The 288358-nt window shown below is 41.6% G+C and overlaps 6 protein-coding genes across 14 annotated transcripts in view; 2 read left to right on the top strand and 4 right to left on the bottom strand.

Annotated features, from left to right (window-relative positions):
* cadm4 (cell adhesion molecule 4) overlaps nt 1-72103 on the bottom strand; it is a 253651-nt gene extending 181548 nt beyond the window's left edge. Inside the window, exon 1 of the mRNA XM_061675622.1 lies at nt 71901-72103. Within this exon, the coding sequence (XP_061531606.1) occupies nt 71901-71973 (73 nt within the window). The 5' untranslated portion in view covers nt 71974-72103. The remainder of the gene's footprint in view (nt 1-71900) is intronic.
* Nucleotides 72104-81077: 8974 nt separating this feature from the next.
* Nucleotides 81078-100730, bottom strand: si:ch211-79k12.1 (uncharacterized protein LOC568891 homolog). The gene is made up of 7 exons (XM_061675620.1): nt 100640-100730; nt 100192-100313; nt 95431-95629; nt 93891-94036; nt 90098-90239; nt 86775-87000; nt 81078-82945 (listed from the first exon to the last, which is right to left on the bottom strand). The coding sequence occupies exons 1-7, from the start codon at nt 100689-100691 to the stop codon at nt 82852-82854; spliced, it is 981 nt and encodes a 326-aa protein (XP_061531604.1). The 5' UTR covers nt 100692-100730; the 3' UTR covers nt 81078-82851.
* A 2363-nt stretch (nt 100731-103093) lies between these two features.
* taf12 (TAF12 RNA polymerase II, TATA box binding protein (TBP)-associated factor) lies at nt 103094-108140 on the top strand. 2 transcript variants are annotated; one of them, XM_061674258.1, is made up of 6 exons: nt 103094-103221; nt 104439-104630; nt 105333-105410; nt 105504-105618; nt 107685-107773; nt 107849-108140. In XM_061674258.1, the coding sequence occupies exons 2-6, from the start codon at nt 104547-104549 to the stop codon at nt 107882-107884; spliced, it is 402 nt and encodes a 133-aa protein (XP_061530242.1). In that variant the 5' UTR covers nt 103094-103221; nt 104439-104546; the 3' UTR covers nt 107885-108140. The 2 variants fall into 2 exon arrangements, with proteins under 2 accessions (XP_061530242.1, XP_061530243.1); XM_061674259.1 differs by having other exon boundaries at nt 103094-103267.
* On the bottom strand, nt 106065-115216 carry rab42b (RAB42, member RAS oncogene family). The gene is made up of 2 exons (XM_061674256.1): nt 114696-115216; nt 106065-112195 (listed from the first exon to the last, which is right to left on the bottom strand). Exons 1-2 carry the CDS (start codon nt 114911-114913, stop codon nt 111745-111747), a joined length of 669 nt encoding a protein of 222 aa, XP_061530240.1. The 5' UTR covers nt 114914-115216; the 3' UTR covers nt 106065-111744.
* A 3602-nt stretch (nt 115217-118818) lies between these two features.
* Nucleotides 118819-230838, bottom strand: ctps1b (CTP synthase 1b). 8 transcript variants are annotated; one of them, XM_061674252.1, is made up of 21 exons: nt 230446-230838; nt 207210-207380; nt 206801-206846; nt 172859-172998; nt 145910-146090; nt 145613-145783; nt 142043-142143; nt 141153-141269; nt 138379-138462; nt 138212-138292; nt 137981-138132; nt 133602-133734; nt 133436-133524; nt 130771-130865; nt 129345-129407; nt 129211-129254; nt 127463-127559; nt 127315-127370; nt 127057-127153; nt 120692-120836; nt 118820-120613 (listed from the first exon to the last, which is right to left on the bottom strand). In XM_061674252.1, exons 5-21 carry the CDS (start codon nt 146073-146075, stop codon nt 120535-120537), a joined length of 1770 nt encoding a protein of 589 aa, XP_061530236.1. In that variant the 5' UTR covers nt 146076-146090; nt 172859-172998; nt 206801-206846; nt 207210-207380; nt 230446-230838; the 3' UTR covers nt 118820-120534. The 8 variants fall into 8 exon arrangements, with proteins under 8 accessions (XP_061530239.1, XP_061530236.1, XP_061530237.1 ...); XM_061674253.1 differs by having other exon boundaries at nt 207210-207377; XM_061674250.1 differs by lacking the exon at nt 206801-206846.
* A 26872-nt stretch (nt 230839-257710) lies between these two features.
* Nucleotides 257711-260357, top strand: cited4b (Cbp/p300-interacting transactivator, with Glu/Asp-rich carboxy-terminal domain, 4b). The gene is made up of 2 exons (XM_061675619.1): nt 257711-257997; nt 258529-260357. The coding sequence occupies exon 2, from the start codon at nt 258534-258536 to the stop codon at nt 259272-259274; it is 741 nt and encodes a 246-aa protein (XP_061531603.1). The 5' UTR covers nt 257711-257997; nt 258529-258533; the 3' UTR covers nt 259275-260357.
* Nucleotides 260358-288358: the final 28001 nt, after the last annotated feature.

The raw sequence follows: 288358 nt of genomic DNA, 5'->3' as shown, positions 1-288358 counted from the left end.
CGTATACTTTGATTCACTCATGGAAAATGTATTATTGTAATTCAGACTCATCATGGTCAAATTAAATAGAATCCTGATCTTGAATCCTGGGAACAACAAGATCAAATCTGAATGTTTGCTCCCCCAAGTTAATTAGCAGCGGTGCTTTTTGTTGACACATTTCTTTAAAAGTGTCCCTTGAACCTTATTGCAATTTACTGTTGTTCTTTGCTTTCTTTTAATGATTCCTCTGGAATGCTTTTAAAGCCTTGTTTGCTGGTTTCTGTCATATATATTTACCGACATAAAGCCTGGCCTGAAAGTACTTCCAGGAAAGCAGCATTTTACAAGCCCCACCAACAAAGAAAAAAAATCTCCTGTCATGATGCGAGCCAGTCTCAATGCCAGCAGCCAGAGGAGTGGCAGACGTGTCGTCACCGTAAATCTGAGATGTGATGTAAGGCCGGGGCGAGTGCGTCAAGGGCGGGAGGAGAGCCGTGCAAGGAGCCTCCAGACCCTGACCTAACGCCTGCGGCACATTCGACCTCCTCGACGGCCAATCAATATCTGTGTTTGAGTGTTTCATCGTATGCGCAGGCCTTTTCTGTTTCCATACGTCAGACACGTTTAATTAAAAAAAGGCTTTTCCCATAGGAAAATAATAGAAATTGTGATTGTTTGTTCCACAGTCCCACCACCATAAAAAAATTAATTATTTCAGGTCACATTTTAACATTACTAACTGACTTAGAAACATAAAACTAAGTTCAAATGGGGCACAGAGATACAGATTGTTAAAATGTGAGGAAAAAAATGACAAGGTTTATAAAAAAAAAAAAAAAAAAATCTGTATTTTTCTTTTTACATAATTCTCTGATAGTACAATGAAGCCCCAAATAGTGATAGTTCAGCATTTTTGGAGTTTTTGGGGCTGAACCAATCCTCCGAAATCACTGAAAAAGTAGCTTTTATTGTGCAGAGGTCAAAGCATTAAAGGTATTGCTGCATAAAACTATATAAAAATATTGTTTTGGCACCTTCTTGCGGCATCTTGGTGTCAAGGACCTATGTTGAAATGAGTTGAGGAGCTTCATTTACGCAAAAGTAGTGTTTTGGCTGCATCTTGGTGCCAAGTAACAAGGTTGAATTGAGTTGAGGAGCTTCCTTTAGACAAGAGTAGTGCCTTTCCGCCATCTTGTGACATCTACAGTAAAGACAATTATAAACCTTTTTAGGGGGCATCAATTACATGCAAATTTTTGCTATTTCAATTTTTAAAAAGTTACTAAAATGAGAATACAATGGGTCATTTACAGTAATATTATTTGTATTTCTTTATTGTGGTCAAACACCTCTCTTTAAAAGAGTTCCTCGCGTAGTGGCGTGTAAAGCTGCGGCGATGCCTGGGGCCAACAGTTTCCCATTTGGAAAGTTTTCGGAAACCAGTCACCGTTCGTCAACGGGGGGTTTGCATGACAGTTGCAGTCACAGAAATTAGGAAATCACTATCATTCACAATGATATAGGATATGATATGATAATGACTCTGATTGTAAGCCTACCACCTAATTTTGATGCCCGCCTAATTTGGATGCGGAAGTCATTGGTGTATTTTTCCGACTTTGGAGGTTCCACCGTATACTATGTACATGTATACTCGCAAGCAAGAAAAAGGTGTTCAAAACATCCAACTAGCATTTATATTCCATTGTTTGGGAGGAGTGCTCTGTATTAATGGGTTAGATTAAAATCCTCTTCAGATTCCTATCAGCATGCGCACAAAGTCGTGGTTGGTTGAATTATGTTGTTAAGATAAGTGCCTTGGTTCTGGTGAAATGTGTTCTAACCTGAAGACAATGTGGTTGCTAAAGGGGAATGGAGATCACGCCAGCGCCACGAAAGTCAGCGATGTGAACTACTACACTCATAAGAAAATAAGACACAATAGTGTACACGGAATGCCCCTTGTTTACTTTCTGTAGGTTAAACCAGTGTTTTCCCAATACTTTCATTCATATACTGTGTAAAACTCTTTTAATGGATGCTACATCTGTTGATTTGGTAGTAGTTTACTGTATGTACGGTGTATGTACTATTCCACTTTTTTTGCTTCCTGTAGGTGTACAGACCTCAGGTCTCAGTGCTTTTGAGCATATCTTGAATTAATGTACTTTAATGGATGCTGCAGCTCTTGTTTATATGTTGTTTTTGGCTCGTAATGCCACCAGATGTATGCAATGTCATCTATGTGAACTACTACAGTGGCCTTATTTCAACTCCCTGGAGGTGTCACACTCTAATGTCCCCATACATTTGTGCATATTCAATGATGCTGGTTCCAGTTCCATTCAGCAGTTTTTTGCTTTTCATGCCTACCATGTGTATGCAAGGACAGCTATTAAAAAAACTAAACAATGGCCCTTTTTTCACTTCCTGTAGTTATATACAGTATCCCTCATGTCCGAATACTTCTAAGCATATATTGCATTATTATATTTCAATGGATGCTGGGTCTGTCAATGTGGCTATCCAAGCCAGGTGAGCAATCTCATCATTAGCTTGAATGTGACTCTCTTATGCTTTTTGTAACTGTTCAGTGATCGGAATAAGTGTTAAAACACAAAGGATTAATGAACAATTCTGAATGTATTCCATCAAGAACGTGAATAGGCTTGTCGAACAATGTAAATGAGTCAGAATTTCCCTTTGCCAGGTAGCTAAATGAAGTCATTTGCACATTTTTTTTTGGAGTCAAATTAAATATCCACACTTGACGATTGAAGATGCTGTACAAACATTTTCCTCGCTCCTTTTAAACAGACTCGCGGAAAAATTCATCTCTTCAGAGATTCTTTGTTTGACTGTGTCGTCTATCTCCTTCTCGCTTTGCATAATGGTGGAAAAAACACTGATTTGGAAAAAGACACGGCTGCGCATCCGTGCCCCGATTTGTCAGCGGCGCGAAGTAAAGTGCATTTGATTTGGAGTGCGGTGGTGAGCACAGATAATCGCGAGCGCCTGCTGAGAATTTTTTTCCCCCCCACGTGATAGAGAAATAAAGAAATACTCCACACACTCAAGAGTTTTGAGCTTAGCAAAAGAAGGCACTATATGCAAAAAAAATAAAGGAAATAAAATAAACTTTTTAACTCTTATAGTAATTCACACACACACACACACACACACACATTTGCAAACATTGTTCAACAACCAGAACCTCTCTCTCCTTCAACATATTTCATGTTCAAAAACCCAAAATTATTAATAGTCACACACAAAATTCACTGTTTTCCCAGTCGGATTAGCTGCAACGGTCATCTTTTAGCCAGCAGTTACGATTCATAAGTTACATTTGCATTAATGCTGTCTGGCAGCGTCCTTATCCCATGCATGCATAATGAACACTCTTGGCGGCCTGGCTCACCTGGAATACATAAAGTACATCAGAGTCTAGACAGCCAGGAAGTTATTGCAATGAATACTGCGTGCGCACACACTCCAGGAAAATTGCTGGATTTTTGGGCTTTTCAATAGAGTGGAACCAGTAAAAAGTCCTCATCACGTGAGATTTTTGCAAATCTCATTAGACTTTAGTTCAGTGAGCATCTGAAACATGGCTGCAGCTATTGAATGTTTTTAAAATCAATTATTTTCTTCGAAATAGAGTAATTGGATACAAATATATTTTGTACTATTAAACAACACAATGTGCATGTGAGATGACTCTGAGTGTGTGTAGCAGCGAATGACAGTGTAGAGTTCGCTGTTGTGAGCTAAGGTTAGCGGCTGGATGTTAACTGGCTCACCGTGAGCCAGTCTGCATCTTGAATGCCCCGGCGTCAGTTGCGGTCGTGGCAGCTTGTGTATGAATGTGCTCATTATGTGGATATTTTGTCCCTATTTGTTCGATAAAGCAATTGAAAGTGCACCTCAAATGAGGGCATTACAATGCGTTTTAACTTCCTGCTCTATGATGGCCACTGAACAGGAAACGGACCCTTCAAACTCATTGTTATGTGAGACTTTAGCAAATATCATGAGACCTCAGCTCAGTAAGAATCAAAATTGTTCCACAAGGCGAGGAGAAACTGAAGAGTAAGTGGCGCCTCCGACCCATTAGTGGTCTGTAAAAGAATCACTACCTCAGTACAGTTCAGTTGTATTTAACTTTTAAGTTGAATACATTCAATCTTTAGCTATTGGTTTTTAAAAAAAAAATTGATACAATTTTTATTCAACTTTTATGTGCAATACATTTTGAATCATTAAGTAGAGTTTTTAAGTTTGCCTTCATGAAAGCGCAGTGTTAATATTCAAACTGTACGTGATGTTACAGTGGCTTACAGAAATAATAGATATTTTTTTAAACTAAATCCTCTCTCTCATTTTTTATTAACACTTATGGTAATCGGGATTCAAATGAATATTCACCCCTGCTTGCGTGGGTTTTTTTCCAGGTAATTCCTCCCACATTCCAAAAATATACATGTTGGATTCATTGAAGACTCAAAATAAAATAAAAAAATAATCATAAATTGTCCGTTGGTGTGATGTGAGTGTGACTGCTTGTTTGTTTTTATGTGCCCCGCGTTGGACTGACAACAGTCCAGTGTGTAGTCCGCCTCTCGCCCAAAGTCAGGCGAGATAGGCTCCAGCTCAGAACTCTGAAGTCAACCAGCATCACAGAATGGATTGTGATCAAATTCAGAGGATCTGCTGCAATATAACAATAGAAAATAGCCTGGCTATAAAGCTCACTAACGTTTGCTCGTTCCTCGCAAGACAAACCGGACAAGGCTGGTCTAAAATTGGCTCTGAGCTGTTTACAGCAGATTTCACGACACCGGGAGCGGCGCCAGGGGGAATATTTCCCAAGACAGGGCGGACGATCGATATTATCAAGCTCCATCTTCCAATGGAATCAATCACAGGTGACGCTTTTTCCATGAAGGAGCATGAATGAAATACGCCCTTGCCCCCCTCGTAAGGAGCTGATGAGAATCCCACTGGTTTGTATTTGTTGTTTTTACAAAATATGAATTTGTCTCAGGTGATTTATGAGTAGATTTTCAACAGATTCCTCAGCATAGTCCACCTATTGATCATTTTAACTATAGGCGAGTAAATAAAGTCACAGATTTTGATTGATTTATTCTAATGTGGCGGAATTCTGAAGAAAGAAGTGTCAAGATTAAAAGAAATTGAGCTCAATTATTCATTTCAAAGCATTTTATGTCTAATTCTATGGCCTGAAAGATAATGCGCTAATGAAGTGCCATCATTTTTTTATGGCCTGATAATAAAGCAGTCTACTCCCAGGCTTGCTGTTAGCACCTTGGCTAATGCTAACTGACAAGCAGTGACAAATCTTTTGTTCTTTAGACCGTCACTCACTCACTCCACAGTAAAAATCTGCGATGACCATCTGTCCCTTATAACATTTTTCCCCGAGGCATTTTTTGTCACTTTTATGTGACGTTTGCGAGGCTTGAAGCGTAAAGCCGCATAGTGGGCACCAGTGTTCTGAGGGATCGTTTTAAATAACAACAGTGTTGTTATGCTATTTAAAAAAAATTAAATAAAATAAAAAAACCATTACCCATTACACATGAACAAAATGTAATCGTAATTTTTTTTTTTTTTTTTTTTTTTTTTTTAAATGTGTCAAGTGCCACAAATATTGTTTTTTTGTTTGTTTGTTTTTTTGGTTTGTCCGCTAGCTGCAATTAGTGGTGACATTTAAACAGTTGTCGTAAATAATGATAAAATAAGGTGTTTTAGCAATACTGTAATGACCACGTCATAAATAGAATGCCATTCAACTGTGGGAGCCAACATCTGGCAAAGCTGAACTTTAAAAAAAAAAAAAGAAAAACATTTAAAAACCGTGTTTGTCTATTTGCTTGTTAGCTAGCAGGCTACTTCCTGGTTAATGAGGATGCGAAACAACCAAGTGATACCATCATGATTTTTGTGACTCATACCTTTATCCAGATTCTAACCAGAATGTAATGGATTATTCCTTATTCCTTTTCTATTTACTCTGCCAACTGCATCTGCCTTCTTATTTGCTTATCAATCAAAATGACAGCCTCGTTGTTCGTTAGATAGTGGGCTACATCAGTGGACGCTTCCAGTTGATGCCATATTGACTCAGATATCAGCACTGGGCTTTTTTTAAATTATTATTTATTCTTTTTTTTATTTATTTTTTTAAATAAATCAGATGGCCGATAAGAAATCAATTTAAAACTGGGTAAAATTCAGGGAACTATTAATTTATTTCTATATTTTTTTCAGTCAACTTTATAAGAGACTCCTGACCCTGGGAACTCCCTGCACTTTTTGTTTTTATTTGAACTTAAAAGAAAGATAAATGAAAGGATGAACATTTCAGTTATGTTGAAATTTTGGAAAACTTTATAACCTGTAGAAAAGGGAGGAGGTTTTTATTTAACTTCAGAAGACATGCTGCTGAGCAGGGGAGCCCTCTGCATTTTTTTGTTAGAATTTTAAAATAAAGACGTCCATTTTCCAAGAAAAAAAAAAAAAAAACTTTAACATGTCTTGGTGTTAGCCAATCAGAGGCAGAGTAGGGCAGGTTATCATTCCATAAATACAAGAAACAAGACCTTTTTCCGGACTGGATACATTTTCATTGTTGTGGTAACACCCGGCACGCCGCTCACGACACCCTGCTGCCAACAACAGCAACATCATCAACGGCTCCAATCCTTTTTTTTTTTTTTTAGGAAAGTACAACAATTGTTTCATCTTTTTAGGAAAGTGAAGGATGCAGACGAGTGCAACAGCGATAGTGAATTACTATGCAGTAAAACAATGGCATTTATTATCACTATAACTCCATTTAAAGAGCCTGTGTGAAGCTGTTTAAAGTTGCCTTTATAGTCTTTTTTATGTAAACGTGGCATTTGCTAGTCAGAAGCGCCTCTTGTCCCTTACCCGATATGTGCTGTGTGGGAATACTAATAAGCGCGCTATCAAATTACTTGTACACAATTCCCGTACATTTGGTTATTATAATTTTACTTGGCTACTTTTGAAAAATGGTGGCCAAATAAAATGACACTTGTGCTTCAAAACCACCGTCGACCTACTGCACATTTCACCCAAAAATAAATAAATAATAATAATAAAAACAACACCGATTGTAATGGCTCGATCCTGAAAAGACAAGCATGGCCGACAATTGTCGCCCCTTTCCTGCTGCAACACACACAAATGCGCGCACGCACACACACGCACAAGCACTTACAGGACTCTTGATGAAACAACCGGCTTCCTAATTTGGCATCTAATGCGCCGGCAGGTGGCAAATGAGACTCAGAGCCCCGAAAGATGGCAGCTCCACACACAGAGCGGCGGAGCATCTTTGCCGGTGCCCATTGACCTGTGCTGCCTGCATGTGTGGGTGTAAGAGAGTGTGTATCCGCCAAGATTGTCTGGCACTTGATTGGTGTCGTGTTTGATGACAGGAACATCACCATATGAAGCCTTAACTGCCTCTCTTGTCATTACCCAACCATCCATATCGGCCTCCCCTCGTTGGCCCACAGGGTCCCCTGTGATGAGCTCGCTGGCCAGCCAAGCGTGAGACCCCCCGGACCAGAGCTCTGTGAAATAGCAATGTGCTATATGTGTGTGCGTGTGCAGGTGTGTGTTAAAAAAAAAAAAAAAAGACATTGGTTCATCAGTGAGCTCGGCTCTCTAGGCACCGCCGAAGACTCGGCGTCGTCTCTGGGGACGGCGGGGATCGAGGAGCTCAAGGCACAAGCGGTTGGCTATGAACTAAAGCTAACCTGCAGTGCACTCACAATCGCTCGCACGCGCACACACACACACACACACACACACACACACGCACACACACACACCTCCCGTAATGAACTGATAAAAGCTCTACGGCTACGCTTTGATAGCAAATGTAATTTGTACTTAAATTAGAGGCATGTAGATGCACTTCATTTTCGGGTGTATAACAACACCATACATTGGCTCGGTGCTCACTTGTTTGTATTCCCCGTGGCCATGCTGCCAGTGTGTGCGTGTGTGATGTTCACCCACTCCTTTTGTTCGTCCCGCTGTGTAAATGCAAGGCAGGTTCACAGCACACTCCTGCATTCCAGCATCTGCGCCCGTTCCCATCGCGTATTTACACATTTATATGCATCCGTGTCTCAGAAGACATTCTTTGATGTTTATCCAACATGAAAGTCCAATGTACGCGGCGCTCCCGATTTCTCTGTGTAATAACGCATGCACAATCGAACGAGATACAATGCATGTGTTTTTGCCTCTACAAAGATATCAATGCTCAGTTTTGACACTATTAAAGGATGTGCTCATTTAAAAATATGTTTATTGTTGTGTGAAAGCTGAGTAGCATTCACACAATACGTTATTCTGCACCACAAATAATAAACATTCTATTATTGGTATTATTATTCTGCAAATTTTTGCCGTTCTACTCCTTCCACATTTCGCCACTGATACCCATTCCACCTTCCAAATATTCACCTCATTCAGGAAATGTACAGAGATATGCGTAACATTCTCCAAATCAGTCCATCCGTCCATCCATTCCCAACACCGGTTATGCTGTTTAAGGTCACGGGGCGCAGCCGACTTTGGGCGAAAGGCGGACTACACCCTGAACTGGTCGTCAGTCAGTCGCAGGGCACATATAGACACGGACAACCATTCGCACACACAAAGTTGAATAACAGTTTGATATCCAATTTTCATTTCTAAAACGAAAATAGACTGTAGCACAGGACAGAAATCGAAAAATGGCCTGTATATTTGTTTTGGATTGGCGGAAGTCGTCACCGACAAGAACAGTGCTCATGCTGGTCAGAAGAGGGGCGCAGCGTGATACCTACACATGCCAACTGTTGGAAAACATGGAAGAAGACTGAGGGGGCACAATTAATAGCCTACAGTTGTGGGAGAAATCAAATTAGTGGTACGCAGTAAGCACTTTTGGGATGGAGATGGAACATTATATTGTATTCATTTGATTTCTGTCCATCCCACACCCAACAGCCTACGAATCTCATTCATTGCTTCAGTGCAGAAGGAAGCATGTCAGCCGCGAAGGTAAGTGAATACAGATTCATTTCTGCTTGTTACACTGCTTAGTCAGCTCATTATTTTATTTATTGCATCACTCATGGCTCTACCATCTTTGAGAAAGAGTTTGGCAAGATTATGTAACCACAGTCATTTGTTTTTGTCAAGTACTAAAGGCTTTTTGTTTGTTCTTTTTTTTTTTTTTTTTTTTTTAGTGATTGAACATAATTTTGGGGTGGTGTTGTGTTAATGTTGGTGCTCCACGGTATATGACAGCAATATAAGGTATACAAAAAATTGAAGAATGCAGCTTTTTTTTTTTTTTTTTTCCCTGAAAAGCAGTTATTTTGGTGATGCGAGGACCCTGCCTGACAGCAATGATATTTACCTCCGACTACATTTCTTAACCGATTCAAAACATTCCAACCTAAATCTACATTACACTAATTCAATTAATTTCACAGCATTTTAGTTAAGCTTCAGCTCTTCAGCATTCGCCCACATTTTCTACAGAAATTCCATCTTTCGTTGTGCTTTTAGTTTGTAAACGTGGTCATCGTGAGATGTGAACTTTATAGGTTTTGGCTTAAAACTATAGCATTACAACTTTATTTTACTTCTGAATCTTATGCATTTACAAGTACAATGAAAATGGGGGCTTTCCCAACGCAACGCACCACTGTTCCTGCTAACTTGACAGGTTACGCTGGGATGGCGCGCCTGTTCCTGCACACGGCGCATGTAATGAAACACATTGCTTCGACAGTGAGGTCACGGCACGCTGTCACACTAACAACGTCAGATTATTTTTATCCGTTTCATGATACCCGCTGGTTTCTCGGCAGAAGCAGCAGTACGGATGCACGGGATCATCTCAACCATCTGCTGGTCATTTAGATGGTGGGAAAAATAGTGATGACGTACGCGAGGCAGCGATGTATAAACATGGGCACTTTTTCCGAGCAAGACTTGACGTCATAAAAGAAGTGAGACGAAAAGAAAAACAAAAATGAAACAAAGCAGAAGCGCGTTCAAGTCTTATTAACATGTAACTTTAATGCGGAGATAACATGAAAAATCGACTTTTTAATGGTTTATATACAAATAGTTGGGCCTCTAGAGTCAACAGTTTACATATTAACGGATTCAACACAGGGTTTCTCTGCCTGTGACATGATCAGCTCGGTTGGATGAACATCCAGATTCACTTTCAAGCATGGGGGCTGCCGGACTACACTGTCTGACACATCTTTAAACACATCGGGAAACACCTACACTATTTTCATTGATAGTATGTTGTGGTTTAACAAAGCTAAATTGATGATCTTTTGCAGGCAACTTTGATTGAATCATTCATTAAAAGCAGCAGCAGATGGCAGCAATTTTTCACGACTCGCTTTCTTTCACGCACTGGACTCTGCATACACTCATTCCGCGTAGGCGCCCGAGTCACAAAGCTTAGGCTCCGACCTACCGTACTTATGGTAACAAGAGCCAGACTTGCTATTGACCCGGCCGTATATGGAGTAGGATGAGGGCCGGTTCACTTGTATGACCACATGCTCTAAAGGTCGCATTTCAACAAGACAAGATAAAGGATGTGTAAAGTGTATGTACAGTAATTGGAGTATACAAAGGTTATTAAGACATGGGAACTGTTTGAAATTCTTTGTAACATTCACACTATGTCTCCTTTATCTATATTTATCTGGCACAGTGCATACAATAGTGTGTCGATTGCATTAGGATTCTTATCATTTAATAATTGTTTCGTTCAGTTAATTGCAGATGCCGAGAATGGCTTCACCCAAGCGTCATCGCTTGTAGCGTCAGTTTAAAACTGAGGGTATATAAAAAAATGTATTAAAAAAAAACACGTTTTTATCATCAGTTCACATCCTACGCTGAAGCGCTTGCTTGATTGCGTTCCCGCGGACACGGCTATCAGCTTGTAGTGCAAGAGACGTCGGTGCAACCAAATGAGTTATTCTGAAAATTATAGCAGATGACATGTAACAGCCTTTGCGTGTACAATGAGGGCAATTAAAAAGAGAAGATCATATGAGCCGATCATATGTGTGCTTTGCTTGTAGATTATACATGGACAGCAATTACTATCTTGTATGTTTCTTTGGAGCTTACATGCAGTGATCATTAGCTGAGATGAAACAAATGAACTAACACTGTTGAGGTATTCACAGGGATAAAGCGGAGGTGCCGAAAGGACACGCACTGTACTAAGTAGAAAGACAGTTGTGTAAAAAAACAAAAACAAAAAAAACTCTGGGGAAAAGTACTGATTTGACTATGTAAAAGTAAAAAAGTACAGACTTTGAAATGTACTAAAGTACATACTGTAAGTAAAAATGCATTTTTAATGTCAGTGATACAATGCAGTGGAACCTCGGTTTATAAACGCTTTCAATGTGAATGTTTCAGTTTGAGAACGGGGTCACGGAACAAATGAACCCAAGGTTCCACTCTACCTGTTTTGATAACATATTTTTTGGGGGGATGTCTTTTAGAGGTGTAACAATTAATTGATTAATCGACACCTACTCAATTACCAAATTAATCAACAACTATTTTGATAATCCATGAATCGTTTGCAGAGCTTGTTGACACCTTATAAGACACCAAGATATCAATGAATCAATCAATTGAGACTTTACTTCTCTATATTCAGTATACATGCGGGAATTAACCTAATATGCATATTTGTGAGATGTGGGAGGAAGCCAGAGTAGCCGAGATTCGGACCTTGAACCTGTAGACCTGCTAACCATAGGCCACTGTGGTGCCCAAGTTGTATGTAGTGTAGATTAGTTTGGCACCCACTTTCGTGTTTTATGGCGAGTCATCAAACTTTGCTGCTAATCTCCACCCACATGCAATGCTGAACACTAAGATTACAGTGGTGCCTCGAGATACAAGTTGAATTCACGCTGTGATGACGCTCGTAACGCAAGCCACCCGTATCTCATCATCTTTACCCATTGAAATGAATGCAAATGCTAATAATAAGTTCCACCCTACCTTAAATAGAATGTGAAGAATTAATTTTTTTTTGCCACATTTATTGCTTCAATTTGATGGACATTGTGCCGCTCCTTCGGGTGGCCTTGGCCACCTGGGGAGGTATAATACAGACATATGGTTAAACGGGTACAAAAAGACAGTCACAGCTCCTCAGTAAGCTTTAGTAAAATTAGTTGGTTTTAGTTGAGGAAAAATAATATATGTCTATGAGTATTATTATCTTATGTGTCTACGTGTGTTGCTCCACTGTTTGTGCTCACCATTTTGCATTGTGTGTGAGCATTAAGCTAGCGAAGGTTATGTGGGTTGGCTGAATACACAGTGTGTATTGGAACTTCGTTTGACAGTTAACTTAACTGGGGGTGGCAATAAACAGGGTGAAGCTTCTTTTTGAAGAATTGTTCACTGTCTGCCAAACTCCTGTCAAGCGAGTTGAGTTCACTGCCACCATTCAACGCTGGTATCTCAGATTTCTGCTCGCAAGCCAAAGTGAGAAAAAAAAAAATCATCCCAACATCGAATCAGATCTCGAAAATCTTGTAAATCAAGTCACTCATACCTAAGGGCACCACTGTGAGTTTGAGGTTTTTTTCGCAAAAATATCCTAAAATCGATTTCGTGTAGGGATGAAAGTCTAAAACACCTGAAATAACCTCTCAGTGTGTGTAAACATTGTGTTGTAGAATGAAGATATCAAAGGCCTCAGGTACAAAAACGTGGCATACGTTCTTTTTCACAGCAAAGTTCAGATGTATCACGAGTGAAATGACCGTGGAAACGTACGGTGCCGCACGCCAACTTCATGGCTGGCGTACGCACGTTTCTGCAGCTGTGGGTGCTTTGGCGACACTTACAGGTCATGCTGGGAAATTGTTATCATAAATCTGCACATCAGAGCACTGGTGAACAATTAATGCCCGGCAACATTTGATTTCAACAATTTAATAGAGGCAAGGATTCATTTGTTAACCAGTGCATTTAATGAATCACTGATATTTGTGAGGACACCTATTAATTGATCAAGGTGATCATTTATGCCGCCTATTGCCCTCACAATCGCTTCTTGTGACTCCAGCACATGCGCTGAAAAAGATGAGTACTTTGAATGTTCTTAATTTGAACATGTACATTGGTTGCACATGATTAAAATGTGTTAAAATGACATAATTGACCCCTCTTCTCTGAAAATTCTAACACATTTTAATCATGTGCAACCAATGTGCATGTTCAAATTAAGTACATTCAAAGGACTCTTCTTTTCTTCAGCCTGCGTGTCCTCTCCTGTGTATTAAAATAATAAATTGAGTCATCAAACAGGAGTCAAACTTTTTGACATCCTCTTTGATATGCGAATGTGCTTCTATTTGAATGCAAAAGATTTATTACAAATACCACACATACAGCATTTACGCATGAACCTTTATCTCACAGGGCTGAGTGTGGGTTACTGTATGAACACATTTGTCTGGAGTTATAAAAATACATGGTATTAACCTTGTGGGGTGATCAGATTCAGCCACATGTCCTCCCAGCACCCCTGAGAGAGCAGCGTCACCCATGACTGGAGAAACTCTCTCCTTGAACGGGGTGAGGCCACAGGCGCCGGTTCTTCCGCCTGTTTCGGCCACGAAATCAGCTGCCCTCTGCTTGACATCCACCTTAATGGCTGACCACTTCTTTTTTAGTTCAGCGTGTGTGCACTGTTCTGACCCCACAGCATTGACAGCCGCACACGCGCCATCCCATTCGCTTCTCTTTCGCGTGTTGTTAACGCCGTAGGACAGCGTGCCCAAGAGGACTTTCTTGCGTGCCTCCACTTCATTGAGCAACTTCACATTCAGAAAAAATATTTTTCTTCATTACCTTGCTCATTTTTTCTTTTTTTTTTCTGATCATGCAGAGATTGGGATCACAGGTGCAGGGCCCATTTAAATATGATTTGCATATTCAAATGTGGGCGTGGACAGGGAGGGGTCGGCTACTCCAACATGTGCGCTCAATTCGACATTGATTAGAATGTACGAAGGAAATGTGCTTGGATTCATGCGTACGCACAGATTAATACAGTTGAATATTTTTGTGCGTACGACGTTTTCGGGATTTGAGCGTACGCCATGCTTCAATAGGAAATCCACACAAGTCTTTGTACATGAGGCCCCTGGTGTTTAATCCAAGCCTGTTTTCCACAATCCAATTTAGTTTACAATATTGGCAAACACTAATTTCTCAAGACAACAGTATACTGCCTTTGTGTCTGCTAAGTATCTTTCTCCCAGATGGACAAACATTTGCCACTTTTGATTTGTCACTACCCTACGCTACGCTGCCCAAAGACGTCAAGCTTGATCTATAGCTTGTCAATAACTTTATAGCAGAGAACTCCAACAGCCGAAATCCAGCACTGACTCAGCTGGAAGTGTGTTTGCTCATCATGTTTGGGTTGGAACGCGCAGGTTGGAACCTCACGGCAGGCGAGCAACCCTTAAGATTAGCATGCTCACCACGGCCGCTTTGTTTCCAGCATGACAGGAAGTAATAATTCCCCATGACCCCTCCCCCGACCCCTACTCAGCGCAAGCTTATTCAGGGCTATTTGCCAACACACTGTAATGCATGTTATTACAGTCACCCCGCCGTCCAAACTACATCAATTATGGCCACGGCATGCGTCTTCTGCCAACATCTCACATCGCTTTTCACACCAAGCAGTTATTGGGTTTACGTTTACTTTTTCCACACAGGGCAAGGTAGCTTGGATTAAATGTTTCCTTAATAAACGAAATCATTTCAAAACCGCATTTTATGTTTACTTGGGTTACCTTTGTCTGATAGTTACATTTGTTTGATGATCTTAAACAAAGTGGGGAAACTATGCAAAACAAAATGAGAAGGGGCAAATACATTTTCATAGCACTGTATATATAGAGAGATAAAGATAGAGAAAGTGATCCAGAGACACACATATATATATATATATATATATATATATATATATATATACAGTGTATATATTATTATCACAAGAAATGTATTATTATCATGAGATTTCTTTATTGATGGGCTTCACAGTCACCATTCTGAACAGCTACTAAAGTTACCAAATGTGGTTCCTTTCTAGATAAAGGCTTCGTACTCTTCAAACAACAGCTGCCAGATTGCTTTGAACTCAACACGTCTCGTGTTTAAAATACGTAGCTACGGGACTGCATTCCGCTGCTGTGTGCTTCCTCTGGCACTTTTGTTGATAAGCCCTAATTAGGTTTCGCTCTGCTACATTGAGGTTGCGGCGATCGAAGTTTGTTGATAGCGGCGCGAGATTATCAGCGCTGAATGTGAGTGGATAAACTAGCCCGGGTGTTGCTTTCTACTTGAACCGCCGGTCACAACGAAGTGGGGAGCGGCGGAGTGCAGAAAAAGGAGGTCAGGACACTTGAAAGGAGTAAACAGACGTGACGAGAATGATGCAGGTCAGAGGGGCAACACGATTCTCAACCTTCGTCAGCCCTGGCAGGGCACAGGAGATGATTGAAAAAAAATAAAAATAAAATAAAAACATGAAAAGTGGAGTGGGTTGGGGTGACCAACACGTGATTGGCCTCTTTTGATTGTGTCTTGTAAGTCCTCACAATAATGAGGCATCCAATGGCAGTGAAACAACATGAAATAATATGGAAAACTCACTTTTGAAGCATTTGTATACGTTTCTAAATATAAATAATGTCTGGAGTTCTTGCCTACCCAAAGTGTGAAATTAAACAGCCAAGTGAATCTTTTATCCGTCTATTTCAGAAAAAGGGTTTGTGTGCGGCAAATTTCTGCGGTGGGAAATTAAGAATTTTAATACTTTGTGAATGTACTTAAGAATAATTTTACGGTATCTGTACTTGAGTATTTCATTTTCTGACATCTTTTGACTTTTACTTTAAACACTTGTAGCCATCGATAGCTAGCTAACTGCACGCTGGAGTGGCAAATGGGCCATGTTATGGAAGCTAAGTGCCGCTAACTCACAACTGAGCAGCATAACCAAATGACACGACGTCACTTTGTCCTTATATAGTGGAGGAGGGAACACGGCCTACAAAGGATACGCCCGGTGAAAAAGATGCTTAAACTATATCCCAACAATTCAGCACTATATCGTTAGAAGTATTTGCATCCCTTTTCAGCACTGATCATATTTAATGTATTTAGAAACAAAACATGGATTTTTTTCTTAGTGCCACTTTAACTTCATGCTCTATTCATAACAGCGGGATCATTACGGGGCGAAAACTCATGCAACTTAACTGCGAGAAAAATTTGTCAAAATAATGTGAGGGAAACTTTTATCTTCCATAAAACAGCAGGTGGCTCAAATGAGCATTGCTGTGTTTCTTTTTAGACCAGATTGAGTCACTATAATAGCGAAATTAGCTTCCACTGTTTTTCTACAGACCCCATCTTTCATGTGCAGGAGAAACAAAATCAGAAGGAGCACACAGAAGGTAGACGGTAAGTAGCAGACACTTTGGCAAGGATCACATTTTTTGTGCTGCTAAGGGTAGATGGCTTTCCATCACAAACGTGGACCATCATTGTTTGAATGGAACAAATACACCAGCAGTGACGTCGCCCATGGTGTACGCGTGACGCTTTCCATATCATGACTTTGTGAGTGCTGCGTTCTGAGCTCTGGGGGATCCCATTTGAGAATATTGGTGTTCAAATGAAAGTGAGGAGGTGTGAGAAGGGAACAATGATGAAACAATTCAAACAATGATGGTACGGCATTAGTGACTAAAACCCAATTACCAATAGCAGTACAGGAAACCTGCTCCTTGCCAAAATGTCTGTTGGTCAGTAAAACTTTTTTTTTTTTTTTTTTTTTTTTTTACTGTTTACTTTTTTACTTTTAACTTAAGTGTAGGAGTCGAAGCACCACTTCTACTTTTCTAGGCCCATGATCAGCTCAGCTGGCCAAAGATCTGAAGATCAGTTTTAAATGAAACTGTCAGAGATTTTACAATACGATTATTGTAATGCATCGAACTGTTCCCAATATTTTGCCCTAATCACTAAATGCAGCTAAAGCAAGCTCGTTACTGTCGGGCCACCCCTTCGGTACAGCGGGAGACTTGAGGAATCATGGAAGAGTGGAGATTGACTTTGATCCTTGGGGTTTTTAGAAAGGTAGCGAGAGAGAGAGAGAGAGAGAGAGAGAGAGAGAGAGAGAGAGAGAGAGAGAGACGCCTTCAGGCACTAAAGGAGAGAGCAATTAGATTTATCTGCTCATTAACAGAACGGATAATTGACTACATGAGTCTGCAGTGATACGCTAGGAGACGGCGAGGGGGAGAAAATGAGCCGAGGAGAGCAGGTGCATGGGGGGGATAGAGGAGAGAAGCGGAGACTTGAGGAGGAGTCATGGAAAGGGGAATAAGTCAGGAGAAATAAACAAGAAATAAGTTGAAAAATGAAAACAACTGTGAGAGAGCGATGGACGGTGCCGTAAATCAGTCCGCCGAGAACAATGAAAAAGGGATTAGAGAAGATGAGACAGCGAGGCAGAAGGGCGGAAATTAGGATAAATGTGCAAGCGTGGGCTTTGTTTTTACAGCAACATTTATGTTTTTAAGGCCCCCCTGAGCTAAGTCGTCGTCAACCCTCGTGAGGAGCATCTGTCAAACACAGGAGGGACTTGTGCCAAATGCCAACCGAAAATGTCAACATGACCCAAATACAAGCGTTTTCTGCACACAGCAAACACTGACAAATATGAAATAGAGTCGCATGGCGGACTAGTGTCTCATGTCTTCCTCAAAGTGGAGAGTTCAGCTTCGAATATCCTGCTTCCTCCCACATTACAAAAATTCTTTAAGGTTCATTCGCACACTCCAAATTGTCCATCGTTGGGAATTGGAGTGTGAATGGATGTGTGCTTGTCCTGCGATGGCTTGGCGGTCAGTCCAAGTCCAGGATGGACTGCGCCTCTCACCCAAAGTCAGCCAGGAAAGGCTCCCTAACCATTTTCATTCAAATAATATTCTACATGCAAATCGTTATGACAAAACAGGTTGGACGTGTTTACAATAGTTCTTTGTTTGTTGGACTTTTTCTTTTCTTGGAAATGTACCCCCCAAAAAATTTTCCCACAGTACTCGGGTACAAACACTTGGTGAATGGTTTGATTGCCTGCTTTTAAAGGGCTGATCTACTTTCTTGTTAGCTCCAAATGCAAAACGCCAAACGCAACCACCAATGCACTCCCACAGGTTGATGTAACATTGTTGTGTTGTGAAACAAAACACTCAAGGGGACCATTTTGCCCAAACCCCCCCCCCATCACCCGCCACGCTGGCGGACAAAGCCGCAGACAAGCTGCTTTGATTTTGGCACTGCGCTTAATCTGCCGTTCTGTCAAGGCGTTTGGTACCAAAAACTGCGAGGAAGCAATGTGGAGTGAGTAAAACTGACAAAAGCCCAACAGATGGCGCTTGTTTTGTGCCACCAAACAATCTTTGGAAGAAACACTGAGTCTATTTGCAAAAGAATTAACCACATATTAGCAATACATTCATGGGTTTGTAGTTATAATGTTCTCATTGTAAATTGTAAACAGAGTGCTACCTTAACTTACCAGTGAAATTCTGTCTGTGACGACGCGACTAAATTTGCATTTCCCATTGAAATGCCATTCAACCGGAATGCAAAGTAAGTGTTTTTTTGTAAATTGTATGCACTGTAAAATGTAGGATGTGTGGCTTTAGGGGGCGTGGCCTATTGAGCGACATCAAGAGCTGGAGTTGGGTTCAGTGTGAGTGTGTCGGTGTGAGTTAGTAGCATACAGCAGTTCCTCGCGAGTGTTCCCATTTTGTATTTGTGTGTGTGACTGCTTGTCCCGTTCAATCAACGGACAAAAGTGCATCGGCGACCGCGGCTCTCCGTGCCCACATGCGAGGGCCTTACTCTACCTAACTTGCTTCATACTTGCTGCATACTTGTCTTCATTCGACCGGCGGCATATCTGAAGCTTGCAAAATTGAGCCCATTGAGAAAATTGAGCCCAGGATTTTTGCTGAAGGACCTTTTAAAAAGAGGAGCCAAGTACGCTCCTGCCCGAGACGAGACGAAGACAGAAGCCAACGTTGCCCTACTCGTCAGCTATTGTTATGTTTCCGACTAAAGCCTCCATTGCATCAGCAACATGGTGAAGGAAAAAAAAGAGGTGGAAAAAACAGTGAGGGAGGAGAGCTGTTGACTTCTCATCGTTCCTCAACCTTCCTAATTACCTCTGCCAAGGATACTGAGGTTCTGCAGGGGTACTATGAGTGCGAATGGTTGTTTGTTTCTATGTGCCCTGCGATTGGCTGGCAACCAGTTCAGGGTGTACCCCGCCTCCTGCCCGATGACAGCTGGGATAGGCTCCAGCATGCCCGCGACCCGAGTGAGGAGAAGCGGCTCAGAAAATGGATGGATCGATGAAGTATTCTTCCATAGACGTTTCCATAAAGTTTTTATGACATTATTGAAATCCATCCATCCATGCATCCATTTCCTATACCACTTCTCTTGTTCAGGGTCACAGGAAACTATCTGGGCCAGAAGGCAGACTACATCCCGGACACGTCGCCAATCAATCACAGGGCTATTATTAAAATACAAAAGGATATTTCAAATTAAAATGTCTCCCAATAAAAGACCACATCAGCCCCATTTGTTTACAAAAGATCTGTGAGGAGCCAGTTGCCATTACTTTGTTTTAATAAACCCAATCGAGACACTTTTTTTTTTTTTTTTTTTTTTTTTTTTTTTTAAATACATGGTATCCTGCATGGGACGTATGTAAAATGAAAGAAGACGCTGGATTTTTTAAAAATGAAAACTACAATTAATGAGAATATAAACCGTGAATGTGAAGCACCAATTTTTGTTCCTTTGTTTTAATAGAGTGGTGACCATCAAATAACGTTCCCATTACATTTGGTCAGAATCCGTTTATAAATATAACAACATTTAAATATTTGCCATTTAAATTTGGACCAATGATAAGTAGTTTTTCCGTATTGTCAATCAAGAATGTCCAATTCAGGGCAATATTGCTATACCGAGTACCTTTTTTTTTTTTTTTTTTTAAATGACTAAAGGGATTCTTCCAGTGGTTTTTGTTATTTTTTTTGTGAGAACTAAAAATGAATCACAATAAAATGAAAATGTATTTATGTAATGAAATTTCAACCAATGAAAACAGGGAGAAAGTTATCGTGACAATTGGCGTTCCTTTGTTCTTATGAGCCAAGTGCAGACATTTTAAATTTTCCATTACATTTTGGTGAGAATCAATGCATTTTTAAATAAAATAAAACTCTGCATCCTTTGATAAGCAAGATCCACTCTTGTGCTGCTTAGCTGTGATCATACTACATTTGCCTTAAATTAATCTCTTGTTGAGAACCACTCCTGATATTGTTTCATTCTCGTGGAGAAAATGTTACAAGAGCTACATTTTGCTCCTTTATGTAATTATTTATAGCATTAATCAAGTATTATTTATGGGCCATGCATTATTGAAAATAGACAGGATTATTTTTGGTTCAAGAGTTGACGACGCTTGCATGTTTTCATCTTTGACAGCTCTTTGTTTGGTTGTTTTATAACAGTTTTAATACCCACTGCGTTGACACGCGATACAAATTCAAACAAACTCTTGTGTTTGTTTCAGTCGTTCATTTCCATTCATTTTGCAACACAAAAGCGCATTCAGCCCACACAAATAATCCATTTGTCATCTTTTTTTGAAGCTATTCTTTGCGGGTAATGGAAGGTTTCATGTCGGTATAATTCGAGCCACTGTTTCACGCAGCCAAGGTCTTCCCATTTCAAATTATTTCCTCACCATTTTTGTCCAGCGCTTTCCACTCCTCCTCGTTGGTAGCTGCAGTTTCAAGTGTTTCTGCAAGGCCGTGCTAGCGCAAGAGACGGAGCAGGCCTAACATCCGAGCACGGGCGCACCTCCACACGTGAGAGTACACCTTTATGCTTAACAGCAAAAGGAAATGACTTTTTCTCCAGCTTTGGAGAGCCACAAACAAGACCATGCTGCAGGCCCCATTTCAGATAGTCTTTAAGAGAGGCCCCTCTGTCTATGAATATGGAGATGAGGATTTAGTAGAGAGGCTACATTGAAGAGTGAGAGAGATCAGAAAGGGAAAAAAAGAGGAGATTTGGCGTCTCTGAGGTGCTTTTGCTTGCCTGCCTGCCTCTGCAGCCCTCGGCTGGATTTAAAGGAGGCCGGTGTGTGTTTGTGTGGCCCACATAAGAGCGACCGTGACGACGCCACCAGCGACAGGTCAGAGAGTAAATACACACAGACACACACAAGCCTGTGGAAAAAGAAACACATTCTCACTTCAGATCCACCGTCTGTATCGGTTTTCTGTCTTATTCCCCCCCCCCCCCCCGATATCACACCTGTAAAGCAGCACTTTGTTGGACCAAGTGATCTCTCAGAGTAGAGTATTTTTATAAAAGCATCACATCCCATGAACCCCTGCCTCTTCACGGTTCGCTATTTATTATATACCTTTACTGTAGTTGTTTCTGTGAAACCTGTCCTCACATATTTGCCTATTTTTTTTGCTTTTTGTAATGCATAGGTGTCAAAGATGTATTGTTGAAGTAGACTGAGAGGCCCATATCGTATGTCGGGGAGGATGTAAGTTTAGCCTGGGTTGTTGGTGGATGGTACGGAGGGGCTTTTTTTTTTTAAATCAAATCATGTGGAAGCCATTTAATATTAAGGTAATGATGTAAGATTACTTTAAAATGATCAAGGGATCATAGTTTGCGGTAAATACAATTTTGCAAAATCAATTTGAAATCTCCCAAATACCTGTGGGAAAATGTGAAACCAAGGCTGAACTTTAATTTTAAAAGGTGTGTTTGGTGTAAACACCAAAAAGAACACCATACCTACAATGACACATAATGGTGGCAGCATTAAGCTTTGGGGCAGTTTTTCTTCAGTTGGAACTGGTGGACGGAATTATGAACAGTTCCAAATGCCAGTCAGAGTTACCCAAATCTTTCAGGTATCTGCTAAAAAGAAAAGAAAATGTCAGGAAAAACCTACTAGAACATCTGAAATGTGGGTTATTTTAGGTTGTTTATAATTTATATTTATTTATTTGTATTATTTTTAGGTGGCAGGTGTGCAGTCACTCCCATTTGACATGAGTTTGAATGTTATGTTTCATTCTGAACGCAGCTACAGCCCCAGTGGGTGTGGACACATGAGCAACCACTTTGCTTCAGTTGTTAATTATTACTTCCCAACTCCAAAAGATGTTTATAAAAAAAAAAAACATTCAATTGAGCTGTCCATGTTGTAGGTCACATTACTGGTGGAAAACGTTTTAAAATGATTTAACCTGGCATTTGAACTGTGGTGCATAGACTTTTTACATCCACTGTAGTGTGTTGAATACCCTGTGCTGACAACCTTGGATAATGAACCAGACCTTTTGAGACAAAGCTAAAACTCATCTGTGGGTCCAAATTTGATCGCGAAGAAAAATGCTTCGTTGACATCGAGAATATTTAGGAAAGGTTGTGTTAAGTGAGTGCTGTTAACTGCAGTGTGGTAATCAACCAGACAATAGAACTGAGATATGACACTCCCAGTCGAAAATATTTCACAATACGAGTTTGACACCTTTGTATGCTAAATGATAATTGGTCATCAACAAGCCAATGTTTATTAAAAAAAAAAATATATATATATATATATATATATATATATATATATATATATATATATATATTCATTTTCTGAGCGGCTTCTCCTCACTAGGGTCGCGGACGTGCTGGACTCTTTAACAAACCTAAAATGCATGTATTTGGAATGTGGCAGGAAGCCGGAGTACGCGGGAACCGAGCCAAGAATCGAACCCAGAACCTCAGAGCTGTAAGGCAGATGTGCTAACCACTAGTGAACATACTGTCCCATTTGGAATGTATCATTTAAAAGAAAAATTGGTTCACTTTCATGCTTCTCTTCAGAATAAAGACCTTTTTTTCCTGTCTTCAGTAACGTTTTGCTACAGTATATCAACCAATATTATGATCATTGGTAAAATATTGAGATAATATAGTATTGTCGTGCTCTGTGACTCCCAATCCGAATGCTGGCTCTTCAGTCATCCTTCTCTTCATCTACGACCTCAGCTCCCCTCCTTCCATCCATCCATTCCTCCAACTGACATGCCCAGGATAAGGACGCCACCCTCAACCCCCACGCCCCTCTTTACAACCCACTGATTTCATTTACATGTCGACCTCCAGCACAACAAATACTCATCCCTACGAGGACGATCCCATCTCAGTGACACCGCCACACTCCACTTGAATTACACACCGTCAGAAAGTGCGGGAAGGAGGTCAGGCCGGGTGGGAGTGCTTCATGAGGGAGCGCCTAACAGCTCCTTGTCATTATCAGTGTTGTTATACGAGACAAACACTCGTACGAAAGATGGAAGCCTATGAAGATGAAGATGCCTCCTCATCACTGGTCCACTTCACATCATCAGCAAGGTGAGTGCACGTAGGATGCAGGGTGCTACCGACAGTGGGAATTCAATTATACACCCTCGGTTATAGTGCGACACGAGTGCGACAAGGAGAGCAGCATTGAAAGTGGCACTATATTTTCAGCAACAACCTTGAAAGTGTTCAGGAGCAAGCTCGCAACAATTCGAATGGACAGTGTGCCCCAGCTATATCATAGTTCATTGTTCGCGCCTCCTTCTACATTGTGTTTTTTAAGTATGGATCTTGACAGTATACTTACTTACTTGGGAAATAATTTGCTCCCAGAGGGCCTTGGCAGCGCCTTGCATGGCAGCAGTCGCCCATTGGTGTATGAACGTGTGTGTGTGTGCGTGTGCGTGTGTGTGTGTGTGTGTTGTAGCGGACATGCTCCCCGCAAACGGAGGTGACACAGTGGCTCCCCACGGTTTGAGAAATTGCAGCCTTTGAAGCCGCCCTGCTGTGAGACTCCTACAACAAGACACTTTGGACCCTAAAATAATTAGCAGGTCCCCTCGAAATCTTGGTTTACAGTCATCAGAGTCCTTTCTTCGTTTGAACTCACAACAGGCCAAAAGGGACCCAGACGGTGGGATGCAAATCCAGCAACAAACTATTTACTTAATATCCAAACGTGCGCGCAAGGCGCCACCCGCAGACGTCGAGAGGAACTGCAAAGTCGATACGTGCGGACTCTCATTTGATCTTTAACCAAGGAAAAATGTCTGTTTTGCTATTTCACAAACTGCAGAATTATGCCATATGTATGTCTTGATGTCTGTGTCATTGTGTCAATTTTACAAACGCAGCTGTGAGATTTTGAGAATTGTTTGTCTTGATTTGACTCCCAGCAGCATGAAATGTGATTTGAATCATAAGCAGTTGATTTGCCAAAACTAAAGTATCAACATTCCATGTGCTTGACCTGTGAGGAGAGTACCAAGTTAAGGTTATTTTATATACATTTTTGATTTTAAACCCATTTTATCAAATTTGTAGACAAGATTCAAGCTGGTGGGTGTAGTCTTCTCCGTCCCTCGTCGACACACCCCTGGGATACTTAACCCTGGCGTTCGTATGTTTTCACTCTCGTTTTTTTTTTCTCGCCTCTTGTCTTGCTGGCAGCTCGGCCACCCCTACCCCCCCGCCCCCCCTTTCTTTGTTCGGGCAGGGCTCGGTAACCGCGGGCCTTGGGTAGAGAGAGACCCGGCTTCCCAGCCTCTCATATTCGACATATTAGTTTGATTTTAAACAATGAAACTTAAAATTACGGTAAACCGGAAGTAACGGTAAACCGGAAGTAACGCAAGCATCGCTTCCGGCTTATTCTTTTCTCCTAAATTAATTATATTTTTATTTGACTAATATACGCTGGTGTAAATGGGTGACTGTGAGGCATGTCAAGTTTGTTTTGCCTCCGCTTCGCTCAACATTTTTTCAGTGCATGTCTGTCTCTCGTTTGTCTGTGTGATTGGTGGTCTGAACTGCGACTGTTCGTGATCTGTTCAAGGGCAGCTTGAAAAACATGTTACAATATGTTCAAATGAAATTGTCTTAATAGCTGTAAACGTCTGGGAGGATAGAGGGGTCTTGTCCGCTCGTGCTCCTCCTCAACTACGCCCCTGCTTGCATTGACTAGGTTACAATAAGCATGAAAGGTGCAAGCAGTGACAAACGGGTCCTCAGATAATCTTTTTCATGGAAAATCCATGAAATGATTATCAAACTTTGACAACATATTCAGCCTAGCAAGCTTAGTCACTTCTCTGTCTCAGATACCTGCTTCTGATTGCGCTCATTTGGGCAAATTCCCGAGTAGGAGTTTGTCAAAGAATTGACATTTGGCCAAAATGGCGCTTCAAACCAAAATGCCCGAATGCGTTTAATTTCACGGACGGGTCGTTGAGACACTTCTAATGAACCAGACGTTTTGAGACAAAGCTCAATCTAATCTGAGTTCAAATTTGATCTCAATGAAATCGAGAGCATCGAGGAAAAGTTATGGTAACTGAGGTTTGTTAACTACAGTGTGGTAATCAACCAGACAATAGAACTGAAATATGACACTCCCTGTCAAAAATATTTCACAATACTAGTGAGACAATTAACAAGCTGATGTTGATTAAAAATAAATCAGGAGATGCAGTTTTATGGTAGCATTTATGTAAAAATATATACATAAAATACTTTTTTTATGTGCCCTTGTATGACAGACCTGTCCACGGAATTTCATGTTGACTCATGAAACATTTTTTTTAACCAACTTTCCAGGCCCTATATCCATTCTGAATCTGAAAAATGATCTTCAAATTTTGACAAAATGCTCTGCCCACATTACATGGTATCGGCAAATAAGCTTCACGATTTACCGTCGCCGATTTGTCGAGGATATCCATTTCCAATTGGGACTTTTTTGGGCGAACTCCCGAGCTGGAGTTTGGCAAAGTATACAGAATTCATTCAAAATAGCTGCTTTTTTGTTCGTCCTGTTTTGACAAACACGCCCACCAAATGTCACTTACAGTACTTTTTAATAACTTTTACTAACTTTATTGAAAGGCTTTAACTCTCTGAACAGGTGGTTCATTGAGGCGCATCGAACGACGACAACTGGCGACATGCTCGTGACATTTATCATCATCATCGCCATTATAGTCATCATAATCCCGAGCAGCATAATCAGTGTTAGCAGAATCTTCATCCCTCCTCCCTGGAGGACACCAGGCTCACGGCTGCTTCGTCATCTTCCTCCTCAGCTTGTCAGGCCTCATTTCTTGCCGCATAATGAGCGCCACGACCATTATTGTCCAAAGATCTCTTGTACCAATCCTTCACTTCTTCCCTGATGTCTTGTCGTCTGTATTTTTCTATTTCCAACCCCTTTTTAATTACCCAGGACTTAAGTCCAAAAATATCAAAATTATAGTTATTCCATAAGAAAGGAGCTTTTTCCAGAAAAAGACAGTATACGTCTCCGACCTCACTAAAGTTACCGTTATGCACGCTGTGATCGCAAGATTACAATTCCAGCATCTGGGCGCCCTCATACTGGTCAACAGAAAATTCAATCATCACAAACAACTTCTCACAACATGTAGAGTGTGCAACAAGAGGGAATAAAATGCTGCGCCTCCTTTTTGTGAAATGTCAATGTGAAGGGAGCAGTCTTAGTAGTAAAAGTAGTAGTAGTAGTAGAAGAAGCCAGGGGCGTCGAACAACAGGTCAAAATCTCCATCGACAAATATCAATAATTCTTGGGAGGAAATCTGCACCAAACAAATATTATTTAGAACACCATGAAGTTGCTGTATGGGGGCCCATAGTAGTAGTAGTTGCAGGGCTCTACACTAACTTTTGCGCTAGTAGCACTGCACAGCACATGATTTGGTTGCACCAATTTTTGAGGAGGTACAGCATAACCATGGCTTACCATAATTTCGGATGAAGTAAAGAATGACAGTGAGACTCCAGATATATTTGCAAAATATGTTAGTGTGAACAAGAAGTGTGTCGGCAACAAGCAGTAGCAGACAAAACAGGTCAATTAAATGTGAAAAAAAAAGAAAAGAAAAAAGGCTTTACTTTTATTTGATCATTTGTTCAACTCAGAGGGGCCAGTTCTTATAGTGAAGGTGCCTAACCCTCTTCCCCTGGGAAAACCACATCATTTTGAGCATTACCACAACTATATGATTGACATAAATTAAACAATGATTGTGTAAGCGTACCACTACCATATAAAAGTATTGTTTATGATTATTAACACTATTTTGCAAATGATTTACGAGCAAAATAAACCAATTTACCTTTTTAAAATCATAGTCCCAAACAGAACATGAATAAATCATTACTACTGCAATTATTGCACTTTTTTTATTTTATTTATTTATTTATTTATTTTTTATGCGTGTAAAAAGAAAAGCTGCAGGTGACTTTCGGAGGGAGGAGTTACCGGACTTTACAAGGTAGGTAGGGTTGAGCTGGCTAGCTTGCTCACCAGCAGTCCAGACGAGTCGACAGCTCATACCTGTTATTTAAAATGAATAAGTAGCGGGCCAGTATATTAGTCAATATACCTTTAGGTACGTAGTGGCCATTGGCCAGACACAACAGCGTACTGGCCTGTCTGTGGTGCACGACGGTGCTGCTGATAATAGTGCATGCCCCTAACTGAAAGCTAGCTCTAGCTCTAGCTCTAGCTCTAGCTCTCTCTCTCTCTCTCTCTCTCTCTCTACCATTAAAACATGCACTCACGCAAATGCGACAACATGGAATTTTTAATCACACCAGCTGAAAAAAAAAAAGGTTGCATATAATACCCGCACCAACATGGCACTTCAACACGTCCCTATCCGATAGATACGCTTAGAAACCAACTTCAAAAGGCAAAACATCAGTTAGACTTTATCTTATCAGAAAGAACAGATTTTCTACAACAACAGTTAAGATACGCTAACTTTGAGTACAATAATAAATCGGGAAAATTCTTTGCGAACCAACTTCAGCGCAATAACGAAAAATCATTAATTACAGCCATTCAAGATTCAAACGGCAACTGTACACAGTCACCGTTAGAAATAAATGAAATGTTTTACAATTTTTACAGCAGCTTATACGCATCTTCAAACAACCCAGATCAGAAAGAAATTGAAACTTTTATTAAGGATCTAACCATCCCTCAATTAAATACACAAATTAAAGACAGCTTTGATGTTCCTTTAACCATCACAGAATTACATAACGAATTTAAAAATGTGCAACCGAGACGGACGGGCGCATGGTCCGAACGGAATCCCTGTTGAATTCATTAAACATTTTCAGCCAATACTAGCGCCTCTATTTTTCAGAACAGTCAATGACATAAAGGATAAAGGTAGAATTAGTAGTCGTATGAACACAACTTCAATTAAGTTATTACTAAAGCCAGGTAAAGACCCCACTCTCCCGGCGAATTATCGGCCCTTATCACTGATTAATGTATATATCAAGATTATCGCAGCGAGACTTGAAAAGGTACTTCCGTCGATAATCCACTATGACCAGACAGGCTTCATTAAAGGTAGAAGTTCCACAAATAATGTCAGTCGTCTGTTGAATTTAATAAGCAGGTCACAGCGTAAAAATCTAAACGCAATTATCATGTCACTTGACGCAGAGAAAGCTTTCGATAAAGTTAACTGGGCTTACCTGTTTGCAGGACTTCGCAAAATTTGGCTTTGGAGATGAATTTATACATTGGATAGCAAGATTATATAATTCGCCGAAAGCGACAGTCACCACAAATAGGATCACTTCACAAAGTTTTACATTACAAGGAGGAACCAGACAAGGATGTCCACTCTCACCAATGCTATTTGCAATATTTATCAAACCCCTTGCTGCCGCTATACGTCAGAATGCTAATATTAAAAGGTACCTGCTCACTAGTGACAGAACACAAAATCAATCTATATGCTGATGATATTCTTCTTTACCTTACAGGAACCCAATTATTCTCTTCAGGCAGTCTTCAATCTCATTAAAACATTTTCACAAATATCAGACTACTCTATTAACTGGACAAAATCAACAATACTCCCAATAACAGCAAGCTCATGGACTCCTCCAGATCAAATCCCAGAGTAACCTATGCCTATGGGAAACATTAAGTACTTAGGTATCAATATTTCATCACAACTCACAGAGCTGACCAATTTAAATTACACACCACTTCTGGAAAAAATCTCATCTGATTTCAAACGCTGGAATCTTCTTTTCCTTTCGGCTTGTCCCTTTAGGGGTCACCACAGCTCGTCATCCTTTTCCATGTAAGCTTATCTCCTGCATCCTCCTCTCGAACACCAACTGCCCTCATGTCTTCCCTCACGACATCCATCAACCTTCTCTTTGGTCTTCCTCTAGCTCTCTTGCCTGGAAGCTCCCTCCTCATCACTCTTGTACCAATACACTCACTATTTATCCTCTGGACGTGTCCAAACCATCGAAGTCTGCTCTCTCTAACTTTGTCTCCAAAACATCGAACCTTGGCCGTCCCTCTGATGAGCTCATTTCTAATTTTATCCAACCTGGTCACTCCGAGAGCGAACCTCAACATCTTCATTTCCGCCACCTCCAACTCCGCTTCCTGTTGTCTCTTCAGTGCCACTGTCTCTAATCCGTACATCACGGCTGGCCTCGCCACTGTTCTTAAACTTTGTCCCTTCATCCTAGCAGAGACTCTTCTGTCACATAACACACCTGACACCTTCCTCCACCCGTTCCAACCTGCTTGGACCCGTTTCTTCACTTCCTTACCACACTCACCATTGCTCTGGACGCTTGACCCCAACTATTTAAAGTCCTCCACCCTTGCTATCGCTTCTCCCTGTAGCCTCACTCTTCCCCCACCACCCCTCTCATTCATACACATATATTCTGTCTTACTTCGGCTAATCTTCATTCCTCTGCTTTCCAGTGCATGCCTCCAACTTTCAGTTCCTCCACCTGCTCCCTGCTTTCACTGCAGATCACAATGTCATCTGCAAACATCATGGTCCACGGGGATTCCAGTCTAACTTCATCTGTCAGCTTATCCATCACCACTGCAAACAGGAAGAAGCTAAGGGCTGATCCCTGATGCAGTCCCACCTCCACCTTAAATTCATCTGTCACACCTGCAGCACACCTCACCGCTGATCTGCTGCCCTTGTACATGTCCTGTATTATTCTAACATACTTCTCTGCCACTCCAGACTTCCGCATGCACTTCTTCTTAGCTAACCTTTTTCCTTGTATGATTTCCTGTACTGTTCGGTTCCACCACCAAGTCTCCTTATCTCCTTTCCTGCCAGAAGATACACCAAGTATGCTCCTGCCTGCCTCTCTGATCACCTTGGCTGCAGTGGTCCAGTCTTCTGGAAGCTCCTCCTGTCCACCGAGAGCCTGTCTCACCTCTTCCCTATGTTGTCTAGCCACGCACTCCCCTACCACAACCTTACAGTCGGTAACCTCCTTCAGATTACATCGTCTGCACAAAATGTAATCCACCTGCGTGCTTCTACCTCCGTTCTTGTAGGTCAACCTATGTTCGTGCCTCTTCTGGAAAAAAAGTGTTCACTACAGCCATTTGTATCCTTGTTGCAAAATCTACCACCATCTGTCCCTCCAAGTTCCTTTCCTAGATCCTGTATTTACCCATCACTTCTTCATCACCCCTATTTCCTTCACCAACATGTCCATTACAATCTGCACCAATTACGACTCTCTCTCTCTGTCTGGGACGCTCAGAACTACTTTGTCTAGCTCCTTCCATAATTTCTCTTTCACCTCTAGGTCACATCCTACCTGTGGGGCATAGCCACTAATCACATTATACATAACACCCTCAATTTCAAGTTTCAGCCTCATCACTCGATCTGACACTCTTTTCACCTCCAAGACATTCTTAGCCAACTCTTCTTTTAAAATAACCCCGACTCCATTTCTCTTCCCATCTACACCATGGTAAAATAGTTAGTGCCTTTCCACCTGGTCTCCTGGACAGACCATATATCAACCTTTCTCCTAATCATCATGTCAACCAACTCCAGAGATTTTCCTGTCATAGTCCCAACATTCAAAGTCCCCACATTCAGTTCTAGGCTCTGTGCTTTCCTCTTCTCTTTCTGCCGAAGAACCCGCTTTCCACCTCTTCTTCTTCTTCTTTGACCCACTGTAGCTGAATTTCCAACGGCGCCCTGCAGGTTGACTGCGGCGGTGGCGGACGTTGTTAACCCGGGCCACAACCGATCCGGTATGGTATTCTTTGGACGAATGCTCATATTTGTTTGGCAAAGTTTTAAGACGGATGCCCTTCCTGACGCAACCCTCTGCATTTATCCGGGCTTGGGACCGGCCTACAGTTTGCACTGGCTTGTGCCCCCCATAGGGCTGCATTATTTAAAACGCTGGAATAACTTGCCTATATCATTACTGGGAAGAATAGCTACAATAAAAATGAAAACCTCCCCTCAAATAAATTATGTATTTTCAATGATTCCATTTAAACCCACATTTAAATGGTTTCAGAAAAGTAACTTAAAAGTAGCTCCCAACTTTAAACACTATTATTTAGCTAACCAATTACAATACCTCATCAAATGGTTGCACCACAGTGAGGAGTGTGATTCTTCGCTAGAATTGGAACAAACAGACTGCAACAACATCAACCTACCAAAACTCCCATTTATTTCTACTAGTCTTAAACGCCATAAATGTTTCAAGAATCCAATAATTGCATCCACCTTAACGGCTTGGTGGCAAAGTTTAGAATCGACAGGATCTCAATTAGCTCCCAGTATGCTCTCCCCAATCTGGCATAATCCAGATATCGAAATAAATAATATACCCCTTCATTTTAGTACATGGGAACAACATGGAATTTACCACCTACAACAACTATTTAACAATAATGTTTTTAGGACACGTGATGAACTGTTCCAATAATTCCGAATAACAGCCGGAAACTTTCTTCAATAAAATAAATTAAAAGCAGCACTAGAAAAAAAGAATACCAACACTCCAGAGCACCCTCGAACTACCGGAGTTTGTCAAGCAATAATGAAGCTTCTTCCGCAAAGTAAAATAAATCTCACAAAAGTTTATAAATTAATTTCATGTACTAAATCAATACACTTACCAATCACCAAATAGGACGATGACCTCTCCATGTCTGCTGACCGTAGCTACTGGATACAGATTTGTAACAATACGTTTAGAATGACAAAAAGCACAAATCTACAGCTTATACAATATAAAGTCCTTCACATAACACACTTTACTCAGTATACTATGCATAAAATGGGCTTCTCCCCATCTAATATATGCGTGCAATGCACCAAAAATGCACCAGACACCTATTTCATGCTATATGGGAATGTATACCAATGCAATGCTTTTGGTCTTCGGTTATACAAAAACTCTCGTATATTTTAAACTGCAGGATTCCACTTTCCCCAAGATTGTGCAAACTTGACGACTTAAGCATAATTGACCTCCCTAATAAATATTCACAATCATTACTTGTCGCGTTAGCTACCGCGAAGAAATCAATTCTATTAAACTGGAAAAACAAACAAGCTATTAACATCAATCAGTGGCTAAATCTCATCATAGAATATATTGCGTTAGAAAAAATGTCAGCAGAACGAAAAAATCAATTACACATTTACGTAGATAGCTGGTCACGTTACCTCAACATGCTAAATCTAGACTTGATTCCTTTGCCTGAGTAGGGTGCCATCTGACATTTGACAATAGCAAGACTATTTTCATAAGTCAAAACAGTAAACAATGGAATGTTATATTCTTTGTTGTTGTTTAATTTTTATTCTATTTATTTCTTTTTATTTTCACACATTTTAGATCGGTTTGCATGGTGAAAAGACACATGCATGCTGTGGGGATCTTCTCATCTTGTCCCTGTGTTTGCTGTTCCGGAGTCTGTGGGGGAGGGACTATTTTTCACTCCTTCCTAATCTCGGGGGTGGAGGGAACCACTGGGGTGACCTCCTGGGGAGTAATGGTGGTGTGATGGTGACTCGCCCATGTTCCGTGGGTGCTGGGGCAGTGCCGGCTGGCACCCGCCTGGGTCCCCCGCTCTGGCTAATGGTGGGGGCGGTGGGGCCCCGTTGTCGCCTGCTTCCTCCCCTTCTCTCCGTTCCTTGCGCCCCGCTGCAGTCGCCTCTTCCTCTTCCCGTGGGGGAGCCAGGCGGTCCCCTGCGGGCCGTGGGGCCTGCTGTGAGGTTCTTTTCCCTGCCTGGTTTGGGGGCGTGGGGGTCCACCTCCCACGCTCAAGGGTGGGTAGTGGAGGTTGGGTGGGCCGGGGTTGGTGCTGCGGGTTTGGGTGGGATGGCCCTCTTTGTCAGTGATTGTCCGGCCTAATGGGCCTGACCTGCGGGAGCCATAGTTCTTAATCACTCACTTAGCACACACTTACACCATTCACTGTATATATTTCTCACTAATCACATCTGGGCACATACACATATAAAAGGGTTCCTGGGGAACTGGTATGGGATCGGGAGGGTGTGGGTGTCGGATCGGGTTTCAGCACGTCTGTGCTGTTTCCCGGTCCGTGCGCCCTTCCCCTCCGCCCTGGCTGCTCCCCTGGATTTTAAATGCATCACACACACTCCCCATGTTTTAATGCACCACATACACCTATCTCTGGGGGACGGTGGGTCGTGGATGGGTGAGGGAGTGGGGGTGGGGGGGGGGGGGGGGGGGTTGGCTGTTAGGCAGTAGTGCCTGGCAGCCCTGCATAGCATTGGGTCCCTGCGGCTTTTGTGCATGTAAAACGGTATCAATTCACTTGTATCCGCAGGCACACACCCCTTACTGCAACAAATAACTCATGAATATGCAAATCGCTTGTGTATCCCCTCACTTATACTCTCGTCCTGTACACTTTTATAATTTACATAATTAATGCCACCACACTTCAGTTGTACAGCCGGGTTCACGAACCTGATCCTGCATGCTTCTTCTCCTGTCCTGTTCTATCTTGTACTGTCCTTCCCTCACAGGGTGTAGCACTACAGCCCCATGCAACACTCAACACTTCATGTAGATAATGTAATGATATCCTTCACTTATCCTGTTTACAATTAGTGCTTTGTCTTTGGTCTTTGTTTCTTTCTCACTTCTAGAAACTTTGTTCTGTTTGACTGATCAAGTCTGATTTTCAATAAACCTCAATTATTAACACCACAGCGGAAGTTTAAAAACTCCACTGTGATACAGTAAAACTGTTTCGGCATAAAAGGGATGCAGATTTTCCATTCTGCATGACCTAACAGCCGAACAGGACAAAAAAAAAAAAAAAAAAAAAACCCTGGATACAGGGCAGTTAACTTCACAGTCGAGATGGAGAGACTTTGAAGATTGGGAATTTGTCTTGGGACAAAGTCATGCAATGCTCCGTAATCCACAGGTAGCAGGCCATGGATGCTCACACTTCATTGTTGTCAGATGCCTGGATCAGACTAAGACAAATTTGTTTTTTCACGATTGTACTATGTCAGACTAATGCCATAAAATCTTGCCGTATCTCGGTCAGCCACTGGCAACATCTACAAGAAATGTATTACGACATCACCGTATCCCGTCTTTTACGATCACTGGGCTTTATCTTGTCAAATCAAACAGTGTCGGGGAGGCGGAACCAGAAAACGTGTCACCGGTCAATGCGACCGGATACACCTATTACCATGACAATGACAACAACACTGCATCGGGCCAATGTATTGTGTGTGTGTGTGTCTGTGTATGTGTGTGTGTGTGTGCGTGTGCGAGGGGGAGGGGGGGTAAAGAATAAAATGAGGAAAAACGTGTGATGGTCGTCACGGGTGCTCAGGAGGACGTTCATTCAAGGATCGTTTGATGTATGTTCACATACTTATAATACAATACGGCTCGCGAGCAGGCAACAAAACATGTAGCCTAGCAAGCTAGTGCTAGCACTAAGGTTTGTACGTAAACATGCCAACGTTCTGTAGAATCATGCTCTGAAGCTTCGGGAAACAATGGTTTATGCGCGTGAATAAATGTTGACAATGGCAACCGAGTATGTTGACAACGGCAAGCACGGGAGGTGATGCACTGATTGCTACGTATTGGTCAACGTCAAGGTGCGCTGTCAGAGAGTTGTCGTCGATATGTCACACTACACAGAAAGTCAAATGCTAGGCTTTTCATTTTGGCCAAACTGTTGATCGTGGATTATGTCACAGTTCAAGAAGTTTTGTCGTTGCCAGCAAAGTATGTCGGGCCCAATCTGGGAAATGGCCAGCGATAGCTAATCAGGCCAATAGTGGGGCTAAAGATCCTGTTGTCAGATTTGGCATTAATTCACAATTCACAGAGAGCAGGACAGGGAAACTCACACGTCGTTGATAGCAGAATCCCAAACAGGCACAGGGACAAGAAAACCAACTTCCTGGATGAGTGTGGAACAATCTGACAAGGAGTGGGTCACCAAAAAAGCCTTAATGTAAATGTATTTTAAAAAATGTTTGTTGGGTTATACATATATGCAATATAGACATATAAATGTGCACAGCATGTGGAAAACATGATACCATGTTGACCTAATGACAAATGTGCATAATTTAGACAATATTGCTTCATATGACAAACCAGAAAAGTAAATGTTCAATGTTAAAGTCCAACATTACAGTATAAGGTGGAAACTGTTCAAAAGTCAATGTTCTTTTATGTGTTCAAATATGTAACTATGAGTCTAAACTTTTCAAAATCTCAGACAAACAGATTGCACCACAAGGTGGCGCTTCAAAGTCATATTTAGAAAAATATGTCATGTTGGAGACTACAGCAGAATGGCACATGACTAGAGAGAGCCAGTCACAAGTGCCGGTTTAAGGAGGAGGATGTGATGTGAACAAAAATAATAATAATAAACCAAAGCTTTTGTGACTATTTTTCAAATGTAACAGAAATTGTAATCATGGAACTCTTCAAACGCAACTGTAATTAAATTACACATTTTCTCCCAGTAATGTAATCCATTACAATTCTATACATTTTCCAAGAAAATTACCTTATCTCATTTTATGTAATTGGTTATGCCACAACACTGGTTTTATGGCTCATAAACAGCACTTTGTTACAGTTGCGGTTGTTGTTAGCGTGCTCTAGAAATAAAGTTGAGTGCATTGAGTTTAATGAACCATTAACTGGTGGGAATAGTAGTGGTCTATTGCCACTTTTTTGTGTCATTTCCAGATCAAACAAATGCTCATAATTTGAATTGAGCTGCAACTTTCCTCTCTGTGTGCCCTCCTTTGCACTCTCTCAAGCACATAAACATTATCACAATGAATAATTATGCTACGTGAGAAAGTATAATCATTTCCAGTGTTATCTCCTTCTATTGATATACTTCTGCGGGCACAGAGAAAGGACATTTTTATTTATTTATGCATTTATTTATTTATTGCACACTTGCCATCTCATCCTTTTTCAGCTCTTTCTATGCCTTATCTTACCTGAAACCAGCAACCCCGGTTTCATAAAAAGCCAAGCCTCAACGAATCCCTAATTCCCAATGCCGGCGACTCAAGCGAGGCTCCCTTTCATGCACTTTCCACACTGCTAAACTCCATTTCACCGCGAGAGCCTCTCAGCCTCAGGTTCAAATCTGTTGTGCGTGTGTGGTAAATAAATAATGCAGATGAATATTTTCCTTGCACTCCCTGTTATCTCTCTTTACCTGATTCTCGCTCGGTGCTTTTAATTAACAGTTTTTATGTACCAGCTCTGTTGCTCCTGTATCGCTCCATCTCAGCCTGCCGGCACGTGGGAGGGGGGGGGGGGGGGTTGAGCTCTCACTCCCACCACGGGCTCTTTGTAATGTTTCAAAATAGAAAACGGCAACAAACACCAAGTCTTGTGCACACACGCGCACACAGATAATACCCACACGAAAACACCCACGCATATCCCTTGAAACACATTAGCTCACTTGAATGAAAAAGCTCACGTAAAGATGCACAGGCAAAACAATCTCTCATCTGATTTATTAGACAGAAACACTAAGAGCTTCAGGGTCCCCCCCTCCCCTTCTTTCTTTCTTTGCACCTTTGGTTGGATCCAATAATCATTTTAATGGTGTGCATGTTCAAGGTCCATTTTTTAAGCTCCTCTTTTGCGAGTCAGTCGTCGTAAGAATTCATTTGTCAACTGATATCGTAAGCGCTTTACATGCAAGGAATCATATTTGGTAACTTAAACTGAAATGGCAGTTATTTATAATAGCCACCACATTGCGCAATAGAAATCAGCTATTAGAAATATCCACAGTCAAAAAAAGTCCATGACACACTTGAAATAAAGTAAACTGGTTGCAATAATCCATCATCAAAAAAGTTCAATGATCTACAATGTAGACGGGTCATCAATTACTAAGAATGCAATTGTTCCTTGAACATTTATGAACTCATTCACTGCAGTGGATATTTATATTTACCAACTGGAATAATCCAACTGTTTGCTGTGTCGCGATCGTGATATTAGATGACGTAAGTAATGGAGTGAATGCCAAGCGCCATGTAAAAAGTGCCAGTGACATTCAACTTGAGCCATGCGCTAATAGTCAGCGTCACTCGCGGCGTGTTTCGTCATTGGATAATTGCGAATAAATTATTATTTTCCCATCAAAAGCCCTCTTAGTCTTGTTTTTTTGTGTTGTGTTTTACAATTCGATTTGCCTCAAAAGCAAAATATATTTTTTGCATCAAAGTCACTGTTCTGCTTGATGTTTCTTTTCACAAAAAGCTTGTTTTGGTGTTTTTAGTGACGCCAACCCATATTCTACTGCTAATTCCTAAAGAATGGAAAAAGCTACAAACAAAGGTTCTGGTGGAAAAAAAGAACGTCTACTCTCTCCTTTGGTAGGTTCGATGCTTAACAGTATTGTCGCAGAACATCATATTCGGTGGGTGTTGAAAGATCAGTCCAAACTGCTGTAAAATGTCTGGCAAAATGGGGAAGTCTGCTTTTGAAATGGCTTGCAGTGAATGAGCTAATGATTATTGGCACCATGCACAACAGAAATAAACAAAACCACAAAATAACCCACGTCTGAATGGATACCTTACATGAAGCCATGGGATTTCTCCCAGGCAATCTATCCATCCATCCATTTTCTGTACTACTTATCGTCGCTAAGGTCGTGGGTGAGTTGAGCCTATCCCAGCTGACTGATGAGTTACACGCTGGACTGGTTGCCAGCCAATCCCAGGACACATTTAGACAAACAACCCTTCGCACTCACAATCACACCTAGTATGGTCAGTTTAGAGTTTACAATGAAGCCAAAGTGCATTTAGAAGCAGTGTTAAAACCCCTTGTGATGTCACAGTGATGTCATCAAAGTTGGATCGCTGAACCTCTTACGCCATTCAGGCAAAACAGTTCCTCAAGCAGCCCACTTGAAAAAAAGGTTTTAAAAGACATGAGCGGCTGCACCAAGCCGAGCGGGAAGGTTTTATTTACGGCAATCTGGAGACGAGAGCGATAGCATCGCGGCGGGAGCTCGAGCTTTGGGCGACGTCTGATTGGAGCCCTTTAATCTTTCTATCGCATCACACACAGTGAGTGGGTTTTGGAGCAATCTCTGCTCCACATGACTTCACTAAATGTGTGTTAATAAGCTGACCTGCAGCACGCCCATGCACACACATATTGGTCCCTGTACATGCATGGAAGTTGATTTAAGGGACAAAGTGTTCCAAGAGAACATTATTATTGATAAGTTGGAACATGGAATTGATTGCTGATGCCAGCATAGCCAAAATCCACAAGTAATTGTCACGCACACCAAAAAGGGTCATAAATCCCGATAGATGCCACAAGATGGCAGCATGCAGTATTTTTATATTAAACAGTGCTACGGCATAAGCACAAAGACCGCAAATGGGCGAGTTTTTCAGCGACAAAAGTCTGCAAGTAGGTAAATTGGCAAATAGCGATTCACAAAAATGTAGAAAAAATTGATATCTTCCTCTTGTAACAATACAATGCTCTTCCCGATGCGAGTTTGTTTTTCCTCATAATATTGTGACTAGAAGTGCAACAATTAATCGATTAATGGACAACTATTTTGATAATCAACTGATAATCGTTTAGAGACACGGTTTAACTTTAAATTGACCAAATCCTCAGAATTTCAGTCTCAACAGTAATTTTGTTATCCATGAAAGCAGACTGATTATCTTTGTGTAATGCAATCAAAATAAGACATTTGCAAACATCTGCTTTTACTTTGGAAAACAATGATCAAGATTTTTGCCTATTTTCTGACAAACCAGTTTGTGCATTTTCTACACTGTCCATTAGAAATAATGTTCTGTTATTGAATAAATGGATAGAAATTTAAAAAATAATCTAATTAATTGATTTATTGAAAAAAAATCAACAGATTACGAGCGTACTAAAATAATTAGTTGTTAGTTAGTTGCAGTCATAATTGTGACTTTACTCCCATAATATTAAGGCGTATCATAGAAATCGGACTTGATTCATGTATCTTTTTTTTTTTATTGCAACTTTCTTCTGCAATATTAATAGTACAACTTTGTTCTTGTAATTACAAACTTATTTTTAATAATGTTATTTTTCAAATAAAAATTGAACTTTTTGTCAAATATCACAATTCCATGATCTATCTTCTCTTTCACTTATCCTGTTCAGTCACGAGTGAGCTGGAGCCTGAGCCACCCGACTTTGGGCGAAAGGCGGCGTACACACTGGACTGGTCTCCAGCCAAATGCGGGGCGCATACAGACAAACAAAGATTCACATTCAGACCTATAGACAATTAGTCTTAAATGAACCTGCAGGCGTGTTTTTGGAATGTGGGAAGAAGCCGGATTACCAAGACACAAGAAGGCCAGGGTAGAGATTCAAAACCAGAATTTTAATTTCAATTTTAAGCCACGACAGCACCGTGCTGCCCATTAAGTGTCTTTTCATTTTTAATCAATAGATATGAATTTGAAGTCATGAGGTGGTGTTGATTTGTGTATGATTAAACTTGTAATAAATGGAGTCGCACAAACTTGAATTTTTTTTCTGTGTGTGTGTGTGTGTGTGTCAATTTCCCCAATCACTGTCGCAAGTATTTATTATATTTTTTTTTTTAAATTGGCAATGGGACAAGAGGCCATTACCTATGAAGCAAGAGTCATTTTTGCCCTATGAAAAGAAGTGGAATTATATTATTCCGGCATCATCACTGGCCTCCCTCTGCCAAAATTTAAGTGAAAAGCCCGAACAAGAGGATATTTTTATTTGTGCATTCCTTCCTGAGGGAGTTGTCTCCCTGACATTTCATGTGACTTTTGCTGCGCGTAGCCACAGTCGGTTACTCTATGCGAGCCAGGAGTTAAAAGCATGTAAATACGGCAGGAATGCACATTTAAGCCAAGGGTCACACAATAAAGCTCGGTAACAGAATTTGTCAAGTATAATTACAGAGTGTCAGGTCCCTAAGTGGGCGCACTGGTTGTCCATTAGCACATCGTCTTGTGGAAAGCTAGAAAGTAGCAGCAGGTGTTTCGTACAGATGGGCACAAGACACTTAAAGTGTCCGTGAATGCGCAATTTTGCATCCCGTCTTACCCAGCGCCATGTATTCCAGCCTACGTACACATTACAGTGGTTACTTAACTTACAAATGCACCGCCTTACGAGTTTTTAGAGTTCATTTACTTTTGAAGTAATTTGAGGACACGGGGGGGAAAAAAAAGAAAACACACAAATAAATCTTAAATAAACAATTCCAGTAAATGTATTAATTTGAATAACATTAATGTATTACATCAAGGTCTGAACATCATTTATTCTTTTTAAGTTGGCTAAGGTGAGAAATAGAAAGTTTCACTTCAAAAATCCCTTGCTGCCGGGCTGGCGGACCCGAGCCGGCAGCTTGCTTGCTTGCGTTGTGCTGCTAAGTCAGTCAGGTGACGGAAGAACATCGAAACATACGAAGGGGGAGCAGGAGTCATGCGTGCACTGAGCACTGAGACAGAAACGGCGAAGTCCGGCGTCGCCTGTTTGATGAAACCGAAGCAGTGGATACAAGAGCGAAACTGAAACTACTGTATCGACATTTGTATGCTTAGTATCGATCAGATACCGATACGGACTTGGTATCGATATTACCGCTATTCGGCTCGATCCACCCACCACTATTGGTCACCCGTTTGAACAGTCAATGTACTTCAAATGAAGGTGATCGCTCCTTTTGACAACTATTCATGATAACCACCACCTTGCACGATAGAGAATAAACAAGGACTAGGAACAATCCATAAAGTGGAAATCCGTCGCACGCTTGGTCACCCGCGTGAACAGGCGCGCATTCAGTGTCCTTTTCTTAAGACTCGTGCGATCGCACTTCTCGATTGCGATTCATAATAACTGCCACCTGGCACAATGGAGAGTAAAAGGACAAGAAATCATTCACAGAGTAAAAAGAATCCATGTCTCCCTTGGTCACATGTGCGCGCGCTTCTCTCTACATGACACAATAGAAATTGACAAGGGCTCGAAATAAGCCACAAAGTCAAAACATCACATGGACGTGCAAGCCTTCAAAATGTTCTCGTCATAGGATTAATGCCATTGCTCCTCCCCTTCCCCAGTTCTACATGACCACCACCACTTTGGACGATCGAAATTAACAGGACTAACATTCGTCCACAAAGTTATAAAAATTGCAATTCCTTGTTCAATACAGCGACGGCACAATCTTTCCCCCGTAGACGGCTCCTTGCCCTATAAATGTATTGCTGCTCTAACTCTGTCGACAGCACATAAAAAGAGCGTTAGAAGAGTCGAGAAGAGAGCCAATCTGAAAGTGACAAGTGGTGCCGAGTAAACATAAAGATGTGATTCCGCCACTCGCTTTCGTATCATTCATCACAGTCGCCCTTGAGACGTCTTCATCGGGCCTGACTCGATATTTACACACCCACAGACGGACGAGCCGCGGCGTTCTCTACACCGGCAGAGACGCGTACCGGAGTATTGCAGCGGCTGCTCAAATCGACGACACAAAACCCCTCCTCGACTAAAAGAATAACTTCCCGTCACTGGAGCAGCCACTGCAGTGCGGCGTTAAATCATCGCCGTGCAATATTACATCACATATCTATGATGAGACATTTGAGGATATCACAAGTAGGCCATGATACAAAGTTAACTCAGGGGCCTCAGTTTAAGAAGACAGCTTCTTTGCAATCAGCGCTTTATTGTGCTGCAATGAATACGCAGGCCATAAAAGAAAGTTGCTGCAGGGGAGAGCATGAGAGGTAAATGACAAACAAGAGCAAACGCGGGTCATTTATGGGCTAGCTGGAAAAGATTCCTCTCTTTTATTAAATCCAGTTTAGAAGAATACGACTCCCTGTCACACTCTTGATTTGCGCCCGAGGCGACAAATCTGTTTGCTGCCCGTGGACGACTGCAGGTGCCTTTAAATAAGCCTCATTAAAAAGGCGAGCAGCAGCTAATAAAAGTGTCCACGCGTCAAGGTAGCCTTGTCCCAGAGCGCTGTCCCCCTTTTTCACCTTGTATGATGTCCACTTAAACCCGTTATTGATTCCGCCTTTGAGAATACAAAGCTTGCTTTTGCATGAGCAATTAAAGCAATATTATAGAGATTCTTTTTTTTTTTTTTTTTTTTTTTAATCCTGATAAGAACATCTTCAAAATAATGTTAACAGCTGGGGAAGGTTGTAGTTGGATTAGGATTTTGGATAAGGGATTCGGGTTTTAGATCAATGGGTTGAGAGGTTTGGGTGAGGATGAGCAGCTACATTGGGGGTTGGGTTAGGAATTTGGGGCTTCAGGTTAAGAAACTAGGGAATAGGGGTAAGGATTAGGGATTTAAGGGGTCAGTGTTAGGTATTTGGGGATGAAGGTACGGATTAAGGTTCGGGGTTAGGATAAATGGTTAAGGCTTACAGGTTAGGTTTAGGGGTTAGCTAATCCTAAATTAGGGTTCAGGGGTGAGGATTGGAGATTTAGGGGTTATGGATTTTGGGTTTAGGAATTTGGCGTTTAGGGTAAGAATTAAACTTTGGGATTTTGAGGTTGGAGAATTTGGGGGTTTGGTATTTATATTTTCCAATATTTTTGTATGATTTTCTGATGCTTGAATTTTTTTTTACTTGACCAAAGTTTTGGTATTGTTCAACAAATATGTTTGTATGATTTTCTGACATGTTTGGATTTAGTCCTTGTGTGTTGTCATCAAATGCTTTTGCATTATTTTTTGTATACGTTTGTATTTTTTCTAATATTTCTGCGAATTTTGGTCATAATATTGTGTATTGTTTTAATTTCTTTGGTTTTTTTCTTGTATTTTTTATAATTATGTAAATATATGCTATATAATAACAGAAACATATAATATATACGATAATATATATATATTTATTTCTATATGGTCACGATAATGGTTTAATTCAACCTAACTACACATCGTCCCCTTGCTGTTTCTCCTCTGGCCCTCAGTCAACTCTCTTTTAAAGTTTGGACTCCAGAGACCACAAACAAAAGGGTCAGAGGGTCTTGGGCCCGAGAGACAAGTGGGACTTGATAGCATACACAGAGCGCAAAGATAGGACCAACACAAGACTGATAGGGGCTAAGAGGAACAAGACTAAAAGGACGCAGAGGGAAGAAGTGAGGTGCTAAATTCAAAAGTGGACGAGATGGCGGGAGAAAAAAAAGGGAGAGGAAAAAGAAAAAAAAACGGGACACGGGAGATATAGGGATGTGCTGAAAGGGACCAAAAAATGAATAAAAGATGCAGGAGCAGATGGATAGAATGAAAAGGTAGCAGAGGTGAGGGAGACAGCTGCTGGAACTCTCAAAATCCCAGTAGATGTGTGAGTGCTAAATTGCCTGCAGTTAACAAGTCCAGCTTCGTGAGATGACGTTAATGCGCCATTTTGATGTGTTCTCACGAGGATTTAGTGGGAAACACACACACACACACACACACACAAAATAATACTCTATTACCTTCATAACTTCCTCGAACAATTTCCCGCCAACATCAAAACGAGAGTTCCAATTGCCTGCACTGAAAATGTCTTAATAGGCCATAAGGACAGTTAATTGTACATTGGGATGGATGTAAAAATCAATTGATCGAGTGATTGTTTTGAATTTGGTCGATTGTGTGGGCTTTTGTTGATTCACTGATTCCCCCAATCCCCCCCCCCCCCCCCAGAGCATTTCATGTTTACTTGTTAAACACAACCAAATATCTCTTGGGGAAAATATAATCCTTCCCTTAGGATTTTCTGCCATTTCTAACATTAATATAAAGATAATCTAAAAAAAAGAATGTTCAATAATGACTAATTGATTGACAGTATTTTTTCTGGCAATCAAGAATGGTAATGCATTAAAAGCGTTAATTAAATACAACGCAAGGAAATCCTATTACAGTGGTATAGTACTTCATTGTAAGGATAATAAATAAAATTGTAAATTGGGTGATGAAAGAAGTAACTGTTTTATATTGTAGTTAGCAAATCCATCAAAAATGTTTTTTTTTTTTTTTTTTAAACTGTCGGAAAAGACAGCACGCCATTTTTGGTGTCAGAAGTGGGGATGTAGAGTGGACATAAGAAGTCTCGACACCCCAGTTAAATGCCAGGTGTTTGACATAAAAAAAAATAACAATTGGATCTATGATAAATCATTTAGAGGTGCAACAATTCATCAATTGGAGACCCTGTTTAACTTAAAGTCCAGATCCTCAGAACTTCAGCCTCGCAACAGTAAATCTTAGATTTTTGTAGTCATGCATGGAAGCAGACTGAATATATTTGTGTTTAATCAAAATAAGACATTTGCAAACATCTGATTTTAATTTGGAAAACAATGATCAACATTTTTGTCCATTTTCTGACATGGTACGGACCAAACCAGTAACTGAATCCTAATACATTGATGTTTGTGCATTTTCTGCACCCTCAATTTGAAATAAAGTCCCGTTTTTAAATAAAGGGATGGAATTTAAGATTATTCGATTCTTAAAATAATCGTTAGTTGCGGTCCTAAAATATATATTTTTGAATTCCATTATTAATGTGACCTATAACCTGCACAGCTCAATTGAATAAAATGAAATATTCTACAGAGGGCTATTAAAAATAAACAACTGAGATAATATGATTAACCCCAAATAAAGTTCAGGTGTTCTAGTAGGCTTTTCCTGACATTTTTGTATTTTGCTTTCTAGCTGAAGCCTGCAGGTTTTGTGCTAACCCTGATTTATCTTTGGAACTGTTCATACCTTCGTCCACCTTAACTACGGTTCCAGTTCAAGCTGAAAAAAAAACAGCCCCAAAGCATGACGATGCTACCACCATGCAGCAAATGCGCGAGGTGCTGTATGGTTTAAGTTAGGGCACGCATAAATCAAGATATCACTGTATTTAAAAAAAATAATAATAATAATAAAAAAGTCTCGGAGATTCTCCTTTTAACAATAGTAAGATAGCATATCAGACTTTAACATGCAATTGATTCAAATCTGTATGTGCATCCCTCCGCCTCTCTCTCTCTCTCTCTCTCCGTGACCTATCCCTGACCAATGATAACGACCCCCATTATTTGCGGAAAATGTTCGGCGGAAGTGTTTCGCATCCCCATCTTCTTCCCTTCCTAAATTCCATCTGTCCATCCATTGCCGCCGGCCATTTCCAAACACTTCACAAATGGAGTCAGCGTGGCCAAATCTGCGCTGCCGTGTTTATGACTTCTTTCACCTTCACCGTAATTGGGTCCCTTCACCGTGCCAAATATGCAATGTCAGATAGGCGAAAATATGCCTGGACAAGTGTGTGTGTGTGTGTGTGTGTGTGTGCGCGGTGGCTCCCAGATTGACTGACAGGCTACACAACTCAATTCAGCAATTCTGGCGGTACAGTGCCATATTGGCCCCCTCTGATACTATTGCATAGTTTCCCCAATTTAATTTTTAAGATCATCGAACGGATGTGGACATCAGGCAAATATAACCCGAGTGAACATAAAATGCTGTTTTTAAATGGCGATTTCATTGTATTAAGGAAAAAGAATATTCAGTTACCTGGCCCTGTGTGAAAAAGTAATTACCCTCTTTGTTAAATCATGAATTAACTCTGGCTAATCACATATTTTGGTTCATTTTCACTGATCGCACGCAGAAGTCCAGACCTGTTCTATCAAGAAATCCCTTCAACAAAATCTGTCGCAACAAAAGATCTAAAAAAAAAAAAAAAACTGCAACAAAATGACACAATCCAAAGAAATTACAGAACAGTGGAGAAATAAAGTATTTACATTTGTTTGATGATCTTAACCATTAAAGTGGCGAAACTGCAAAAACATAAACATTTTAAGTGTGGGCCACTACTATTTCACGGCACTGTATCCCAGTGGCTGTTTTACGTGTGTGTGAGTGCGTGCGTGTGTGCGTGTGCCATCAACTATTGGTTTTTATGGTGCTAAGCGCACTTGTCAGTCTGTCAGGGGTGGGTTGCAGGTGAGCCGGTGTATCCCAGCTGAGTTCATGCGAGAGGCAGGGTGCACCCTGGACTGGTCGCCAGTCAATCGCAGGACACATTTAGACAAACAATCCTTCACGCTCACGATCACACCTACAAAAACATTCACACAAAGAACAATTTATTGTCTTGAATGACCTTAACGTGCTTGTTTTGGGCATGTGGGAGGAGGCTCAACTGTGAAGCAGACGTGCTAACCACGATTGGGCTCTGCTGCCTAAGACACTTAAGAATGTTGTCACTGTTATCAAAGTTGAGGTTTTGGTCTTTTGACACTGGTTAACTTCTTTTTATACTTACATAAAGTCACAATATGACCAGCAAGCCTTTAAAAGTGAGGGGGAAAAAACAGTCAGAATTTGTACAATAAAAATATGCCGCATACCTCAATCCAGCAAACAAGTATGAACTCAGCTTTTTTGTATAAAACGAATTCCAAAAGAAGAAGCAGCCTTGTGTTGAAAGAATACACACAGAAAGTTGAATCGAGCAGACTCACATGTGTTGTCATCGGTAATCAAAGGTGAGCCTTTTTAAAAAAAAAAAAAAAGTTTTAATTCTTATTATTTTTTTAATAACAAAGTAAATGTTGCAGCGTAAGCATTGTCGCGTTAGTTAGTTTACAACTTGGGACAAAATTGTCAAAAGTGGGATCTAGATGCAGTCCGTATTTTAGCCACTTACAAATGTTCTATCTTAATACAGTGGAACCGTTGGGAGTTCAATGCCCTGGGATTGGCACAAGTCGCAGCATACCTTACTAGACCTCGGTTCAGTGAACAAGAAAATACAAACCCGGGTTTTTTGTCAAATAAGAAGCAGCCTCAATAAGTGGCGTTGAAAGAAGATGCACAGAAATTGACTCACAAAACTCCAGTGTCAGCAAATCATTTGTCAATCCCAATTCTCTAATGACAAGTATTTCAACCACTGACAAATATTCCTTGTACATTTCAAGTCAAGTTTATTAAAAAAAAAAAAAAAAAAAAAGCATTAAAAGGGGATTTGCAATTTTCAGAAATATCACTGTTTGTCATATTTGTTCAAAATGTCAGTATTAACCTGACGGGATTACACGAGCGAAATGATCTGTGAAAAAAAAACAGAGAATCGGAGACAGAAGGCGTGACTGAGGAAGTGTCAGTCATTTTACCGTGCACTCGTGGGCACACTCGTAACGGGCACGACCCCAGCGGCCTCGTGCTGACCTTGCCTGACCTTAGGCTTCAGCAGGTTTGGTGAAACAATTGGAAGTGGGTGGGGGGCTACATTCAAGTCTTGCTAACAGTTGTATGGAAATAAAACACTGACTATGCATTTAGTGAAGTCTTTATATAATGGGGACAATTTCACACTGAAACAGAGTGTTTTTATTTTCTTTATTTCCTACGCGATGGAAAAATAGTTACGAAATCAGTTTTGTTTTGTTTTTTTAATAATTTCGATAGCATGCCGACTTCTTTAAATTGGGGGTATGTTAAGTGCCACAAGGGCCGAGTAAGAGAGGTGGAAAAAAGTGGAGGAGGAACAAGATGTGAGATGTGAGAGATTGGGGAAGCATCCTAGGGAATTCAAACGGCCTGAAAGGGAGCTAAACTCCGCTTTACTGCAAATAACAGCAAGTCAAAGTTATGCAGGAGACATCAGGTGAGACACGGGGGCGGGGGGGCTTGCCAGAAGACACGTAGGCCTCGCTGTAAAGCAGCCGTGGGAGCGAAGGATGCTGGGTGGGAGATACTGTAGTCGGCAGAGGGCGGGGATGTGTGGTCCCTAAAGTGCACGCGGGCTCAAAAGTAAACCTCCACCTGCCAGAATGTTGCAGCGTGGCATAAAAACTCACATGTCAGCATCCCCACGCCGAGAGACAACAAGCAAGGGGGAAAAAATAAATCAAGGAAATGGAAAGGAAATAAAGGTAAAGGAGGACAAAGGAAGGAAGGAGGAAAAGATTGGAAATGAATTTCAAAGGGCACTCAGCGCAGCAGATCAGCACCAAATGATAAACGACAAACGATAAAGGAAAGATAAAAATGACCTCACAATGTTAACAAAAGTGTAAAAAGCAATTGGATTTATTTTGTTATCTACTTATTTGTATCTGTTATTGTTTGTTATTTTTGGGCACTTGTTATTATGTGAGGTTCAACCCTTGCCACTAGACTGGCTAATGTGCTTATTTGTGTGGTCAATACAACTTAACATTGACAATTGGTGTAAAAACTCCAAAATGCAAACCTTAAAAGTTAGAAGTTGTCAAATTATTTTTTCCTAGATTTAAAATATTGTACATTTTATTTTATTGCCAGTTTTTATAGACTATCCATCCATCCATCCGTCCGTTTTCTGAGCCGCTTCTCCTCGCTAGGGTCGCGGTCGTGCTGGAGCCTATCCCAGCTATCTTCGGGCAGGAGGCGGGGTACACCCTGAACTGGTCGCCAGCCAATCGCAGGGCACATACAAGCAAACAACCATTCGCACTCACATTCACACCTACGGGCAATTTTAGCGTTGTCATTTAACCTATTTTTAATTGAATTCATTTAAACTTTAAATTGATTCCATTTACTTAATTTGTATTCTAATACTTGTCGTACATTTTCAAAGTATTGTGGGGAATTTATCCTGAAGTGAACTGACAATACCTACACAATACATAGTTATGATTAAAAGCATAATACCTTGTGTTTGAGGGTGGCGATTGTTTGTCTAAAGTGGGGGCGCAGTGTTTATTTGAACAAATACATGTATGGTATTTAAATGCCCGAAGCATATATTTCTGCATTATTGCAAACACCGATGTTTGCATGGATATACTACAGTGTGATTGTGCTCGTATCAAAAATGAAAAAAACGCAAAAGAAAGATCTTAATGTCCGTCCAGGGAGATTCTTCACAGAGCTTTGCTGACATCCTTTCTCAAAATCTGTCTTCCGACCCTGCAGTCTGATCATCGAATGCTCACCAAGAGTCCTGGCAGACGCACGTGGACGCATGAGCCTTGGCGTTTAAGAAGCGATAAAGCCAAAAAAGGGAGAAAGTCAAGCAGGACAAGAAAAAGGACATTAAGCCACCGCTGGGGGCCCTCGATTTGGTGGCCCCACACTGGGGGAGGATCGAGAATGAGGAATTAGCGAGGCAGGGGAGAGACAGACGCGAGGTGAAAAAAAAGCTTCCATTTGGAAATGAAAGCATAAAGACCACCAGGCCCCGCCTCTTAAAGGCACATGCGTGTACAGTATACATACTGTACAGTATTTTCTAGATACATTTATGACTTGCAAATAAAAAAAGAGTTTTTTAATGAGTTTAAATGTGTTCAAAGCGTGTGAGGCGCTCAAATCGAAACTTTTTCTATGGTCCCTCTACTGTATATTTTGACCTATCGCAGGTTGGTCTGGAACATGTCCCACGCAATAAATGGGGGTTAACTCCATTCTGAACCCAAACACTGCATTGGATGAGTTTTATAAAGAGCTCGGAAAAGCATCTGCATGCAAATTCATGTCGCCGACGCACATTCTGTACTCCTCCCGCAATAATAAGGCCCCGTGATTTATACATCACTTATCTTTTGGGATCAACCTGCTTCCTAATTACCGTTGTTTTATGTTTGTTTTTAATTCCACCCCCGCTAAGCTCGTAAATCGCGTCTCCCGCGGCACTACGCTGCTCCCTGAGCCTTGTAAATGGATACTGTCACGTAAATAAAACTCAGTCAGGGAGAGATGCCAAAAACAGGAAGACAGTGGAACAAATCCCGAAACCTATGAGGTCGAATACAATCCACTCCAGAATGCTGGTCCACCTCCGATTAGTTCAGATTTGGAAACAATGTGTTTCAGGGTCAAACTCTTGACGTCACAACAACTGTAATTGCGAAGACGTGATGCAAAGGTGTTGCAAAAACAAAAAAATAAATATATATTCTTTTAAAATAACATAAAATCAAAAATAGAGTTAATGCTCGGGAAATTACAAATTGTACAACTTTAGCTGCCTTTACATTTATTGGTTGACATGTATACAAATAAAGAAAGAAATATACGGGCAGACGGAGGGATGACAGACAGTTGGACAGACGTAGATCCCACTTCTGACACCAATGTAGCGAGCTACAGCAATGTGCGTTCTTACAGAACAAAGCAGCAAATGGCACTAAACTGGGCTTAAGCGCCCTTCAATATGGTTTATAGTAGATGAAATTTTTTTTTTATTATTATTTAAAGGCATTTTATGCATTTGTTAATATTAAATAAACCATTTATTGAAGCACATTTAAATGGAAGTTTGCGGTTTTAAAATCTGCTACCGATGTGCTGTACAAAATGAGCACTGTAACCAAGGCGACGTTAGCCACGGCTGCTAGGTGTGACTGTGAGTGCGAATGGTTGTTTGTTTGTTTGTTTGTGCCCTGCGATTGGCTGGCAACCAGTTCAGGGCGTACCCCGCCTCCTGCCCGATTGCAGCTGGGATAGGCTCCAGCACGCCTGCGACCCTTGTGAGGAGAAGCGGCTCAGAAAATGGATGGATGGATGGATGGATGGATGGATGGATGTTACAATGCCACTAAATGTTATCAGTTTGAAGTTGTTTTTTTTTGTTTTTTTTTGAAGATGCAATCGATTAAAAAACAAAACGCTGTCAAGCAGAAACATTACCAATTCCACATCACCTTTGGCAGGTTCTATTTTCACCCTTGTTTTTGTCTCGCTGCCTTCTTTTCAAATTTTATTGCTATTCAACTAACCCTAACCCAGTTTCAACAAAACTCCTGAAGCCCATGGGAATACGTCATCGTGAGGCTGCGGGGGTCTTCCCACCAATGATTGACACCTCGTGAGTCACAACTTCTGTCTCTGATTGGCAGTTTTGTTTTTTTCTTGGATGCAGTGTATTATTAAAAAAACAAATTAGGTAGAAGAGAGAAGGCCAGAGAGAGATGATGATTTTGATGATTTTTGATGATTTTTTTTTCACAGAACATTTTGCTAGTGCAAAACAGTCATGATTATACTGACAGTTTTAACAAATATGACAAAAAGTGTTTTTGTCCCTTAAGTGCCCCTTAAAATGATGCTAAATTTGAGTGTTCCCAATTGTACACCAAAGGGCATTTGACGTTATGCCTATGCTGTACTTTATTCGTAGGCCTTAATTGGCCAAGGGACCCTATTTGGTTACCCAAGTTGGTGTTCAAAATTGGACTAAAATTGTTTCCATTATGAGGCATGAGGCAGTGGAACGAGAAATTTAGGAAAAAGTCCCAAAATTAAAAAAAGGACTTCAATAATTGTGAGGCATTGAATAAAATGTTCATTTCCGATGAATAACCTCCCTAACTAACTACAGCCGAGTCATGTCTTTTGCAGGTGCAATGAACTGTATTGATTTCAACGTCAATCTAATAATTGTAAGCACAATCAAGTTTAAGTCTGCAGTTTTGGGGGCTGAATTTTCAACACTCACTCAATGCAGGGTGTTTTTCTTCTTTGCCGTTGATGAAAGTCACGCAGTGTTGACCGAGTTGTGATTCGGACGCTCCACGGCAGCCATCTTGGCCCTTCAGATGAGGGGGAGAAAAAAGAAACCATTCCCCCCCCCCAGCGCTCGCTTTTATTAGCTTTTCTCACAATAAGCTTTCCTACTGTACACGCAGCCAAGAGATGACAGCGTCCTGCCGCGTGCACCGTGGCACAAAAACTTAAACTCCATTATACAGGGCACACACACACACAAAAATAATACATGCCCTTGGACGGAAGCTTGACTGCAGAACCCCACTGGTCCCTGCAGGACCACCCCCGCCCCCCTTCGCGCAGCTCAATTCGCCAGCGTGGCCCGGCAACCGTGGCCTCACTGCAAACTGCCCCCAAGGTGTCGAAGCGGTTCAGTATCCAGAGAGGGGCTCGGTCCTTCTGCCTGTCCACGATAACATTATTACCCCTGACAGATGTACCTTGGCGATAGGAACGCGGCTGTTGGACTCGAGTCAAAGCGATTCAGTCTGCTGCTCTGCTCAATGAAGGAGGAAGCAAGTAAGTCATTTGTACTAGTGGCGAGATGAAATATCCATATCGCTATGTAGCGCATCCTTATCTCCGACACAACAGTGCCAAATATCAATATTGTTGCAAGTTAATGTCCGAGCATTGGCACTTTATGACAACGTTGCATTGCCCTCAATGCTGCGTATCTTACCAACCAATAAAAACATTTTATTCGGTCACATTTGTAACAATTGTCTACTCACTTTGTTTCTATAAAGTATAAACACCCTATGGATAATAGGTTTATATGCATCCATTCATTTTCTGTATCCTCACTAGGGTTGTGGGTAGGGTTGGACGGTATACCAGTACTACAAAAGTACCTCTCAGGCATACACACCATTTTAACATATAACAAAAGGTATTTATTATTTTTACCGCAAACTCCAGCTTGAAGTGAATACAATTCTAAAGTTACAAGAACACATTAAAAATGTACAGCAAAAAGTCATAATTTCACAGAAATATCATTGTAATTTTAGTGAGAAAATGTCTTACATCAGTTTTACGAAAGCATAAAATAATGCAAAATAAATTGGAAAGTTACAGTAATGAAGACATAGCGATACGAGACTAAAGCCGTGATTTTGTTTTGTTTTGAAGAAAAAAGTCAACATTTTATGAGAAAAGGTCATGTTACAAGAAAAACAAAGCTGTAAAACATTTGTAAAGTTGCGGTAAGAAATTGGTAATGATTACAAGAATAAAATAGTCATTTTACAAAGAAAGTCAAAAATATTTTGTAGCCATAATATTAAATGAAGAAAGATGTAATTTTACTAAAACAAAATTAAAAACTAATGCAAAAAGTAGACTTTACACCGATGTGATCGGCTTGATCGGTATCGGCCGATAATTACAATTTTATGCCGATCGGCCGATCGGCTTTAATGTCATCATTTGCCGAGCCGATCAATGACGCCATTGATCGGCTCGGCAAAAGACATTTACTCCGCGTGGCCGTCGTATACAGTATATTTGAATCCAAAAGCTAGTTTATTTTTAGCCTTGTCGCGCGTCTTTTGACGTCATTTATGATCACTGGCCTTTGTCACATCAAACGCGACCGGATAAACTCGTTACCACGGCAAGAACAACAAAAATGGATCGTGCAGTGTATTATGTTGGTAAAAAAAAGAACAAAATGGGGGGAAAAGGAGTAAAGGTTCAGTTTAGTTCGGTATGGTATAAAGCAAGGATAGGAGAAATAACCCAGCCAGAATGCATCGATTAATCGAATATAAAATTGGATTCTTAATGCAATGTTGTTGCAAACGAAAAAACTGATTTTGCTGTGATGTGCAATTGGTAGTTGCCAAATATTATCACATCCAAATAGGAGCGGATCCCTTCACATTGCGGGCAAACATTAAGGATGGGCACAATAATCGATTATTAGAGATTATTAAACGATTGTGGCACTCGCATCTATGGTGACACAATATTTACATCCGGTAGCTGATCAATACGCCAACAAAATCTGCAGTGGAAACTGAAGAGAGATCAAGATTTACCGTTCCAAACCGTACAAGAGCAAACCAAACAGAACTGTAGCACATGGTGGAAATGTATCTATACTCTACATGACCCCACCTCTGCTCAGGCCCCCGTTCGATCCCCCCGAGCCCCAGCTGCGCAGTACAAAATGGAGCCCGGAGGGAATCAGCCGACGCAGTCCCCTCAAGGTCGTTGCGGTTTCTTGCCAACTGCAGCGCTCCCCACAGAAACAATCTCGGCACTCCAATGTTTGTGTCTTCCCGGGCCGCGTAGTTTGTTTCCGCCTTCACGCAAGCCGAGCCTGAATAGATGACCTTGTGAATTTTCAATAAAAAGTGCAGTCAATCTCAAGTCGGGAGATAAACCGGAATGACTGCAGGACTTTTAACATTTTCCTTTTCATATCCTTTGTCTTTCTGTCTGTCTTGTTCGGCGCTCAGGGGGTCTTACCTACCTTTATATGGATTGTTTTCATGGGCTGCTCATTAATTGGCTCTAATGTATGGTTGTTTGCGGTCAGGTAATGAAGTGGATGAAAGACCACTTCTCCTCGTGTCTCGAGAAAAGAAAAGGAGCGTCACGGAAAGGCAAATAAAAGCTTCAACAATCGCCGGGAGCAGAAGGCAATCAGGCAATTCCAGTTGAGGACTTTTCTTCGATCATGTGTTGGGATGAAACAGTTTGACGTTTTATCAAAATGATCATCACTACCGTATTTAGCGCATCTGAAAGTAGTTGTCTAGCAGCGTCTCCCTAGAAGTTGCAACACCAAACAAACAGTAAGAAACAGAAAACCGTGGAAGAGAAGGACGTGACTCAGACAGCAAAGACGTCAGATGCATTTTATGGTGCTAAGAAACATTAAGAGTACGGCGTCAGAAGTGTGGGAGCTTTCCGTTTCGTATAAGACTAAACATGGAAAATCAATCCAAGATATTTATCCTGTATGTAGAAAAACGGTGAAAAAAAGTTGTTATGAATGACAGCACTGACCACGCTCATCTAATTTTCAAGGAGAAAAGCATTTTTTTCCCCTCAATATAAAACAGTCCAATGTGTTTTATTAACATGTAAGTCAAATTAACCAAAGGGAAAAAAAACGTGTATATGTCAAAATCGCTTATCTTAAGCCAAAGCTGATCTGTGTATCCAACAAAAGTCAATGCAGCTCTGCTTACCTTTTGGCTTTGACATGATAGATCCTAACCCCGTGGGGGATGCGGGCGTTTTTCCGCATGATTGTGCCGCTGCTACAGCTCGTGTCGTCCGCTTCAAAGTGGCTCTCAGTTATACTAAATTAGCCTCACTGTTACATCACAGTGGGGCAGTGTAGAGCAGCTCGCTAACAGACAGACTGATAGAAATTGGCAGTTGTTTGATTTCACACTGGATGGGTGGCCAGAAATTTCTGATCAAATTCCCATAATATTTCCTTCCATTGAGTCTTGCATACATACAAATGTACCTTGGCTGTGGGAAGTGGGAGGAATATAAATATATATATATTCAAAATAAATTCTGTCGCAGTGCTTTAGTTGTATAGGTCAGTATTTTTGTGTAGCAATTGTGTAATATTACCGATGGCCGTGGCCATTTTGGTCACTCTAATGGTGAGAAAATGTTCATGTTTCATCTGTGTTTCATTCAACAATGAAACACATAAAACCAAATAAGAGATCTGTCATCATTTTCATTGAAGGAAAACACTTCAATGACTCATAGAGCTCCAAATGTTGTTTGAAATTACAGAGCGGTAATAGCCTGATCACACTTAAGTAAAGAACAGAGCCAAAAGTAATTTGAAAAATCACAGCGAGCGACGTCAGCGCTTTATCTCCGTCAGACGCGACGATGGTTTAAATGAATTCACCACTCAAGGGAAAAGACACTGAAGAGTATTTCCGAGATAGAAAAGTCTTCCGAGACCTCTTTGCCGTTGTTGTGGTCGCCTTGTGAAAGAATTTCCATCTGATTTCCCTAAAGATAGCATTCGGCTATGACTGGCATTTCCCAGCCAGCGACAATCTCATCAAAGCCAAACTATTAACGGGAAGGATACGAGGAAGGATTCTAAATGGCAGCTCGAAATGCTCGCGTGCGCGTCGGCGGGTGTTAAACCGTCCGAGGTGAAGTACCGTGGAGCTTCGCCCGCAAATTAGGTCGGAAATGTATGGACCGCTTTGACGGCAACGTGAGCTACGTCCCTGCAGGGGAGGACGAGGACCGTGACGTGATCCGGAAAGCATCGCCGCAAGACGCCCCATAAATGTGGCCGATAGCCTGCAAACGTGCTTCACGGAAAATGTGGGATTTTGTCATGACAATCGCAATATTTAGCCATCGTTTCAAAGTAGTTAGGTGGCGTTAAGGCCATAGTAGTGGATCATAGAAGTAGTACTCGTAGTGCTGGTCAAAGTAGTAGTGATAGTAGTCGCCGTAGTGCCGTTGTGCAATATTATTATTGTTGTTATCAACATTACTAATATTGCTATTTTATTCTTTACTTATAAGCATTGTTTTACTTTCTATTACATTTTAGATATTTATTGTTGTTATTCATTTTGTTATTAAAAGAGTAACCATGACAAAACAACAACTATCAATATTATTGTTATCATTATCATTATTATTATTATAGAATTTCGCTGAGATTTAGCAGTAGTTGTTATATACTAATATTTTTATTGTTAGTTGTCAACAATATTAATATTGGCTATTTTATTTTGTTCTTATTATATATTAGCTTTCTGTATTAATGATTAGTCTTTGTATACATTCTTATTATACTTATTACTAGGCTTTACACAATCAGGATTTTTGGGGCAGATCAGCAAGTTTAAAAAAAACGAGAACCGATCACGAGATGTATGCAATGTATCGATTTAAATGACTTATTCATTTACTGTCTATACTTGTGTACTGTATACTGAGTATCTTAAAGTATTCTCTATTCAGGTCATGTGTTCTAATCTGTCAGGTCCAGCCAACATTACAACATGACAGAAATAATGGGTGCTAACTTACTGTAATTCAATTACTTCACAAACACTGAAACTTCAGAGCATGGTTCGACATAACGCCGGCATGTTCACGTACAAGCGTTAGTGCTAGCACTAGCGTGCTAGGCTACATAACGGTTTGTTGCTTGCTTACAAACGGTATTGTATGAAAATTATGTCAACATACCACAAGCAAACCTTGAATTAATGTCCTCTCCCGAGCGCCGCTGACCACCAGCACACTATTTTTCCCCATTTTGTTCTGATAATACGCACGACGCGATCCATTGTTGGTGTCGTCGCCATGGCAACGAGTGTATTCAGTCACGTTTGAGTTGACAAGATAAAGCCCAGTGATCCTAAAAGAGGGGATGCGGTGGTATCGGAATACAAGATTTATTTGCAGTCGTCTGACCAAATTTGTCTTGTCGTCAGACCCACGCATTACGTGTTGTCTGTCACAAACCGCCGCCATGTTGTTGTTTTTTAAATAACTTTATTTATAAAAACATGTTGAAAATTGTTTTATTATTTTTAAATAACTTTATTGGCGCCGGCACAGTGGAAGACTGGTTAGCACATCTGCCTCACAGTTCTGGGGACCGGGGTTCAAATCCCGGCCCCGCCTGTGTGGAGTTTGCATGTTCTCCCCGTGCCTGCGTGGGTTTTCTCCGGGCACTCCGGTTTCCTCCCACATCCCAAAAAACATGCATGGTAGGTTAATTGACAACTCTAAATTGCCCGTAGGTGTGTATGTGAGTGCGAATGGTTGTTTGTTTGTATGTGCCCTGCGATTGGCTGGCAACCAGTTCAGGGTGTACCCCGCCTCCTGCCCGATGATAGCTGGGATTGGCTCCAGCACGCCCGCGACCCTAGCGAGGAGAAGCGGTAAAAAAGAAAGAAACTTTATCGGCCATCAGATATTTACTGTATTATGTCAAAAGACACGCAACAAGGCGAAAAATAAACTAGCTTTTGGATTCAATCTACTGTACACGATGACGACGCGGAGTAAATGTCTTTTGCGGACTCATTGATCGGATCGGCGAATTATGACATTAAAGCCGATCAGCATAAAAAGCTAATTATCATGATCAACCATACATTTCTAGTTTTCACTAAATGTATTAATTAAAAACAAATGTTTTTTTTAAAGTTTTCCAAGTAAAACCATGTTTTTTCTCTGCTGATCTCCAAACATGGACAACGATTGCGGTGCTCGTTTGTCGGCGTCCGAGTTGAGTGCGTCCTTTGTGACCTCATCCATCACGGCTGGTTGCGACTTTCGGAAGTGTTCCCCGACTCTCCCCTCACTCCATCTTCATCCGAGACCATCGCCATCCATCTATCTGCCTCCCCTTCTTTTCGACGCTTTTATTTTCCCAGGTTTTTCCCCCCCCCCCCCCATCTTACAGCCCAAATGCGGCCATTGTTCACCGTTTGTTGGACTCTCCCGCCTGACACTCCTCCTGAGCTTTCGCACGTTCCCGCTTCGCTGGTCTGCGACATCTGCCCCTCTGCGGCTTTCACTCCCCCAGTTTCCTTGCTTGGCCCTTTTATACACTGTCCAGCATGCAGCTCTGACCTCATCGGTCCCCGGCCGGTCAAGGCTATATGCCTGGTCACTCTTCATCAGCCGGCCTCTACTGGACTCGCAGACCTCCCGGAGTGGCGGGAAGAGCAATTGGGCTTTATTGGCTCGGTCTACTTTCTGATCTTGGATGAGCACCTCATTACAACTCCCCACACTTCATTCCAGTTGACTAGAAGAGTAAAGCGATCCCAGCCCTTCAGTTTTCGGAACTTGGCCTTTCCAGCCCAATCGGCCTCTCTTGTCCAATCGCAGCATGTTCAGTCTGCTGCGGGGGTCGTGAGGGGTGTTTGTGTGTGAGTAGGGTGGGGGGGGGGGCTAATCACCTCGGTTACCAGCGTTACCGCAGGGCCGCTGTCTCGCAGAGTTAGTGACGCGCCCTACAGGGGTTGCAGCGATAGGTGTCACAACAGCAAGGCTGGCTGTTAAATAAGCCCCGGGATCAGGCGCTGAGACCAAAACATTTACTCTAAACGACATGGAAACGGTTCGGAATGCTCAGCCTATGTGTTAAAGCTGAATACATAATACATTTTTGTACACAAGTCGTTATGCTTTTTGTTTGGCTTGTTTTAGTTGGTTGGTGGAAGGGTTTCCCAGGGTACCTTCAGTTTTAAGGAAGCCAGATTGACTTTTCAAGACCTTTTTAAGGCAACTGTGATCAAATTTAAGACCTGCCCTTCATTAAATATGATCATTAAGGTGGGAAATCAATCTTCACAATAGTTTGTGTGTAGTATTACTATATAATGACCAGCAAATTAAACACATTTTAAAATATTAAATATACTGTATTTAAAGTATTTTATTTATATCTTAAAAACATTTTAGATCATAAGGTGCAACAATTAATAGATTAAACGACAACAAATAGATTTTCAAATTAATTGGCATCTATTTGGATAAGCGTTTAGAGACATTACCGTCCTCATCATTTTCAGCCTCTCAACGGGAAACATTGTGGAATTTCTGTTGTCATCCATGACATCAGACTAATTATCTTTGTAATGAGACATTTGCAATCATGTTTTTACTCTGGAAAACAATTATCAACATTTTTTCTGTTATTTTCTAACGTTACAGACCAAACCAGCAATTGAATCACAATCAATTTATGGTTTTGCATTGTCTGTACAGTCAATTGGAAATCATGTAAAGGAATAGAAATTTAAAACTTTTGTAATCTGATTCACCAATTCATCAACAGAAGGAATAACTCACAAATTAATTTATTATTAAAATCGTTAGTCGCAGCCCTTACTTTTGAAATGATTTAATTTATATTTTGACACACGAAATACGAAATATTTTTAGAGTGACGTGAGATCCAAAATAGGGAGCGCGTTCGCTCTAACAGATTTTGTGCGCTATTGGTGGCTTGTGCATGAATCACTAGCATTGTGATTTTTTTCTTTTACTGAGATTTCAAATAGCGGGCACTAAATTGCGTGTTCACTCACTCTAATAGATTGCGCGCGATCGGCAACAGGTGTAAAAGTGGCGGAGACCGTCATTAAGTGTAATTTTGAAGGATAACACTAGGGAACACAATTTTTGTTGAGTTAGCTCTGACAGCTGTTTTTAACTCATTTTTAGGTGCGGAACCCAAAACTGATCTCAGCTTTTCTCTATCACGTCACGTTTTTGAACTATAGGATCCCCGTTCTCTTAAAAAACATGAAACATTTATCTATGTAAATAAAACAAAGATGGAATAGTTGCAAGTGCTTTGTTACACACCTCTCAGTTGTGACTGCACAAACAAGTTGCCACGTAGCTATAGATGAGTCAATCGTAATCAGCTGGCAAGTCTTATTGCAGCTAATCAGTGGCATTTTGCTTATCTGGAGGGTAAACTTGACGTGCTAGAAAAAAACTGACTGCAATTTTAGTTTTCATCAGCATAGAAATCTAACACAACAGTAAAAAAATTTTTTTTCCAAATTGTTCCCCAGTATTAAGGCTTTGCCAAAATTGTTATCTTAGGCCTTCAATGGACACGTGGCATAAAGGAAAGAAATGATGAAATTGCAAGCACTAGATAACAATAAAAATGTTAAAAAGAACGGAATGCACACTGGAAAGTAATCTGTGCTTCCCCTCCCAAACATTAATCGTCATCGTTTTGCTTTTTCCTTGCCTTTTTTTAAGTTTAGTTGGGTTTTTTTTTTACCCAGGATATCGGCAGGTTTAAGGAAGCCAATTTGATGACTTTTTAAGCCACTCCTATCAAATTTAAGACCTCACGTTCAATAAATATAACCATTAAGAGCACCTTAACATATATTTTAAGAAACTATGAGCTCTTTTTGCCATACTATATATTTTTTGTAGCCTCTGTGACAGTGATGAACAGCGGATTGAAGCATTAAGTGTCAGTTTTAAGGATACTCAAGGCCTTCATTTCAAGAAACAGATTCAAGACATTTTAACTGTTTTTAAAGACACCACATAGATCTGATGATAATCAAAGAACCAGAAATGAAAGTTATTGCGAGGGTGGCTGTTAAACAAGCACGGGACCAGGCGGGGGAGGCGAAAACGTTGACTCTAAACGTCATGGAAACAACTCGGAATGCTTTTATCAGGCTCTGGATCCAATATTCCCCCTCCTTTCTCTGTCTACTTACCCTTCTATCCATCTCTGACAGACCTTAAACATCACTCAGAGTTGATCTCCAAATAAAGAAGCTTCCGAAGAAGTGGTGCGGAGGGATTAGATGGCTACTGATTTCTACACCCTCGGTAAAGACAACACACAGGGTGATGGCTTGGAGGAAAGTTGCTTGCTCAGAGGACATCGGGTCATGAGCACGGAAGGAACCTGGAAGGGCGTTTCGGTTGTGCACCGAGTCCAAAGGAAAAGGTTACTTCGCTGATTGCACGCCGGCGAACCAAGTCGGCGGCCTTAGCATCCTATTTGAAAAAAAAATTGTGACAGGGGAGCGGCACGTAGGGGACAACATCTATCAGCGTTAAAATCTTCGCAAGCTGCTCCATCTGGGGAATAGTAATAGCGAGGCGATTAGGTGGCGGCCATAAAGCGTGGCCACCACGTTGTTTCGTGGCATGCAGTTTCACCAATGTGCAATTAAACTAATGGCCAACAGAGACGGAGGCCTTCAATTAGCAGGTGATGTCTGCAAGTGCAACAAAATGACCTGTCATTGTGTTCAATGAAGTTTTATGTATCAAAAGTACCAGTTGCATTAGTAAAAAAAAAAAAAAAAAGTGGTATATACCCTAGTATACAATGATACCTGGATTTACAAGTTTTCAAGTTCTTGACTGAATTTATTCGAACATCAAATCAATTTTCCCCATTGGAATTATATTAAATTTGTCTGTTTAAGCACCCAAGAGACCACCGCAATTGTTTTCACGTTTTTAGTTGAGAAAAATGGCATTGTATTGTAGGGCGGGCAAAAAAAAAAAAAAGAATGTAGTGATAAACTGGTATCATAAAGTGTAATTACTGTACGTACAGTAGTATTCCTGTGTTGGATGTGTGCCTTTAAGGGGCCACGCCAGGAGTCACTCCTTCCGAATGTTCTCATTTTCTAGGACTGGACTTTTAGTGGAACCTCTGAAGTTGAATACAACGTAAAGTCGTACATTTCGCCATTTTTCTGGATGAACGTCGCCCACATAATACATACAGTGGGTACGGAAAGTATTCAGACCCCCTTAAATTATTTTTACTCTCTCTTATATTGTAGCCATTTGCTAAAATAATTTAAGATCTCCCCCCCCACCCCACTTCAATGTACACATAGCACCCCATATTGACAGAAAAAAACGGAATTGTTGAAATTTTTGCAGATTGAAAAAGAAAAACTGAAATATCACACAGTATTCAGACCCTTTGCTCAGTATTCAGTAGAAGATCCTCTGCCATTCCTCCTTGCAGATCCTCTCCAGTTCTGTCAGGTTGGATGGGGAACGTTGGTGGACAGCCATTTTCAGGCCTCGCCAGAGATGCTCAATTGGGTTTAAGTCAGGGCTCTGGCTGGGCCATTCAAGAACAGCCACGGAGTTGTTCTGAAGCCACTCCTTCGTTATTTTAGCGGTGTGCTTCGGGTCATTGTCTTGTTGGAAGGTGAACCTTCGGCCCGGTCTGTGGTCCTGAGCACTCTGGAGAAGGTTTTCATCCAGGATATCCCTGTACTTGGCCGCGTTCATCTTTCCTTCGATTGCAACCAGTCGTCCTGTCCCTGCAGCTGAAAAACACCCCCTGCTGCCACCACCATGCTTCACTATTAGGACTGTATTGGAAAGGTGATGAGCAGTGCCTGGTTTTCTCCACACATACCGCTTAGAATTAAGGCCGAAAACTTCTATCTTGGTCTCATCAGACCAGAGAATCTTATTTCTCACCATCTTGGAGTCCTTCAGGTGTTTGTTTTTTTGTTTTTTATTTTTAGCAAACTCCGTGCAGGCTTTCCTGCGTCTTGCACTGAGGGGAGGCTTCTGTCGGGCCACTCTGCCATAAAGCCCCGACTGGTGGAGGGCTGCAGTGATGGTTGCCTTTCGAGAACTTTCTCCCATCTCTGGAGCTCAGCCATAGTGATCTTTGGGTTCTTCTTTACATCTCTCATTAAGGCTCTTCTCCCCCGATTGCTCAGTTTGGCCGGACGGAAGGGTTGTGGGCGGCCCAAACGTCTTCCATTTAAGGATTATGGAGGTCACTGTTCTCTAAGGCAGTGATTCCCAACCAGTCTGCCGGGGCACATTTGTGTGCCGTGAGCGCTCTCCAGGTGTGCCGTGGGAAATAATTGTACTTAATTGCTCAAGAAATTATTTATTTCCAGGAAATAATGTATCTTTATTCATCTATTTATGCCACTGAGGCATAACGACTGACATAACAAATAAATGCTCTTCTATTAGATGGCAGGAAGTACATACAGTAATTCATGTATCCACTTTTTGTGTGTGGGTGTGCCGTGAGATTTTACAATTGTAAAATATGTGCCTAGGCTCCATAAAGGTTGGAAATCACTTTTCTAAGGAACCTTAAGTGCAGCAGAAACCTTTTAAGGACACCTGACACAGAGGATATACAGTATGTGATGACATCTGAAGAACCAGAAATGACAGTGAAGTGTTCTGTCCTGGCTGCTGACAATAAAAGTAAGTAATAAACGTGTATGGTCCTTATATGAAGAGTCCTCTCCTAAACACATTTTCTTGCCGGAGAGTTTAGGGTAGAAACACAATTAATTTAAAATAGTAATGGTGCAGTTCGTCTTGTAAGAAGTGTTTAATAAAACAATGCTAGTCCAGAGCAGATGAATTTAATTTTCATTATTTCCTATGGGGAAGCCACTTGTTAATGTTAGACAACATAAATTTTGTTCATATTTGTGCTGTTTTGTTACACGGTAGCTCGTCATTCAGAGCGTCGTAGCCGGGCACGAATGGCTTTACGCCCCCTGCTGTGTCTCATCAAGACATAGAGTATTCCAATGGCCTCGCAGGGGGGATGGCGTGGGATGACGACAGTCTTATCAATGGAACAAGTGGTCCAAAAACAATTACAAATCACATAAAACGCTAAGGGGGCAGATTAGGAGTGAATCCCAGAAAAACACATCAGCGGCACTAAATGCTGCAGTGAGGAACTTTCAGCCTCGTCTGAGTAATAGAGGCATAAAATCCTCGGGGGGGAATAAACGCGATCCCACAATGAGTTGTGAGACTCTCTCAATCATGACTTTGGCCCAGTTGCAAAATGCCCCATTAGTTTATGGGGCTTTTTTGAGGCCGCCTGTCAGGACCCTTTCAGATGCCTTCAGTTGATCAAAATGGTGCAATTCCAAAACGGTGGAACTCCTCGTACAGTATGTCTTCTGTTGAGTTGACTGACATGCGGAAATGAAAGCAGTATACACACATACTGATTTTTAACACCTTAACTGATTTTTTAAACGTGAGAATCCTCACATATGAACAGGGGGAAAAAAATAGCCACGCGTGTTCTTGCTGCTCTACAATAGGAGGTGGACCACACACACACACACACAAGGATTTACGGTCGTAAATATTGAACAGGTTTAAGTACAATCATCTTCCCTGACCCGAGCATATCGTAGAGCAAAAATCACCCTTAAGACACCACCCACCAGAGGAAAATCAAGGAAACATCACTCTTAACACACCACAGGATAATCACTCAAGATGATGTTTCCTGCCCAGATCGGGCGGGAAACATCACTCTCAACACAGCCCACATCAGAGGATGATCACGCAGGATCTTTCAGATTGTAGAAGGAAAGCATAAAACAAATAATAACAAACAAAAAAATCACTCTCGACACACTCCACACCACAACATAATCACTCAGGCTCTTAGGGGCAAACAAATCACTCTTAAGCCACCCCACACCAGAGGATAATCGCTCAGCGTTTTTCATATCGGGTAGGACAAATCCATTTGGACACACATCGCAGGATAATCACTCAGGAACTTTTAGATTGTGTAGAAAAATCACTCTTAACACACAAAACACCACAGCATAATCGCTCAGGACCTTTCAGATCGGTTAGGGGGGGGGGAAAAATCTCTCTCAACACATCACAGTATAATTGTTGAGGATCTGTCCTATCAGGGGGAAAAATTGCTTTGAAAAGAAGCGTCACACCAGGGGATAATCACTCAGTATCTTTCACATTGGGGGGGGGGGGGGGGGGGGGGGGGGATCACTCCCACATCGTTCAACACCACAAGACAATCATCCATCCATCCATCCATTTTCTGGACCGCTTATCCTCACTCGGGTCGCGGGTATGCTGGAGCCTATCTCAGCTAACCGCGTCCCTGAACTGCTCTCCAGCCAATCGGAGGGCACATAAACAAGCAACCGTTCGCACTCACATTCACACCGACGGGCAAGTTAGAGTCTTCAATTAACCTACCACGCATCTTTTTGGGATTTGAACCCCGGTCCTCAGAACTGTGAGGCAGATGTGCTAACCGGTCGTTCACCGTGCCGTCACAAGACAAATTAGTCAGGATAATTTTTCTTGGCTCACAAGAGAGAACATTCACTCACATTCGGGCCAATTGTCTGTACTGTATGTGTGTACCCTGCTTTAAGAAGCATAAAAGACAATTGAGTATTCCTATCAAGTTATCGTATCATGTTGTTGCCTTGAACTAGCGAGCAGGAGGGCAGTGGAGGCTCACAGCTGAAGAAGCCATTTTAATTAAATTGTTGACAAGTTTATTTGTGCGCAAATTATCCCTCCAAGGTTTGGATCAAAGGATAAACCTTGGCTGGCGCTGCAGACTGCCAGCGCATCAGGAACAAAAGGCAGCTGCTAGGTAAAGGGCCAAAGAGGAAAGTGAAGGGAAGGCAATTTTTAACTCTCGTGATGCAATCTGACAAGCATCGAACGCAACAAACCACCACAGACAAACGTTGGCGTAAGCGCTCCTCGGTGACGCCAAAGAAAATGCATCAAAGCCTGTTACCGAACATTCCATATTTCCTCAAATAATGGCTATGCCTCTCTTATCTGCTGTGCTCCAATTACCAGCAAGGCACTTCATCCAGTGAAGGAATAGCAATCTCATTTGAACTCTGTTGCGAGCCAAAACGGCAGCATCGGAGCACTAAATCGGGTTCGAGAGTGTGGATTCTCATCGCATGTGAACGAGTTTCACGCACAGGATTAAACATGATCTTACGTTATGTAGCGATCAGGCGGGTGTTCCAGAAAGCGAGTCAAGTGAAAATTGGGGGAAAATTAACCCTGAGATGAGGGAAACTCCGACTTATCGTAAGAGAAATTCTGAGTCAGTCACCGTGGTAACAGACTGTGAACCGAACTAACCTGCTCTTTGGCAGGTTTTCGTAACTAAACCCTGACTTTAGATCTGTCACAGCTTGTCCGCTCCTCTGCTATCCCATCGATATTGAGGCGCAACTAAATCTAAAATGATATACTGGTATTCACGGACTAATTTCGGATCGAACTGTATCGCTTTTAATCAAACTCGGTCATGTATCTTTCTACCATTCTCCAGCCATCTCGAATCTCAGACTCTTGCAGACACGCTGTGATCAAATGTCAAGTCGTATGAATCAAATCTAAGAGAGGTCCAATCATGGCCGAGCAAAATGTGCCTTGTCGTCATTTTAAGCTGCTTCAGGTGCGCTTTTTCGACACCGGATTGCATTTAAATGAAAATGAGATGATATTCAGTACAGTGCCTTTTCAACTATACGCTGCAGTTAAAAGTGTGGTTAAGTGTTTAGGCAGTGCATTAAATAAGTGAATTGAAACTTTTGCATTCGTACAGCGATCTGCTCCCTTGGCGCTTCTCATTCCTTTGCTGAGGCAGCAGTGGGTTTTTTTTTTTGGTTGTTTTTTTACAAAATATATTTTTACTGTCACAATACGCCGGCATTAGCACTTCCAATTTCAAGAAGCCCAGCAAGTATCTCGACGTGTTTCTATCTGTTGCCATGGTAAATCGTAAATGTCTTTTTGTTGTGGTCATGCACGAGTTTTCGATTTCAGAGGAAGTCAACTCAGAGCCTACGTTTAGACAAGGTGTGTGTTGAATCTCCTTTCTGGAATACCCTGCAGTAGATTTGGACATGTGGTCACTCCCCAATGTTGTTTGTCCATGTTTACTTTCTGGCTCTGTGTTACTGTGACAACCCCCCCCACCCCCACCCCCCAACCACTATTCTCCACAAGGGGGCGCAAATTCTTGTCTTTTCTTTTTCTTTTTTTCGGGGGAATGCCACCTTGTGCACCCACACATATTTTACATACCAGAAACTGCCACTAGTTGCACTTAGTCTGCCTGTTTTAAAACTGTTTTAAACTCCGGTTTTGCTTGACCTGCCCTGAATTGTAATGTTAATATTCCAAGACGTGTGTTACAAATAAACACTTCCCCCCCATCTGCAGTTAAGTAAGTGAATAAAGAATCTCTTTTTCTAAACAGCCACTGTATTTGCACACATATATTATATGTGCATGCTCCAATTCCTCCATATTTTTGCATAAGCGTGGCGCATGGGGACACGGTGTGCCCGCCATAATTGGTATTCATCACACAGAAAGCAGAGTGCCCAAAGCTAGGTCCAAACCTAATGACACGTTGGGAGAGGGGGGACATGCTCAAAACGGATGGTTCTCATTGTACACATTCAAAACAAACAAACGGAGGTGATTTAATGCGTACAGCGATATGCCAGGTGCTAATGGAGGCATGAAATGGTGGCAGGGATGTGGGGGAATACAGATGTGGATGTGGGCGGGGGGGGCTATTAATTGTGGGTGAGAAGAGGAGGAGGTGTCAGTGGCATTTGTTTCGGTGTGGGGGTGCAAAACTTTGGCCCAAGGCTTTCAAGAGCGTGTACGCATGTGCGTGTGTGTGTGCTTCAGGCCTGCCCGTCAGGCACACTCTGAAGTCACAGTGCTGTCTCCATCTGTCCCCCCCCCCCCCCATGCTTCCACAACACAACTTTCTCCTCCCATTGTCATTGCAACCTCTCTTTCGACATAACTGATTGAAAGGTAGCTCTTAATCTGCTACTTAACCAATCAGGTGTTGACTAGACTCGTTAGTGGGAATCGTAATTGACATATTGAACAATCGTATGCTTCCACCATGGTGGGAACAATTTGGGGAAGGTCCTTTGTGAGTTTGGAGTGGATCAGTACCCTTTGAATGATATTTAATCGTATTTTTCAACACATTTTTGGTATGTAAAATTGACTAAAAAAAAAACAAAAAACTTTTCCATACCTCTCAGAATTGGAGAGAAATAGCACAGTCTTTGCACTTCATTCCTATGTGTGGGTATACTGTTTCTCCAGTGTCTTATAGGACGATGCCAGGTGGCGTCCTCACATCTCCAAAATCACTACTTTTCTGGAAATAAAAATAATAAAAAAAAAAATATATATATATATATTAATTAATTAATTTTTAAAAAATACCAAAATGTTCGAGTTACGAAACACCCCATAATTCGTGTTGGTAATATACCTTATAATGCTACCCTATCCCGTCGCAACCCAACATCAACACAAACCCAAAAACAATGCTAATTTATTTCGCTGTCATTGGTGAAGTTGGCAGGACACGTCGCCAGTGCCAGTCATCCACATCTGACAAACTCTGTGCTCACGCTGACCCCCCCACCAGACAAAAAGCCTTTAAAATACTTCATAAAAGCAAACAACTGCGGTCAACTTCCCAAACTGTTCCTCAAAGGTCCTTGGGCTGTCGATTCCTCGCGGATTTTGAAAATAGATCTGGATGTTCGCCAAGCCTAGCTGCCAAGTTAACAAACGGCTTGCTCACAGATGCATTTTCAAAAACAGGTAGAGAGAAAAAGATTTACTTGGTGTTTTAATTACACACTTGATGGGTAGCCAGACACTCCAGGGCCCAAATTATTTGTATACAAGCAATTAAAAAGTAGATTTCCATAATACTGGATGTCCCCTTAAGCAACAGTGTTATGGGACCTGTTTCTTTTGATCTACCAAACTAAAGGAAACTGGCATTTTTTCTGGCTATATGTGAACATAACGGAGATGGCGGGCCCAGGCTTGATTGTTGAGGACCCAGCATCCTCATTGCATTCCATTTTCACTCCCTGTAGGTGTGTATGTGTACATTGTGGGCTTGAACAAGCTGCCATCTATGCCAACCCATCCGTGCATCCGTCTCTGACTTGCCACAACCAATACTGTCACCGTCTTTTCCCAGCCTATCCTCAATAGTGCTCCTGCTGATTTCCCCTCAAAACTACAGCCTTTATCACACAATATAAATGCATATGATGCACAAAGCGCCCGCCTTTATGGCTCTTCCACCCCCGCCCCTCCCACCGTCGCCAAACCTTTCCATCCCCGTCTCTCCTGGCCTCTGTCAGTGGCTAGATTAATGACAGTGATCAGCGAGCAAACTCCCAGCAGAGGTTGCCCGCAGCTGACGCGGAAAACACGCCACTGCAAGCAACGCGCAAAAGCCGACGGGGGCCGCATTTAAATGCAACGCATGGGCAATTTCATAAAGATGTGCCCAGAAACACATACATAAACACATACACTTCTTACACAACACACATATATACAGTAAATCCTCACTGCACCGCTGCTGAGGGCTCATACTAACACACACACACACACAGGAGGGGATCAATCAATACACAAGCTATAATAAGGTGAGCTTGGCATCATAGCAGCTGATGTCGGAGCAGTGTGGCTCACCCCACTGCACAACAACACAACAGAAGCACAACAGTGTGACAAAGAGCAACCTCACACTTTTAAGCAACCTGGCAGGGAGAAACAAGCATCAAGGGTAGACATTCACTCGCAGCGTACGCATTTCCTCAAATAGTCGCCGTGTGTCATCCACTTACAAAAAATAAACACCTCCCTTAAATGAATGTCTCCTTGGACCCCCCCCCCCCCCATTAGGTGAAACAATTGTTGCAATTGTAATCATATCCCATTGGAACTGTGTTGTCAACCAAAACAGCAGCAGATATGAATAAAGTATCTACATGTCTCTATCTATCTATTTATCAGTAGTAAAATTCCCAATGAATATTTGTATGAAAACCCCTTCTTCAGGAGGGCCTGAGCTCCCAATTTGAACCCGGTACCTCTCAACTGTGAGCCAAAAGTGTTAACCCCCGACCGTACCATGCTGTAAGTGCGATGCTGTAAGTAGAATACATTTAATGGAAAGCGTGCTTTGTCCCACGTGATAATGTATTCTTACCCCACCTTCCAAATTTCATATGCCGGGACTGTCATAAACCGAAGAACACTGCCGTCCTCGAATGCGTACACGAACGATGGGAAGCCATTGGTGCACAGAAATACACAAGGTTGGGAGAGTTACTTCAAAAAGGGATTGTGACACAGTTACTGGTTACCTGTTGAAGAATACAGTAAGTAATGTAATACTGAAGTCATGTAACTTCAGGACTTTAAGTTACCTTTGGATTACTCCAATACCAAATATACTAATACAGACCAAATAAATAAAATAAATCTTTTCTCTTTTTTTTTTTTTTTTTTTTGCTAAATCTACCTGTAATCTGATGATATATTGTTGTTGTTTTCCTAATTCCGGAACGCCATTCCAAACTGTATATTCCGTTACTCCCCAAGCCTCCATATACAGTGTATCACAGGCTTTTCTTTATGTTTTTCCTCAAAGTATAATGACTTTATTTTCCTCAAAATGAGCCTTTTGCAACATGAAAACGCCACACAGAGGAAAGCCCGAGTCTGGACACGGAACCCAGGACCTCCCGACTGTGAGGAAGACGTGAGAAATACATACAAAATCATTGAAAGGGAAAAACTATTGTTATGCCAAATTTGAAATGTCGCATGTCGGGACCGTCGTAAACCGAGGAACGCCCCCCTCTGTAGTCTTCCTTGCATGAATGCAGCGGGCTTCAAGGTTCCCACAAATACTGTAAAGCCTGGAAAAAGGCTTTTTAAATGATTCTCTCTCTCATAACATCACGACTTGATGCTTATCAAATTAAACATTTGCAAGTTGCAAACTGCACAAAAAAAACAGACGTGCTAACCACAACCCGAGCACGCCATCAATGCAGAACAATCAAGTGGGGAAAAACAGCCAAGTACGGCCGTAACTGAGCGTGGAGCTGGAAATGTCAGTATGCCGAGGACAACGCTCTCTTCCCTGCAAGCATGGCCGAGCGGCCCACTGGGGGCGCACACTTCTATTGTAGTGTGAGAAACAGTGACATTGGAGCTGAACGTCCAGGGTGACGGCTCCACCTATCACTTTGGTTTCCCTTATGAGGCGTGGAAGGAGTACAAGTAGCCCAACCGACGCAGCGCATTCCTGTGCAAGTCAGACAAAAGTGCAAGTGACAGCGCGGGTTGAGTGTTCCCGACCGCTCGCGAGCGGCAAACTTGCACCGGGGACAGAAAAGCGACGACTTACCGGTGCGCGCCAGGCAAACGACGGCGATGGCGACGAGGGGGACGCGGTAGTTCCACACGGACGCGAGCGCCATGGTCGAGTATTCCTCTCGTCTCCTTCTCCTTCTCCTTCCCGGCTGTGTGTTGGAGTAAGTAATTCCTCTTGGTTTTCGCAGGACGGCGGAGGCGTCACTCACACGGGGAACACGCGCTCGCTCCGGCTGGGCTGGCGCGCACTCGCGACGTGTGCGTGCGTATGCTGTGCGCGCGTCCGCGTGCGTCTTTGCTTGTGGTTGCGCACACCCACGCCCACTTTCTCTGGCACGCACATGCAAGGTGGGAGCGCGACGACGTGTGTGACGGCTCGGGCCGGTTTTTCCTGGTGTTGACTTTTAAGAACAACGCGAGGGGGGGTCATTGGAATTAAAACAAAACAAAGTGCACAGGGCTTGGAAGAAGTCAATAGACACCTAATGGTTCCGACCTATGTCTGATCAGGCCCAATTAAGAGCTTCAGCACAAAGTGATAGTCCGTGATAAAAACACTGTTTGTCTTTCTCCGTCTCTCTCTCTCTCTCTCTCTCTATATATATATATATATATATATATATATATATATATATATATATATATATATGTATATATGTATGTATGTATATATATATATGTGTGTGTGTATGTGTGTGTATATTTTTATGTCTTCTTTTTTTCACCAACACTTTTGAACGCAGCATTTTTTTTAAACCTGTATCTTTGGCGCCCTCCGCAGGTCACTTTTCCAATAGCGTCAGCTGAGTTTCTTCCATTTGTACAGTACAGCGGGTCCTCTGTTTACGACTCGCTTTGCGACGTAACTCGAACTTGTAGGCGACAAAAACAATCGAATAAAAAAACAATAACAACAACAATAATCTTTTATAAAAAATTATGTTTGTAACCTCCAAAAGTCCTTACCCCTAACCCTTTCTTTAGTCTCTCCTAATTCAATCAGTCTCAGCAGATGGCCGCAACCAAAGTGTCAATATTGTAGTGGTACCTGGGATTACAAATTTAATTCGCTCCAATCGCTTATTTTGACCATTAAAGTGATTTTAAACGCATTCATCCTTTCCATCCCACCCAAAAACAATGTTCTTTTGTTTTTATAACAAAAATAGCTGTGTAAAACAATGCAAATATTTTTTTTTTTTTGAAGTTTTATAAATATGATTACGGCGGCACGGTGGGCGACTGGTTAGAGCATCAGCCCTCACAGTTCTGAGGACCGGGGTTCAATCCCCGGCCCCGCCTGTGTGGAGTTTGCATGTTCTCCCCGTGCCTGCGTGGGTTTTCTCCGGGCACTCCGGTTTCCTCCCGCATCCCAAAAACATGCATGAATTGGAGACTCTAAATTGCCCGTAGGCGTGACTGTGAGTGCGAATGGTTGTTTGTTTGTATGTGCCCTGCGATTGGCTGGCAACCGGTTCAGGGTGTACCCCGCCTCCTGCCCGATGACAGCTGGGTTTAGGCTCCAGCGCGCCCGCGACCCTCGTGAGGAGAAGCGGCTCAGAAAATGGATGGATGGAAATATGATTACTGTACATCATGTAGTATTTGTGTGTTGAATAAGTGACGTCAGAAGCTGGAGTCAGGTTGGCCGATTACAGTCTGTGTGTGAGCATCTGTGTGTGAGTTGTGGCCTTCAGCAGCTCCTTGTGGTGAGTGTTCTCATTTTGTATTTGCGTGTGTGACTGTCACATTTAAAAAAAAATGCATCAGGAGCCGTGTTTCCCATCGCACACATGCGTTGGCATTACATTACCTTTACTGCTCCATTTTTTGTTTCACTTCACCCAAGGGTCACTGTATCAGAAGCTTACTGGAGCCTCAAATTTTGGCTAGCAACACCCCTCCATCCATTTTCTACACCACTTATCCTCACTAGGGTTGCGGGTATGCTGGAACCTACCAAGGATTGCACCCAATGGCAGCGATTGTCACGTGTTTTATTTTTTTTATTTTTTTAAGGCAGAGCAAAACCTGGGAAAAGCTAACTAAGCAAGGTCCCAAAACTGATGACGTAACAAAGAAACACTTGATTAAACCTAAAAGTGGAAACAAGACATGACGAATGAAATAACTGCGCAACACTACTGGCGACTACGATATGTGACAAAGACGATGAACCGACAAGCGCCGAAAGAAACCAGGGAACTAAATACAAACAAAGTGACGAGACAGCGAGGAAAACCTGGTGAAGACACGACCGGCTGGAGGGAGCCGATTGGTCGACACAAGGTAGAGAGGGTTGACGAGAACAGGTGGACACAATAACTAAACGAGCACACGACATGAACAACATGGAACGCAGGAAAACATGAAACGAAACTGAACACAATCCAAACCAAAACACAGACCTTGACAATGGTATGTGAGGGGTATTGTAAGAAGTAAGTGCACTGTAAAGCTACAAGTGGGGGTGCGAACTATGAATGGAGGTATTGCTGGGGGGACATTTTCCAGTTGTGCCTTCGGATAAGAGGGACCGAACTCGAGTTTTTCAAAATAGATGACATTCATTCATTCAGATGACTTTTTAAAACAACCACGTAACTTAGCCTTAAGTCCTTTAGCTTAATGCTAACAAACAATAATAATAAACAAAATAAAAATAAAAACACGCCATAGACGTCTTCATCCTCTGCGAAAAACTACTAATATTATGCAGCTTACTGTGTTACAGTAGTTGTGAAACTCTTCTGCATGTGTGTCTGCATGACTGTATTATACTGCTCCCCAGTGGCGCTCACACAGAAGGAGCTGCAAAAAAAAAAATCATGATTCACATACTGTTTCATTCTTCAAATTTGTTTTTTATCTTATACAATGTGTGTTTTTTTTTTATGTACAATATTAGAGAGTGCTTTTTTTCGTTGTGAATTATTTTGTTCTGAGGGGTCTTGCAACAGATCAATGGCATTTCCAATTTGCAATTTCAATGGGAAAGATGATTTGAGATCCGAGTGCTTTTAGTTACAGGCATTGTCATGGACCAAAATCAACTCTCGAGGATCTCAAGGCATCACTGATACATGCTTTTGGACTGCATGGCGGAGCTGAGGTTTGACTCATGTAGGCTACCGCTTTCAAATATTGCACAAATAGCATTAAACTCGTTCAATATTGGACACAAAGGGGAGACATTTTCTCCCCTGTGTTCTCGCAGGTCGGCCTGATGCTTGAGGTCCTGAAGTCGAACCCTCAAGAGACCCCCCCCAGCCCCGTGAAATCTTTTTATTGTCACCGCATCAAGAACAGTAACACCCCCCCCCCCCCCCCCCCCAAAAAAAAAAATTTCATTCCTTTCCTCCTCATCAGGCTCTGTGCAAGTGTTTGTTCTCTTTTTGTCAGGGAATCGTTCCTCCACTCTGAAAATCCTCTCCACCCGCAGCAGATGGGTCATTGTCAGAGAGTAATGAGTAGCAAACACCTGCTTCTCCGCATTAAACTCCTCTCCTCCATTCCCAGCCGTTTGACACAACATATGCGGCGTACACATACAAAACGAAGTGACCGTGACCGCAGCAGCTTTGGCAGCGACAGCGTGCCGTTACACGAGCCCCAAGTCTCCTGATGGGGTTCGATTCAGCAGAATGGGTTGGAAAGAGGGCCACTTAGGCAGGGGCCCAGAAACCATCTATGATGTCATCTCACGAGTCATACCAGATGGATTGTTTCATTTGGGAAACAGTGAATATCTATCAAGAAAACACTTTGGTGCTCTTCGTTGCGCTTATTTAACGGCGTTGTCTGCAGCACAGCAGTTTTCAAACTTTTTACACCTTACAAAAATACTTAACTCTCCAAGTGTCACCTCAAATACAGTAGGCCTAAGTGATTCATCTATTATCAAAATAGTGGTCGATTCATCGATGAATTGTTGCACTTCTAAACTGAACTGTACTTGATGTTTTTGCGTATCACGGGTGGGACTTTGATAATCACTGATCTACAGTGTTCCCTCCTATATTGCAGTTCATCATTTATGTCCCCACCGTATCGCATTCCATTTTTTTTAAGCAATCCCTTTTATGGGTTTTTACAGTGTACTGAGTTACTGCAATGCCCTCGCATGTGGGAAAGGAGAGCCACAGTTGGCGGTGCACTTTTCAGCCATTTATTGAACGCCGGAAAGAACAGTAACATGCATAAACAAACTCAGAGTTGCTTATTTCTTAAAGTGATTTGACGTACGCTATGTACAGTATGTTTTGGGAGTGTCCGGCAGGTTTCCTGTTCCTGCCAGGACTCCCTGTCCTTTCTCTGCCATGTGGGGCAATGAAGCCACCTGCCCCAAGTTGTCAAGTCAAGCAAAGTGTGCAAAATATGGCCATTATTGTATTGAGTTTGGGGCACAAATGGTTTTGGCCCCACAAAGCAACCAGTGACATGACCAGCAAAATATATAGTTTTTATATTTTCAAATATACAGTGGAATGTTTACAATTAAAAAAATAGATATTATTACCATAATGATCGTAATAAAGTCAAAATAGTAAGATAATAATTAGTATAGTATGATAAGCGAATAAAAGTAGCAATTTGTCTGTGAGAAAAAAGAATTACAAGAATAAGGCTGTTTGGAAGTAAATGAAATATTACAATCGTAATCATATACACGTAGCTGCATTTAAGATGAGGATTGTTGACAAACTTGTCCAGTTAATAACAAAGTATGACAACAAAGTCATAGTATTATGAGAATAAAAAAAGTCATAATAGTGTGACAATAAAGCCATAATATCATAAGAAAAATTTTGAAGAATTGTTTCTTGTTGAGTTTTGCTCCATCGTTTTACCAGGAGTGTGTTTAACCATAATTGGATGCTATCACAGGATTACTACATAGCACGGCTCTCTAGAGACAAACTTTTCAAAGATTCGAGGACATTAATTGTCATACCAACACACATTTACACATGATATGGGTACAAAATTTGATACCGAAGGTCCCAGATTAGCCCAATGGGTATGAACCTAACCCAACCTAACATTTTTTGTTGATGAAAACATCCACTGATTCTCTCTGGTTATGAACCTTTACAGTATACAACAACAAAACAGTTGTTTTGATATTAATCCAAGACATACAATTATTCTTGCCTCAAGCTCTTGTCCACCGATTCATCCGCAGGGTACCATTTAGGTGAAAAGGTCGCAGTACGCCACGCTGTATAAACAGAGCATTGCAGCTCCAAGTTGAGCTCCGCTGCATGAAATCCCTCTGAAAAGAATCCAGTCTTTTCTGCCGGTCCCCAATTGAAGCCCCTTGGACCTTCCACGGGTCGCTTAAGATCTACAACTTCTTTAAGACTTTCTCTGAGTGCCCCCGAGGTGTTAAGTTGCTACAAGTCTGTATATTGAGTGGAGATACATACGAGTGTGTAAAACACTCAGCAAAGCATGGCTGGTTCTTGAATAATCAGTTTAATAACATTATCCCGGCAGTGTGCGGACACGCAGGTCGTTAATGAAGTGTCACTGTTAAACTGCCACTTCGCCCCGTTTATTAACGGCGGTCTACGGTCAGCCACGCGCTGATAATAAAAGCACATAAAAGACAACATAACTTTAGCGGACAAGCGTGATGAAACGATCCGTACTCCGAGGGCGTTTGTGTTAATAAGCGACGGCGGTGACGCCGACGAGGGCCACGTGTAAAATTAAAAAGATGAACTTGTGGTCCGTGACGGTTATTTTCGGGGAATTGGAACAAACCGAATTTACTTTGGCTGCCTGCACTTCTAATAAAAGGGCATATTTCCAAGGCTAACTGCCTTCTCTACAAAGTGTTATTTGTACTGAGAGTATTTATGTGTGACTTTCTATTAGCTACACTTGCACACACATCTAATAACACAAAAAAATACATGTGCCGTATGAACAATTCTGCCTGTACCAAAAGAGAATAATGCTCACTTTTGAGGGACACGGTCAAAGAGCAATTCATTTTTTAAGTTTGGAATTGTGAATAACTACTAGTTAGTGAGTATCAGGAAGTAGCCTAGCACCAGATAGAACCAGGAAGTGGCCTGCTAACTAAGTCATGGATGGACAAGCAAATAACAAACTAGTGCCATGCAAATAGCACAACCATTAGTTAGTTAGTTGGTTGGTTAGTTAGAATCTGGAAGTAGCCTGCTAACTAAACAGAAACTAAGTAAAAGTAAAAAGTGGTGCGCTCCAAAAAACAGAAATACTGGTTAGTTAGTTTAATGAAGTAGTTTGCTCACACATAAAAAAAAAAAAAAATGGTGCCATGCCAATAGCACATTGATTCATTTCCCGTACCGTTTATTCTCACTTGGGTCACGGGCGTGCCCGAGCCTATCCCAGGTGACTCTGGGCAAGAGAGGCAGGGTACACCCTGAACTGGTCGCCAGCCAATCGCAGGGCACATAGAAACAAACAACCAGTCGCGCTGACATTCACACCGACGGGGAATTTAGAGTTGTTAACTCATCTACCATGCACGTTTTTGGGACGTGGGAGGAAACCCAGACAAAACTCACGCAGGCACGGGAAGAACATGCCAACTCCATACAGGCGGGGCCGGATTTGAACCGGAATCCAGGTCCTCAGAACTATAAGTAACCAGTCATCCACCATGCCGCCTGCAAATAGCACATCCATTAGTTATTTAGTTAGTTACCAGGATTATCCATAAAAAAACAAAAAAAAAAAAAACAAAAAATCTAAATGGATTGCTGCAAAACATTGCGGAGATAGTGGTATATTTTATTAAGTGAAACTGATTATTCAACTATATATTCAATTTATTTCAGCAATTTCATCTTTTTCTTCTTCTTTTGTACAGAGCTTAAGTTTGGGGCAGAACGAGAAATGTATTTGTTACATTACAGTCCACTTGCAATGGAGCTAAGTGAGTGAGTGACCCACCATATCCAGAAATCGAGCTAGAAACCACCTGACAAAAGAAATTAACATTGCAAAGAGGAACTATGCAGCAATGTTGGAAAAACAGTTTAGCGCAAACGACTCTAAATCAGTCTGGCGTGCATTCCAATCGCTGACTAATTACAAGCGACGATCCCCCCAAGCTGAGAACAATAGCACACGAGCCAACGACTTGAATACCTTCTATTGCAGATTTGAAAAGGACACTTTCACGCCACACACCCACCCGGCCGCACCCGCGACCACAACCACACCTCTGACTTCTGCGTTAACCATCCATGAACAGGATGTGAGACGCATCTTCAAACAACAGAAGATTAACAAAGCGACAGGACCGGACCATGTGTCCCCATCCTGCCTCAAAGTCTGCGCGGACCAGCTCGCTCCAGTCTTCACTCAGATCTTTAACAGATCTTTGGAAATGTGCGAAGTTCCATCCTGTTTCAAACGCTCCACCATCATTCCAGTCCCCAAGAAACCTGCGATCTCTGGTCTGAATGACTACAGGCCTGTCGCTTTGACATCTGTGGTCATGAAGTCCTTTGAACGTCTTGTGCTGGACCACCTCAAGAGTGTCACAGGTCCCCTGCTGGACCCCCTGCAGTTTGCCTACCAAGCGAACAGGTCTGCGGATGATGCAGTCAACATGGGACTGCACTTCATCCTAGAACACCTCGACAGTGCAGGGACCTACGCGAGGATCCCGTTCGTGGACTTCAGCTCAGCGTTCAACACCATCATCCCTGAACTCCTTTCAACCAAGCTTCTCCAGCTCAGCGTCTCACCTGCCATCTGCCAGTGGATTTACAGATTTCTGACGGCAGGACACAGCAGGTCAGGCCACCTCATCCACACGCAGCATCAGCACTGGGGCGCCCCAAGGTTGTGTCCTCTCTCCGCTGCTCTTCTCTCTCTACACGAACGACTGCACCTCAGCGAACCCGACTGTCAAGCTCCTGAAGTTTGCAGATGACACCACTGTCATCGGCCTCATCAAGGACGGTGATGAGTCTGCATATCGACAGGAAGCGGAGCGGCTGGAGCTGTGGTGCGGCCGACACAACCTGGAGCTGAACACGCGCAAGACGGTAGAGATGATCGTGGACTTCAGGAGGAATCCTTCGCCACAGCTGCCCCTCACGTTGTCCAGCTGCCTTGTGTCAACCGTCGAGACCTTCAATTTCCTGGGAATTACAATCTCTCAGGACCTGAAGTGGGCGAACAACATCAACTCCGCCCTCAAAAAGGCCCAGCAGAGGATGTACTTCCTGCGGCTTCTGAGAAAGCACGGCCTGCCACCGGAGCTGCTGAGACAGTTCTACACAGCGGTCATCGAATCGGTCCTGTGTTCTTCAATCACAGTCTGGTTTGGTGCTGCTACAAAAAAGGACAAACTCCGACTGCAACTGACAATCAAAACTGCTGAAAGGATTGTCGGTACCCCCCTACCCACCATTGAGGGCTTGCACGCTGCCAGAACTAAGACAAGGGCGTGCAAAATCCTCTCGGACCCTCCACAGCTCCTTCCCTCAGGTAGGCGCTACCGATCAACGCAAACTAGAACTAGTAGACATTCCAACAGCTTCTTCCCTCTTGCGATCAACTTCTTAAACACCTAACCTATAATTCCATTACAACAAGCTGGCAATTTTTTGACTTGAGTTCGTTGTCACATTTCTGTGGGGCCAATTATGTATTACTCGTGCACTCACTGGAGTTGTCTCGCCATGCTGCACTATTTGCATATACTGGCCACTCATGCCAGAGTAGCATCTGCTCCATTTGCACACTGATTGAGGAGCATCTGTAACATTTGCACAACCGACATTGTCCCAGATGATCGCACTACTCGTCACTTGAAACCGCATACACTCCTTGAAGTCTCAGCGCCCTTTGCACAATGGTCATTGCACCGGACTATTGCAATATTAGTCATTCGAACTGCTCAAAGTGCTAGAGGACTGTGCATCTTTTTTCACAATTGTTTTTTGTCAATGTCTTTATGTCTCCAAAGTGTTCTGTAAATTGACTGTCTGTTGTACTAGAGCGGCTCCAACTACCGCAGACAAATACCTTGTGTGTTTTGGACATACTTGGCAAATAAAGATGATTCTGATTCTGAAAATGGGGCTTCTGTGTGTGACTGTAGCTAATCATCCACAGATTAGTTATGAACAGGAGTAAATGCAGGCCAGCAACTACATTGAAATGAGTGTGAAATTTTGAACATCACAAGTCTCTGCTCAGCAAATCATTTTATTTAACAAGTAGCAAACATTCAAAGAGTCATGGATTCCTGTGCAATCTGCTTATTGGACAAGAAACCATATTTGGGAAGTGAAGCGCGAGTTCAAAATGGACCCCACACGCCTGACTGTGAGTCAATCAATGAGGACAAGTGAACTATGAAAGAAATGAGAACTATTAGGACATTAGAGCATATCCCCGATGTGTACCATGCAACTATGGCCCCTCGGGGTAGTATCGGAAATATTAGAGCAATCTGATACATATCAGCAATTTGATTGGACACTCATTACATCATTGCTTTTCCATTCGTCATTTTCACCCTTGATTCAGGAAAAAGCCCTACACTCAAATGCCCGCTGAAAAATTTGTAATTCAACCAATTTTGCGCTAAATATGCCTCCAGCGTAGCTCGTGTGACCTCGGTTCAGTGAGCGTCAATGGTGTGGCCGTGTTTTTTCTTCTGTATTCTTTGGCTTTTTTGTGTGTATTCCCTATATTATACGTTCCGGCAACACGATCACATTCTTCAGCGTCGCTTGTTATCAAAGTTACAGTGGCAGGATTCATGGTCACAGTCATTAAATTATTTTTATACTTATTAGTCACAGTGGAGGAACCATACAAAAAAAGAAAACAAAAAGACCCAATCGCAAACATGTAGGAGACAGGCAAGATGTGTATTACTTCAATTACAGGTTTAACTTTCTTTTACTCTTGTAACAATAGGGGAATGTTAAAATGTTATCCTGAGATGTAATCCGAAAGACCCAATGACGAACGAGAAAGGAGGAGACAGGTAAGAGTTGTATAATGTTGGGAATCCTGCTTTGATTAGTGGTTTAGCTGACAGACTGAAAATGTTACCCTGGACTCGACTGTCAGTTTTAAAACCGGAAGATGCAAAACAAAATGAAATATTGTCGGGGGAAGGCGACCGACCCAATGACGAGAATGTAGGAGACCGGCAACAGAAGGACAATGATAGGATTCGTCCTCATTTTCACTTGAAAGAATATAATTATGGTGTATTCTTTCCCTGGACCATATTCTTTATCACAATTTAGATACCTGAAAATGAGTTTAAAAAAAACATTACAATAAAAGCATCTACAATACAATATTCCCCCACGTTTAAAGCAAATATTTTCTATGGGTTTTTCTATGGTGGGAAAAGAGAGCCGCTTCAAATGCGTCACCACATGGATCCCCAAGCTGCCGGCTACCGCTGATTGTACATTCATGTGATTATTATTCATAATGCACTTTAATATGCACAGGTTGTGGGCGGTGAGTAAAAAAGTCTTCCATGAAATCAGCAATTGACGGTGCAAAGGTTGTAAAAAGCAGCTTAAAAAGGGTTAAATGATGTTCTGGGAACCAGATGAAGATCTCATGCAGAAATCAAACTCCGACATTATCTTGGCGAAAGATTCTGAAGTGCACACCCACCAGATACATCCCCAGCTAACAATGCTAAAAAGCCGATAGCTCATCACCTTCCACGCTGCGGAATAAATAGGGAGAAAATTGTTCGCCTTTTGTCCACGGCCACGGCCCACCCCCGCAAGCGCCCGCAAAGCAATCACTCACCCCTGGTTTTTTTGTGTTTTTTTTTTTTTTGCAAGCTACTTCTTTCGATTTCTGCCCTCCCTATAGCCTCGCTCATCTATAACCATCTGGGTCGCTCTTAAGTAGCCACCCGACGCCATCCGTCACTCTCTGGCCGCGCACTCCATCTTCCTTCCATTCCATCCTCGCCGCGGCCGTCACACCGCGACGAGAGGCTGTTTGTCTCGGCTGTTTGAGTGGAGAGCCTCTGTGCTGTCCTTGTAGATGGGCTTGGTCTGGGACCGGTCATCACTACGGAAGCCAAAAAGACAGGTGGGCGTGATTAGGAGTCTGAAAGTACCTGAGGGAACTTTCTAGGCTATGGATCTCTTCTGGACATGCACACAAGCTTAAAAATATACACATACGCATAGAAGCCCTGGTAAGGAACCATTAGAAGTAACTAGTGTTCAAACCCCGAATTATTCTTTGTTGCGAGACATTACAAAAGTACCTAAAATTACAGACAATCGATAGGTTTTGCTGTAACGCAGTAATGGTACCTTATCAATTACATTACGGTCAGGCCATCGCTGCTGCCCAAAACACTATCAGAAGCACTGGCCTACATTTGCAACCTAAATTCGAGCATTTGTTCATGAAATTGTATTCGTTCGTGGATGTTAGATTTTGTTTGTCTAATCAGATTTCAGCTTGAATGTGTTGCCATGTCAATCTAACCTGCCCATGGCCTTCAAAATTTGCTAATTCACAACATTTTTATTTGAAAATTTAGGCCACATGGTGAGCTACTGGTCAGCACGTCTGCATCACAGTTCGCTAATTAAAAGTCGGGATTTACGAAAATCTCTACTATTATTCCGAGTCATAATCAAGTCTTTAGTTTTTTTGTTTTGTTTTTTTTCAATTTAAGAGGTGTGTTTTACAAAAATATCGTATATTGTGAGAATACATTGTTACAATACTAGAATACGGTAATGTAATATTATAAGGGGGGAACTATAATGAAAAAAAAGTCAAAAGTTTATGAGAAAAACTATTTGACAAGACAGGTTGTAAGATTGCAAGAATAATAATAGTGATAATACAATTAAAAAGGTGTCTCAAGAAAGAAGAACTCTCATAATACAAAAATATGTTTTCTGTGAAAAAAAGTGATGACAAAGTCGTGGGTGTAAAATGTTCAATTTTAGGAGAAAAAAATGAAAATCTTGGAATACAACTAAAACAAAAAACTTTAACTACTTCAAATATTAAAAAAGTGGGCGGCACGGTGGACGACTGGTTAGCACATCTGCCTCACAGTTCTGAGGACCCGGGTTCCAATCCGACCTCGCCTGTGTGGAGTTTGCACGTTCTCCTCGTGCCTGCACGGGTTTTCTCCAGGTACTCCGGTTTCCTCCCACATCCCAAAAACATGCGTGGTAGGTTAATTGAAGACGAAATTGCCCGTAGGTATAAATGTGAATGCGAATGGTTGTTTGTTTCTACGTGCCATGCAATTGGCTGGCGACCGGTTCAGGGTGTACCCCGCCTCTCGCCCGAAGATAGCTGGGATATGCTCCAGCACGCCCACGACCCTAGTGAGGAGAAGCGGTAGAGAAAATGGATGGATGGATATTAAAAAAGTGAAGAAAAATCTGCTTTTACAGGATCACTCACAATTTTAGAGTCAAGTAAAGGAGGGAAAGTTGCCATTTACCGAGCTGTTGCATTTCTCTTTGTGTGCATGCTTTCCATGTATTAGCACGGCCAACTGGTCGTAGCAAAAACAATAAAATGTTAATTCTATTTTTCAAAATTATTTCATCTATTTGCTATGGCGCCACGGGTCACGGGTGAGCTGGAGCTGCTGACTTTATGCAAGGGTACACCCTGGACTATTCCCCAGTCAATCGCAGTTTTTTAAAATTCTTTATACAGTAAATAATTAGGATTATGACACATAAGATAGTCACTGATGGTCTAGTAGTACACTCGCCTGACTTTGGTGCGGGCAGCGTGGGTTCAGTTCCCACTCAGTGACGGTGTGAATGTGAGTGCGAATGGTTGTCTGCGTCTATATGTGCCCTGCGACTGACTGGCGACCAGTTCAGGGTGCAGTCCGCCTTTCGCCCGATGTCAGCTGGGATAGGCTCCAGCGTCCCGCGACCCTAACCAGGATAAGCAGTGTTGAAAATGGATGAAATGGACACATAGGATAGAAAGGGGGCATAAAAGTATGCAGTACCAGAAATGTTAATGCTAATAATTCTTTTGGAATTCATTTAACTGGAAAGGGTCGATAAGTTGGATACATTTTCTTATTCGCCATAAATATGCATGAATCAGGAAATTTCCTATGAAAATGCTAATTTTTCAGCACATTTGGAGAAGAGGTCAATGAGCGAAGCAGCGGAAGGGGTCACGGTGCACATTAACATGCTGTCGCCGGGCAACTTTGACGTGACTTCCATTAATGTCTCGCTGCCAGGGTGCTTTTTACACTTCAAATGGTACCAATGACTTCAAGCTGCTGTTAATAGGTCAGCGGCGGCAGGGCGCGCAGAAGCGCACAGGCGAGGGCGGTCGGGTCGGACGGACCTGCTGAGATCCACATTAATATTCAGCGCACAGACACATGCACATAGACGCTACACACAGAACAAGACAACACAAACAGGGCTGATGTGGACAAGCACTTATATGCACTCTGCAGAAAGGTTAGCTTCTATACGATACTATAGCAGGCTAAGCCACGTTTTCTTCTGGAACGTCTTACAAAGGACTGTTGGGGACTATGAACATAGTCATGCAATCATCCCAATGATGGAATAAAGTTGTCATTATATGAGGAACAAAGTCATAATTTTGAAAGAATAATGAGAGAAATGTTTCAAAGTTGCAAGAATCAAGTCTCAATTTTATGGGAAAAAAATATTTAAATTTACGAGAATAAAGTTGTAATTTTACCAGAAAGAAGTTGTAATGTTAATTGAATTTTTTTATTTTAAGAGAAAAAAGTCCTCAGTTTATGAATAAAATTTGAATTTATAACAATAACTCTTATGTGGAAAAACAAAATATTGTGGGACTAAATTTGAAATATTTAAGACAAATGTGATGATGTGAGCGTAAAGTCCTAATTCTATGAGAACAAAGTAGCAATTTTAAAATAAAGTCTAAATTTTACATGAAACAAATTGCAACGTTTCAAGACTAAATTTGTAATTTTATAAGAATGAAGTTGTGATTTTGCGAGAAAAAAGTTTTCATTTTACATTTTATACGCAAATAAAGTGGTAATGTTACAAGAATAAAGATATATTACGAGACTAAATTTGTAATAAAAAAAGTTGCAATGTTAGGAGAATTAAGTTCTAATTTTATGAGAAAGAAATTGTGATGTTACGAAAATAAAATTGTAAGTTTCCAAGAAAAAAAGGCGGAATGTGATGAGAATGAAGTTACATTATGAGACTGAAGTTCTAGCATTTTGAGGGAAAAAAAGGTTGTAATGTTATGAGAATAAATTCTTCGTTTTATGACAATAACGCCGTCGTTTTATGAAAAGAAAGTCTCAATTTTACAAGAATAAAATTGTACTGTTATGGGAATAACGTTGTAATTTTACAATAATAAATGAGTAATTTTATGAGAAAAGGGTGTTTTTTGGTGTAAAATTGAGAATAAAATCTCAATTTTACACCAAAAAAAAAAAATTAACATTAGGAGAATAAAGTCAGATTTTTCTGAGATACAAAGAATAAAGTCACACTTTTACGAGGAAAAAAATTCTGTTACGAGAATAACTTTGGAATAACAATTATAATTTGATGAGGACTTCTCCTAAAAGCAAACTTTATTATCGTACAAATACAACGATTCGCTGAACATTAAGATTAATCGCGTAGCTTTATGAGAGGCTGAGTTGGGAAAACAGAATTGAATAAAACAGTAAAAGCAGGATCAACAGTCGATTAGATTGGTAGGGAGGGGATGGAGACAGACAGACAGACAGACAGACAGATAGACAGATAGACAGATAGATAGATAGATAGATAGATAGATAGATAGATAGATAGATAGATAGTCTATTCATCCCGTAAGGGCAATTAAATAAGGTAGTAGGTGTCCTTACATGGGTTTTCTCTTGGCTCTCTTCTTCCTGTGGTATATGCACGCACTCAACACGGCGGCGAGCACCGGGAGGCCGAAGGTCATCAGCACGAGATGGCCGCTGTGGGGTCCAATCCAACCGGCGTTCTCTGCGGATCGGAGCCGTAGAGTGTGAGGTGTCAAGTCAACGATGCCCTGAGCTTCCCCCGCATATCGTAGCAATCCCAACATACCATTTGAAACATTTCCTGTAAGATATTTTAAAAGTAGAAAATTGAAATTCCTTTAAAATGGTGGGAGTCTTTGAGCTGAAATGCCAAAGAAAGAAGTCAATTGAGCACTGGTGGTGGTGAATTAGAACATGTTACAGCAAACCAAAGGTCTGATTTTACTGTATCGTCACCATCCAATGAGCAGCATGTATCTGTAAATTTCATTCGTAAAAAAATGAACAAAATGAGGACATGCTTGCTATTTAACAAGACTTATAATATTATATAAACATTTTAAAATGAAGAAATAACTTCACAATTTTGCGTGAATGCAGAGCGATGCAATCATTGAGACAAAATGCAAAAGAAAGACATTATAATACTGGTTAACAGGGATGTAGCACCAGATGATGGACCCCCATAGTGCCAATCATGAATACAAAATACAATAATCAATTGATGTTTGTGCATTCTCTTCACTGTCACTTTGAAATAATGTCCTGTTATCGAATAAAGTGATTTTATCCGATTCATTGATTAATCTAAAAAAGTAATTGACACATAACTCGATTATTAACATAATCGTTAGTTGCAGCCCTAATAGGGTCTTTTTGTAAAATATCAAAATATTTGTATGAACAGTTCCCACCAGGAATATTCGCAGAGGTGTCATTTTTAACGATTTTACCTGGTGGCTTTCCAGCACAAGTCGCGACATGAGACATTCCGGAGCCCTTCAAGGATGAAAAATCATTATCAGCATCCCCAAGTGATTTCCTGTTTAATTAGCAGATGCGCTCCCGGGAAAGTGATCTGAAACACTTTGGCACGACGGCGAACCGGGAGTCAATTGCCGCAGTCGTACCATCTCCCCCATAATAAACAACGCAGACTAGCTTAATGACACTTTTACCGGGTAGTAGAGGACGGCGTTTCAAAAAGGGCGGCCCATAGGAACACTGCAGTCCTCTCACAGGTCACCCATAAAGATGATGGAGACAGATGAGGCGCCCTAATTGGATTAGCCGGGAATGTTGTAATGAAATTAGCGCTGCGGCTCGAGTATTAGCGTTCAGTGAAAAATAAGACAGTTTGCCCGTTGGGACAGAGACAAACCGTCAGTCCGGCGGGACAGCAGCCGTCAAGACCACCCGTGTTTCTAATTGAAGCGACTCGGACGACTTTCACATTTCATTACCCTCATACAGAATAAAGCTCTACATCCCTGCGGAGGAGGCGGAAAGGGAGCATCTTAGTACAGCAGCCGTTTACGCCACACAGTTTGGAGCTGAAAACTGATGAAAAATTGTGTCAGTTGGGCTGTTTGTTTATGAACGTGGGGTAAATTAGCAAGAAATGAATTGATGCATTTGGCTGACAACCAGTTCAGGGTGTACTTGCCCAAAGTCAGATGGGATAGGAATTACAATGAGGAAAAGCTCCATAGAATATAGATGGATGTGGATGGATGGTCAATGACTTATTTTTTTTTTTATTGACTTCTTTTTTAGATCTTTTTATTCTTGACATTCATTCATTCATTTTCCCTACCACTTGTCCTCATTAAGGTCGCGGGCATGCTGGAGCCTGTCCCAGCTGACTCTGGGCAAGAGGCAGGGTACATTCCGAACTGGTCGCCAGCCAATCGCAGTTATTCTTGACATGTTCTCAAAAATGTTCTCCAGCCTCTCCAAAAATAACAAAAAAATCTGAAATGTGTTTTTAATGAGAAAAATAGCACTCTATAATGTTTTTTATTTTTAAAAACATACAGTAGTGACATAATTAAATAGAATGCAAATAATTCAACAGTTTTTGCCTCTATTTTTTTCTTCAATTCAATGGACATTGTGCTGCTCCGTCTGGTGTGTGTGTGTGTGTGTGTGTGTGTGTGCCTTGGCCACCTGGGGGGCAGTTTATACAGACATACAGAGACGCATGGAGACGGTTAAAACTTCTGAATAAGCTGCAGTAATATGTGTTGTTTTTCCACAGACGATAGCAAATATACAGTATGCCTTAAAATACTGTTATATTATCTGTCTACATGTGCTGCTCCACTGTTTGTGTTCAACTAGCGGTTGCTTAAAGGGTTATAACTCTGCAACACCGGTCCTATTTGTCAGCCCATCATTGGCATTTTATATTGTTTGTTAGCATTAAACAAAAAAAAAACAACAACAACAAAAAAGCAAAAAAATCATCCAGACAATAGCTTGTACCTCGAAAACTTGGTAGTTGTGTCACTCGTATCTCAAAGCACCACTATTTCGGGAGTTATACAAATCAATTAAGTGGGATGCATTTTAGGTTCATCCTGAAATTTCACCTCCACGCCCAATACCCCTAACTTTTAATGACGAGTCTTTAACATTTTTTAAAAATTCTATCTTTTTGTTTGAGAATCTTCCATATATTGTATTCAATTTCATTAGCAGTTTGCAGTTATTTTATGTTTCATAATAAATGAAAATGCGTCTCTGTATACACAAGAGATGTTTTGCATGTTTCATTTTTTTGCATGTTGTTTGGTTTAGCTAATTTGAACCGAACCATCAACTTAAAACGAAGGTACGTACCAAACCATGTGTTTTAGCATACCATTCTGCCCTTATGAGATACTGATTTTCATTTCAGATATTGTGATGTTGGTGTATCTTCCTGTCCATTGGGGCTTTCTCCTTGCTCATTTGAGGAATCAAGAGCGCTTTTGAGAAAGTTTTCTTCGTTTCCACAGTGGAAGACTGTTTAGCACATCTGCCTCACATTACTGGGGACCAGGGTTCAAATCCCAGCCCCGCCTGTGTGGAGTTTGCATGTTCTCCCCGTGCCTGCGTGGGTTTTCTCCGGGCACTCCGGTTTCCTCCCACATCCCAAAAACATTCATGGTAGGTTGATTGAGCACTCTAAATTGCCCGTAGGTGTGAATGTGAGTGCGAATGGTTGTTTGTTTCTATGTGCCCTGCTATTGGCTGGTGACCGGTTCAGATTGTACCCCGCCTCCCGCCGGAAGATAGCTGGGATAGGCTCCAGCAGCCCGCGACCCTATTGAGGATAAGCGATAAAGAAAATGGATGGATGGATGGATGTATTCCCTCACAGGACACTGATATGTAGACCTTGTTTTTCTTACCAGGCAGAACAACCAGGCTAATGTTGCGCATTTTTTCGAGCAACGCTGTGGGATGGTCCACTGTGCACGTGTACACGCCGCTGTCCATGTCGCTCACTTTCTTTAGTGTTATCACGGACGATGGCAGGATCCAGTCATCACCCTGAAGGGAACATGAACAGAAAGTTAAAGAAAAAAGTTGACCCACCGTATTTGGAAAAATTCATAAGTCAGGCCACTCAAAGCACCACTGTAGTTTGTTTGCTGCCTTTTGCAGGTACAGTGGAACGTCAATAAAACAGACCGCGATATATCCATCCATTTTCTGAGACGCTTCTCCTCACTAGGGTCGTGGGCTTGCTGGAGCCTATACCAGCTATCATCGGGCAGGAGGCGGGGTACACCCTGAGCCATTCGCAGGAGACATACAAACAAACAACCATTTGCAGTCACATTCACACCGACGGGCAATTTAGAGTGCTCAATCAACCTACCATGCATGTTTTTTGGATGTGGGAGGAAACCGGAGTGCCCGGAGAAAACCCACGCAGGCACGGGGAGAACATGCAAACTCCACACAGGCGGGGCCGGGGATTGAACCCCGGTCCTCGGAACTGTGAGGCAGACACTCTAACAAGTCTCCATCGTGCCGCAGAATGTTAATATATAATGCGAAACGCCATAGACGGCATGCTGACGCAAATTTTCATATGTTACGTTAATTATAAACCTTCAAACAACTACGGCTTTAACACACATGGAACAGCAACACGTATAAACACAGCAGACAAAAATACTCACAGGCATACGTGGTAAGACTGCTAGACTACAAGAATATTATCTATGTTTTAAATTGCCAAGACTCCTTAGATATGCTAAGATGAGGGCTAAAACGTTGACAGATTTATAGAGACACTTTGGTTGCAGTGGTAACAACACGACACAATGACAAAGCTGTCATAAACAACTACTACACGTCTTCTCTCCCGGTAGATAGACCTCAGTGCTGCCTAGCATGTTGTGACACAACGTGATACTACACTGAAAGCAAGCAACTCCAAATTTTTACTTGCCCGTATCCTGTAAAAACCCACAAAAAATGTTTAGAAATTAGCAATTTTGCCAGGGGCGCAAACAATGAACTGCGATATAGCGGGGAAACACATACGCAAGTCACTAACCTAGATAATGCCACCGTCTGCAGAGAGCGAGGCAGGAGCAACAACAACATACAAACGGGCGACATGAGGCGTAATGAGATGGCGAGGGAGCAAGCGATAGATTCTGACACAGAAATAGCATCACGATTATGAGACGGCGCTCCAAACAAATAAGCTCGCAAACAAATGTGGAGGTGGCGTTAAGGAGCAACAAAACAACCCCCCAAAAAGACATTACACCATGCAAATGATTTGGCTCGTGGGAGCTGAGATGCCTGCCAAGAAAGACCATTTCAATTTGAATGGATCAGAATTAAGAGGATTCCACCCTCCCAACACTCCCAGAAAAAAAAAAAAAAAAACAGGCCAGGTTTGGCCAAAGCAGCATTTTGTATGCAAATCTGTGGGTTGGCAAAGCAAGCGGCCCCGATTGTGTCTGTGTCTTGCTGTCATTACCGCCGGGCTGCTGTGCCCACGGTTTGCTGTCTATCAAAACGGCATGCTGGGATGCCGCTTCCCTGCCTGCCCTAAATCTACCACATAGATAACGCGCATTCAAATACACAACTAAACACTTCTCCCCGTCGCTTTCTTGACCGCGGGACTGACAGTCGCTGCCGCAGGGCTGTCAGTCACGCTGACAGGAAGCAAGGACAGTGGCAGGTACTGAATACCTACAAGAAAGCACACACACCATAATTCACAGCACTGCACAGGATTGGAGCAGGTATTGTAAATCTGACGACAACCCAGAATTAGACTGACCCTTTAACAAGCAAATTAACAGGATTGACTCATTAAAAACGTGATGACGTGACATCCTTTTCGCATGACTGCTTGTCTGACTATAATGTCATCTTTGGGAAAAACATTCTAATTTATTTTTTTCTAGACTCACCTCATCAGAGAGCTGGAGAGAAAATATTATGATAATTATTCTTTATTTGATGTATTATATCTTGCATAATTGTATATTCTATTTTTCCTACATTTATAATACAAAGGTAAACTGTTTAATTTACATTTTATTTGAACATATTATTATGTTTTCAAATTAATTCATTATATTTTTTCATTAAATGTATTTTATAAATTTTAAGATTCAATATTTAATCGAATTCATTATAATCTTCAGCGTAAGAAAAAAATATGTATTGTTTTCTTTAAAGGTATTGTATCAGTTTACAGTAGTTGAGAGCTCTCAGTGTCATAAGGCACATTAGGCTGCAATTGTGGTTTCTGTAATCTGTAGTTTTTCATGGGAGCAGATGATTGGCCTACTGCCCAACCCCCAGTAACCTGGTATTCCTAGGTGGTCTCCCATCCAAGTACTAACCAGGACCAACCCTACTTAGGTTTCAAGATCGGACGAGATCGGGCACACTCAAGGTAGAATGTGGCAAATGTATTGTACACATCCATCCATCCATCCATTTTCTGTCTGCGGGGGTTTTCTCGAAGTACTCCGGTTTCCTCCCAGATCCCAAAACATGCACGGTAGGTTAATTGAAGACTCTAGATTATCCGTAGGTGTGACTGTGAGTGCGAATGGTTCTATGTTTTCCCTCCGATTGGCTGGCTCCTCTCGCCTAGAGTCAGCTGGGATAGGCTCCAGCACGCCCACGACCTTAGTGAGGATAAGCAGTGCGGAAAATGGATGGATAGATTTTATTTATAAAATATATTATATTTTTCATCAAATGTATTTTATTAATTGTATTTTCATGTTTCATTTTATTCCGTTTTTATAATTTTGTCGAGTTAACTTTTGTATAAAATCTATTGTAAGAATTCAAGTTTTAAATATTTTACGAAATTGATTTTATTCATATCATTTATTTTTGTATTCATTGTTTTTATTTAATACAATATGTCTTTTTCATCAAATGAAAAGTATCAAAAAAGTGCAGTATACAATTTTAGTATTAGTTATTAGTATTTTATTTCTTATTTTCTCATTAAATTTATTGTAAAAACCTGGAAGTTTAAATCGTTAATTTAGCCATCCATCCATCCAGCCATCCATTTTCTACACCGCTTATCCTCACTAGTGTTGCAGGTAAAATGATAATAAGAAGAACTTGCAAGATAGTTTGCTGCAGGAGCATGGATTCTTGTGTACTGATTTGCAACTGAGCTTTCCCACGGTAATTTTGGCTTGAAGAAGAATTGCATGATGATGTCGACGCTCCCTTGACTTTTGACCCTATCCGATATCACTCAAAATCAATACGGTTATTGATTTGACATTTTCTATTGTCTGCCTGGCCTCGGATGTTGACTTTGAAGCTCTCATGCATTTGCCAATTCATCAACTTTTGCCATAATGGCACATTCACTGTCATATTGTGACATTAATTTCCCTCGAGCGTCGACTTGAGCGTAGCATTTGAATAATTCATTGTTTGTTTTGCCAAACAGTCAAAAGAAAACATCATTACAAATCTACCCGCATGACTGCTTTAAGGTCGCCTCCCGCTTGTCCGAAACTCATTAGGCCATCCCTTCTTTAAGTAGGGTCAGCCAAGCGTGATGAAAGGAAAAGCAAAGGGGCAGCTTGACAGGGGAAAATAGTGGAGAAAATGATGACATGGCTGGAACAAAGTAGGTACTAAATAAAGAGTCCATGTAAATTCATTCATTTCCCGGCTCACCTCCTTGTACCAGCAATAGTCGGGCTCTTCCGAGGAGCTGGCCGAGCACTTGAGCACCACGTCGTCTCCTCGCTGTACGCGAAGCTCCTGTGGCAGACCGATGAAGTTGCTGAAGCCCTCCCTGGATAGATGCACCTCTCCCAGATCTACAATCAAACATACAATAGGATCAAGCAGACTGGCTTTGTTTAAAGTAGAGGGAGCCCGAGCCAAAAGCTAAAAATTTTCGTTTTATTATCCCTTGTTCAGAGTATGATAAACTCAAGTAAGAAAGCCTCTTGGTGACTCACAATCTGGAATAATCAATAATGATGGTACAGTAATAGACTTATTGAGAAGAAGTGTTGTGAATAATGGCTCATCTTCTCCTCCATCTCAATGCAAGGCCCTCATCCTCACTGTCCTCTCCCTCCGGTCTAATCTCAACTTCTTATTGATTCCTCCCGTGAGGCCGAGGATGAGACCGAGGAGGCTATCGTGCAGCCCCCCGGGTCGATTGGACGGCCACAGGGAAGATGGAGGACGCCTTTAGTCCAAACGGCCGTGCCATGGACGCCGTTAAACACAAAGCGCGCTGATAAATTTGATCTCCTGCTGAGGAGGGAAAGAATTTGAATCACCAAAACAAAAGAGAGACAGTCATGCTGCTGCCTGTGAGTGCAGTGAATGAATATTTCTTCTATTATTCATTATTAATGTGTTTCTGTGTCCCTCACTCAGGAGAGCGCTGCATGACTGGAAGTGTTCCTTTAGTGCCTGCTGGGCCGCAAATATGAACAACACTCTATCTTGGGATTACAATCTGCTAGCCTTGACAGGAGCAAAAACAAAACCATGTTTTCCCCCCCTTTATTGTGACTGTCAATTAATGTCTGCTACTCCCCAAATACACTGCATGAGAAAAAATATTGGGACATATAGAAGCTTCCATTTCTACAAGATATGGAAGAGTGTTTTATACAGTATACAGTCCAGTTCATCGTAAATGTGTTTGACAGACTTCTTCCACACCAAACTGTTTCCACAAAGTTGTAAACAGCCAAGTTATTGGAGGAGAAACTATGTTGTTTGGTACTATTCACCTTTTGTGTGTGTGTGGAACTCAGTTATATGCTGAACTAAATTACCTATTTGCATATTTTGTGCTCTTGGTGGAATATCCTAGGAAATCATAAACTGCATCGAATTTCCTGTATACAGGAAATTCTAACATCGGAGGAGGACATGTTTTTTACCCTGCAAAAAACCTGTGGATAAGTGTAAATTAGCCATACTGTAACTCAGACTGACCCACTCACAAACACACTTTAAAGAATAGTCAGTTGACAAAAGATTTACTTGGTTGTGCAACTTCACAACTGACAGGTGGGAAAGCACCTTCGAGACCCTACTGTTTGGATACAAGCAATTAAGAAGTAAATTGTTCATAATATGTTTCCTTTAAGATTCAGCAGCAGTACGTGTCCCAAGATTTGTGCAAAAAAAAAAAAAAAAAGGAGCAGCAAGCGATTCTTTCTTGCATGCACACAGTAGCACTCACAGTGCACTTTGAAGGACAGCGTCTTGGAGGCGTTGTTCGGTGCACTCAGCGTGTGGTCGTCCGACACGCAGCGGAAGATCCCCTCCGCAAAGTGGGCAACATGGGGAACGTGCAGCACCATTTTGTCATCCACCTGCTCCACATTCAGGTCGTAAAAGCACCAAGAGGTCGGCCACACTGGGCGCCACATCACGAGGAGCTGTGAAGGTAAAAGAGAGGGGAAAGGAAACGTGAAGTAAAATATATCAAAAACTAAATACAAAAAGATGTATTCAACTATATTAAATGAGAGCTATTAAAATGCAGTGTTCCCCAAACTCAAAAGTGAATAGCAAAACTCCTCAAGTAATTGACACCCCCATTTGAAAGGTTTAGAATTGCCAATAATAGTGCCTTGCTTTTTGCAGATGATGTGGTTCTGTTGGCTTCATCAAGCCGTGATCTCAAACTCTCACTGGAACAGTTCGCAGCCGAGTGTGAAGCGGCTGGGATGAGAATCAGCAGCTCCAAATCTGAGACCATGGTCCTCAGTCGGAAAAGGGTGGCGTGCCCTCTCCAGGTCGGGGATGAGATCCTGCCCCAAGTGGAGGAGTTCAAGTATCTTGGGGTCTTGTTCACGAGTGAGGGAAGAATGGAACGGGAGATCGACAGGCGGATCGGTGCAGCGTCTGCAGTGATGCGGACTTTGTATCGGTCCGTTGTGGTAAAGAAGGAGCTAAGCCGAAAGGCGAAGCTCTCAATTTACCAGTCGATCTACGTTGCTACCCTCACCTATGGTCACGAGCTGTGGGTCGTGACCGAAAGAACAAGATCCCGGATGCATGCGGCCGAAATGAGTTTCCTCCGCAAGGTGTCTGGGCTCTCCCTTAGAGATAGGGTGAGAAGCTCGGTCATCCGGGAGGATCTCAGAGTAGAGCCGCTGCTCCTTCACATCGAGAGGAGCCAGATGAGGTGCTGTAGCATCTGATTCGGATGCCTCCCGGGCGCCTCCCCGGTGAGGTGTTCCGGGCATGCCCCACTGGAAGGAGACCCCGGGGACGAACCAGGACACGCTGGAGAGACTGTGTCTTTCGGCTGGCCTGGGAACGCCTCGGGATCCCCCCGGAAGAGCTGGATGAAGTGGCTGGGGAGAGGGAAGTCTGGGCGTCCCTGCTACTGCCCCCACGACCCGACCTCGGATAAGCGGTAGAAAATGGATGGATGGATGGGTGCCTTGCAATACGAGTGACCCAACCTAGGAGTTTTTTTAAGACACGAACCGTCGTTCGGACGATTTTTTGCTTTGACTTGTGAGAGAAAATTTGAGAACGTGAACAATTTGTCAAAAAAGGGCTCCAAGCTATTTATTGCCACTCCAACTTGTAGTATACTGTCAAACTAAACATAAAACAAAGACAATTACATGTTGTGTATTTAAAATAACCACATAGCTTTGCTTTAGAAATGTTTGTTTAGCTTAATGCTAACAAACAATGCAAAACGACAGAGACAGGCTCGCGGTGTCATAACCCTTTAAGAAATGGATATTTGAACACAAATGGTGGAACAAAATATGTAGACAGACAATATACCAATACTCACAGGCATATATTCTGTATTCTCTTTGAAGGACAACCAATATTGCTGCAGCTTACTGATTGTGACCACCTCCTTCATGTACATTCGTATTTCATATTGTAATACCCTCCTGTGGCCAAGTCCCGTACGCCAGAAGTCACAGCACAATATATTGATTTTAAGCAAAAATTGTGTCAAAAACTGTTCGTGTTTAATTCTTTACCTTCTATTCAATTTTATAATTACGCTGCTTTATCAAGTACATTAGTAAAGCGTGCTATTTTTATTTTTATTAAAAAAACATTGCAAAAATTGTTTGTTTCAGGGAGGCTGGAATGGATTAATAGCATCACCATTCATTTCAAAGTTAAATATGTTTTGAGATGTCAGCGTTTTGGGTTACGACCATGATTGCGGAACAAATTAAACTTGTATCTCAAGGTACCACTGTAGTTGCCACAAGATGTCAACAAAGCATTACTTTTCCATTAGATAGGGCAATGGCCTCACTAAATAAAGCTTCTTCGGTCTCTCCCAATAGTTCCTTGAAATCAAGATGCCACATGATGATGCCAAAGCAATACTTTTATATCAGCCAGTGGTTTTTGGCCTGTGTAAAAAACGAGCAATTATAGGTTCATTTTCAGAATTGTGTGAATCGTGAAAAGTGGGAGGACATTGTATATATATTTTAAAATATACATGAAAATATGTTTCAAAATACATTATATACATACATTTTAAATGGCAAAAAAATACTGTATTGATTGTGTTCAAGGAAAGTGGTACAGTGGCTCAAGTGATTCAGCAGATGGCACTGTGGTGAAGCAAAAGCCATTTGTAGTTATTCAGTCAAACGTCGAGAAAACAGAACCCAACATAACGGATATCGGATAAAAAGGACCATCGGGTCTGAACAAAGGTCCAAAAATAGTTTCCATTTGTCACTTTAAAAGCCATTGACAAAGTCTGTTAGTTCCAGATTCGGCCGCTGTTGTTTACTGGCGCTGTGGTGCAATGCAGGCAGAGAATGAGACTAACATATTTATTTCTGTGTCACAGATATACAATATGACTAGATCCAATTTCATAAGACGTGACTCCCGTGCCTACGTGGCGTCCTTGTTGATTGTGAGGCATTGACGTGGTTGCCGTGTGACGATGGTTATATCTATTGTCTATTGTGCATAGAGCACTGGCAGAAAGAGAACGGCATGGCTGCGGTGTTCACTCTGAGGAATACAAACACAAGCCTTTGGAGTCTGGAACATACTATTTTTGGTAGAGTAACTTTTTTTTTGTCAAGCCCTTCACCTTTGGCAATGGATTAGGAACTAGGAAGCACGCTAATTACTGTATGTCAATAATGTCAACATGACCATCCACACCGCCATGGTTAGTTTGGATGAAATGGGAAACTTTCAAACATTTCTGTTTTTTTTACTTTCGTTCATTCATCTTCCGTTCCGCTTATCCTCACGAGGGTCGCGGGCGTGCTGGAGCCTATCCCAGCTATCTTCGGGCGAGAGGCGGGGTACACCCTGAACCGGTCGCCAGCCAATCGCAGGGCACATAGAAACAAACATGGTTGTTTGTTTCTATGTTTCTTTCGCACTCACATTCACACCTATGGGCAATTTAGAGTCTTCAATTAACCTACCATCTTTTTGGGATATGGGAGGAAACCCGAGTGCCTGGAGAAAACCCACCCAGGCACGGGGAGAACATGCAAACTCCACACAGGCGGCGCCGGGATTTGAACCCCGGTCCTCAGAACTGTGAGGCAGATGTGCTAACCAGTTGTCTACAGTGCCGCCGTTTTTATACTTATTTATAATAATTTTGTACTGTACAGGGCATTTTAGGACACGAAAAAAAACTACAAAACAATAATTTTGTACTGTACAGTACTATGAGTGCATATGATCTCCAAAAAAAAAGTGCTTCAATGTAACTGATAATTGGCTAAACCCCTATTAGTCCATTCTAGCAAGGTTCCACTGTATTTAATTCAGAGTACACTGGTACAGGTAGTTGTGACTGAAACTCAAAATTAATAATAATCTGGAAAACTGAAATTGTCTTGCCATCCTTAGAGTGGTGTATTTCCCTGTGTGTGTGTGCCTTTGACAGTGGTCTCACCCTGTGCCTCCTGTCTTTTTGCTGCTGTGTAGCGGCAGTTTAATTAAACTGAATTTAATTGACCTGATCTGAATTGAACTGATATAATTGTTTAATATTGACTTGGGTTCAAAAATATTTCTGCAACAAGTTGCCCCACTCACGCACGTCAGGATGACTTTAGTAAGTTGGAAAATATACACACAAAATAAGATAATATCTCCTAAGTATGACATTTTAAATATATTTTAACAAGAGGTTAGCCTCCCTCCTCCACCGGGTGGGGGGGAACGGGTCCTGACTGTTGGTTGTGCCTACGCACCAAACAGCAGTTCAGTCCCCACCCTTTTCGGAGTTCTTGGAGGGAGTGCAGGAGAGCGCTCCCGCTGGGGACTCCATCGTTCTGCTGGGGGACTTCAATGCTCATGAGGGCAATAACGGTGAGATTGGGAGGCCCAATCTTGGAGAATCTGGCCAGGGAACTCCCCCCAGAAGAGTCGGGGGAAGTGGCTGGGGAGAGGGAAGTCTGGGCTTCACTGCTAAAGCTACTGCCCCTGCGACCCGACCTCGGATAAGTGGAAGAAAATGGATGGATGGATGGATAATAAGTAAAGAGAAAAATACCGTAAAGAGCATTTGGAGGGCTTGGGGGCAGTAGCTTTTTTTTGGTCCTGTTTGGCTGTTAGCTCAAACAGAATGGAGGATCTGTATCCCTTTTATGGCGGAACAGTTTTACTGTGTCACGGTGGAGTTTTTAAGATGCCGCTGGTTATAATGGTTATTTATTGAACAGTCAAACAGTACAAAGTTTCTAGAGGGGAGTGAGAAAAGAAGGTGCAAGACAAAGCACCGCCATGAAGCTAGTGAGAACCCACCTCCCCCCCTGTTATTATAACTGCCAGGTCACGATGGAGTGCCAGGGCTGCCAGGCACTGCTGCCCCCCACCTAGGCTCAATTGTTGTGGCAGACTGTGTTTTTAAAATCATAATTATTATTATAAACTGAATGTCACTAGCTAGAACTAACTTTTCTTTCCAAGGCTTGAGGAGCATTTTAAACAGCACGTTGGCCAGATAGCTCACCTCTGAGAAGCTTTCAAACCTCACCCGACTGATGTTGAACGCATTGTCTGAGTACAGGCACTCCAACGTGACGCTGTCACCTTCCATAATGTTCTGGTTCGGGCCTCGAATGAGCAACGCACCTGTAAACAGAAAAAAAAATAAAGATGATGTAAACTATGTTTGGTGGAAAGCTACCAGTACCACACCGCTCTAGGGACCAATTCCAGTCGCAGTCGCAAAACAGCTTCTTCCATTCGAAAGAAATACGAGAATCATCTTTATTTCAAGGTAACTATAATAGAACTCTAGTTGCAAAATATATAATGTATTGTCATCACATTGTCGTTTACGATACATACAAAACACATTTTCACCTAAAGTTAAAGGAACTTTAAATTCTTGGTACTTAATTAACAAGAATATTAATAAAAAAGAAGAATTGCTGGAGATTTTGAAGTATATTTACCATGAACTATGGAGGCCATTACCAGCTGGAAAACAACAAATGTTGCATCCATTGCTTCAAGTTCAGCCTGCCAATTGTTTGAATCCACAAAGTTGGCTGGTTGTTTGAAAACGAAACGAATGAACATGTGTTTATAGAGCGCTGGAGGAGGTGTGGCTTACCAATGTGGAGAGTCAAGTTAATCGCACCCCTTGAATTGAGGCGAAGTCATCTCAAATCATTTGAGTCCATTTTTATAGCCACGCTTTGTGTTTTCACAACCCACTTTGAAACTAATAATGTTCATAAAGCTAAAAATTGCTGATACAAGCAGTAAAATGATGCAGCGTGGCTTGTACGCGTTCCACCTGTTGGTTTTTAGTTGCACTTTTTTTCGTGCGTGGTTTCTCTTTGTTTGTTGCCTAAAATGTCCTGACAAGATTGCAGCTTTCAGTACTGATGAAAAGTAAATACTTTGTTGTCATAATTATGTCGTCTTTTCAGCTATCAGTGATTAACTTTAGTAGTGTGAATGCCCGCATATTGGCAAATTCATAAATTGGCTGATGTTTTTTTGTTTTTTTTAACCTATCCTCTACGATTTGTTGAAAAACTGACCGAGTGGCTATTTTAGCCCTCAGGTCAAAGCCATATCTAATATAAGAATATTGTTTGGGTGCTATCTTGGGGCAGCTTGGTGCCAAGGAAGTGAAGTGAGGAGTTTCATTTAGTCAGGCTTTGTCTCATAGAAAACAATGCTTTGCCGCCATCTGTGGCATTGTAAACCTTTATGTTGGGGCATCAATTACACGTGTATTTTCGCATGGATACTGAGGGTTCACTGTACAGCGGTGCCCGGAGATACGAGTGTTTCGAGATACAAGCCGCTGTTCAGACGACTCCTTGCTTTGACTTGCGTGCAGAAATTTGCGATACAAGCACAGCATGGTGGCAGTGAACTCACCCCAACTCACTACACAACAAGCAGCAGTTTGACAGACAGTCAATAATTCTTCAAAAAAGAGGCAGCGATGAATGAAACAACTTAACTCGGCATTATCTATGTATGCTGTATACTTTTTATCCTCCTCATCTAAAAATAAATATACTGGTACATATAAATAGAGTAAAGCTGCCTCTATTGTTGGGAAACTGCAAAATACACCCTGGGCATGTTTTATATTTATTGTACATAAATTTTTTTCAAGATCTTTAAACACACTTTTAAAACAATCAAATGCATTTAAACACATATAACGTATTACGTGAGAGCATGTGGAATGGATAACACAAAAATATTGTAATATATTTTTATTTTACTATCAGTTTGTTTTTGTCTTCAAGGAAAATAATATGGCGACAACTACACGTGTGGTAGGGCGGCGCTCTTGTGCCCTCTATCAGGCAGGTGCCACTGGCAGACCACCTGAAATAATCTTTCCTAGTGAGAAAAAAAACATTTGCGAACTCCTATCTAACAACATTAAACTCAGCAAAAATGAGGAATGGTCCTAAATTACTGGTTTCAGCCACTTACACTATCAATGCATATCACTGGAAGGCAGCGTATTGCTCTGTGCTCAGAGCCCAGTTGAGGAGAGGGACTGATTGCAACAAACCATTTTTGAGCCATGGGGGTGCTGTAATTTTGTTGTTAAAATATTATGTGTCAACAATGTATGTATGTATGTACAATAAATAGAAATTTTAGGGGTGCTGGAATTCAATTTAGGGTGCTTGAGCATCCCGAGAAATGGGCCAGAAACACCTCTGGGTGATAGCAGAGTTGATAGATGGGGATTTAAAATTGATGGATGCATGCAACAATATCTCGAAAATAACTATGATGATGAAATGCGTATGGGGAGAGATTTGTCTCAAAATGATTTACATTTTGTTGTGTGTGCAGTTATCATGACTTACCATTTGTAACTATTCCATTCTGCTTGTGAATTGTTGAAGGTGCGTTTGTGGATAAGCGGCCACGCCCATTTATTTTGGGGACAAAAGGCAACGCAGTTTTCAAAATATTGACACGCACACAAATTGAGAAAATTCACACGTGCGTGAAGGCCCGTCCCTCCATTCGCTAGGCGGCAGTGTTGCTGACTTCACGTCAAGTCAGCGACGCAGACGCCAACACTGTCGAAATCAACCTTTATTATTAAAGATCATTTTCAATTAAATAGTTTTCAATTGACCTACCATGCATGTTTTTGGGACGTGAGAGGAACCCCACGCACGCACGTGGAGAACATCCAAGCTCCACACAGGCGATGCCGGATTCGAACCCGGGTCTTCAGAACTGTGAGGCAGCTGCGCCAACCAGTATTCACCGTGGCGCCCCGACAAAGTAATAATTCATTATTATTCCTTACATTTGACTTACTTAGTTGGAATGACACCATCCTGGTGGCAGAAGAGAGTCTAAATGGCCGCCGGAAGTAGACGCACGCAAACAGCGGAAGTAGTGGGGCTGCGTATTATTTTTTTTTGCTTGCCACTTCGAAGCAGCAACTCAGGAGCAGATTTTGTATATTTATCTCACAATATCCCTGTCATAGCGACATCTAAACATGGATAGATGATGTCTGCGTAGTTGGGTGAGAGGATTAGGCGTGCTGCATTAATCTGTGTTTAAAAGGCACGGTATGTCAGCGCGGATGCTAACGTTAGCTCCCTCGGCTAGCGCCATCGCTACACAGCTGCTATTGTTTTTAGCATTAGGCGCGTTTTTTTTATGTTACTCACACAGTAACTCCCTTTGGAGTATTTTTTTTCTCTTCTCCTCAATTGCATAATTCTAAGGCTATAGTGTGGGGGCCTGGAAGTCACGCTACATATGATTTCGTAACAACGAATCGTCAGGTCGTCATCATCATTATAGTGTAATAATTCGAAATTGCGATTTCTGTAGGAATTGCTCGCTTGTTGACGTTGAAATGCTGTAGAATTCATGTTGAAATGTAGATTATGAGACTTGCAATGGTGTGAATGGGTAAAGAAGTGTGGAAGGAGGCGAAAATAATGGAAAACATGGATTCAAGTGGGAATTTTATTTTGGGGGGAAAAAATGTGACTCGGAATAGCTCCCAATATTTCCTAAATGAGCTGAACATTCGTAAGTTTACATGGTTTGAAACGGTGAGAAAATGTGAAAACTCGAGCTAAATATGTAAAAATCTTAATTTGGGGATTTTGATAAATGTGGAGATTTGGGGAATGGATCCCAAGGTGTCTTGAATTGAACATTTTGAAGTTTGAATTGGTCAACAAATGTTGAAGCTGAATGCTAGATATATATGTACAAATCTCCTTTGGGACTTTGTTTTGGAAAAAAGTGGGAATTGTAGGAATGGAGTAAATCCCGATATTAATGAGCTGAACACTTCAAAGGAGGAATGGTTTGAAACGGTCAAGAAATGTGGAAAAATAATAAGAGTGATGTAGAATGTGGCAATATGGGAATGTTATTGTGATAATGGGGGAGTTCTTAGAATGTTGTAAATAGTTCCTAAAGTGATTTGAATGAGCTGAATGAACATTTTGAATTTTAATAAGGAATCTTTTAGTTTCTCATTCACTTAATTTTTGTGTGTGAGAAAAATGTGGAAAACTGGGAATTTTTGGAATGTGAAAAACCATACAGGGCATGTCCTGAATATTAGGAATGTTGTCTGATTTGAATCTGTTGAGAAATTTGCAAGCAATTGAATCTTAAAACATTGGGAGAGTAATAATATAGAGCTACAATAATAGAATCTTACAGCAAGTGTAGCTCATGTTGGAGTGCTGACACACTTTTTGCTCTATTCCGCAGGTACATGGACATGATCGTGCTTTGCACCTAATCCATCGCAGTGTTTGTCTGAAAGTAACCCAGCACGCAACCGTTCTGCATTCCTCCAATCCTCCCGAGGCCGCCGGCATGGCCAACAGCACAGCGACGGCAGTGAAGGGTATCGGAGCCCCTGCTGGCCCTGCAGGCAGAAGCAGCCCCGAAGGATCTCAGGTTGGTAAAGTAAGGCCTATCGTTCGCCATTATTCCACAAGTAGTGGTGGTGTTGAGGGGGTGGGGCTTAGTGGTAAGAAATTAGGCCCGCCGCACACTGAGCAATGCGGCTGAACGAGTTCCAACTGGACAGTCGTGAATAAAGTTCAGTTGGCAACTCGCATTCGCACACTTGACGATTAACCCCTGCATGGTTAATCAACTCGCTGCAATGGGGAAAAACTGCATTCACAGGAAAAAACATTTTGAGGTGCCACGTATAGCACTGCATTATTTTTTATTGAACCACAAATAATAAGGCGCAATTGTCAAAGAAGGAACAGATTGCTGGCCGCTGTAGCTATAATATGTATTATAATACAAACAGAGGAAATGGGGAAACATTGTCATTTATAGGCTAAGATGAATGTGGAATAAAACAAAATACTTTCAATGGGAATTTTGTTTTTAGTTATTAAAAAAATTCAGTTTTCCTGTAGCTGTGCCATTTTAGGCTAATTTAAGGAACAAAGATCACAATACTAATAAAAAAAATAGTGTCTTTGTGATGTCTTCCTAATCCGCACATGAATTATCCCCGCCGAACCTCAAATGAGTTTTACACTCGTATTTCCTTTTGCTGCTTTTATACGACTGTAGGGGAAGAACATCACAATCATTGTTTCGTGATTTTTAACAATTGTTTAATAATGTCAATTTCAGGTGCTGAGCAAGAAGAAGCTTCAGGACCTGGTGAGAGAAATAGACCCCAACGAGCAGCTGGACGAGGACGTAGAGGAGGTCCGTATCTGTCTCGGCATCGATACTTCCCTATGATTTTTATCGTACATCTCGTGCTCTTTCGAGACGTCATTTGGAAACACGTCTCCACAGATGCTTCTGCAGATTGCCGACGACTTCATCGAGAGCGTTGTCACGGCCGCTTGTCAGCTGGCACGCCACCGCAAGTCCAACACCCTGGAGGTCAAAGATGTCCAGTTACACCTCGGTGAGGTTTTTCTTTCTGGCCTCGTGGATTAGTGTGTCAAAGCAAAAAAGGTTTACATACTCATGAACAATTGGTTTCAAATTGCACATTGTTTTGGTTGACTATAAACCACGAAAATTAAATGCAGTAATCCTTCTTTATATGGAGGTTCATTTATTGATTATTTACAGATTCAAGGCAGCAAAAGTAAAGGAGATTGTAGTGCAATTACTCACCTTCACGTCTCTGATACAGTCAGCTATATAGTGTAATTTATTTAAAAATGGCAATGATTTACAAAAAGAGCAATGGGGCTGTTCTAAGCAGAAAAAGAAATGTTACCGAGTACCTTAGCCGTTTAAAACACAAGCTACAATCAGAGTTTTATGAAATAAATTTACAAATACTAACCTTAGCCTGACAAATAGCTAATGCATACACTTATAACAATATCAACAGGAGCAAATGCATGTAAAGAGCAATGTTTAGGCTGATTTTCTACCACTACAGTACTGTAATTAAAAAGAAATCACCGCAATGAATTCTGGGTACCCATAATGCTTTTTGCTGACGACTGTGACTGTGAGGAACAGTGCAAATGGTTAAGCCAGGAAATTGCAGGGGCCGTTGTTCACTTCTTTCAAGAAATGCTTCCATAATAGGCTTGTGTTGTGTGTGTGATTGGTGACCTCAAATTGACAAATAAAATACCTGCAACGCTCTAAATTTGCATTGAAATGATTATATCACAGGTGTGAAACTCAAGTCAAGCCCTGGCATGCCGCATCATTTCATGTGGACTGCAAAAGCCAATCATGTGCGTCAACTTCCAGATAAAAATCAGTACTAAAATTTCTAATTGTCATATCAGAATCATAATCATCTTTATTTGCCAAGTATGTCCAAAACACACAAGGAATTTGTCTCCGGTAGTTGGAGCCGCTCTAGTACAACAAACAGTCAATTTACAGAACACTTTGGGGACATAAAGACATTGACAAAAAACAATTGTGCAAAAAGATGCAGAGTCCTCTAGCACTTAGAGCAGTTCGAACGACCAACATTGCAATAGTCCGGTGCAACGACCACCGTGCAAAGGGCGCCGAGACCTCAAGGAGTGCATGCGGCCTAAAGTGACGAGTAGCGCGATCATCTGGGACAATGTCGGCCGTGCAAATGCTACAGATACTCCTCAATCAGTGCGCAAATGGAGCAGATGCTACTCTGGCATGAGTGGCCAGTGTAGATATTGCAAAAGCATTTTTTGTTACCAAACCCCTTTTTACAGTAACCTGAACAATATCTTTGACTTCATATTTCAAAACTAGTTATCCATCAATTTATTATGTATATGTAATAGTATGATGAGCCAATTTAGCATTTATTTTGTTTCACAGTCATAACAGCCTTCTGATGGACACTGTAACTACAATGTAGCCCATGACAAAAATGAGTTTGACACCCCTGGCATATATGAAACTTATGAATTTATCCAGTAATATAATAAATAGTTGATCGCTACTTTGCGGATTAAATTCACTGTGGAGTTTTCTTGAACCTACAATAAACAAGTTACTGTAATAATTTTTTAAAAGTGCAAAATACACGATTGCACTATGTTGAATACCTTTAACTGCTGGGTGTGAATGTGAGTGCGAATGGTTGTTTGCGCCTACGGGGGTTTTCTCCGGGTACTCCGGTTTCCTCCCACATCCCCAAAACATGCGTGGTAGGTTGATTGAAGACTCTAAATTACCCATAGTGTGAATGTTTCTTTGTTTATATCTGCCCTGCGATTGGCTGGCGACTGCTTCTGGGTGTACCCTGCCCCTCCTGCCCGTAGATAGCTGGGATAGTCTCCAGCAGCCCGCGACCCTAGTGAGGATAAGCGATAAAGAACATTGATGGATGGATGTGTGTGTGTACAGTGGAGCAAAAAAGTATTTAGTCCGCCACCAATTGTGCAAGTTCTCTCACTTAAAAAGATGAGAGCACTGTGATTTTCATCATAGGTATAATCAAATTGTTTATATATATATATATATATTTTTTTTTTTATAAATTCATTTGCAAATGTCTTTCATCAGAGCGTCAATGGAACATGTGGATCCCAGGTTACGGCTCAGATGAGATCCGGCCCTTTAAGAAGGCATGCACCACAGAGGCTCACAAACAGGTAACGCATTGATTGTCCTGTCAATCATCCGAATTGCATCAAACAAGTTAATCTCACTTTTTCGATGTATTGCAGAGGATGGCCCTGATCCGCAAGACGACCAAAAAGTAGCACGACTCCATTTTCCTTGTATCAAGCCCACCTTGTATTTTTTTTTTTTTTGTTGTTGTTGGGCGGTGGGGTTCCTATGTAAGGTATGATTAGTTCAAGATTTGTTGACAGTGTCTCATTGTCATGTCCTCCTAATTTTGCAGTGTATTTCCAGCATCATCACGTGCTAATGTAACTCTTGTTTTGTTTTCTCAAAGTTTTGTTAACACATTCAGCTGTTTATGTCAATAAACATGATCATCTGTTTGGATTGTAACCACTGCTGTATTGATCTGACTCATCGCAATAACGAAAAAAATATATCTCCTCTTAACGACATTCAAACATATATTCATTATATATTGGGAACATTTGTGGGCTAAATGATAAAAACATTTATAGCATAGTTATCTTGGTGATATATGATAACGAATGTACAAAAACATATTTTACATGATCCCTCAGAAACACATTCAAAAAAATTTGTAACAAACCAAACCGAGTTGTATTGGATCAGATCTGCCAATATAGCCTCAGAATATAATAATGACCAAAAAGACATTTTACAGAAAATCTCATTTTAAAGGCCATGATCTGTAATTATGAGATCGATTGTGTACATTAGTGACCAAAAACTGTTTTTGCTTTAAAATGTGGCCAATCTCCAGTGGTTATTAAACTCACAAATTAGCACAAACTCATAATAGCCACTGAACTTTCAATGGGTTAAAGCTTCACAGTTTTTACACAAATCTGCAATTTTATTTGATTGTCTCTGGAAACAAAGTCAAAAATCAATTTGCATCTGTCATTATGAGATCAACATTTACATAATACATACATACAACATAACCAAATTTTTTAAAAACTTTTTTTCTGCTTGAAAGTGTAATAAATCTCCAATGGTCATTAAAACGTACTGTAAATTACGAAAATAAGTATACAAGTACACATACAAAACTACTTGATACGCAGTGAAGGTTGTTTGACTTTAGAAGTTTTTTTACAGGTTAAAGCTTCACAGTTTTTACAAAATAGTAGAATGTCTGATTGTCTGCTGGAGATTATTCAAAAATCTCTCCACTATATCCTGTCCAAGTGACGTATCTAATTAAAGGCCATGATGAGTGCTTTCCAGATATGTAATTATTTAGCCAGTGTGCCTTTATACGACGATGTAATGGCCCAAAAATATATCCGCTCACAAATTAGCAGAAATACATTTTTAGTTAATCAATTGTCCAAGCATGAATGTTAATAAGAAAACTGTATACAGTTGTACAACTCATCCAAATAAAAAGACTGGAATTCCTCACAGTAGCGTAAAGTACCTGACTCATGTACAGCATTGATGTTTGGAGTGACTTTTCAGGCTATGAAGTGCCATTTCATCACTTGGCTCGCCGTTTATTTACAGAGAAGCACCTTACACACTGCATAACAATGAGCGTCTTAGGGGAGGGTGTCTTAGAGGCTAAATAAATAGGCTGCAGGGACACAGGAGGCTCATTCGTCACACCGAGCGTGACAGTAATTGCCTTGATGACTTCTCTTTCGACATTGCGCCACGACGAGATCCAGAGGCGCCCCGGGGCGATCTAATAATAATTGTCAACGTCGGGCGTGTGAAAACAAATCTGCTCACTCAGCTCGTCGGATGCCGAGCAATTAGTGGGGATGCAGCAGAGGCCCGAGAATAGGCTGCACGCCATGAAAATGGAAGCTCACTGGACACTTTATTAGGTACACCTAAGAGATCAGATCCCGTACAAGAGCTGTGTATCAATGCAATTTAACAGCTGTTGTAATTGGATTGTACTGGTGTACCTGAAGTTGCATCCAAGTGTTAAAACGGAGCATGCACACACACAGTGGCGGATTCACAAGACCCAAAACAAAATAGCTACTTGAAATGGTTTTCTACTCTGTGTCGTCAATCACTGACATTTGTAAGAGGAATTTGTGCCCACTTGTGGGGTCGCCCTCTGTACAGATCCAGGGGCCCTGAGGAGAGCCAGAGGGCAAAACTTTTGACATACAGTAATTCAACAATCTAATCCTGAAGAAAAGCAAGCGCCTCGGTTATCAGTATGTGCATGTATGCTTTAGTATCTGATTGCGGGATGTCGCATCGCTGTTGTTCATAAAAGACAAAGAGGGATAAATGCCTTCTCTTCTATTAAGGCTCCAATGCTACTCTCTTTCTGTGTGAAAGAGGCCAGTGTAGAAGGGGATTTAACCCTTTGATGCACTGAAATGACCCGTGGAGGTTAGAAAAGGATCCAGAAATATCAGATGAGGGCAGACTACAGTCCAGGTGGCGGCGTCAGTTATCAACATGAAAATCTAATTCAACAGGATCCAAAGGACCTCGTTACGAATGTTTAAAAAGTTACAAAATAAAAACATTTGTAACATGAAAACAGACGTGTGTATACCAAAACGTAATACAAATGATTATTCCTACGCACAATTGTATAAAACGCATTGATTCTGATATGAGTCCATTTCGACCCACTTAAAGAAAAGTGTTGGGGTCCAACCATTCATGCATCTCAGGGTTCAAGGGATTTATGTAAAATTGTTTCATTCATCTCTGCTGTATGATTTCATGACATAATTCTTGTCTGGAGCGCACAAATCACTATCCAACGACTCTTCATAAACGTTTGACATGTCCAGTAGCTCGTCTGAATGCAATAGCTAGGAGCAAAGTAGGGCGCTACATTACAGTCGTCCCCCCCCCCAAAAAAAAATACAACACCAGCCACCGCTGTGATACAATATATAAAAAAAGTAACTCCACAAGCTAGCTAAAATTAAGAAAAAAAAACAGCAAACATCTTTGGAGAGCTTCTTCCGAAAGACGAAAAGGCCTAATTATGAAACCGAAGAAGAGCCTACAACTTCCAATAAAAAGAAAGCTGCATTTTTATAGATCTGCAGTCCTACTTAAAAAAAGGGTTTATTGCTACAGGCTTGCAAATGAGGCAATGAAGCCTTCAAAGCTGCTTTGGCTTCCGCCAATTACAACAACTGCATTCGACGTAATGGTGAGTTGTACAGGAAGTCCTTGATTTACGAACGAGTTCCGTTCCGACGCTGACGACGTAACACGATTTTCCGCGTAAGTCAGATATCACCGTTAAAGTCTAAATTTACGTCGAAATACTTCTGTTACGGGTTTGTCCCACGTGACTGTGACAGCAAACTCGGTGTGTGAGTGAGACGGGACTGCGCAGGCGTCATCCGGCGGGACTGCGAAGAAGGAGTGCGCGCGCCGGTGCGAGTGTGTACAGTGGCAAGTGTAGTGACGGCGACCGGGGAAGAGTAGCGTTTAGAGGAGGACCCGTTGACGTTGAATGTGCAGAGGAGCTAATAAAGCCATTAAAGCAGCAAATTGGTGCTTCGTGCCTTTATTGTTGCCGCCACCCATTTTAGCTGTGCAACGAGAGAAGGGAGTTAACCTCTGCGTCTCCTGACCACGGTCAGGTGACCGTAGCAGGAAAGGTTAACACTTCGTATAAAGAAACTAAAATACATTAAAATATTAAAAAAATAAGATGCTGTACTTACCATTACTGCTGAGAGTGTGAAAAAAGGAGGGCGAAAAAGGCAAAGATACTCCCGCCGCACAAACACAGACAAGCACTATGCACTAGCTACGCAGAAACACTATGTTGCTGGGGACAAAATGGCGGACGAGGCACGGGCGTCGTAAAGTCGCAACGTCGTAGGTCGAGTACGTAGTAACTCAAGGACTTCCTGCAGTTTTAATAATTTGTAATTTTTTTTGTGTCTATGCCAGTCTTTGAAAATATTGCTTGACGTAAAACCGACCCGTGGCAACAAAAAGGTTGAAGACCGCTGCTTTAGACGGTTTAGGCACAGCATTCCTTTTTGTTCTTGCGTGCGGGGCCAGGCTGAGCCAGGCTGCTCCTGCGTCCCAGCAAAACCAGCGGCATAGCGCACTTAATCCCGTCCCAGCCCTCGTGCAGCTCCACCTCCCCGCTCATCAGACCCTGGTACACTCGGAGGGCCAGCAGCTCGAAGGTCTCCTTGACGTTGTGGCCCTCCTTGGCCGATGCCTCCACGTAGGGCACGCCCAAGACGGCGGCCAGCTTCTCGGCCTCGTCCCTGGTCACCGCCCGCTTGCCGTGGCCGTCGCAGTCGCTCTTGTGGCCCGCCAGGACGAACAGGACCCTGTGGGGCAGCACGTGCTCGCACACCTCGGCGTGCCAGTCCCGGATGTGCTCAAAGGACGCTCTGTTGGTCAGGTCGAACACAAGCAGGCCCCCCACGGAGTTGCGGTAGTAAGAGCGGGTCACAGACCTGAAAGAGTACACATGTCCGACTTTGCTTGGTTTGCTGTTCCAAAACGATCAGCTTTCTCTTTACTACAAGAAGATTAACACCAAGTTTGCCTCTTGGCTGGAATTTCATACTTTCACAACCTTATCAGGCAACTTTGCGTTACCTGAGTCACCTAAATGCAACACAAAGGAACGGACTGATTAGGGACCATTTTCTGTAAAAGCTTGTATTGTCCAGCCTTCCCATTGGACATTTAAGTCCAGGAGCACTGGGAAACCTTTCACATAGAAACTAGTTAATTGGGAAATGGCAAAACAAAGTCATTTTTCCAGGTGGTCGATTTCTGTGCATTTCGACAGGTGTGGCTGTTGCTGCATTTTTTGCCACACAATTTATTAAAAAAAATAAAAATAAATAAATTTAAAAAAATAATAAAAAACCTTTAGGTCTAGGCGTGCACGGAAACCTTTTATAAAAATCACTCAATGCTCAACTTGCCAAAAAACACTCATAAGAGCACCAGGAAGCTCACCTAAAACCTAAATCTAAAAATGTCCCAAAGTTGAATTGTTCTGTGGGCCATTTTAACTGGCCTGCGGGTACCGTAAAAATCGCAAAATGTTCACGTCCCCCCCCCACCTGCCCGCCAAACCCCCTGACCCCAACCAAAAAAAAAATAAACTCCAGGACTTAGGCCCAGGAGTTCCAGGAAACCTTCCAACACCACCACAAAAAAATGTCTGTGGTGGCGTGTGCTTGATTATCGGCCATTTTCTATTGGTTCGCGGGTATAGTAAAGATTGTAATTGCATTTTCAATTTATAAAAAAAACCAAAACTTTTAGGTCAAGGAGTGCCAGAAAAACTTCCACACACGCCCTGTGGCCTTGCCTGTACCCCAAAATATTTTTCTAATTTTTCTGTGGGCTTAGTTTTCAACAAATTTGACAAGTGCGTGCCTGTCACATAATCGCAAATGAGACCACAAGCCATGCCCAAACCCGGACCAAATACAGTAAAAAAATAATAATAATAAGTCATTTTTCGGTCAGCTTAATTTTTGACCATTTCAACCGGTCTGTGGCTATTACAAAAATTGCAAAATGTTCCACCCCGGCCCCCCCCCCCCCACCCCACATATACACTTTTAGGTACAGGAGCACCAGGAAACCTTTTAATACACAACACGAGCCATACCCAAACCTGGAAATGCCACAACATTTTTCTGCGGGTTTGATTTTCGGCGGTCGCAAAATAACATGTTTTTCAAGCTACAAAAGAACTCACATTTAGATCCAGGAGCTCCGGGGAACCTTTCAATTACACTATGAGCCCTGTCAGGACAAGCAAGGAAATGACAAATAATACATTATTCTGTGGGTTTGATGTTTGCCCATTTCGACCAGTCCTCAACTGCCCCAAAATCGCAAAATGTTCAAGTAGCCAGAAAACTGCTGGCTACTACAGTTTTTCCCCGCCTACTTATAAATTCACCTATTAGCAAGTTGGAACTGGTTAAGGAAGGTGTCAAGATGTGTTATGTAACAGAAGAGTTTCTGCTAGGATGAAGGGCAAAGTTTATAAGACAGTGGTGAGGCCAGCCATGATGTACGGATTAGAGACAGTGGCACTGAAGAGACAACAGGAAGCAGAGCTGGAGGTGGCGGAAATGAAGATGCTCTCGGAGTGACCAGGCTGGATAAAATTAGAAATGAGCTCATCAGAGGGACAGCCAAGGTTCGATGTTTTGGAGACCAAGTTAGAGAGAGCAGACTTTGATGGTTTGTACACATGCAGAGGAGAAATAGTGAGTATATTGGTAGAAGGATGATGAGGATGGAGCTGCCAGGCAAGAGCGAGAGGAAGACCGAAGAGAAGGTTGATGGATGTCGTGAGGGCAGTTGGTGTTCGAGAGGAGGATGCAGGAGATAAACTTACAGGGAAAAGGATCACGCGCTGTGGTGACCCTGAACGGGACAAGCCGAAAAGAAGAAGAAGAAATTGGTTAAGAATTTTTACTAAAAAAAAAAGAAACACAAAAAGATAAAAAAATAAATAAAAAATAAAAAACAGAACTTGAGGATGAACCAATATCAGTGGCATTGTTAGGCCTATTTTAGGGGGCTTCACCCCCTGACCAATATGATCAATTTGTAATGAATGACTAAATAAGCCCATATTTCGACGAATAAATCAATAAGCAAGCCCATATTTGGACAAACGGGGATCCGCCCAACAGCGACGATAAATCATAAATATGTCAAAGGTTGTGCGTTTACAGCACAGTTGTGTCCGTATGGCCTTTTTTTTTTTTTTACGTAAAATGCAGTTTGTCGTATTCTGTCATTAAGCGCAGTAGTAAAGACATAATCATGGTAAATATGTGTATGGAAGAAAAAAAAAGAAAAAAAACACCGTGCCTTCTTACGGCCCGTGACGACGCAGGCCTAAATAACCGAGGACTCCCTGTACTGCACCTGAAAGTCGTCAGCGAGACTCCACATTTCCTTTTGGCTCACCTGAAGCGCTCCTGGCCGGCGGTGTCCCAGAACTGCATCTTGACCCGGACGCCGGGCTCCACCTCGAGGAAGTGCACGTAGAAGTCCACCCCCACCGTCTCATTGATGGCCTCCATGAAGTGGTCCTCCGTGTAGCGCTTGAGTAGCGACGACTTGCCCACCGTGGAGTCCCCCAGCATGATGACGCGGAACTGGTACTGCCACAGGCTCGGGTCCATGCTTGCTTAATAAGGAACGAGACAGGTGTGGGAAGGAATGGCCTATTTAAGCACCACATGTTCGAGCGCAGTCAACTCGTGGCTTCCATTCCGCTTCCTATAATCCAGGGTGGCGAACTCGCTCAAATTGCGCAAATTTGCTTGCGCACACACGACGACGAAAGGAGGGGCGTGACGTCACAAATAGGCGGGACGCTCACACGTGGGAGGCTTGGGCTCTCTTGGGAATCATTAGCGACAGCACAGGTGTCAAACTGGTGGCCCGGGGGCCAGACCCGGCCCGCAACATCATTTTATGTGGCCCGCGGAAGCAAATCATGTGTGTCGACTTCATGTTTCTTGTGAAAATACCAAAATTGGTGTCTTGTATAATGTTGAGATATTGCAAGCATTTTATGTTACAATCACCTTTTTGGAATAAATGTAATAATAGTGAACATTTTTTATTGGCTTATGATTTTAAAACTAGTTATCCATCAATTTGTTGTGTATATGTCATTATAGGAGACAATATTTTATATGGGTTCACAGTCATAACAGCCCTCTGAGGGAAGCCATAACTGCAATGTGGCCCGCGACAAAAATGAGTTTGACACCCCTGACTACAGTAACAAGTAAATCATAATGCTTTTACTGTAATTGACAAGAACATTTTGACCGCCTTAATACGCACCTTTGTGATGAAAAGCATCACTCGTGTCACTCTGCACTTTATCTCTACTGCATCGTCCTCAGCTAACACTGTCACTGGCAAGAGCGTCCGGCTCTTGCTGTGGTCGGTGACGCACGTCATCGCGACAAAAGGTTGAAACCTTTGGTAGTTTTGATCAAATAAAAAAATAAAACTTTTCCTCTGGCTGTCTCCTCTTCTCCGCTCAACTGGGATAACTGGTTTCTTTAGTTTGTTTTCTTGTGCAGTAAGAAGATGGACTCGTTCATTGCATGAGAAGGGAGAGGGAACGCTTGAAACGATCATGATCGTTCAAGCAGTTTGATATGTTTTTAAGACTAAAACAATCGTAATTGGGTTTAATTGGAGAAAAATTTATTGGTCCCTTTTTTGATCCCTCTGCATACAAATTGTGTAATTCATGTGTCAGCGTAGGTTAGTGATAGACTACTTGTGTGTTATTACTTACAAATTTGGGTTACGTCACTGCCGTAGGAATGGAACTCCGAGGATACCCTGTCATAAAGTTATATTTACTGTATTTATTCACGAATTGACTCAATTTAGTGTAAGCAGTTTGCCCTAAGACAGTGCTTCTCCAAGTGTGGTGCGCTGATGGTGTAGTTGTACCCTCGCCTGACTTTGGTGTAGACAGCGTGGGTTAGGTTCCCACTCAGTGACGGTGTGAATGTGAGTGCGAATAGTTGTCCGGGTTTATGTGTACCCTGCAACTGATTGGCGACCATTTCAGGGTATAGTCCGCCTTTCCCCTGAAGTCAGCTGGGATAGGCTCCAGCGCCCTGTGACCCTGAACTGGATAAGTGGTGTTGAGAATGGATGTTCAAACTGTACATAATGTTACAGTGACTTAATTTTTATTTTATTTTTTAATCCTGGACAGGACATCTGTTATGGACAGTTCAGTTGTATTTAACTTTTAAGTACAATATATTCCATTTAAGTTATTGTACTGTATTGTTACATTTCATCTTTTAGAACAGTTTACTTTCAAATATTTATACACTTTTTAAAGTTATCATTTAATTACATTTTTTATAGTTTCTTCTATTTAAGTGCAGTGTTAATGTTCAAACTGCATAGTATTTACTACTGTATTTTTATGGTGGTACTTGGAGAACTGATGTAGTTTGGAGTACATTGTAATGAGAGCCGTTTGTAATATTTTGACTCCTCAAAAAGGCAGACATTTTGGGTCGTAAAAGGGCTGTAAACTTTCTGGAAAAATTTTATGGAACTTTATTAAATATTCAGTTGGACACTTTCATGGAGAAAGAAATGCGAATTTACAAGAAACTCGGGGTAAGAAAGCAGAGCAGCTTTATTCAATGGCTTTGATAGCACCACTTATTCTTTTACTTTTACTCCCACATCTAGATTGGGTAAGACATTTATTGATGGGAGGCCTGTAGTTGATATTTGAAAATCACTGCAAGATCCCATTAAATTATTATTATTATTTTTTTAAAGTTTAAGATTGCTTGTTTTCCCATCCATACACAGCTGCAGAATGTTACCAGATTTCCACGTACAGCACTCCTATAAATTATATATTCCCATGAAAAATTCCTTCAGATTCTGCCAGTCAAGAGATGCTTCACTTACCTTTCAAAGAGTAATAAGTGTAGTCCAGTAAGGAATTATATGATCTCATCCAGTAAAAAGATTTCATACTTTTGATAGAGCAGCCCATTATTTCCCAGATGAAATAGTCATTAATGGATTCACACATTCAAGTTTCTAGATATAATTGATTAAAACAAATAAACTACACACTGTTACTCAGACATACTATTCTGTCTGTGTGAATGTGAGTAACCGTTGATTACCTTATCTTGACAGACTTATCCGCTTGATGGAACAATGCAGCCCGAAAAGAGGAAGTTGGTAATTTAGAGATCCTTCTGGGAAAGGTGGCACAAAAACACACAGTAGTCTACACAAGGTTTGCAGTACAGTATTTCAAAGTAAATGTACTTTTGTATATAAAATTGTCTTTATTTTTTTGTTCTTGTTCTAAATGTTGGCACTATTGGAGGTAGGCCTTTTTGTTTGGTTTGGTACATACAATTTATGATTAGTATAAACAAGTACTAAGTGGGTATCATAAACACTTAATACCCTTAGTGGAGAACATTTTAAAGGGAACCTATGGAAAATTGACTTGGCTTGTATACAAATACAGGAGATATAAAAAGGAATACATTTCATCTGTTCTCATAGGCTTTTCCTGACATTGTTTTGCTTTCTAGCAAATGCCTGCAGGTTTTGTGTTAATACTGACTCCTATTTGGAACTGTTCATAATTCCCTGCACCTTCATTAAGGCCCCAGGTCCAACTGAAGTTCCACCTGTTTTCACCAGACATACCTTTTAGAATTATGGTCAAAAAGTTGAACCTTGGTTTTGATGGGGAAATGTGCTTTGGTGCAATTTATGCCAGGTAGTATCGTCCCCAGTTTTGTCAACTAGCACAATATCAAAGCCAAAAGGTAAGCAAAGCTATATCGAGTATATGGGGTAGGGTTGCATGACACAGGTCCACCCTCTCAAAATTGGTTCTTTTCAGCAAGACATGTGGTGGTGGGTAGGGGGGAAAAAACTAATGGAAGCCACTGCAACCCACAACCACAATAATGCATTCATTTGTGTGTGGATCAGACTCTTGTATTGGTAATGGGGCAGAACTATGTGGAAATCCTCTGAGGACTTCCGTAGTAAGTGCTGAACATAAACAAACTGGAGTGCAAAGTTCACCAGTTTTGTTGCATCACTGAGGGGGAGGGGGAAAAAAAGCAGTTCATTTTACGTAGAGTAAGGTCATTGCTTGTTATGAGGAATTTTAAGCAAATGCAAATATGACGGCAGCATCTAAGGGGGGCGGGGGTTGGGGATTCCAGTGAGATACTGCTGATTTGGATCAAGTTCCGCTGTCCAAAACTAAAAGCTGTTTTGGATTGTACGGTTGAAAGGCTGCTAGTGAGATTCATTCATTAAGTTTGGCCGGAGGGCCAGCTCGAGGAAGGGTTCTGGTCATCCCAAACATCTTCCATTTAAGGATTATGGAGGCCACTGTGCTCTTAGGAACCTTAAGTGCAGCAGAATTTTTTTTTGTAACCTTGGCCAGATCTGTGCCTTGCTACAATTCTGTCTCTGAGCTCTTCAGTCAGGTCCTTTGACCTCATGATTCTCATTTGCTCTGACATGCACTATGAACTGTAAGGTCTTATATAGACAGGTGTGTGGCTTTCCTAATCAAGTCTAGTCAGTATGATCAAACACAGCTGGACTCCAACGAAGGTGTAGAACCATCTCAATGATGATTAGAAGAAATGGACAGTGTAAATATAAATATATGAGTGTCACAGCAAAGGGTCTGAATACTTATGGCTGTGTGATATCAGTTTTTCTTTTTTAATAAATCTGCAAAAATTTCAACAATTTTGTTTTTTTCTGTCAATATGGGGTGCTGTGTACATTGAGGGAAAAAAAAAACTTTAATTCTTTTAGCAAATGGCAGCAATATAACAAAGAATGAAACATTTAAGGGGGTCTGAATACTTTCAGTACCGACTGTACCTACACATCAAATATGAATCATATTTTGTTAATTTTAACCATTTACTTGAATTAACTCAAAACAGGCGGCCCGGTGATCCACTGGTTAGCACATCTACCGCGCAGTTCTGAGGACCCAGGTTCAAGTCCGGCCTCGCCTGTGTGGAGTTAGCATGTTTTCCCCGTGCCTGCGTGGGTTTTCTCCGGGTACTCCGGTTTCCTCCCACATCCCAAAAACAGGCACAGTAGGTTAATTGAAGACTCTAAATTTCCCGTAGGTGTGACTGTGAGTGCGAACGGTTGGTTGGTTGTTTATATGTGCCCTGGATTAACTGGCGACCAGTTCAGGGTGTACCCCACCTCTTGCCCAGAGTCAGCTAGGATGGGCTCCAGCATGCCCGCAACCCTAATTAGGATAAGTGGTACGGGAAATGAATGAATGAATAATTAAAAAACTGTATGCACTTCTAAGAGAGAGGACCTTTCCAACATCAATGATACTTACAGCAGCTAACACAAAGGTGTCAAAATTTACAGCATGCTTTGAATGGGGAAGAGTAACACCATCTGATGGACACGTAAAAATCATCAGTAGTCAAAATCTAAATCTTTAGGATTACGTTAGTTTATGCTAAGAAATGGGGGCTCAAAAATTGCATTTACAATGTAACAACTTTTTGTGTAATTTAGCAATATTAGGCTGAATTAAGGAGGAGAGATGACAATTACATTCAGCATTCAGTATGAATGACAATTACATTCATACATTCAGCAAGATGGGACAAAATTGGGTGATTTACAGGCTAAGAAGTGAAAGGTTGGTGAAAGAGAAATGAACATTATGCTGAGGCCGTTTATTTTATCAAGGCAGAGGTGACAAAACGAAATCTGAAGTATTGTTTTTGCATTTATACACGTCTGGAATTTCATAAAGGTTTGCAAAAGGCATGTCAGTGATAATAAAGGAAGATAACATTTGTATATACAGTACACTCAATGTCAATGTAAAAATCATTGATATGTACATAAAACTGCATGTCGTAGAAATACTGCAATAGGTTGCAATAGACACACTCGTCTTTGACCTCAATTGTATTAAATGTAAAATAATTCATTTATGTAAAACTTTTAAAGCTAAATGCGTAATAAACTACGCTTTCGATCCATCCCAGAGATAAAACACTATGCTGCTTGTCATACACAATAACCAGATCTTTTCCCAAAAAAAAAATATTTTTCTTGCTTTAGACATCCCTCAAAGCTTTATCCATTCACCGAAAAGTATAAATAATCAACAGTATATTTTACCCATTAGGCTGAAAACACGTTTTGAGTGGCACTTTGTCTAATAGTTGACACAGGGGCGGCCCAAGCCTCACGACAAGGACGGGAGTTTGAGCTCGGCGATGTCGACGTCGGGAGAGCTGCCTCCGCTGCGGTCGCTGTATGTGTCCCTGCAAAATGGGAGAAACGGCGTTACCGCCGCAAGACTAACGCACTCATGGAGATAAGTGGGTTTCTGTGCTGGTTACCGTGGAGACAGGCGGCAGCCCTTTGCCAGGTAGCTCTGGAGTTTGCCAGCAGAAGCCAACAGGAGGCCAAAGTAGGGCGGCGAAGGTTTGATAGGCCTGGAGGTGAACTCGGGATGATACTGAACTCCGATAAAGTAGCAGTGGTCTGAAAAGAACACACCGCAGCGTTATTTGATCTCAAACCTTCGTTACTACCACTTATTCGTTTACTCCATCGCAGATTCCTGTGTGTCTACTGGGGGTGCGGAAGGTTTCCGTTGAGAATTTAACAATACTACTATTAACGATAGTGTTTATCTATTCGGTACTTTAACAGTATTCTTATCTGTACTTTTTTTGTAGGAGGGGGGGGGGGCAAACAAATTCACAGTGCTTTGTTGTTTTTTTAAATAAGTTATCTCTCAACTGCAACAACAATGTAAAATAAAAACAATGATTTACAGAATTTAACAAATCACTATTATGTAGACCATTAGATAAACCAGGGGAAATCAACTAAAATGTAAAAAGATCCAGATTGAAAACATTTCGTGAAGCAAAAGTCCAGAAGATCATATCGTGTTTATTAATTGTGTAGCCTAGTCGTTATATCTGCATCAGCTTGTAATCAATACCTGAGACAAATCGAATTAATTCAATACAATTTAAAACCTTTTGGCATTTATTTTTGTCAAGTTACAGAAATAAACATATGTATGACTGCTGATATGTACCTGTAATTTGTGAGGTCCATCTCATTATCATCATTATGTTTTGTTTAATCGTATTTTTCTAAAATGCTTTAATTTGAATCCCATTAAAAATAAAATTAATTTAACAAATCCCCTTAGGTGTGACTGTGAGTGCAAATGGTTGTTTGTTTGTATGTGCCCTGCGATTGTCTGGCAACCAGTTCAGGGTGTACCCCGCCTCCTGCCCGATGACAGCTGGGATAGGCTCCAGCACGCCCGCGACCCTAGTGAGGAGAAGCGGCTCAGAAAATGGATGGATGGAATTATTAAAAAAAATGAACAGTTTTAGAGGTTACGTTTGTCCAAAACCTTAGATTTTTTTAAAGGTGCAACAATCAATCGCTTTATCGACAACAAATCAAATACAAATTTAAATCAAATTAATCCAATAACGACTTGATAATCGATTAATCCTTCAGAGACCTTGTTGAACTTAAAATTGTCCAAATCCTCAAAATTTCAGCCTCTCAACAGTAAATAATGATTTGATTTATAATAATAATACAGCAGTAATATTTATAATATTAATAACAACAATAAAGTAGACTGATTATCTTTGTGCAAATAGTGAACAATTCATCAAACGAAGAGGCTTCAAGCTGTTTATTGCAACTCCCAGTTGAACTTTACTGTCCAACTAAACAAAATTAAACGTGTATTTAAAACAACCGCAAAAATGTGCTGTAAAGACCGTTAGGCTAATGCTAACAAATAATGGGAAATACAGAAACAAAAAGCATTGATGTTGCAATGTTATTCATCCTTTAAGCAATGGATATTTGAACGCAACACCTGTAGACAGATTATATAAAAATACTCACAGGCATGTATTCTGCAGAGGAACTAATATTACTGCAGTTTACAGAGGAGCTGAGATGTCTCCATGTCTATTAGTTTGTCTGTATTATACTGCCTCCAGGTGGGCAAAGCATGGAGACCAGAAAATGCACCCATTCAATGTCCATTGAATTGCCACAAAAAATGGTTCAATTTATTTACAATCCATTTAATTTTGCTATTACTGTATATTTTTACAAATTACAATATCATATGTAAAAAAACGACAATATTTTATAAAAAAATTAAGGCTCAAACAGATTAATGGGATTTCCATATATTTCAATGGGGAAAGAGGATTTGATATATATATTTTTTTCCCTTTTACACCTGTCCTGTTCAGTTGCATGGCCATGCAGAATGGTGGATCCGTATGCCTTTTGTGCTGAATCAGTTTTGCTGTGCAACAGGGGAGTTTGAAATACTCGTGCTAATTTCTTTTTTTAATTATTATGATGTTTATTGAAAATCCAGCCGGACAGAAAAGGGTTTTAGGGGACAGACAGAGGGACAGAACGGACATGGGGAATAGGGGTGTGAACCTCAGCAGAAAAATAGTAGACAGTCTAGATATTTGACTAGAAGTAACATTACAACAGTGAAATTGTGTTCGTATTTGTGGATGGGGGAACACACCCGGTGAGGACACATGCAACAACTAACCAATAGGACAAGATGAAAGAGGACAGAAAAAGACAGGACAGGATGTGGGAAATGAGCAAGCCAATGCTACTGATGAATGGTGCCGGTGGGATGCTTTTATCGTGCGGAAACACTTGTGAGAACCTGTGAGTTGGTATCTCAATATAACCTGTTATTGTTAGTTGTCCCAGCATAAGCAATTCAAGCGGATAGCATGTCTATGAAACTTATTCGTGAAGCAACACCATATCACATGCATTTTAGTCAACTGGTGTATGGAGTTGCTAACCGACACATTGAGGAAGACTGCCCCTCCCCACAGAGTTGTGTAGGAGATTAAAATCAAGGGTACAGTACCTAGAAATTGTCCAAAAAGCACTGAATTCCTTGCTTCCATTTCCAACATCCTATCTTTGCAAAGTGGCACTTTCAGCAATTACTGTGACCAAAACAAAATTCTGAATTTAAAACTCTTATCTCAAAGCACCAAAAGTGAGGGAAGAAAATTCATTTTAGGCCATAGCCCTGTCTACCAGAAAAGTAGTGCTTTTCTGCTATAGTGTGGCATCTATGAGCGAGATGGGGATGGGACGTCAATTACTCGCAGTGTTTTGTAATTTGCGACAGGGTTTACTTAGTCCCTAACTGTATTCAATAGCCAAAGTAAAAGGACACACCTGAGCAAGCATGTGCCAAGCTTTTTGCTCACCAAAAATGAGTAGGTTCAAACAAAAGGTGCTATGTTCCAAGTTCGTTATCTAATCCAGGTGTAAATACCTGGGAATAAAAGCTGAAATATTCATATTTGTGCAACAATATTTCATATCATATTGACTAATTAAAAAAATACTAGACTTTACACCGATCTGATCGGCGTTATCGATATCGGCCGACAATTAGCATTTTATGCTGATCGGCTTTCATGACATAAGTCGCCGATCCGATCAATGACGTCATCGATCGGCTGTGCACAAGACATTTAACCCCGCGTCTTCGTCTCGCATGAATCCAAAAGCTAGTTTATTTTTAGCCTCGGCACGTGTCTTGTTGCGCAGTACTGTAACCATCTGACGGCCTATAAAGTTTTTTCAATCTTGTCGGTGAAAAAACACATCGTCGGTGTGGGACTGTTTGCGGTGTCTCAGACAAACAGCACGTAAGTTATTTGCAGTCTGCGCACAACTGAAGTACATTCGTGGACAATGCCATTTAAATGCTTCAACATAAATTTGATCGATCACCTGAAAAATGTACGAGAGGAGCATGCCGCGTACAAGCAACGCAGCGTGGGGGGGAGAAAAGTGTCAAACGGACTCAAACTCTGGACAACACCCGTCCATATAGCAGTGTACAGTGAGGAAGTTAGGGTGAGCATGTCGTCAACAGTATTTTATTAAAGTAATTTAATTGCAGTAAAGTAATTTAATTACAGTAAGTTAGCACCCATTATTTTTATCATGTAATGTTGATCGGACTTAAACTTATGTCGGTGGCCAATCCTTGAATGCCCCATAGAGGTCATTGATGTTTTAACTTTTGTCTGAAATGCTAGAGAATAATTTGAGCTGACAGGCTCTAGCACACCTGCAACCCTTGAGAGGATAAGATGTACATAAAACGGATGGATGGATGAATGGATGCAGTATACAGTACACAAGTATATACAATAAATGAACAAGTCATGTAAATAGACACATTGCTCCATCTTGTGATCGGATCGGTGTTTTTTTTAAACTTGCTGATCGGTGATCGGCCCCAAAAATCCTGATCGTGTAAAGCCTAAAAAATACCAGTACATTTGATTTTCCATCTCTCAGCTTCACAATTGTTTGTTTTTTCATCCATAGACAACTCTGGATTTCATGTTGGGTACACCCCTAACTAGTATACAGAGCATTGACATTCAGTGCTATTTGTTGTTTGAATAATCAATCTATAGTAATAGGATACGCTTAAGCAACACAACCCGCCAGTCACAGATTCCATTTGTTTTCCTCCACATTAAAAAAGAACAAAAAAAAGGTGGGTTCAAATCATCAAGAGTCATCTGGTTTATCGAGTGGAGAAGTTAGTGAAAACAAAAAAATGGTCAAAAATATATATATATTTTTTTGCCAATGTGGAGATATTAATGTTATAAACAGAAAAAATGAATATGCTCTAAATACAAACCAAAATAAATCGATGTGACAGACTACAAAAAGAAGCAACTAAAAATCAAAACCTTCCCTGTGGGATACAATAATAATAAAAAAATAGGGCCAATAAAATACTAACGAGGAGACAAAAATACTGGTATTGCAGAAATAAACACTAAGGGGATGCAATAATATTGTACATGGACACCAATAAGACATAACAAATTGTCGCCACCCTGTGCCTAACATTAGTGTTTAAACTGGAGGCGTGTTAGTGAATCTTTTAACAAGCTTCTGCGTGAGCCAAGGACAAAGCCATTAAATGTTGTGGCACAAGCATTTAACACTGTGAAAAACTCCTTTTTGCATTGCTGGCCTTGAGGGAAGTCTGCAGTCTCACAGCTTTATCTGATAACAAGAAGCGCTGAGTGAACTATACCCTCACATCAGTGAGCAGCAGACAGCCCACCCAGTTGCTTTCCTCATCCTGGCTGGGGATTTCAACCATGGTGACCCCAAGACTGTTCACTTTCCTTTCCAACAAGGGGAAACAACACTGAACAATATTTTTACCCCCCTGAGAGGAGTCTACAAGACTCTTCCCTTGCCCCACCTCAGTGCCTCAGACCACCTCACTGTAATGCTAAAGCCAGCTTACAGACCACTGGTTAAAGTCACCCAAGTAGTTACGAAACCGGTACGACTGTAGCCAGAAGGGTCCCTAGTGGAACTTCAAGACTGTTTTGCCACAAGTGACTGGACAATGTTCAAACAGGATGCAACGTACAACTCCATCACTGACGTTCAGGAGTACACAAAGACTGCGACTGGCTACATCAGCAAGTGCATAGATGATGTCACCACCACTAAGTCCATCACTGTTAATGCTAATCAGAAGCCATGGCTGACGGCGGAGGTCTACTGAAGGTCCGCAACGCTGCTTTCAGATCTCGAGATGAGGAGGGCCTGAGGACAGGTAGGGCCAATCTGTCTCGTGGCATCAGGGAGGCCAAAAGGGAGTACTCCAGGAGGATCGCCCACTGCTTCAGTAACAGCAGTGACACCAGGAGTCTCTGGCGAGGTATTCAGACCATTACGGACTACAAACCCTCACCACAGACCTGTGACAGCTCCACCTCCCTGCTAAATGAGCTTAACAACTTATTTGCTCGCTTTAAGGCACACAACAGCACACAAGTCTCCACCCCCTCCTGGTGACCAGGTGCTGTCACTGACCCGGGACAGCGTGAGAAGATCTCTCGGCAGGATCAACGCACGTAAAGCCCCGGGCCCAGATAACATACCAGGTCGTGTTCTGAGGGACTGTGCAGCTGAACTCACAGATGTCTTCATGGACATCTTCAACACCTCCTTGAGTCAGGCTGTTGTCCCTATGTGCTTCAAACCCACCACCATCATCCCGGTCCCAAAGAAGTAGTCTACCTCCAGCTTGGATGACTTCCGTCCTGTAGCACTCGCTTCCATCCTGATGAAGTGCTCCGAGCGGCTAGTCATGCACCACATCAAGTCCTCCCTCCTCCCCTTCTTGGACCCCTTCTAGTTTGCATATTGGTCCAACCGGTCAACTGATGATGCCATCTTCACCACCACTCTGCCCTCACACACCCAGACTCTAAGGACTCATATGTCAGAATGCTGTTCATAGACTTCAGCTCAGCATTCAATACCATCATCCCCAAACAAATGATTCACAAACTGGACCAGCTGGGGTTCAACACTTCGATGTGCAACTGGACTTTCTGACAGGGAGACCCCAGGGACCATCCTGGGCTAGGGCTTAGCAACAAGATATGCCAAAGTTAGCATGCGTCTTTCTTTTTGTCATTTGTATCCTTAAATATTACAATACTACATGATAATCTTCAACTAAGGCCTATTAAAAAATGTCAAGAACAAGTCGTGTGGAAACGGGGCATTTTAAGAGTCGTAGTCCAACCACGATTGATTTATTCAATCGATTAAGGAGTGTGTGTTTCAGTGATTGTGATTATCTCACCCTCCAACTGAATGATCTCCATCCGCTCCCCCGCCACGTCCTGGCCGACAAACTGAAGCCCTTTCTCTTCAAAGTGGTGCTGGAGCTCAGGGTTAACCTGGAGCGAGGGGAGAGCAAATCATCTTCGTAAAGAGCAAGTCAAAGAGTTTGCCGTTCAATACCGCCAGACTAGATCTGGACTGAGAGATTAAAATGGGGTTGATTGAAGAGGGCCTTAGCTTCTGATCATCTATTTATCTTTGAGGGCTAGTGTCTCACCTCAAATCTGTGTCTGTGCCGCTCATCAACGTGGTCCACGTCTCCATAAAGTTTTCCTACAAGGGTGAATGAAAAGACCAATTCATCAAAACTGAAGTGGCTTGAAATAAGAGTATAACGATCACAAAGGTCCCGAGTCCGCACATACTCAGCACACTGTTTTGGGATTTGAAGATGGTTCGCCTCTGGCCAAGCCTCATTGTGCCTCCCATCTGGCCCGGGTTGTGCTCTGGCATGTCGATCACCTGCACAGAACAAACAATTGCATTGAAACCTATGCGCTGTACCTTAAATCAATCACAATTAAACCTGTAAGCAGAGACGAAGGAGCCTTTGCACTCATTTTTGCTGGTTAACTGTCGATGATCAAACTTCGACGCCATGCCCAGCCTACATTCGATAGCGTAGGGGGGGGAGAACAAACGCAATTTAGCTTGGCACATTTGTCTAGAATACCTGCTTCTGATTGGGACTCATTTGGGCGAATTTCCTGACAAGAGCATGCCAATTTACGAGCATTGGTAAAACAGCTGCTTCAAAACCAAAATGGCCGAACTCATGTTCATTTTCATGCACGTCTTTGAGACTTTCTGGTGCGTCTTTCTGAGGGTGCTACTGAATAGGTTTTGTGCGCTTGTGTTCAAGACCCCTAAAATACATTCTTACCATAATATCCGCACGGGCAAAAATATTGTGTGTTCTCTGGCATTTGGAGTCCCCCAAAAGGCAATTATTTTGTCTGAAGAATCATGTTTTGAAGAGGACCTACGCACACCCTCGTACTCGGGCCTTAATTATGGACCCAGAGGGTATCTGTGGGCTTAAGGAAGACAAATTTAGGTCTTTTAGGACCCACTTTAAACCCACAAAGACCTTATACATACAGAATGTGACCAATTAAAAACAGCTTAAAGGCAAAATAATGTATACATTAAAACTAGTACCCCCTGCTGTAAAACAGAATGATTACTGACAGTGCTCTTGAAATTTTTGGCACATTTGTTCTGTCTTTGGAATTTTAAGGACTTTTAAACAATTTATTTAAGAACTGTTTTAATTTTGTAAACTCAAATGTGAGACTTTAAGGATGCACAGAAAACCTACGAACTGGAGAAGAAATCGGTATCATGTCTTGAAGACATTGAGGCAAAACTGGAGTGCAGTATATGGCTGTGATCAGCAGAGGCACTGTAGAGTTAATCTCAACTAGTTTGCCATCTGAAGAAGAAAGCACCACAGCTATGGTAAATTAAGATACAGCCACACAGCATTAGTTTATTCAATACAACAGTGAAATCGAAACATCCATCCATCCATCCATTTTCTGAGCCGCTTCTCCTCACTTGGGTCGCGAGCGTGCTGGAGCCTATCCCAGCTATCATCGGGCAGGAGGCGGGGTACACCCTGAACTGGTTGCCAGCCAATCGCAGGGCACATAGAAACAAACAACCATTCGCACTCACATTCACACCTACGGGCAATTTTAGAGTCTCCAATTCATGCATGTTTTTGGGATGTGGGAGGAAACCGGAGTGCCAGGAGAAAACTCACGCAGACACGGGGAGAACATGCAAACGAGACACAGGCGGGGCCGGGGATTGAACCCCGGTCCTCAGAACTGTGATGCTGACGCTCTAACTACTCGGCCACCGTACCGCCAGCAGTTCATAATATTTTACCGACTCATTTCAAAATTAATTGCTCATTAATTTTTCCCCATAGTTTAATGGCCGTCCTTACAATCACAAATACAAAATAAAAGTAGAGAATAATTGACATTTATAAAGAGAAAGCATTATAGGTGGATTCAAATAAATAATTTTACTTGTTGTTGGTGTGAACATTATTACACACAAGAGGAAATAAAAGCACAGCAGTCACACAAAGACAACCTACCACCGGGTACTTGGAGTCCGGGTTGAACTCCGTGGAGTTGGCATCTGAGAAAATAAAACCAAAACGGGTCAAATTTCCGCTCAAACCAACGCCAAACAAAGGGACTCAAATGTCGATGTGTCGCAATATCTCACCTTCCCAGCCGAGAACATTGCGGGCAAACTCGCACACGGCCAGCTGCATGCCCAAACATACACCTGCATGAAAACATTTTTGCTGAAGTAGTGCAATTGAATCCAAGAGATCTCTGTCGTTTTTTTGTTTAACAACTGAAAATCTATTTCGCAGCACATTGTTCCAATTGTTTATCGCACGGTAATTTATATTATTTTAAGGGCTATAGAAATAAAACAGCTATCCAATGATGAGACAGTTGATTAGTTACACTGGCACAATTTAATAGGAGACGCAGGTATCAAAAAATCTACCTTCACAAAGAATAATGCTCAGTGTTGATTAACAAAGTCCAATGAGTATCAATTCAACATAATTGTAGTTATGAATGCTACAGTCCCCTCCTTGAGCTGTCACCTTATCATGGTGGAGGGGTTTGTGTGTCCCAATGATCCTAGGAGCCAAGTTGTCTGGGCCTTTATGCCCCTGGCAGGGTCACCCATGGCAAACAGGCCCTAGGTGAGGGACCAGACAAAGCACAGCTCCAAAAAGCCCTATGATGACAAAGAATTCAGGACGACGTTTTCCATTGCCCGGGCGCGGGTCACCGGGGCCCCCCTCTGGAGCCAGGCCTGGAGGTGGGGCTCAAAGGCGAGCGCCTGGTGACCGCGCCTGCACCCATGGGGCCCGGCCGGGCGCAGTCCGAAAGGGTAACGTGGGTCTCCCTTCACATGGGCTCACCACCTGTGGGAGGGAGGGGTCGGGTGCAGTGCGAGCTGGGCGGTGGCCGAAGGCGGGGCCTTGGCGATCCGATCCCCGGCTACAGAAGCTGGCTCTAGGTACGTGGAATGTCACCTCTCTGGCAGGGAAGGAGCCCGAGTTTGTGTGTGAGGTCGAGATGTTCCAACTAGATATAGTCGGACTCGCCTCCAAACACCAGTCCTCTCAAGAGGCATTGGACTCTCTTCTACTCTGGAGTTGCCCACGGTGAGAGTTGGGTGGCAATAAGTATACCCACACCTACTCAGCGCCTGTACTTTGGGGTTCACCCCGGTGGCGAGAGGGTAGCCTCCCTCCGCCTTCGGGTGGGGGGACGGGTCCTGACTGTTGTTTGTGCCTATGCACCAAACAGCAGTTCAGAGAACCCACCCTTTTTGGAGTCCTTGGAAGGGGTGCTGGAGAGCGCTCCCGCTGGGGACTCCATCGTTCTGCTGGGGGACTGCAATGCTCACATGGGCAATGACAGTGATACCTGGAAGGGCGTGATTGGGAGGAACGGCCCCCCCGATCAGAACCCAAGCGGTGTTCTGTTATTGGACTTCTGTGCTCATCACGGATTGTCCATAACAAACACCTTGTTCAAACACAAGGCTGTCCACACGTGCACCTGGCACCAAGACACCCTAGGTCGGTACATTGCTGACTGGAGACGGTTTAGTTTCTTACCTAGGAAGGGTTTATTCTGTTTTCTTGCCCAGTTTATGGCCAACATCTTGCCTTCTGTTCCTCTCACACCAAAACCACCAGGCACCAACACGCCACTGTGGTGGAAAATACAGTTAGCATTATTGATGCAACGAATTTTCAGCCACTGAAATTTTTCTACCAAAAATGGACCAAAAGAGCATTTTTGGTTTTCGTCCTGAAGACTTTTGTCGCTAAAACAAGATTGCCGAAACAGGATGTTGAAGATGCAAGCAAAAACCACAGCGAGCGCTTCTCTGGATAAACCTTGGAGGGGCCACCAACGACGAGGTTGTGTGCTCCATGGAGTCTCAGTCTTGCCGTTTAGCGGCTACGACAGTCAATGACAGTCTGCCAAAATGTCTTCGTTAGGGGTATGCAACAATAAAAAAATAAAGATACATATTTATAAATAACTTTTCCTTGATAAAATCTTGAGACATGATCAATAGACTGATAGATTAAATTCATCCATGTTTTGACAGAAAATAACAATAGCAATTAATAATTTGAGTTGCGCTGCGCTGAACCAATCGTGGTGTCAGTAGAACCATGCCAAGTTAGGTTGACACACAGTACAGGAGCAGCGAGATGCCCCCCCACGCGAAAATTTGAATTGGAAAACTTGTACATGTCTATTGTACATGTCTATAAATACATGTGTTTTATTTGTCTTACACAGTTGGATAATGTCATGTTCAACTTTTGACAGAAAAATATTTAAAAAGGATAAGAGTAACAGGGAAGAAAATAGGGATTTGTATCATATTGTGATACATATCGATATCGACTGATATGAAAAAAAACATTTTGTGATACGATTTACAGTGAGGTTCGTACACAGTCATTGTCATATATAGACTTTACACCGATCTTATCGGCCTGATTGGTATTGGCCGATAATTAGCATTTTATGCTGATCGGCTTTAATGTCATAATTCGCCGATCCGATCAATGACGTGTCAATGACGTCATTGATCGGTGTCAATGACGTCATTGATCGGTTCCGCAAAAGACATTTACTCCGCGTCACCATCGTGTACGGTATATTTGAATCCAAAAGCTAGTTTATTTTTAGACTTGTCGCATGTCTTTTGACGTAGTACTGTAAATATCTGACTGCCAATAAAGTTGTTTTTTTAAAAAAAAAACGTCGCCGGTGTGGGACGGACAACACGTAATGCGTGGATCAGACGACAAGACAAATTTGGTCTTTCACGATTGCACTATGTCAGACGACTGCAATTAAATGTTGTATTCCGATACCCCCTCTTTTACGATCACTGGGCTTTATCTTGTCAACTCAAACGTGACTGAATACACTCGTTACCATGGTGACGACAACACCATTGGATCGCGTCGTGTGTATTATAAGAACTAAATGGGGAAAAACGTGTTGGTGGTCACTGGTGCTTGGGAGAGGACATTAATTCAAGGATTACTTGAGGTATGTTACTGTACTTTTAATATAATACGGCTCGCAAGCAGGCAACAAAACGTGATGTAGCCTAGCAAGCTAGTGCTAGCACTAACGCTTGTACGTGAACATGCCGGCTGTTAGCTGTTAGAATAAATGTACATGAGTTCTCATGTTTACTCTAATCCTATTGCAAAGCATTTATTCAGCAGTATAATGTTGATTGTATCATGTAAGTTGAAGAACTGTGCCCTTATCAAAAGATAGCGGCCGGAACATTTTGCGGTCGAAGGTTAAAACAATCAACGCTGATGAAGAACACATCTGCATTATCATCTGCACAATGAGTTATACCTGATTGTTTCACGTTGCTGCTGTGTGTGCCCTTATCTCAAGATAGCAGCAGCAACGTCTGTGTAACTAGGAACCACCCTAAGGAAATAAAAAGAGAGGGCTCGGCAGAGTGTGCTCAGAGCGGTAGGAGGTTGTAACTGCGTACAACTCTGTCTGTTCTCCTTGCGAGTAAAAATAACCAGTCTCTTGTCTTCCTTCCTTGTTTATTAAATGTTCTAGGTTGTTTGAACCTGACACTAGCACTAACAGTTGTAAAGGTGTTCTGTCGAATCATGCTCTAAAGTAATGTAATTACAATTAAAAAAGTAAATTTAATTACAGTAAGTTAGGACCCATTATTTCTGTCATGTTGTAATGTGGCGTCACAGTGGGGGACTGGTTAGAGCGTCTGCCTCCCAGTTCTGAGGACCGGGGTACAATTCGCGGCACCACATGTGTGGAGTTTGCATGTTCTTCCCATGCCTGCGTGGGTTTTCTCCGGGCACTCCGGTTTCCTCCCACATCCCAAAAACATGCTTGGTGATCGGCCCCAAAAATCCTGATCGCGTAAAGCCTAGTCATAGATGCAATTTTAATAAAAATTGCCATAATAATTTCTGTGTTTCGATTTTCAGCCTTGGTTTTCTACATTTTCGGCCAAAACTTTCATTCATCACTCGTTAACATGATACGATATAGAGCTACTAAACTTTCAAGAATGCAAACAAAAAATGCTGCACCTGCATTAATAAGAACACATAAAAATTAATAGTGCATTTGTGAACAAAATTCATTATTATTATAAGCCTTATTTTAAGTACAGTAATGTGTTTGTGAGTCAGTATCTCTCTGCTGCCATCGTGTGGCTACAACAGAAACGGTGGTTTAAGCACTCACTTAGAGCTGCAGAGTTTTTGCCAAGCCTCATGATATTTCACCGGCTCGTCCTGCAAAGTGGCCGGCTCCAAGTCGGCTGAGTCTATGTACTGAAACATATGCAGACATCACGTTTAACCAACCATTATCAAACATCACAACGGACCGTTGAGAGACATTTCCATACCTTGACCTCGAGCTTGTAACTGATGGCGAGCGCAGAGTGCTCCAGGGCCTTGATGACGGATGTGTAGGAGTCTGACAGCTTTGTGTACTTGCCCACCAGGGCGATGGAAACGTGCTCTAGCAGACGGTCGGACCTGAAATGTGAATAAGAAAGGATTAACATTGCCATGGATTCAAATCAGCATGTACGTATAAAATCTCAACATTTATGGCAGATAATAAAATTCAGCTCATTTAACCATTTTCTACTCGACATACACTGGCTTTTTCCTATTTTGCCTGAAGACGTATTATACTCAAACAAATGGCTTATCTCCTCAAATAAGCTTAACACCATATCAAAGCCACTATTATAATACAGCACATATACTCTAAAGGAGAGACTATTTAGGTTGCTGAATGAAGAGAGCAGTTATTGCACAGATGTGCCTTGGATTGATTAAAATAACTGTTAAATGAGCATTTTATCTTAAAAATACACCTTGTTATTTGGCAATAAGCTACACAAAGAGCATGTTAAAGGGAACAAAGTGCCTGTTAATACTAGACTTTACACCGATTTGATCTGCTTGATCGGTATCAGCCGATAATTAGCATTTTATGCGGATCGGCTTTCATGTCATAATTCCCCTAGCCAATCAATGACGTCATCAATCGGCTCTGCAAAAGACATTTACTTCGCATCGTCAATGCGTATGAATCCAAAAGCCATTTTATTTTTAGCCTTGTCACGTGTCTTGTGGCGTAGTCCTGTAATTTATTTGACAGCCAATAAAGTTTTTCAATCTTGTTGGTGAAAAAACAAGTTATTTGCAGTCTGTGCAGAAGTGAAGTACGTCGTGGGGAACGTCATTTAAATGCGTCAACACAACAAATTTGATCGGGCACCTGAAGAATGTACACAAGGAGCATGCCACGTTGGGGGGGGGGGAGAAAAAAGAAAAGCCTAACATACACAAACTCTGGACAACACCCATCCATATTGCCAGGACAGTGAAAAAGTTAGATTAAGCATGTCATTAACAGTATTTGTTAAAGTAATTTTATTACAGTAAGTTAGCACCCATTATTTCTGTCATGTTGTAATGTTGATTTGACCTACACTTATGTCAGTGGCCAATCCTTGAATGCCCCCTAGAGGTCATTGATGTTTTAACTTTTGTCTAAAATGCAAGAGAATACTTAAACATACTCAGTATACAGTACACAAGTATATACAATCAATGATCAAGTCATGTAAATTGACACATTGCTCCATCTTGTGATTGGATTGGTTATCTTTTTTTTTTTTTTTTTTTAAACTTGCTGATCGGCCCCAAAGATCCTGATCGTGTCAAGCCTAGTTAACACAGTATCCTGATCAATCACAGAAGTGCAACATAAGAGATCTGACTCCCGCCTTCTGCAATAAATGTGCTGCTTCAATTCATGTTTTAAAAGATACATTCCGTTTCTTTCAGGACTTTTATCAAGATGTAAAATTATGGACCCGTAAAATATTTTGTACCCTCTGCAATTCATCTTGTACTTTTTCTGTTTACAGTATTTATTCTTTTTAACCTGTGATTGTCTTCTCTCATCCACTTTCTATAGCACTTGGGGCGGCGTAGCGCAGAGTGTAAGTGTACGGCGTTGTCCGCCATTTTGTCCCAGCACCATAGAGTTTCTGCTTAGCTAGTGCATAGTGCTTGTCTGTGTTTGCGCGCCGGGAGTATCTTTGCCTTTTTCCCCCTCCTTTTTTCCGACTCTCAGCAGTAATGGTAACTACAGCATCTTATTTTTTTATTTTAATGTATTTTAGTTTCTTTATACGAAGTGTTAACCTTTCCTGCTACGGTCACCTGACTGTGATCGGGAGACGCAGGGCTTAACTCCCTTCTCTCGTTGCACAGCTGAGCTGGGTGGCAGCAACAATAAAGGCACGAAGCACCAATTTGCTGCTTTAATGACTATTAGCTCCTCTGGACATTCAACATCAACGGGTCCTCCGCTAAACGCTACTCTTCTCCGGTTGCCGTCACTCCACTTGCCACTGTACACACTCGCACCTCCGTGCACTCCTTCCTCCTTCACAGTCCCGCCGGATGACGCCTGCGCAGTCCCATCTCACTCACACATCGACGCACACGCCCACACACACTGAGCTTGCTGTCACAATCACGTGGGACAATACCCATAACAGAAGTATTTCGACGTAAATTTCGACTTTAACGGTGAAATCCGATTTACGCGGAAATTCGTGTTACGTCGCCAGCGTAGGAACGGAACTCGTTCGTAAATAGAGGACTTCCTGTATCATGTTCATTCTATTTATTGAACGATAACCCGCCCTCCTCTGCCACTGATTGGCTAGCACAAAGAAAAGACTCGTACTTTCAGTGGATAATGATTCGCTGAAGCACTTCAGCAGCACACATATACATGGGTAACCAATGCTGTAGCGTCTGTGGATGCAGATTTACCATGCTTTATACGTCCCTGCTCATTTTTGTGCGTCAAATGAGATCCATGCCATGTCTATGGCTCTCTCTTGTTAGCATTAACATAGCTGACGTTCGATGTTTAATTCTTTGTTTTACATGCCAGTTTTTACAGTAAACTCCAACTGGAAGTGACAAACAGCTTCTTAGTTCATTTTACACTTGAGACTATGAGTCCCTGGATGCACATGTCATGGAAACAATGAGTCCCAACCCAGTAACAAAATTGTCCCTCCAACTTATCATCACAGAATACAGATACAGTAATCCTACGCTTTATCACAGTTCTTCCTTCGCAGTCCCGCTACATTGCAGATTTTTATTAAAGGTGTTACTCTATTTTTTTAATACTGTTTGTACAATATTTTTGCATTGCCCATTGCTCTTGTTCTCACTCAGTATATGTTTAGGCCAGCGTCCTGGCTGGCGGCGGCTACCACCGGGAAGCCCCATAAGTCGGATCTCCGCGCGTCGCTGCCACCTCTTCCTTTGCCGAATTGTTTAGGCATAATGTAACAGTATCACTCTTTAGTGGTGTACTAGTGAGTCAAAGGTCATGGGTGGATAAACATCATACGGAGAGGGAATAACGATTCTAAAACATACCTCCGCAATTACATTCCATTAGTCAGAAAAATGAAATAAAATAGTTCGACACTATATCACTGCAAAAATAAATCTTATATACTTCCTTCTCTACAAATGTAATGTCTACATTTTAAAATAAAACATAAGCAGAGGAAAATAAACTATGTAGAAGTCCAATGATTATTTTATTTACTGTGTCTAAATCTGCGTTGTCTCTTTTTGCTCCCCCAAATGGGGTTGAGAGTTTTTCCTTGCCTGATTGGGGGGTTTAGATGAGGGAATGTCGTCAATCATTGTCAACTGTGGGCCTGTAATGCCCTTTGAGACTCCTTTGGGATTAAGGGCTATACAAATAAACTTGAATTGACTTGACAAGATTGTTCCTGCCTTTCTGGCTTGACTTGAATTATTGGACTCAAGCAAATAAGAATTACTGTTAGTAGACAGTATTTTCTTGTTAGCTAGAATAGCAGAAATTTCTAATACAACTTAAAAAATATATGACAAATTCTGTTAAATTAGTGAACAGACAATTTCTCAATGGACAGTTTTGCTATTGTGAGCATGGCATGATTATTGGTGCACCAATAATGGCATTTTGGAGGTACTACATACAAATGTAAACAATGGATGGATGGGGATAGAAGTGCACGGTAATATATTACATGAAAATATCTTTTTTCACAAAAACCTCTGGGAAAACGCACAGAAACTACGGAAGCCTATTGAGAAGGAAAGAAGAAAAAAAAAAGAGGTTTTTCGGTTTTCCTAATTTCACTTCTTCACCCCACCTGTACCGCCAACCTTCCTGCAATATCCGTGAGGTTACCCACAATACTGCAATAATTATTGTAACATGAGATTAATACCGTGATAAAACCGAACCATGGGATAAAACAAACATTTGAGTGCACTTGACCGAACAGGGAAAGCTCAAGTTTGCCACTGGCAAGCGAAAATTGTAGGGTACTTGCAATTCGGGCAAGTGGCCTAAAAAGTTAACTTCGAGCCCTGATACAACAATACATCGTGCAGCCCTAATATTGACCCCCAATACTGTACGACTAGTATCTGCTACCCACAAGCGGTTCAAAACCAACTGTCAAATGGGTGGGATAAAGAAAGTTGTCTGAATCTGAGGTCTTATGATAATGTTCACTTCTCGAGGTTGCAACACATTTGTGAACCAGTATTCTATTACTTCCACCCATGGAGAATGGGAGCAGAAACAAAAATGCACATTTATTGTATCTACATTTTAGAATATGGCCCAAGCAATACAGTGGTCAAAAAAAGGGGTGGGGTGGCCCACCTATCGGCCATCTCCTTCCACTTGGATAGCATCTTTCTGGGCCTCATCTCAACAGGCAGGTTCAGCCTTTGGCAGAAGTAGCTAACAACTCCCTGATCCTCCAACAACAGAGGTACTCGGTAGACTGAAGACACGTCATGCACACAGATCACCTGTAAGAGACAGTTTGAAACATTTTTTGTTGTTGACTTAATAAAATTTATTAAATGGCATGAAAGACCTGTTCATCACCTGTGTTGGCTCCACGTGACAAAACATGGATATCTTCTCCTTGACAGCTGTTTCCAAAGGCATCGTACAACGGCACATTATCTAAGCACAAATTTGACCTCACTTGTAATGTGAATTCAATATAACAAACAACTTTAATTTCCTTTTGTGGTTGCAGTTTGCCTCACCAAGTCGGGAGACAAGCCAAGACCTCTGAGCTCCCGCACACTGTTTTGTGTCGGCTTAGTCTTCTGCTCTCCTGTAGTGTTTGGCTGAAAAACAAAAACAAGAAAAATTCAATGTTCTATATTTTACAAACTGTTAACTCACTTTTTAAAAAAAATGAAGTTATTTAATAAAAATTTATTTTAGTATTTAGTCTAGTGTTGGATTTATCTTACCCAACATTATAATGAATAGACAAAAGGAATGAAGACGCTGGTCTCTTTACTCATGAGGAGGGCGCATGGGAGATTGTTCAGGTTACAGCCTCTCAACACGCTCTAAACAATCTCTCCCGTCGCTCCTGCATTTATTTGAAAATAGGGAGGTTTCTAAGTTAACAAGACACAACACACTAAGGGGAGGGTTTCAAGGTGAAAACATGGCACCAACACCTGCCACGTCCCGGCCACGTCCTTCTCTCTGATGATTCCTGCTGAGTCATCTTCTTGAAGGCAGACATCTTTCTTTCTAAAAATTGTCCATAATACTCATGCAAGCTAAGCAAATAAATGATAACTTCTACAATATATCTAACATCTAGAATTTTGTTTTTTCGTTAAATTGATAATTTTAATTTATTTTTAATTAAAAACAAACGTCTTTAAAAATTTACAACTACTGTAATTTCTCGTGTATAAAGCGCAATATTTTCCCAATATGACTGAACAACAACCATCATTAATTTCTTTATGGTTATGTTTTGTTTAATAATAATGCTTTTCTAAAATGCGTGACTGATTTCGGACGCTTGAATCCGGGATCTCGTTCTTTGGTCACGTCCCACAGCTCGTGACCATAGGTGAGGGTAGGAACGTAGATGGACCGCTAAATTGAGAGCTTCGCCTTTCGGCTTAGCTCCTTCTTGACCACAACGGACCGATACAAAGGCTGCATCACTGCAGACGCTGCACCGATCCACCTGTCGATCCCCCGTTCCATTCTTCCCTCACTCGTGAACAAGACCACAAGATATTTGAACTCCTCCACTTAGGACAGGATCTCATCCCCGACCTGGAGAGGGCACGCCACCCTTTTCCGACTGAAGACCATGGTCTCAGATTTGGAGGTGCTGATTGGCGGAGTTCAACCTACACCAGGAACGGGTCAGACTTACTGCCGGATATGCGGCCCAAACTCTGACTCCGGTCGTACAGGAGCCCCTATCAGGGGGTTCGGTACCCCATACTACCCAAGGACCCCCCCAGGACTCCCCGAGGGACACGGTCGAACACCTTCTCCAAGTCCACAAAACACATGTAGACTGGTTGGGAGAACTCCCATGCACCCTTGAGCACCCTGCCGAGGGTGTAGAGCTGGTCCACTGTTCCACAGCCAGGACGAAACACACACTGCTCCTCCTGGATCTGAGACTCGACTTCCCGACGGAGCCTCCTCTCTAGCACCCCTGAATAGACCTTGCCAGGGAGGCTGAGGAGTGTGATCCCCCAGTAGTTGGAACACACCCTCCGGTACTCCTCCTTAAAAAGGGGGCCCACCACCCCAGTCTGCCAATCCAGAGGCACTGTTCCCGATGTCCATGCGATGTTGCAGAGGCGTGTCAACCAGGCCAGCCCCACAACATCCAGAGCCTTTAGGAACTCTGGGCGAATCTTATCCACCCCCGGGGCCTTGCCACCGAGGAGCTTTTTAACCATCTCGGTGACCTCAACCCCAGAGATAGGATAGCCCGCCTCAGCGAACCCAGACTCTGCTTCCTCATGGGAAGGCGTGTCGGTGGAATTGAAGTGGTCTTCGAAGTATTCGCCCCACCGACTCACAACGTCCCGAGTCGAGGTCAGCAGCGTCCCATCCCCACTATACACAGTGTTGATGGTGCACTTTCCTCGAAACAGTCCGGAAGTCTTTCTCCATGGCCTCACCGAACTCCTCCCATACCTGAGTTTTTGTTTCAGCGACCACCAAAGCTGCATTCCGCTTGGCCAGCCGGTACCCATCAGCTGCCTCAGGAGTCGCACAGGCCAAAAAGGCCCTATAGGACTCCTTTAAATCTAAAAGGCAACACCTGAGCAACTAGAAACACCCACCAGTCACATGTTCCAATACTTTTGCTCACCTGAGTGGGTTCAAACCAAAGGTGCTCTGTCCTGAGTTGTTAAACACATCTAGAAATAAACACCATGAAATAAAAGCTGAAATTGTGAACATTTGTCTCATATTCATCTTTTGATCTGAAACCTAAATGTCTTCAGTATACAACAAAAAGAAAGGAATTGACATTGCCGTTCCAATACCTTTGGAGGGGACTGTATGGCTGAGTACTGCTTCCTAAAAACCCAGAAATGCTGGGTTTTTGGCGCTCAGCAGAGTTTAGTGGGCAGCTACTTAAAATACTAATTGATGAAACTACGTCACAATGATGGCGATTTCAATTCTATCCATTTTTTGCAAGCCTTTTGCCATTGGCATTCAATAGACAAACTGCAAATTTAAACCAAAATCTCTCCCCTATGAGATCCACAATACCCCATCAGTGGACATTTTTAAACTAGATCTAAAATCTCACCTGTTTCACGGAGTTTCATGCTGAGTGGACTTTGTTCTATGTTTTGTTTGTCCACTTTGTGTAAAGCGGCCTTGGGTTCCATGAAAGGCGCTATATAAATCCAAGTTATTATTATAATAATTATGTCAAAGACTCATTTTGACCTATGCATAAAGAAGTTGGGAAAAAAATGATTTTGATGGCATGGGACCTGTAACACCAAGGTGGCCTCACCTGTGGCACAAGGCTGACATGGATGTTGCAGAAGTTCTCCCTCTTCACCTTGAACTGAAACTGTCTGAAGGCTTCTATGAAGGGCATGCTCTCGATGTCTCCCACTGTGCCCCCTAGCTGTGGACACAACACACAGGCTCAGAGCACTGACATGTGAGCCTCACATAATTACGATAAAACCTCAACGACTACACTGGTGGGGTGTGATTCTTCCCGGTTCTTTTACAGAGTAACAAACTCATGGCTGCAGGCAAGCTAATAACTTTGTCATGACCTGTAACCGACAACGTACAGCGATAAAAAAGTTTGTTTGATCATACTGTAAATGAAATAATTTTGGGGGTAAAATAAACTATAGACAAATTTACTTATTTTAAAAATAATTTATTGTAAGGAAAATTCATTGTAAACACTACAATAAATTATGAATTTTACAATTACAAAAACAAAATGAATTATTTTAGTATTACAATAAACTATTTTTCATACACATTTGAACTTTGACATTCACGAAAGACCGGGCCCATCTGTTTTACAAATCAAATGTAGTCATTGAGAACAGGTATGCCCACCCCTGCCATAGCTGAACAAGCAATGATGCAAGAAGAAAGTTTGACAGGAGTCTTAAAAGAAGAATTTACTCCAACTGTGCTTTGTTTGGAACTTAAGACATAGTCAGTCATATTTACAGTCTGTTCCTATACCGGCACACCCAACTGTGCAGCAGATTGTCGACAGATATTCCCCTGCTTAAACGCGTCAGGCAACACACCATGTAAAACACTTATTTCTGTTACTTCACAACGTTCCTCTTCATATTTTTACTCATAGTGTCTTTTCTTTAATCCTAGTTTTTGCAACTATTTTGAAAAAAAGCCAACCAAACTGACCTCTATAACACAAACTTGAGGCTCCACACCATCGCCGTCCACAGAGACCTTGGACTGATTCATCACCCATTCCTGGATTGCATCTGTGATGTGAGGGACCACTGGAGGAAGGAAGAAGACAATGCTAAGGGTTGTACCTCCTTAAAAGGTCAAAGTTGAGCACTTTTCAAGCATGACACAACTACTGTACATGAGCAGTTTTTTGTGAAAAAGAAAAATGACAAAATGATAAATCATAAAATAAGGAATAAAGGTGACAACCTGCACTATTAAAATGTTATAAGGGCATAAAAAAATGAAGTTGTTGTCAGATTAACATAATACGAACATACAGTTAACTTAATTTTTTTGTATCTTATACGCCTTGAAGTTATTACTCTATTGTACTTCATTTAGTTTAAAATAGAGGGATTTTGTAATTAAAAATAAAAGCACCAAGCTATTTTTGATAGCAGAGAACTAGGGCTGCACGATATTGGGGAAAAAAATTAGATTGTGATTTTTTTTTTTTTTAACCCTGACATTTATATTGCGATGTGAAAAAATACAGGATAACATACTGGTGACGTGAAAATCAGCACACATTTTTCTTTTCCCCTGTATGTATTTTTTGGACAGTTTAATGACAGCTTCAGTAGAAAACAAATTATGCTCACCGTACCACAGAAGTACACAAGAGTTATTTTTGTAACGTATACCTCTATTTAAATGCACTGCAGTTGTGAGCAGGTAAGTGCCCGGCCAGACATGAAGTTAAAATCATTTAGTTTCATGTCCAGTTGTACTGGAGTACATATATTAGTATATTCCCAACACTATCATTCATTTGTTTTTAATCTGTAATGTTACACATTTTAACATAATATGCATTACTATTTCTATATTTGAGTGGATTAGCTTGAACAACGGCACGGTGGAGTACTGATTAGCTCATCTGCCTCACAAGTTTTGAGGTCCTGGTTGCAAATCTGGCCTCTTTGTGGAGTTCGCATGTTCTCCACCGTGCCTGTGTGGGTTTTCTCTGGGTACTACGGTTTCCTCCCACATTCCAAAACATGCATGGTAGGTTAATTGAAGAAATTGTCCGCATGTGTAAATGTCAGTGTGAATGGTTGTTTTTCTATATCTGCCCTGCAATTGGCCGGCGATCCGTTCAGGGTGTACACCGCCTCTCGCCCGAAGTCATCTTAGATAGCGAGGATAAGTGGTATAGAACGAAGAAGGCGCCAGCACACCCGCGACCCTCGTAAGGATAACCCGTTCGGAAAATGGCTGGATGGATAGTTTAAACAACACACATTGCTGTGTGCACCTTGTGTATGGATCAGACTACAAGACTTTAGCCCCGATGCAAGACTATTCAGATTATAAATCGGTTTAGAAGCCCAAGTCGATTGAAAATGCTCCATATAAACACCTCAATCAGAATGGACAGGCATAATCCAAATGGAATTTCATTCGGTTTCAGATGGGTGCAATATTTCTTTCGCCAAACCAATCAGAAGTAAATTTTCGTCACGTATGCCGTCATTCAGAATAGAGCCTGGAAAAGCTCTGTCTGCGAATTCTTCGTTTCGAGGAGAATGCGTGGCGACACCGTTTACACACAGCGTAAAAATGGCATCTCCGATGGAGCTCTTATGCGGCGGAGATCTTGTTTTTAACTACCATATTTTCACGACCATAAGGCGCAGTCTCAGTTACGGGGTTTATTTCTATTTAACACATACATAAGGCACACCGTATTATTGGGCGCAGGCATGGTAAAATGGTAAATGCTCGTGTATATTTTTAAAAAGGCTGCGGGAGCCAAAACTGAGTTCGGTTGTACTTTATTCAAGTGTTTAACAATGTACTCACGTTATTTTTTGATCAATCCTCATCCACAAATCCATCAAAGTCCTCATCTTCTGTATACGAAATGAACAGCTGGGCTAGTTCTCCATCAAACCTGCCGGGTTCCCTCTCGGCATTGTCGGAGTCAGTCTCGTTGCCAGGGGGGCTGTTCAGCAATGATGCCGGCTTTCGCGAAAGCTCGGACAACAGTCAAAGCAGATACTTTAGCTCAGGCATCCACAATCCATTCACATATAGTGGCCGTAACTCCCCCGGCGATAGGTGGCACCGTTTCATAAAACGAAAGCACCAAGACGGCACTCCTTGAAAATGTTCGATTTTCATTACTTCTGCAAGTGTTATTGCCCTCAGTCGGATGGTGACTGGAGAGACACTTCTCCCGGTTGTTCTTTGATCATTAATCCATTGCTCGAGTTGGTCTTCCAACTCGTGCCACCTCGCCTTGTTTCCGCGGAAACTCAGCTTCGTCTTCTTGACTTGGCGAAGCTCGTTTTCCTGCTTTCTCCACTTGCGAACCATGGATTCGTTGATCTTGAATTCTCTCCCGGCTGCTCGATTTCCATGTTCCTCCGCGTAACTGATAGCTTGCAGTTTAAACTGTGCTTCATAAGCGTGTCTCTGCGTAGGTGCCATTTTCGGGGGTCCTTAGCCAAACCGATGTTGTTTTGCACAATGCACATCCCGGCGCTCTATACCTACTGGGGGGCGTGCCGTTAGCGTCCTCTTTCACACGCACCCTTCCCCCTTTAACGTCTGCATGCTGTCCTCAGTCACGTCCACCTTTCCTCTATATAAGCAGCGTGTCGGCAGGAAATGCTCCCAGTCAGTGAAGCGGAGCGCTTATCAAAGTCACACAACAACATTTACACATTTTGGAACTCGATACACACATAAGGCGCGCCACATTATAAGGCGCCCTGTCCATTTTGGAGAAAATTTAAGACTTTTAAGTGCGCCTTATGGTCGTGAAAATACGGTACTTAAGTTGTCCTCTCTCTTTGGAGGAGGAGATTGCAGTGGGAAAATAGGTGACTTTCAACATTTAAAACATGCACTCGCGCAAACGCAACAAGATTAAGTTTGCACTCGCACAAGCTGAAAAAAGTTTGTATATGCGACCAATTTGATCGCAATCTCAAGCTCTGGCTTATATATTCTTCAGGTAATATACCTTTAGTGGTACAGGGCATTAAAATGAAAAAATAAAATAAAATGAAAAATAAATTGAAGGCTATTTATTTTCACAATTATACACAGACATACGCACGTTTGTTGTATATAATATGATAATGCAGGTATCGATCAAATTATTTTTTTTAGAAAATGACTTAAGAATTGGCTAATTCCTTTCGTACATTGTTTTTCAAGATTATTACATTTTTTTGAATTAATATATTGGTATTATTATAATAAACTATATTGCCAAAAGTATTCACTCACCTGCCTTGACCCACATATACATTTAAGTGATATCCCATTATTAATACATAACAGCTTTAACTAAGCTATAACAGCTTTAACTCTCGTGGGAAGGCTTTCAACAGGGTTTAGGAGTGAATTAATGGGAATTCAAGACCTTATTTCCAGGAGCATATTTGTGAGGTTACACACTGATGTTGGACGAGAAGGCCTGGCTCTGTCTTTGCTCAAATTCATCCAAATGTGTTCTACAGGGTACCTCTAAGGTATTAATACCTAAAGTATATATCTCACCTTGCACAGTCTTGCCCAGGTAGTCTCCTTTCCTTTCCTTGTTGATGACCGACTGGTAAATCTTCCCTGTAGTCAGGTTGTTGTCCCTCGTCAGACGGATGTCCAGGAAACGCTCGTAGTTCCCCAAGTCCAGATCCACCTCTCCGCCATCGTCCAGCACAAACACCTCACCTATACATACATTTAGTATACATTTGTGAGCATGTCCTAGAAAAGTAGTAGTGCCCACATAGTCAAATAGTTACCACATGACACAAAAACAGAGCAAAAGGTAGCCGATATATCCAGATGACTAACCGTGCTCGTAAGGTGAAAAAGTGCCAGCGTCGATGTTGATGTACGGGTCGATTTTGATGGCTGTGACATGAAGGCCACAGGACTTGAGGAGGGTGCCCACGCTGCTGGCGATGATTCCCTTACCGATGCCAGAAATCACACCGCCGGTGACTAGAATGTACTTCATAGTGGCATAGGAGATCTGGAAAGAGAGAGCAGATGGCGCGACATTATTAGGTCAATGTCAACATACAGTAGGAAGGTACAAGAACGCAAGGCTCAGTTGCTATCCAACTTAGTGTTTTTCCATCCTATAGTTTTGTATTTAAGGCCGAGAAGTGATTTTCCTACAAATCAAATACTTAGAGTAATATATATATATATATATATATATATATATATATATACATATACACTATATACACTAGACTTTACGGCGATCTGATCGACGTGATTGGTATCAGCTGATATTTAGCATTTTATGCTGATCAGCTTTCATATCATAATTTGCCGATCAAATCAATGACGTGTATGTGTATATGTTAGATATATTGTAGAAGTTATAATTTATTTGCTTAGCTTGCATTAGTATTATGGACAATGTTTAGAAAGAAAGATGTCTCGCCTTCAAGAAGATGACTCAGCAGGAATCATCTGAGAGAAGGACGTGGCCGGGGCGTGGCAGGTGCCATGTTTTTACCTTGAAACCCTACCCTTAGTGTGTTGTGTCTTGTAGCTTAGTACGTTATGTCTTGTAAACTTAGAAACCTCCCTATTTTCAAATAAATGCAGGAGCGACGGGATTGTTTAGAGCGTGTTGAGAGGCTGTAATCTGAACAATCTCCCATGCGCCCTCCTCATGAGAAAAAGAAACCAGCGTCTTCATTCCTTTTGTGTCTATTTTTTATAATGTTGGGCAAGATAAACCCAACATTAAATTGGTCCTTCGAGCCGGATGTCAACACACCCGAGGATTCCAGTTGTGGAGCCGACACCCAGTTAAGAGACCGTGGCCACGGCAATTGAGACCCTTTCCGGGACTGGTCTTCGTACTCCTCAACTGGGATCTGAAGGTTGACGACAATCCACAGGATTGAAGACGACTGGTGAGTTAAATTTTGTAAAAAAAATTTAAAGAGTGAATGTATCGCGCGACAAAGAAGTCTGCGGCGAAATAAACCTTGTGTAATACTAGTCACTGGCAAGTAACTGATGGACGGCGGAGTCCGACAAATTCCGCATGGACGGCGGAGTCCTATACGTGCTAAAATTCCGTGTTAAAATAAAAAATAAAAATAAAAAAATAAAGGACGGCGGAGTCCTAGACGTGCTTAAAATTCCGTGCCTTTGTGTTTCCGTGTTTCCATGTTTTCGTGTGTTTGTTAAAACGTTACTAATATCGTGTGTGTGTGTGTACCCGTACCCGTACGTACGGGTACAGACACGTACGGGTACGTACCCGTACGTACGGGTACAGACACGTACGGGTACGTACCCGTACGTACGGGTACAGACACGTACGGGTACGTACCCGTACGTACGGGTACAGACACGTACGGGTACGTACACGTACACGTACGTACGGGTACTTACACGTACACGTACGGGTACGTACGGGTACTTACACGTACACGTACGGGTACGTACACGTACGTACGGGTACGTAGATGATTGGCTTTTTCTTTTTAGAATTCAATAGTAAAATAAAGATTTTGTCTTCATTTCAATATCACCACATTTAGGGCTGGCCTCGAGGAAAGAGTTATTTTTTGGCTATATCCAGTGTTGTGTTGGCCATACTGTATAATAATTTATTTCTTGTTTTAAGGGAATAATGCTGGAGATAAACTCCGGATAAAAAATAAATAAATAAATCACATGCTGAATTGTCATGTTTGTTTCAACGAAGAAAAGAAAAAAACCTCACAATTATGAGCATTTTCCCAAATTGTTCAGCCCTACTCCTGATTGATGACTCTGTAATTGGGCCCACATCGTTAATGCTTATCGGTTTCCCAGTGATGAGGACGGGCTAAGTGTGGCTAAAGGTTTCGCCACATAAACACATGTGATGTTGTGGCTAACTACACACAAGTGTGGCTAGGATAATTTTTTATACTGTATGTTGTGGCTAACTACACATAAGTGTGGCTAGGAGAATTTTTATACTGTATGTTGTGGCTAACTACACACAAGTGTGGCTAGGAGAATTTTTTCTAACGTTTAGCCACACATGCCTCGGCGCCAACCCTGCATGTGGAGTGTCAACAAATCCACAAATAAATGACAACCCCCCCCCCCCACACATTCATAAATATTATAAATTATAATATTTATGCAACTAAAATTTAGGTGAATGCATAAAGGCTAATGACAGGCATGGAAATGACCAGAGAAGCTCGGCAACAAACTGTTCCCTAATCCCCATCTGTCAGCTGTCTTCAAATGGAGAGTAGTTTTACTCTACTTTACTGTAGTTCTACTACACATTAGTTCTACACAGCGGTCATCGAACCAGTCCTGTCTTCTTCCATCACAGTCTGGTTTGGTGCTGCTACAAAAAAGGACAAACTCCGACTGCAACGGACAATCAAAACTGCTGAAAGGATTGTCGGTACCCCCCTACCCACCATTGAGGACTTGCACGCTGCCAGAACTAAGACAAGGGCGTGCAAAATCCTCTCGGACCCTCCGCACCCCGGTCACCGGCTCTTCCAGCTCCTTCCCTCAGGTAGGCGCTACCGATCAATGCAAACTAGAACTAGTAGACATTCCAACAGCTTCTTCCCTCTTGCGATCAACTTCTTAAACACCTAACCTATAATTCCATTACAACAAGCTGGCAATCTTTTGACTTGAGTTCGTAGTCACATTTCTGTGGGGCCAATTATGTATTACTCGTGCACTCACTGTAGTTGTCTCGCCATGCTGCACTATTTGCATATACTGGCCACTCATGCCAGAGTAGCATCTGCTCCATTTGCACACTGATTGAGGAGTATCTGTAACATTTGCACAACCAACATTGTCCCAGATGATCGCACTACTCGTCACTTTAAACCGCATACACTCCTTGAAGTCTCAGCGCCCTTTGCACAATGGTCATTGCACCGGACTATTGCAATATTAGTCATTCGAACTGCTCTAAGTGCTAGAGGACTGTGCATCTTTTTGCACAATTGTTTTTTGTCAATGTCTTTATGTCTCCAAAGTGTTCTGTAAATTGACTGTCTGTTGTACTAGAGCGGCGCCAACTACCGGAGACAAATTCCTTAGTGTGTTTTGGACATACTTGGCAAATAAAGATGATTCTGATTAGTTAGTAGTTATCTTCCTTTGTATACAGTCTACACTAACAAGCACTCTTGACTTTTTGCGGCTTTCACGCTTGAAGGTGGTAAGTGTATACGCACATTTCAAAAGTCATTGTAAATAATAAGAACCGCTCCCTGTACGATCATGTCGTTTTACCCGCGTAGTGTAATATTTAACCCATGGACGCATATCGAGTAGAATGGCGGGAGTTTGACCTAGCTTGACAGTTGTTCCAAAATTTGGCCGGTGTAACTCACTCGCCGTTTTGACTTCATCACTTAGCGTTATCAGACTCTCGTTCAAGTAGTTGGATGGTCTAACATGCAAATAAACTCGAGTCACGTTAGCTTGCTAGTCGGAAGCACTCATAAGGCAAGAGCCGACAACAATTCAGACGTTCGAGCGTCAAGACGTGCAAATAAAGGTCGGCATACTTACTTACCAAGCGACGATGCATGAACAGTCGGTGAAGTCTAATGGACGCGTTGTGCTTATCTGCGTTGTTCTAAGCTTTTGCTTGAATTCGCGGAGTTCCTATTTTGAACGCGTATGTGAATATGTCAACACGTGCAGGACAGGCTGACTTTCTGGGCCCGTCTTCTTCTACTAGCTTTTCGGCTGACTGAAAGGACTTCCAATGGACTGCTGCTTCCCACAGGTTGGTATTAGATTGCAGGCTGAACAGTAAATGACGACACTCTGGCTTTTAATAATATTTATAATAAAAATAATAACAATATCGTTATTTTATTTCATTTTGCATGTTTCAGAATGTCTGGTGTTGACTTATTTATACTACAGTTTAAAACACAAGTGTTTTTAAACATATTTTGCTTCCGCTGTTGCTGACACGATCTCAACAAGCATTTTAACTTCCGGAGTCACTCACCCATAACATAGCTATGCAAACTGTAGCTGCCCGGCTAACCGACGTGACTACGTGGCGGCCATGTTGGGGAGGTTGACGGTGAACTATAAGGCAATGCATCGACACTGAAATTAAGTCGTAACTTGCTCATTTCTCCAACGGTTTTTATGCGATGCTACTGTTTTGTTCCATCTGTGCGGATAGTGAGGCTCATCACATCAGCAGGAACATTTCATTCGCCAGTGAAGTCAGAACCAGGGCAAAACATGAATGTGCCCGCTTAACCTAAACCAGTTTTATAAAAAAAAATTCCCCAGGGGCACATCGATGATACATAGTGTGGCATTGAGGACCACTATTTTGGTCTCATGTCAGAGGTCAGTTTTACACAAACTGAGATTTCAACACATGGCTAAATTGACAACACTAAAGAGGCTGTGTAAGACAGTCATTATCCAAGGTTTTATATAGATACAATTATATATCTATTTAATAAAATAATAATAACCACCACATTGGTTTAAGTGGTTGCTGTGATGCATATTCATTCATTTCCCATATTGCTTATCCTTACTAGGGTCGCGGGTGTGCTGGAGCCTATCGCAGGGCACATATAAACAAACAACCATTTGCACTCACTTTCACACCTACGGGCAATTTAGAGTCTTCAATTAACCTACTATGCATGTTTTGGGGACCTTGGGAGGAAACCGCAGTACCCGGAGAAAACCCACGCAGGCACGGGGAGAACATGTAAACTCCACACAGGCGAGGCCAGATTTGAACCCGGGTCCTCAGAACTGTGAGGCAGATGTGCTAACCAGTGTTCCACTGTGCTGCTGATGCATATTTGAATGTGTAATTATGTGTAAATATTGTATGTAACAAATAATGTCAATTTTCCACTCAATTTCCATGTTATTGGTACATAAATGTGACTCCAATATTTTTCATATTTTAGTCATAGATTTAACTGCTCCAACGGGAGACTGTGCTGCATTCTGTGTCACCATTCAATTTGCTGACTTTTTCCATTTACTCTCCGTGATAGCTACCAAGTATGCTATATCAGTCCTTGGACACAATGATTCTTGACGGCCACATAAATGTGAACGTTATACTGTCGCACCGACTTGGACTGCCTGACAGGACGGTAATGACTGCCACAATATGGCGACAGCTCTGACGTACGAAAAAGGAGGTGGACACAGGCAACCCCAAATATGGAGTTGTCCATTGCCTTTTTTACCGCCCCTTTCAGGATCGACCAATCAAGAGCGGAGGTTTTGGCTCAAAACAAAGAAAGTCTTCCGGAATGGAAAATTATGGGCCCAGTTTATCTATCATTTTATTCGAGTAAATGGAGGGTTTCCAGGCTAGTGTAGGTTCATAATTGTAGACATATTTAAAATTAATGGACTGTTTTGATGTTATGGGTGAAACACCTGATATTCCTCTATATTTGTATTCATGTGTTTTTTTTAATCGAATATTCACCACTAGATGGCGTAGAGCTTCTACGATACTTTGCCTCACGTTGAGCTGCTGACCAAGCTGAGCCAACAATAACATGGGTACGTTTATTCACACATATAATGGAGAGGAAATGAGACATCAATTTGTCTGACACAGGGATTTGTATTATTTTTTTTCCAGGAGGTAATCTCTGTGGTTAAGTGAGGCCTAATAAAATCAACTGGTGCTTCTCAAAATGCCACACAGATTGAGACATTAAGAGTATCCCTTCATGTATATGGTACTGTGATGCATGCTCCAGTTTTCTAATCCTTCACCAGTCTCGATCTAATTAAAGGCCTCATCCTCGCCACCTCATTTTAAAAAGTCACTCCCTTCAATTACTGATGACAAGTGAGAACCGACGCACATTAACCTCCTACATGAAGAGCTCCTCTGGCTGCCCACCATCTCTCTCTGCAATAACATAGTGGCCAATCCAAAGGCAATTCCACCTCTTTGGAATCTGATAAGACAGTGCTTTTTCATGCTATGTTTTGCAATATGTTTTGGTCACATGGCTCACTGCTGGCAAAGTCAGCAGTGAGGGCTCGTGCTGGGGTGTTAATTATTGTCGATGCATGTTTGCCATGTGATGTCTCCGAGCTTCCTGCAAGAGAGAACAACAAGACTGACAAGACCTCAGAAATGGGATGATGATCCGCCTCAAATGACTGCGGGCTACGGGAGACGTGACCTATTTCTTGCACCTATTTCACGTTGAAGCGCATATAAAATTGATTGACTTTGCCACTATTAAAACGGACACCGGGCCGTCGTAATGTGATCGCACCAGTGACAGCTACGCTCAGCGAGGTTTATGGAGATATTAAAATAGACCAAATTAAAAGTGAAATGGCATTCGTCTTCACATGGTCTGATGCAGAGTAGCTGCAGCGTAAATCTGAAGAAAATTGATGTTTCCTAATGTTCCCTGTCGGTATTCATCTCCTAACACTACTACGTTAACTAAAGCAAGGTACACACATACTGATAATCTGGCCAAATATAATTTGATCAAAATCAGCAAAGGCCTGATTTTCGGATGTCTCTGAAAGAGTATCCTGAGAGATCTGGTGCTGTAGGGTGCGACAAGAGTATTTTTTCCACCCCTACCTGCTTAGAAAACAGTTTAGGCTGACAATCGTAACGGTTGAACATGTTAAAAATTTATGATCGCGAATCTTTACGTACGTGTGAGGTCACCACCGAGTTGATTGTGACGTGAAACTGAATGATAGACAATCAAGAAGCTTGCTTATGCTCATCATGTTCCCAGACATAAATAAAGGCGCTAATGGTTGTGCAATTAGCCTAGCTTCTTTTTCAACTACTACTATTTCTTTTTTGTATTTTCCATCAGTCTGGAAGCCTGGTGTAACCATGCTGCCTCACACAGGTCAGTTCAGGTACTGTAACAGACATCTGGTTGGGAGTAGGAGACGTGATTGTCGGTGGAGCTATCGTTATGTGTGTGGTGTGCTGTGTTGGTCATCTCAAGTACACCACACACTATAGCAGTAAGAACAAACATGCCACTTTTCCATTCTCACATTTTAAATATCTGTGTGTACCACACTCCGCGGCAATATCCTGCTTCGCTAGATTATGGACAGCAAAAATAGAAAAATAGCGTATGTACCGTTACAGTCCTGATTCAATTGTAACAGAGGCCTTTTTAAAAAAAAAAAAAAAAAAAAAAAGGTAAACTTCTCTTCCAACTGCAATATAATGGAATGTAAATCCCAAAACAAGTAAATCAAAGTCTATGTAATTATTATTATCCATCCATCCATTTTCAACACCGCTTATCCTGGTTAGGGTCACGGTGCGCTGGAGCCTATCCCAGCTGACTTGGGGCGAAAGGCAGACTATACCCTGAACTGGCTCGGCAGTCAGGTGCGGGGCACATATAGACACGGACAACCGTTCGCACTCACATTCACACTGTCACTGAGTGGGAACTGAATCCACGCTGCCTGCACCAAAGTCAGGCGAGTGTACCACTACACCATCAGTGACCCGTTATTATTATTCATCCATCCATTTTCTGAGCCGCTTCTCCTCACTAGGGTCGCGGGCGTGCTGGAGCCTATCCCAGCTGTCATCGGGCAGGAGGCGGGGTACACCCTGAGCTGGTTGCCAGCCAATCGCAGATTATTATTATTGTTATTTTTAATAATAATAATAAATAAACTACGAGATCACACCAAGTTCATACAACCACTTGTTTCTAGAGGCAGAGTTCCACCCTTATCCTGAATAAAAAAATAAAAAAAAAATTCATGTTTACAACTATTTCCTTGGCAAATTGTGACGAAGGGAGATTGCAGAAAAAGGAAGTCAGACAGACACCCACCAAGGAAGTGGCTGAAAACAGTATTCATAAACATGTTTGTTTCGACACATTAATTTCAACATAAAATACACCAAAAATAAATGTTGTTTTTTTATCTCTCTTTCATCTCCTGCTACTCGTTAAATGAACATAAATGGATCCTCCATGTGTCACGCTTGTAATGATGTGGTCTGATGCCAAACATCATATTCCCCAAAAGTAAATGAGCAAAACAAGGGTGCATAAAGCCAAATAGAATATGAGTTTGTGTTTTAATTCTTTTTTTTTCTGCTTCTGTGCTGCAAAGTTAGATAAGGCTGAAGTTAGATGTCAGGTGCTGCGTCATTTTGTCAAGACCTCCTTGCGGGATGGAGCGCTCCAACTTACAGCTCAAAAAGACACGCACAAAAGAAACAGTAGCCCGCAACCCCCGCGCCCCACGCACATTATTTATGAATGGGAGTGGTGCCTCTCGCTGTCCTCTTTCAGTTTTGGAATGCGCGAGGTGGATCGATCTAAGATGGCTGGGTCGCGGGGTCGGGGGTTGGCCCCAGATGGCTCTAAAGGCCCCCATGCAGGACGCGGCATCTCAGAGGAAAAGTGAGTTCTTGGCCAATTAGTATTATTATGGCTGCTCGTGTGCTTGGCTGACTGGATAAACACTGACTGTGGCTTCTCTATGTGATATGGGAAACATGCTTTTGACAACTGGCAACTACACTTTTAACCACAATGTAACATGTCAGCAAGTAGAGGATTGAAAACATAATTGACACTTTTAGTTCTTCATTGATTAAATTCTTTCCTTCATCATTTCATCGAGAGAGAGCATGAAAATTGAAGAGAAAGACAAATCGCAGTGGGCTACATGATTTGCATAGCATGATTGTTGACAAAGGTATCATTATCCTAATCACGCAGCTGGGTGCCAACCATTTGCAACAGAAAAGAAAGTCGTGTCATTTCTCTTACTGAGATGATGTGTTTTTAAAAAAAAATGCGTTTAGGCTCTTCCCCAATGTCCCAACCATACAATAGATATGCCTAATTCATTATTAAAAAATGCATTTGTGTTCATTTTTAACTGCCGCACATCACCAAAATGGCTCAGATTCTTTAGGCCTGGTCAAGTTTCAGGTCACTTGTTGCTAGGCAGAATTTATGGTGCACAATAGTTTATTCCCCAAAGGCCAATGAAAATAATTTGCATATGCCTGCCACGCTTCACCAGACTGCTACTGAATCAGTACAGTGGTGCCTTGATTTAAGAGTTTAATTAATTCTATGACCAAGCTTGTAACTGAATTTGCTCATATCTATCAAATCAATATTTAATTAAATGAATTGAAATGCCATGAATCTCTTACAGCTCCTCCAAAAAAACAGCAGAATATCTTTATTTATCACAGAAAAAGAATGGTTCTATAAAGTGTAATACAGAACGTTGGGTATGCCTAAAGTGACAACAACTGTAGCGTTGTGTGTGCCTTTCAGGGCCGTGGCCTGGAAAGTGACGATAGGAACACATGGCTTGAAATAAATGGATTCACATTGCAATTTGCGGGTCCAAATTTGCATTTTGTGCCTCTTAAAAGAACATTGTAAGTGAAACTGCGAATCACAAATTATAAAAATTTTCCACCGACTGCAAGCGGGGTACAGCATAGCCAAGCCGTGTAGGCCGAAGAAACGCGCAAAGACGAACCCGGGCAAGGAGTGGCCGCCGTCTCCTCGGCTGGGCCGTCTCGGTCTTGCTAACGAGCGGGCCGGCCAGCCGGGGAGGCGCGAGCCCATGTGGGTGTGCACGCCCTCTTCTGCAGCGTCGGAGGTGACACCGCGGGCCAAAGAAGCCATCCGCCCGAACACTGGCGCGAGGCCGGCTGGCGGGGTCCTCCAAAACCGATCGGTCGGTGTGGACAGAGGGGAAAAAAACACTTTGAAAAATGTTTGATCCAGGATGGGACACGTTCGTCAGGGCGCCTCAGAGAGCGCCTCAGTTGGCCTTGAATTCGTCGAAGGCCCACTGGAAATGACCTGGAGGAGGAATTTGGGGGAAACTCAAAATGTTTGGATCCAGGTTGGGTCAGTTGGAGATGGGTATAATTGTCGTGGTTCAGTAAAATCAATGTAGAATCAAATATACTGTTACATCTCTATGATGTTGAATTTTAATTCTACAGTTCTCATGACTGTCTCAAGTGTTGGTACCTGAGACACCTGTGGTAACTTTGGACTCGAGTCTGTCTAAAACATGTACACACGTCCTTCTTCATTTAAAATTGTTGTAAGTCAACCACAAAAATACAACCCCAATTACAGTTGGGACATTGTGTTAAACATAAATAAAAACAGAATACATCCATCCATTTTCTGAGCCGCTTCTCCTCACTAGAGTCGTGGGCGTGCTGGAGCCTATCCCAGCTGTCATCGGGCGGGAGGCGGGGTGCACCCTGAACTGGTTGCCAGCCAATCGCAGGACACACACAAACAAACAACCATTTGCACTCACAGTCACACCTACGGGCAATTTAGAGTCCCCAATTAATGCATGTTTTTAGAATGTGGGAGGAAACCGGAGTGCCCGGAGAAAATCCACGCAAGCACGGGGAGAACATGCAAACTCCACACAGGCGGGGATGGGGATTGAACCCGGGTCCTCAGAACTTTGAGGCTGACGCTCTAACCAGTCAGCCACCAAACAATACAATGATTTGCAAATCATGTTCAACCTATATTTATTTGAATACACAAAGACATATTTAATGTTCAAACTGATAAACTTGATTGTTTTTAGCAAATAATCATTAACTTAGAATTTTATGGCTGCAACACGTTCCAAAAAAAATGGCACAGGGTCATGTTTCCCGCTGTGTTAAATCACCTTTTCTTTTAACAACATTCAATAAACGTTTGGTAACTGAGGACACTAATTGTTTAAGCTTTGTAGGTGGAATTCTTTCCCATTCTTGCTTGAAGTACAGCTTCAGCTGTTCAACAGTCCGGAATCTCCCTTGTCGTATTTTATGCTTCATAATGGGCCACACATTATCAATGGGAGAGAGGTCTGGACTGCAGGCAGGCCAGTCTAGTACCCGCACCCTTTTACTACGAAGCCACGTTATTGTAACACGTGCAGAATGTGGTTTGGCATTGCCTTGCTGAAATAAGCAGGGGCTTCCATGAAAAAGATGTTGCTTGGATGGCAGCATATGTTTCTCCAAAACCTGTATGTACCTTTCAGCATTAATGGTGCCTTCACAGATGTGTAAGTTACCCATGCCATTGGCACTAACACAGCCCCATACCATCACGGATGCTGGCTTTTGAACTTTGCATCCATAACAGTCCGGATGCTTCTTTACCTCTTTGGCCCGGAGGACACGACGTCCACAATTTCCAAAAACAATTGGAAATGTGGACTTGTTGGACCACAGAACACTTTTCCACATTACATCAGTCCATCTTAGATGAGCTCGGGCCCAGTGAAGCCAGCGTCGTTTCTGGGTGTTGATGATAAATGGCCTTTGCTTTGCATAGTAGAGTTTTAAGTTGCACTTACGGATGTATCGCTGAATTGTATTTACTGACATTGGTTTTATGAAGGGTTCCTGAGCCCACGTGGTGATATCTTTTACACATTGATGTCGGTTTTTGATGATCGAAGGTCACGGGCATTCAATGCTGGTTTTCGGCCTTGTCGCTAACATGCAGTGATTTCTCTGGATTCTCTGAACCTTTGGATAATTTTATGGACCGTAGATGATGAAATCCCTAAATTCCTTGCAATTGTACATTGAGGAACATTTTCCTTAAACTGTTCGACTATTTTCTCAAGCACTTGTTCACAAAGAGCTGAACCTCGCCCCATCTTTGATTGTGAATGACTGAGCAATTCAGGGAAGTTCCTTCTATACCCAATCATGGCACCCACCTGTTCCCAATTAGCCTGTTCACCTGTGGGATGATCCAAACAGGTGTTTGATGGGCATTCCTCAACTTTCTTTTTTTTTCTTTTTTGCCACCTGTCTGAGCTTTTTTTGGAACGGGTTGCAGCCATAAAATTCTAAGTTAATGATTATTTGCCAAAAACAAAGTTTATCAGTTTGAACATTAAATATCTTTGTAGTGTATTCAATTAAATATAGGTTGAACATGGTTTGCAAATCATTGTACTCTGTTTAACACAACGTCCCAACTTCATTGGAATTGGGATTGTACATATTGGATTCAACTTTGTCCTCTGATAGATGTCGTGGGGCACTAGCTCCCTTGCCCCTAATGCTGCGTTGTAATTCCAGTGCTCACACACCCACACACATATTATACAATATGTCCTTCAAGGTGCCATATTTTACCAAACCATTTTTTTCTAGTATTTGGGACGTAATATTGGCTCTACAGAGCCTCAGTAAAAGTGAAATATGAATTAAAATCATCCACGCATTCCTGAGTTCCAGATGTTTTTCTGCCGAGTGGGCTGAATTAGGTCGTTTGAAGTTCTCGAGCTTATCTGCGACACTAGCGAAGCTCTCCGCCCACCTCTCCGCTCCCGAGCCAGCGCTGTCAACATAACAAACACGTGTGTCCTCACAAGTTCTCACCATTCAGAATGTCATTTGGGCCAATCTTGTCACATTGCTACTGTTAGTTAAGTCTCAACTCATTCGTAGCCTGAAGAAGAACAACTGAATGACAACAGAGAGTCTACAGTATTCATTACATATCATCCATCCATTATGTCATGAACGGAACAGAGGATAGGACCCAAAAATGCACGACTCCAAAACAAATGGACAGTTTCAAAAAGAGAGCGGTTTGGGGGTGGGGTCGATAATCGGAACAGGGTCTAGTCTTACTGTGAGTCTGTGTCGTGGAAACAAGGAATGCTGGAACGTGACGACAAGGTACAACGAACTGGCGACTAGAAAGAATGAGACACGAGGTTAAACGCAAGGGGTAATTAGGGTGAACGAGACACAGGTGGTGAAGATGCTCTCAGGAGCAGGTGTGTCTGAGACAGGGGGAAGACAACAACCGGAACACACACCCATGACACATTATGCTTCATTCTATAACACTTATCTTCTCTATCCCAGCTGACTTCAGGCGAGAGGTGGGGTACACCCGAGAGTGGTGGCCGGGCAATCACAGGGCATATATAGACAAACAAGCATTCACACTCACATTCACACCTAAGGACAATTAACAACTGTTAAAGATATTAATGAATGTATACATGAGTAATTTTCATGGGATTTGATCAATAATGGTAAATATATGGCGCACTGAATTTCCTTTTGAAAATCAATTTTACTGATATGAATGTTTGATTTTTTTTGGCACTTGTTATCCATCAAAAGGTCATATTGGTTCCAATTGTTTCTTGGGGAGAAACAAAAAAAAGTAAGATTCTCCAAACTTTTAAAGCCAAAATGTCTTTACCGTAAATAAAGTTTCATGATTTCCGTCATTGTTTTCTGAGGATGGTAGTTCCATTTTTGGATATGTAGGATTTTTATCCTATTGTTTAATATGCCTTTTCCATTAAAACTAACACAAATGCATCTTAGTGTCTTCAAAGTTCCTTTTTTTGGTTCTTTTACAAACGGTCCTTCTTGTCACTCAAGCTGTCTTTCCCGTTAATGTCACTGGAGAGAACCTCAGTATCTTGTTGCAATACACCAGAGGGATCTGTGAGCTGAAGTGCCAGGATGAGGCAGCCATTTTGTAGTCACACAATAGCAGACAGCAAAATAAATGCTAATACTACAAATAACACAAAAATTGCGGACCCTCCAGGCTCATTTTGGTACGGGAGCATTTCGGCTATCCTGTTGAGAACAACGATGGAAATCGCGTAGTCGACAAGACCCAGACTATTTGCAATTAAGTGCTTCAAAAAATATTTTAATGCATCTTCAAAGACAGCATGCCGAAATTCAATTAGGCGGGACACGTAATAAAACACAGGTACAGGCTACTCAGATAAGTGTATTTATGATAATAATAAATTATATATAGTATTGTTATAAATACATTAATATAATAAATACATAACATGGATTGATGGGTAATATTAATGAATATATTTATTGTATGTATAATAATATTATACTTATATTAATTTGTTTATACAAAATATTTTATTATTTTATAAAAGATCTAATTTTATATTGAACAGTGGGTCAGAAATCAATCAGTTTATCGGTGACAGGTTTATCGTTACAGTCCTATTTCTTATGTAGTATTCTAACTTGTTTATGGTTAATTTTGAATTTTCATTACTAAAATCATTCAAATTACAAAAATAATTTAATCATGTAATGTGTGTCGCCAATCTATATGAGTTTCACTTTTTTAATCGACTGAAATGAACTCCGTTTTCCACAATAGTGTATTCTAATATATTGATAGGAACCTGTATATCCAGTATACATACACTTTACATATACAATGTGTACGCGCTGCTCTCTACTTTTTTCATTTTCATTTGATTGCGTGTCAATCAAATGAAAAGTTCCAAGTAGCATGTTGAGAATACCTCCATAATTGACAGAGTGCGTTGTATACCTTCCACTGCTACAGTATGTGTTTGCATGCATCATTTCAGAGTGAGACACCCACCATTGTCTTCCCGTTACATAAGCCGCAAGATATTGAGAAAGCCAATGTCAGTTGAAGGGCGTTGCCTGTTTGTTATGTGTGCTCAGACTTAAGTCTTTCTTTGCTCCTCCCGTGACTTGCGGCAAGTCTAATTTGATCACAAGCGCCAGGGAAGTAAAGCATTGAGGAATGGAGCTTGTTCAATACTCGATTGCGGGGAGGGGGCATCCATGACAATGACCAGAATTACAAAGTGACTGGCTTTAAGACAAATAGGTGAGGAAAGATGGAGTGAAAGAGAGATTTCCCCAGGGGAGGTGGATGAGATTGGGTGCCTGGTACGCTGGTGCACTCATACAGAGACCAACTGATCCCATGGCTTTTATCGGCACCAAACTCTTAGCTTGTAGCCTCCCATTTAATGTGTGTTTCATAACTCCTGCACCCAAAGGCCGGTTTACACAGGAATGTTTGAACTGAAAACAGAAAAAAATGGTGTCGTTTTAGCTAGACATTTACACGACAGCAGCATTTTGGAGCCTAAAAATACAAACGTGAAAAAAAAGATCGTCTTGAAGCAAGGTACAGTAATCCCTCATTTTTGTGCTCGTTCAGAAAGTCCCGAAAGATGCCGTCATAGCCCTGTCAAAATGCTAAAGTGCTACCGTAATTGGTGTGAAGCGATACATCTTACCTGAGAGACAGTTTGGCCTGGGTTGTTAGTGGAGGTTACAGAGAGTCTTCACCGCATGTACTGTATGTACACTTCCGGTGCATTTTTTTCTCAAATCATATGTAATCCATTTCATTTTGAAGATTCATGTTGTTACATGAGTTTAAAATGATATTAAACTGTTCTGGGGTCATATTTTCTGGTAATTTACCATTTACACTTTTAATATACGCAATTCTACATATTTATGGGGCAGCATCAATTATTCACAGTTTTTCACAGTTTGCGGAAATAATCTATTCCTAGCCCCAGTGGATATTGGGGGATTACTTTACACACATGCCGATAATCGTCCCGAATTTGACCATTTACCCTTCCTTCTAATTAAAGTCAGCAAAGATAGGTTGTTGATTGTCAGATGTCTCTAAAAAAATATCCTGAGTGATTATCTTGTGGGCGGCACGGTGAACGACTGGTTAGAGTGTCTGCCTCACAGTTCTGAGGACCGGGGTTCAATCCCCGGCCCAGCCTGTGTGGAGTTTGCATGTTCCCCCCGTGCCTGCGTGGGTTTTCTCCGGGCACTCCGGTTTCCTCCCACATCCCCAAAACGTGCATGGTACGTTAACTTGAAAACTCTAAATTGCCCGTAGGTGTGAATGTGAGTGCGGATGGTTGTTTGTTTGTATGTGCCCTGCGATTGGCTGGCAACCAGTTCAGGGTGTACCCCGCCTGGGATAGGTCCTAGCACTCCCGCGACCCTTGGGAGGAGAAGCGGCTCAGAAAATGGATGGATGGATGGATTATATTGTGGTGCGGGGTGTGTTAAAATTGATTTTCTCCTCCCTGATTTGCTGAGAACACAGTCGGCACCGGCAATCATAACTGTTAAACCTGTTCAATATTTAGTTTACAATGGCAAATCTTGATGCATCTGGCAAACATCAACTTTGGCCGAGCCACGGACTGTGTGATTATTACATGAAATGGAGCATTAGCCAATCAGGAAGCTTGCACTGTTTCTGGACTCAAATAGAAGAGCGACTGTTTGTGTTGACTCTTTGTATAATGTGTCTCACAAGTCATTTGCCACAATAAAAATGACAATGAGAAATTGCAACAACAATATATTACCAGTTAGGCGAGCTATTTTTTTTCTTCTTCGACCACTACTACCATTTCTTCTTTGTTGTATTTTCCAGCAATCTGGAGAAGGTTTGAACCAATTAGGCAACTAATCGGCGCATCGACTTCGCCACTGCGCACTAACAGCTTGCAGTCGAATAATCACCACTCGCCAGTCACGTGTTTTGGACACGGAAAAGGCTAAAGCTAATGTTATTTGACGAGCTGTATAATTCTCAAACGACCTCACAATATACTGTGGGGTTTGCTTACACAATGACATGGAGGCAAGCCATGGTCGATTAACAACTTTTTGATTGTCAAGATGAACGCTTAATGTATCAAAGAAAGATTGTACTCCTGTTTTTAACTCACTCGCAGGTTGTGTACGTGTGTCTGCGCACTGCTCCGGCTAGGACCACCCCCTGATACATTCAGGGACTCTCAAAGAAAGGCATATTCCCTGTAACACAACTGAAGGTTTGCTAAAATACGTTGTTGAAAACCGTTACCTCCTCTTTTGTTTTATTTTAAACTTCATACTATTCTTATATACCGTAGCAAGTAGCGATCCTTTTGTGTTTCATGAATTGTTGTTAGAGGTGTATAAATTCTGACGGTATCAGAACTGTATGTGATTGGATAAACGTGACAGGGGTGGGGTGCGTCTTGCAACCAGACAGTGTGTGAGTGAGGGAGAAGGTGTGAGCGCACAACAATATTTATTTATTTTAGCATTATTATTATTTTTCTTACATTGGTGTAAAGTTGAGAAAAAAAACAATGACGTCATTAATCAGTCGACGTCGACTCGACTGTCATCGGATGTCATTCAACCCCTACATCCGGATGTCATGGGCACCATGTTGCCTCTGACAGGTCAGTCCTACGGTACTACGGAAAACATCTGATTTGGAGGAGATATTGTTGTGTGTTGGTCATCTCAAGTACGCCACACATATAAGAGTAGTAAGATCGCACATACTGATTTTTCTCATTATCCTGAGCTGTCTATCACATTTTAAAAATCGATTAAGATGTTAAAAACTGTGTCCGTACCCAGCTTTACCTGAACCATGTAATATATCCATCCATCCATCCATTTTCTGAGCCGCTTCTCCTCACAAGGGTCGCGGGCGCGCTGGAGCCTATCCCAGCTATCATCGAGCAGGAGGCGGGGTACACCCTGAACTGGCTGCCAGCCAATCGCAGGGCACATACAAACAAACAACCATTCGCACTCACAGTCACACCTACGGGCAATTTAGAGTCTCCAATTCATGCATGTTTTTGGGATGTGGGAGGAAACCGGAGTGCCCGGAGAAAACCCACGCAGGCACGGGGAGAACATGCAAACTCCACACAGGCGGGGCCGGGGGTTGAACCCCGGTCCTCAAATCTGTGAGGCTGACGCTCTAACCAGTCGTCCACCGTGTCGCCCCATGTAATATAACATATCATAATTTCTTGTGTATAATGCACATTCCCCCCCCCCCCCCCCCCCCAAAAAAATTGCCAAGTCAATAGTGTGCATTATACATAGGTAAGCGGGCAAATGGAAAAAAAACGTACACATTTTATAAATGTATGCCCCCATCTAGTGGTTATGAAAAAGCTGTACACTTTCATTCCAAAATGCCACCGCCACCTAGTGGTTATAAAAAAAGAGTAGCCTCCACTTTCATTCCAATATGACAGTGGCTACGTATAACTGCATATACGTACAGTTGTGCTCATAAGTTTACATATCCTGGCAGAATTTGTGAAATATTGTTGTTGTTGTTTTTTAATATGACTGATAACTGAAAAACAACCATCATTCATTTCTTTATGGTTATGTTTTGTTTAATGATAATGGTTTTCTGAAATGCTTGACCGTTTAAAATTAACTGTGTTTCGCCTGGTGCTTCGTGTTTTCTTTAAAGAATTGTACCCATCTTAATTCTGCCTGGGTAATCAAACATATGAGCACAACTGTGTGTTTTCTAATTTACTACATAAAAGTAGGGCTGTGAATTTCAAAATAAGAGCAAGTAAATTAAAAAAAGGATTACGTGTTCAAATAAAGCGCTTAACTTCAGAATAATTCTTTGAAAAAAAACTAACAAAATACAGATAATACGGGGAGAAGCAAAATCATGCATTGTAAAAATGCATTACACATAGGTTGAAGGGTTTTCCATTCTTTTGAGGTCAACTTTGGGGGTGTGTATTATACATGGGTGCGCATTATACACGAGAAATTACGGTAGTTTAAGAAAAACAAAAACAAACGGTGTTACAGTTTTCATGTATGGTAGTTGGTTACACATCACAACCAAAGTAGCAACACTTCTCCTGCAAATTTTACATTTCTAACAACGTCCCTTTTAGAAACATAAATAATAAATAATAAAAAAATAACACACCAAGAAAGAATCCAGTATTTACTTCATTGTTGTCAAAAAATACACTAATTTAAAATGCTTCGGTCAGCTCAAAAAGGAGATTGAAAGCAAAACCACAGGAGCTCATTCATCAAGCCATACGTTATTATAAATAACGTACGTAATGCGCAAACAAGCTTGAGTATGTAAGGTTACGATTGACAGTGACTCCTATCATATGTTCTGTCAATGCTCAGTGTTTTTTAATGATGGACAGATCAATATGTCAAACCCAAGCAGAAGCACTTTCTTTTCATAATTCCCTCAGTGAAAACTTCCCATTTTCTTTCATTAATGAAAGAATAATAAAGCATTGATTAATTACAGTCCACTGGGAAATAATGTCATTTACCTCTCGCCATCCTAAATTAATATCCTTATGGCCCTGAAATAACTCCTTGGAATGGAAAGTGAGAGGCGAGCAAAGATAAGGATGGACCCTGGTGACTTGTGACCGTGTGCATCAGCGCTCGTCGACCACGTCCTTCTCAAGTCAGATGTCGGGCCCGGCTGAACAAGCGGTCCCTTTATTGACAACTCTCAGCGTCTTCATGCATTGAATCGTGCTCGCTTACACCACTCAGCCGTGGCTGCGTCATTTACAGGCCGAAGAGCTGTGACTGCCTGCTGATATGAAAATAACAAACACCCATGACCTCTTATTGTCAGGGTTTTTATTTTCACATAAGTAATGTACTTTATTTAGTAAAACGTATATACAGGTATATCTTATTTTTGTTTGATTTCCTTCTTGCATAACCAAATGAAATATTCAACTTGTGAAACCTGTGCTTGCATTTTCATATTGTTTTTTTTAAATACGGATTGCTTGTTCGACTTTCTGTTTTCAAAAAGTCTCACTGAGCAATGCTATCGTAATTGTCAGTCAATGAATGAGCCAAAATTACGTTGAGTTCCTTGTAGGTATATAGAGAATACAACAGTGTAGCAAGAGTCGCATATATATATATATATATATATATATATATATATTCTAATCATTCCAATCAAAGTAATTTATTTACTCATAGAATGAATAGTGAACTTAACGATGTTGGTTGTTGGAATCGGACAGTTAAATTAACTTGTTGCTCAAGGATATAAGCTAATTTGATCATCTCTTTTTTTTTTTCCATCAAAGGAAAACGTTTACGCTTGGAAACTGTGTTTTCTGAATGCTAGATAGTGACAGACAATCATACAAAATGTATTCAAAACTCTTTACCCTGCAAGTGCGAAAATATTGACTTATTTAAATTCCGATGAACTGAACATGCCACTGTACTATCATTATTAGTTCTTCAATGCACTGCAGTCCTTCACTATCTTACAATGTTCCCAACTTGAAACACACATTTTATTTTCCCATCAGGACATCATAAGTCAAATGTCAGTGCATCATGTCCACAAAGGAGCTACAGTGTTACACAATGCAGTGTCCTATTTTGGTGGCCTTATCAATAGGGGATTTGTTTCTCAGCTTCTCAGCTTCTCAGCCGCAGCTTTGTCTGTGAGAAGTCCTCATGAAGGAGCGCTGGGGACAATGGGTGACTTGATCGGATCACATGTATAGAGGAATGCAGGAGCATGACCAGCCAGAACCGATGCAGTTTGTGTGAACCGTGAACATCTGCAAACAAGCCAAACGAGTGTGGTAACATTGGGAGCAAAGGTTCATCAAGGTCTTGCATGAGCTTCAAAGCCTCCTGTGGAGAAAAGGTCGACTTGTTGCAACGAGAAACAAAAAACTACTGACAGGCGACCTTCCCTGTCACAGAGCCTGTTTCACGATTCATTGCTCACAAACAGTACCTGTATACAGTGGCTCTCTATAATATTCCTCTTGTCCGTCTACTGTCCTGAATTCAATACTGGGCCTGCTGTGACTTCACAGAGGCCAAACGGTATCTTAACGGCCTGCCTCTCGGTCAATGTTTATCAAGGAAATCCTCAGTGCTCACACTGGGACGGAGCTTGAATTTGCAAGGAAACGATCCACTTAAGGCTGTTGACTTTGAGGACTCTCTGCGGCTCAGCAGGCGCTCGCGAGTTGGAACCCCAGCTCGCTTCCTTCCGGTTCATGAGGGTGGTGAAGCACAGCTGCCATAAAAGTGATAATCGGAGGATCTCACCTCGCTCTTAATCCCTTCACAACCAATGAGTTTGGAATGCACGGTCCACATGCGATCAACCCCCCGCTGAGAACCAGCGCTCGCGATGGGCAGTTTTATGGCTTGCACGAGGGTGAGAGCAGCACACAAAAAGACATGTAAAAAAAAACACTGGGCTAGGCCACGAGGAGAGATTGCAAACCTCAGCTATTTGTAATGGGGAGCAGGTGGGAGGGGCTCCGGGACTAGGAGATGGATGTGATTTCACATTAATTGTGTGGGCGCGCATGTATGTGTGCGACCACATAGGGTGGGATCTGTTGGTGGAATTTCTGAGAGCAGTGCAGATTTTTTTTTTTTTTTTTTTACAAGCGCAGCAGGGGTTTGCACCGTTGTGTACGTGCAAGTCAGTACTGATGCATTTGTCTAGTAAGTATGGGGCCCGTAGTGCTTATCAGGAGTGTGTGTCTGTGTGTGTGACTGTGCTACCTTGACACTTGGCTGGAGGTAGCGAGTGGAATCTTCGAAGTGTGATGTTAAATTTGCAGAGTCTTTGGAGCCAAAAACAGACTAGCAAGTTATCTGTGACTCTGTTGCTATACAGCAATGTTTTGGTACCAAACACCCGTTTCATTGCTGTTTCTATAAATAAAGAAACGCACTTCAGTACACCTTTGCATTAGAAAACAATGGAATCTCTGGGGCTAGACACAATCTGTTACGGGAGATTGTTTGACATCCCACTTTTTCATATTTTGCTGTAGAAAATCCATGCATCCTTCTATACATTTTATTTACTGCTTTTCTTGTTTAGGGCCATGGGGAAATTGAGCCTATCCCAGTTGACTTTGGGCAAAAGGCGGACTACACCCTAGACTGGTCACCAGTTAATCACTAGGTACATATAAAACAGGTGACTGTTCACAGTCACATTCACACAACCAATAAGCGGGAACTGAATCTACGCTGCCTTTACCGAATTCAGTCAAATTTACCATTACACAATAAGTGACTCAGTTTAATAATCACAGAAAATAAATAAATCAGTTCTAGGTTTAAACTGCTAGCATTATGAACCCTTTATTAACTGTACAGGCAATTAACAGTAGATGAAAATGCAAAAACAATTAAAACAGGGTCTTTATTTCAGTGACAAATTCATCGCTTTTATAGCACATTAGGGTCGTGGATGAGCTGGAGTCTGTCCTGACATTGGGCGAGAAGCAGGGTGCGCCCTGGACTGGTCGCTAGTCAATCGTAGGGCACATATAGACAAACAATCACTCACACCTATGGACAATTTTGAGTCTTCAATTAACCTCAGAAGAATATTTTAGTGATGTGGGAGGAACCGGACCTACCCAGAGAAAACCCTGGGTAGACTATGCAAACGACACACAGAGATGTGAGGCACAGGTGCTAACCACTCGTCTACCTAGCCGCCTCAGTGCCGAGCGTGAAAGCAAATTGTGCAAAAAGAAGTCAGCTACTGTAAAACATATAAACGACAAAACACTGTGCCTTAACTTTGCTAAGTGACAATGTGTAAGCCAGCGTTATAGTTTTGCCAATAAAAAGCAAAACATACAGACACTGATCTCATGTCTTGCATAATGGCAATTTGCTAGTATTGTGCGGCTTAAGAGGCATATACGTACCTTCCAACTATGTATGTCGAATTCCAAATAGTACAACAGATTGGCACCATAAATGCATGAATGAATGAATGCTAGGTAGCTATCAGATAATACACTGTCCGATGTCTGTTCTACAAAGTTGGCTGGTCTATTTTAGGTATTAACAAATCCCGTCTTTGCATGATTGGTTTCATTGGTGCAGCTTGTCGCCTTTACTTGTGGGATTTGTACATTTTGAGTTTATTTTCACTTTCCCAAAAGTCTTGAAGTGAAGTCACCGTTTCTTCTTCTTGGCTTCTAATCATTTGTCCTCTGATCTTCTTCTTTCCTCTTCCTGCTTTTTTTTTTTTTTTTTTTTGCCTGCCTGTCAGCCCCTAAGCTTTTTGGAACCTATTTGGTTATATAAAGACGTCGAGTTTCCTGTCCTGGCCAAGGTAAACCTGCCTCTAGCACGCAGCACATTGCTATACTTTTGTATTTTGACACCTCTGACATTGTTTCTTGGATAAATCTATTCTTTCTCATCTATAAAACATCCATAAACATGACATTCTTAACGCTAAGACCTGCTTGACAAGAGGAAACATGAAGTCATTCCAGGAATCACAAGTTATAACCTAAGCCTGCCTGGTATTTTAAGGACGGAAATCAAACCATTAAATTTAGACTTGTTTAAACTTAACATTTAGTGGTCTTGGAGCGTCTATAGTTATCTTTCACTTTAGCAAATGTCAGTTGTAGTCTTTCATTTGGGATCCCATCCAGAGTATAACATCCCCAACTTGGCACTACCTGTCAACACTTTGCCTAAGACCATGTCTGCACAAGCATGGGTATTTTTAAAAATGTATGTTGCGGACTTTAGTCCACAGCATACTCAGTTTTAGGTTACTGAAAACTGGCCTTTAGAAAAACCCTTGTGAATGGCTTTCAGCGTCTTCCATATTTGAGCTGATTTGATCTTATTTGTACATTATTTTATTAACATTACACATGTGAGTGAGTGCGTCCACACGAGTGATTCTCCTTGATTTGCCCGTAGTCAGACAGTCGGTAGGTTGGTCTGTCCATTACTTGGCAAAACCATGCAAGGACAGCAGAGATGTGGTGCATGGATCAAGCACCTGTAAAAATGTTGTTGCAGATCTAGATGAAAGTGTGCATTGAGGAATATTTGTTCGCTTTATTTCGATGTCACAGTCTGCTTGAATTGGAAGCCGCCGGATCCAGTAGAGGGAGCTATGTGAAAAAAGTAAGTGTGTCAATTGGCACCCACTTATGTGCTGGTTTCTGACTTGTATAACCATCTCATTCAATAAAGTGCAAACAGCTCAATTGTTGATACGTGTAATGATTGATGGGTAGGCTAACCAATGCCTGCACAAAGACAGAGTGGTGTTGTCTATAATGATTGACATGTAACTTGGGCAATGACTGCAACAACAGTAACCAATTAATGACTGTAAGTATCAAGTAGGGCTGTTCACGAATGGGTGGTGACTCGAATTGGGATTCGAATGGGGGTGGAAAAGCAATCACTGAATGAGACTCAGAATCAGAACTAATCTTAGAATATGATACCACTTCCTTTATTCTGAGAAGAGCTGCAACTGCTGCCACGCTGTATTAATTAAAAAAAAATACAAAGTATTTCACGTTTAGCCTTTGTTTATGGCAGATGCCATTTTGACTTCCTGCGCAATTTCTGCACATATGTGCAGTTGTACAGTAGTGTAGTTCGTGCAGTTGATCATTGATCACGGATGCAAATAGCCATAGCCGTCTCAACCGAGACGATGATCTCCGCGGAAGGAAGTGTCCAATAGCCGCACGAGGAGCTGCAAAGATGTTCATGGCAGACGACAACCGCGGCAGAATTAATGAGAGAAGGTTGTGGCAGCGCGTTTTGACGTGACGCTGAGCGTCCGACGCTCAGAAATATGTTCTTTTCGGGAGCACTGACACGGTGACGTTAAAAAGCTCCTCCAGTGTGAGCGGGGCTGGCGGAGTGATTTCTGAGTGCTATTTAGGCGGACTTGTCCTGTAAACAGCTAGGGGGCATCAAGGAAGGCATAATAATTGTGGTGTCCCACTAGCCGATCTTTGGGCCAGGAGAAAAATGACATACCAAGATATCTCTGCGGGAGGCTTTTAAACTCCCTTTCAAAGCTCCTTCCTCAGTCTGAAATACACTTCGAAGCGCTCTTCCAGTCAATAGAAATCTCAAGAACAAGTTTTAACTCTGAGATGCTGCCGTGAAATTATTATGGGATATTCCCATTCCCTTTTTTTTTTTTTTTTTTTGCTGCTGCGTCACCTACTCCTCCTCTTCAAAATAAGCAGTTAGGACTTTCTTTTCCAACAATGACAAATGCATATTGCCGAGTTGCAGTCCACTCAGCGGGAAAAGCCTCCCGACTGTTATGTCACCATTTCCAAATATGGGCTAGCCGCAACCCCGTTGTCTTTGTCATTGCGCTTTGATACGCGGGCCTTTCACACTGAGCAAGTGCAGCGTGAAAAGGCCCTTACGCATTTTAGGGTATCAACCTGGGTTCTACTTTTGACCATGGTACAGCAAGGGATCCCGCTTAAAGTAAACCATTTAAAAAAAAAAAAAAAAAAAAACACTTTCCCGCGGGGAGAAACGCGGCAGCATCCTCTCTTTCCGGTTTAATGGATAGTTTTTAAATAATCAAATTGGATTTGTCATTTATTGGACAGTGACGTCTTTTTGTCGGAATATTACAATGAGTAACGATTCGATTTTGATGCTGAAGTCATTCGTTGCTGCCAACATGAATAGCAAATGGGGATTTAGAGCGTGAGTACAAGACCTAGTATTCAGTCTTTACATTTATAATCCATGCAAGAAGCCCGGGTCACAAGAGAACCGGGAGTCACAGCGCAATTGAGAATGCATACCGAATGACGTAATGGACGATATTGAAAATAAGACATGTCAAGGGAAAGGCAACATCTGGTCACAATACAGCCACAATAAAATACATGTGGAATAGTGGTTAGCATGTCTGCCTAACATTTGAGGGGTTCTGGGTTCAATGTTTGGCTCTGGGCAGCTTGTGTGGAATTTTCATGTTTTCCCTGTATTTGGGTTTTCTGGCGGTACTGCTGCTTCCTCCCACATTCGAAAAACAAGCATGTTACGTGCATTTAAGACTCGTCAAATTGTCCATTGTTGAGAATGTGAGTGCGAATGATAGTTTGTCTCTATAAGAATGGATAGATAGTAAACAAGCAAATATTTTTTTTTCTTGGCTAAAATTGCATTACGGTAAGGGGTTACAGTGCCACTTGTGGCTTTGACATGCACTTTATATCATGTGACTGTGATTTTTGAAAGGGGACCTCGATCCAATCAACTGCCTTGTGTTCACTCGCCCGCTCCCGCTGAGGAATGATGAAAGTCGATTCTAATTGATCGTCTTCTTACTTAGCTGCTCCTCTGCCCTGCTCGCCACCCCTCTCTTCAGCCATCAGTCATCCAGTTGCCCTTCCCTCACCCAGCAGTCTATCCAGACCAGAGGTGGAACCAAAATGCCCAGTCTGGCATGCATAATCCCCCAATGCTGACCTGAATTCCTCTCTTTTTTTCTGTCCTCTGCGACTTCTGCTTCAGTGTTCCTGTCAGTGGTACCCACCCACTTTCTATTTCCTCTCTTTCTCCCCTGATACCCTTTTCTGACACATTATGTTACTTTTGTCACGTCACTTGGTGTGAATTCGACACATTGCCTGCACGTCACCTGTTTATCAGGATTTCGCTTTGTGCAAACACGGCGGTGTACATGCATGTGTGTATGTCGAAATGGGGAGGGTGTTTCCAAGGTTACCGCAGAGCCACTAAATAACTGTGACAGCTGTGGCTGGGGACTCTAGTCAAGCAAAACGATATCGCCATAGATACAGAGTACTAGTCAGCAACAACACTTAATTCCCCTGTGGCGTAAACACAAACAAATGGGCATTTGGATGTGAAGCCATAACCGCAATTTGTGCGTCCTTCTTTAAGCAGGTCATTGAGTCTGTCATGTCATTTATTATCAGAAGATTGTGGGTGTGTTGCAAATGTTAGTCACAACAATGAAACATTTCTAGAGGACCACTTTTGAGGAATATGAAAAAACATAACAGTGCAACAAATCTGTTGTGAAACCATGTCCATGTTATTGAGTGGTTAGAGGGAACGGAGAATGCTTAGATTGTAATCTCCACAGTTGTGTGCCCGTGGCCATCTGTGCCGCAGTGATGGCGTGCGTGTTTGTGTGTGCGCCTATTGGCCTGCGTGACGTATGTTCTAAGCCCAGTGCGGGATGGTGCATGCATTCATCTCTCAGTCACCCAAAAGCAGATGTCACCAGGACGATGGGGAGCGACAGATTGTGGTGGCAAGCGACCGGTGGCAGGTTGAAGGTGTCTCCGCCCCACGGTGCCCAACAGATGGAAGCTGAGGTCATTATCTGCTCGCTATCTTCATCCACCTAAAAAAACAAAAACACCTTTACTCGGGCTCCTACGGAATCAAGCAGTACCTGTACATGACACAAAAGAAAATCACTGAGTTGAGCCAAATTTGTGTTCTACATTAAATACGCACGGAGCCTTCTGTCCATACTTTGTCCTCATCCATATTCCTCTGCCAACCAGAAATAGCAGTACCACTGAAAACATGGGCACAACATTGAGACTGGAAGTGAAGAATTTCCAGAAATACTGAATACCAGTGGGAAAAAAACACCAAGGATGTGCCTTGAGGTGCATAACAGCCTCACAGTCAGAACTTTTTTTCCTTTCGTACGAAGGTCAGGCGCACTGTAGTTTATCACTAAACTACAGTAACATCGTAGTAAAGTCATAAATACAGAAAATGTTCTCATGGCAAAACACTTCGAGGCTGTAAATATAAAACCAAATGACAGCGTACAGTGAACTCCAGTTTATTGCGGGGGATACATTCCAGACTCCCTCACAATAGTTGAAAATCTGTGCTATAGAATGACCATTCAGTGTAAATATCTTTATAATTTTACCCCCACATGCTTTAAACCCATTAAAACCATCAAAACACACCTAAACGTATTAAATCACACTGTTAAAACACATTGCATGGATAAAATGTATCGAAAATACTGTACGTATTGTATTGTCTTAGTTCATTTCATACATTTGCCTTTAAGAGTGGTTGGAGACATGTGATGTGAGTAAATCTGTATGTGAGTGGCTGGCGAGAACTGTGGCCCACAACAGCTTCTGCGTAAATGCTCACTGTTTTACTGTTCTGCCTGCTTCAATAAATAACAGAAAAGCAACTGCAATCTGCAATGCAAAAAATTATGGCTTTAACAAACAGCAGTACAGCAAAGGACGCAAATGATATACCGGAGGCGAACACTGTACGCCTCCGGTAACTGATCGTACCTTGTAGTGCTGCATGATGACCTATTCTTACGCCACTGCGCAAATTAGTTCATTACGCACAGTATGAAACCTTTACTTCGCATATGTCGGGCCGTCCTAAACCGAGGAACCCCTGCATGTATCACAGCCCATCAAATGTAGTTGTACCACTGGAAAGTGGGAATAATGTTGAGATTGAAAATGAATCATTTCCAGTAATGATTACCAATGAAAACAACTAACTACGGAGATGTCATAACAGTCGAACACAGAACATTATTAATACCATGTCATGTTAGTTGTCAAGATATGCGAACTGCTTCAAAGTTCAGTTCACCGTTCCAAAAACAAACTCGTTCAGTTCCTAAATTCATAATTCGAAATTCTGAACTAAATTCACTGTTCCAAAAATGGAACGACCCCCCCCCCCTCCTTCCCCACCAGTACAGTAGGTTGCTGCAAACTATTACCCTCAAAATACTGACATTTCCCCATTGTTGTCACCCGTTTAGTACACACTATTAGCCAGCTGTTGCTTTCACTGTACATTCTCAAAAGCATGAGGAAAAACCTGTTGCTTGAATGGTCTTTTTTAATGACACATTAAAACAAAAAAAAAACGTACTGTAGTCCAAACACAATCTCAGGTAGAAAATTAAGCATCACAGCAGCTATGTCCCTCTTCTCTAACTAAACTCCCCTACTCCCCTAGTGCGATTTTTCTAAATAAAGAACACGTTACAAAATTTGTTTTCTATTTTTTGGAAGGCTAGAACGGATTAATGGTAACTCCAGTCATTTTAATGGGGAAAGATGATTTCAGATTTGAGTGTTTTGAGTTACTAGCTCAGTCACAGAACAAATTAAACTCATAGGTCAAGGCACCCCTGTAGGTGTTTATCAAAGAATAATAAAGATAATTTTTATCAAAGAATAATAAAGATAATTCCAATTCAATGCAATCGCGGAACTATAGTTGTAGCACAGCTAATACTGTGTGCATGTCCAGTAAATGTAGACCGCCATTAGTTGTGTGTGATTGTTATCAGATGTGTATGATCGCTGGCTTTACATTGTGCAAACATTAGTCTGTTTGTTGTGCCGCTGATGATTAAAACAAATCACCGCTGTCTTCTCTGCCATACGTTTTTTGCACCGTCTGACATGTGCACACAGCATTTCTCTGTTCCCTGTTCTCAATTGTAGGGCCACTTGATTTTCTCTCATCACCAGCAAAAAATAAAAAATAAAAAGAACAGCAATAAGTGGCCATTCAGAGCACATATCCAAGTCATCAACTACACTCAGAAAGTAGGGCAGCCTGGAAGCAAAGTACTGTGTCACAGGCAGCCATTGCTGCTTTATTGCGCTGCCCGGATCCTTAGATAATAGGCTGTACATGCAATATGAGTAAGTCCCTGTTTACATGTATCTTGTCGTGTCCTTTTTGTGTGTGCTTTGCCTAAGACAGCTGACAGTAACAGAGGGACTTTCTGAGTCTCTCACAATACTGCATTTAGTAGCTACCTTGCAAGCCAGGGGGCTTAGCGTTTATCCCTGCAGGCTACAGTAGCCTGAATGGAACAAATATTACTTCGTGTGTGTGTGTGTGTGTGTCTCGAAGCAGATATATGCTCCACATGGGTGATTTGCATTATTGAGGGCAGTGTTTGTGTAAGAGTGTTATGTTTGGAGCCATGGCGATGGGCCGAATGCACAGTTATTCTTGTTTGTTTGCTCTCTCGGTTAAAGCTGCGTTTTAGCTTCATATGGGCACAACGTCTCCTGCTCAGTGAACATGCTGGAGGTGTCGGCTGTTTTACAACCCCTTGCACACATGTGCCACACAGATGTGCATGCAGGGCCCTCTCTCCGGGGCGTTGCTGTCTGGCCATAAGCGTCATTTTATTGAGCTACCGAAGTGATCAAAGGTTGTGGTGGTTGCTTTCTATGTGTTTGTTTTCTACTGTTTGTCTTAGGTGAATGGACAGTTAGTTTGGCAATGGCGGCGATACAGCAATGCCCCAAGGGTTTACTTATGCAGAAATAGAATAACTAGTTTGTGCAGTGCTCTGTTTGACCATATTAAAGACATGAATTGTCTCCAAACAAGAAGAGAGTGTTGTGTCTTTGCATGCCAGCATTATGATCATAAGAGGTTTGCTTCAGAAAGAATTTTTTTGTTGTTGTTACATTTTAACCCTCGGAGTTCAAACACACGCCATTCGGGGACATTTGTTTATCTCTGTTTTTTTTTTTTTTTTTTTAAATATAGTTTTTCCCAAGGAAAGAGGGAAAAAAAGGGCTGCTCGATTTACATTTTGAGATTATAAACCGTACGCGGCGTAAGAACACATTATCATATGGTACAATATGTCACACCGGATGTTTGTCATTTGTTTTATATTTATGGCCCAGAAGTAGTTTTCATACAAATACTTAAATTGGGACTTTACTGCTGCATTAGCGTAGGTTAGAGATTGACTACAGCATATTCCAAGTTGGGTACAAATTTGAAACCATAGCAATGGAACTTTGTCGTATATCGAAGATTTCCTGTGATCAGTTCCAGGCTCAAAATTTTGCTTCATAGGCTTATTGTTTTAGGTTATTCAGGTGTAGACATAGGTTAAACACTGTTAAATAAAAAAAAAACAACAACTGACATTTCACCTTGAAAAATGACAACCAAGACCCAAATGTGCCTCATGCACATGCCAGACTGTATGAAATAAGAAAACAATTTATGTTAAATTTAGAGGTCGCATGTTGGAATCATGGTTAGTTGTCACGTACGTGGTTAGGGCGAGGGCGAGTAACGCAAGGCAAGAACATGGTGGACCCAATTGCAGGGAAGCAGGGAGGCAAGGCAGGAGTGCGGGAGTCTCAAAATAATATTTAATCTTCAAAAAGGGAAAAACTGAACAAAGTCCCACAACAGATACCAAACCAAAGTAACAAAGAAACACTTGAATATCTAAAACTGGAAACAAACTATGACCTGTGAGTAAGACGTGGAATAGAAAGGAAAAATGACACCTGACAATGACATACCGCAATCATAAAGACAACTGACGACTATGACATGGCAAAGACATGTGACAATGACAATGAACCGACAAGAACTGAAAGAAACCAGGGAACTAAATACAAACAGATAGACGAGACAACGAGGAACACCTGGACAAGACACGAGTGGCTGGAGAGAGCTGATTGGTGGACACAAAGTAGACGAGAACAGGTGGACACAACAACTTAATGAGCACACGACAAACATGGAACACAGGAAAACATGGAACAAAACCAAAGACAACCCAAACCAAAACACAGACCATGACAGTTAGTAGGTCTATCTCATAGTCAAAAGGTTAACGAGAGGTTATGGGTTTGAATCTCAGCTCGGGCACTGCTGTGTGAAGTTTGTGTGGTCTCCCGTGTTTGCGTGGGTTTTCTCTGGGTACCCCTCCCACATTCCGAAAACATGCATGATAGGTTCACTGAAGACTCTAAATTGTGAATGTGATCGTGTGAATTCTTGTTTGTCTATATGCGCCCTGTAATCGAAGGCGACCAGTTCAGGGTGTACCCCACCTCTCATCCAAAGTCAGTAGGGTTCATTTCTGGCTCACCCCTGGCCCTAATGAGGGAAAACAGGGTTAGGGTTATATGAATGGTGATGTGTCACCAAAAAGCCAAAGAAAAGGGAATGTCATATGAAGGTTATAAATTAGGCATGGGCTGGTATCAAACTCTTTTATTCTTTTATTTCTATTATAACCGTGAGCAAAAATATTGTGGTTTCATGATATCATGGAACTGGAATTACAGGTCTAAAATGTATTATTTAAAAATATTTGGTTAAATAACAGCTTTTCCCCCCATTGAATATGCTCCATAGGTACATAAGTACACGTAAAAACAAAAACAATAGAATTTTTCTAAATAAAATCAAAATGTAGTACAACAGTAAAATTATTTATTATTATTATTATTATTATTGTATATCTATTTATTCAATACATAATAAAAGTCTGTTTTATTGTCAGAAAAGCACAGACCTTTTGTAACAGTATGAATACAATGAGTATTTCGTCGAAATGTAGTATATACTATATAACAACTACACAAAAAAAGAAATGTAGACAAACTCATTATAATGCAATAATGTTTTTGTTTTTTTACAGTCACTCACCTACACCTGGCTGACTTTAAAAAATACATCGTATGTCCATCTATTGAAAAGCAGACATTTGCAAAAAGTGTTTTATAAGGTGTCCTGTCGTAAACTAGCATTTAACTAGATTCAGCACATGTAGTTATTGCAATGAAAGCAACATGATACTGCCAGTGTTTTTTTTGTTTTTTTTTACTGAAAATAAACACACACACTGCAAATACTGAAAATCTAAAAAAAATAAAAATAAAATAAGACTCATTACCTTACTTTTAGACAATTTTCACTTGTTTCAAATTTATTTTTACTTGAAATAAGTAGACAAAAAGGTTTGCCAGGGGAGTAAGTTTTTTTATATTTTTAAATCATTTTTTTTCTTCTTTACGAAATAAAATATTCTCGGTAAGATTTTTAGTTTTTGCAGGGCATGTAATCGTTTTCTGTCCCATATATATATATATATATATATATATATATTTATATATATATATGTATATATGTATATATATATATGACCCCACCCAAAATAGGACTGGCCTCTCCACTGATCATAGGCGAGTCGCTTTCATGAGCCACGAAGAATTAGTGTGCTTCCTAGTCCCAAAGGCGAATGGCTTGACAAAAGAAACTGTTACTGTACCAAAAATAGCATGTTCCAGACTTTTGTACTCAGAGTTAACACCACAGCCATGCTGCTCTCTATCTGCTCTATGTACAATAGACAATAGCTATAACCATCGTCGCATGGCCGCCACGTCAATGCCCCAAATTCAACATGGCCACCACGAGGCACGTCTTTCGGAATTAGATCTAGTAATATTGTATATCTGTGACCCGGAAATACGTCTGTCTCATTCTCTGCCTGCATTGCGCCACAGCTCCAGCAAACAACAGCGGACAATTCTGGAACTAATAGACTTTGTTGACAGCATTTTAAGTGACAAATGGAAACTATTTTTGGACACATTGTTCAGTAGCAATGGTCCGTTTTATCCGATGTCTGTTACATCGGGGTCCGTTTTATCGAGGTTCCACTGTACTAAAAAAATTTCGAATTTCTGATTCAACATATCAAAATACTCTACATAATATGAGAAAAGCTGCGATACCTCCACCGAGGAGATCATGTTTTTATCATTGCTTGATTGTGGTCTAGCAGGATTATCCAAACAAATATTTTCACAGAACTTTTTGGAAGAATTGTGCACGGCCAAAACAGAGCCTGTTTGGTTTTTACTTTGGTCAAGATTACCAGATAATCATTCATAATAATATTAGTTTCCAACATTTCCCTCAATTTCTCAATGAATAACAACAAATCTTAATGTCACAAGTCAGACAGATGTATGACGTTATCTATGACAGTGTACTGATCTAAACTAGGATTATTTGGCCTTGGCAGGGGTCTGTGCTCTGAGTCCCGTTCTAGTTCTTAGTTTATCCTCAAGTGCACCTAGTGGGCAAGTATTTCTTGACCTGAATAACATCAGCAGATGTTTTGTCTGTGAGCAGCCAATGAGGAGGTCACAAGAGATTTTTAAACCAATTCAAAATAAATCTAAACTCTGAACAAAGGCTAACTAGGAACAATGATTATAGAATAAAGAGCAATTTGTATTGCATAGAATAACTCTCTCTTTACTTTTCCTGTAAAGTTACATTTTACTGCACCTCAATCTAATTTCACAGATTTGCCTCTTTGCACTAGATTGTGGACAACGTGGTGCACACAATGTAGTTAATGACACACTAGCGCAACAAAAACAATACTGAGCAGTTGCTTTTTCCCCGTGGACATTTAAAGCAACTATATGTAGTAATTTTAGCTTTAAAACAAGAACGCTTCAAGAGCGCAGACCTCTTGCATGGTGTACCATGTTTTTTTCCCACAATTGATAAAGATCTCGCTTAGGTCAAAATACACAAAGGATAAAGAAAAACTGCACACTTAAACCTATGTAAAGTGAATTGAAAGATTGAATACATTATACACGCTTGAATATAATTGCTGAAAACAAGTACGCAATTGTGGATATAGGGCTCTATTTTCATGACTAGTGCAAATTCAGCACTGTCCTTGGCGTAACTCTTCGAGGTGGTGGGCTAGACCCGGTTTTGGTAATTTTCTGGACCGGCATACCCCGAGCGCATGTAAAATGGGATGTTTGCGCTGGTGTGGGCGTCACCACGGCCGACTTCAATCCTGTCCAATCGAAGCGGTTTATTTAATTTCCTTTCAAATCTGCACAAATAGTCTCACATGGAGACATCACTATATGTGGAAGAGGACGGAGTTATCCGTGCTTGACTAGAGCATTGAACGTTATGCTGAGCTCAGACTACACGAACATAGCCAGATTTGGACCCGACAGACACATTGCAGACACATTCCCTTTCGTGGCCAATCATTTGAGTTATGAGTCCCCTGTCAAGCGTCGTTACCCCGTGTAGTACGACATAATCAGTGATTGCCGATTTTTTTGTTTTTCCGCATAGTGGGACATGTCCTACATGGTCCTACGATTGTTCCTAGACATTGACCAATAGTGTGATGAAGTGTCCAAACGCCCGTGACGGGCGAGGTCTGGTCAGTGTCATACTAGTGTGGCCTCTTGGCAAGACACATAACGAATTTATGAAACCATGTCTTGTAATCTGACATAGCGACCATTGTGAACGACAAGAAAAGTATTTTGAGCTCAGCATCAGCGCTATACCCTTATGATATACAGAATGAGATGGTGAAACCCCACTGGTGACTTTAATATGTTCGCAGACTTCATTGATCGTCATTGAACGATCGTTCGTTTCTACAACCCCAACGCATAGCTGCGTGCTGGTCAGTGCTTTGGATGATTTTAAAAACATGTTCATTTAATTGATTTCTACAATGATTCAGAGGGTTCGATGCATGTTGTTCACATACAGTGGGTATGGAAAGTCCTTAAATTTTTCACTCTTTTTTTATATTGCAGCCATTTGCTAAAATAATTTAAGTGATTTTTTTTCCACAATCATGGACACACAGCACCCCATATTGACAGAAAAAAAAAATTGTTGAAATTTTTGCAGATTTATTAAAAAAGAAAAACAAATATCACAGCTATAAGTATTCTGACCCTTTCTTCAGTATTTAAGTAGAAGCACCCTTTTGAGCTAATACAGCCATGAGTCTTTTTGGGAATGATGGAACAAGTTTTTCACACCTGGATTTGGGGATCTGCTATTCCTCCTTGCAGATCCTCTCCAGTTCTGTCAGGTTGGATGGTGAACGTTGGTGGGCAGCCATCTTCAGGTCTTTCCAGATATGCTCAATTGGGTTTAAGTCAGGGCTCTGGCTGGGCAAAAACAGTCACAGAGTTGTTCTGAAGCCACTCCTTCGGTTTTTTAGCTGTGTGCTTAGGATCATTGTCTTTTTTGAAGGTGAATCTTCAGCCCAGTCTGAGGTTCTGACCACTCTGGAGAAGGTTTTCGTCTAGGATATCCCTGTACTTGGCCGCATTCATCTTTCCTTTGATTGGAACCAGTCGTCCTGTCCCTGCTGCTGAAAAACACCCCCACAGCATGATGCTGCCACCACCCTGCTTCACTGTTGGGACTGTATTGGACAGGTGATGAGACGTCACCTGAGACGTCCTGCCTGAGAACTCATTGGCCTCCTGCTGCTCCTGTTTTTCCATTCCTCCCTCCCGTCGAATCCACCTGTTACCGGTGCGGACCGGGCCGGCCAAACACTCGGGAGCCTGACTCGCCTTCTTCAAACGTGTTCCGGACACGTAAGTCCAACATTGCGGTCTACTAAAAGTATGGATTAGTGCATATTTGGGTTTATATTAACGAGACCAGGAGTCCTCAATTATATGCATTCACTACACGCCCATTCTGCTCATCTCACGTCACAAATCCCTTCCTTTGGCAATGTTCGTAGATATCTTGTTTGTTTTGTGTTTGTCTGCGTTTTATCCTGTAGAAAGCCCTTTTTATTATTACATTTTCTATAAAATTCACTACTTGCATTGATTATATGTGTAATTGGGTTCGGAACGAAACCTCTAGAAAGTCTAGAACTAAAAATTCCTAAAATTTAGCCACCTTCCAGTAAGACACTGACGATAAAGGTTTGTCGTCATTTCGCCTCACTTTAAACTTGTAAAAATATGACGTGGTGCCTCTCATATCTATCAAAGATCTTGATGTATAACGCTGTAATTTAAAATTACGATAACTCGGAAGTGACGAAGGCGCCGCTTCCAACTCATTGTTTTCTTCTAAATTAAGCTAAAATCTGATGTCCCCCAATAAACGCTACATCACCAACACAATTACCCCCTTCCCCACGCAAATAACTTTGGAGAACATTTGCTGATAACTGGAAGCTTTTTGGTGCCTACACTGGAGCTCACATTTTCAGAAATAGTCAACTAACAAAAGATTTAATTGTTTTCCACACTTGATGAATTGGTAGGCACTCCAAAGACCCCAAAATTAAAGCCATTAAAAAGTAAATTTTCCATAATAAGTCCCTTTTTAAACGTGAACCGAGTGAATGGATTATAGGAAAAGTATCATCCATATCCCAAAATTTCCTCTTGAGCCTAGGTAATAAAATGTATTAAAATGTTTAATTATAGGACCAAATCCAGATTCAATTTTGTTTGACATTACAGTTTCTGACACCGGATACAGAGTTTTTGTTCTAATTGGTTAATAGTTTATCGAGATATGAATTGATGTTTTGCCCTTTATAAATGAAATTGTCTAATTTTTTAAGATCTTCTGATGTAAAAAAAAAAGTTTACTAGTGGTGGAAAGGTACCACAGTGTATCTATCGCATTGTTTCAGTTATAATACAATAGGGATAAACAAGTGTCAAATGTCAATATCATGTCTGTCCCACATATGAACATGACACTTTGTTTCCATGTAGTGTCATAACTGCATAAAGGAAAGACCAATGAAAACATGTTTAATTACTGGATATATCAGATTTATATTATTATATTATATATATTAATATATAATATATATATTATTATTATAGTATTTAGGTGTATTTTTATATTCAGAAACGTTAAGTATGCTTGCGGCCCATGACAACTTCAAAAAAAAATTTTTTTTATTAAAAGGCGTCCCTTCTTTACTTACATGCAGGCCAGTTTTCCAATATTGCATGTCGATTGTTGCGGTATTGGCAAAATAACGCAATGATATCCTAGCATGAATTCCTCTGCTATTCCCACACATTGGAAACGTTGCAAAAATACCTAACTAAAACAACAACAACACTAACTACATCCTAATTGTAAGGCAGTGGTTTTAGGTAAAAACAATCTCTTAAATTAACCAACTCTAGTGCAAATTTGTAATGTTAATAGGCTATCACGACCCATAGACTCTCAATGCCACTGCCCACACAGCGACTTCCCATATCATCCATAAGTAATTCAATTAGGGTGGAGACTGTTTGGTGACCAGACGGAAGCTCAAGCATTAACATAATTCCAGACTATGAGGCACACTCCAGTCTGTGGTGAGCCTGCATGTGTCCTCCTCAACCACCCACCCACCCGCCAACACGCACGCACGCACACACACACACGCACACACACACACACACACACTAAAACCAACTGAGCATCTCTGAGAATTGTATTATCATATTTTTAGGGGGTTCCTGTAGCATTTTAGCGAGTAATCATTGGGATTTGCAGATCTCAATCCTCCATTTACATGTCAAAACCTCCCTGGGCTCTGGATGCAAGGAACCCAATTTGGAATGACAAAGCTCAGCCAGACACAGCTGATCCACAAAAGAGGGGCTGGTTAAGTTCTTCCTCCCAGTCACCAGCTGCTCCACTGACCCATAGAACCCCTATTCAGCACAGCACACAGCGGTGCTGCCACGTGCGCGCCATCTGAGGAGCTCCGCTCTCATCAATCTCATTTGCTACCATTGATTATGTTATCAGGACACTCATTTAGGAACACTGTGTTCCTATTCCCTTTTTATTCACTCAATTTGCTACTTGATTGTATGCGAGTCTGACAGTAAAAGGCAAGGTTTTCCAAATATTTTCTGCTCAAAACCCAAATTACAAATAACTGGGTCCCAAAAATATCACTGTGGTCTAGTGGTTATAGCATCTGCCTTACAGTTCTGAGGTTTTGGGTTCGAATATCATCTTCGGCCTTCCTGTGTGGAATTTGCATGTTCTCGCCGTGCTTCCATGGGTTTTCTCCAGGTACTCTTGGCTCCTCCCACATTCCCAAAAACATGCATGTAAGGTTAATGGAACACTCTAAATTGCCCATAGATGTGAATGTTCATTTGAATGAAGTGTCCTGTGATTGACTGGAGACCAGTCCAAGGTGCAGCAGCTGGAATAGGCTCCAGCTCACCCATGACTCTAATGGGGATTAGCCCATAGTAGATGGATGGACAGTTCTAGTATTTGGTCAGCCAGGGTCTCACACCGTATGGGTGATGTAAAACGCTACTTGTTGCTCATTGGTTGAGGAAATCTGTCATTTTAGGATATAAGGCTAGAAATTACAAAAATAAATATCAAGGTACGAGCAAAGTTAGTTTACCCTCCGGATGTGCCTTACGCTGGATGTTGCAGTATTATTACCCTCCACAGTCTCCACTTTGCTGTAGCGCCTTGTTTTTCCTCCTGCCCTTTTCTCATTGTGAATGAAATAAGACTTCCTTAAAAGTAAGTGCTCGTTCTCCATCGTTAATGTTTGTTAGCGTATCTTGTTCTAACTTGTGAGTTCCATGCAGCGTGGTTTTCACTATTTCCTTGTGATGCTACAGTATTTCAAAGTGGAAAGTCGACGTGAATAGATGGTCTGCAGTGGAAATGTGGTTTTGCACTTGTAATTTTAGCAATGTGATACAGGGGGATTTCGGTTTATGACAGTAATGACATACAGGGTTTTGAGGTTTTGGGGTTATGAACTAAGAGCAATGAACTAATTTGTACAGAAATTTAATAATACGTGGTCATGCGACACAAGAAGGCATGCTCAGTGACAGACTTACTGTTCTTGATGTGTTGATGTGTGTGATGTGTTTTTCATACAAAGAGTTGCTTTAATTGTGACGTGAGTACTGCGTTAGCATAGGTTAGTAATAGAGTATGATACATGCCAGCTTATATCAAAATTGGAGTTGTATTGCCACCGTAAGAATGGAATTCCGTTGTAAACCGAGGACCTCTTGTAATCATTTTATATAACAAGAATCTCCATCTCAGAGTTGCATCGTAAAGTACAGACCTTTGCCAAGGCAAAACTGTTACCAAGAGTGAAGCTAGGTAGCAGGCTACTTCCTGGTTGATGGAGGAGGACAAAGTGACCAGCGGTGACATCATTTTCTGGGATCTGGATGGTTGCGTTGATTCCAAACTGAAAATAAGTTCCTCTATATGCACCTTGATCCAGATCCTTACCAAAATATCGTGAAATGTTTTTTTCTATTTACAGGGGTTCAGCGTTTTATGATGGATTACCGTGGCGATGTGGGAATGTGCCTTAGTCTATCACTACCTACGCTAATGCGGTAGAAGTAAAAATTACAGTAAATATTTGTATGAAAAACACTTCTCAGCCATAAAAATAAAGTAATCAAATGAAAAACAGTAAGTACAGTGGTAACTGAGCATGCCTTCTGCCGTAAACTGAGGACACCTATTATGTAACATTGTCTGTTTTAGTATTAAAACAGCAATTGTAGTGTTTTTGCATAGTACTTTACATTAATTATTTACAACAAACATGAATCAAAAATCGCTTTGCCAAGGAATCGTGTGCCTGCTAGGGGATCAATAAAATGCCTTACATCCTTTATTTGGGTCCTGACAATGACAAACCCCAATTCCAATGAAGTTGCGACATTGTGTAAAACGTAAATAAGAGAATGCAATTATTTGCAAATCCTTTTCACCCTATATTCAATTGAATACAGGACAAAGACAAGATATTTGATGTTCAAACAGATAAACAGGTTTTGTTTTTTGCAAATATTCACTCATTTTGAATTTGATGCACAGTGGCTGGGAAGTACAAAACATTATAACAAATTGTGAGACACATTTCCATTTCAGAAAACAAATGAACAAAAGTTGAAACAAATTTCCATTTCAGAAAACAAATAAACAAAAAACGAAACACTTTTACATTTCATAAAACAAATTAACAAAACAAATTAACAGAAGCCGAAACAAATTACAATTACAAGTGACTGCTCCAATATTACTGGCACCAGGACACAGGTCGCTGCACTACGATCGGCTGCTGTATCCTGGTTGAACACGCCCTGCTGCTTCCAGACGGTGTGAAGGAAGTATGTGACTTATTAAGTGTGGCGGCGTTAATATAAATTCCATTAACCCTAAAGCCTGCCGCATACTGCGCAACGTGGTCAAACCCGATTGGACTGGACCATTGCATAAAAAAGAGAGTTACTGACGCAACCCCGCACATTGAGCTATTGTGTATATGGACGCCCTGAACACCGAGCCTGTATAGGCGTTTGATGCTGTACATACAACATATTGTACTTGATCACATTTCTTTAACCATAAAAAGACAGATTAATACTTAAGGAAGAAGCAGGTTGCTAAAGAGAGAATAATGATTAAAGTGAAAGTGTGGATATTTGAAAGGAAGCTCGCTGGCTCCATTCATTTGAACATGTATTCTGGTCACAAACTTTGCTTTTTCTTCCACAGGCACATTATACGTTATGATGATATTGGGATGGTCATCTCGTTACATTTGCGTCGCCTACCCACCCCGCAATGCAGGAGCCAATCATGTTGAAGCGGGACACGTCTTGCCAAGAAAGTGATTCCTAATAACGTGTCAATCTCTGATATGGTATATTCTCTTTCCGGTTTGTGTCACTTGTAATTTGCTTCGGCTTTTGTTAAGTTGCTTGTAATTTGTTTTCTGAAATTTAAATTTGTTCCGTGTTTTGTAAATTTGTTTTCTGAAATGCTGCGATGGGCAGGCGACCGGTTCAGGGTGTACCCTGCCTCTCGCCTGAAGATAGCTGTGATAGGCTCCAGCACGCCCGCGACCCTTGTGAGGATAAAGCGGTACAGAAAATGGATGGATGGATGTTTTCTGAAATGCAAAGCGTTTCACAATTTGTTATATTGTTTGACACTTCCCTGGCACTATATTGATGCCTGCAACACGTTCCCAAAAAGCTAGGACAGGGACATGTTTACCACTATGATAGATCACTTTTCCTTTTAACAACACTCAATAAGTGTTTGGGAACTGAGGACACAAACTGTTGAAGCTTTGTAGGTGGAATTCTTCGCATTCTTCTTTGATGTACAACTTGAGTTGCTCAACATTCTAAGGTCTCTGTTGTCATATTTTGCACTTCATAATGCGCCACACATTTTCAATGGGAGACAGGTCTGTACTGCTGGCAGGCCAGTCTAGTACTCTAACTCTTTTACTACGAAGCTGTTGTAACACGTGCAGAATGTGGCTTGGCATTGTCTTGCTGAAATAAGCAGGGACGTTCCTGAAAAAGGCATTGCTTGGATGGCAGCATATGTTGCTCCAAAACCTGTATGTACATTTCAGCGTTAACGGTGCCTTCACAGATGTGCAAGTTACCCATGCCATTGGCACTAACACACCCCCTTACCATCATAGATGCTGTCTTTCCAACTTTGCATTAATAAAAATCCGGATGGTCCTTTTCTTCTTTGGCCTGGAGGACAAGATGTCCAGGATTTCCAAAAGCAATTTGAAATGTGGACTCGTCAGACCACAGCACACTTCCACTTTGTGTCAGGCCATGTCAGATGAGCTCGGGCCCAGAGAAGCAAGTGGCGATTCTGGGTGTGGTTGATATATCGCTTTGCTTTGCATGGTAGAGCTTTAATTTGCATTTGTAGATGTAACGACGAATTGTGTTAACTGACAATAATTTTCTGTAGTGTTGGTGAACCCATGTGGCAATATCCTGTACACAACAATGCTGGTTTTTAATGCAGTGCATTGACTGTTCTCCTGGCAACTGCCAAACCCAGACTTGTCCATCAGATTGCCAGATTGAGAAGTGTGATTCATCACTCCACGGAATGCGTCTCGACTGCTCTTGAGTCCTGTGGCAGCGTGCTTGACACCACTGGAGCCAACGCTTTCCATTACACTTGGTGATTTATGGCTAGGTTGCAGCTGCTTGGCCATGAAACCCCATTCCATGAAGCTCTCTGCGCAATGTTCTTTAGCTAATCTGAAGGCCACAGGAAGTTTGGAGGTCTGTTGCGATTGACTCGGCAGAAAGATAGGAACCTCTTTGCGCCTCAGCACCTGCTGACCCCGCTCCGTCAGTTTATGTAGCCGATCACTTTGCGGCTGTGTTGCTGTCGTTTCCAAACGCTTCCACGTTCTTATAATACAGCTGACAATCGACTGTGGAATATTTAGGAGCAAGAAAATGTCACAACTGGACTTGTTGCACAGGTGGCATCCTATCACAATTCCATGCTGGAATTCACTGAGCTCCTGAGAGCGACCCATTCTTTTAAGAATGTTTGTAAAAACAGTCTGCATGCCTAGGTGCTTGACTTTAGACACCTGTGGCCATGGAAGTGTTCGGAACACCTGATTCCGATTATTTGGATGGGTGAGTGAATACTTTTGGCAATATAGTGTACATGCAAAGATTTCTACAAATCCTCTTCATCTTTTGATGATATTATGGACCGTTGATGATGAAATCCCTAAACTCCTTGCAATTTTACATTGAAAAGCATTGTTCTTAAACTGTTGAACTATTTTCTCATGCAATTGTTCACAAAGTGGTAAACCTCGCTCCATGCTTGGTTCCGAACAACTAAGCCTTTCGGGGATGCTTCTTTTATACCCAATCATTACAATCACTTGTTTCCAATTGACCAGTTCACCTGAATGTTCCAAACAGGTGTTTTTGAGTATTCCTCAACTTTCCAATCTTTTGTTGCCCCTGTCCCATCTTTTTTGGAAGGCGCTGCAAATTCAAAATGAGAATATTTGCAAAACAAACCAATAACTGTCATCAGTTTAAACATGTCTTTATAGTGTATTCAATTTAATAGAGGCTGAAAAGGATTGGTAAATCATTGTATTCTGTTTTTATTTACATTTTACACAACATCTTAACTTCATTGGAATTGGAGTTTGTGGTTTAGAAAATGCTGTATAAAGGAACAGGTTGCACAACACTCTAATCCCTTCACAGTTTTGTCTTTTAAGCGATTATGTAAACTCCAGATCATACAGACCTTCCCTTTCATGGGTTTTGTTCATTCCATTCAGCGAGACAAGGTGAATAGCGGCGTCATTGATCTAATTGATTGTTCTAATATCGGCGTGTGCAGCATCTGTCACATGGACGTGGGCTCTGTTTGTATCCGGCTTTCGACACAAAGTGGTTAAGGGATGTGTCACCTCCCTGCATTGTGCACTGGAATGACAGGACCCAGGCTGGGGCTTTGTTTTGGAGGTCACACCCATTGTGTTTTTCTTAGATTTTTTTGGGCCATCATTTCCGACACCAGCTAGTGTCCAAGAGAGCACATTGCTGTTTTTGCAAGTAAGACAACCACCGGGCCTAAGCCCAGATGGTCAGGTAGAGCTGACTCCTGTTGATGCAAGGAAGAGGATTACATAAGTGGATTTAAACTGGTGAAAACGGGGACGCGTTTCATTAGCATCACCGGTGGCAGCTCTATATATGGAGCACAAGCCCACAGAAACAGACGTGCGGGGATGAAAATAGCCTTTAATAGCTCCGTTTGGGGAGCTTTATTCCATCCCACTCTGCTGCCACAAGGATAGTGACAGACGGCGCATACTCCGCTGAGAGCAGCTCCATTCACCCAATCACTGTGTTCCCTCAGGCCGTGAGGGAAGAAGGGGAGTGTGGGAAAAAAGGAGGGGCGGTGGAACAATGGAGGTGGGTAATGGTAGGGTGAACAGAAAAATGGTTACATGGATAAGCGCCGAGCTGAGTTGTTTGATAGGTTTTTCAGGAATTATACAACAAAATAGTTCTGCTGCTGTACCATATATCTTTGTGTGATCATTCATGCGAGACCATTTTGTACATATTAACTATGGCTGGGCTCAATCAAAACCACTTGGAGATTCTGATATCCCATTGGAATTTTACGAGGTCTGACCTCAAAATGTTTCAGTCAATCGTAAACAAAAAACATGGCTGACAGCTACAAGAAGTTAATATTTGGTCTGTTTGTGTATATATCATTCGACTAGCAGTCAGCAGTCTTTAACAACAAATTTTCTCTTTTTTTGGCAGCGTTGATCACTTTTAAAACATATTTTACAGAACAAATTGTTATACAGAGAGTATTTAGTGATGTATCGACACGCAAACAAATGGTGCTATCAAAGGACGACAGGGCTGTGTTATGTCGAATTCGCCACACCCTTTGACTCTGTTAACCAAAGTTCAACTTGGAAGATTATGGAAGCCGACTGCAACCCGCCCAACGTACTCCGGCTCATCGAGGCATATGACTGAGTACTCTGGTGTTGGTTAAGGCTGTAAATTGTCTCCCACCCTGTCCATCTATATCGTAGACTGGCTAATCTGCGCTGGGGGCATCTTCACTGGTCTGGCATATGGAGAGAACATCTTTCTCCTGGTGAATGACTGTCATCCAATTCGGACTCGACAGGGTACATCACCACACTAGCTGAGGGCCAGCGCATTGATACTGCAAAGACTAAGGACTGCCAGCTGAACGACCTGCACTGCTACTGTGATGGTATGATGCTGGAAGACATCGACTCTTTCAAGTGCCTCGGCTACTGTTTCGTGCAGAATGGACAAGGCGCTGCAGAGATCGACAATTGGATATACCTTACTAGATTGGCCCCCCTTGAGCACAAACCAAGCCATGATCCGCACCATCGTGTTGTATGGATTTGAGACATGACGGCTGAGAAAAGATGAAAAGATGGGCTGTGGGAGGGGCCATAGGGGTTGGTTGCAGTGTAAGCTCGGCGGTGGCCGAAGGCAGGGACCTTGGCAATCCGATCCCCGGCTACAGAAGCTGGCTCTAGGAATGTGGAATGTCACCTCTCTGGCAGGGAAGGAACCCGAGTTCCACTCTTGAGAGGGGTTGGACTCTCTTTCGCTCTGGAGTTGGCCAAGGTGAGAGGCGCTGAGCAGGTGTGTGTACACTTATTGCCCCCTGGGGCAACCTGCCTGTACATTGAGGTTCACCCCGGTGGACGAGAGGGTAGCCTCCCTCCGCCTTCGGGTTGGGGGACGGGTCCTGACTGTTGTTTGTGCTTATGCACCAAACAGCTGTTCAGAATACCCACCCTTTTTGGAGTCTTATGAGGTGGTGCTCGAGAGTGCTCCCGCTGGGGATTCCATTGTTCTGCAAGGAGAATTCAATAATTACATGTGCAATGACAGTGAGACCTGGAAGGGCATGATTGAGAGGAACGGCCCCATGCCCCGATCAGAACCAGAGCAGTGTTCTGCTATTGGACATCTGTGCTCACCACAGATTGTCCATAACGAACACCATGTTCAAGCATAAGGGCGTCAACACGGGCACTTGGCACCAGGACACCCTAGGTCGCAGTTCGATGATCGAATTTGTGATTGTGTCATTGGACTTGCGGCCGCATGTCTTGAACACTCGGGTGAAGAGAGGGGCGGAGCTGTCAACCGATCACCACCTTGTGGTGAGTTGGGTCCGATGCTGGGGGAAGATGCCGGTCCGACCTGACAGGCCCAAACGTATTGTGAGGGTCTGCTGGGAACATCTGGGAGAATTGCTTGTCAGAAGGAGTTTCAACTCCCACCTCAGACAGAACTTTGCTCATGTTCCGGGGGAGGCGGGGGACATTGAGTCCGAGTGGACCATGTTCCACGCCTCCATTGCTGAGGCGGCTGACCGGAGCTATGGCCATAAGGCGGTTGGTGGCTGTTGTGGCGGCAATCCCAGAACCCGTTGGTGGATGCTGTCACTGTCAAGCTGAAAAAGGAGTCCTATTGGGCCTTTTTGTCCTGTGGGACTCCTGAGGCAGCTGATGGGTACCAGCTAGCCAAGCGGAATGCAGCTTTGGTGGTCGCTAAAGCAAAAACTTGGGTGTGGGAGGAGTTAGGTGAGGCCATGGAGACAGACTCCACTTGGGGCAGGATCTCATCCCCGACCTAGAGAGGGCACGCCATCCTTTTTCGACTGAAGACCATGGTCTCAGATTTGGAGGCGCTGATTTTCATCCCAGCCGGGTCACACTATGCTGCGAACCGCTCCAGTGAGAGTCGGAGGTCACGGCTTGATGAGGCCAACAGAACATCATCATCTCCAAAAAGCAGAGATGCAATGCTGAGGCCAGCCAATCGCGGGGCACATATTCACACTCACATTCACACCTATGGGCAATTTAGAGTCTTCAATTAACCTACCCTGTGTGTTTTTGGGAAGTGAAAAGAAAGCAGGGCGCCCGGAGAAAACCCATGCAGGTTTATTATTATTTGGCCTTATTGTACTGCTCAGAGTCTTCCAGATTGCTTAATTTATGTTAAAATCAAAGTAAATTCTCTGTGGGGGCCCGCATATCCCCCCCAGACCCTCCCTACAATGATTTTTTTTTTTTTTTTTTTTGGTCACCTTGTTCATGCATTTGGTGTTTGCATGTCTGTTATTTAACATGGGAGTACAGTGGAACCTCAATTTAACAGACCCCGATTTAACTGATATCGGAAGTAACGGACCGTCTGGACAGTTCATGTGTCCAAAAGTAGTTTCCAGTTGTCACTTAAACCGGCATTGACAAAGTCTGTAACTTGTCACCTGTTACATCAACCATGTGGAAAACTTAGAGAGTAAATTTAATCAAAATCCTTTGTCTGTGTTCCAAAAATTAGATCTGAATTCAAAGAGACTCAAACAAATGAAAATATGATTATCATAGCCATACTACTGCTATTTTGAAACATACAGTAAATTTAATCAAAATCCTTTGTGCTCCAAACATTATATGGGATACGATTCCAGAGCTAGATTGAAATCAGGATCGAATAAGATCTGAATTAAAACAGAATCATACAAATTAAAATATTATCATCATAGCCATACGACTGGTATTACAAGTGGTAGTTACTTGTACAATGAATACTTATCATTATCCTTCTAATCTCAACGAGCAAGGCTATATTAAAAGGCTCAGGTCTCAGGAGGGTACTGGGTGCACATTTATTTATGATAGCTTTTTCATCCAGAGGTGTCCTAAACTGGAAGCACAGTCACAGCCAATTCTGCTGCAGATGTGTTGGGGGTTGGGAAGCATGGAAGGATAGAGGGAGTGTGGGTGGTAGAAACCCAATCCCCTCATATTGGGTGCACATTACCCCCAGAGAGTATCCAAGAAACAAGGAGGCCCAGCTGTCCTTAACAATGGATCTGCCCCTCGCCGGCCACCACTCAAAAGGAGCGGGGGGATTCATTGTGGCTCCTCAAGGGCTGCTTCTAGGGAGACTAGCCAGGACATGCTCTCATTCAACACAGACATGTCTATCGCTGTTCGGGACAAGCTAGTGTGCATGTGTACCCTCGACCATCAGCTTGGAAGCGTATGTTCTATTCCCATCACGTGGCTATGCTAAGCTTCTGATGCTGAAGCCCCATATTTAGCAGATACCCAAGATCAAGTATCAACGTACTCATCAAGAAACATGTATGACAAATAGTAGGTCAGTGCCATAACTTGTTGCATGAACCCAGAACAATCACAACACAATAATAAAAAAAAACACTTACTACTTTTAGAAATTATTGCTCATACTAAAGATTAGATTTAGGGCAAAGTATCAATATCAATATTAATTTCTCTTACTATTGATACATTAGTGCCAAATATGGATGTCAACTGTACTTCATGATGATTTTGGCCCTTTACGACTGTATGTGAATTTGTATGTACTATGAATATTGTGTCTAAACAGCCAACTGTACTTCATGATGATTTTGACGACGATCCCCCCAAGCTGAGAACAATAGCAGACGAGCCAACGACTTGAATACCTTCTACTGCAGATTTGAAAAGGACACTTTCACACCACACACCCACCCGGCCGCACCCGCGACCACAACCACACCTCTGACTTCTGCGTTAACCATCCATGAACAGGATGTGAGACGCATCTTCAAACAACAGAAGATTAACAAAGCGGCAGGCTCGGACCATGTGTCACCATCCTGCCTCAAAGTCTGCGTGGACCAGCTCGCTCCAGTCTTCACTCAGATCTTCAACAGATCTTTGGAAATGTGCGAAGTTCCATCCTGTTTCAAACGCTCCACCATCATCCCAGTCCCCAAGAAACCTGCAATCTCTGGTCTGAATGACTACAGGCCTGTCGCTTTGACATCTGTGGTCATGAAGTCCTTTGAACGTCTCGTGCTGGACCACCTCAAGAGTGTCACAGGTCCCCTGCTGGACCCCCTGCAGTTTGCCTACCAAGCGAACAGGTCTGCGGATGATGCAGTCAACATGGGACTGCACTTCATCCTAGAACACCTCGACAGTGCAGGGACCTGCGCGAGGATCCTGTTTGTGGACTTCAGCTCAGCGTTCAACACCATCATCCCTAAACTCCTTTCAACCAAGCTTCTCCAGCTCAGCGTCTCACCTGCCATCTGCCAGTGGATTTACAGCTTTCTGATGGGCAGGACACAGCAGGTCAGGCCACCTCATCCACACGCAGCATCAGCACTGGGGCGCCCCAAGGTTGTGTCCTCTCTCCGCTGCTCTTCTCTCTCTCCACGAACGACTGCACCTCAGCGAACCCGACTGTCAAACTCCTGAAGTTTGCAGATGACACCACTGTCATCGGCCTCATCAAGGACGGTGACGAGTCTGCATATCGACAGGAAGCGGAGCGGCTGCAGCTGTGGTGCGGCCGACACAACCTGGAGCTGCACACGCTCAAGACTGTAGAGATGATCGTGGACTTCAGGAGGCATCCTTCGCCACAGCTGCCCCTCACGTTGTCCAGCTGCCTTGTGTCAACCGTCGAGACCTTCAAGTTCCTGGGAATTACAATCTCTCAGGACCTGAAGTGGGCGACCAACACCGTCCTCAAAAAGGCCCAGCAGAGGATGTACTTCCTGCGTTGTCTTTCATTGTTTTATATTTATGACCTAGACGGCTTTTCCATAAAAAATTTTACAGTCATATATCCATCCATTTTTCCGCACCGCTTATCTTCTCTAGATTCACGGGCGTGCTGGAGCCTATCCCAGCTGACTCTGGGCGAGAGGCGGGGTACGCCCTGAACTGGTTGTCAGCCAATCGCAGGGCACATATAAATAAACAACCATTCGCACCTGCAGGTTGGGAGGAAACCAGAGTACCCAGAGAAAACCCATCCAGGCACGGGGAGAACATGCAAACTCTACACAGGCGAGCCCGGATTGATCCCGGGTCCTCAGAACTGTGAGGCAGATGTGCTAACCAGTCGTCCAACGTGCTGCTTACTGTCATTATGACTTAACTAATGCGACAGCATGGCTTAGTGATAGAGACTACAGCACGTTCCAATTTATGTCCAAATTCGGGTCATGCTGCAGCTGTAGGAGGAGAGCAATTCATTCTCAAATTAAGTTTTGACCACCTGGCTGCTGGACCAAAAGCTAAATATAAGATGAGTAGTGTGGATAGTATTCTATATGGATTATCACTGTGTCGTTGCCATCATCAACAAAATACTGTATGGCAATAATATTGTATAATATTATATTATTATAATATAATAATATTGACTGTTTCTGCTTTTATTACCGCTACCAAATACTCTAATTAAAAAACAGCTTCAGCATTTAATGTGTGAGCCATCATGTTTCTCTTAAATCTGGTGAAAGCCAGGCTAGTACTCAAATTGTTAAATACAACTGCCTTTACATGTTCTGACATGTGACAAGAAATCTACTTGACCTTTATAAGTGCATGCTAAATATGATTAAATTCACACTGATGTCATAACACATTATTTGTAGCATAACCTTGTCTTCATATGAAAGATTTAAAGCATTTTTACAATTACTATTGGTGGCTTGGTAAATGAATGAGAAAGTGCAGACTGAACGAGAGCTAATAATGAAAACAAATTTTTATTAGTTTGGTGGCAGTTGACTGCTAATGTTCGTTTGCCTTTGTTGTAAGCCAACTTCTTGGGATCATTTGAGCTGGTGCAAGGGTTGTTATAAGTCTTTGTGTCGCAGGCTTTTTTCTACAATGTTCAAAGTCTCTGAGGTGAAGAAAAGCGACCACTAAAGCTAGCTATTCAATGTAAATCCTAATGCAACAGTGGAGCGAGAACAGCTAACATTATTTTTCTCTTATATCCGCTAACAGAGTATATCCTTTTATAGCTAAATGCCACATATTTATTGTGCTGCTGAAGAAACAAACAACCTGACATGCTGTGACAGTTAGCTTCCAGTATAAGCCTTCCTTCACCAATTGTTGTTTGGCCTAAAATACAATGTTGAGAACATTATAACTAATTAGTGTTACGTTGCCCCATGTGGTACCTCTGTTGTTTACAAATGCTGTTGTTTACTTGCAAATACTTGTTGATTGGCACCTGCTTTCCATATTCATAAATACATATTTCTTTCCTTATAATCACTGCCGTTTGCTGTCAGTCTTTACTGTGCACTGGCTGCTGATTGTTGATGGGGATGATGCAGCGATAAGTGTGCATGTTTGAGTTTGAGTTTGTTGGGGGAGACTGAGAGACATATGGGTGAGACAAAGAGAGGCAAATGTTGTTGTGTGATGGTGTTTTGTGTAGGTGAGTGTCCCTCAGGTATTAACCCCGCCCCCTCCCGCCAGCGATGTCTTTTATTCTGTGCAGCACAAACAGGCAAAAGTCCACTGGGGAAAGCAGCAGTCTGTCAGTTCTGAGGCTTATGTTGAAGCCCCCCCCCCCACACACACACACGCACAACAATGATCAACACTCTCTCTCTCACACACACACATTCATGCCAGCTACACATATGCTTGAAGGCATATGACATGCACGCACACACAGACACACACACCGACAGGAGGACGCCTTTTTCTCCTTCACACACTCAATTGTCCTCTATGCCCTCCCTCTGTTTATTCATGGCGACCCCGGTGCTGATACTATCTAATTCTATCTCAATTACATCAGCCAACTCCCTATCCTCTTTACCAACAAATGTTTTCCTTCGTCTCCCTCTCTGTCTACCTCAAGCTGCACTGTGGCTTGACTAATAATTGAAATAATAATTCTTATTTTAAGAATTTAGTCAATCCTTGCCTAACTCAGCTGTCAATACTAAAGATTTTTTTTTTCTGTCAAACACTAAACTATCGGGTGAAAAGCGCAAAATTTGCAGTATTCAGAAAATATTCAGATTTTTTTTTTCGCTCGCGGCCATTAATTTTGATTGAGTGATATTAGCGAAACTGCTTATATAGAATTAGTGCATATAATTATTAGTGCAAGGACTGGCAACAATTCGCAACCTGTAAGAACACCAATTACGACTTTTCGACTAGCCATTTTATTACATTTTTGACTCAATGATACAGTACATAGATTGCAAACAACTTTGGGGTGGGCGGACCCCTAAAATACATACATACATTTTTGCTTGCAAAAAGGGGTGAGTTTGCGAGCAGGTTGAGGCCGCCAAAAAGGTAATTCATAATACAGTATACACAGCAATTCCAAGAAGGCCTTGGTACCACCTGGTGCTCAAGCCCTAATAATAGTGTGATGGAGGGGAATACAATCAATACCAACATGATGATTGGCTTGGATTATAACTCAAACAAACAAACAAAAAACAATGTGGATTTAGGACAAAGCGAGAGCATGCCGAGAGTGGGAAATTGGACAGTTTCATTCAGTTGCATCAGCGCTCAAGCTTGCGTCGTTACACCAAATAATAAGGTGGTGGTCACGCGTTATAAACTTGCAGATTGTGATGCAACGGGAGAGAAAAAAAAAAGATGCCCACGAGATATGATTTAGTGCTTTCGCTACATGTTGCTGGTTGTGTTTGCCTCTAATTACACGCTACCGCCTTTCCTGAAACCAGAAAGCAAAAAAGGCTGTACCTATCCTCCCCTTGGCAGGTGAGCCATAAAGTGAAGAATTGGTATCCGACTGAATCGTAAATCATTCATACTGATTTGATTTGTTTAAACGTCCCATTGCATGCGTTTTTTTTAGCAGAAATGTCGTCTCTTTAATGAGATGCAGGTGACTTGCTCAAACAGTATTGTCACATTGACCAACGTGTTCTTTTGTTAGAAATGCTTTGTAGATTTTCATCACTGTTTTGTACATAATAGGTGCCTTGATCCAGTTTAATCGCATCCCTGCTGGCTTTTATCATGATTTCTCATCTCTGTTCCTTGCGCTCCGGTCAAAAGCTTCTTTTGTTTTTCGCTTTTGGCTTTTTTTTGTGCAGCACTTAATCGGCAAACACCCAGAGGATTGTCCCTACTGATGCACAATACTAAAACCAACTGTTTTAATGAATTCAACAACTTGCAACTTGGCGAGGCCATGTCAGGTGCTTTTAATCCTGCTGCATTACTTTTCTTTTGCAACACTGTAAGGAAAAACAAATCATACAGTGGAACCTCTAAGGTTGAACATAATCCTTTCTGGGTAGATGGGATTTAGTTATTTGTTATAATTTACTAAACTGTCTGTCCCATGGGAAATGTGGAAATGGAAATAATGTGTTTCAGGTTCTATCTGTACAGACAATGTGAAAGTAACATTTAACAATCTTTAACAGTCGTACAAGTGAGCTTACAAGGTACTGACTGTTAATAGTAAAGCTAAAAGTAAATAAAACACTTCATACACACCTTAACCTTATTTACGAACATCAGCAGTAACATTTCATGTGACGTCACACTAACGGTTAAAGGTACACTTAAAAATCATGGTTCAGTACATACCCTGCTTTCAAGGTCCCAGTTTGGTTCATATTAGGTACGATAAGATCTATCTCATTGGCCTGGAGACTAGTTGCCGACATGATGGCGACTTGAGTCTCTGCTGGTTGTGGAGATGTCTCTTTGACGTCTCCTGGAGACGAGCCAAGGAGTTGCGGTGAAATTGAACATGTTCAGGTTTATTGGAGACCTTTTGGCAACGCCTCTATCTGCTCATGATACAGAAAAACCTATCATAGTAGTGTACCGTAGTGTAATGTCACAAAACTGCAATCAATCGTCACCAAAATATAAGTTAACACCTCTACTTATGCCCACTTTAGCCTCTGAAAATATCAGAATGATTGCCCCAATATGTTGGATTTTATGGACGCTAAAGCGTTCACCTCATTAGAGGACCGTCCCGGTGTCCGTGGTCCGCCAGCTGAGTGCGAAGCACACACACACACACAAATATGTTATATATTCATTTAAAGAACATATATACTGTATATAGTCCTATATCAGCTACTTCCCCGGTGAATTGGTTGTCACATTGTCTGGGGACATATCCCAGACATCGTCCTGGTGAGAGTGCGAGGAATATTTTGATCTCCCGGGTCCCAGAATCGCCATGACAGAACAGCTTTGGCAGTCTCGGCGACATCTCTGCCAGTGAGATAGGCCCATAAGTGCAAAATGTAAAACAAAGCTGCTTTTCTATCAACAGAAACAGATTTTATAAAACAACAAAATAAAATAAAAAACTCTAAACAGTAAGCAGTAAAGTCTCCAATCAATACATTAATATCAAATGTAAAATAATCTATAAAATAAAAACTGCTCTAAGTGCTAGAGGACTCTGCATCTTTTTGCACAATTGTCAGAAAACTAATAATAAATTTACCGGCATTACCAGATAACTAGCAAAGTCAGTGACTGTTTTTCCTCAATGTCTTTATGTCTCAAAAGTGTTCTCTGTCAATTGACTGGCTCCAATTACCGGAGACAAATTCCTTGTGTGTTTTTTGGACATACTTGGCAAATAAAGATGATTCTGATTATTACTTTGGCTGTTTCTCATGCTGCACTGATGTTCACATTCATGTAATGCCATTTTAAACAAGTTAACAAAATTGACATACTGCTGAGCTGCACTGTATTTGTTTATGGAGCAGGTGTGTAGCCAGAGCATGAGGCAGTTGTACTTTCTGTCTCTTACGATACCGAATGTGTTCTGTGTGAGAACCCGATACCCCTCTGTAATGTACTGAATGTTCCATGCAGAAATGTACTGTTAAACCCCTACTGAGGAAAGTTTTGGCTCTTGAGTTTTGCGCCACTTTGGAGACATTCATGAAAACTTGGGTTGAATCCTAACTTGTACAACATTAGAGGCCTTTGACTCATGATATTAACCCCGACCATGTCTCACAAAACGTTTCAATTATTGTTTACAATCATGAATGTTATGATTGTTTTTGTTGTGGTCTTTTATAATTTAAGGCAATAGGAGTTGTTTCTGCCTGCCTTTGTATGTTTGTTACCAGAATAACACATAATATACTTCTGAATTTCCACGGGAAAAAAGTGGAGGGTGGTACTATAGACCAACAAAGTAACTGTTTTTGCCATGAATTATGTTAGCAATCATTAGCATTGTTCTGTCAGAGAACCTTGTCGATGCTCCCTTGGCCGCCTTTGAAAGTTGCTTCGAGGCTTGTTTAAAGAGCTTGTAAATTGAATTCAGAGATTTGTTTCTAAATATAGTACATTATACATGTTTTAAGATAATTGCTGAAAACAAGCAATTACTAGGAACAATTTAGTTCTGAGTTGTGGAGATACAGCATTAAACTATTTTTCACCATTTCACTTTCAGCACATTTTGGGGGGCGTGGCTAAAACAGTGCCCAGTGATGCACTTGGGTGTCGAGCATAACCCGTTTCTACCTCTACAGTGCACAGGTAGCGAACTACCTTTGCCTACACCCTGAAAATGCATCTTACAATTTACAGAATGGCTTGGTGTTGTTAATTCTCCAATATTTTTGTTACTCAGGCTACTGTAATATGTTGAAACGTAAAGTATTGTGGGTATGTAACTCGCAGGAAGCATGTACTCAAACATCTGTCATGTAGTGTGAGTCACAGGCTGAATGTCATGTGCCGCTGTGTTTAATACATCGTTTAAAAAGACTTTCCCTAAAGCAGGGGTGTCCAAACGTTTTGCAAAGAGGGCCAGATTTGGTCCGATGAAAATGTATGGGGGCTGACCATTCGGCCTGACATTCCTCGAAGCATTACCATTGCAAATTAACATGTAAATATGTTACTACACCACTTTGCTGTCTGCAGCTTGGTCGATATTGCAAATGAGAATCTGTTGTCAATTGCATTACCAGGATAGTTAAAGGTTAAAATAATCCATCCATCCATTTTCCGTACTGCCTTATCCTCACAAGGGTCGCAGGCATGCTAGAGCCTATCCCAGGCATCTTCGGGCGAGAGGCGGGGTACACCCTGAACTGGTCGCCAGCCAATCGCAGGGCACATATAAACAAACAACCATTCACACCTAAGGGCAATTTAGAGTCTTTAATCACCCTACCACGCATTTTTTGAGATGTGGGAGGAAACCAGAGTGCCCGGAGAAAACCCACGCAGGCACGGGGAGGACATGCAAACTCCACACAGGCAGGGCCAGGATTTGAATCCCAGTCCTCAGAACTGTGAGGCAGACCAGTCGTCCGCCGTGCCGTGGTTAAAGTAATAATAAATTAAATACAAATAAACCATTTTATGAAAGTTGACATGCCAGTACATTTTGACAAATAATAGTATAGTGACTATACTATTGTCAAATCAGATGACAGAAATTTGACAAAACTGTGGTTTGATCATCACCAAAAAATCAATTCACTAAGAATTTTTTTTTTTTTACCTGCATTAATGTGAAGGCTGATACTGGTGTTTCGACTGCAGTAAACAGGCCAGGTCTGGCTCAAAAGCAGTGGTTTTGATGCGCAAGATGTCACGCAGGTGAGAGTCACTTAGTCTTGTCCTCACGCGGTTCTTGTTAATGTTCATAACCGTGCCAAGAATTGTCCGATTTCCTTTCTGAGGGAGTGGAATCGCTGCAGTGCAGACCCCCGATTGAGCCATCTTATGTCATTGTGATACACAACATCTCTATATTCAGCGTGGATGTCGAGTAGAAACTGTCTGGCAATGCCACAGGGCTCTGGAGCGAATATAATTAATAGCCTTTATCACCGGTTTCATAACGTGATCATATTTCAGATGTTTGGCACACAGAACTTGTTGGTGAATAATACAGTGGAGTTTTATAGCTTTGCCTCCTCCTTCGCTGACTTTTTTGCAGACTAGCATTGATAGCCCACTTTGCTCACCAACCATGGCAGGTGCGCTGTCCGTAATGATCCCAGAGATTTTATTCCATTGTAGTTTCATGTCATCTACAGTGGAACAAACAGAAGCAAACAAATATATTCCTCTCGTTTGGTTCTTAAGGCTCTGAAGGTCGAGCAGCTCTTCACACACGTTCATTTCATTGTTCACTCCTTTCAAAAAAAAATCCGGAACTGAGCGCTGTCAGATGCATCCGTGCTTTCGTCGCAGGCTAACGAAAAAAAAGTCAAACTCCACTCCTTTTGCCTCTAACTGTCTCTTGATATCAGATGAAATTTCTCCAATCCTCCGTGCCACAGTGCTACGACCCAGGCTAACATTGGCAAACTCTTGCTTTTTCTCAGGCTCAATTTTCATCACGCAGTCTTTGATAAATTCACCCACAGTAAAAGGTTTGCAGTGCTTGGCAATCAGCATTACCACCTCGTCGCTCGCCTTTGTAGAATTTTCATTTGAGTCACGGGCTCTTGTGAAAAAAACACTGCTGTGCTATCAAAACAGCTTCCACTTGCTTCAGTTTTTCGGCACGTTCCTTCGCCGTTAGCTTGTCGTAGTTAGCATGTTTCGTCTGCTAGTGCCTCTTAATATTGAATTCTTTGAAAACAGCCACACTTTCTTGGCAAATTAGGCAGACACAGTTGTTTCGTATGTCAGTGGAAAACGTGCGGCCCTCGTTGTCAACTTTACTCTTTTTAGTTTGAGTTGCCATTTTAGAAATTGGCTAAAAATATACCACAGGGGTAAATGTTCATACAGGGGTCACGTGACGGGAGTGCGGCCACAGGTCTACTGCCACACGCTGGTGAAATATAAAATTGCTTTTTTTGAATGTGTGTATTGTTTACTGTGGGAAACTGTGCTGGCGGGCCACATATTATTGATTTTATGACAAGATGCTTTGGGCTGGAGGAAATTTGGACACGGGTCGGATTTGGCCCGGGGTCCGGACTTTGGGCATGGTTGCCCTAAAGGGTGTCTTATGTGGACCTACACACTGACATAACACCAAGCAGGGAGGTGACGCAGTAGATTTACCTGCTGTCCGTCTCTCAGCTTAGAGAATTCGCTATTAGTTCACGAGCTACCTAATGGCTTGCACTTTTTATCGGCATAAGAAACATCACATATTTGAACAGAAATAGCAGCGATCTAGATCTCAAAGGAAGACCTTGAATTGGACATGATGATTTTCTTGACGCGGCACGATGGGCGACTGGTTAGAGCGTCTGCTTCAAAGTTATGAGGACCGGGGTTCAATCCCAGCCCCGCCTGTGTGGAGTTTGCATGTTCTCCCCTGTGCCTGCGTGGGTTTTCTCCGGGCACTCCGGTTTCCTCCCACATCCCAAAAAACATGCGTGGTAGGTTAATTGACAACTCTAAATTGCCCGTAGGTGTGAATGTGAGTTCGAATGGTTGTTTGTTTGTATGTGCCCTGCGATTGGCTGGCAACCAGTTCAGGGTGTACCCCGCCTCCTGCCCGATGATAGCTGGGATAGGCTCCAGCACGCCCGTGACCCTAGTGAGGGGAAGCGGCTCAGAAAACGGATGGATGGATGGATTTTCTTGACTTCTTATTTGGTTTGGCATTTGTTAACCACAGTGCACATTGTTTTCACTTAAAGGACTGGAGTAGAACAGCAACAACTATTATAACAGCATGAGGTGGAGCAGTTTTACAAATGACTTGAATGTCTTCTACATAAAGTACTTTGCTGCTTCTTGCTGCGTTTGTCTCATGTACATTACATTAGTCACTAAACTAGCGGGGAAATCTACCATTATTTGGCATTACGGTTCAACCTTGACAGAGGTCTATGCTCGGCTAAGTGCTCTTATTTTTCCCACGGCTTCTTGAGTGGTCATTTACGCTGATCCATTGCAGAATGTGAACACATAGAGAGAGGACATTTGACAGTCTGTCATTGAACTCCTGCAGTGCAATGACCATCTAGCTCCTGTTATAGAAAATAACAGGACGTGGTTAACAAGGTACCCGACAGGCTTGGCTAATAGTGGAAATTCTACACATCCTTCCACAACAACAACATGGCTGTTACAAGCTTAATGACAGGATATAATTGAATCAAGTACTGTAAATCTATTGACTATTTATTTTCATGCACGCCTAAGAACCAAAATGTGGCATAACAAAAATTAAAACAGCGCTTTGGGTGAAGTGAAAAGGTTTTAAATAATGCATGCATGCTTACAAACTGCAGGGGCTGACTTATTATATATTTCCAAAAGCAGTGACCTTTACCTTGCGCGCATACAAATGAAGCGAGTGCTTAGACATGGCTGTCATGTTTATGTGGATGTTAATCATGCTTGGCTTGCTCAGAGTGGCCGCTACACTGGATCATGGAGGGAAAACAGGCGCACTTCCCCTTTTGCGGAACATATTGCACCTCAGCGGACAAACAATCGCTAAATAGAGAATTATGTTTTCATTTGTGGTTTGTAATTTATGTTGTAGAGTTATTTCTGGGAGGCAGCGTTGCACTGTGACTAATCAATGGAAAAAATGAGCAGAGATTGTTTTTCTCTCTCTCTGACTTTTGCCTCAATACACGATGATGCAATATTGCCAAAGGTCATGTTGTGGTAGTGAAGAATAATTTTTCCTTTTTATGTGCTCGTTTTCGTTGTCTTTCTTCAACAGGATGGCTGAATGAGTTTTACTGTCACACATCGCCATGGAACAGATAAAGATATACATGAACATGGCAAGCCATGGGGGAATATTTCAATCAAATTACATCTGCAGGATTGTTGGTAATGCCTCCGAAAGACAACATAAGCTGTGATCTATGAATTTCAAATCACTTTCAATTGCACAATTCCAATTATTCATCCTTACTGTGCTTCAGTCATACCCAGCCTTCCGAATCCCACTAAATGGTGCCACAGCCATTATATGATCTGCCATCCTTTCGCAAATACGCGCCACTACTAAAAGGATTTAGCTATGTTTTTCCTTTCCCTCAACCTGTAATTAATGTTCTTCGGGGGGATGTGCAAATATAGTTGCTCAGTCTTTTAGCCAATTATGCAGAACAAAGACAGTGGATGTCAGCAGAATCCTCAGCGCTCAGGGAGCTCCGAGCACCAGCAGGCCTGACCTTCAGGCTTTCACTTCTTTACCGCTCCTTATCTGCCACATGTTACTTTCTTATTCGCGTCCAGGCTCAGTCTGCTGCAGTCTTCCAAGGACGGCTCCAACGTTTGAATCAAACACACGCAACAAGCAAATTTTTTTTCGACTGCTTATTTCAACAGAATTATCATACTTGGAATAACAGACATTGGCCAAGGTCGAACAATCCTAATTTGGATCAGCACCAAATTTGATTCTTTTGTGGCTTCATCTACACCAAAATTTGATGGGTTCTTCCTTGGCCTATACTCCATCCTTTTCAAAGTTTTGTGAAAATTAATGTTGAAGTGTTAGTCGTGTTTTCATAATCCTCCTAATGATAAAAAAAAAAAAACATCAATGAAGACATTTGTTTAGTAGTTTTTGCATAACTCTGCTTATTCCAAAACATACTGGAAAGAAAAAGGCTTCTTCGGGAAAATAAAATGTCCTCAAGCTACACCAAAAATGAAAGATTGCTCTCTTTGCTGTTATCACACCAGAACACAAAGTTTCATGGAAATCTGTAAAGTAGTGTTTGTGTATTGTAACTCTGGTTATTATTGAAAAGAACTAAAGGAAAAATTAAAAAAATACCCTATTCGCAACATTAGTAAGATTTTCTTTTTTTTTTACTTGGCCAATTCTCCACATCTGCATCTAACCCTAAGGTTTGGAGAAATTGGTAAATTAATTTAGACTCTCCTAATTATTTACAAAATAGCTGTGAAGAAATATCCTCAATTAATACTAACAAAGGTTCAGAACCTTTCCTTGGTCTACATAAAAATGTATTGGGTTCTTTCTTGGTGCAACCCCTAAAAAATGTACAGTATGTGAAATAGGTGTCGCATAACTCTGACAACTATTGTTCTAGTAATGATGAAACTTTGCAATGCTACCACATCTGGAGAAAATAAATTTCCTCAAAATTGAAACCAAAATCCAATGGGTCATGATCTGAAATATCCTGTAACAATACTAGCAAAAGTGAAGAAAATTGAATTGATTCTTTCATGGTCCAACCCCTACACAATGTGTCATGGAAATCTGTAGGTTTGCTGAACCTAAAAAGAAGAAACACGCCAAGGCTACCAAAATTGAAAGAAAATTCCACCAAATTCTCCTTTCTTGGGCAGTGTCACATACCTTTCCAAAGTTTCGTGGTAATTGTTGAACAGGTTAATGCGTGAACCTAAACATAAAAAAACAAAAAAACAAAAAACTGAAGAAATAACCTTGCAATGTCAACAACAGTCGGGGACAAAGGCCTCGAAAAATGAATGGTTTCTTTATTGGCAGCCCTCCACACAATATGGCGAAAATCATTTTTGTAGCAGTCATGTCTTCCTGCTACAACACAAGCAGTGCTTAAAGCATGTTGACTTGATAAGTATAAAGATGCCTTTTTAAAGTCATTTGACTGTGATTCTATGACCTATTTTGAAACAGGTTCATCACTGTGGCACCGTCTTATTTTATCAAAAACTATTGCCTAAATTGCATATACAAATTACATGTTTTGAGTATCTTGTGCAAGGTGGTGTGCTGTATTTACCGGGATATTGGACTGGCTGATCTTTCTGGAAAGACTGGCTCTGCAAAAAGGAAGCCAGACATGCTCCCACTGACTTGTGCATACCCTGGAGCCGAGTGGCTGGCACGTTAGATGGTGTGAGCACCAGGTTCCAGTGCATCCATTGTTCGAGCCAAGTAGCCATATAGGCTGCTGAAAGAGATGGGCCGCATTCATAAAACAGTAGTTTGCTGTTTCTATTTGAATTTTAGCAGATTCACTGCCATTGACGGCTTTAGAAGTCAAATATCCATGTTAACTGGGAAGGCTGGCAGTGAATGAGTTTTAAAGGAGTCTCGGAAATGCACCAGGCAGTGACAATACAATAGTAAACAATATTACATACTGGAAATAACACAAATATGAAACGTTACACAGATTTTAGGCGGGACAGTGGATGATTAGTAAGCACATCTGCCTCACAGATCTGAGGTCTAGGGTTCAAATCCTGGCTCCAGCCTTTCTGTGTGGAATTTGCATGTTCTCCCCGTGCCTGAGTGGGTTTTCTCTGGGTACTCCAGTTTCCTCCCATGCTCCAAAAACATGCATGGTAGGTTAACTGAAGACTCTAAATTGTCCGTAGATGTGAATGTGAATGTGAGTGTGAATGGTGTATGTTTATATGTCCCCTGCAATTGGCTGACGTCTGTTTCAGGGTGTACCCCGCCTCTCGCCCAACATCAGCCCAAGTGAGGATAAGTGTTACAAAGAATGGATGGATGGACACAGCTTTTAGTTTGCCTGGGCTGATTCTTCCCTCAATTGATTTAAACGAGGGTAACCTCAGCATCACTCCACTGGCTGCCGTCGGCAATTACTTTGTCGATTTAAATGATTGGCACACCTCTAATTTTCTGTGCTGTCGCTGTAATTGAGGTTTTCAGCACTTTTCTTAATGGATTTATTTATGTGGTTTTGGCACACGCGGACGGGTGTGTATATACGCCACAATAGGTGTACAGTGGTTCCCGGCGGCAAATGTATTTTGATCGGGAAAAAGTTCAATCAGCATCCCACGTTAACATATACAGTGCTGGGAAAGTTTTCTACGTGAACAAGTTCAAGGTTCACTGTTCCAAAAATTAACTAGTTCAGTTCATAATTCAACATTTTTAACTAAGTTCACTGTTCCAAAAATAAACTAGTTCATAATTCTTTTTTTTCCAGTACTGTATCTTGGTGACGGGCAATTACCCTCAAAATACTGGCATTTCCTTTCCCTATTGTTATCACACATTCAGTCCACACTCGTAGCCAGCTGTAGCTTTCGCCCTACAATCTCAAAAACATGAGGAAAAACTTGTTTGAATGGTCTTTTTTAAAATGAGGAATTAAAACAAAAAAATGACTTGTCCTTAATGTGCAAACAAAAACATGCAACACGATATGACAGGAAGATGGTGAAAAGACAGATAACTTTGCATTCTTAGCAGTGCTGGCTGACTATATTAACAAAAATATTTCATGTTAGCTCATCTTATATTACCAGACAAAATAAATTCCATATTATAACAGTGTAGTCCTACAGTGTCCCTAAATGCACCTCGCGCAAATGTAAACATGAATGGTAACTGCACTGAATCGGTTGCCAAGTATGGTGTTTATTCTCCGACATATGAAGGCTCGGATATAGTGTGTTCAGACGGGTTTTGTCCTGGAAGTCCCTAACAAAACCTGGCACTCTTAAATGAAAATGAACAGTCCGTCAAAAAACGTTCACAGATGTCAGAATGAGCACATTTTCAATAAAATTCATCAGGCAGAAATGAAATAAGTTCAGGTCACGTTCGCCCAAAATATGAGCTAGTTCATGAACTTTCATTCATTGAATTCGTTCAGGTACAACACTGGACATGTATCTTGATCAGGAAAAAGTTTGATCAGCACCCCCGACCCCTGTTGACGAATATATTTCGGTTTGGAAAACACAAAACCTTTCATGCAACATACAATTGTGGCTTGTTTCAATACTAAGTGACTAGCAACTCTGGGAAACCGGTTGCCACAGAGGATGGTGAACAAAATAGTTAATGTTAAGCAGTAGCAGTAGTCATGACGCATATCCGAATTGGGACAAATGAGAGCAAATAAATCGGAATTGTGTCGCTTCAAACATGCATTGTAAATCTAGCCTATGATATTTTTCACAATTTGTTTATTTAATAATCCAATGTAGGTCGAGATATAAACAGCAGTTAAACAACTTTAAAGAAAAGTAAAAACAGCCAACATGTCAGCTTTGTGTTATAGCTGACAAAGCAAATAAAATAGTTACTCGTATTAATGTGACATTCAACTACTTTCTCGTAACCTTTATTTTTGGTGTTCAATTTTATTTTTTAGAACATGCTGCTAGCCAATTAAAAAAAAGCTGCAGGCTGCAAATGTCCCCCATGCCAGGTTGTGGACACCCCAACAATACATGCTCAGTTTTGATTGACAGAGAGCTAGTATTTTAATATTCTTTGTGGTAGAACCGCGCAAGTATGCATCATTGAGCACTATGAAAAGTAGAAATAAAATGTGTTATTACTATTGTTTCCAATATGATTCGGGTTGTAATAAAAATGACTTACAGCTAATAATCCACCTGTCCAAAAAACAAAGCGATTGTGTTCATGGTAACCCAGCTGGTAATTCTACCTTTTATCCGGAGTGAAACCTCATTTCAAGCCAGGAAGAAGCAGCTCCGCCTTTAGTTAACCTTATAACAGATTGTGTTCAAAGAGTGCTTATGTGACTGTATCCAAGACTCTATCTGTTTTTTAACTTAACGCCAACGCTGTCATTTATTTGTTAATTAGCATGAGCTTTTTCCCTCAAAAACTTTGCGTCGATCCATTATTTTTTGCATCGCTGAATATGGCATTTTCCTTAATTTATCAATCAATAAAGCATGGCTCTCAATATTCAGGCTACTGAAAGAGGTCGGTATCTATGAAGATACTAATCCAAATTAGTCTTATTTAGCATTGGTGTAGGTGCCAGCTCATGTTTTTTCTTATCTGTAACATATTGTCACAGTCCGTTAGCAATATTTACATGGCTTAATTGAATTCATTTGCATAAGTGTATATAACTAACAGCCAGACCTCATCTCAGAAACATCATGCCTACAGGGTCTTTGTTTATTAACATAGCCCCAGTGTCACTATTCATGAGTCTTATCTGAAAACACTCTAAAGGAATTACGGAAATGTTAGCGATTCCATGGATCATGAGGATATATATATTTTTAAGAAATGCAAGGAGCCTCATTTTAAATTCATCCCTTACAAAATGCGATGAGGAACAGCAACGGCGTGGTAGGATCCTTCACTCTGTAGGATCCGCAAAAAGCGCCTTGACCTGTGGCGAAGACAGCCGGAGGTGTGGCTCACTGCCTACAGGATGTCTTGGGAAAAAAATAGGTCACACGTGTGGGAGAGCAAATCCTTGTCTGCATACACTAGGAGCATGTGTATATGTCCTGATGGGATGCTGTTTTCTTTTAGGAAGCGGGGATTGGTTATCAGTTAGATTTGGTCTAGTGGTACAGGCAACCAGAAGGGAATAAGAAGGGGGTGTTTGTGAAAACAAAGTGGACATTCATCAGCGTTGCCAATCATAGCCTGCGTGATTAAGTTACTCAAAGTGCGGCGGGCTTGCATTACACCTAGCGCTATGAAGATGTGGCAAAGTACAGCTCCTGGTGTAAAAAAAAGGCTTAAACCTTTTAAAACGACGGGCATCACCGGTGAACCACGGCGCATGTGTATTTCAAATTACCGTAACTCCTCGCTACTTTGTGCAATTTCAATCTGTCAAACTGCCTCTGAAAGCTGTGAAGCTAATAAATATACCAATTATTATGGTGCTAAAAGGGTTAAGTAAAAGTGCTGATTTAACTCCTGTACTTAAGTAAAAGTTAAAATAAAAAGTACTGACTGAAATGTTATTAAGTTCAAAAGTAAAGCGCTGTTTATATCGCCTTCTACTTGTAAATACTGTCATATAATAGCCGTTTTGATAGCTAGAAAACTGCACACAGAATAGCTTCCCTTTTATTAGCTTGCATAGTGCTTATACTAATTATAAGAAAAATTACATACACTTTGAATGTCCTTTTTTTTTTTTTTTTTTTTTTTTTTTACTAATAGCTAGCTAGTGTTGCGCGATATGGACCAAATGTTATATCCCAATGTAGATAATTGTATGTCCTGCTGTAGTATTTTTCTATAAAATGACATGAAATGAATACCATTTTTCGCTTACCTTTTACCTGCATTTAGTTATAAAACACATTTCATACAGAAAACAATAAAATGAATGAATAAGCGATAAATAAAAATTCAATAAAACACAAATATCCAGTGGAAAAATACCATTCCAAATATCTGCCAGTACAGCCAGTTTAAGGAATGGACACTGCTGCTGTGTACATTGTAATGTAGTGTAATGTAAAATGTTGTTTACATCCATGCTCCTCCAGCAGTGCTTTATATGGGTATTTGCGGGTGATGTAAACATGCCACCATAAAGTAGTAGCATTGCTACAGTTAAAGTATATTCACCTTTAGTCATTGCATACAACATTAGTGTGGAGTCCAAGGGTGTCTAAAGTCAGTCTTGTCACACAAAACCTCAAACTCATACTCTCTTGGAGCGCACTACACATTCGTTTATGGAACTCAGCTCACAACTGACCGCCGTAAAATAACAGTCGCTCGTTCGCATGTCATCCCTACGCCCCCTCTCCATGCATGACAAATTATCCCACACTTAATCCAATGTATTCATGTTGGATTGGGTGTAAATTGATGAATCATGCCTGGAGAGTGAGGCCCAAGGATGACGTAACAGAAAGGTGACTTGTTGTGTCACCGTATCGGACCGTGTACCAACAGAGCTAACCCAATACCCCACACATTAAAATACCGATAGACGATACGATAGAGGGTGATATCTTATGGTAGACGTTTTTATATCGCACTAAAATACATATCGTAGTATCCCACAGCACTATACCTAGCTACTGTTGACTTTACTTTGATGCTCTCAAAACAACGAGTTCCCATAGCTTTGCTAACATTGTGAACAGAATAATGAAAATTAGCAAATGATGACAACTGAAAAGTACACTTTTCTGTGCTTCATCGGATTAGATGGGCCTGTGTGGAGTTTGCATGTTCTCCCCGTGCCTGAGTGGGTTTTCTCCGGGTACTCAGATTTCCTCCCACATCCCAAAAACATGTATGGTAGGTTAATTGACAACTCTAAATTGCCCGTAGGTGTGAATGGTTGTGTGTTTGTTTGTATGTGCCCTGTGATTGGCTGGCAACCAGTTTGGGGTATACCTTGCCTCCTGCCCGATGATAGCTGGGATAGGCTCCAGCACGCACGCGACCCTAGTGAGGAGAAGCGGCTCAGAAAATTGATGGATGGATATATACACACACACACACGCACGCACACACACACACAGACACACACACACACAGTGGGGCAAAAAAGTATTTAGTCAACCACCAATTGTGCAAGTTCTCCCTTCCTAAAAAGAAATGAGAGGGGCCTGTAATTTTCATCATAGGTATACCTCACCTATGAGAGACACAATGAGGGAAAAAAATCCTGAAACTCACATTATCTGATTTTAAAATATAAAAAATAATAAAATATATAATTTTATATATATATATATATATATATTATATATATATATAAAATAATAAAATAATGTATTACCAAATTATGGTGAAAAATAAGTATTTGGTCAATAAATAAAGTTCATCTCAATACTTTGTGATATAGCCTTTGTTGGCAATGACAGAGATTAAACATTTTCTGTAAGTCTAAGGTTTTCACACACTGTTGCTGGTATTTTGGCCCATTCCTCCATGCAGATCTCCTCTAGAGCAGTGTTGTTTTGGGGCTATCGCTGGGCAACACAGACTTTCAACTCCCTCCAAAGATTTTCTATGGAGTTAAGATCTGGAGACTGGCTAGGTGTCTTTTATAGTGATAATGAGTTCAAACAGGTGGTATTAACACAGGTAACGAGTGGAGGACAGAGGTTACAGGGCTGCGAGAGCCAGAAAACTTGCTTGTTTGTAGGTGACCAAATACTTATTTTTATAATAAATTCTTTAAAAATCAGACTGTGATTTTCTGGATTTTTTCCCCCTCATTTTGTCTCTCATAGGTGAGGTATACCTATGATGACAATCACAGGCATCTCTCACCTTTTTAAGTGGGAGAACTTGCACAATTAGTAAAGCAATGAAACACCACGGACGCTAAGGCATACATAAGGGTCACAGGGATAGCGTCAAGTGTCATGACCATATACATGTGAATGGACGACAGTGGCAGCCCGCCGAGCCGGCACCATCTTATTAGCTGACATTAAACATTCTGTAACCCGGTGAGAAATGTCTCTGTGTGGAGCACGCTTCTAACGGCAATCATGCATTAAGGTCAACTGAGAGGACCCGTTGCTTGTGTTGACATCTGACAAAGTCTGAAAAACTTTGTCAGATCTGAAAAAGTATTTAAGAAACAAAATCTTCCCCACTTCTCGGTAGTAGTGTTGAGAAGGGCCACTGTGTTTCAGCCAAAAAGTGCTGTACACACAATGATAATTTGGGTATTTTGGGGTATTTTTCCCCTCATCGATCAAAGTCAGCAAAAGCTTGATTGTCAGATATCTCTGAAAGATATATATCTCATCATCTTACCAGCCTGGCTATGGACTCCGTGACTGTGATGTGAAATGCAACGATAGCCAATAAGGAAGCTCGCTGAAGCTCATGGAGTTGTCAGACACATATACAGGAGAAACTGGTTGTAGTGTTGTGTCTCCCAACACAACAAAATAGAAATGACTTATTACTTTGCGGCCACAACATAGTTATCAGCTAGGCTAACTATTAGCCTAGCATCTTCTATTTCTTGTTTGTAGTGTTGTGTCTCCCAACACAACAAAATAGAAATGACTTATTACTTACTAAGCGTTAGCAGCCACAACATAGTTATTAGCTAGGCTAACTGTTAGCATAGCAGCTTCTATTTCTTGTTCGTAGTGTTGTGTCTCCCAACACAACAAAATAGAAATGACTTATTACTTACTAAGAGTTTGCGGCCACAACATAGTTATCAGCTAGGCTAACTGTTAGCATAGCATCTTTTATTTCTTGTTTGTAGTGTTGTGTCTCCCAACACAACAAAATAGAAATGACTTATTACTTACTAAGAGTTAGCAGCCACAACATAGTTATTAGCTAGGCTAACTGTTAGCCTAGCATCTTCTATTTCTTGTTCGCGTATGCTTTCTTCTTCTTTGTATATTCCGGCGGCACTCTGGATGTCGTGTGGCACCATGCTGCCTCTCGCAGTCTTGGTACTACAGGAAGAAGACTTGCAATATGGCTCTGTGTGTGCTTTTCTGTGTTGATCATCTTGAGTAGACTACACACTGTAAGAGCAGAAAGCACACACCTGCCAATTTTTTTCCTCATCGCGTGGGCTCTGTCACATTTAAAAAATGTATTCAGATGATAATAAACTGGTAAAATGTAAGCCTTCCGATAATTGCATCTTTACTCAGTTTGATCCTAAAGGGTAGAATTGAATTCAAATTCGAGAAATTCAATTTATCCATATGTAGGCACCCTGCTAAAGATGTCAAAGTCTTTGACCTCTTACCAAATTGCGAGTCTGCTGTTGCTTTCAAAATTCATTGTGTTCAACAGGGAAATCAAAAACTGCATTTCTTTATGCAATTAACAATCCATACAGTGCAATGATTCAGTTGCTTGAATTTGTCTGATTTAACTATCATTTCCGCACGTCTCGAATATTACAGTACAATGAAGTTGCATCATTGGAAGTTAGTTGTGGTCAGCATGGAATTCCACTGAACTTTTCCATCACGGGGCTGCTTTTCTCCCCAATAGTGACTGTATTTTGTAAATTTAGAAGACAATCAGACAGATTACTCCCAATTTATCATCACATGAGTGAGACGGAAGTTGGGTTTCTAAAAAGGTTACATGGAAGAAAAAATATATAATTCTTAAATGTAAGCCGCTTGTGGAATATGTCTCGAGGGATTTCTTTTTTTATTTTGGAGGAGCCAAACCCAAACCAAATAGTCTGCTGCTTCTCTTCTGCCAGTTGTCTCAAGAGTAAACAGGATGTGTGCAGCGTATTAGAAGAAGGGGGAGGGACAGTGAGGCGTAAGCCTCCAAGGAAAGAGGAGCAAAGAAAGCTGAGTTGAGTGGCAATGCCTTTTTGACAGAATGAGTGTTACGAGCACAACAAAATGACACGGCCACACATCATTTTCCTGACAACATCTCAGGGTGTTTTTATTCAGCTGAGTACTGACTCATGACACTATAAAAGAAGCAGCTAATCGCTTGGAGAAAAACAATGACTAATTAAAAAGAGGAATTGAAGGTGGAGTCGGCGGTTCTATTCTTATATTCCTTTTGTTGACTTGAGCAAACATCTCAAACCAGTTGGGATGTAAATGTTGAAGACCGTTCTCCTCAAGTTTGTCGATAAAATTTCTGTAAATTATTCCTAACAAAAAACTTAGGGCTCAAAACTGTGGTTTGTTTAAAAAAAAAACAGCACCATTAAGTATAGTTGGATGGATTTTCATTTACATTTTTTTTTATCAATAGTAACAGTAACTACCTTCCAAAGGTATTATAGCAGTAAGGTCAATTCTTTTGTTTTTACTAGCCGAAAACATTTGGGTTGGACATGAACAGAGCTCAATATTTCAGCTTTTATTTCCAGGTACAGTGTATACACCTTCATCTGAGACACAACTTAGAAGATAGCATTATTTGTAAGAGAAACTTCTTTTTTAGGTGAGCAAAAGTATTGGTACCTACAAATGAATAAGAACTAACTTAGTGGCAAATAATATTTTCTTGCAATAACTGCTTCCTTGTCCTTAAACCTTTGTATACTATAGAGGATATATTTCACCTGCATGCTCAAGAGAAGACTGCAAAATAAACAACCGAAAGAGGCTGTGCTGAAGGCCTTGAAAAACAGCTTTGGCCAAATTCTGAATTATATATCTAAATTCTTGTGTGAAAGGTTTTTACCTTGAAAGTGTTTTTCCGGAAAATTTGGTTATGTCTGAATTCTCGAGCATTATGATTACTAAATTCTATACTCATATTAGAAGCATATTTTTCCGGAAGAGTTGTGACGCTTTCTGAATTGCATATCAGAATTCTTCAGTGATATGATTACAAAGTTATTTGCGACTTCAGAACCACATTTTTCACGAAGATTTTGGACGAATTCCAAATTATTTATCTGAACTTTCAAGCAATACGATTATGAAGTTTAGTACCATGTTAGATGCATTATTTCCCCAAAACTTTGAATTGTTTATCATGGGTTTTCAATCGATAAGGTTATCAACTTAAATAAAATTAATTTTTGCTGTCATCTTTGCAATACAATGGTTGAACAGTATAGAAATGAGAAAATGTTTCTCATGGACTACCAGAGCATCCCACACCGACATAAAAGAAACATAACAGCATTAATAAAACCATAAATAAAAGCAACCCAGTCCCTGATAAAAGACAGTAAGAAAAACAAAAACATCCATCCATAATTTATAATTATAATAAAATTTTCTTTACCGCTTATCCTCACAAGGGTTGCGGGCTGCTGGAGCCTATCCCAGCTATCATCGAGCGGGAGGTGGGGCACACCCTAAACCGGTCGCCAGCCAATCGCAGGGCACATAGAAACAAACAACCATGAACACTCACAGTGCAGGTAAAAACTTGTTTTTAAAACGGCATTGCAGGGCAGCCAGCAGCAGAATTGGGCCTGCATGTTTAGAAGCCTCACAACCTGCCAGCAGCCTGACAGAGTTTTGTACCACTTAAGCCTGCTGCACACTGAGCGACACGGCTGAAACTGACTGAGCTGCCGTACTAATACAGTATACACATACAGTATATTGTTGTTTTACAATAATATTTAACTATATTCATTCATTTCACATGTATCTAAAAACTAAAGCACGGAGTGTTGCCGAAATACACGGGTGCACTCAGTGAATGGGGTGCTCGATCATTGCCAACAGCCTCTCAAAATATCCACACCCTCTCCTTATTCTCACCCGTTTCCCCTTCTTTTCTGCCCTTTACTTCTTGTTTGACAATCGTGCCATGTTTTTGTGATTCAATAAAAAAAATAATGAAGAATGAGTCTGTGGGAGGGGGATTGTCCATAACGATGGTCCATATGTTGTCTTTTGTCAGTGTTCTTTGCAGTGTCAAAGACCGGCCATGTTGCTTTTCATCATGCAACTTGTTTGCTTGTCCTCCGCAGGAAAGCCGAGCAAGCCGAGCGACGGCTGCCAGCTCTCAACACTTGGCACAGGGCACAACGGCATGTAAATTTCATGACCACAGTGTGTCATCGTTGCCAATTCTCTGCCTGCAAGTGTGATTCACTGGGACACTCACAAAAGCCCGTTGCATTCATCTTTTATAATGCTGTTTTTTGGTCCCGATGTGAAAAATTTACAGGGATGTTTAATCCCGCGGGTTGAGTCAGGTAGAGGGATACTGCGCACCGATGAGGCGGGCTGTGCGGGCACAGAGGGAGGCAGGGTGTAGACTGACAAGCAGACAGACAAGCATGGCTGCTAATGTAGCAGGCAGAGAGGCGCTGATGGCCTGTTGCCAAGGTGACACAGGCCAGCCGGGTTGTGTCTCATTTGCAGATGCAAACGAGACCTTGCAGCTCTTGCTGAGCCTCCTCCGGAGACGTAAACTAAACCCTCCCTCCACACGCTCAACATCCTCCCAGGAGAACAGCTCCTGCACACACCTGATCTGAGGAAGGAAGACATGTGCAACTATTTGTTTGCTTTTCACGTTTTCCTGTGATCTGCCTCCTTTGTGTCCAGTGGGTTCCTTATGAGAAGGATTGCTAGTGGCTCCTAAGTGTCCAACAACCCCCACATTGACATCTTCCCTCCTTGTATCCTCCAAGCTTCAATTGATTCTCTCTGTTGAATTGGCCCTTTTCAGAGACAGGGTGTGTGTGGGGGGGGGGGGGGGGGGGGGACACGGGGGGTGGCGAGAGGGGGCCGGCGAGCTGTTGAATAACAGCTCTCAGCCGACGCAGCACTCCATCCCAGCGACAACAAAAAGGCAGACTCCTTTGTTTAGCTAAAGGTAAACAGCTGGGAACAGATGACGCTGGCTGGCCTGATTTACGTGGCCACAGCAACTGGGGTGACAAGGTTTTGTTGTGAGGACACAAACAGATGACTGGAGAGGCAATCAAGTCAGACAAAAGAAAAATGGGGAAAAAAAAAACAAAACGCTTTTGTATTTGTTTGTCAAGATCAAAAAGTATCATTAGAGGGCACTTCCTCATCCAGCTGAAAGATTGGATGACATTTTAAACACAACACTTTGAAATTTAGAAGGAAATCATCTGCCAAAAATAAACACGTATTATGTTGAGAATTTTCCAGCACGATGAGTAACTGCGTGTGTGTTTTGTGACGCAATCCAAAAGGCGAAAGGTTCAGCCTGTTGTTTTCACAAGTTTTACTATCAAGTAAAAAAAAAGTCAACTATATGCAAACCTTTGGAGCATCACCGTCCAAAAGATTCTCAACTGCTACTGCAACAATTTCTACAAACATGGTGAATGTGCTTCAGTGGAAACACTATATTTTGCCACAATAGCTCCACATTTTTGCTTCAATTTAAAAGTGAAATAGATTAGAAAACATCTAAAACAACTAAAGCTTGTGCAAAATTTGGTGTGCTAGAAACATTACATTGCTCTATAAAATCTTAGTTTTGTTGTAGTAATTGAAATGCCGTATAAGTTACGCACGCAATGTCAATTACGTATTAGAGCTTAGAAAACAACAACGAAACAAGAAAAACAAGCAGTTTTTTTTTTTTAAATAAGTCAAATGTGGTGCAATATTTATTCAGTGGTAAGGGTTAGGCCATATTATTTAATAACTAGACATTTTCCGCAATAATAATGATATGGAGAGTGCAACCACAAAGTGGTTACCAGATAAACTAACAGTTAGCCTGGCTTCTTTTTTCTACTTCGACTTCTGCTACTCTTTTCTTCTTTGTATTTTCGTCAGTCCGGATGTACAGTGGCACTGTGCTACTTCTCACAGGTCAGTCTTTTTTAATACGACAGACATCTGGTTTGGTTGCGGAGACTCGATATTGTCGGTGTAGACATATAGCTATAGCAAGCTATGCTGTGTTAGTCATCTTGAGTACACCACAGATAATAGGAGCAGCAAGCACACGCTTGCCAATTTTTTCCTCATCATGTGTGGGGTTTCTTTCATATTAAAAATTAGTTATGATGATAAAGATCAGCATGTGTGCATCCGGCTTAATGACGCTGTAAAACGATTTCAGATATTTGTTTCTAAATACATTCTACTGTGCATGTTTGAAGATCATTGCTGAAAACTTGCAAAGATTGAGAACTGTGTAGTGCTCAATTTTAAAGATATAATGTTATACTAGTTTTTCATCATTTCCGTTTTCTTGATTTTCTGGGGCGTAGCTAAAATAGCACCACGTGACACACTTTGGAGTCCGGCATGACTCACCCCTCCCTCATTGTATAAAAACTTATGCGCCTTCATTCACATCGCCGCACAATTGCGACGTGCGAACTATGCCTACACCCCGAAAATGCATCTTCCCTTAGGATACTCCGTTGGCATGGCCCTTTTAGAGCCCATTCTTGTTGGCCGAGAGAAGGTGAAAGAGGGATATATTTTTTTTTTTTGTCGGACATGACAGCAGTGTGTGGACAGGGGCTTTGCGCAGGCGTGGCCGCTTTAGAGCGCCTCATTATCGCGGCAATGAAATGCACTGTGATGACCAGGTGGGATATATTCCAGCCACCAGAAGCTTTAAGCGATGATGTAGCATCCTTTTTTCCAGGCCGTAATAGTGGTGTTTGATTTACATTTGACAGTTGTGCGTAGTTTCAGCACATTCAGCGGACACGCCCACAAGGTTCAACAGCAGAGAGGACGGTTTGATCTTTTTTCGTACTTTTAAAGTCTCATTTCACATATCTGGCGATTTAAAAAAAAAAAAAAAAAAATTTCACTTTACAAGGATTTACAAGCTCTAACACAATCTGGTCAACGTACGATATGTTCGGATTTAGGAAACATTGCCATAAGACATTCTGTTAGTTCCCGCAGAAATTTACATTGAAGACCGAATTATACAACCGAATGGGCATTTCGACTTTGAATATAAACACATTTAAAAGTATAAATTTTTTAGGAGAACAACCTCTACAACACACAGAATGCAGATTCAAGAATATGCATTAAACAACTATAGAAATGATCCCTGAAAGTATAGTCTTCAAAAACATCCTATCATTGTCATCCCTGCATGAACCAACCCCCCCCCCAGCCCTGAAATGACAGCAAGTAATTAATGAGAGTAAATGCACTATTACTTGCGATCATTTTGCAGTCGCAAGTACAAAACGAGTGCAAATGGAAGGGCCATTAACAAGTGAGGCTGACACACACTTATGAGAAAAGCCACATATGCCGCACCGACCAAATCCTGAATGGTTAAATGGTCATGAATAATTAGGGCATTCTCTCAGTGAGCAGATGTCTCTTTCTGCAGAGCGCCGCTCCTCGCAAGGATGAACGTGTGGCGAGATAAGCCTGGTGGAGGAGCCTGGTGAGGGTGGAGGTATAGGGTGGTGGGGGGAAGGTGTTTTTCTACTTCTTTTCTGGATGTTAAAGTAGAAAAGATTGGACGATGTGGCCTGTTGAGACAATATAGCGTTCGGGCACAATCACACACTCCCCTGCATATATAACCCTCACACACACGGACACACACACACACACACACGCACACACACACACACACACACGCACACAGGCTGATCAATGCCTCCGGCCCACTGACCTTCCCCCAAAACACACACACACCACATAACACCGATTATTTACAAGCACTCCCATTTGAAGCCCCTGAAGTCCAGAGAGGCTCTGGTGGTAAGGACCTACTCTTGTTGCAGCTTCGTGTGTCTGCAGACCCATAAATTTCCTACCTCACCACTTTAATATTAATAATCACTTGTCTTGTCCAAAGAGAGGGCACACTTTGTCTTGTATGTATGTTTCTGAGCTCCGAGGACTGTTCCTTTTAATGGTTTCATGCTTTAAAGAGGGCTCTTAACCTTGAGTTCCATGGCACACCAACGGTCAATAGTGTTTTAAGGAGATCTGTGGAGGCTAAATGGAAACTTGACATCCATATTGACTATATTCTTTTATTAAGGCTTATGTTATGAAAAAAAAAACATTCATTACCCTCAAGCACTAAAGAGATTAAGAACCAGATTTATGTGGAAGAAAAATTAAATATGCCTTTTTGCAATATTTTTATATTCAAAGATTCACATTTAAAGAACAACACTGACAAGACTGCTGTACCAACTATACAGTTCATGCCAGGCCAGTAGTTGGTGCACCAACCTAGACGTTTTTGAAGTTACGAGCAATTGAATGGTCAATTCGTTTTTGGGTTTTTGCTTTGTGCTGTGAGTGAAGGTTTTAGGTACGACCATGCTTCCCATATGACGCTGCTCGTGTGAAGTACAAAAAGAAAAAGAAATCCTGAGGGTTTTCTAATGCCCTCCAGAATAATGTAATTAAACTCTTCAGTCAAGGTACCACTGTACGGCAATATGAAATAGATGCTCATTGTGCAAAAACAACTGTAGTATGCATGCGAGGCCAGTAGTTGACAGTGTAACCATCCATCCATCTTTTATAAAAACACCAATAATTTCAATAATTTTTATTCTATACAGATGTTTTTTGATGCGTATGGACTTATTTCATATTTTGCATTTCAAGTGACAAGGCATTTGCAGTTTGCGTGTCAGACAAGTGGTTGCCAGTGTAGCTAAACGCCATCATTTTACTCTGAATAGATGATTAAACAAAACTCAGCACGTCATTGTTGTTTTTGACATTTCGAATTGACACAGCAACATAGAGAAAATTATTAAAGGTTCCATATTTTGGCTATTTAGACCCCTATAGAGTGACTCTCTAACATGGACTTGGTATAAAAGTGTCAATTTCATTTCAAACTTCTGTCATACGAGTGTCCAGAAAAAGGCCCTCTGACAGCTACTTCTGTTTGACCCAATTTTGTATCCTCTTTGTCCATATTTGGCTAAGACTGCCCCCTTTCCTCTGATTGGTTGCCTCGTGTTTGTTATTTTGACATCGCTGGCTCGGCAGCGGAGAGGTAGGCAGAGATCTTCGCTAGTGATGTAGACAAGCTCGAGAAATTTGAATAACCTGATTTTAGACCTCTTGGCAGAAAACGTCTAGAAATCAGGAATGCGTGGACGATTTTAATTCATATTTCACGTTTACTAAGGCACCATAGAGCCAATATAACGTCCCGAATACGAGAAAAAGTTAGTTTGGTAAAATATGGGACCTTTACAGTGTGAAACCAATTTATAGTTTGCATGGCAGTGTAGTTCACACAAGTGATCATTTTAATCTGCATTTTTATTATGTACAGATAAAGATGTTTTTGTGTGTTTAAAAGAAAATGTTTCAAAAACCTAATTTACTACAACTTAACGTTTTTCATTTAAATGTCAATGACGAAAAATACTAGGAGCAGTGTACTCCTGTCACTAACCTATGTTAATGCAGTAGTAAAGTCACAATTACAATAAATATTTGTATATAACAATTCTCGGTGATAAACACAAAACAAGCCAGTGAAAAAAAACTAATTAGTTCATTGTGCGCTGTTCCTAACCTCAAAATATATTCCAGATCCATCATAAACCAAAGATCTCTTTCAACCTACTTCAAAGCCATCTGTAGTTTGCATACCAGTCCACTAGTTAGCAGTGCAGCTGACCAAACCGATAATTTTACTCTGATCATTATTATATAAAATTGTATAGTATTGTTGTTTGCATTTAAACAGGAACAGCATCATCAAGAAGATGATCATGATGCAAAACCAGATGTAGGGATAAGGGTTGTATTTTAATTAGATTCCACTCTGGGACCGTGTTTTATTACGTTGTATCAACTCGAAGGCGAGGAAGAAGGCTTGGAGCAAAAGTAATTTAAGAGGGATAAAAAAACAAAAACAATGATGAAACCAAGATAACAAACTGAAAGAAAAACAACATCTAACTGAAATCTTGAGAACGATGGCCTGCCTTTATAAAAATAACAAAGCTCCATTTTGCATGGACTGACTATGGAATGCTCAGGTGATTCCCATGCACACTTTGCCCAGAATGTATACATTTAGTGATTAAAACACATGGCAATCAACATCCTGAGCACCATCAATGATGTCACAGCGATCTCTGCCACGAGCGCAGATGATTAAAAAAAGAAACGACAACGCCCATCTGATTATCTGCATCCGACATGGCCTTTTGTCGAAAAAATTATCTGCTTCCAGTCCAGGCCCCATTGTTTGTTCCTGAGCTTGCTGTCAGTTGTTGTTGTTTCACGAGCGAACCAAGACGGCTCGTCGAGGCGTTTCGAGGTGGCTCCGGTGTCTGAACAGGATTTATACCCGGGCAGATCGCACACCACAAATTAGTCTCCTCACCGACACGTTCAATAAAAACAGAACCTAACAATCCCCTGGAGGTTGAGAGGATTTATGCTCGTATTATGCTCATCTACTGTACTTCAACCGGGGAGGGTCTTCGGCACCACTCTTCATATTAGCCCTCATAGGAGACAGTATGCAACCATACATTGCTGGATTTACCCGGCAGATTCCAAGTGCCCAAATCCGGTTTAAGCCCTATGTCTCAGATTGTGTGTGTGTGTGTGTGAGAGAGTGTCTATCTCCAGGCACATTTTAAGTGGCAACTTAATATATTAACAACACAAATAAAGATCCCCACTATTGCCTCAAAAATGGTTTCCTCCACCCAATCTCTCCCACCTCTTCCTGGCTGGGCTCTGAGCACTCTACCTGCACAGAGAAGTATGTTGCCTTCCAGTGTTATGGCGTAAGTGCCTGGCTTGAACCAGGATTAGTGACACATTTAACTTCAACCACTCAATACCAACACACTATTAACATTGCCGGTCCTTAGTTTTGCTACATTTATTCAGAGGTCACTGTTTATTTTGTTAGCTAGGAGTTAGCGGCCTTTTTTCTTCTAGCTAGGAAATGGTTCAAGTGGTCAGACAGTAACTGTTTGTATTGGAATGAGACTAGTTGTTGTGTCATCTACATGTGAGAATATTAAATATTAGATTAAAGAATTAAAGAATATTAAATTCAAGGTGCTACTGAATAATAAAATGTACAAAACAGTGCAATTTATCTCGCCTGCCGGGGAGCTCAGCACCCCGAACCCGCTGATCCTAGAATTGCTCCTGTAGCTCGTCAATGCAAGCTTGATGGGGTATATCCAATGTGTGCGTTTACACAGCACAAACAGCACATGTCTGATACAGACTGAAATTTTATCCATTTCTTTTATCCCTTCCCCTTTTGGAAGAGGCCTGATTCCGTGCTGAAGATAATCGATTTGTGTGCTCTTCTTTCTCTATTTACACTGCCATGTTGCATGTTCAAAATGTCAATTAAATGGTACAACACAGTGTAACTCCAACCTATATGGCTCATCATCCAATTTATCCCATAAATTGGCGTAGCCTTTCCCTTTCAATTAGCCATGCTCCAGCCACATCCCGACGGTTTTATGGCCTATGAATGCAATATAATAAAAGTCTCTAAAGGTCATGTGGTGCCAGCCGCTAGGAAGTGTATCTTGTGTAGTTATGTGACTTGACTGGCGAAAGTCTGCGGACAGCAATAACTGTCAGCGGCATGCGGCGACACGCGATCCAGTCACAGAGAGTCACGTTAAAGGTCGGCCAACGCAAACAAGGGCGCCGTCGATGTATGCATTTATGGATTTGTTTCTTGGGAGGAGGCGTCTTGAACTCTGGGATTTGAAGCAGGGGAGGGGGACAATGTTATTAAGGCGATTGAATTACCCAGATGTAGATTCGAGCGAATCAATGAGGAGCAGAACATGTTTAGGGCTTGAAGCTCATTGATTGTGAATACGATGCAGGTTTTTTTTTTCTTTTAAAGCCTGGCTGCCCTCAGTTATGACTGTACCGCACTGGGGACAAAGATATGAGTCACAAGGAGACGATGACTTATTCCTCAGCTGAGCCGCTCGACAGCTTTTACTGTCCTATCGAGACATGTTGTAACCTTCGAGTTCCACTTCCCTTATTCACTCATCATCATGCACACCTGCACAATTGAATGACATCCAACACCAGAGCTGTAGAGACTTGATTTTTAGGACTTGGGAACAGAATACACCAAAAAACATGGACATTGGGTATAGTTTACGGTTAAGATTAGGACCTTGATGCCTTTCAGTGACTATGGTGAATTGAGTTAAATATTATTGTCAATGAGTGCTCTCTCTGAATATTCTGGACTCCTATTTCCATGCCCGTGTTGCACTTAGTAGCTAAATGCTGCCTGGAGTAATTGTACCATAGCATGGAATGTAGCTCATCTTCCCACAGCTAGCGTAATGTGGACTTTTGACAGCAGAGTGAATCAGCAGCACCTCTGGTGGTTTCAAATAAGTAGTGCATGCCATTTTCCCTCGATTTGCTTTAAGGTGCCATTAATCAGCAATTAGCATTCAACAAAATTATTGACTATCATTAATGAATCAAGCAAATGAGTAATTCTCAAGTTAATGTATTTGAATGTCTTTATTGTAGTTTGGTGTTGTGTTGAAAACCAAATGGTATCATATCAGCAGGGGTTTCTATTATATTTTTTAAGAATTTCATCATATCATTTATTATTATGTCCTTGGTTCCCCTGACAGATGCTACATTATTGTTATTAGCCATATTAGAATCTCTGTTTATTATTAAGATCAGGTAATCTTTTTTGATTCCCAGACGGGAAATTAAAAAAGCAGTACAGGGTAAAGCAGAACATTGGACATTGTTAAAGGAAATAAAAATCAATAAATAGAATAAAACTATCTAATAAAAACAGCTTTTTGTTTTTACAACTTTTTTAGACAATAAACAATGGAGTGATTATAGTGTATGTACATATAGAATTCTTCCGACAAATTAATCACCTTTTTCGGAGACTCAGAATGCCCGAAAACCTACCAGTTTCTGCAAGCACGTGTGTCCTGGGGACTTGGTATGTTTTTGACATCCTGATCATAACCCCCCAAAACTCACACAGTAGCGCCCCCTGGAAAGTTCGAAAAAAATGCTCCCCACACCAGTTTCACCGATCAACATGAAATTGGATGGACATGTCTATCATAACAGGAAACACGAAAAAGTCTCAAAGACCCACACATGTAATCACAAAGTCAGTCATTTTGGTTTGAAGCGCCTATTTCGGGCAACTTTCAGGGCTCGTACTTTGACAAACTCTCGCTAGCGAGTTTACCTGAAGGAGACCCAATTGGAAACAGGTATCCCAAACAGATGGGCGACGATACATTTCCCAAAAAATTTTTCTTACGTCATCTTGTGGGCGGAGCATCGTTTTGTAGATTTGCCATACAAAAAGGCAAGGGGAGGGCCCGTTCATTACTACATCACTGCTGCTTTGCTTATTATTATTATTTCAACAGATGTTTAACTTACACTTGGTGAAGACTGTTTACATGAATATATAATTAGTATAGAGGTGCAACGAATAATTGACAAGTAATCGATTATCAAATTAATTGATACTGATTTTTGTTAATCGAATAATTGTTTAGAGACCTCGTTTTAACTTAAAATTGTCTAAATCCTCTGAATTTCAGCCTCTCAACAGTAAATATTAATAATATTATTTATTACATTACATTTATACAATAATAAAGCAGTATTATAGTCATAATTATATTTATTATAATAATAAATCCCACTGATTATCTTTGTGTATCATCACAATAAGACATTTGCAAACATTTTCTTTTACTTTGGAATATTTTCCTATTTTCTGACAAACCGGTAACTGATTCGTAATCAATTTATGTTTGTGCATTTTCTGCACTGTCATTTCTAAAATATGTCCTGTTTTTGAATAAATGCTGCAGTAATCATAATCATAATAATAAAGGGTATTTGAAAAAATAGTCGACAGATTAACCAATTATTAAAATTAGCTAGTTAGTTGCAGCCCAACATTAGTATACCTTAAACAATTTGCAATATTTGAAGGACCTGCAAACTGCATACACAAAAATTATAGCAATGCAACTCTTGGACTGGATCATTTCTGATTTTAAGGGTGTGCCTAATTTTGTTGGCGTGGATGCATATTCTCTATGTAGCAACAAAACATTTTGACTGTTGGAAGTGAGAGTGGTTCTCTACTTCGGGCATTTTCGTTTTCGGTACTGTATTTTCTAATAAATTTCAACTTCAGAACGAAACGAGGACGGACAGTAATTCGAGACGGCTATGTCTGTTTTTCGAGGCAAGGCATCACACCAGTCAAATGGCACTTAGTAATGGCAAGGCGGGGGTGCGGTCTGGGCGTGGTTGGAGGGGGGGGGGGGGGGTATATGTGTGTCGGCCTGACTGTAGGTATTTGTGTGTGAAAGGAAGTGTGTATGCCTGATCACCACATCAGCAGGAAATCTCCCCAGGAGGCCTGCACATGGCACCTCACCCCCGATTCAGAGTCCTTTTGGCGCGTTGTGTAACTGACACACTGGTGCATGTTAATAATAATGTATGTAATAAAGTATGTTTGTCTCCCACAAAAGGATATATCTTATCTCATTTTGTGATAAATGTGCACAAAAGCAGTGTGGATGCAGCAAAGTGCTAAACTATGAGAAATTTAAATGTGTTTCAAAACATCCGTCGTCCTTTGGAAATTGTTCCAAATGGCGAAACAAGGTGATTGTTTACTTCAGAGCTTGAACTTTCCCCTGCTTGGCAGAGACTGGCGAACTAGCCGGGCGCTTTTTATATTTATTTATTTTAAATAAACTTCACAGCTCCCTAAAATGCCAGCGGAGGCGCAAAGCCACTTCATCTTCTGCTGAAAACGTGGGCGCCTAGCCAGCTGGAAGCGCAACGGGGGAAAAAATTGTGAAGTTGGAAGTAGCCGGTGGCTGGTTTGCTGCCCATTCTGATTTAGCAAATTTCACTCGCGCTCAAGTCTCGGCAAATAGAAGTGCACTTGCTCCCCTTGCTATAAATGTCTTGCGGCAACAATGTGGAAGAAACATTAGGGAACTGGTACCTGCATCAGTAAAGCAAAATGTCAAAAGGACGTTATAATACTGCCTTGGAAGTGTCTTTAAAATATGATCAAAATTAGGGTGCCCGGATATCTTCTTAACCCTGGACACATCAATTTTTGAGACCTGAGTGTCTGGTCCGCATGTTATTCTTTGGTTCCTGCTCCTCTTTAAGTTTCGCCTTTCGACCATTCATACTCACATTCACACCTACTAGCAATTTAGTCTTCAATTAACCTACCATGCATGTTTTGGGGATGTGGGAGGAAACCGGAGTACCCGGAGAAAACCTTCACAAGAATTTGAACCCAGGTCCTCAGAACTGTGAGGCAGATGTGCTAACCAGTCTTTCACCGTGCCGCCCTTACTAAAGTCAATTCAAGATGATTTTGTATAGCCCTTAATCACAAAAGAGCCTCAAAGGGCTTCACAGGCCTACAGTTGGCAATGATTGACGACATCCCCTAATCGAAACCCCCCCAATGAGTCAAGGAAAAATTCAAAACCCCCAAAGCTTGAGCATACCTCCAATTTTGTCTCACAACACAAACCAAAAAAATCAACCAAGCAACAGCTCGTAAAACTCAATAAGTTGGGGCGCTTGTAAATTAAGTTGTGTTTGTAAAAACACATTCTACTTGGTTCAATTTTGTATTGACTTACCATTATGTTTATAATAATAACATGAACAACAAAACCACATCAGCCTGCACTATTATTATGCTATGGAACCTTTTCCAGTCTTTTTAAGGTCTTTACAAGACTTAATCATGACCACACAAAAAGAGTTGTGGTGTAACTTTGCTATTTACACACATATCAACGTTGTTTTTCCCACGCTGACGATTTATCGGCCTAACACTTTTGGGCATAACGGTGGCCCAGACAGCCGCAATTTACGATAACTGAGAGCCGTGTAAAGTGGCACCCCAGTGGACCATTGTGATATTTTTTGTAATGTAGACACAATATGGCCCTGCTTAAAAGCTGTCGATCTGGTAATAATGGCGGTATTGATTCCAGCGGAGCACTTGACTGTCTTCAGCTGCTCAATGACATCTGCGTGACATCACGCCCTCACATGACACCACAAGGAACAAAAGGTTTAAAGGTCAGATGACAAAGATGTTCTTGGGTCAGTTAAAATTCACATTTTCATTGTTTATATGTAACGTAATAAATGTACGTAAGTTCCAGCAAGTTTTCAACCATATTTAATTAAAAATGTGGTTTTTATGACGAATATTGAGTCCTCCCCGAACATACCCAAAGCTCCAGACACCAGAGTGTGGTTACTCTATCCACCGCAAGGGCTACCAGAAGTGACGTTGCAGTTGACAAACACAGCGCTACACACTATACGCAATGGCGAGCAACGTGTTGGAATATGTGGAGGAGGATTTCGACGTACAGGAGCACCCAACTGAACTTGGCATCGTCAAAGCGTACGTTTGAGCCGATCAGACAGTGACGACGACGAGCAGCCAAGTAGCAGCTGTACAACAGAAAAAGAGTGGCCGCTGGCTCGGGATGACAAAAGCATGTCTTTTTATACACGCATGGCTACCCCAGGGGTGCCAATATTTGTGCGCACGACTATACGTATTATATATTCGTATATGTTTCAGTGACCCGGCACAAGCTTTTACATAGTATGCAGTATTCCTATATATTGTGTGCCCCCCGCTCGAGTAGCGTTATAACATGCCGCACAGAAAGTCTTTGCTGTGTGTCTGTTGGCTTGTCATATAGGCAAAAGTACAGATGACAGGACGGAAAAGTACTGTGTGGGTTGTTTTTCCTACTCCCCAGTGCATAGTAACCATAATAGAGTCGTGGGTGTATACAAGGAAATGCTCACCTCTTGTCTGCGCCGCTTCGCTGCTGCATCGTGGTGGCTAGGAGATTTAATTCTCTTGCTGGCGGTGGAGGTCCCGATGGCCGGAGGAAAAATAGTTGGCACCGCAGCTGGTTTCAGCCTCTGCCTCTGTATCCAATTCTTTCTGCTAAGTCGTAATCAAAACACGCCGGTTCGAAGTGATCGGCACAGTTTGGAATGCTTGCCTGGCACCCATAGCTGAGCATCTTTCTTCCCATGTCGATTGACTTTGCCTATCCACTGGTCACGTATTCCTTTTTCACTTGGAAAGCCAAAAAAAAAAACTCTTTGTACAACCAAATGCCACACAATAAACCACCGTGACATCATTAAATCATACGACAACAAATGTACAAGGACGGGACACAACGCCGAATGAACAGGATGTTTGGCTTGTGTGGCGTCACAGCGCCGGAAAGAGACGAAGACCGGAAGGCGCTGGATGCAAAAAGCACAAGGCGCATTCTGCATCATATTTATCGATTTAACTGCTGTATGTCTGCCATATAATCACTTTGAAATGGCAGATGTGGTTTGTAAAGGGGTTCTAGAGTTGTCCTCTGACCTTTGAAGGAGGAAAAGCATCCAGAATGAATTGGATGGGATTGACACAATATTGTCTTTTATCACGCTCATGGATACGTCGAGAATCTCCCAGAGGGGCCTCGCTCATTGACCAGTGCTTTAATTTCCCATGTGAAAATAAACACTGTTGTTAGTTTTCCACGCCTTGTTCTGCCATCATGGCTACTTTTTGTTGACAAACTTTGGAGTTTTTTTTTTTTCTGCCAGTGTGTTGACCTTCTCATGGAGCGATGCAGTGCAGAGCGTCGTGACTACCATGTGACAAGGCTCAGTTTGTTGCACGTATGCATTACAGTGGAGGGACACAATTATATGATCCCCTGCTGACTTTGTCAGTTAATTAACAGTCTCCAATTTTTATGGTTGTTTATTGATTATGGGTAATAGAATATCAGTAAGAAAATGCATAAAAACACAGTTCAATTCATTTTTACATCTATATAGCGCCAATTCACAACACACGTTATATCCAGCCACTTTAGATATAGAGCAGGTCTAGAACCATGCCCCTCACTTATTAAGAAACAAACTGAACCCCAGATGTGCAAGCACTTGGCCAGTGTTTCCCAAACCTTATTGAGCCAAGGCACATATTTTACATTAGAATTAGAATCAGAATCATCTTTATCTGCCAAGTATGCCAAAAAGACACAAGGAATTTGTCTCCGGTAGTTGGAGCCGCTCTAGTACAACAACAGACAGCCCACAGAAAATCACTGGCATTGGGTCCCTGCGGCCCCCGCGGGGTGGCCAGTTGGCGGGGCGCCTCGGTGGGGCCGGCGGACCGCCCTGGGTCCCTTGGGGTGGGACGTGTACCGTCCACCGGGCTGCTCTCGGATTGACTCCTGGGCCCGATCCCGCCCCTCGATTGATTGGGTGGAGTCCTCAGCCTCCGCGGTGGGGGCACAGCAATTACAGGACACTTCTGTCAGTCTTTGTGCATGTAAAACTGTGTCAATTCACTTGCATGTGTCTGCAAGCACACACCCCTGGGACTCTTTCACTGGGTGTGGGGCCACTCACTAGCGACAAATAACAATCAGATTACCAATACTCCTGATCTCAACGCATCATGTATATAAAGTACACCTGTTATAGGAATCCATTTCTTACTTTCCCATCTCTCCATCACCAGAAAAGTAAAGAGCTTTCACAAGATGATAGAGACAAGATTGTAGACCTGTACAAGGCTGGGATGGGTTACAAAATCATCAGCAGAAGGCTCGGTCACAACTATTGGCACCATGATTCAAAAGTGGACGACAAACAAAATGACCATCAGTTGCCCTCAATCTGGAGCTCCATGGAAGATCTTGCCTCGTGGAATGGGGATGATCATGGTGAAGGTAAGGGAGCAGCCTCAAAGTACATGGCAGGAACTTATTAATGATCTGAAGGTAATTAGGACCTCAGTCGGTAACTCACTGCACTCTAATGGACTGAAATCTTGCAGTTCCCGCAAGAAACGTTTCCCTGCTCAAGAATGCACATATCCAGACCCATCTTCAGTTAGCCAGTTAACATCTAAACAACTCAGAGAAGGCTTGGGCTAAAGTACTGTGTTCAGATGAAACCAAAGTTGAGCTATTTGATATCAACTCAACCCACTGTGTTTGGCGGCTCAATAAATGTATGTACATCGCCATAAAACAAAACATTCATCATGTTTTGGGATTCAGTGCGACTTCACCACATTGGGAACCCAATGAACGGAGCCCTATTGTAAACTCTTGTGTGAAAAACTCCTTTCCTCTGCAAGAACACAGAAGATGGACCCCAAACATAATACCAGGGTAACAAAGGAGTGCATCCAGAAGAAATACTATACATTATCGCTATTGTCGGCCAGAAATCTCACAACTCTAAAATCACTACTTTTCATGGACTCAAGAAAACGCCATCTTGTCTGAGTTACCAAACACCACGTTTCAAGTTGGTTATTTGCTGGACATTGCAGTCGATCACATCCGTAATAAGCAGCATGAATGTCAATTTTCCAGGTACAAAACTCAAATAAAATCCTTACCGTTTAAAGTCAAGATTCTACATCACATAAGAATCTATATGATGGCAGGAACACTGAGGTTTTTGTCCTCAGTATTCTCAGTATTTGTACCCAAAACAACAGTAGATTGTCTTCTCTGTACAACCTTGTAAAAGAGGAACATGAAGATGGGCACACACAAGCCCTTGAAAGGGAGGATATGATTTGCAGAAATGTGGTGAAAATAAACAACATGCTGTCACTTACGTAAGCAGCTGTACATTCTTTCTCCAAAATGCCGTCTGTCCTTTCCAATCAAGGTTCTTACTCTACCCACTCAGTGAAGAGTAAAAACTGGGGTTGAAGTGTGGGGCAATTTACTGTTAGAGAGCCGCACTAAAAAGATGAGGCCTGGCAGTAAAATTTGACAAAGCACACCATTCACTAGTGTAGTGGTGAGCATGTTAGCGAGTTGTGACAAAGCAAATGCAGACAACTTGTTTTGCGTCTCGAGGATCCTTACATTTAGGGCTGCTATTATGCAATAGCGCTCCACTAAACTATTTGTATCAAGTGGAGTGCTCTGGGAAGCGTCTTTAACAGTATTGTCTTGTACTTTTTCCCCAGTCGCATGCTGTTTGCAATAACCCCCATACGCCCCCCACCACCAACACCACCCATCCCATCCCCCACCTCAACTAAACACCACGCAACAGGGTGGAGGTCAAAACAGACTGCAGATAACAGGGAACGAGGAGAAGTATAACCAGGGTGTGTGTGTGTGTGGGGGGGGGGGGGGGGGGGGGGGGGGTGATGGTGGGTGACGGTGGGGCATACTCCCTGACCACAGAGCACAATGTCTTATCTTGTCCTTGCCGGTTATCAGCCACACATGTAGCATGTGTCTGCAGCCATCAGAAATTTTAATAATCATCAAGGGAAGAGGAAGAAGCAAAGTAGAGGGAACGCCTGGATGTTGATAGTTTATTTACTGCAGCAATATCGCAGTTACACTTGATGTGATAGTACCCTCCATTTTTTTTTATTTCAAACTCAAGGCGCTCTACCTCATTCTAGGTGGCCCACAAAAGCTTGCCACAGTCTTTCCTTCTGTTCAAAACTAATGTGTCATTTGCATTTCATTTTCATTGGAAATTTTAAACAACAAAAAAAAGGAAAAGGACTGATTATTTAGTTATTTGCTATTCGAGTTTTAGGGTTAGATTAAAAAAATAATAATAATAAAAATAGAAAAACAGCCACAGAATTAGATTTTAATATTCAATTAGTGGGGTATAAGTGACCTGAAGTTTGGTATTTTTGGACCCGTTTTTCCATTTTAAAAAAAAATAAAAAATCTGATCCTAAAATGAATAATTCTACATTCGTAAGCAGCCTCTTGAGGGCAACCATAACTACGATGTGGCATGCAATGATAAGTTTTACACCCCTCTTCCTACTCTTGTTAGTATGACAAAAACAAACACACACGCTCATCTTAGAATAAAGAAAATCCCCGTTCCCCTCCCTCGTTGTTGTTTGTTAGCGTGTATCTTTCTGATTGACGCGTTCAGTAAGGTGTGGTTTTCACAGTTTCCTGCAGTACTTTTTGGAAGTGGAAAAACGACAGCTTCAAACAGAGAAGAGCCGGGTAGAATTTAGCCGAGCTGGTACTGTGAAGCAGAAAAGTGCCATTAATTTGTCTGTTAAATATTTTCAGTTAGCGCGACTCTTGGTTGATGGACGATGGCATTTTGATTCAGGAGTAGACTGCTTTAATCAAGCCATAATGATTCCATCCATCCATCCATTTTCTGTACCGCTTATCCTCACTAGGGTCGCCGGCGTGCTGGAGCCTATCCCAGCTATCTTCGGGCGAGAGGCGGGGTACACCCTGAACTGGTGGCCAGCCAATCGCAGGGCACATATAAAAAAAAACAACCATTCAAACTCACATTCACACCTACGGGCAATTTAGAGTCTTCAATCAACCTACCATGCATGTTTTAGGGATGTGGTAGAAAACCAGAGTACCCGGAGAAAACCCATGCAGGCACGGGTTGAACATGCAAACTCCACACAGGCGGGGCCGGGATTTCAACCCCAGTCCTCAGAACTGTGAGGCAGGTGTGCAAACCAGTCGCCCACCGTGTCGCCACCATAATGACTCAAAACTTTAAATCCTCGATAAGATCCTTTTAACCAATGAATTGCCCGTAAATCGCAGGGCTCATAGAATATAGACAACAACCATTCACAGTCACTTTTACCCAGAACCCATTGACTATGAGGCACACTTGCTAACCACGTTTATTATTGTGGTTTCACTGTGACCAAAAGTCCTCTTTTCCGATTCTCTTTTGGCACGGGATCTAAATGTATAGTCTCGATAGTTATTAATTGTTCTTTGAGTTACTGTTCATGCAGTCATTTGGCTGAGTTACATGCCAATCATTACATGCAGCACCACTGTCCGTCTTCTTGCAGACATTTGGAAGCCAACCTGTCACACATACTGTATTAAGAGTTCAGTTATGCACACACTATTCAAAGAGACAGTTTGATAAGCTAGAAATCAGCAAGTATGTGTTGTTTTTCAATATTTTTGGGGTATTGTCATGGATGTGTGGCAAAGACCTTTGTAGATTTTTCATGTGTCCACTGTTCTTGATTCATGGTTTCAAACAGCAATATCCCGGGGATCAGCCCAGAGTGGATCTTGGATAAGCTGCTAGCCTCATGGCTTAGGTCCCCACCCCCATCTCCCTTGTGCTGGCTCTTTCCCGCTCCCGCCCTCCCTGTGCAACATACACTACACTTGCCAATTTAATAAAGAGAGACTTTGTCATGTGTATCTCTCCTACAGCTTCCTGGCCAGAGTGACAACAGTGTGGGTTGAGAGGAAAAACAGGAAGAAGACAGGCAGAACTGATCAAGGCTCAGTGCAGACACTTACAGTACAGAGTTTTATCTGAGCATGAAAGCCCACCACACGTCCTCACCAGGACGTTGCTCAACATGTCAGACCGAGGGTGGCGCAACACAGATAGGCTTCCTGGTCAGGAAGGAGAACTTGTTGCTTCCTGTAGAAGGGTAACGTTGAACTGTCAGCGCCCGAGGAGGAGCGGAACTCCGTGGCCTACGTGGGAAGATCGAAGAACGAGCAAAAAGCAGCGTCCATACTTTGCACGTCTGCCCTTTTAATTCATTGTGTTTTCAAAATCTTCCTCAACAGTTTGTATGTTTACATATCGTCATAGTAAAACATAGTTTTTGGGTTTGACTGAATGTGGCTGCTGCGATGGGCTGGCGACAAGTCGACGGTGTATGCAGCCTCCCACCCAAAGTCAGCTGGAATAAACTTCAGCTCACCCACAAAATTAATGAAGACGAGTGGCACAGAAAATATATATATATCGATAGATGAAGCCTTGTTTGTCTATATGTGCCCTGCGATTGACATGCGACCAGTCCAAGGAGTACCCCACCTCCTACCCACTGTCAACTTAGTTAGGCTGCAGCTCACCCTCAAGCCTAATGAGCACAAGCGCTATAGAAAAGGATCGATGGGTTTGACTGAAACTGTCCTTTTAGCAGGGATTCTGTAGCCCAACTGATATTGTCTGTAATGCAGTTAGTGGTTATTTTATAGTAGCCACTGACTGTCATTTTGGCTGTAAGTTTACTATGTTGACTGCAAACAATGAATTTGAAAATGGGTCTGAATGTTTTCAAAACATCATCATTTAGATTTCCATTGAGACCGGTAATCTGATTAAAACGGACGACTCACACAAGTGTTCAGTGTCGGCTTGCCTGTGTGCGTTGAAACCACAACAATGGAGACCAATAATGCAGTTTGTCTATATGTCAGTCTTTCAATCTAGCAAAAGTGAAGTGTGTATCCACGTACCAAATACAAGGCTGTACCGTTACACCAGTCACTTTTTGCCATGCAAGCAACTTGTTCGGAATTCAATTATTATTTATTAGTAGTATTTCAATACATTCAGTAGCAGGCCAACTGTCAAAAGCCCAAAACTACAAAAAATACAGCCACATAGTTGCAGATGTGTGATACTGGGACAAAGCACATAGTCCAATACAGTGGGTCCTCAGTTTATGATTTACTTACATTTGTACATAAATCGGAATGCACCGTATTCTATCACTGACCTAAAGTAAAAATTACTGTAAACATTTATCTAAAAAACACTTCTTGGCCGCAAATATTAAACAATCCAATGAAAAACCCTTAGGAAGGTGTGAACTGAGCATGCCTTCTTGTACCACGTAACCACATATACACTGCTGTGTAAACTAGTTTGTGCACGGTTCGAAACCTTGTATATCGGAATTGTTGTAAAACGATGACCCCCTATATCGGAGTTGTTTCCACAAGTTTCTTTCTTTTTTTTTTTTTCAATACCCCAAATTAGATAAAAACAGTTGTTTTGGGCATTTATTCGACAGGCTCGAAAGTAGATTTTTATTTTTATTTTTAAAAACGAGATCTTAATAGGGCCCAACTGATAAGGATTTATTTTTTTTGTCTGATGCGGATTCAAATATTTGTCATAACCGATTAATCGGCTGATTAATTGAAAAAATATATAATGAATAAAACATTTTTGATCCCTTACAACATTAAATATAGCGCTGGGGAACAATTTGAAAAAATTAATTCTGTTGAGTTAGATTTGTATGATGATTAAAACTAAAATTAGCATGCTGATTTAAAAATCGCAATCAGTTTTTTTTCTAGCACGTCAAGTTTACCCTCCAGATAAGCAAAATTCCACTGATTAGCTGTAGTAAGACCAGTTGATTACGATTGGACTCATCTACAGCTATGTGCCAACTTGTTTGTGCAGTCACAATTGAGACAGTGCGGTGAGGTGTGTGCAGCTCCCAATAGGTCAGTACTATCAATATTTGCAAACAGAAAGCTAGCATAGTAGGAATTAAGAGGATTTGTGCTGGCTTTTCTCTTAACCTTGTAACCATGGGCATAAATTCTATTTCATTTTATGCAGTTTTTTTAGTTTTCAAAGCTTGAAACTATTCCATCTTAGTGTTTTATTTACATAGATACATAAGTTTTTCATATTTTTAAGAAAACGGGGATCCTATAGTTAAAAAAACTTGACGTGATAGAGAAAAATTTAGATCAGTTTTGGATTCCGCACCCAAAAATATGTTAAAAGCAGCTGTCAGACTTAACTCAACAAAAATTGTGTTCCCCAGTGTACGGTAGTTTATTGTTATTAAAGATAGTTTGTTTAATGTGATTACCTTTTCCTTATGTTGTAATGTGTTAATGTGTAAAAAAAAAATAATAATCTGCTGATTTTCACCAATTTGAGAAGTGCTAATATTGGCCGGCCGACTGATCGGTCGGACCCTAATCTATACGGTTTGAAAATGCTAAAAATGGAGGAAGATGGACGTGTGTTAAGGCTTCTTCCTGGAAACGTATGAGCCAAAGCAGTAATGGCAGTTTCTTTACAGTGACATCACCAACGACTGGAATGACAGGCATGATGCAGGTTTTTAGTCATTTTTGCAGTCCTTTGCCAGCATTGTCATATGTACCTGAAACTTTAAAAATAATGCCCAACTCTTCGCTAGGTTAATGTCGTGTAAATATGTCCTCATTGTCGCGCTACTATAGCTCAACTAAAGTACGTATTGAATTCCATCCATCCATTTTCAACACCGCTTATCCTGGTTAGGGTTACGGGCCGCTGGAGCCTATCCCAGTTGACTTCAGGCGAAAGGCAGACTAGACCCTGAACTGGTCGCCAGTCAGTCACAGGGCACATATAGACACTGACAACCATTCGCACCATCACTGAGTGGGAACTGAACCCACGCTGCCCGCACCAAAGTCAGGCGAGTGTACCACTACACCATCAGTGACGTATATGTATTTAAATGTATGTCTGAAAGGAGTGTGCCTTTTAGAACTAGGCTGCACTTTAAACCCCCTTCCCCCTCCTTCCCAAAGAGCAAAGGTGGTCTGTTCTGCAAAGTTTTTTTGTATGCAGGGTTGCAGCATACCTCCATAATCCGGCAACGTTCAACCCACACACACACACACGCACACACTTCCTGATTATCTCGTCGTTGTAATGAAGCGCTTGAGCGCTAACTGAGTCCAAAGTGATTTCTGCTGTGAGTCATTTGGATAAATATGGGGAATGACAGCGCCGACTTTCAATTTGGGCTCAGCTGTTTAGCAGTCTAGTTGGAGCAGAGAAACGCGCCGACAGACATACACGCAGCTGTCAGCGCTTTGGGTGTTTTTTCTTTCGCTTTGGAAGAATTGTTTAATGCATAGATGTGGGAGATGAAGCTACAAGCGTTTCGTGTTCTGCGGAGGGGCTCGCAGCAAAGTGGTGTTTGAACAGCTTCAAGTGTTATTGCGGCCATGGAGCAGACAATTAGACCGGCTTTGGTTTTGACAGCTCCCCAGATGGCAAACTGAAAAAATTATATTAAGCAAGAACGATATAGATTCAGCAGCACAGTGGTCAAGTGATCGCGGTGTCTGCTTTGGGGTTTGAATCTCGTCTCAGGCTTTCCTGTGTGGAGTTTGCATGGTCTCCCCATGCTTGCATGAGCTTTCTTCGGGTACTCTGGTTTCCTCCCACTTTCCAAAAACATGCATGTCAGTTTTATTGAAGACTCTAAATTGTGAAAGTGAGATTGGCAGGCAACAAGTCCAAGGGTCCCCCAGCTCTCGCTCAAAGTCAGCTGAGATAGGTTCCAGCTCACCCACGACCCTAGTGAGGATAAGCGCAACAAAAATGAGTGGATGGACAATATCCATTTTTCTTGTCTGCAAATACAGTTTAAATGAGGTACACACTTACCCATTATTCACATCTTAACCAATTTTTTAAATGCGAGAGACCCCACATGACAAAGAAAAAAAATCAGCAAGTGTCTGCTTACTGCTCTTAGAGTGTGTGGTGTACTCGACATGATTAACACAGAACACTACACAAATAACGATGTCTCCATAGGGCATACGGATTGACTAATAGGGTTTGAATGTCTTTATATTTTTTGTAGTTGATGCTAAAGTGTTGATAGTCGCGTCGGCTTCGACTAATCGATGACATCGTTGATATTTTGGAGGGAATGGTTTTCAATCTATTGTAGCAAACCTGCAGTTGCGTTACATTTATAGTTACAAGAGTTTTAAGATACGACTGTCTGTGAGACCCTGAAAGTGTCTGTGATTGTGATTGGATGGGTGAGTCAGGGGTGGAGCTAGTGAAAAGAGGAAGAGGACCGCAAGCATGTGTCTGCTGGAGGAAGGCTGACAGTTGAGAGAAACAGTTGGACGTTTTCTCTGTCGACAATAACTGTTCATTTTTACCATCGCCCACCGCTTCGTTTCATTTTCTACGAAGATGCGACAGTATATTGTCTGTCTTTTTACTGTTACAGGAGAGTGTTAGGTGAATTCGCTGACAGCTGACATGAGGATTTAAGGCTGCTTGTCAGCTAGCGTTAGCGGATGTATTTTCAAATGGCTACACACAGCACTTGTGTTTTTGTTATATTTGAGGATAGACGTTCATATTTTACAAGTGACCATGCTACCCATCTCATTTGTAATCAAATATTTCCACATGCTTGAGGCACCGTTGCTAGTATGCTGCGCAAACTACCGCCTGTTGAATTTAGCAAAGTATCCATGATGGACGATTAATCGACTGCAAGTTATAACGATCGTTGCGGAGGGGTAAAGTCGACACATCGACTATTTGACTAGTTCTTTGAACCCCTACTGACTAACACGTAAGAATATACAAAGAAGAGGAAAGAAAAGTAGTACAAGAAGAAATAGAATGCAGTCTAGCTGTTTGCTGATCTGGTAACACTGTACATTGCAGTTGCAAACGCTTCTCATTGTAATTTTTACTATGTTGAATGACTTGTGAGATACCTTATAGAAACACTCAACACAACCAGTCGCTCCTCTATTTGTGTCCAGTAACAGCACGGACTTCAAGTCATTTCCTGATTGACTATTGTTCCGTTTCACATCACACTCACGGAGTCCGGACAAACTCGGTGTTACCCACACATATAAGGATTTGTGAACGTAAATATTGAACAGGTTTGACATTTATTGATTGTTGGCCCTGACTGTTTTATGGGCAGATCAGGGAGGCAAAGTCACTCTGAACACAGCCCATGTTACAGGATTGATCAGGATAATCTTTCAGATACATCCAGCAATTGGGTCTTGGACAACTTTGATTGTACGTTTGATTGAAAAATGCTCCAATTAAGCCAGATTGTTAGTTTTTATGTACACCGCTTGCGTTTCCTTCAACACAGGGCTATAAACAAAGCTTTTAGAGATGCGACCAAAGTCCTGCGCTAAGCAAGCCAAACAGGCTGTAGGTACATGTGAGTGCACGTGCAAGCTTGAGAGGAGTGTCACCGGGTGCTCCGGCTCCACCACAAACTCGACTCCTCCTGACATCTGTGAGTCAATTAGCTGAAAGAAGAGAAAACATCCCTGCCCCCTCTTTCGCACCCCTCCTCCTTCACTGCATGCAACCCTTCCTCCAACAAACAACTCTCAAACAGTACAGGACAGCACAGCCCAGCCAGCGGGTTTCAGCGGTGTTGCAAAGCCGCCTCTGTCTGGCCCGCGCTGGTGTGAGTCGCTCATGGGGGGAGGGGCGGCATTCAAGGCCTGGGGTGGGAGGGTGGTGGGGTGATGAGGTTGGATGTCAAGAATGTGGCTCATGGTCGGCTCTTTTGTGTGTTTTGTGCGAGATGAATAGGCCCATGTCGGGGCTAAGGGGCTCGCCGGGCTTCCCCGTTGACTCGTGTGTTAGAAAAGCCTTCAAGCCCTTGGCCTGCCTCGCCAAACAAGACAGTTGATCAACTTAAACGCCCACTACTTTTGATGCCTAGAGCATTCCATATTCAATTTGTTCCTAATCACAAAAGAAATTAGTAGGACTAGCATAAAAAATGCACTGTAATTAGTAGACAGACTGAAGAAGCTTTACTCTTTTCAAAGTGAATAAATGTTATGGTCATTACATAAAATACAATGCCACTTATAAGAGTGCAAGGGTAAAAAGTCAAAAAAGAGGAAAACATAGTAGAGTGCAGTATTTTTGATTAGCAGGCTACTTCCTGGTTTATGCATTACGATTGTCAATGTCTTTATGTCCCCAAAGTGTTCTGTAAATTGACTGTCTGTTGTACTAGAGCGGCTCCAACTACCGGAGACAAATTCCTTGTGTGTTTTGGACATACTTGGCAAATAAAGATGATTCTGATTCTGATTTAAGACAATGAGGATCGTACCATTTTTGATTGTGGAACGGTTCCACCTTGACTCAAAAGAGCAAAAGGACAAAATAGAGTGTTACATTGTATTTTTGGGCATCTTTTAGTAGATTTGCAAGTCATTTCTTGGTTTCTTGTAGGATGACCTAAGACAATAGGAACATACCATTTTTGATTCAAGGGTAACTCATACTATAAAAGAGTGTCGTGAAAACCCAGTTTTAGCCTATCCCATCTGAATTTGGGCAGAAGGCGGAGTACACCCTGGACGGGTTGCCAGTCAGCCACTAAGCACACATACAGAGACAACCATTCACTCTCACATTCACACCGTCACTGAGTGGGAACTGAACCGACGCTGCCTGCACCAAAGTCAGACAACAGTACCGCTACAGCATCAGTAACTCTTATTTTCGTCCCTTTTTGTAAAATCCATTCACCAATTTTCTACCGCTTAGTCTGATCAGAGTTTTGAATGGGGCTTTGGGCAAGGTGAACCGTTACACTAGAAATGCTCCTTTTTTTGTATGATTTCCTACCAAACCTCCACGACAACGCGTCTCCCTTTTTCCCAGTTGTCCCGGATGCCCTTTACGCCCTCGGGCTACTGCTGTATGGAAATATGCTCCAGTCACATTGCTAATTATTTAAGACATGTCACCTCATTAACAGCGCTGGGAATATGATGAATGATTAATAGGTCACTCTTTCTGTCATCAGTCTCCAATGTTCTACCACTCCCTCCTTCCTTAACAAGTACCAGTTAGACAAGTCGGACGGACGGTTTTGGTGTCCGCTCACTCCACTCTCTCCTGCGCTGTGTGCACATTCCTCGAGGTAACTGGAAACATCATCAGTGGCTCTAAGGCAGGAAGTGCAGTGGAGGGGACATGATTAGTGTGTGTGTCGACAATGATGCCCTGGGCTAGTAACACTAAAGAAGGGTGTTGCCTGGATATGGAGGCGGTGAGGCTTGTGGTTGTGACTGTAAATGACCAACATTGCTCGGTAACCAGCGCAAGATTGGAAACATGAGCTGCAGTTGTGTTTGCATAGTTTGCATTAAGTCATCATCAGCGTGTGTGAACACCTGCAGGCACTAAGACGACTTATCATGCCTCCGGCATCGAGATAAGGGGAAAGGGAATTCTCGGCTGTGGCGGGTAACGTTATTTTAGCGGTTATCTGACGCCTCAGACTTCCCTTCTTGGGCTCAACTTTCGCAGCCGATAGAAAAGCTTTAATGCTGTGCAACAACTCTCTTCCATCAGCCTTTCAAGGGCTTCAAATGCTTCAGATACAAGGAGTCAAACAAGGTTTCAAACAGCTCCCTTCTAAACACACAATGACAGAGGAAATTGGAGGATGTAACAAAGAAATGGGGGGAATAGCTGAGTATAACTTTGAACTGCCTCTCCTCCGAGGGGATGATAACCTTCAGAGAAAGCTGTGTGAAAGATTGCAAAAGATTTAAGAAGGACATTTTCACACCTTTACACACAGAGAAACAGTCAATATTGGCGCTTTTCCATTACAAGTAACAGAACGGCCTGGCCTCGCTTGCCCTGGCCTATATAGTTGAGTATTGGTGTAAAACACAATATTTGATGCTTTATATACTATTTATATGGCTTGAGGTGGCGCGGTTTGTGAAACCTGGAAATGTGTTTTCCCAGTGAGGGAAAGCTTACTTGCGTTTTGATTGGCTGTAAGTTGCGATTCAAATTTTTAATTGTGGCAAAACCAGAGGCAGACTGATCGACCACATGAAAACAGTCGCCAAACCACACACTACACAACAGTTCAGTCTGGTTCGGCGGCGGCACTCGGTATGCGGCAGCCTTTAGATGCCATAATTGTGAACGTGACTAGTCACCGTGCTGGAAGAAACAGCTACATTTGTAGGCCAATCAGATGACAGTGATCTCCAGTGATGTTTTAGAACCAGGTGGAGGAGGTTCTGAGGAACGGTGTCATTGTCCCCGCCTGGCCTTGAAAAAGTGTAATGGAAAAGTGCCCACACAGGGCGGAACCAGGCTGTTTGGGGGTGGGGGTTGGGGGGGCGGGGTGTGGGTGTGGAACCGGTGCAATGGAAAAGGGGCATATGTGAAGCAACCAACTAAAGGATACTTCTGGTGTCTTTTTTTATAGCCATTGATTTAGATCTGGACACAATGCTGTTGGAAGGAGTCCAATATCTTGCAATAGCGCTTTAACTGACAATAACTGAACAGTTGCAAGAGGGAATTTCCGCCTCAAATGTAATGGGGAGGGACAGGGGAGGTTTTGAAGGGAGGCAGCAGTTTGAATATAAGTGACATTTTGGATACATTTGTACGATAACAGTGAAAAGCAGGAATTCATTCCTTTCCAATTAGATGACAATGTTGTCAAAAGCCATTTTCACAGTGGCTTGCTCGTAAAGTACAGCATCAGAAGCATAATGTTTTTTTTTGCCAGTTACTTTTGGATAGAATTCACCAAAGTGGGACATTAATTTGTCTGAAATGTGCCTTAACGCAGTCACTGCAGGTCCATGTTTTGAGAAAATTACTGTACATGCGTGGTCAACACGACAGTCATGATTGCTTTCAACACAACACACTCCGCTTACACACTGCCGATGTTCCGCCTCTGATACTACTGAATAAGGGCCCCTTCACGTCATTCCACACAACAGCGAGTCTGTGAAAAGGCGGGAAAAAGCCGGCTTCGTGGTCGCTGTATAATTGGCTAAGGTAAGTCCCAGCGGAGAGCGCTGTCATGTGCATGCCATTCCAAAAGTTGGCGGTATCATTCTATAGTATCACACAAAGTGCAACTACTGCTTCTCCTCCTGAATTGTATTCAAAACAGTTTCATGAATACTATCCATTACAATGTAGAGCATACACAGTACAATTGCAGGAAAAAGTATGTGAATCCATTGGAATAACCTGGAGTTCTGCATAAATTGGTCATAAAATATGATCTGATCTTTATCCAAGTCTAAAAATAGACAGACTGCTTTAACTAATACTACACAATTATGTTTCCATGTTATTGCTAAACACAACATGTAACCGTGAGTTCAGTGGAAAACGTATGCATTTGTTTTTCTTCCAATTGTATATGTATGGGTTTAGTGTTTTACTTTTTGCCTGTGATGATTGCAGTAGCGGTTTAGCCAATGTGCCACAACTGGTCCGCTGTGATTGTTTTAATTATCAAGTAGCAATGTTGTCTCGAGAAACACTCTTTGCGCTTTAAGGCCAGGCTTCAAAAGATTGTGTTTTCAGGCTAGAGTGAGCAAATACAGTAAAAGTCCTGCATTATATAATTAAGTACATCATCTGGGTTTATGCTGCAGATTAAAGAAGATTTCAAACCACCCCATTGGTTTTTGCAGTTGCATTTTTGGATGGCTGCCACTCAGCATTAGATAAATTCCAAGCATTTTTTTACATCTTTAACTCATTTAAGACCTGAAAAGACCTGATTAGGCCTGGTCATTAAAATGCCAGAGTTGTAGTGTACTTGAAATAGCTGATGGAAATGATGGCTGGACACTCAGTTAAAGTAATTCCGAATAGAACACAGGTGGCGTATTTGGAAGTATTGTAGCTCAGCAAATATTTAACACAACCATTTAACCATTTAATCCCGAAGCCTGTAATATAGTGCCCAACCTTTAGAATTTGGGCAAATGATTTCTGTCTTTTTTCAGAAGAAAATGTGGTGTGGTTAGTATGTACTGTATGTAACAAATTGTTTTTGTCATGCTGAATTGGGTGGAAGCCATTGGACTGGACAACACAAAACGCTGGCCGAATGCAACAGTACATCCATCTATCCATCCGTTTTCTGTGCCTGTTCTGGGGTGCTGACTTTAGGAGATAAGGCTGACGACACCCCGAAATGGTCGCCAATCAATCTCGGGGTACATCTAGAGACAGACGGCCATTCACACTCACATTCATATCGTCATTAAGTGGGAACTGAACCCACACAGTTTGCACCAAAAGTTTGGTGCAAACTGAACCCGCACAGTTTGCACCCTCAGTGACACATACATATTTATAAAAATGTTTTTGATATGGTGCCAATAAGGGGAAGGTGGTTGGGCATTCTATTTCCTCATTCAGACGAGGATATTGCGTAGATTTTGACATTTTTATCCAAAAGGCTTACTAAAGCTTTTAAAACCCTTATTGCACATTTAAAAATAAAAATAAATGATACTTCAGCGGCAGCACGTTGGTTGACTGGTCAGCACATCTGCCTCACAGTTCTGGGGACCGGGGTTCAAATCCCGGCCCCTGCCTGTGTAGAGTTTGTTCTCCCCGTGCCTGGGTGGGTTTTGTCCGGGCACTCCGGTTTCCTCCCACATCCCAAAAACATGCATGCTAGGTTCATTGACAACTCTAAATTGCCCGTAGGGGTGAATGTGAGTGCGAATGGTTGGTTGTTTCTATGTGCCCTGCGATTGGCTGGCGACCGGTTCAGCGTGTACCCCGCCTCCCGTCCGAAGATAGCTGGAATAGGCTCCAGCAGCCCGGGGACCCGAGTGAGGATAAGTGGTAAAGAAAATGGATGGCTACTTCAGCGGTAGTCTGCTAATAATTAATTAAGTTGTGGACTTTGTGTTGTTTGGATTACTTCCTGAATAAATTTAAATCTAGATCACTCTTGTTTGTTTACTGTTGCATCACCCTGATAATGACTTTATTTTTAGATGTGTTTTTGCTGTGCCATGCAAGTAGACCAGTTGAACTTGAGCTAACCTTGTGACCACACACAAAATGTGCCTCAGTTCTCTTTAATAGAACTTTACACCGAGCAAATCGACAAAACAGAAATATTTTTTTCAAGATCTTTTGAGCGTTTTTTGGAAAGTTACATCAGCTGTCTATTTACATATGCAAAAATTAAGCTTACAAAGAAAAGAACACTGTACCCACTGTGAAACAGGAAGGAGGCTTTTTTACAATATGTTCTGGGGCTGCTTTCCCATACAGGGTGTCTTGAATCTGTGCTCAGTGTTCTGGGTATAATTAAATCTAATGACTATCAAGGTATTTTGGAGCAAAATGTGCTAGCCAATCTCAGAAACTTTGTCTGTCACAGGTCACGGGTCTTCCAACCAGATGAAGACCCAACACACGCAGCTAAAAACACCCAAGAATGGCGACGAGGTCAGACTGAGTCTTGATTGAAACCCTACTGAACATCAGTGGAAGGAGCTGAGACATGCAGTCGACAGGTGCGCTGGTCTCATTGGGAACTACAAAAATAGTCTGCAGTGGTTGCCTTAAAAGGTTCTGCAACAAAACATTCAAATAGGATTAGGGTTGCATCATTTTTGTTCAGGACAGTTTTTTTTTTTTCTTTTTAGAATTCTGTGGGGCCACAATTTAAAAAGCAATACAGTAGCCGACACGAATTTTAGAAATTAGTTTTCAGGCAACTTTGGGTTATTATTACTTTTGTCAGTTTCAAGATATTTCATTTACCATTCTAGGTTTTTGGCCAGTGTCTAGGTAAAGTTCATACTGTATGTGTTTTCCTGGTTGCATTGGCCATGCTCATGACCGGTACCATGTAGCTAAACTTTTCCCATGAGGTGTGGATAAGATTTTTTTTTAAAAATGTTTTTAATTTGATATTCTTCATCTTTTTAAATGCTGAAACCAATCCAGTATTGGTCAAACTGCTACACAATTGTTCAATAAAAAATAAATAATAATAATAATAAAAAAAAAAAAAAACCTAGCCTACACCGCAGCTCCCCTCACTATATCATGGTTCATTTTTTGTGCTCTGAATTTTCATTCTACTTTCGAGCATTGAGTACAGGAACATTTCAGACATTCAAACACTTCTGTGACTTCATTGTAGTACCACGTTGTGGTCACTATAGTATTAGTTTTATATGTTGGAACAATAGTTCAACTTTTCTTGTAACCCGAGGGGGGCTGAGTTTAATTTTAGTTGTGGAAAATGCTGTCGGCCAAAACCCACCCACATTTTATTATATGATAACATGCAGTATTTTGTTATTTTCTCAGTGTGGAAAGTAGAAAAAAACACCACCATATAGTGCTTAAACTACAATAAAAGGGAGGTGAGTAAGCATTCATGTGGAACAATCACAAATGTTGCGTCAGAAAACTTCTTCCTTAAGTGGTACATTCCGACCACCCCAAACCCGGACGCCCCGTTTTATTTTACTTTCACTCAGCCCACAACCTCATCAGCCTCCAATGCAGAGTCTCTCTTGCCCAGTTCTGTGTTCCAGCGAGGTATGCTTGACTCAGAACCTCCCTCCCCCCTCCAACGCACCCTCCCCCAGCAGCCTTGACTCAGGCTTATTGCCCTCGCTCAGCTGCTCAGCTCTACGCTGACTGTTGATTGGTGCTCGAGAGAAGGAAGCCTTGGGAGTATTTATAGAGACTCTCTCCTTAACCAGGACAATAACAACCCCCCGCCCCTCTCTCTCTCTCTCTCTCTCTCTCTCTCTCTCTCTCTCTCTCTCTCTCTCTCTCTCAACAAACACAAAGAGAAGAGGCCACATGACTTTTGGGTTTCACGTGGGACACTTTGGACATTGTTCACATGCAGTGATAACAATATCAGAACATTAACTTTACCAAGTCTTGCTGTCCGGGCAGGGATTCATATGCCACAAACAATACAGCTGCCAGTAGCTTTGACGCACATGACAGCAATTGACTTTCAGGAAGTGGCAGTACGCTTCCCCCGGTCACTTGGTATCAACATGCACGCCATCCAGTTTAACAGTAAAGTTCTTCCTCTTGGATTTGTAAGGGTATGTTAACATAAAATAATATATTGAAAAGTGGTTACTTTTTTTTCGGGGTTTTTTCAAACAGTTTTGGGTACAGACGATAACTTTGTTAGTGAAAACTGTAATATGCATGCCAGGCCAGTTGTTGGCGATGACACTGAGAAACACTAACTCAAATAAATTTTCCCCATTAACATGAATTGAAATGCCATTAATCCATTTCAATCCCCCCCCCAACAAAACATCACTATTTTTGGTGGTGTTTTTGATAGAAAAAAAGCACTGTATTGGAGAAAAAAATTAATTATAGAGAATGCAAATCAGTTTTGAAAGTGTAATTACTGTACAGACTGTAGTATCCGTGTATGTGTCTGCCTTTAAGGGATGTGGTCTAATGAGTGAAATCAGGAGCTTAAGTCGGATTGCCTGATTAGTTTGCGTATGAGCATATTGGCATAACTTGTGGCTCACAGCAGCTCCTTGCGAGTGTTCTCAGTTTGTGTTTGTACGTTGAATTGTTTGTCACATTGAGTAAACGGCTGAAAGTACATTGGCGACTGTGGCTTGATACGAGGACATTACAGTATCTTAATCGCTCCATTTTTTTTTCACTTCAATCGAGCGACAGCACATCTGAACCTTGCTCGTAGCAAACATTTTCGCGACACAGTAAAAAAAAAATTAAAAAATTGACGAGACAGCTCGTGACTCAAAAATGATGTACGGTATACACAAACCAAACATCCACGATAAATCAAAATGATAGCAAAAGTATGGCATGTTAGGGCTACAGTACATAGAACAGTAGATAAGGAAAATTATTGCTGATTGTAGCCTGTGAGGTAATGTTGAGGTTAGCTGCATGTACTTCATTTCTGTTTGCTGACACTCATGTAGTTGTGTACGTGCATTTTGGATACATAGGTTTTGTTTCAAGTGTTTATTTAATAAGTGTTTATTTAATAAACACAGAGATATTGGATATAAGTCACTGGCAAATACCTGTAAATAGTTGAAAGAAAAACTGATGAAGGCAGTAAATTGACAACTTGGACCTTCAATGCCAATCCAGCCACTGTCATGTGCGTAATTAAGTGATTCAGTTCCTTCTCTGCAACGAAATAAAAATTGCACTTCTATAGTCACATTACAGAAAAACTGTGAAGCAGCACATGTAATTACTTGTGCTCGATAATGGATTTGGCGAGACCAAGAATAAAGCAGCAGCTAACGTGGCGTTTCTTGTTTGATGTTTTTGGTATGTAAAATATGGACACACATAATAGATTCACTGTTAATTGACGCATCAATTGCCCGCGGTATGCTTTTGTCATACTGTATATGTCAATCCTTTTGCTATGACGATGGTAGGCTTATAGAAACTGACACAGGCCGTTGGGGTGAGTGAACGTCGGTGATGAGAATTTATTCCCATTTCTACTCGCAAAAGATGTTACATTTACCCTTGTTTCTACCAAGCACTACAATTTTGTTCAGTTCGCCCGCAACATACGGTTCGTATCAATTGTACACTGATCTGACTTCCTTGCATTGCTGCGTCAGATGCAAGAAAAGCTTGGCGTTATACAATAGCTGGCATTGTGTAATTGGCCAATTAATTCAATAAATTACATTAACTCAAAACCTACTAACAACTTCTAATCCATAGTACTTAAGTTTAATGGCACTGTTTGTTTTCTTCCCTTTCAATCCATTCACTTATACAACAGAAGAAAGCAGACAATTCAAGCATTTTTTTCTTTTCTTTTTTTAACCTAACCCTCTAGTGTACTGAAGCCCTACAATGGGATATTCAAAAGTGGGATGTTTTGGTTTTGGGGACCTTTACAACAACATTTAAATAGAATAAAAACTGAACCAAACCAGACCTCTTAGTAGGGAAAAGGCTGAAGGTAAAGGTAACACTTTTTGGCATACTTCCATTGGGATATTGGATATGAAAGTCATTTACCCCTAACCACTTTTACAATAGTGCAAAATATAGCATTTTTCAGACTTCCTTCTGTTGGGGTTCCAACCAAAGGGATAGGGGACTTAAAGGGGAAGGATAGAAATATTGCCGTTTGTTGGCTGGTCGACAGAAAATGGTCACTGGAATGAGAATGACACAAATGGTATAGTTTTAAGAAGATACAGTGTAGGACTATGCATTGATTCCTGTTTCCACAATCATATGTGTGAAAATGTATCCCTGCTTCCATCAAGCAGTATGCTATAGTTCAGTTAAGGTAAATCTCCAACTCGGCCTGTATGTCAGTTATGAAAATCTTTTGGCATTTAAAACATACCAACCATTTTGTAATTTGCCAATTAAGTAAATAAAGAAAATGAACTTTACACAGTACGTTGCAGTGTTCTCGCAATTAATTTCAAATGCAGAGTACTTATTTATTTAAATGGGACTTTTTGCCCTATGAAAGGATACTGAAAATTTGACAATTTGGGTCATTTATTTTGAGACCCCTTACAATGGAAAATGCATAAAATACTACTGTGCCAAACTGAACCAAACGATAACACTTGGTGGAAACGAGGCTAAAGATAAAGGGTATCACTTTTGGCACGCATGCATTTGGATATTGTGGACGGAAAATATATCCAATAACCACTTTCAAAATATTGCAACATACAGCATTTTCGATCCAAAATGAAAGGATAAATAAAGGGCAGAACTAGACACACTGCAATCCTTTGATTGGTCGAAACAGAACAGTCACTGTAACAGGAAGAACACAAGTGCTATATTTTTAAGATGGCATAGGACTGAGCATTTATGTTGTTTCAATCATCAAAAAGGTGATCAATTTAACCCTGCTTATACCGAGCAGTACAGTACAGCTTGTTTTGGTAAACTCGGACCTGGCTTGTGTTTCCAGTGCAGGGCAGTACATGCGGAATGCCTACAGCTGCGTTTGACATTCACCACACCAACTGTTGTGTTAACTTGCCAATTAATTAAACAAAGGAATTGAACTCGAAACAGTCAAGTTTAGTGTTCTGATTGAACTTCGTGTTCACTTCAAATGCAGAGTAACTTTATTTTTTTCAAATGTCACTTCTTGCTCCATGAAAGGGCAACTGTAGAGTGAGTCGGTTCTGGTCAGATGTTGTGACACCCTTTATGACGGAAATGCATAAAATTGCTATTATAGCAAACTAAACCAAACCGAAACACTATGTAGAAACAAGGCTAAAGACATATGTGTCACTTTTTAGGCACCATTCCCTTGGGATATTGGGTATGGAAATCACCCTGCAGAACAGTAAAGATTAGTCCAGGTAAACCCTGATCTGATTTTCACTGCAGGGCGTATACGTGGGATGTCGCTACCTATGTCAGCTATGAGAATAGCTTGGCATTATGCCATACCTACCATTGTGTAATGACAATTGGGGTCACAACCAAAGTACCTAAAGGGGCGAAGCTAGACACACTGCAGCCTGTTGATTGGTCGTCAGAGAACAGTCCATTTGGAAGTGGAATGGGACAAATGCAAATGCTTTCATTTTTAGAATACTGTGGCTTCCAATGTTCCTTCATCGATTCTCTTGCAGGGCACAAACTTTTCATTCATTCATTCATCTTCCGTACCGCTTATCCTCACGAGGGTCGCGTGCGTGCTGAAGCCTATCCCAGCTGACTCTGGGCGAGAGGCATGGTACACCCTGAACTGGTCGCCAGCCAATCGCAGGGCACATATAAACAAACAACCAGTCGCACTCACATTCACACCTACGGGCAACTTAGAGTTGTCAATTTACCTACCACGCATGTTTTGGGAATGTGGGAGGAAACCGGAGTACCCGGAGAAAAACCCACGCAGGCACGGGGAGAACATGCAAACTCCGCACAGGCGAGGCCGGGTTTGAACCCGGGTCCTCAGAACTGTGAGGCAGACGTGCTAACCAGTAGTACACCGTGCCGCCACAAACTTTTCAACTCATTTAAATTTTTCTCAAATTAATTGTCGGATTATATGATGCCCCTCTTTTTACGTAATCAACACTTAATATGCTCAAAGAGCGTTTGTCATCCAATTTTTCTCAGTGCTTACATAGGTAGGTTGGCAGATCAGTCTGAGGTGTTAAGTCCCTAAATCTCATCGTGGGGCGAACACAGTTTTCCATTTGCGCATCACTTGCTGTCAATAAAGATGAGTCATCTATTCATTTTGAGAGCATTTACAAGAGCGTCATCGTCCTGGTCTTCTGAAAATATGCCGCCAGCGGAGTTGACGTGAAATGCAGCCCTCGCTTTTCAGTGCAGCATCATGACTCACGGGGAGGCGCAAGCCAGCAGTCTACGCTACTGAGTGGAGAGTGGAAGTGCCACTTGCACCCAACTGCTCTGATTAACACAGTCACATGACCCCCACCTTCCCTGCAAGCACCCATGCTCACTCGCTCACACGTTAGGGATCAATAAATGGCTCAAGGCAGCTGTGAGCATGTGTGCGTTGTGTTTGCTCTGCCCCCCAAAATAATGGACTACAGTCAGAGGGCAGGATACATTTATGAAATATACACAAAGCAGGATCATTGCTGTTTTATACAAATGTTTGTTGTTTCACTATGTTTGGCTGTATGGATTAAAGCTTAGGGGTCTCCAAAGTCTGGCGTATAGTAAAAATAATATTTGACATGGCCCGCAATGCAAGTGCCCTGAAAAGTGGGACTGTTCTGGTCAGATCGACTGGCACGCATTAAGGCTTCTTTATACTTGTGCGGACGGCGACTGCGCTGACGTCACTGCGGCTGTCCCGCGTGTAGTTTGCCCTTATACTCGAGCGCAACGCACGTGCGCAGTTTTGAAAATCTACTGCAGTTCACCTCCAAGTCGGGGGTGTCGCTACAGCTGGTATTGGCTCGGACACCACAGGGTGGAGGTTCCTCTGCATTTTATGGGCCATTTCCGGTAGCCGTTTTTCCTTTGCTTTCCGTAACAAGGAACAAAGCTACAACAATGGAACAGTGTCTGCTAGAACAAATGAACCTAGATGACCCGATGATACGTTTAACTATGCTCCAAAATCGATCACGAAGGCGGCGGCGTAGATGGTATGAAGAACCAAGGGGCACGCTGAGTATGTCATCACAGCATGTGATTAAAATGAACCAATCACGAGAGATGATCTCCGCGGCGTTCGACGCGCAGCAACAATTTTTGCCGTGTGCGCGTCAAGCTACGCAAAGGGGCCGTGCGGGCCCATTCATCGGTCACGTGATGCAATGCGGGTGTTGTCGGCAGCGCGACCGCAGGAGTATAAAGAGGCCTTTACAATGCAAATGCATAAAAAAGCTACTATACTAAACCGGACTACTTAGTAGAAACAAGGCTAAAGGCTAACTACTATGACTACTATTCGTTAAAAAAAAAAAAAAAAAAAAAAGGGGGGGGGGTTTATATAGAGCTTTTCTAGATATGCAAAGACACAGACACCATTTACAACGAAAACAGTAACATTTCACTTCATAAGCTCTGATGAGTAAAACTAGTTCAGTTTCAGAAGCAAAAATGTTTTTCTCCACTTTCTGCTGCGTGTCAAGTTCCAATTTGTAAACATATCACATGGATGATTCATCAATAGATTGCTCTTGTTTTGAAACTGAACATAATGTGAGTCGTCGGGCAGGGGCGGATCTATTTAAGTGGGACGCAGGGCCGTGGGCCACCCTAAAAATCCTGCAAATTCCCCAAAATGTACCTTACCGCCTTTAACAAAAAGCTGTAATGTAGCAGTTTTTCTAATGAACTATTGTACAATCATAGAAAAAAAATATTCGACCACACTTGTTTCTTCAGTTTCTTGTTCATTTTTAATGCCTGCTACAGCTACAGCTACATTTGTTTGGACAAATATAATGACAACAAAAATAGCTCATGTGTTTAATTTAAGAGCTGATATCTATCCATTTTCCATGGTTTTCTTGATAATAACCAAAATCACTGGGAGTACAATTTACATTGACTGACTGGCTGGGTGACATTCTCAGTGGAGAGTGCTCCTTACCTAGGGGTGGCTTATTAATACTGTGACCCCGGACAATGTCAAACACAGGCAAAATGCCTGCCAACTGTTAGTCATTTACAGACAAATTCCCCGAACAATAGATCGTCTCCCGCATGTATACACTCAGGGGGCTCGTTTCATTTGCAATAGCAGGCAAGGGGTCGTTGTTCTGAAGTGGGCAATCGGCAACACGTGCATCTGGTGAGTGCAGGGCCGCATCGATAGTCAGCACACGAAGCACATCAGTGCACAGCTGTAGCTACATGGCCTAGAATAGCACATTCCTCTGTGCTCCCCTCCTCACAAGGACCCACTCGGTAGGTCACATGAACCAGAAGTGGACGTGCACAAACATATAGTACGTGAACATGTTATTTTAATGACCTTATTCCCACAATTGGATTCACATTTATTCCACATCCATGCACTTAAGGCAGGCTCATTTAATCACCTAAATGGCCGCTGCCTCCTTCATGGCCACCTTTCTACGCTTATGTTGCATCCTGTCTCTCTGTCGCAAAATAAAATAAAAAAGGAGGTCAGCTGGCTGCAAGGCCTTTTCCTATGGGGCCCCCCTCTCTCTCTTGAATAATCTGTCTGATGACATCACAACAGCTACTTTACACTCCAGTAGAAAGGCTTTGGCATGAAGTCGATGGGGGAGAATAAGACACTACAATGTAAACTGCATTTTCGGCATTGTAAATGAGAATTGTCTGCTTGAATCTAGGTTACAAAAACAACAAGATAAGGTCATATTGAGAGTGAGCAATAACTACATTAAGACATGGACTAATTTAATTTGATTGTCTTTATTGAAGTCATGTAAAAACCTCACTGTCTCTAAACATCCTATCCTATTTTGTCTATATCGATCTATCTAAAAATGCACCAATCGGAAATTTAACCTCAGCTATCATCCTACAGGCTTTTTGTGACATACAGTTGTGCTCACCCTTATTTCCACCCATGAAGTTTAAGTACTAAATGTGGAAAATTTCCAAGAAAATGAATCAAGTGAAACAAAATTTTTCTATAGCGAACTTGTGTTTGATACAAAAGAGCAAATGGTAAACAATATTTTATGGACAGATGAAACAAAAATAGAGCTTTTTAGCAAAGCACACAAACGCGCAATAAAGCCTTTAAGGAAAAGATCCATAATGCTGTGTATGCTTTGCCAAATCTGGTACTGGAGGCCTTGACTGTATCACAGGTATCATGAAATCAGAAAATGATCAAGAGATTTTAGAGCGAAATGTCTTACCTAGTGTAAGTAAACTTTAAGGTACAGATCACGGGTCCTCCATCAAGTCAAAGACCCAAAGCCCACATCTAAAAGCACACCGGAATGGTTGAAAAGGGGTGGGGGTGGGGTGGAAAGACCATTTTAAATAGCCAGCAATGAGTCCTGATCTCAATCCAATTGAGAATCTTTGAAGGGAGCTGAAATCTGCCATTGGGGAAAAGATCCCTGCAAATGTTCAAAAGCTTGAACAAATTGCAAAGGAAGAATGGGAGAAAATACCAACTGAGAAGTGCAACAAGCGTATAGATGGATACAGGAAATGTTTGGAGGCTGTCATTCCGACCACAGGGTGTGTAACCAAATATTAAGGAGCGGTACCAATATTGCTGCACATGCCATCTTCTGGATTTTTCTATGAAATTACAACAGTTGGAAAAAAAACAAAACAAAACAAAAAAACACTTCTCTTTGTTACCTTTCTTTGGGCCTCCAATTAAAAGATCCTGATAATATAAGTTTGGTACATTTCCATTTATTTCTGAAGATGTTATACAGGTTATGCAAATAATGAATGAGTGCCAATAATGGTAAGAGCGACTATACAGCATTGAGTAAAAGTAGTGGCCATTAAAGTTTTGGTGAGGGTCTGGATAAAGGCACGGCTATGTCAGAGTTTTTTATATTTTCGTGTGTATGTGCGTGTTGTACTTTAACATGTAAAGCACTTTTGTGAGTCATCGCTGTGGTAAAGCCTGTACAAATACAATATACTTGCTGATGATGATAGTAATAATATTTGGAATGAATAATTTCTTAATGCGAAACTTGATTGAACACTGCTGTGTGAACATCTATTTGTAGGTAGTTGGATAAACAGACAAGATCGGTGAGGCATTGACACAAAATGCCTTTATAGTGCATTCAGCTGTGTCTATCCCCGACCGACTCCTTTGGGAACTGTCTGTCCATCTATCAATCCAGCAGTGGAAGAACACAACGGAGTACAAGTATTGAATTATAGGACATTATGATAGCATACAGTATCTGTCTGAACAAGGTGTCTTTTTTGGGGGGGGAAGTGTAAAACACAGCAGGGGAGGAGAGTATTTAAATAGATTTCCAGTGTCACCGCTCTCAAGACTGCCCTTTTCTTTTCTCCGCTACGCCCCTGCACAATTACACTAATGGACCAATAGGAAGCAGGAGGAGGCGGGCCCCCGTGCCTCTGCCCCCTTCCCCTCCTCTCTCCGCGGAGAAGACCGCCTTCCTTCCTCGGGAGCTTTTTAGATGTGCATAATCCCGGAGTTGACCCAGAAAATAGGCAGTCGCTTCAAGATCTGACGCTTCAGTCTTTGTGCGCACCTCACCCGGCAATGACGCGCGGCCCCGCGGACTCCACGCACTGAGCGCCCCCCTTTCTACCTCCCTCCTGTCCCTCCCTCTCCTTCCTCACCGCAGCGGACCACCGGACCGGACCAAGCCTTGAGCGGAGTAACTTTTCCTTTTTTTTTTTTTTTCTCCTCCCCCCCCCACCCCCCAGCTTCCTTCGGTGGAGCTGAACACGGTACGTGGTGCATATTGTTTCTGTTGTAGTGAACTGGAAGCTCGAATGTTCGGTTTTCGTTCCAGTGTGCGCGCGCATGTCTCCTCTCCTCTTCGCCGTCGCTCCATTGTTTCCTCGTTTCTGTGAAAGACGCCGTTAAAAAGCTGATTGTGACGATTCCGCGTTGAGAAGGCTCCGAATTGAGACGCGCCGTGCCATTGCATGATGTCCGTGTTCTTTGTTGCAACCTTGCGTGCGTAAAAATGTGTCCGTGTGTGTGCGTGCGTGTGTGCGTGCGTGCGCGCGTGCGTGTCCCCCTCCTGCTGCTCTATTGCGTTGAATTGGACACTGAAGCCATTTTAAAAGGCAATTGCGGCGGTTATTGTTCTTATTGTGACTTTGCCACGCGTTTGAAAGACGACGTTATTCCCACCACGAGAGGAGGACGAACACACTAGTTTAAAAATGCAAAATGAGTGGTGCAAGGTGAAGGGACGGTGTGCAAAGTGGGCATCTTAACACCCAAATCTGTACCCCTCATTATCCACACAGGAGGCATGGCAGACCACCTCATGATGCCCATGAATCACGGTTCGGCCGGCGCCAGTCTCCACGGTTACCGAATGGGCATGAACGGCCTGCAGGCGGGCCACCCGCCGCACGGCCAGCAGACGTCGGCCATGCGGGCCATGCCCGGCGGCCAGATGATGCACTACGGAGGCGCCCAGGCCGGCATGGAGATGCGTCAACGGCAGGGCATGGTGCCCCCCGGCGGGCCCATGAGCGGACAGATGAACGGCGCCCAAATGGGGCACCACCACCAGATGATGTACAACGGGCAGCAGCATCACATGCACCAGGCCCAACAACAACAACAGCAGCAGCACCAGGTCCAGCAACAACAGCAACACCAAGCCCAACAGAGCCAGTTCATGAATGGAGGCCTAACATCTCAGCAGCTCATGGCCAGCATGCAGCTCCAAAAACTCAACACGCAGTATCACGGACACCCGCTGGGTCCCATGGGTGGCGGCGTAGGGGGCCACATGGGCGGCCCCGCCAATCAGTACCGCATGAACCCGGCCCAGCTGGCCAACATGCAGCACATGGCGGGCCCGGCGCTGGCGCTGAATGGCATGGACGCGGACATGATCGACGAGGAGGCGCTCACCTCGCTGGTCATGGAGCTGGGTCTGGACCGGGTCCAGGAGCTGCCCGAACTCTTCCTGGGCCAGAACGAGTTTGACTTCATCTCAGACTTTGTGAGCAAACAGCAGCCCAGCACGGTTAGCTGCTGAGAGGACCCGCCCCACCCCCCACACCTACCCCCTGCCCTTCCCCAAACGACCCAACTAGCCTGGACCAATGGGACAAATACATGGACGGTGTGCTCATCTCTTTTTTTAGGACCACCGATCCAAGGAGTCACGGCGCCGGGTGCGCAGAAGGAGAACTCTGGCGGTCCTCGTGGTCTACAGGGTGGGAGGGCTCGCCCGACCTTCGGAAGTCTCGTCTCACTTCCCCACTTCCTGGACATGAATGTTTAAAAAAAAAAAAAAAAAAAAAAAAAAAAAAAATCACGAAGCCACTCTGAACAATAACACTGTGTTTCCTCCAAGGTGTATTTATTTATAATCGGACAAAGAGAACTACCACTTCCCGGGGCAAGTGATTTTTCATGATTTTACGTTAATTATTACGGTCCCCCCCATCATCCTCCATCTTGGTATTAAAAATAAGCTCAGAAGTTCCAAAAAGGAGCCTTAATTTGACAAGGCATTGTCCACTTTTTGAAAGAGTTTGAATTCCTTTTTTTTTTTTTTCTTTTTTTAGATGTGCTGTTCTCAAAAATCAACTGCTTGTACTGTATGAAGCTGTATAACTCTGACATGTCCACACTGTTTTGTGTTCTCATGGAGACGTAGAACCGCCTTAATCACGCAGATTCTTATTTATTATTATTGGTTGTTTATAGTCCCTTTTTTGGTGGATGAGATTTTGAAAGGAGGGAGGGAAGGTCTTTGTGAAAGGTTTTGAGGATCAATAAAGATGGCCTGGATAGAAGTGTGGCCTGCTTTTCCATTCATTGCATAGCCTCTCACTCCCCCACCAAGCAACCACCCGCTGTCGCCCTCCCCCGGGCCCGAGCTAAATGCTGAGGTTTAACCTGTGGGTGAAGAGACGCGTCGCTTTCTTCTGCCATGGAAACGTGATACAATATTTATGTTTGAGGTGTGCGCTTAAAGTTATGCAATTGTTTGACATGGCTGAGAAAAGGCCACTAGGAGATGAGTGTTGTATTCTTACTGGCGTGGCTTTTGTTTTGTTTGTTTACAGTTTTTCATATATCCAATTAAACTGATAACGATAATGGGTCAGAATTCTTCCAAAGATGTTGTCATTAAAATGTAGTGAGAATTCACTCTTTCATAATGCTAGCATGTTTTGCGAATTATGTCAAGCGAAATTTATGGAGTCAATGAATTTTACAGGCTGGTAAAAAGCCTGTCACGTAACTTTTTTAAGTGTAATCCATGCTAAACTGCATTTTCTAATTTTGGGGCTCAATAGTTTGTCGGATTTATATGTAGAAGATGGACAATTGTGTAAGAAATCTCAAGGGAACTTTGGGGGTTGCGGCCTTTAAAATGTTATAATTTTTGGGGGTTGACAGCTAATAAAATTATCCGATCCAAAGAGGATTTGTGATACATTTCAAGTCAATCAGACTTAATGCGCAACAGGTGCTGCATTTTCAATTTTGTCGTTTTGGCGCTTTACAGTGCCCCAATATTGTAAAATCGTGGAAATTTCTTTTTTGTAGCAATACATCTGTGTGAGAAATGTCAAGTCAATCACTGGTGTGTGGGATGCAGCCTTTTAAAAATTTTTTTCTTTTAAATTTTGGGACCTAATAACAGCTATTAAAACTGCATGATCAAAAAGAATATTTTGTAGAAGACAGAAGAGTTGGTGTTTTTAAGTCAATCAGATTTAACAGGTGTCTTTTAAATGTTTTGGTGCTCGCTAACAGTCCGACTTCTGAGGGTGCAGCCTTTTAAATCCCCCCTACCTGGCAAAATTCTATGATCCAATGGTTTTGGAGAGGACAATGAGCTGCACTTGTGAGTATATTTCAAGTCAGTCAGACTTAATGGGTTAGGGGGGGGAAGCCTTTTATTTATTTTATTTTATTTTTTAAATTGGGGGCTTAGCTGCTAGTAAAATGCTATGATCCAAAGTATTATTACAAGACAAAAGCTGGATTTAAGTGAGAAATTTCAAGTCAGAGTTATTGGGTGAGGAGTGCTCTTTTGTTGTTTTGACACTCAATAAGAGTGCTCCCATCTGGTACTCAGTTACTTTCAAAGGATTTTATGTGTGGAGGGGACTTTGAAACGTGTAAGAAATTTCAAATCACACTTACTGGGTTGCTCCCTTTTAAATGCTGGGGTTTAAAAATGGTGCCACCATCAGGCAAAATTCAGCTCAACTTCTGTTTGAGAAGGTTCAAATCAATTACTCTTAATTGGCTGAGAGTCTTTTATATTTCGAGGTTAGATAACAGCATCTCCATCTGGCAAAATTCCACGGAGACCAAATATGTTTTTTGTTGAAAACATGGAGCTGGACTTGGTGAGAAATTTAAAGTCAATCATACATACTGGCTAAAGTGTGCAACTTTTAAAAACTTAATATTTTGAGGTTTAATAACACCTAACTATTTTTCATGTAGAGAACATTGAGTTGGACTTGTGTGAGAAATTCATTAATTCAATTCATTCGCTTCTAGAGTGAGGGGAGCGTCAATTTAAATTTTGTAACTCTGGCTTTCATTAACAGCACCTCCATCTGGTAGAATGTTATGATCAAACATATATTTGTACTTTGAGCCAGACTTGTGAGTGAGAAATTTTTAGTCAATCTGACTTCCTTCTGTCCATCCAAGTTGAAATCAGATTCGATTTAGATTCCACGTTATTGTAATTCAAATGTAACGTGGGAGTAGGTTATGTTGCTTATTTGTTACTAGCATAACTTGTGAATATACATAACTCTTGGAAAAATCCACTGAAGAATGTGAACAGTGTTGCAACTTATAATTGTCTAGCTTTCGCAGAGGTCTGCAATCTCATGTGTGTTACATTTTGTTCCCACCATTTAATTATTATAACGCAAATGCTCATTGATTTTGCATGTGAATAATTCAAAATCAAGCCTTGGCGGTGGGTTTTTTTTGTGTTTACTGGAGATTAGCTACATAAATACAGTGGTAGGTAACATTCACAGTGTTTACTTTAAATAAAAAGTAGCCACCAAAGAGTAAGAATCGTTTAAAAGTAGTATTTAACTAACATTAGTTTCACTTACAGCACTGCAAACATTTGGTTCCTTGCTCTGTTTGTGTATGTGTGTGCCTGCGTGCATGTGTGTCTGCGTGTGTGTGGTGTTGGGGGAGGTTTGACTGGCCAAAGAATGCTTACCTTGATGGGGGTTTAACTGACTTAAAGCTTGTAAGCCACGACTCACAAGAGGCCTGGTGCCTTTTCATGGCTCATACATAGTGGACGGACAACAGGAATGCATGTGGAGGACTTGTGTAAGACATTTCAAGTCAGACGTATTGATTGAGGGGTGCAGCTTTTCCAATTTAACGCCAATAATAACAACAGTGCCCCCATTAGGAAAAATTAAAAAAGATTCAAGAGATTTTTTTTTTTTTTGGGTTGAGAAAACTAAAGTTCACTTGTGTAAGAAGTTTCAAGTTAGTCACATGGATTTGGGTGAGGGGTGCTGTCACGATATATAATCGTATGGTATTGGACTGGAACCAAAAGCAGACTGAGGCGGAGGGAGTAGATGAGAATCGTTTATTTGGGTGTAGCTCAGGGTTTGTATATCCAAGGCGTGATAGTGGTCTGTAGGAACAAGGAACGTGCAGGAAGCGGGAGCGTGAGCAGGTGGAAGAGCTTGACGCTGTGGTTGGAGCAGGCAGCGAAGCGGGAGACACAGGAGGAACACTGGAAGTGGAGGATGAGTACAAGTGTGGGTAGCCAGGTAATCAACTTACACACAAGAGAACGAATCACAAGAGTCGGCCTGTGTACCACAAACGAGTGCGAATACTCTGGCGCTGGATTCCTGGATCTGGCAGGCTTATATGCAGGAGTGATGAGTGATGGAGGGAGACAGAGAGGGAACTGCAGGGCACAGATCATGACAGTACCCCCCCTCAACGGAGGCCTCATGGAGTCCTTCCAGGCTTTTCAGGGTGAGCCGCATAAAAATACCAAATCAAAGAGTCATAAGCTTGCGAGAGATCCAGGAATGTTCCTCTGGACCATACCCCTCCCAGTCCACTAAGTACCGAAAGCCCCACATCCAGGATGCATGACCCCGTGAAGGCAGGATGGTCGTTGATGACATAGGAGGTGAGGGGGGGGGGGCATTGGGGGTACGGCCGGAGGGCTAAGGTTGCTGGTGGAGACAGGCTTGAAATGTCGGGTGGATGTTGAAAGATTGAGGGAGCTTCAACTGAACCGAGGTGGGTTTGATGACTTTAGTGATCGGGAAAAAAACCAATGAAGCGTGGTGTGAGCTTACGTGATTCGGTCTGGAAAGGAAGGTCACGGGAGGAGAGCCAAACCATCTGACCCACCTTGTATACAGGCGTAGGGGAGCGATGAAGATCCGCCAACCGCTTGTTTCTTTCGGCTGACTGAGCCAGGGCAGCCCTGATGTCCTTCCAAATAGATTGTACCCGACGTAAGTGCTCCTTCACCGAAGGAACCGTCACTGTGTGCTCCTGTTCCTTAAACAGAGGAGGTTGGAAACTGTATCATGCCATGAAGGGAGATATACCTGTGGCGGAACTGGCGAGGGAGTTGTGGGCATATTCAACCCACGGGAGAAAGTTCCTCCAGAAGGCGGGATTGCGTGCAGCAACGCAGTGAAGAGCAGACTCCAGGTTTTGATTTGCCCACTCCGTCTGGCTGTTGGCTTGGGGATGGTAGCCGGAAGACAGACTGGCTGCTGCGCCCACCGCCTTGCAGAACTCCAAACCTGGGAGGAGAACTGAGGACTTCGGTCCGAGACAATGTCAATAGGGATGCCGTGACGTCTGAACACGTGAAGGACTAGAAGGTTAGCGGTCTCAAAAGCAGAGGGCAACTTAGGAAAGGGTACATCATGGACAGACTTGGAGAAATGATCTATGATGGTAAGGATGATGGTGTTACCTTCAGAGGGGGGTAGACCGGTAACGAAGTCCAAGGAAATGTGGGACCAAGCGCGGGTCGGAATGGGTAAGGGGCGCAGCAGACCAGCTGGGGGTAGATGCAAAGTCTTTCCTCGAGCACAGACTGGGCCACCAGAAGTGTTGTTGAATGAATTGAATGGTTCGGGTGATTCAGGGATGACAGGTTAGTTTGGAGTTATGGGCCTGCTGAAGTACTTCTGAGTGGGCAGAATTGGGCACAAAGAGACTGTCTGGTGGTCCGGTCTTGGGATCGGGTTGGGTTCTCTGAGCCTTCTTAACAACTTGCTCAATCTCCCACGTGGCAGCCCCAACAAAGTAGGAGGGAAGGATGGGGTCCAGTTCTACCGAGTTGGAGGGGGGTGAATAAATGCAAAGAGAGGGGGTCCGGTTTGCCGTTACGAGAACCAGGGTGGAAGGAGAGGCTGAAGTTGAAACGACCGAGAAATAGGGCCCAACAAGCTTGCCGGGGGTTTAGAGGCTTGGCGGAACAGAGATAGGCGAGACTCTTGTGGTCGGTCCATATAATAAAAGGAGAAATGGTCCCTTCCAGCCAATGCCACCATTCTTCCATGGCCCAGACGATGGCCAGCAGCTCACGGTTTCCCATGTCGTAATTCCATTCGGATGGGGAAAGGCAACGGGAAAAGAAGGCACAGGGATGTAATTTTTGGGATTCAGGGTCCCGCTGGGAGAGGACGGCCCCAGCTCCAGTTTCAGAGGGGTCAACCTTCACAACGAACTGGAGGGAGGGGTCAGGGTGTCTCAGAATTTGGGCGCTGGTGAAAAGCTCCTTCAGACGTTCGAAGGCTTGAGATGCTGCTGGGGTCCACTGAAATGGAAAGCTGGTGGAGGCGAGACTGGTGAGGGAAATGGCCACTTTACTGTAATCCCAAATGAATCTACGGTAGAAGTTAGCAAAGCCCAGGAAACAGTTATTTGCGGGTGGAGGGATTGGGCCAGTTCATGACTGCTTGGATTTGAGCCGGGTCCGGTTGTAGTTGTACTTTGGCAATGATGTATCCCAGGAAGTGTACAGAGGAGAGGTGGAATTCTGATTTTTCAGGTTTCACAAAGAGGCGGTTTTCAAGGAGGCGCTGAAGGACCTGGCGGACATGTTGGCGATGTTCTTCGGGAGAGTGGGAGGAGATGAGGATGTCGTCTAAAGAGACAAAGACGAACCGGTTAAGCATATCACGGAGGATGTCGTTGAGGTTTGAAAGACTGCGGGGGTGTTGGTTAGCCCAAAAGGCATGACCAGATATTCAAAGTGTCCGAGGCGGGTATTGAAGGCAGTTTTCCATTCGACCCCCTCTTTAATGCAGATGAGATTGTATGCATTGCACAGGTCCAACTTGATGAATATTTGAGCGTCGCATATGGATTCGAATGAGGGGTCAATGAGGGGCAGTAGGGCTTTGTTCTTAACTGTAATGTCGTTGAGACCACGGAAGTCAATGCAGGGGCGGAGAGTGGTATCTTTCTTTTCGACGAAAAGGAACCAGGCCCCCAGGTGGGAAGAAGAGGGCCAGATGAGTCCAGAGGCAAGGGATTTGCGGATATAATTTTCCATAGTTTCCTTTTCTGGACGGGAAAGGTTAAATAGGCGGCTGGAGGCGAGAGGGGCTCCAGGCAGGAGGTCAATTGCGCAGTCATAGGGGCGGTGGGGGGAATAGACATGGCAAGATCCCTACTGAACACCGGGGTGAGGTTGTGATATTCTTCCCGGGAGAGATGGATTGGAGTTACTGGTGGCTGAGGTTTGCTGGAGGTCGGGACGGCCAAGAGAAGACAGTGAGAGTGGCAGGAGCGACTCTAACCAGTGATAGACAGGTGGGTACAATCGCATGACAGGTGCAGCCTTTTAAATTGTGTGCTTTTGGGCAAATTCTACTGTTCAAATAATTTGTCCTTTCAAAAATCCAAAGCATATTTTTATACTTTGAGCTGGACTGGTGTAAGAAATTTCAAGTCAATAATATATCTCCATCAATGAAAGATTAATTTAGATCTGATCCAAGTTGGACATCATAGTAATTCAAATATAACATGGAAAAAAGGTTATATTTATATTGTTATGCTGCTATCCATCCATTTTCTGTATCACTTCTCCTTACTAGGGTCACAGGCGTGCTGGAGCCTTTCCCAGCTATCTTCGGGCGAGAGGCGGGGTACACCCTGAACTGGTCCCCAGCCAATCGCAGTGTTAGGCTACTAGTACGAGAAAATTCAAGTCAACAACACTTATTGGGTTAGGAGTAAAAAAATGTCAATGTTGTGGCTTCACAGAGCTGTAAAATTCTATCATTCAAAGGAGTATGGTGTAAAGAACCTTGACCCGGGATGTCGTGTGAGAAATGTCAAGTCATTCACACTTATTAGGTGAAGCGGCCAGCCATTTACATTTTGTAATGATGTCGCTCAGTAACAGCGACCCCATTTGGTAAAAGTGTATGATCCAAAGCATATTTATGTAGTTTGAGCTGGATGTGTGTGAGAAATTTCAAGTCAACAACACTTACTGGGTTAGAGGTTGCTGTCTTTTTGTGGCTTCATAAGATAGCAACATTCTACCAGTCAAATGATTTTTAGTGTAGAGAACATTAAACTGGACTTGAAATTTCTACTTTAGAGGTTTGTTTTATCCCTAAAATGTTGGCTGAATAACACAATTTGTGTGAGGTTCCGTGTGCTAATTAGCATAGATGGTGAAGAGAGTGAGTGATGCAAAGCTAAAGATTTTTGGCTTGTTTTGTGCCTGCGGGCGATGAGGCGCTTGATTCCAGGTCACGTTGGGGGAAATATCATTGCCACATTTAGCATATCACATACCCACATCTTTAGGGGCGTGAGCGCTGATGGGGGGAGAACAAGCGCTGCCCGGAATAGTCTCTGCTGCGACTGATTGCTCAGTTTTTGGCCTTCTCATTTTTTTCCCCACTTGTTGTTGTTGTGCATTACATCAAAACCGGACATATTTTCATCGATGAAGAAATATCCTCATTAACTCATTCACTGCCAGGTCTCCATGTTAACATGGATATTTGAATTCAACAGCCGTAAATCGGGAAAGGGAGAAGATTGAGCTGGACTTTTGTGTGATAAATTTCAAGTCATTCACACTTATTGGGTAAGGGGGAACCGCCTTTTAAATTTTGTGGCTTAACAGCAGCTAGTAAATTTTTTTGTGTGTGTAGGGAATAATGATCTTCACATGTGTGAGAAGTCATTCACTTTTATTGGGTTAGGGTTGCACCCTTTAAAATGTTGACATTTTGCAGCTTTATAAGACCGACTAAAATTCTACCATTCAAAGAACATGTACAGAACAATGAGCTGTGCTTGTGTGTGAGAAATTACAAGTCATTCACATTTATTAGGTGAGGGCTGTGGCCTTTTTAATTTTGACATTTTGCATTTTAATAATATTAATCGATAATCTTAATATTAATGTGTATTTAAAACAACTGAACATTGCCTTAAGAATGGCCCACCATCTTACAGCTAATGAATAATTGAAAATGTAATCGACATGCTAATGGTAATGGCTAGCATCAATCGTCGCAGTTTTAGAAGCAGTAGATATTAACAAATGGTGGCGCAACACATGTAGGCAGATAATATAACAATACTCACAGGGATATATTAGTTATACTTTTTATATAAAATTACAGCATTTTATTGAGTCACTTACAGTAGTAGTAGACAAAGTCGTTTCTTCTTCCTTTGTGTCTGCATGACTATATTGTACTTCCTCTCGGTGGCTAAGGTGTGCAACCTTGAAGGAACAGCACAATGAAATTCATTGTAGCATTAAATCATGATGCACAAACTGTTAATTATTACATTCTATTCAATTGTTATTACTCTCATTTTAAGTACAATATCATAGAGTGCGGCGGCACAGTGGAAGACTGGTTAGCGTGTCAGCCTCACAGTTCTGAGGAACGGGGTTCAATCCCCGGCCCCGCCTGTGTGGAGTATGCATGTTCTCCCCGTGTCTGCGTGGGTTTTCTCCGGGCACTCCGGTTTCCTCCCACATCCCAAAAACATGCATTAATTGGAGACTCTAAATTGCCCGTAAGTGTGACTGTGAGTGGGAATGGTTGTTTGTTTGCATGTGCCCTGCGATTGGCTGGCAACCAGTTCAGGGTGTACCCCGCCTCCTGCCCGATGATAGCTGGGATAGGCTCCGGCATGCCCGCGACTTAGTGAGGAGAAGCGGTTCAGAAAATGGATGAATGGATCATAAAGTGCTATTATTCCTTATTAAAAACACAAAAAGTTGCATTTTTTTTCTTGGGGAGGGCTAGATTAATGGCATTTCCAGATATGAGATTTTTTTGAGTTACTGGCAAGGTCACGGAACGTATTAAACTCATATCTCAAGGCACCACTGTATTGTGTGAATTGTGCAGCCTTTCCACATTTTGTAATGTTGGTTAAAAAAATAAAATAATTGAGATTGATTTATGAGTGAAAATTTCGAAGTCATTCACACTTACAGGCTGAGGCCGTTTAAATTTGGACATTTTGTGGCCTAATCAGAGCTAGTGCCATTCTCCTTTTCCTGTAGAGAACATTCAGTTGGACTTGTGTGTGAGACACTTATTGTATATGGTGAGGTATGTGGCCTTTCAAAATTTGACATTTTGCAGCTTAAAAATGGCAAGAAAATTTCTACCATTCAAAGGATTCTTCATGAAGACAACATTGAGCTAAACTGTTACATTTATTTGATAGGGGGTGATGCCTTTTAAAATATGACATTTTGCATTTTAAGAACAGCGAGTAATATTCTCTGTTTTGTTGAGAGAATATTACCAATTGCATGTGAGAAATGTCATGTCAAATTTTTGAAGCCGGATGTCTGTCGGGGACGACGGACACGGTAGTATCCCCGTCAACCAATTAACCATCTACGTTATTTCCTTGGCCTCGTCAAGAGAGAAAAGGGCGTAAAAGTAGGCCATGGCACATTGCTTAGCAACGGGCCTCGTGCATGGTGCCGATCTGGTGAGATGGTCTTCTTGTGTCTGTGTAGGTGTGTGCGTTTGTGTGTGTGTGTATGTGTGGCACCCGCTCGTATATCTACTAATTGCACACTGTAATATTATGCCTCAATTAAAGCAACAATACGTGGTAATTTTAGGTTTAGAAAGATAACGGCAAATTGGATGATACGCTGGCTTTTTGTCATTACGTTGCCACGGCGACCCCCTGATAACTTCTTTTACTTGTGTGTTGTAGAGTTGGACCTGCCAGGACACGTTGCCTAACATAATGACTTGCTTGATTTGTGATTTCCTATTAAGTTTTATAAAGTTCTAAGAGGGCCATACAAAATTTATGCACCCCAAAATTTTAAAATCATTTGAGCATTTAAGGGTTTTGGGTCTATTTAATTTAAGAGGAGACAAAGGGCAGTAAGAAAACAGTAACATTTGAGGATACTTACCTACTGTACATTCTGGATTTTACTCCATGATCTCCACGTTGCTGCAGCACTCTGTTTTCTTGATGCCCTCAGTATCCTCATTTGAGGATATACATATACTGTATACAAAAATAAACACAAACTAAATTTTGCCACCATTAGTCTCCTTTCGGATCTTGACTCAAAAAGAAAGAGAACAAATATTAAAGCGGAGACTGAGGGCAGCAGCGATAGCTTGCAGTAAAATACACCACCATCTCCACATTGCTGCAGCGCACCCTTTTCTTGCTGCCTTTAGTCTCCTCTTGAATATGCCCACAACAACGGAGAACGAGGGTCTCCTGTATTTGCCACTTGGTATGAACACATTTAATTCAAGAGGAGACTGAGGGCAGCAAGAAAACAAACATTTGAGGCTGTAGAGCTAGAAATTATTAAAATGAACACACATTAACTTTAGTTTAAGCAGTTGTTGTGCTTCAACTCAGAATGCTGCGGTATTAGGCTCCACAGTCTCCACTTTGCTGCATTTTGCCCTGAGTCTTCTCTCGGGTGTTGGCCATTGCTAACATTAGCTCAGCGTGTTGCTGTTTTTTTTTTTTTTGCTGCCTTTCAGCTCCTCTTAGATGTCCTCTCTCATCTATTAACACCTAAGCTTCAAACAACAAGAAGGAATAAAACTGCACCTCCTGTATGCAGAGTCCGAAATTAACATTCGCCAGGTACCAAATGAGAGTAGATTTACCGTTTGGTGTGTTCATCTCAGAGGGCTATCCGCCAAGTGGCGAGTTAATGTTTGTACCATATTCATGTTTCTTAGTCTTAATTTTGGTGGATTTGTCCTTTGTTCCGCTGCTGTCTGCATGATATGAACGACACACAATCATTCATGCATAATGTAAACAGACGCACACGTGCCAGACAAGCTTATTAAGTTGCGGGAATGTGGAGATTTTTAGCAGGAGGCAAGCGGCCACGGTGACCAAAGACTGAGGTGGTGGAAAACGAAGCGGATGCGGTTTCATCGTGCACGAAAAACTCTTGCGGGACGAGTGTTTGAACTAGGCACTGAAGGACAGGACATCTAGCAGATGCCATGATATGGACCAATCACAGCCACTGTTTCGATATTTAAATTAGGGAAGATCAGCGATCCAATCAGGGAGTTTGATCCCACTGAGGCAGTAATGCTGTGTGTGGCACAAGGACTGTGTCAGGAGCAAGAGCCAGATTTTATGGACTATGTGAAAGCCAGTAGTAGTTAGTAGTGATGTCCCGATCCAACTTTTCCACTTCTGATTCGATACCGATGTTGCAGCCTTTTGGCCAATACCAACATCAGTTCGATCCGATATCAGCAATAATCATACACACTTATACGGAATGTTAGAAAAGGCTTGACCAAGTGATGTTACTCAAACAGAGAACAATAATCAGCAACAGTAAGTATGAGAAAAACGGACCCATTTATTATTAACAAATGGGTTCCATGAGGTAATTTTAAAAATACGAATGTACTACAATTGAATAAAATAAATAAAAATTATATTCGGAAATCCTGAAAAGTAACTTCAATTAAACCAATAACAAAAATATATTTTTAAATTGCAACATAACCACTGCTTTACTGAAACATAAGCATATTCTACATTTGAACAGATTAAACCATGAAAAATAATCTAAATAAATAATAAATACAAATTATACTTTTAAAATGCAAAATAACAACGTTCAATTCAGTTTTTAAAGAATTGTTGTTGTTTTTTACTGTCAGTAAATGGTGGTAACATCATTTGCTTTCTCCACATGAGCGGCAATACACTTTTGAACTTCTTGATGCAACTGGGATTGAGTTTTATTGCCAATCACTGTTCCTGCTTTGCATATTGTGACCTCTGAGGGGCAGTTTAATACACGCAATGATACACACTTGTAGTAACAAAGAAAGTAGAAGAGTTCACGATTAATTATTGTTATTATAGCTCGTTTTTCACTTGAGTTTGAAGAATATATGGCAGAGAGTTATCGTGCCTGTTTCTATGTGTTTATACAACATTTGTGTAACAATATACATTATTTTGAGAGATCTGTGCTGTGAGTTCAAAGCTAATTTTCGTTAGCTCGTCAATGGTGTTTTCAATTCATTGTGTGTTAACTTTGAACAAAAACGAAGAAAGAAACTAAGCCTGTGCTGTATTTGAACATTCAAAAGGTGTAATTCTTTTGTTATGTGTGTTTTGCAGTGAACTTTAACTGGAGTGTCAAGAAACAACTTTAAGCAAGCAACATTGACTCTTACTCCTTGCTACTATATTAGCACCTTAGGAAGTTGTTGTTGTGATCACATGGGCGCTGAATGCTGTCCGGGCACTGCTGGATAAAAGTGCTGGGAGCATGAAATGGACTGTTTAAATAAGATTGGTAAAATCAGAGATTTTAGATCCAGTCCGATACGATCCGATTCTTGTTTTTTGCAGACATCGGACCGAGTTCCGATCTCAAAGATCGGATCGGGACACCCCTATTCGTTTGGCCTATTTTAGTGGGGCTTCAATGTTCTTAAGCTCCCCCTAAATGATTTGATTGTTAAACATTTTTTTAACCCCAACAAATTCTTTAATAAGCGGGGATAAACCACGAATAACCGTTTTAGAGGTTGGTTCCCCCCAAAAATGGAAACAATTGGAAAGAGATTTAAACAGTTGTGTTGTGAGCCAGTCATGTCATTAGCCTCTATATTGATCAGTTATTAATTAAATGTGAGCTGTTTGTGAAACTATATATTTTATAATACCATATTATAGAAATAAGATGCACGCCCGCGACCCTAGTGAGGATAAGCGGTACAGAAAATGGATGGATGGATGTTTAAAATTATTTAATATTTTGGCGGGTAAAAAATATGCTTGGTTGGTGGATTTCTTTTCATCTACACCACAGGTGTCAAACTGGTGGCCCGAGGGCCAGATCTGACCCGCCACGTCATTTTATGTCTTTTATGACTTTGTTTCTTGCTAATATACCAAAATTGCAAATCGGCTTCACTTTTAAAATTATTGAGATATTGTAAGCATTTAAAATAAAATTTATTTATACTGTAGTTGAACAAACAGTTTTTACTGGCTTCTAATTTCAAAAGTAATTATCCATTAATTTGTGAATATGGAATAATATGAGGCAATCATATGGGTTTGCAGCCAGAACGGCCCTCCGAGTGGAACCATAACTACGATGTGGCCCTCGACAAAAATTTATTTGACACCCCTGATCTCCAGGCTTGGCCGGTGAGTCAAAAAGTTAATTTCAAACACTGCCTGTATGCGAAGTGCCAATGTGAAGGAAGCTATGGTGTATTTTGATTGGAGAATATGATTTGTTTAGTTATTCATGATTGTATTATTATTTTCCTTATTTTATGTTTTGTGTGCAGTGTTCCCTCACTATATCGCAGTTCACCTATTGTGGATTCAGCGCATTGTGGATTTTTTTCATATTGACATCATGCATAATTCACCATAATCAAATGATTTTGAGTGTATGCTGTAATTTTTTTGTGGTAAAATAAATGCTTGGCAGCCAGGTGGGCGACTGGTTAGCGCATCTACTCTTTTCAATTGCCTCACCTGGATAAGGCACATTTACACCTACAGGTATGGGCAATTTACAGTCTTCTATGAACCTAACCTGCACGTTTTTGGAATGTGGGAGGAAGCTGTATTACATGAAGAAAACCCACGCAAGCATGGAGGAAGCGGGTTTGAACCCAGAACCTCAAAACTGTGACGCAAACGTGCTAACCACTGTGTTGCCCCATTGTTGCCATGACTAAAAAAATCCTCAATACATACAGTTTTGTATCTACCAACTCGAATTCCCGAGGCAATTATTCCCAGAGGTGGGTAGTAACGTGCTACGTTTAGTACGTTACAGTTACTCAAGTAGCATTTTGGGTAAATTGTACTTGTCAGAGTACTTGGCTAAGAAACGGTACTTTTACTCCGTTACAATAAAATAATGCCACTCGCTACTTTTATTGATCAATTATTGTTTATTTATCAACTATTTCTTACGCGACATATGTTTCGACTACGACTTCCGCATTGGGTGCTGTTTGCACCAATCCAATTAAAGCGCTAGGGATGTTTAAGTCTAGTTCACCAATCAAATGACAAGGAAGTCACATGACCTCACACAACGTCTTCTATTAGGCTTCACGGGCTTAGGTAAAAACTAGATAAGCTATTCTGGCTAATCGACGTGCTTACATGGCGACCATGTTGGAAAGGCCGTCGTTACCATTGAAGACAACGTGTGTTTACATTGAGACAAGGAAAAACAAGAGCTTTTATGTATTGTAGTATTTGTCTGGCACTGTCTGCCCAAATGTGGACGTTTTAGCCCACTTCTAACTTGAGGAAACACCTTGTGGTTAACCTTGTGTTTTGTTGTTGCTTTGGCTGTGCATATTAGCCCACATTCGCCCTATTTTATCACAAATATCTGTAAAACATGCATCTCTTGGGGTATGTGGTAATATCGCACACTGTATATACACACACACACACACACACACACACACACACACACACACTTATCAGAATTTGCACATTTGTATTTTATTTTTATTGATTTTCATGCTCTGATTTAAAAAAATCTAGTTAGTCACGATTTACTCAGTACTTGAATATTTTTTTCACTGTGTACTTTTTACTCTTACTCAAGTAATTTTTTGGAGGAATACTTTTCACTTTTATTTTTTACATTATTGTCAAGGAACAGTACTCTTACTTGAGTACAAAATTTGGCTACTCTACCCACCTCTGATTATTCCTTAGCTGTCTTTCAAGAGGCCACCTGACTCAGTCAGGATGTGTTCATGACTTCTGCTTTTTGCAGCAAATTGTCTTCCTGTGTCAGCTCGCAGTGTTCTCGTTTTAAGTCAGCCGGCGAAAACCACACGCTGACAAATAAAGCAAAGCAAAAGGGGGGGAAAAAAAAACCAAAAAAAATCAGGTAGGCCTACAGTATACTGTATATAACATTAAGATGTCACCAGCTCATTAAAAAAGGTGCTAGTATTCTTTGTTGGGGGATTTCCCAACAGGTGCTTTTATGATACAGATGGAAAAGTACCTCATGTGTTTAAGTCCTTTTATTATTCATTGTTTTTTGGGGGGGTTTTTTTGCGGGAAGGATGGGCACCCATTTGCAGCTTTCACACATGACCAGGCCTTCAAGTAGGTACACAAACACAGACACGCACGCACGCACAGGTGTACAACGTGATGAAACAGGCTAAAAGGGACTCCTCAGTGTCAGCGTGACGTCGAGACGATTTATGTCTCATTATGTTGGATCACATTAGAACACGAAGCAGCGTTTTGCACAACTCGTAATACAATACATAAAAATTGACTGACATTTTCAAGGTCTGACAAATCCTTGAATGTAGGGAAAATCATGTACAACTGTTTTGTAATTGGCCTATGTGGCGTTTTGCAAATGAGCCCTATGAACTCTGCCTAGCAACAAGTGGCCACCAGGACATAAGAACCTGAGCAATTCTGTTCAGTTTAATTTGATTGTAATTGTAATATTTTAGGATGAATGGCAAGCATTTTTTGTTTTAGAATAGCAGAGAGCACGGATTTTGGAGCCCTCTTTTTTTTCTCCCTGCTTTTAGTCTCCTGTTGGATAAAAAAGTCTCCTATGCGAAAAATAATACAGGAGACCCTTGTGCTCCTCCATTGTTTTTTGATAGTATGAGCCGATCTGTCATATATGTGTACAATGTGGCGTGTTTTTCGCAGTTTCACAAGGTACTACAGTGGTACCTTGACTTACTAGTGCCCCAACTTATGATGTTTTTGAGTTACGAGCCTTTGTGTCATCAATTTTATGCTTTGTTACAAGCCAAAATTTGAGTTATAAGTGAGCAAATTGAGAACACTCGCAAGGAGCTGCGGTAGGCCACTTGTCACGCCCAGACGCTCACACGCAGACTAACCGGGCCATCAGACTCCAGCTCCTGATGTCGCTCACAGAGCCATGCCCCTTAAAAGGCACACAGCCAATACACGAATACTACAGTATGTACAGTAACTACACTTTATGAAACCAGTTTGTTTTTTTACATTCTATCTTATTGTTTTATTATGTCTTTCTACAATACAGGCCTGTTTTCCTTTTTAATTTGTTGTTGTTTTTTTTAACTGATGAATGGTATTTCAGTTCATTTCAATAGGGAAAATGTATTTAACATACAAGTAAATTGCGTTACAAGTGTGGTCACGGAACTATAAAAGCATGTTTTTGAGTTATTTATTGACAACATGGGCATGTTTCGATCTGTTTGTTTGACTATTTCTAAGGGTTGGGGTGTCTGGGGGGCGGGGGAGGTGATGGATCGTGCACGCTTGAACTTGTCTGAGAGTCTCAAGGTTTATGTCACGTTGGCAGTTTAGGTGTTTGCTGGTGGGAAAACAACACATCCCTCGGGGGGGGGGGGTCAGGGTTCATTTTTATGGACTCGAGCGCAACTTCCTGACACATGACTCTTGTTTTCATGCAACAGGCTACGTGGGGGTAAAAAAAAAGAAAAAAAAAAAGAAGAAAAGCACCATAATCACATCCATGACGGTTTTTTTTTTTTTTTCCCAGGAGACACTCAGTTAAGCTAATAGTTTTGTTTTCCGCCTGCAAGCTGCTGAGGGGGCTTTAAAAGGCAGCCATGTATGCTTCCGCGGCTAAGTGGCTGATTTTGGCATGTCGAGGCAGGTGACAGGTTGCCTGGCGACGGGTGACTCCTACCCCTTCGCCATCCCCCCTAAATCTGGGCTCACATGATTTGCCAGCTCTTTGAAGTCAAAAGCAGCCGGTGTAAATAATTGATTTTGCCGCACGCGGCTGACACCTCGTCGTGGCCCGAGCACGTCAAGGTATCCTGACGAAGTCTGAAGGTGGGAAATAGTTAAGGCGTGTGTGATTTACATGGGTGACCTTTTATTTTTATTTTTTTTCGTTTTTGCAGAAGGCGCAAAGTTTCGACAGCGTTACACACAATTAAAATGCATTACAATGTTTGTGTTTTGCCACAAGGTGAATTCCTCTGTTTAAAAAAAAACACTTAGATGCTCTGATTCAAAATGACATTTAAAGCACGAGTAATTGTTTTTGTTCGATTTTGCTCCAGGCTCCCCCTGCAGGCTCCAAGAGTAATTTATTTTTAAGCCACTGCAGTAAAAACATTAGTAAAGGTTTGAAGACATGAGCCCAAGCAACCTCATCGCTAAAGATGGATCGATTGAATTGGAATTGAATTTTTTCTTGTCAAATCATCAATTCATAAAAGAAAGTATGTGTACAGTGTGCAGTGTTATTGTGGGGCTTACGTTCCAGACCAACCCGGACTATGCGAAAAGCTGCGATTTAGAGAGACCATATACTGTATATAAAAACACCCTGTGTGTATTTTTTTGAAAACATAATTTTATCATTTATATTTTTATATCTATTTTGACATTGAATTTTACGTGTCTACTGCACATAGTTTTAGGCTATATCGCATGCATTTACATTTGAGATATACTGCGTATTGTGCATCTTATTTGTGCGCGTGAGTGTGTTTATATTTTTATGTCTTTTACTTTTAAACACATTTTTCAACAGTGTGAAGACTATCACATTAAAATACATTTGTATTATAACTGCAAGCCTATATTAGCCAATCATGACCCTGAAAAAAAGGCCTGTAAAAATGAGCCCAAAACGCAGTGAAAAACGTATTGTATGTTTAAAAAAAAAAAAAAAAAAAAAAAAAAAAAAAAGGATTTGTGCTTGTGTGGCCTTGTATTGCATTTGAGAGTGCTCGCAAATTGAATTATAAAAGCATGCCAGTTGAATATAAACGAAAATCATGACAGACAACTGTTATACAGGAGTACTGTACTTTATTTTATTTGAGTTTAATGAAGAACCAAGTGATAGCTAGTATGTATAACCACTAAATACTGGTAATACATAGTATTTTGTAATGTGTATACAGTGTTACCTTGCTATATCGAATGTTTTTGAGCATTTTTTATTGGCTTTTGTACTTGCTATAAGTGGAAAAGGACAGCCACAGTTGCCGATGCACTTTTCAGACATTTGTTGAACGTCAGAAGAACAGTAAAACAGAAACACAATGAGCGCACGCACACAGGAGCTACTGTTGGCCACAGCTCACATCCAGACATTCACGGACAGACTCGTGCAGGTCACGCGACCGTTTCCTAAAGACAAATCCACTACGTCAGAACTTTCTGTAATTTTCTCTGAAAAAGTGGTAGCACTTGTCAAGGCTGGGCCACCACTATTACATAAAGTACAGTATAGAGATGTAACAATTAATCGATGAATCAATTAACAAATTAATCAAAAACTATTTTGGTAAATGATTAATCGTTTAGATACCTTGTTTAATGTAAAACTTTCTATCCATCCATCCCATCCATCCATTTTCTGAACCGCTTCTCCTCACTACATCTAATTTTACTTTGGAAAACAATGATCAACATTTTGCCCCTTTTCTAAAATGTTCCTCACCATCAATTTAAAATAATATCCTGTTTTTGAATAAAGGTATGTAACTTAAGAATGTTTTATTTTTTAAATCTCATTGATTAATTGAAAAAACTAATCGACAGATTAATCGGTTATAAAAATAATTGTTAGTTGAAGCCCTAACTACCAATAAAATATTGTAGGTGATAAGCAGTTTTCAAGTCAACAATAGCAATGCAAACAGCTCTCTTTGTTACAAGCTTGTGGACCATGAATAGAATCTGGTTGCTGGTATTTAAAAGCATAATTATTACATAGTGTTGTCCAACAGTGGAATATACACAAATAATCCAACTGTGTTGACTGCTAAAAATGATTTTTTTTTTTCATGGGGAAAAGCATTGCTGCGTTCACACTGTAACATATTTCACGAGCTGATCAATAATGACTGAGGTCCCATTCTCCTGCAGGGGCCTTCTAACTCAATTGCATTATGTTGCAAGGACTTCATATGATTCTATTTACACCGTGTACGTGCAGCTTTTATATGACTCGGGTCCAATTTTTATGAGAGCAGGTAGAAACACACCCCCGGCCGACTTTGTAGGTTAGAAGGGAGGCAAACAGTATTAGGGCAGCCTGTGCTCTGTACACAGTGTCTTTATGAGCACGGCTTTAAAGCTACGTGCTAATCTGGTGACAGTGGCGAGCACATACTACCAAAGACAGACTGGCTGTTTGTAAGCGTGGGGGTGGAATTAGTACAAGAGACCATTTCTTGTCAAGCTTTACGTGGGGCTACTCTGCTGATCAAGTAGCAGAAATACAAACGTTGCCCATAATTTTCCAGTGTTCCTATAAAACTGCTCCGTGCAGTGACATTTTTATAACATGTTTAGTTGTAATGAGACATGTTAACAACAATGCAGGAAAATTGGGGTCTCCTCCATTCAAGAGGAGCCTAAGGGCAGCAAAAAACGGGTGACTGTAGCAACGTGGAGAATAATAATACTGCGGCGTCCAGAGTTATCGATATAATAGCTTGGTATGCGGATCTGCTGTTATAAGAAAAATAAAAAATAAAACATTTAAATAATAAACATTTTCAACGACAGTGGTGCCTAAAGATACAACTTGGAATCTTCATTCCGTGACTACCGTCGCAACTTAAATCATTCGCATCTCAAATGATTGTTTCCCACTGAAATGAATGGAAATGGCATTAATCCGTTCTGATTGATGGTAAAATTGACTCGCGTCGCGGGCTAACCCCGCGGGACCCACAGGACCCACAGGACCCGGTGGGAATCCCAGAAAATATCAACCTCAAATCGGGCCACCACCTAAGTATAGACACTGGCCGGCTCGTGCCACTACAAATTTTAAAATCACTAAAAACATTCGCCTGCTGAAAATGGCCCCAAACTGCATTTTCAGTGTCGGTCCGAAATTCTTAATCACCGAAACATCCCGTCTCAGATAGGCTATTGTGATTATGTAAGGAGAAGCTACGACTAGCACCGCCTGGCTGGATAAACGGACACGCACGCATTCGGGTTAGCCTCAAGACGATAGCCGAAGCTAACGCCGCTAGCCGCATACAGCAGCTCGTACTTTGCAGTCTGTAGAATGTTAATCTACCCTCCCTGAGCGTGCTTTGAACTGTTTATTGACCCTCCCCCGGCCCCCCGATGGAGTTTACTGTAAAACTAAACGCACAACAAAAACGATTACAGTCATTTTATATTTAAACACAATACATCGTTTAAGAAATCGCCAGATGAATGCTAACAGTCAATGGAAAACTCTATTGACAGGCTAGCTAGTATTAGCATTTGGTCACGAAAGGGTTTTACCTTCAAATACGAATATTCACACAAACGCCGTTGTAACACATACAGACGGGTAATATAACAATACTCACTGACATATATTCTTCCAAATCTGTCAAAAACTAGTTTATTAACGTTATATCGCAACTTTCTTGTATGCTTTTTTAGTTTACAGAACCTGAGTAGCTCCATGCTTCCATCGCACCACACTGCCCCAAGAGGCCGAGGCGCACACAGCAATCAATCATTGACTGTATAAAAAAGACATTTTTTTCCTGATTTTGGCATCAAATCTGACCCAATGTTTCCTGTTTTAGGTGAGTTAGGATTACCAAAATTATTTCTATTTTCTAAATGCCAAACTATAACAGACTATACATTGATTGCTAAAAAGCATTGGCACGTTTTTAGCCATGAATGTATTTATTTCTTTAATATTTTTTTTTCTTCCCAATTTGTATTATTTGAATATATTCTTATTATTTTACTTGTTACTAATTTATGTTCTGGTTGTTCTTTTTATTTAGTTTAGTTTTATTTAGTTTAATTTTATTTAAATTTGAGTTTTGGTACTTGAATAAATACAAATCTCTGAAATAAAATCAATAATTGTGTATATAAATCACAATTTCAATCGCTATCAAAATGATCATGATTATTATTTTTCCATAATCGCACAGCGTCACTACACCCCCCCATGACACTGCGCAAGCGTTGCGAAGCAAATCCAGACAAACATATCAGATCATATAGCCAATAGCACTCACCATAAATACAAAATTTACAGCTAATGTATATGATTGGTATCGGCAGTGACTGCCAGATCTCACTCATGGATTATCGGTACCGGAATAGGAAGCATAAAACACTGATCGAAGCCCCACTAATTATACATGGTGTGCACAACATCACGACACAATAAGCAAAAGTTTGAATAATTCTGTAATTGATTTATTCTTTTAAGAATTATTATTAACTTGTGGAATTGCAGTGCCTTGATTTTAGTGAGGTTAGTACAGTCATTGCCATAAATGCATTTGTACCAATAATTTCTTAAAAGGGACTTAAATAATACAGTATAAATACGAAATAATCACTAAAACTTAACGTATGATGTCATGAATATACGGGGCCAGTAAAAGTTCTGACAGGGCCACTATAACTTGGTTTTGTCGTGCCACCACTCAAAAAGGCTTCGTGTCGTACCCTGCCTGCTCTGTGTGATTATATATATATATATATATATATATATATATATATATATATATATATTTGTTTACCCTTGTTAGATAATATATTTATAGCAGGCTGAACAACATACAGCTCTGTATTAAATATAAAAACAGCCTCTAATACAGAGTCACCATTCCCTCTGCATTTTTGGACCCTCGGATAGATAATACCAGCGCTTACAGGAGGCTGGATTTAACTCTGTATTAAATATAAATACAGCCTCTAATACAGAGTCGCCAGTAGCTTTATGTGGCTGTGTTTGGAGTCCTGGTTCAATATTATTACCCACGCTTACAGTAGGCTGACTAACATTTTACCTTCCAGGACAAAGGCTGCCATGAGCTGGCCCACTCCATCTGTGGGCAGGTTGCAGTGGTGGGGTGCGGGGGGCTGTCAAGATTGGAAGATATTAAACCCCCCCCCCCGCCCCTTCCCTCCATCAACAACCACCCTCTGAGCCCTGCGAGCAAAAATGTAGGTCTGCTGCCTCCTTTTAGTGGAAGATAATGAATTTTAAATTTAGAATGATGCCACTGGCACGGGTTATGAAACATTAAGGTATGATATGGTTCACAAAAACTGACCAATCAGTTGTACGTACAGTGGAGCCTGAATGCCTCCGTTCCATCTAGTTCCATCTAGCGCTTGTCATCATGAGGGGCGCGGCTGAGCCAGAGCCTATCCCAGTTGACTTTTTGGGGTGAAAGGTGGGGCACTCTGAACTGGTCACCACCCAATCACAGGGCACATTTAGACAAACAACCATTAACACTTACATTTACACTTTGGGACAATTCAGAGCCTTCAGTAAACCTAGCTTGCATGTTTTGGGTTTTGTAAGAGAGATTTGAACCTGGATTTCCTGACGGTGAGGCAGATGAATTAACCACTAGGCTACTGAGTTTAGGAATGTCCCGATCCAACTTTTTCACTTCCGATCCGATACCGATATTGCAGTCTTGAGTTTTGGGCGAAACCGATATCGGTCCAATCCGATTTCAGCAATAATCATACATAATTTACTTATTTTGTCGTATGGAATGTTTGAAAAGGCTTGAACATTTGATATTACTCAAACAGAGAAGAATAATCAGCAACAGTAGGTACGAGAAAAACGGACCCATTTATTATTAACCAATGGATTACATTAAGTAACTTTAAAGATAGGAATGTACTACAATTGAATTCATTTATTCATCTTCCGTTCCGCTTATCCTCACGAGGCTCGTGGGCGTGCTGGAGCCTATCCCAGCAATCTTCAGGCGAGAGGCGGGGTACACCCTGAACTGGTCGCCAGCCAATCGCAGGGCACATAGAAACAAACAACCATTCGCACACACATTCACACCAATAAAATAAATAACAATTATAATCCAAAATCCTGGAAAATAACTTCAATAAAACCAATAACAACAAAAATATATATTTCAATTGCAACATAACCACTGCTTTACTTATACATGTACTCTACATTTGAATAGATTAGATAAAAAAATATATAAGAAAACCATGACAAATAACCTCAATAAATAAATAATAATAAATAAATAAATAATAAAGTGCAACATAACAATTCAAGTTCATTTCAGTTATTTTTTTACTGTCAGTATATGGCAGGAACAGCACTTGGTTTCTCCACATGTGTGGAAATGCATCCGGGATATAGTTTTAGTTGCTGTTCCTGCTGTGCATGTCTTGACGTCTGAGGGGCAGTGTAGTGCACACGACGAGCTATACACTTGCAGTAACAAAGAAAGTCGACGTAACGATCGAATATTAGCTTTGAGGTAGCGATTTTTCTGAACAGAAACGAAGAAAGAAACAAAGTCTGTGATGTATTTGAACATTGAGGTGTAATTCTTTGGTTATGTGTGTTTAGTTTTACAGTGAACTTCAACTGGAGTGTCAATACACGAGTTTAAGTAAGCAATATTGACTCTTACAGCTTGCTACTATGTTAGCACTTTAGCAAGCTGTTGTTGTGATCACGTGGACTCTGCATGCTGTCCAGCCATTGCTGGAACGAAGTACTGGAGTGGAGCATGGAATGGACTGCTTGTATAAAAGTGGTCAAATTGGGGATTTTAGATCCAGGCCGATTCAAGCCGATACTTTTTTTTTTTTTTTTTTTTGCTGACATCAGACCAATATACGATTTCAAAGAGCGGATCGGTACACACCTGACCAGTGTTCCCTGAGATTGGAATCCGACCAGTGTTTTCAGGAAAAATATGCCTCTCAAGATGAACAGACTGTCGTCAAGCAAGACATCAGATATTTACAATAGATAAAAAAAGACCCCTTGTTTGGATAGATAGATAGATGGATAGATCGATTAAAAAAAAGTAGACAGATAAAGTAGATCGCAAGTCCAAATATAGTCCCGATAGTGTCTTTGGTGCTTTTCAAAGAGACTACGCGTTCCAAGGTCTTCGGGACCCTCACCCTACACTGGAAGCATCTTAATTGCCCTCAGGCTGTTTTGGGAAATGTAGTAGCACCAAGAAGAGGATAAGATGTGATCCGTGGACCTGAGTTGAATCTTTCTTTAGTTGCAACATCCTTGGTCCTCTGTTTACGTTAACTCCTCACTTCACAGATCCCATCGAGGAGTCGAAAAGATCAAGCGAGGAGGGGTAGATGTTTGGAAAAATGAGACGTTTGTCGATGTCATTTCATGGCCAAGTCAATTAAAGATGACATCACGTCACAAATCAATCGTCTCCGTGATGGACCATTACAATTATTATATTACCATTACAAGACATGTCCACTATATGCTTTGTGTTTCAAGTGGAATCAGATTCAACGCTGTTAAACTAAACAGGATTCTGTTACTGTTGTGAGCTGAGTTGATCGTGCGTGGGCTTCCCCAGCCTCGATCCCCCAACATCCCCCGTGCTCCTCACTCACAGTCAGGGACGGATTTACCATCAGGCAAACACAGGCAATTGCTTGGAGCCCTGAGATTTCCATAAATACAGATTAATAACATTTCTTCAGTTTAAAGCAATTATTATTGTTAGGCTCGTCTTAATTCACACTCTTAATAACATCCAAATGCTTCATCGTTTTGAGGGCTCCCTCTTGTGCAGACTTGATTCAGGATGAGTGCAGCAAAACAAAGCAAAATGAAGCGGTTATCCCAGGGGCGCAGAGAAGTGGAGAAGACAAGAGGAAAACAAACACGTTTTTATCACAACTACCAAAGGTTTCCAACTTTTTCACTGTGACACCGAATTTGCGTAACCGGCAACAGCATCGTGTATCAATCCAATGGATGAAATGAAAATACTTTTATCTCAAAGTGATAAACTGAAAAAACAGATTTATACTCCAATTGTGGCACTATTAAGAAAAACACAAATGTATTAAACAACTCTCTCTGTTTCAGAATCGTATGTGTGCAATGATAAACTATTTACGATCATCAAAACTTTAAGGGGACTTTTAATTTTAATAAATACATGTGAGAACACTACATCCTAATTACAGGCTTTCATGGTGTAGTAAACATGAATCAGTGTAATTAAATTATAATTCATTTCAGAATTAAAAACTGCGCAAGTAAAACAGAATTAGAAAACTTAGTATATTTAAATGAAAATAATGAAGAAATTAAATAAGCACGTTCTCTATAAACCTTACTGTACATTGAGTTTTGCAGTTGCTTTGTCGAGAGCTTTTTCTTTCAACTCCACAGTAAACTTCAGTTTAAAGATGCCACGTCGAGCACTTTTTAAATAAACCAATATTACAGACGAAGTTTCAAGCATTTTCTCTTGGAACGCCCCCGAAATTTTCAGCTTTGCAGATAACACAACCTACACGCTCTCTTTAAAGTCCATTGTAAACTTCAGCTTTATAGATAGCATTCCAAGCACTTTTCCTTTAAAATCCGCTGTAAACATGCTTTACCGATGCTAATTCAAGCACCTTTTCGTTAAACGCAACAACAAAAACTTCGGTTTTACAGATTCCACACTCAACACCTTCTCTTCAAAATCCACGGTAAATTTCAGCTTTACAGATGCCATTTCAGGCACTTTCTCTTCCAACACTTCCATAAACTTCAACTTTAGTGACGGCACACCAAAAATTAACATTGTACGTCTTCAAAATTTGACACACCTGAGAGAAGAGTGTTGTTAACGACCCTGCCAAATTTGAATGAATAATAAAATCTGATAATTTCTGATACGGATGAAGAAGTTCTTACCTTTATATAGTGGGGGAGTGGTGACTCATGCCATGTCCCAAGTGATTCTCTGGGTAACGTTTTAGTCACGGCCCCCAAAACAATCAGAAAAACTGAAATGAGTACTGTATTTCTGTCTTTTCATGTTTTCAGCAAATGTCTGAAAACATGTATTTACAAACAAATATCCGAATTTATTTTAAGCAATACCAATGAAACACCACAAGGTGAGAGTATCATTTGGTAATACTGTAATGTATCGTATAATATGCAGTAGAGTATACTGTATGTATAACATTGTATTTAATGTGTAGTTACATGGGCTAACACTACTGATTGTGAAGGCCCTGGCCAGATTATATTGCCGTGGCAACATAAAGAGGCTGAAATTTGATAGGACAAAAAATAAATAAAATACAATAATCTAACATCTGTAAGTACTGGAAGCTGTGCAGCCAAGAGAAATGCTACAAAATGAAGAACATTGACTATTAGGAATAAATGAATACAATTTCAGTTCTGTAAATGTGGGTCGGTGGTTCTGATAGGGTTTAGGCCAACAGCGAAGACCTTCCTGACCTCCCGCCGGTGGTTTCATCATACAGTGGTTAACCTATTTTTACACATAAGGTTAACAGCTTTTCACAATGGCGAACAAATTCATTCGCTTTACATATTTTCCTATAGGAAAACTGTTGCGTGTGCTTCTACACCACACCGACACTTCCATATGGCTGTATGAGTGATGTATGAGTCAATATATCAGGCAGGTAAACATCCAGGTCGAAGGACTGCTATCTATACACCATTATGTGTCATTACAATACATCGCTAATGCGTTGTAAGAGGAGACACTTAGTGAGAGCAGCACCTTCACAAACACACAATATTAAGCACAAAGAGCTGTTATTTCTGGCTATAAATAGCGCCGCTTAAAGACACACACTGTCTAACATCAACAATAAGCACAGACGTCAGGACCGCGGCTTGTCACATGCATGTACGTGTTCTCTCTCTCTCTCTCTCTCTCTCGCACACACACACACACACACACACACACACACACACACACACATATATGAGCATGTCAGTTACAATCAGTGGGCTGGGTCACAGTTTTCCTGTTTGCACTCAGAGGATGCGGTTGAACGTTTTTGCCGACGTCACACACCACTCACACACACACACACACACACACACACACATACACCGACGCCAATATAAGCCCACTGGTGTGGTGACAAAGAACGACAGTGAAGGCCATTGCTGTCATCACAAACAATGCAACAACTTGTTTGTCGGATGCGAGGGGTTGGCTGGTAATTAAGCGTCCGAATAAAAAAATTGCACACTGATCATGATGCTGAGGGGAACAGATGGAGATGTGGCCCACCCATGGCACAACATGTCACAGTCCCAAGGAGAAACACCAAGGAGACTGAGGGAGGGAGGGAGAGGAAAAGGGAGCGAGGGAATGACCAGAGTGAGACTCTGCTACCCCCTGCAGGCTAACATATGTCAGTAACGTGCCTCGGTTTTAAAATGTGAAAGACTAGAGAACCACCCCCCTGCATATATATATATATATATATTTTGGGCAGGCCTTGAATACATCTCACGCACACTCAAAGTGAAACTGAAAGTGTTTCAGCTTCTCTGCCGAAGCAGCCCAAGTAGTCTGTGACATTATCGTATGTAAATGCCAAAAGGTGAGTTTAATGACTTGTAGTTTGTGTAAAGTGCTAGTGCGCATATTTGTTTTGCCCATGGGGGATGTCGCCATAGTTTGTGCTTGCGTGTTATTTAGACTACAGACATGCAAACACCAAAGGCATAAAAAAAAAAAAAGACATTGTAGGGGGGGTCCCCTGGGCCCCCGCCAAGAATTTTGAGGATTTTAACATCAATTCTTAAATAAAAGTAGGGCTGTGAATTTCAAAATAACAGCAAGTAAATTTAAAAAAGGATTAAGTGTTCAAACCAAGTGTTTAACTTCAGAATAATTATTTGAAAAAAACCCTAACAAAATACAGATAATACTTCATGTTTTGATCATATGGGTAGAAGCAAAATCATGCATTGTAAAAATGCATTATACATAGGTAGAAGGGTTTTCCACAATTTTGAGGTCAACTTAGAGGGTGCGTAATTACGGTAATTAGATAATTGTAGGCGCGTTTCCTAATTAATACAAGGCGTACGAGCGGATCAGCTCTTGTCGCCGATGTTATGTGTGCTTCGCGGTTCCGCTGGGACCACAACCAGGGCCACGACCTGCAACACTTCAACGTGAAAATACAAAAGACCAGCACAACAAATACAACACTGGCTGATCTGATGAGCAAACATGTTCTTAAATGTAAAGTAGCAATAGACGATGTCCGCTCCAGATGTGGGTAGAGTAGCCAAACATTGTACTCAAGTAAGAGTACTGTTACTTGACAATAATGTGACTCAAGTAAAAGTAAAAAGTAGCACTCCAAAACATTACTTAAGAGCAAAAAGTACACAGTGAAACACTATTTACTTAAGTACTGAGTAAATAGTGAGTAACTTCTTTTTTCTTAACCACAGCATGAACAATTAAAAAAATAAATAAAAAATAGAATGTGAATGTGCAAATTCTGGTGTTGCTGTGTGTGTGTGTGTGTGTGTGTGTGCGCGCGCGCACAGTCAAAACTAAAACATCATCTGCAATTTACTGCCCGATGTTTTAAGTTATAAATGCGCTGAAATATCCACGTTCGGGCAGACAGTGCCAGACAAATACTACAATTCATGAAAGCTGTTTTTTTGTTCGTCTAAATGTAAACACGAATAGAGCGCCGGTTGCCTTCATGGTAACGACAACCTTCCCAACATGGCTGACACGTAGGCACGAC

This window comes from Phycodurus eques, chromosome 4 (genome assembly GCF_024500275.1).
Source record: "Phycodurus eques isolate BA_2022a chromosome 4, UOR_Pequ_1.1, whole genome shotgun sequence".
Classification (NCBI taxonomy): Eukaryota; Metazoa; Chordata; class Actinopteri; order Syngnathiformes; family Syngnathidae; genus Phycodurus; species Phycodurus eques.
This window is presented reverse-complemented; position numbering and strand designations above follow the sequence as displayed.

What these genes read in the sequence shown, in the direction of transcription:
- si:ch211-79k12.1 (XM_061675620.1), bottom strand. Translation starts at nt 100,691, where the DNA reads ATGGATGCAACATTTGTTGTTTTCCAGCTGGTAATGGCCTCCATAGTT. An exon ending in AATGGCCTCCATAGTTCATG is followed by an intron (nt 100,314 to 100,639) that starts GTAAATATACTT and finishes TTCTGTTTACAG; the next exon opens with GTGCGTTGCTCATTCGAGGC. An exon ending in GGTTTGAAAGCTTCTCAGAG is followed by an intron (nt 95,630 to 100,191) that starts GTGAGCTATCTG and finishes TTACCTTCACAG; the next exon opens with CTCCTCGTGATGTGGCGCCC.
- taf12 (XM_061674258.1), top strand. Translation starts at nt 104,547, where the DNA reads ATGGCCAACAGCACAGCGACGGCAGTGAAGGGTATCGGAGCCCCTGCT. An exon ending in GCAGCCCCGAAGGATCTCAG is followed by an intron (nt 104,631 to 105,332) that starts GTTGGTAAAGTA and finishes TGTCAATTTCAG; the next exon opens with GTGCTGAGCAAGAAGAAGCT. An exon ending in TGGACGAGGACGTAGAGGAG is followed by an intron (nt 105,411 to 105,503) that starts GTCCGTATCTGT and finishes ACGTCTCCACAG; the next exon opens with ATGCTTCTGCAGATTGCCGA.
- rab42b (XM_061674256.1), bottom strand. Translation starts at nt 114,913, where the DNA reads ATGGACCCGAGCCTGTGGCAGTACCAGTTCCGCGTCATCATGCTGGGG. An exon ending in GCCGGCCAGGAGCGCTTCAG is followed by an intron (nt 112,196 to 114,695) that starts GTGAGCCAAAAG and finishes GTACTCTTTCAG; the next exon opens with GTCTGTGACCCGCTCTTACT.
- ctps1b (XM_061674248.1), bottom strand. An exon ending in TTTTTCACCTTACGAGCACG is followed by an intron (nt 145,784 to 145,909) that starts GTTAGTCATCTG and finishes ATGTATGTATAG; the next exon opens with GTGAGGTGTTTGTGCTGGAC. An exon ending in GTCACGTGGAGCCAACACAG is followed by an intron (nt 138,133 to 138,211) that starts GTGATGAACAGG and finishes TGTCTCTTACAG; the next exon opens with GTGATCTGTGTGCATGACGT.
- cited4b (XM_061675619.1), top strand. Translation starts at nt 258,534, where the DNA reads ATGGCAGACCACCTCATGATGCCCATGAATCACGGTTCGGCCGGCGCC.